This window comes from Megalobrama amblycephala, linkage group LG11 (genome assembly GCF_018812025.1).
Source record: "Megalobrama amblycephala isolate DHTTF-2021 linkage group LG11, ASM1881202v1, whole genome shotgun sequence".
Classification (NCBI taxonomy): Eukaryota; Metazoa; Chordata; class Actinopteri; order Cypriniformes; family Xenocyprididae; genus Megalobrama; species Megalobrama amblycephala.
Genome location: NC_063054.1, coordinates 17914957 through 18158749, shown reverse-complemented (window position 1 = coordinate 18158749; position 243793 = coordinate 17914957). Strand labels below are relative to the sequence as shown.

Here is a 243793-nt window from a genome sequence, read left to right as displayed (position 1 = left end):
CAGTGCGTTTTCTCACACTTCATTGCTGCTTTAATTTTCTTTAGTAGGCTAAGTGTTAAAACATGTCTTCAGTTAATAATAGCTTTAGGTTTCCATTGAGAAGTCGCACCGCTTGTGACATTTTTCTTTATCATTAGCCTACAACGAAAATGGAAGGAAGCAGATTAAAAAGTGGCATTTTATTAGATAACTTTAATGACAAGGTAACAGGCAGTTTAATACATTTGTTCAACTTGACTGTGTAATATGCTTTTGGGTTGTAAAGTATTTAATAGGCCTATTAAAAATGTGCTCTTGCAGAAAGATGGGGAAGACAGAATGGAAACAGAAGGAAAGAAAAAAAAACTAAATACCATTGTTATTCTCTTTGCCAATATAAAAATATTAGATCAAATAGGCAATTATAATAAAATATTAAATGATACTAAAACATCATTAACAATTCATTATCAATGACAACAATAACAGCAATAGGCTTATAATGACGTTTATATTATCAACAATAATAATTATAATAACATACAAAAAGAAGCGGGGTTTTTCTCATGTTTTTACTTTTATGAAAGATTGAGTTCATTCTAGTTCATTGACAAATATTTAGCCTAGTAATATATCATAAAAAAATTAAATGTCACAAAACAACATTCATTTCGTTTTTTTTCTTTAACTGCATGGCTAAACTGATGTAAATAAAAAAAAATAAAAAAATCAATTAAAATCCTTGTAGGCCTATAGATGTTATCATGGTTATCATATTTTTCACTTGGAAGTATTCTTCCTTTTCTTGCATTAATTCCTGCTGTGTTAGCTCATTTAAAAAACAAAGGAATTAAGGCAATTCCGTGCAATGAGGAGCAACAAGCAAAATGAGGAGCGCGTCTGTTTGTTGGCCAAATTCACCTGCTAAATGTGTTTCTGTCTTTGATCGCCCCCTTGTGGCCATTTTGTACAAGAACCCATTTTGGGTTAATGTTTTCTAATAACAGCCATACGTAGCATATACCTATATGCTATAAAAATAGTTATTGACGCACAACGTGCCAATTTTTAGGTCAGATTTTAGGTTAAAACGCATATTATATATATATTATATCTGTTTTCACAATTTTATTTAAAAAACCTTTTTAATAGCCTATCAATATTCCATGTTGTAGTTCATATCAACTACCTATAGCCTATGTATTACTTGTAGTTAAACGTTTAAATTATATTGTAGCCTATTTTAAAAAAAAAAAATAAGGCTATATTTTAACTTAAATACATACAAATGGTGTGTATATATTGTGAATATTAATTTCATGGTCCATTCGTAAGGTCAGCAGTTTGCATAATGATGCCAAATGAAGCATTCAATAAGGAAATTAATCTCTGGTGCTGCTTTTGCGTTTGAAGAATAGTAGCATTACTGCACTGGTCCACAGATGTCAGGCTGCACGCGAACAGGCAAGACCACACACTAACTTCTTCAAACAATGCGGTTAACTACAGCGAATGGGTTAGGGATGCAATCAGCTAATGCACTAAAAGGAATGTTCCATCGCCAGCTGCATAGAAGCAGCATTATTCTTTAGCATGAGGTGTATGAAGTCCCTCATGGGCTTGTCACAGCAGTTGTCCACATTCTTTGTTGTTTAAACTAGAGTTTGAAGTCAAATGCGAGCAACAACATTTAGCTAGATGACAGAACTTCTCGAATATAACGCCGATCTTCGTGACAGTCAGATTATGTGTTTAGAGAGCATTTGATGCCTTTGCTGTCTGTCAATCTTTTTGCTCGTTCATATGTCATAGCGTGCGGTCCATATATGGAAATCCGGAAGTGGCAACTGGGCCAAGAAAACAAAGCCTGTGAGAGAGCATTGGTACAGAATTTGGAGCTGCTGAGCTTCGAAGCGTTTAACTCAGATGCCGAGCTTGCTTTGCTTTTGCTTGACAGGTAAAAATACCATAGATACCCCAAAGCGGAGGGTGTGTAGAAAAAGGGGGTGTGTTTATTTTGTTGGCTGAAGTTTTGGCGGAAGTTCCAAACGGATAACATCTCAACTTCTATGATAGGCTACCAGGCTACTTGTTAGCCAAATATTGTTTATTTTTGTTTCCTCATCTACTAGCCTATAGGAGATATTGTTTAAAACAGTAATCAGAGATCAGATATCAATAATAATAAAATCATGTAGCCTATTTTATTTCATTCCCACTAAAGAAAACTATCACAAGCCAAGTCTTGATATTATGACCATGTATTGCTGAGTCACGACAACTGTCTTTTTAAGATATGCCTAATCAGTTATCAGTAATAATATATTTTGTTTGATTCACTTGCAAAATAAATAAATAAATAAATAAAATAACGATACACGATTTCGGCTCTGTCCGCTAGGGGGACCCCTGGCACCCCCTATTACTGAAGGCAAGATAATTATTTCATTAAAAAGCACACGGAAAAGGGGGAAATGGCTTTTTTATTTGCTTTCAATATTATATTTTAAATTTGAAAATGTCATATATAGCCTATATTATTCTAATGTTGATTTCTTAGTCTGAGCTCATAAAATATGTGACTTGTAGTAAATGTTTTGCCAACTGGTTATGGTAATAAATACATTGGTGGTTTGTCATCATTTTAGCTTTTTGTTTTGCTCACCATCCACCACCACAATACCAGATTCTGTCTCATATGAGGCCGTTGAACAAAATATGCAATGCTTCGAGCTAAAACACATGTGCTGACTAATGCTGCAAGTCATCTCTTTAATGAAAGTCATCCCACTCTTCCTCTTCACAGATTATAGTTTCTCTCCATCAGCAGAAATCCTCTAAATCTGTTGTACATTAGATAGTAGTTCTGCGTACATTGTTAGTTTATAAAACGCATCTTAGTGGAAAAAACTTGACCATCTCAAAATGTCCAATAAAATATTTAATTTTAATATAATTGTTTATAATTTTTTTAATGCAAATCTGAGCTATACACTCAGAAAAGAATTACCACTGAAAGCTGATTTGTTGAATTTAATTTTGATTGTATTGTGCAAGGCACATCATTTACAAAATGTTCAGACATACTTTAAATGTGTCTTTGTTTAACAGTCAATCAGCAATGAACTCTGTGCTCTATACAGAAACACATCTGGTGCACAGTTTTCATGGCATGTAGGAAACTCTGCAAGACTAAATGAATTCAGCAATCATTTGTTTTGTTTTTTTTCACCTCCATTTTATGTAGTTGAGCTGCATGACATGATTGCTATAAGTGCCATCTGAATGCTCTTTCAGCCACTTTTCATAAGGCTAATAATGTGCATCAGCATATTTCGCTAAACGATCACTGATGTGTCGCACTATCCCATCCAAAATCCTATTACTAGGCTAATTATAATAAACATTAATGATTAAATATTCTACAGTCTATTTTGTAAAGAATTTCTTGCTTTTTAAAATGAGATCTGCTGTAACCTCCAGATAGCCTAATAATTATCCCAAGCTTTGATATGTAATTGTCATATGCATTGAGAGCTACTAGTGATTTTTTCTATCTGTTTACATTGTCGTTTCCAGGTGATTTTACTTGTCTATATAAATACCTCCAGTAGCCTAGATGCTTTAATAATGAGGCTTTTGTGTTTTCTTGGAAGATAACTGTGTTTTGAAGACGGGTGCGATTGAAGTGGATGAATGAAGCTGTGAGTATAATCCGTGTTTATTAGTAACTATAAATGTCTCATTGTTATCCTCTCCAAATATTCGCTCAGGTATGCCGCTTTGTTTATACAATCAGGAGGAACATTGGCAGTCATCGAGTCCGTTTCGCTGGAGTCGTGTGAAGACAGTTTCATCAAGTCACCAATAGATGGCGGTAGATGACCGTGTAAAAGCTTCGACTGCCTGCGCCACCAACAACCACACAAATAGTAGGCTATCTGAAATGAGTTGAGCTTGTTTTTGAAATTCTCACGGTAACACGTGTGTCATTTTGCTTTTGAAGGTCAAGAAAAACTGAAGTTTGTTCAGTTATATTTCGTTCTCCTTTTTGCACGGGTCACATTCTTGGAGCACTGCTGCATAGGCTATTGAAAATGTAAAATATGTGCTTTGCTTTGCTTTGCGGCGGGGAAAAAGTAACTAAAAATGTATTTAAGTGTTATTACAAAGTGTTAAGTGTTATTACAAAAACTTCCTAATTTATAAGAATTACACCAAACCTGTAGCCTAATTTATCGTAGGCCACTGACCAAGCGGAAGATTAATTTTCAATATTAGAAATTAAAATAGGCTAAACAGTGAGAATGTTAAAACCAAAAACTGCAAAGCCAAGTTTCACTAAAATATGTAATGCACATGCGTCGTAAATGGAAATGTAAACTATTTAAATTACCGTGATAACGCTTTGCAATAAGGGCTCATTTGTTAACGTTAGTTAAGACATTAATTAACATGAAATAACAAAAAGCAATATATTCTTATTCATTTATTAACCTTTGTTATTTGATAAAAATTGTAATGTTATTTCACAGTGCATTAACTAATGTTAACAGACACAACTTTTGATCTTAAAAATGTATTAGTAAATTTTGAGATTAACATTAATATGGTAAAGTAGGGTATTGATCTTTGTTAGTTTACTCCATATAATAATCTGTGAAGTTTATTTTTAACTGGCATTTTCATTAAGTCTGCGCAACAAAACAGCTTGAGCGTTGACTTTTTGACAAAGAGCATGTTGTCAGAATATAACCTGAAAAAAAAACTATTATATGTTAATGAAATTGTGAAACGCAAAAATTTCATGAAATTGCAAAGATGTAGAAAGTAAAAATAAAAAATATGTCTTTCTTTAATTAGTCTATTTATTTATTATTTTATTTATATATATTTATTATATATATAGGCTATATTATTTTTTTTGTTGTGATTAAAAATGTGACGACTTGCCGCGACCAGGCCTACATGTATGAAAAATATAACCTTTGGTTAAAAATATGCTGCCTTGATTATACAACTGACTCGTTGTATATTTAGCTTGTCTACACAACCGCTATTGCAAAATATAATGATAGAGGTTTGGAAGTTTGGAAGACAGAATTCACAACAATTATTCTAATGTTGGTGTTTTTAATCAACATAAAAAAACACTGGAGGAAAACATTGGACTTTTGACTCAGATACAGATTTTGTGACAACTGGCCACAACTTCCTCTATAAACCTATACACATCAAATTCGCAGTAGATTAGATAGATAGATAGATAGATAGATAGATAGATAGATAGATAGATAGATAGATAGATAGATAGATAGATAGATAGATAGATAGAGAAACATGGACTAGGTCAGGCCAAAAAACACACTGCTTTCTTTGAAATGTTTTATTTCTGCTTCCACACATCACATTGCTCTGTACAGATTAAGTGACATATATACTCAAATGTGCTTAATTCAACCTCTATTGAAATGTAACCACAACACATAAAATGGCCCGTCCATAACTTCATTAGTTTAACATGAGTTTTATATGCGCTCGGACCGGTGAGGTCAACTCGTGCTGCCAGGGGCTGGTTTTGGAAAATAGGCCTATTTCCAAGCGTTTTGCGAGTGCAAAATAATTAATCCTTCATTAATTTTCTTTACCTCACAGTTATCCAAGTGCTTATCTTTGTGCAACCTGCTCCGCAAAAAGCGGACTACATCACGCAAGGCTTGACGTCTTGATGCATACTCTGATGGTGGTGATGGTGATGATGATGGTGGTGATAATATCCGCCGGCAGAAGGATGGAAAGACGTTATTCCGTTAAAATTCAACATGAAGTCCTTCCGTTCTCCGACTGGGGATGAATGTGTCGGATAGCGCGATATTCCCACTGGGGACAGATATATGCACAATGAGAAAAATATACACTTAATGACCAGTACATAAAATCTAATATTATGTATTGTTATTTTTTTATTAATCAGCTCATACATGTGTGCTTTTACCCCCACATTTGGAGTAAAATGCTCCATATCTGCCTTTAAATGTTTTGTTATCAAAACAAATAGATTTTTACCATTTTCTTTACAATTATGTTTCTCCATCAATTTTCCATGAAATGGATATTTTTTTCGATTTCAATATTTTTTAAACTACTAAACTGTCTCTCATGGTCTTCACGCATTTTTCTTCATGGAAAAATATATTTTACATTTACGTGAAAATATAGGCTAATGATTCTTGAACTCTAGATGGTAATAACAACAATAATTATTATTATAAACGTATTTTGCTGTTTCCTACCCCAACACAACAGTGTGGTCGGACGTAGACATACATAAAAAAATCTTGCAAAAGATGTCAAAGTAGCCTATATTTGAGCCATGCTGAACAGATGATGAATTCGACAGCTACTTCAAAACATTTTGTACAGTTTATAGTATAAAGTATTTAAAAAGTATTAAGTTAAAGTATTAAATTGAACCTTTTGGCATTCTGAGAAATCTTTCTTTTTTTTTATCATGCTTTTCATTTTGATTTTGGCTACAGAATTATGTAGCTAGTTTAGATCGATTTTAACGTAATAATAAATATATTTTAAAGCAGAGTTACACTTTATTTTAAAGTGTCTTTGTTACAGTGTAATTATACATTTAAGTAGGCCTACTATTTAATATTAATTAACAACATGTAGCTTGGGTCGAGGTTGTAGGATTAGAGTTTGGTTTTGCACAGTTATGCAGAATGTAGGCCTACTGTTATTACTAAAGTAACAAAGACACTGTAAAATGAAGTGTTACCCAAAGAAATCTAAAAATAGTGGCATCTAAATGTTTCATAGATGACATGTTATTTGTTGTTACCTGACATGTCTGTGTTGTCTCTGGCACTTTGCGGCATATAACCCTGCTCCAGAGAGTAGGTGAATATGCCGGGATGCTGCCCTGTGGACGGCGAATTGCTCGAGACTGTAGTCGGCTGTTTTAGATATGGAGAATTTGAAGAAGCCCACAGTGCCGTGCTCTCTGAATACGACGAGTGACCCTCAAGCGCGCCCGCTATTGCAGGAGAAGACGGGACTGGGCTGGTGTTGCTCTCCGCGCCATAGTCTCCGTTCCCGGGCACTGGACAGCTAGCCATATAGCCATGTCTGGAGCTGGGGGACATGTGACCGTGGTGCCCGCTGCTTATTGACTCATAACCATTACCAGACAGGTCCAGGTTATAGCCACTGCTGTGGCACGCAAGTGCGCCGGTGGGAGGTTGGTAATCGAAGCTCTGAGGTAAAATGGCGGAACCGAACCCTAGGCCGTTCATCATTCTGTACATTGGTTTCATGGCCTGACATTTTCTCCTAAATCCTCGCGGTCTTCGCCGAAATGACCCTTCCTCGAACATAAACTCACTGGTGGGGTCTATGGTCCAGTAGTGTCCTTTACCCGGCCGGCCAAGGCCTTTTGGTAGTTTAATGAAGCACTCGTTCAGAGACAAGTTGTGCCGAACAGAGTTTTTCCAGCCCTGATAAGAGCCTCGGAAAAAAGGGAAGCGTGTTTGTAAGAACTGGTAAATCTCACTAAGTGTGAGTCGCTTCGTCGGTGCGCTCTGAATAGCCATCACAATGAGCGCAATGTAAGAGTAGGGCGGTTTCTCCGGGCGTCGCAGTCCTGAATTAGTCTTTTTGCTCTTGGACACGGTGCCATGGTCCTCCAAGTTACCTGTCGAGTTCATCAGTCCTGGATGCAGCGCGGTGGACGCTGGACTGGTCCTAGCCGGGGGCGTCGACCGCAGTGGTCCGTGGGAGCTCTCAGTCGTCATCTGTCCCGCTCTGACGTACGAACACAACTCGATGACAGACGTTGACAGAAGAAAAAGGCAAAGCAAAACCTCAAAAAGTTGAGATATTCAAGAACGAAGTTTAAGAAAACAACCGAGAATAAACACCACGCTTATTCAGTCGAAACCGTTTGCTTATTTAAATAAGCATCCCATGTAAAGGTAGGCTAACTGCCTTCTTTTCCTGGCGTTAAAAGTTGTCGTCCAAACCCTGCTGTTTTTGAGAGAAAATATCCAAGTAATACGCGTATTTGTAGTCGTTATCAACGGTTCTTTTTCTGTCACTGTCTCCGCGCTTATCCGGGTGGCTGTAATCCCTTTTTGAGAACGAAATGGAAAGACTTGAGTTCGTGTAGCGCCTCAACTAAACAAAACTCGACAGCCAATCACTCAATAACTCTCTCCGGCTTTCTCTACTCAAAACGCTCCTCCTTCCTCGCCTCACCCACCCCCTTAAGCCCCTATAGACCCCAGCAAACTCGACTCTCTCTCTCTCTCTCTCTCTCTCTCTCTAGAGCCACATGCAATACATTGACTGTCCACCCGCAATCTATCACTATGCGACAACAAACATTGCATCTCTCATCATTATCATTATCGTCTTTCTGGCTTAAGCCTGCTTATTCTTCTGGCTTATTTATAAAATATGTTTTGGTCATTTCGCCTGAATGAGTCAGTCGGTGTTGCGCGCTTTATGAGAATAAATTTGGGTATAAAAGAATTATATTTTTTAATAAAGAGTATCTTAGCTTATCAAGTGAGTGAGAGGCTAATGCCAGTGTTCCGCTCCTTTGTGGAATTTGTATTTGCAACTCAATTTTAATTGGATGGATTCCTCTAATGGCCTTGGAGGGTTGTCAATACGAACAAAAACTCAATGAGCGTGAGAGGCCTTAATAAACGTAGCAGGACTAAAATAAATAAATCATACCATCAAATGAGGAGACAGTGATCAGCGAGAGGCGAGTGAGAGAAGAGGGGAATAACTTTGGCTCGAGTGGAAGCAGGCTGTCTGTGTCGAGAGGTTTGGATACCACACACAGCGCTCCAGTATCAGTTTACGGGCCCCGGGCTGCAGCACATCCCTCGAGTCCAGCGTTCATTAGCAAAAGAAAATGCCAATTAGCCATTTGGACGTCGACAGCTTCCGCCAGCAAAGAAGGGTCACAGCAGTCCTTATAGACCAGTATAAATATTTATTTATTTATACAAACGTAAGCATCTAATACCTATAAATTAATGTTAGGCCTATATATAAATGTTTGTTAATTGTTATATTTGTTATAGGCTGTGAGAAAAAATGAAAGCAAAGCCATTCACATTGGCTTAGCTATAGGCATATATCCTATATATATATTTGTAATCGAATTGTGAAATGCCCCTCTGTTGTTTTCAACTGGACAGCATTTTATTAGCCTACAAATGTTTATAATCTTACATTAGGCTATTGAATTATTCATAATATTTGTTTACCGTTTATTATTAAAATAGAAAAACAAAAACCGCATTAACTATGGCTCCTACAGTCTTTCTTTCTTTCTTTTTATTTTTTATTTAGGCCTATTTTTAAATAGCGCGGATATGTTTTCTCTCGCGCTCTCTTTTTCCCCTCCCTTTTTAATCACCCAACTCTTTTAAGTGTCCTTTTGAACAAAGCAAATCAACAATCCCCTAGTTTAGGCTTACCGTGAGGATGTGGATAAAAACATGTTCCCGCGCTATATAAGCAGTATTTCGCCGGGTTTCCCCCGCCCGCTGAGCGCCTGACCCCCGCCGAGTCCCGGATACCCGCGGCTGCTCTAGAGGAAACCGAGCTCTGCACGAGACTTTGAACACAGGCCATCGTTATGTGCGTAAGAAAGCATCGTGCTCCCTCACCCAAATACATTCACTGATCTATTTTCATTACAGACCTAATTGAACCACTGTAAACAAGATTTATGACTTATTCTTTGTCAAACGAATATGCATCAAAGGGTCCAGTCAACCTTTGATCTGAGACAATTTTGTGCCTGATATGAAGTAGGCTATCAAACCATTTTAAGTGTCCCATTTAAGACTCCTTACACCGGACACACAACTACAACATACTGAAATATTTTACCTCCTCTGAATTATTAGAGAAAAAGGGCGTTAAACAGTTTTAAATTATTAGAATATATAGAGACATTATTAGGCCTAATTAATAAATTATTAGAGTTTAAGACAGTAAGAATAATCTGTTATTTGATCTATCGATGCTTTATTTTTTATGTTTTAATTTTTATTAGTTATACGCCTTCATTGCTCTGTTCCAGAATGGTAGACCTATTATTTAAGCCAGTAGCCTTTACACACTGAAAAATTCATCCCTCGAAATTTGAAAACTTTTAATAAACTAAAGTTTATTTGATGCCTGCTGTTCTTTTTGGCAAGTTAAAAATGGAAACAATTGAGAATGTTTGATGAAAGCATTTTTTACAGTGCGTTCATTTGGTTTGAATGTCAATACTTGCACTGCATGAGCGAAACCATAAGGAAATTCTACCTAGACTTGATAAAACAATTTTATACTGTATTATTTCGTATATTTTCATAATTATTTATTTATATATATTATTTATCTGAAAATATGCTCTTATTGCCCCGATTTTGTTTATGTAGATAATAACACCACCATAGTCCTGTATGTTTATTTAACGTGTTTCTCAGATAAGCACGTATATTTATAGCTATACGAATGAGCGTTTCATTTGCAGTCGAAATGCTAATGTCATGATAGATTTTAATTCTCAGCTAACGGTTTTTACATAAACAGGTGTGTCATTCCGCGAGTTCACCTGCAGGTTGCAGCATCGCACTTAAATGGCAAGCATTTAAAAGAGTGAGCATTTAAATATTGTCAGCTATACACCAATGCATTATTTGCGAGTTATATACGTGCCATAACCACAAAAGTACATAAAATTGTGAGCTTTCTGTAACCTTATAATAGTGCAATAGAGTTCCATCAACGTCGAGCATCTCGATTTCTCTCAACTTTTATCATTTTGTAGGCCTACTGATTGTTCGCTTTATACAACAAAACATCATCTTCATTCGTTAATTAGGCCTAATTAATTAATTAATTCGTTCATTCATTCATTCATTCATTGAGGAGTAAGGACAAATATATAGGCATAAGTGAAGAAAGACACGTGCTCCCAGATTTAGTATGCTCTGAAATAGGCCCGTTCCCTGACCTGAAAATTACAGGGCTGTCAACCCAAGGAGATGACGTGACTGAGAACTGAAATTGAAAAGGAAACGATGGCCCTGTTTCAGTACCGCGGACAGCGCAAAATATTTCATGTTTGAGACGAGCAAAATAAAAAAAATAAAAAATAAAAAATATCATGTTAAAAAAACAAATATATACACAAAATGAAATATTGATAAATGTAAAATTTAGGCTCTATAAAATTTCGTTGTAGTTATTCCATTTAATGATTTTTATTTTTGTACAAATACGTCCCATGCTGTCCTTTTGTCGTAGACACCTTGCAGGTTTGAGATTAGAGTTATCCTGAATAGGTATTTTGTAGCTACTTGCCTGATTTTAAATGGAAATCAATTCATCTGCAGACATTTTAGATTATTGCCTTCATTTCTGTTAATGGCAATAAATAGCCTAAATAAGTGCATACATACAAATAAATAAATAGGCCTAACGTCTAAAATAGCTTTTGTTCGTGCAGTGGTTTTGATTATGACAAATTTTAGCGCAATTTTGAAATTGTCTATTGTTCAATACGTTGACTTATGTTTGTGCTAGACCCGTTGTAACTAATAAGCCGTGATGTCGAGCTTATTTTGAATTTACAGGCGCATTTCCAATTGCTTTAATTATAATGGTAGCCTACTTGACCTATTAAGTGTATAATTCAACCGACAAAATCACTGCTTAGGATAACGATATTAATTTATTAGGCTATATTAATTAGGCTACATTATCGATAATAAATTGTACGCAGAGAAAATGGCATGAAATGCCGTTCCATTCATTCCAGCTTTGACAACATACGACTTTTATTTTGGGAGTGCATGCGTGGCTGCAGCTTCAGTGACTCACGCTTGTAGGCGTATATGTTTTTTTGTTTTTTGTTTTTGAAGAGAAACTGTTTTTGAATCACGAGTTTTCTGAAACGTTTGGTCAGTTAACAGACCTTGTAATTTTACATTATGAGAAAATATATTGTATAGGCAATTATCGGAGTCTCTATATCGTTTTAAATAAACATTTTTGTGTTTATTATGTGAATTAGTAACAAAGTTATGCATAATGATAATTAGGCTATTTTTTTGTATAGGCCTATGTTTGGTTTGATGATTGATATTGATACTACAGTAAATACTTGAGCGGCATCCAGTTTCCATGGTTACTCCCTCAGGTGACCGCGATTTCTATTCGCTATTCTATATGTCGTGACAACGTATTTTTACCTAGGCTACTTATCTCTAATTTTAATTAACTGTTTAATATTTAGAAAATTTACATCAAATCAATCAAATTTCAAACAATTTTTTTCTTGGTTTCAGTGTTTGCTTGTGCCTTTGCCTTTAAGGTAGGCTACAGATTTCAGCAAGTCAGTCATTGTAAGCAAAACATGTAAGTGTTGTGTCTAATGACCAGTGAGTTCAGGCAATATAGTTTCAGAAGAATAATGATTGAAAATGCCTAATTTCTCTCACATTTTCCTTTATTGACGAAAGTACAACTGCATATGTTGTCCAACTGACTGAGCACAGCTCTAAACAAACACATTTACACAGACATGAAACACGGTAGGCCTACACTTATAACCCAACACAGTTTTACAAAGAAGCAAACATTTAAATACACATACATTTAAATACACATTCTGTCTATAATTATTGGCATGGTTATGCCATCGTTTACAAGAAATGAAAATGGATTCAGTAAACACTGTGCACCGGCGAGGCATTGATAGAAGAGATCTAAACAGCAAGCATGCAGCACTGCAGTAAGTGTGTATTCTTTGTGCATGCTGGGCTTAAAAATCACGAAAAATAAAGCACATAGTCCAAAACACACAAACTGTTTCGCGAAACAGAAAAAAAGTGCACATAACTGGTGTGTCAAACACCAAAGAAACTGCGTTTAAGCGTGATATTGTCTGTAAATTGCCTTGTTCGCTTGTCATTTCATGACAGCAGAGAGTCTATTCTGAAGGGGTGAAATCCAGTTTCTTGAACAGTAGTAGTGTGAGAATGTGCCAAACCCGGAAGGGAAGTCGGTATGTCCGGCATTCGACTGATGTTAGTAATGTCCACCGTATTACACCTGTAGATCGGAAAGGCATTCGACACCTCAGAACTGACCTGGAATCCGCTCTGAGGCGCGTGAGCCGCTGTGGAGGGCGGATAGCCCATAACGACTGGCAGAAAGTGCGGAGCTGCTGACAACATTAGCCTGGTACCAAAACACGTGTCCTCTGTGCTTTGCTCCCTCCGCATAAACGGTTTACTGAGGATGCTGTCTATGGCGAACGAACTGGAAAACTTGGAGCTTTCGTCGCGCGCTGGGAGCCGGCTGTCATCCGCAGGCGCGCGCTCCTGAGATTCCGAGTTGCTCAGGATCTTCTTACTGATGCGCTTCCTCCTCCGGCGGAAAACGCCGTCTGCGAATGTGTATTCACTGTGTGGGTTCAACATCCAATAGTTGTCTTTTCCCCACGGACGTGAGGGATCTCGCAGCACTTTTAAAAAGCAGTCGTTCAATGACAAGTTATGCCGTACAGAGTTTCGCCACCCCGTGTAGCTGCCCCGAAAAAACGGGAATTTTTTCATTAAGTACTCGTTTATTTCAGCAAGTGTGAGGCGGCCGGTGTTGGAATCGCGAATGGCCATAGCAATGAGCGCGATGTAGGAGTATGGTGGTTTGGGTCTACGCGTATATGGTTTCGCCTTCCCGTCCGCAACGGGGGCACTTGGTCCTGGGCTGTTGGCTGAACAGTCTCCATCCGAGCCCAATTCTTCCTCCGTGGACAGCGGTGAAGCCACGTTCACATCCATGTCATTGCAGAGGTCCTTGTCCACAAGGCGACTCGCAGAGAAAACCTCCAACTTCATTGTAAGGCGCCTCTGTCACTTTAAACTGAGTAGCTTTTTATTCAAGTCTTCTGCTGTTCGATTTTAGCAACAGTTTCGGGAGTAAGTCTCAGTCAGTGTCAGAGTCTATGAAAGAAACAAGAATTATCACTTCCTATCGGTTAAAAAGTCCTCATGGGAGAACGTAGTGCACCGGCGGGTGTTAATATAATCGCTGTGCAAGGACGGCCCACGAGGGCGGGGCTTACAGGCCAGACCTGTCAATCACAAACACATTCACGCGAGTTAAAGATTTAGAGATGCTCACCTGCCCCCGTAAGTGCATGCATAGAGTGTGAGGGGTTTGTGAGGAGTCGTGAGGACGTCTTTTCTTTTCTTTTCTTTTCTTTTCTTAAAAATAACCTGTGAGAACATTTGAAGAGGTTCTTAATATAGAAAAGGCTCATTAATATTTACATTTAAATCTAAAACAATACAATTTAAATCTAATTTACTTGTTCATCATCAACTTACAATATCCTTACAAATATAGTGAAACCATTGTGTGTGTACATGTGTATTTTAGGAAATAAGTCATCAAAAATGACTTGATATATGAAGGGTTCTCATTTTTTATAAGCCTATATATTTAAATTTACCTTTTAAAAAGTTCAAGGATAGCCTATAACACCTGAAATGACCTACATTGTGAAACCCAGCCAACAGTCTCCACACTGAAAACAGCTTAATAAACATGCTAAATATTTTGTTAATGTGAAAGTTTAGTATCTTTAGTAGTATAAATCAAAATACATCTGTGAAAAATCTCCACCATGATAGAAAAACAAACATGAATGTGCGTTTCTATACTTGTGAGGGACATATTATATATATATATATATATATATATATATATATATATATATATATATATATATGGCCTTTGATGCTTCTATCATCAGAAAAAACATTCATTACATTCTTCTTATTCATTGTATTCAGACATAAGTACACTTGTGAGACAAAGCGAACATGCCTGCTAATTCATTTGAACTGTGATATTGGCAAGGTGACCTCGCCACGGTATGTGGAATGTCACACCTGATTCTGACGCACCCAATACCTGACATCAACGTGTCACTCACGATCACTCTTTGTAAACTGAGTTTACATGTTTAATGAAACAATTTGCTCGTGGCAGTTGCTGACTTTTGAAAGAATGGGGAAGTTTACTGCACTTATGATGAGCTTGGACAAGGGCCACATATATGAAAAGCACCCTAGAGATCACACACAGGTCAGAGAGTATATGAAAAGAAAAAAAAAATAGAAGGCAGCAAACAACACCTGCCTAAAAATTCACCAGAGGTGAAGGCACAGTGAAAGGTCATGAAGTTTCATAAGTTCCTAACGTGCCCTATAGGTGAGTGATAATCATTTAACTGTCTTTTGAACCACACCTACATAAAGCCTTTGGGATATTTTTTCTTTGAGTGAATCCAAAACATTCTCTTGTGCACCGATGGTGTGTGTAATTTTCTGGGTTCATGGGGCAGGCAAGCAAGCCTGTGCGACTTGTGGTGTGTGTCTATAAACACACACACACAAATACACCTACATACACAAATGATTATATAGTCTTCCATGGAGACAGTCTAAGCATGTGTTACTGTTAGGTTCTCAGTAACCATAACTTTATTTTCCACAACAAATAAGAAGAACACTAGGGTCCAAAACAACATTGGACCCCATTGACTTTTTAAGTGTACGAACAAAAACAGTTCATAAAAATAAGCGTAAAATATGTTCCACTTCACTATAAAACTTGTACATTCATTATACTGCTAAACTCATCCATACATTGAAAAGGTTACAGACCTCCATACTTCCATTGTCCCAGGCCTACTATTGTCATATGTAAAAGGGCTTGCTAAATCTACTCACATAAACCACACACAAAACACAGATCTACTTCATTTATGAACAACAAAGCTTTTTACTTTGAATCGTTCTGAAATGAATTATGTCCTGATGTATGATGCTGGCCACATTTCTTTTTAAAATGTCTTGGAATATCCCTGGATATATTCAAAGGCCTTGACTGCTTCCCCAGTCAGAAACTCAAATAAATATGAATTTAGCAGTTTGGCACTGTGTGCGGCTCCGAACCGCTGCAGTCAGATAGAGTTTCGGGCCTGTGCTTACTCCTTGCCCTTACCATTCCAAGACAAAATGATTTCCAGCAGGCTGAACACTTGAGCAGACCTAAAACTGACTTTTAAAGGGCATGTCAACCAATCTTTTTAAAAATGTAATCAAACACTAATAGAAAGAGACCATATTAAATGTTTGGCAGTTTGATTCCTGGTCTGCAAAAGTCACCATCTCTCTCCCTTTGTGACAGCTGAAACGATCATTCTCCTCATACCTGTTGTGTTTAGCTTCAATGGCCATCTGATAACTTTAAGTTCAGTTCCTTCTGTCTGCGATGCGATGTGTGTGTGCACAGGTGTGCGTGTGGTTTATCTTTTTTTTTTTAAATGCAGGTGTCATGATCTTTTTCTGCGCACAAAAAGTTCAAAGTCATCTATTTATCTTCTGTCTGTGTTAAGATAGGATCCAGCACTTGATCTACACTACGCTTATCTTTTTAGCTTTAAATACTGACGAGGCCATCAAGCATTTCAAGAATTTGTTTGGTTGTCTGTGTTTTATTTAGCAAAAAAACATTTGGGTGTTAAATAAAAGAGATTTAGTGTATATAATGAAGCACAATATATCAGCACCAATATTTAGAGATTTTTTTTCATTTATCAGTATTGATCAATATTGAATATTTGATCGTGCTTCTCAGTTCCTATATTTTTACATTTACATCTAATGCACAATTAAAGTTTATCTTTAATAATTTAATAACACTGTTAAATGTAATCTGTAGCAAATTGTAAAATAAATATAGCTGCGAGCAGCAATTATCGGGGTTCAAGAGCTTTAGGGCCTTTAAGCACATGCGTAAAAAGATATTATGTTTTATTTAGAAAGCATGTAACCACTTAGATCATAGATGGAAAAGACCATTTACAGCCAATACAGGCAATTTTCCATTAAAAAAAAAAAACATATGGTTTTTAAAGCCTTTTAACATTTATAAAGGTTGAGACAAAAACATAGGACTAGCTCACCAAAGTTGGTTTTTTAAATAATCTTCAGTTTTTAATGAACAATTCAATGGACACCTGCAGTCCTAGATGCGAAGTTGCTTAGAATGAGGAGTTCTACCATGGGGTATGAATGTCGTGGGCATGTGCGAAAAATCGCACAATACACGATCCTTTACACACATGAAAAACTCAAAGGAGCCTCCCAGTGGCCTGTTTCTTTTGAATTTCTCACAGTCAACTTTCATTCCGATCAGCCTTCGTTAACCTTGTCTGATAGCTGTTCAAAATTCAGTGGTCGACGGCGGACATATATTGTTCGAGATGGGTCAATGTCCTCATAGACAGTTGTGGCCCCTCGGTCAAAGACACTGCATGCCAATTTTCAAGTCGATCGGACTAACGGTGAAGTAGTTGTAGCCATTTTCATGTTTTTTCCTGTTATAGCACCACCAAGTGGCCAGTCGCTGCATCCTTTTTCACGCGACCACAGAATGAGCTCTTACATAGGTGTGCTGAGTTTGGTGAAAATATCTCATTCTGTTCACGAGTTATAGCAATTATAGTAAAAGAACGTTTTGGTGGCCCTTAGGGAACGTGAATGAGAATTTCAGCTTTTTTTATAACTACTGACAATCAGATTTCAGAGAATCTCGCTGCACTGGTTTGATTCAGATTTGGTCAAAAACCTTGGACTAGTTTGCAAAAGTAGGTTTTCAAAATACCCCAAAATTTTGTCTGAAATGTCTGAAAATTTCGAATGCATTTCGAGGCATGCTTCTTGTCCGCCTTGAGCCAAGGATTCCAATGATATACATAGGCGTAATGGTTCAGGAGTTATGAGCCATTTCATACTTTTGACCGCTGTAACGCGCCCGTCAGGCCGATCGGGGTGAGCATTGGTGACGTTGTAGATGGTCTAAGTACTACCAGCCCTCAAAGTTTCAAGTCTCTTCGACTTACAGTTTGGTCTGCCCGATCACTTTTAGGAGAGTTGCTATCTGCTGATGCTGATAGTTGGAAAATATAACAATTACAATATAACGCTATGCGCTTGAACACCTAAATATATATTTATAAATATACATTTTTCTCATACACACAGCACACTTAGCAGCACACTTACACCTCCACCGTCCATACCGGCGTGACGAATACGATCCTCAACTGGATGGAACTGAAAAAATACTTTGAATGTTACTATCAGACTTATGATAGCAACCTGAATCGTAACAAAGCACTGTTCGCCAGAGGAGAACTGGCCCCCTGACTAAGCCTGGTTTCTCCCAAGGTTTTTTTTCTCCATTTAACACCTATTTGCCACTTGTTTGCCACCTGATGTCACCTGTTGGAGTTTGGGTTCCTTGCTGCTGTCGCCTTTGGCTTGCTTAGTTGGGGACGCTTGACATTTGACTTTACATTTGATATTCAACAGTAGGGCTGGGCGATATATCGCATGCGATTGTCACACGCATTTCGTCAGTAAAGCCGGTTCCCTGATTACCGCGAAATCGCCATCACCTGCTTTCAAATGGAGCGGCATTTAATAGACAGAGCCGTAGTTCACTGACAAGCTACGCAATATCGCGTTCATTATCGAAGGCAATCGATTGCATAGCTTGTCAGTGAACTACAGTTCTGTCTATTAAATGGCGCTCCATTTGAAAGCAGGTGATGGCGATTTAGCGGTAATCAGGGAACCGGCTTTACTGACGAAATGCGCGTGACAATCGCATGTGATATATCGCCCAGCCCTATTCAACAGTATTCTTGACATTTATTCAACAGTGCTTTGATCTGCCTGCATTGACACTATTCTTTAAGAGCTGCTGTGCAGCCAAATTATATACCAGTTATCAATGTAAAGCTGCTTTGATACAATCTGCATTGTAAAAAGCGGTATATAAATAAAGGTGACTTGACTTGACTTGACTTACAACATATAGCCTATTACAGATGATAAATGGGATTGAGTGCATAGACAAGGTCACAGAGTTGATAGAGGTCATGTCAATGGGAGATACCACTCATGGATTGTCACTTAAGATTTGGATTACCATTTAACTACCACCAGATGCTATGATTACTACAACATTATAGCTTTGGCACATAAAACGACAGTAAGATGTTAGCGCACTGCTGAGCTAACAGCCGAGAGAAATGATACCGCAGCCGAGTCTACGCTCTCATTATCACAGAAGCTTTGGCTCGTATAGCAGTGTGTGGCAGCACCGGTGTTTGTATGTGTGTGAAAAGTATTTCATATTTGATTACATCCCAAAGACACCCCTTTACAGAGCTGTCATGAGAGAACACGCACCTGTTTTCTGCCTCGTTTGGTTCAAGCTATACGCTGTACCTAGCATTTCCCTTTCTTTTTTTCTTAATGAATTCCTTAAATTTTCTCCTTCCTCCCACTTAGGTTTTGTTTTTGTTATCTTTGTTCCAAGTGTGTAATTTGATACAATGAGTAGTTGTGTGTTTGTTGTTGAGTGGATATGTGTTTACGTCTGCAAGCGCGAGAGGCGTTTTGTCACTATGAAGTGTGAAACCTAATTCTGTTTTAAAATGTGTTTCTAACTCTTTGCGTGACAGAAAGTGTATAACGTGACAGTTGCAAGGATTGCAGGTGCATGGTGTCATGTTAGAAGCTGGTCTCTGAATGTGGTTTTGAGTCTCGGACAATAAAACATCCACCGTTTATTTCAGTTAATGAGTGAATCAGCAAGTGAGAAACTAAAGCCTTTGCGTGATCGAGTTTGAGCTGATCGAGATCGAGCTGGTATTAAACAGTTTGTTTCCAGAGCTTAAATAAGCTTAAAAGTCTGTATAGGACTGAATTCAATATTTGAAGATTTCATTTTAAACAATTTGGTGTTGTGGACCTGCATTTAGTGTATTTAAGTATAGTCATGTAGAAGCACTGAAGCATTGTCTTTAAGCTCCTCACTAAATTTAAGTGTAAAAATTATTAAGTGATCTTAAAGGGTTAGTTCACCCCAAAATAAAATTTCTGTCATTAATTACTCACCCTCATTTCATTCCAAACCCGACTTTATAAGACTTTTGTTCATGTTTGGAGCACAAATTAAGATCTTTTTGATGAAATCTGACAGCATTCCATAGACTGCCTTTGCTACTTACTTCAGTTACACTTTTTTTAAGTTGAATACGGAAGGCATAGGATCTAGTGTAAGTGTTTTGAACTGCGAAAGGCATTACACTTTCTTTGTAAGTTGAATACGGAAGGCGGTCTGGCAGAAGCTAGTTATTTTACTTTATAACTTGTTAAATATGGATATTTTTCTTACACAAATGCATCGCTTCACTTCAGAAGGCCTTCATTAACCCCCTGGAGCCGTGTGGAGTATGTTTATGATGGATGGATGCACTTTCTTGAGGTTCATATTCGTTGGTCACGTTCACTGCCATTATAAAGCTTGGATGCGTTAGGAGATTTATTAATATAACTCAGATTGTGTTCATCAGAAAGAAGAAAATCTTATACAGGATGGTTTGAGGGTGAAAAAAGCTTGGGGTAATTTTAATTTTAAAGGTGCCCAAGAATGCTTTTTCACAAGATGTAATATAAGTCTAAGGTGTCCCCTGAATGTGTCTGTGAAGTTTCAGCTCAAAATACCCCATAGATTTTTTTAAATAAATTTTTTTAACTGCCTATTTTGGGGCATCATTAACTATGTACTGATTTTTTTCAGCGCGCCGCCCCTTTAATTTGCGTGCTCCCTGCCACACGAGCTCTCGATTATATTACAGCACATTTACAAAGTTCACACAGCTAATATAACCCTCAAATGGATCTTTACAAGATGTTCGTCATGCATGCTGTATGCATGTTTCGAATTATGTGAGTAAAGTATTTATTTTGATGTTTATATTTGCTTCTCTATGAGTTTGAGGCTATGCTCCGTGGCTAACGGCTAATGCTACACTGTTGGAGAGATTTATAAAGAATGAAGTTGTGTTTATGAATTATACAGACTGCAAGTGTTTAAAAATGAAAATAGCGACGACTCTTGTCTCCGTGAATTCAGTAAGAAATGATGGTAACTTTAACCTCATTTAACAGTACATTAGCAACATGTTAACGAAATATTTCGAAACGTCTTTCGAAACATCTTCCAATTCGTAAATTGAAAGACAATTTACAAATATCACTAAAAATATCATGCTATCATGGATCATGTCAGTTATTATCGCTCCATCTGCCATTTTTCGCTGTTGTTCTTGCTTACCTAGTCTGTTGATTCACCTGTGTAGATCCAGACGTTACTGGCTGTCCTTGTCTAATGCCTTTCATAATGTTGGGAACATGGGCTGGCATATGCAAATATTAGGGCGTACACCCCGACTGTTACGTAACAGTCGGTGTTATGTTGAGATCCGCATGTTTTCCGGAAGTCTTTTAAACAAATGAGATTTACATAAGAAAGAGAAAGCAATGGAGTTTGAAACTCAATGTATGTCTTTTCCATGTACTGAACTCTTGTTATTCAACTATGCCAAGGTAAATTCAAATTTTGAATCTAGGGCACCTTTAAAGTAAACCAATCCTTTAAATCTGCCAAAACCCTTATGTTTTGTAGTGGTTGATCATTTGTTTTACTTTTTGTATGTTTTAAAATTATATATATATCCTATATATATAAATATGTATATATCCTGATGCATAGTAGTCCAATATTATTATTGAATCCTTTTGACTGTTGATGTGTGTTATGAAGCTAAAATTTAATTTATAATCCATTATTATAAGATTAGGCTGATCAGGAAACAATAACTATAAAATAACAAAATATAAAATATGTGTTTTGCAAACAGTCATGACTCAGGGTTGGATTTTTCACTTATGTGAAATGTGCTTGTGTGTATGTGGGTGTGCATTCAGAGGAATCTGAAACACGTAAACTTTGTGATTCCCTGTGTCTGCTGAGAGTAGCCATGTGTTTAACAACAAAACGTCTGCCCTCATTGTCTGTTCAGTGTGTGTGTGTGTGTGTGTGTGTGTGTGTGTGTGTTTGTGTGTCCTTTCACTGCACTTTTTGCACAGACGCTCAAGGAGGGCTTTCACCTGAGGTGATGTTAACTTGCCAAACCAGTAAAAGAAAAATAAACAAACATACAGAGGTAGGCAAGCACTGTTATTACAGAGAGGTTACAGAGAGGTGATGTATGTGTGAGAGAGTAAACCTTAAATCTATTAAAGTTATTGTGGTTGTACATCAGTAAGGTGAGGATTAAATGGAATTATTGTGGGTCTACATTCAGTAGTTTGTGTATCAAGATGGTGGGATGACAAGTTTAGGATATAGAAGAGAACATCATGTTTGAACCATCTCTGTTGCATTCTGATTCAGATGGTCCTCGACTCTTTATCGCTGCTCCTCACACGCTACAGCGGCTCTGCTCGCATGCAGCCCGGAGAAAACATTACAAAAGGTATTTTCTTAAAAAAAATCTGATAGTGGAGTATCTGATATGAGTTGCACTCTATGCCACGTGTTGACAGCTTTAACTCCACTCTGTGCTGTGCAGGAGTCATTTTTTTAAGAGAAATGTAAGCAACAAGCTCCCCCCACCCTCCACCCTTATGGTCTGCCGGTGGAACTGTGTTTACCTGGCGAGCGTAGCCGTTCTGCTGTCTTTGTCTAAACTTGAAAGGGGATCCAAACGCTCGCCCTGCTCACGCACTGTGCTTCGCACGACACACCCCGCCCTCGCTTTACTGCTGCTGTGATTTACTCTAAAAGAAACCAGAGAGGGTGTTTGATATTCATATTTTGTTATATTATGTAGACTAAATCTGTTTTTAAGCTGTGTGTGATTTATTTAAGTGGAGCAAAAATATGTGTGATTTAATGATAAACTGTCCTTACTGTGATTAACATCACAGTAAAAACTTTTGCTTCTTCACTCTTTGTTCATACAATGAAAGTCGTTGGGATCCAGTGTTGTTTTGGACCCCATTGACTTTCATTGTATAAACAAACAAACAAAAAAGTTTCTAAATAGTAAAAAAAAAAAATCTTCTTTTATGTTTCGCACAGGTCATACACCATATAAAAATAAGTGAATGATGACAGAATTTTCTTTTTTTTTTTTTTTTTGGTTGAACTATCCCTTCAATTACACTCAATAAAGTAATGGTCATTGGAGACATTGACTGAGTGGCAGATGCTATTGTTGGTCAATATAGTCCTGTATTGATCCAGTGTTACTTGTGTATATTTGTCTGGGTTATTAATCAGAGGAAGTTACATTGGAACAAACGGATCTCCAGATGCAGATTACAGAAAGAACAGGGTAATTCAACATCGATCCATTAACACACACACACACACACACACACACACACACACACACACACACACACACACACACACACACAGATACATTTGTGCCCTGCTGAAAATAATCACCATGAATGATAAAGTAAATGCAAGATAACTGCTCTTTATGAATAATGTTTTCCATTCCTTTTGTGTACACTTTACTTTTTTCTAAAGTACAAGTTCTACCAGCAGTGTTTTGCTGTGGGTTAGACAGGGCCCACCGCTAGTCAGGCCTATACCTGGGTGGAAGGGAGGGTGCTTACAGCAGGAAGTTGACATCTCTGTGATGTCAATATATATAATACTCTTTTATATGCTATATTTTATAGGACATTGGAGTGGAGACAGGAAAAGGGGAATGGGATCTGGACATGACCCAGGCCAGACTCAAACCAGGGTCTTTGTTAGGCTTGATATGCAAGTAAAAATAATTTGTAAAGTCTGTGACTGTGTATGAGTGTGTGTGTTTGTTTGCGTGTGAAGAAGAGAGAAAGTGATGGTGGAATTCTTGGCTCATGTCAACACTTCATTACACAAAACAGTTCAGCTAAAGGTGAGACTATACAATCAAATGCCAACAGAAAATGTTTTGTCACCTGTTTCATTCTGCACTATTTAGTTGACTTAATGCTCAACAATTTGTTGAACTTAATTGTACACTGTAAAATGTTTATTGTCAAATTAACAGTAACTTACTGGCAACGTTTATACAGTAGTTGCTGTATTTAATACCACAGTAAAATTACCGTAAAAATAATTACAGTAGTTTTAATCATACTGTAAAATTAATAAAGTACATCATTAAGTATAATGCTGTACTTTATTTTACAGTATGCCTAAAACTACTGTAGTTATTTTCACAGTTAATTTTTATTTATTTTCATTTAACTGTTATGTATTCAATAACACAAATTATTGCTTCACATCAACTTTATTTAGGTTTCATCTTTTACATTTCTGAACTTCAATACAGAAATTTACCAGCATATTAATTTCATCAATTAACAAAATATAATTAAAGTCATACCACTAAAATCACATTAACACATTGTGCCAGTGGAAAATAAATGTTGGAAATATAAAAATCTGTACTATTTGTATACTATGCCTTTGTTATAGATAAATTGATAAATTGATTTTTATGAGTACCATTTTGTCAAGCCAAAAAGGGGTTTGTGATGTTTTAATAGAATTTTCACTCATTTTCCCCAACTTCTGCAGTTATCTTTCTCTTTAGTTTAATAATGTTTCCCAAAAATGGTTTTGTTTGAAGTCACTATTATGGTGATTAGTGGTCTCTTTGGTTGGGCACTTGGAGCTTCTTATATATTACTTCTCTTTATAGCAATATGTCATAAGATATTACAACCAGTTCGCAGTCAGCTACCCTGCTTGATCTGGGTGGAAGGGTGGGGGGGGCTTTAGTTTTGGGTGCACTTTGTAACCCAGTCTGTGAGCCTGCAACTTATGACATTGCTACTTTCGTGGACACCGCTGAAAGGAATTTTCTTGGATAAAGTTGGCCGGTTGGACTTCACCACACACTTTTATCGTTTGGATGTCACTGTAGTCTCAGAGGCTCATTCAGTCCTTTTGGCTGGTAACTGAGTGCCGGTAGACAGCAGTTTGTTTGAGCTAATATTCACCCCTGTATGACAACCTAGTTATCTTACACTGTAAAACATCTTATTTTTAATGAGTATTTTTTGTTTTATTTTTTTAGATAAAATTTAAAAACAAGATAAATTCACTTGAGAAACAACTTCATTAGATATAAAGACTACGATATTGAATTTTGAATATAAGTGTAATCCGTCAAACTTCACATATGCAGTGTTGTTTCTGTAAAGTAAATTAATCTTGTTTCAAGGATTTAAAAACAAGCAGCAAGTAATTTTTTTGCAGTATATGTTTTTTTTTAGTGTTTGTTGCCATTATCAGGTATGAGTAAAATTGAGTCTGATATCCCATAAATGTGTCCGCTTTTCACTCATTATGGAAACAGTTATATATACACCACCAAGAAAAGTTTGGAGTCGGCAAGATTTCTTTAATGTTTTTTAAGAGCTTTCTTATGCTCACTCAGGCTGCATTTATTTGATCAAAAATGCATTAAAACTGTAATAATGTGATGTTATTACACTTTAAAATAACTCTTGTCTATTTTAATAGATTTTAAAATGTAATTTAATCCTGTTAATCCTGCGAAGTTGAATTTTCAGCAGTCATTACTCCAGTGTCATTACGATCCAACAGAGATCATATGCAAATTTTGAACGGTAGTGTTTAACTTGATGATATTTTTGAGAAAAACCCTTTTGTTACCTAGTAACTTCAATAACGGATGTCTCTGTGGTATTATGCATCGTAAGTCTTTTCCAGAGTATTATTATGAGTAAAGAAGATGGTTACTAGGCAGTTGAAACACTTTCTTTCTTTTGTTCTCTAACTCATTTTCATTCATTCACTCTCTCAGACATACACAGATACATGCCTATAGGTCAAGACAACCCTACTTAATTGAACTCTTGTCTGTTGTCTAACCACAAATAATGATCTATTAAATTTTGTTGGAGAACAAGCAGAGATAGCACTAAATCTGCTTGCCTCTCTGGTGTGGGCAGGTTTACCAATCAAGACATGCTGACTTTTGCAGAGAAGAAAAGCCATCCTGCTCTCAAGAGGAGAACCCTCACGCCTGGAGCGAGATTGCAATCTCTGTGGTTGCGCGAGAACTGTTTAGGTTGTTTTACAAACACACTTCACAGCGCACAGGGACGAACAAAAGGGCGTCGCACGAAACCCTCAGAGAAGTCACAATGGTTTATAGTAGCGTTGTTGATCAAGCAATCAAACCATGATTCATCTTTCTCTAGAATTTTCAAACATCTTGTGCCGGAAATATTCCGGCAAACCTAGAAAAAATAAAAAACAACATTCCTTCTCATGCACTTTTTTAAATAAGACTTGCACACTGTGTCAACGTATTATGTTTTTAATTTAATGCTCTCCCTCTCAGACCCTTCTTACAAGGCACTCCATTCCCTCTTCATCTAAACAAATTCAAGCAGGGCTCGCGCTGAGTTCCGGCAGCCCTGGCGCGTGCTACCATAAACAAAACTCCTAGGTGGCCTGTAGATTCTACAGAGAGAACAACATTTGCACATATACAAAAGGCTCAGATATAGGCCAGATATATGCACAAAAACACCAAGATACTCTTCTCATCAGGTCTAAAGTATGGCATTGAAATGTATTCATTTATAAACAGACCGAGCCTAAAGTAAATAAATCAGAGCTCTCTCGGTGGTTCTCAACCAATAGGGGGCCTCAAGATGACTTAAAATGAGATAAAATAAGACAAAACAAGCATTACGAAAAGCTAAAATAACTAAAAATCTAGATATTTCTTAGTATTTGTTTTGTTTTTTATAATGAATATACATAGTTATGTCAAGCTCTTGTCTAATTGTTTGCTCTTTCAGATTGAAACTCTTGTTGATTTCAGTTGTTGCAATGTCTGCCACAAAAGATGCAGATATTGGCCCACAAGGTTTTGGGATTGGTTAGGGTGCACATAGCAAAATTTATGTTTAAAACAATGCATATTAAGTGTATATAATGAAGTCTAATATATACACATGTGCAACGCATATACTGTAAAAATAAATAAATAATCAAATGTGCTATTATCTCAAAACTGGAAAAAAGTGCATGGTCCAATTTATCTGGATTCATCCTACTTATTTTTCATAGCACGGGAGTTGTTTACTGTGATATTCTTCCACATGAAATAAACAAACATCTAAGACAACAATCAGGCTCTCAATTGAAGATCAGTGAAGAAATATGATTGAAGAGGCTGGACCTTCTTAAGAAAACAACTCTGAATATTAATGCAAATCTCTAAATCCCTGTTAGAAATAAAGAAATACTTTGAGGGATCAAAAGACTTCAAATGCATGCTTCTTCCTCAAGACAAATGTCAGAAACTTGTCACGTTCAGATTTTTATTTGTGTGTGTGTGTGTGTGCATGTTTTTGCTTTGTATTTCAGACTGTTAAGTAAATGCGATACTAACAAATTGTTTTTATAAAACAGAAATAAATCACATTTTGTGTATTTTTACTGTATAAACGGAAATACATTATATATATATATATCAAATATCTACCTTCAAATATCTGTGGCTGCATCCCAAAATGCCTCACTGCCTTATAATGCAAGGACTTTGCAGGCAGCATTTGTGCACAAAGGTACCTCACAAAACTGATTTCGGACAGACTTCTGAGGCAGCATAACAGTTAAATGATCTAAAATAGAGGGAGCGTCGGTGATAACTACGCACATATTTAATTACTACTAGTAATTTCTCATTATAAATAACATCAAAACTGACAAACGTTGGTCAAAAACATTTACACAGAAACTGACCAACTGTAAATTTCAGATGGCATCTTTGTTTTTTAGCTTAAATGTCACGGAACGGAACAGGATTGTGAGATATTAAAGGCAGCAAAGGATACATCTACTGCCTTCAGAAATCAATCAGATGAAGGTATTTCAGTAGACAGGAAGTGAAGCTAATATTGCATTTGCAGCCATTGTATCAAATGTGTAGGCCTATCAAATCAGATGCAAGAAATTAAAAACTGTGCTTTTGTTGAAAATGTAACTGCAAAGAATGTTATTTTTTTGCTGTTTGTTGAATTGAATCACATATGCTGAATTGAAGATCAAATACCTTACAAATATACTCAAACGCAGACAACATCATAGAGAATGTAATCTCAAAGTACAGTAGTCCTGCGGTACTGATTTGTTCTTTCTAAATTTGATAACCCAAGTTAGCCAACAGGTCCACAACCAGGCTTGAGTCATTTTGTATTGGCTAATAAATCATGCTGGTGTTAGAGAGTATGGCAGTGCAGGGATCTAATCTAGACCAGATTCACTGTAGCTGTATAAATAAGCACAGACTGTTTTACTCTGTCAAGAATCACAATGTTGCAACCCAGAAAATGTGCCTGTGGTGATACATCAAAATGAGATGAGATGAAAATACATCAAATGTGAAGTGTCACGCAGGGAATTATGGGAATGTCAATTTACCATTTTTTACTGTAAATTATACAAGTACTTGTTCTTTTTCATTTCCAAAAATTACATTAAGTGTACAGTTAGATCTTTTACAGTTATTTTTTTTGCATATAGTACAGAAACTTTCTGTTAACCAATTAACAGTTATTCACCGTAGAATTTTTACAGTCTTTTACCGTTAAAATCACGATAATTTTTTTACAGTGTATGGAGCTGAAAATGCGATGGAAATGTTAAAATGTAGGCCTATTAGTTTATAAATAATGTACTATGGTAAAAGTGGTTTGAGGTGACAACATAGTATTAGCCTATGCAAGGAAAATGACTCTTTATTAATCAATAATCTGCCCCTGCAATCATAATTTGCGTGAAAAGAAATAACAGTTGGACACTGCAGCGATTAGGCTGAGGAATTTTTGGAGTTTTGGTTAAAAGTTCATATTGTTAAAACACTGTCATTTCTAGAACTCAAAACTGAACTGTATCTTTTCCAAGTATCAAGCATTTGCCACCGTAGAATTTGTGAAACTAACAGGGTGGTCAAAAGAACATCTTCCTTCTGAACAGAAACACATGCTGGCCTCCCCTATAGCAACTAGTAGCACATGTGGACACAATAGGCAATTGTATTTCATGCCAAAATAAAATGATGTGATGAGCTCTTTATTTATTTTATCCTTCTCCACCTTCTAGGTGTCTGAAACATCTAAATTCCTCAGATTCTTGGATGTACGTGTCTGCACTGCAGTGAGGTGAGTGTGTCTGAACCTAAGGTTTTCTCCAACACCCTAAAGACCTGATGACAGATCTCAGAGTGGATCTCTATGTGCTGCCATGTTCAAGATGTTGCTGATTGAAATTTTTGACTGAAGATGTCACCCCTGCCCTGTCACTCTTTAAGTTATCTTGACCTTTCCTCAGGGCATTTAGCACATTGACATGCTCACCGAACACAAAATAATGTGTTCATGTTTATTCGCACAAGTCCAGATCCTTTCATAACAATCCCTCAAGGGCTCATTTAGGTAGTTGTTAATGAGTAAGATGGAGTTGATGGACGATTTAAACAGTACAGTACACTGACTTGTAATTTCCAGCTTGCTGTGGCAAAGTTTCAGATGTGATTCATGGCTCTAACCGAACTGTTGCCTCAATAAATCGTTCGCCATGACAATTTTCTGGACTATCACTTTCATTTATTTCTCAATATTTCTCCTACCAATGACACTAATGGCTGTCTTAATCAGACAGATTAAACTCTGATAAACTGTGCATGTGGTTGTTTGCAATGTAGAAGTATTCATGTGTTCTTCATTTTGAATATCTGTTGAAAGTGAATGAATGAACTTGCAGAAGTACATTAAAGGTGCTAAAGAGGATGTTTTGTTTTATACATTTTTGCAATATTACTTGAAACTGTCTTTACTAACTGATAAAAGACTATTTATTAGGTGCACTGAAAGGAATAATATTAATATACATCATCTGTGCACGAGGTAGGGCCTTAAAAATATCAGCCAATCGTTTATGCGGTCATCGCGTAAACGATTGGCCCTCTGGCTTGTCAATCACTGCCGTGACGTTCCTTGTGAGAGACGTGCGTGGCTGCGTGCTCCAGTAACTTTCCACACTCCACAGGCGCCGCATGCAATGTTTTTGTCAGGAGACAGGAGTAACAACTGCAGATTATGAGTTACCTGCGGGGAGTCCGACATAGCCTACATAGTACCATGTATTGAACAAATCAACTAGCTAGTTACGACTGTCTCCCGAAACAATATTGTCGCAAACCTGCCGTCCAGCCACGTTGATGAATGATGTCACACAGGTGATGGAGTAATAACTTCTTTAAATGAGTCGAATTAATGCTAGATTTTTTTGCTATAAATTACAGACATGGCACCTGAGGACTAATTCTCATTTTTTTTGTTTTATTTCCAGATTCAATCATAGGCTTGTTCTTACATACCAGAGCACGTACGCACATGCTCACTCTTCAAAATCAGTGCTTAAAATCTCTTGACAAACTAAAATATGTAAATGACATTTGTATATATTCGAAATATACATTGTACTTAATGTCAGTTTGCTTATTTTGCTCAAGATAACGATTTATTAAAGGTGCCATCAAATGGAAAATTGAATTTGCCTTGGCATAGTTGAATAACAAGAGTTCAGTACATGGAAATTACATACAGTGAGTCTCAAACTCCATTGTTTCCTCCTTCCTCCGAAGAACAGGCGAATCTCAACATAACACTGACTGTTACGTAACAGTTGGGGTGTACGCCCCAATATTTGCATAATGCCAGCCCATGATGTTCCCAACATTATAAAAGGCATTAGACAAGGGCAGCTAGTTAAAGTCTGGAGCTGCACACAGCCGAATCATCAGACTAGGTAAGCAAGAACAACAGCAAAAAATGGCAGATGGAGCAATAATAACTGACATAATCCATGATAGCATGATATTTTTAGTGATATTTGTAAATTGTCTTTCTAAATGTTTCATTAACATGTTGCTAATGTACTGTTAAATGTGGTTAAAGTTACCATAGTTTATTACTGTATTCACGAAGACAAGAGTCGTCGCTATTTTCATTTTTAAACACTTGCAGTCTGTATAATGCATAAACACAACCTCATTCTTTATAAATCTCTCCAACAGTGTGTAATATTAGCTTTAGCCACAGAGCACTATCAAACTCATTCAGAATCAAATGTAAACATCCAAATAAACACTGTACTTACGCGATTAGACATGCTGCATGACGAACACTTTGTAAAGATCCATTTTGAGGGTTATATTAGCTGTGTGAACTTTGTTTATGCTGTTAAAGGCAAGCGCAAGCTCCGGGGGCGGGGAGTGTGAGGAATTAAAGGGGCTGCAGCCTGAATCGGTGCATAGTTAATGTTGCCCCAAAATAGGCAGTTAAAAAAAATAATTTAAAAAAATCTATGGGGTATTTTGAGCTGAAACTTCACAGACACATTCAGGGGACACCTTAGACTTATTACATCTTGTAAAAAACGTTCGATGGCACATTTAAGTCCACATGTCATAAAAACAAGAAACCATGCTTCTAACCACAGTTCGAGAGCTGTCGTTCCAACCACACAAGTTTGCGATGCAGTTTTCGTTTGAACTATGGTTTCCAAAACAGAACATGCCTGTGACAGCTTTAGCTGATTAAAAATTATGCTGAAAAATTATCATCCATTTTTTTTATTGATTACCTCTTCGCATTACAACTTTTGACCTATTTCTGGAGCTTGCATCTAATGTACTTGCACCCACATATAAAAAACACAAACTTTAGAAACCTAAAATGGACACTATTTGATATTAAACATAATTAATGATAGACTAACGTTGAAAAATGTGGGGTCAGTATGATTTTTGGTTCAGAAAGAAATTGTTTATTCACCAATGGATGCATTAAATTGATCAGTAAAGACATTTATTATGTTACAAAAGAATTCTATTTCAAATAAATGCTGTTCTTTTGAGCTTAGTATCAGGGTTTCTAAAAAAAAAAAGGAAAAAAAAGCAGCACAATTGTTTTCAACATTCACAATAATAAGAAATGGTTTATGAGCACCAAATCAGTATTTTAGCATGATTTCTGAATTTCTGATCATGTGACACTGAAGACTGGAGTAATGATGCTGAAAATTCAGCTTTGCCATTACAGGAATAAATTACATTTTAAAATATATTCAAATAGAAAAGTTATTTTAATTTGTAATAATATCACAATATATATTTGAGAAATACTGAACTGTCTTTCTTTGTGTGAACAGTCAAGTGAAGCATTTTTTCCTGACATATACTAAAAGTTATGTAGCTAAGTTGATGGTTAAACATGTTCTTTTTCATGCTGAAGTGACTATTCTAAATATGTTTTGGGAAACTACAAGCTTATACCCAGTAACGTAAACCTCTACACATCCACGCACACGTGCACACACGCATTTCTTTCTTGTCGAGCTTAACTCCAAATTGTTACATTTGTATATTTTGGCTGCTCCTGGATCAAATGCTGTTACAGAATAAAGTATTTACACAAAAGGCCTTGACTGCTTTATGAGCCCAAGTCCTTTGAACCTGATGTTTTACCACAGACACGCACACACACACACGATTTCACGTACACACACAGTCTTGTTGTAATGCAGCGATAGTGTTCTGAATGGCAGATTAGTCATTCCGTTGGGCTTTTTGACTCGGGCGGTTTCTGTCTCTCTGTTTTTAAGTAAACTAATCTTTGGGCAAATACCCCAACTGCGTCTGAGGTCTTAATGTATTTAAAGAGCAAAACCTTACACATGCAGGCAAGTTTGAAGAGATCAAAGCCAGAAACACAATGTGGCAGATTTAGAGTGAGTCTCGCTCTCGCCGGGGCCGCTATTGTCTTGTTCTTTCTCTGCCAAAAGTTCTTTGAATTCCTCGGCAGTGTAAACCTCTCTTTGTTTAGCGCAGGTTAACAGATGATATGTGCTCTTGAACACTGCCCTGCACCTCTCTGTGCTGTATATCGCTGTCTCTCTCTTTCATTCGCTTCTCCTTTCTTTGCTCCCCTCTATTCAAAAAGACTTACACACCTACATCAAACAGCATGGAGTCATAAATGGATGCTGTTTTGAGGTTGCATTCTGACTGAGAGCTTTCGCTAAAGCAATCCACCTGCAAACATCTCTTTTCTCTTGTTTCTTAGTTTCTCTACTTACTTCTTCTTTTTTTGAAGTGGTTGTTGATGTGTGTAGGTGTGGCCCAGGTGTGTTTGCGTGTATGTGTGGAGGAATGCGGCTAAATGTAACTCGATAACATAAAATATCAACTGCGCCGTAATGTTTAATGCAACATTACCTTGTTGCTATGGCAGAGGCCTGTTTATTACCCTTGAAGAAAAGCTTTGACTGCCTGATGTGATTTTAAATAGTCTGTCTGCACTACTCATGTGCACGTGGGTGTATTTGTGTGTGAGACAGTTCATTTGTTTAACTGTGATTAATTAGAGAGCCATTGACATTGAAACACTTCTGTTGATAAGGCTGTTAATACACACACACACAAGTGTCTTGTCAGCCTTTCAAAATCTTTCCATTTCATCGCTGTATCTGTGGGTGAGAGGAGTATATTTGGTTAATAACACACCTGTGCAAAGTTATTCAGATTATCAGATAACGGCCTCATGATCCTGCCATCCAAGTCACAGGGAGTCCCTTTCATAGCACATCTCCCCTTTTTTTTTTGAACCAATACCATTATTTTTTCATTACAAATGATATGATCAGCATTACAATTTGAGTAAAAGGTTTAATTGAAAAAACAGATAATGTTTGTCAAGACAAACGTAGATGTTGGCTTGAGAAAGCCTGGCCAGAAAGTTACAAAGATTGATTTTTAAAAAAATTTAAGTTTGAAGTTTGAAGCAATTTTAAGTGTGAAGTTTGAAGTTCTAAAAGTTTTAAAGGGTTAGTTCACCCAAAAATGAAAATAATGTCATTTATTACTCACCCTCATGTCATTCTACACCCGTAAGATCTTCGTTCATCTTCTGAACACAAATTAAGATATTGTTGATGAAATCCGATGGCTCAGTGAGGCCTCCATAGACAGCAAAGCCATTCAAACTCTCAAGGTCCATAAAGGTACTAAAAGTCACATGAACTGTTTCAAATATGTTTTTAGTTCCTTTATGGATCTTGAGAGTTTGAATGGCATTGCCGTCTATTGAGGCCTCACTGAGCCATTTCATCAAAAATATCTTAATTTGTGTTCTGAAGATGAACGAAGATCTTGCGGGTGTAGAACGGCATGAGGGTATGTAATAAATGACATTATTTTCATTTTTGGGTGAACTAACCCTTTAAGGAGTAAGGATTGGTTTCTAGGGTGTTGTTAGGATGTTCTCACTGGTACCTTCAGATAGATTGATAGACAGACAGACAGTGGCCATGTCACTACAAGATGCTGGTGGAGGAAAATGTTTTCTGACTTGCTCCTCCAAAGTAGCTTAAAAATATTTAGATCTGGTGACTGTGCAGGCCATGGAAGATGTTCGACTGTCACAAGTCTTGCTGTGTGTATTGGTGCGTTATCATGCTGATACACAATGTTTGAACCATTAGGTGCACATGGTCCTCCAGAATGGTTCGGTAGTTCATGTCAGTGATGCGCCCATCAAGCACAGTAGGGAATGCCTTGATATTGCAGCCTAAACCATCACTGATCCACCCCTGCGCTTCACTCTGGGCAATAACAGTCTGGGTGTTAAGTCTCTTTGGGGCTTTTCCACACTGCAACTCCCATGGATGTGGGAAAGACAGTGAATTTGGACTCATCAGAGAGCAATACATGTTTCACATTGTCCACAGTCCAAGATTTGCACTGTTTGCACCAATAAAACCAACATTTGGCATTGGCACGAGTGACCATAGCAGCCGACCATGAATATTGATTCTGTGGAGCTCCCGACGAACAGTTTAGTCTAGGTGCACATTTAATTCTGCAGTGAGTTGGGCAGCTGCGGTTTTATGTTTTCGGATACAATCTGGGTAAGTACCTGGAGATCCCTTTCAGGCAGCTTCCTCTTGCATCGACAGCTACTCCTGTTGGATGTGGTTTGTCCTATGTGGTGGTATGCCGACATCACCCTGGATACCATAGCTCTCCATACACCACAAAGACTTGCTGTCCTGGTCACAAATGAGCCAGCGAAACATGCACCAACAATTTTTCCTCTTTTGAACTCTAAAATGTTTCCCATTAAGTTGGGTGAAATGCAATATTTTATGTACAGCTGTGCTATTGATCTGCTAATTCAAACTTCACAGTGTAAAATCAGTGAAGATTGGCCACCAGACTGTGCATATATAGGCATGAAACCTCCAAAACTATACTGGTCAGTGTTTCAGTCTCATTGTCCCACCCATTTAGAGATAGATCAATCGATAGATTCATCAATTCACCCACATCAGGCCTTATTCACGACAGCATGGCATAAGCCATTTTAGTGCCTCCAAATCAGTAACATTCTTGCTTTATTATAGTCTTTTTACATATTAAGTCCCATTTCTTAGTCTTTTTTCTCTTGAAGTGTTTTCTCATTATTATAATCGCTGTATGTGTAAATTTGCTGGCAACCCTTGAAACAGCGCTTGTAAACAAACCTTGAGCATTTACAAAGCTATCGTTTTATCTCTTCATTCCTGCTTGTCGTCTTTTAAGGATTACAGGAGGGTATAAAAGAGAAAAAGTTTTCAATCATTTTTGTCCTCTTCTTTCTGTTTAAGCCCCTCAAGCAGAAATTACTGATAAAAATCCATGTTTGAAGGACTGTTGCCAAATCTTTTCTAATTGCACAGTTTTTTGAATGTTATTGTCATGTTGCAGAACATTTATTCTCAAAGTCAGCTCTTCAGTGTTAATTAAATATAAATAAAAAAAATATAATTCAAAAATCAAGATGCATTTTTATGTATTGTGGCAGTATTGTATTGATGTAGGAGTATTTTAAGTAGTTTTAGTAAAAAAGTAAAATGCTAATATGCTCTTAGACATAAAGTATATTCATGATACGGTAAATTTTGAACATCAGATAAACGTTTTTAAAATGCAGTACACAAATGCTTCTGTTTCAATGGTGTTTAAAAATAGCCAGCATGCACACTACAGTAATTCTGAACTTACATAACACTACAATGATAAGATAAAATACAGGAGTTTATGACGTACTGTAAGTAAAGAGCTTTTGTTGTCTGAATACTTGTCATTATGATTGTCAGGGTTTATTTGCATATTCCATCCACTACCATGTTTTCAAAGCACTGTTGACATTCTATTTGTTCATTTGTGGCCATTATTTATTAAGAAAACATATTGGTGAATATTGATTTTATACTGATATATAAAAATCTCTCATTTGTTTTGTACATGCAGCATCTAGGATCTAACAACTACAAACAGTCTGATGATTAATAACATCTGACTAGATTCAAGGTTAGAGCTGAAGTTCAAGGCTAGTGAGAAACATGAAGAGTATTGAACTGCTCTCTCATACACAAAGCTTTAATAGACACATACGCCATACGCACACATCACTACGCAAACATGGCCTGACAGACACAAGCCCTGACTGGTTTTATTATCAGTCAGCTGGCCACTGGCTGCCATTCTTTTCCAGTGCATGAAGCTTCAGCATGAAGTCAGTCATTATTATTCAAAGTCCTGTATAAATGCAGCTAATCAGAGGGAAAGATAAACACACACAGTATAGCAGTGCGCTCGTAAAGTTATGTAAACATGCTGATTAGGGTAATGAGAGATAAGGATATGGGTGTTGAATTGATTTTGATTTCTTTGTATGATTTATATATTTATTACTGAAGGGCAGACTAATAAACCAAGATTGGTTAAACCCATGTTCTTAAAAATCATTTTAAAAGTCATTTTCTTAATTTATTTGACATGTTCAAGTTACAGACTGAAAATGGGTGTGTTTTTGTGTCATGTAAATTTTTCTACTTCATCACATTTTTGTCAGATTAATCATTTTATTAGGTGATTAATTGCGCACTTAATATTTCCACTGCTGTAAACACAGTCACATTAACCTGTTCTCCATTCTAAAGGTCTCACCTCTATCTAAACCCAAAGGTTATGAATGGCCTGATTCACCTCCAACCAGATTGATCTTAAGAGGTCTAAGTATAATTTGTGTTCAGTTCAGACACCGGGCTACACAGAACGCATCTGGTTTTCTTTCACAGAAATGAGAATAAATTCATTTATTAATTCATAGCCGTTTCGTCAATCACAACAGTGCCAGCAGTGCTCAATCTCTGCCCCATTGGACTCATGGTACTTATAGTGCATGGTTTTAGGCAAGAGGGCAGGGTGGCAGTGATTGATGAGTGGAGATTTCAATATCATATTTTGTAATTACATCACAACAACGTCGTTCTTACTATTTTAAATACATTGTTGTCATCTGACCAATGCCTAGACACACAAGTAACAATGAACACGCTACAAAAGCATACAGTTTTTGCATTTTTTGAAAACAATTGTTTTGTCAGGTGCAGTTTGATTTGGTGGGCACATGTTTATGGAGCTGGGTGGCAGGACGGCTTAATGTGTGTGTTTGTGCTTACACGCAGAAATGAGCATTTACAGAAAGTTTATTGTCACTACATCTATTCCTTTTTGTATATCTGGGATCGGCTCCTGTTTAGGTAATAACTTACTGTGTAATCCTGAAGGCAGATGATTTGGTGGAGCAGCCACACACACACACACACACATTCGCTCTCTTTTTCGCTTTCTCGTTTCTTTTCTCAAACACACACACACACACACACACACACACACACACTCACATTTCAGGATTAGTCTGAACTGCTGCATAATCCACTACTTTCCTTGTATTCGTTGGTGTCTTTATCAAAAACACAAAAGAAATGATAGACTGCATGCAAATGATTCGTACTTGTCATATGATATGCTGTATATGGTTAGAAGGTTATATTATAATTTGAAATGAAGGTAATGTTGTAAATGTATGTTAAGAAAAAATTATATATTTTAAAATCAACATGAATGAAAAAGATGTTAATATAAAGCTATATTGTTTAAAAAAAAGTGCACTGAAATTTAGAATAGATTAGATGCTGCTGAATCTTTTTCATGAGATTGTTTATTGTTTAATTTATGCACTCATTCCTCTCATTCTTAAACTGAATGTGCAAGATGGATTATATCATGCAATCAATATTCACACAAATATTGTCTATACTATAATCACCTTGAATGGTTCTAAGGTTATTTTGACTTCAAAATCACATCTTTACCACAGGACTGTGATTCATTGAAGCTTTCACTGCTGTTCATTATCAGCAATCACTTTCATCAAAAGTCAAGTAAGCAATGATGTCAGATCATTATGTACAGCAGGGAAAACAACTTCCTCATTTTAAACTGTGGTTACTTTTACAGACTCAGACTTTTCCAATAAAAAGAGAAAGGAGACACTTGAGGTACAGTTAGATTCAGCAACATTTGACACCCTTTAACTATAGCTCATAAAGATATAATATAATATAATATAATATAATATAATATAATATATCATAACATAACATAACATAACATAACATAACATAACATAACATAATAATATATGTGACCCTGGACCACAAAACCAGTCATAAGGGTCAGTTTTTTTAAAGTTGAAATTTATACATAATCTGAAGACTGAATAAATAAGCTTTCCATTGATGTATGGTTTGTTAGGATAGGACAATATTTGGCTGAGATACAACTATTTGAAAATCTGGAATCTGAGGGTGCAAAAAAATCAAAATAGAGAAAATCGCCTTTGAAGTTGTCCAAATGAAGTCCTTAGCAATGCATATCCACTCACAAAAATACATTTTTGATATATTTACGGTAGGAAATTTACAAAATATCATCATGGAACATATGATTTTTGGCATACAAGAAAAATCGATAATTTTGACCCATACAATGTAATGTTGGCTATTGCTACAAATATACCTGTGCGACTTATGACTGGTTTTGTGGTCCAGGGTCATATAATAATATAATATAATATAATATAATATAATATAATATAATATAATATAATATAATATAATATAATATAATATAATATAATATAATATATAAAAGATTTAGTTTTTATATATATATATATATATATATATATATATATTCAAAAATAGGCACTGCCTGAAGCAAGCAACATAATGTTATATAAATGGAAAATTTAGTATATATATATATATATATATATATATATATATATATATATATATATATATATAGTATACATACATGCACTCACGGGGAACAGTGTTTGGAACAGACATGTAATTTAAATCCTGAAGCTCAACGTGACAGTTAGTCCAGGACAGAGATGGAATGAGACAAAAACACCTCTAACAAAGGGTTGGAGCTTTATATCAGTTAGAGACATCTTATCTCTGCATTCAAATGCGTGTTTCATGAGTAACGATTCATTTTGAGACAAGCCATAGCTGCCCACGCTCCCTGTAATTATTGACTAGAAGTTGGAAAAAAAGAGTGAGGGAAAGCAAGAGAATAAATGGGGTGATAAAGAGCAAAAAGACCTTCACAAATCCCTGAATAATTTTAGTTTGAATGAGACTGCAGATGTTTGTTATGCTGCAGCTGATCATGCTGTCTTTGAAGTGGAACGAACTTGAAATGAGTGTCACTGAATTGAATTGACGTGCATTTTGAGGGAGTGAATTAAACTGCATTTAAGAGAGAAAGACGGAGAGAGGCTGTGTTGCGTGCATGACACACAGTGTTGGAATGCGGGCCGCAGGCTCTGTACAGCCATCTTATGTGAACTTTTGTAAACAAACTTATAGCAGGAGAGCAACCAGACCACACACAAACACGCACACGCATACACACAGATATGAAAGCAGTGATTTCAAGACATTTACAAAGACAAAAGAAGACTCATCATATCCTCTAAAAATCTAAATATGTATAATCTGATAGAATAGTATTTGCACAGACACAATACTAGCTAAGTTTTTTCATAAATCTTTTAAATGGCATTTACTTATTACTCCTAAATAGCTGAGACATTTGATTGTGAAATTAGTTCATACTGCAGTGTTTGACTAACATTCATGTGAACCTACAGTAGTGCTTTCAAATATGTCAAATATGTCTACAATTAAATAAAAAAAAAAACCTCATGTCGTTCCACACCCATAAGACCTTTGTTCATCTTCAGAACACAAATGAAGATCTTTTTGATAAAATCCGATGGCTCAGTGAGGCCTCTATTGACAGCAAGATAATTTACACTTTCAGATGCCCAGAAAGCTACTAAAGACATATTTAAAACAGTAAATGTGACTACAGTGGTTCAACCTTAATGTTATGAAGTGACGAGAATACCGACTAATAACGGCTTTATTCAACAATATCTAGTGATGGGCGATTTCAAAACACTGTTTCATGAAGCTTTGCGAATCTTTTGTTTCGAATCAGTGGTTCGGAGCGTGTATCAAACTGCCAAAGTCACATGAACCACTGAAATTTTGAAACGTTTCGAAACACTTATAACGCAACGAAGCCTCGTTTACTGAAATCTCGTGACTTTGACAGTTTGATGCGCACTCCGAACCACTGATTCGAAACAAAAGATTCGTAAAGCTTCGAAGCTTCATGAACGACATGCGTGGAATGACATTGAATTTTAATTTTTGGGTGAACTAACCATTTAACATTGGTTTGTTGAATCAAACATGCTAAACAGTTAATGCTAGTTAAAAAGTTAGTGAGGACTGATGTGCACAGATGTTATTTATTTGTCAGTGATTGAAGAGAATCGAATCTTTGTGGGTTTATTTTATTTTATTTAAAGTTAAAATTTTTGAAAATGATAATGAACAATGTTAAAATGCTAATTATTTTGTGGGTGGGGATTGGGTTAGTAAGTGCATATTAGCATTATATGAAAGCATTGAAGTCTATGGTATGTGCCCTTTTAGACAGGCATGTAAGCATGTGTTTGTGTGTGTGAGTTGTGGTTTAGGTATTCACTGGTATTCATGACTGTGACTAATGTATACCTGGAACACCATTACCCCAACAATCCTGTTCTTACTGTGATTATGAAACGTATTAGGCAATGCAAATCTCTACTATTTCATTTCCTGTTGGACGAGGGAAGAGAGTTAAAGGTAATTAAAGCAATGGAGAAGATTGATTCTCAATTTACATAGTCCCACATTGTCCTTTATTACATCCCACTGGAAGAACTCAACACACACACACACACACACACACGCAGAGAGAGAGAGAGTTCCTGTTGAGCATAAACATACACCTCATTTATAAACCTCGGCCATCAACACATAATTTGAAAGTGGTGCAATAGGCCCATTTGTTCACATTACATTAAATATGAACTTTTTGGATTTTCTTCTCACTTTTACGTTCTCATTTACCTGATATAAAGCAGGGTTTTATTATGATAAACATGGTTTACGGGGTCCATTCATGCTGTATGTTTAGAAAATTCCCCAGAAAGGTTCATAAGGTTCTCATAATATCAACATAATCAGCATCACATGTTCACGATTTGTTCATTAGTTAACACATTTTACATCGGCCCTGATTTGCATCCAGTCCGTTTATCCCCTTGTCACCAGCTCCTCTTAATAATCTTCCTATCTGTTCTCCCTCAGGTCACACACACAAAGATGGAGAACAATGTGTCATAAGCATTTCCATGTCCTGCTGTATGTTCCCATAACCTGCACCACAGGCGTCTTTGATACAGAGGGCCTAAAGTGTGACGTCATTTCCATCCTCTGTGTGTACTGTATGCGTGGAGAGTCATGTTTGTTGTTTATGCCATGCAGTTGGCTTTTCAATGTTTGTGCGTGTGTGTGTTGCAGTGTGACAGTCTGCAGGTGAATCAGAGTTCAGATGTTGTCTCTGCTCTAGTGAATGTGTGAGAGATATGAGTGGGTTGACACATCAATCAGGTTTATATTGGCATTAAAATACTAAGTGATTTACACAGAGTGGGTGGAGATAAAATCTCAGTCTGACAGGGAGGAGAGGGAGAAATGGTGCCACATGTTCAGACAATGTAGTAGGTAAGCAAATATTTATCAAAAGCTTTGCTAAGGTATCAATGTACAATTACAAATTCAAACAAAACATTTCAAAATATTTTTTATATTTTAATGTAGAAAATCTAGAGAATAATTTTTAGGTTATATAGTTTAGTTTAGATTAATAACATTTATCATATTTTAACCATACTTATGAACTAGATTTTAAACAGTATGTCAAGCACCTACATATATACTGTAACAATGAGCAGTGATATAAGAATGTAAAAAAAAGGTTGTCATATGATAAGTCTCTAAAAAACTAGCAGTGTGTGAATTTGTATGTGTATATACTGTATGCTGTGAGTGTTTATGTGTACTTGCTAGTTGATTTCATATGACTGTGTGCATTGTAGCATCAAGGCATCAGCGTGTGTGTGTGTGTGTGTGTGTGTGTGCTTGGTATGTTACAGGGACCAAATAGGAAATTTTTGGTCCCCATGAGGAAAACAGCTTATATAGGAAAATTTTATTTGAAAGTGGACTAATCCTTTAAACTACGCCAGAGCGCGTACACCATGGATGCCGTGCGCAAGGCAGTTGGACATAGTGGTGTATTAGAGGTAAAAAAAGATATAAACACTGTTCGGTTTCTCGCACAAACCGATCGTTTCGTGTCTTAGGACTTCAATATGTCGTCATGAGCTGCAGGGTTTAATTTGGATTTGTCTGTGCATGTTTTTTTGACTCTTATAGATGGAGTTCCCATTGACATGCATTATATGACTGACAGACCGCAACGGTTAGAGTTAAAAATCATCATTTGTGTTCTACCGAAGAAACAAAGTCACCTACATCTTGGATGCCCTGGGGATAAGCAGATAAACATCAAATTTTCATTTCTGGGTGAACTATCCCTTTAAATGTCCTAATTGAACTAAGGCCTAATGAAACCAGGCCCGTGTTCTACAGCTCTGAAAGATCTTCATATTAACTTTGAATATTATCAATTGATTCTATTGAGATTATAATAGGTGCAAGTTGATGATGCTACCATGAACATGAATCAGCCCACTTCCTGTCTAGTTGGTTATCCATGCCTGTCTTACAATCACAATCATACAAGTTATGGGTCATTTTTCATTGTGATTGATTGAGCAGGGACCAATCAGTGAGCAGGCAGTACTCCTGTTTTCATAATATTATAAAAACATAACATTTTTTTAGTTTAAACCAAAAACCATGTGATGTAGTGTCTGAAGGGGATAATAGCAACAATAACAATTTTAAATGGATATTATAAATATTATCAGTTCTATATATATTTTAGGAATGTACATTTTATGTAAATATATTTTAGATTATATTTATATTTTATTCATATACAGTGCAGTCCAAAAGTTTGGAACCACTAAGATTTTTAAAGTTTTTATTTTAAAGAAGTTTCGTCTGCTCACCAAGGCTACATTTATTTAATTAAAAATACAGTAAAAAACAGTAATATTGTGAAATATTATTACAATTTAAAATAACTGTGTACTATTTGAATATATTTCACAAAGTAATTTATTCCTGTGATGGCAAAGCTGAATTTTCAGCATCATTACTCTAGTCTTCAGTGTCACATGATCCTTCAGAAATCATTCTAATATGCTGATCTGCTGCTCAAGAAACATTTAATGTGTACAATTGTACAAAATATTTGTGTACAATATTTTTTTTCAGGATTATTTGATGAATAGAAAGTTCAAAAGAACAGTGTTTATCTGAAATCTAATCTTTTGTAACATTATAAATGACTTTACTGCCACTTTTGATTGATTTAATGCATCCTTGCTGAATAAAAGTATTAAAGTATTCATTTTTCAAAAAAATAAAAATAAAAATTCTTACTGACCCCAAACTTTTGAACGGTAGTGTATAATGCTACAGAAGCTTTGTATTTCAGATAAATGCTGTTCTTTTGAACTTTCTATTCATCAAGGAATCCTGAAAAAAAAGTACACAACTGTTTTCAACATTGGAAATAATCATAAATGTTTATTGAGCAGCAAATCAGCATATTAGAATGATTTCTGAAGGATCATGTGACACTGAAGACTGGAGTAACGATGCTGAAAATTCAGCTTTGCATCACAGGAATAAATTACTTTGTCAAATATATTTAAATAGTACACAGTTATTTTAAATTATAATAATATTTCACAATATTACTGTTTTTTACTGTATTTTTAATTAAATAAATGTAGCCTTGGTGAGCAGACGAAACTTCTTTTAAAAACATTAAAAATCTTAGTGTTTCCAAACTTTTGGACTGTACTATATATATATATATATATATATATATATATATATATATATATATATATATACACTGTATATATATTAGATTTTTTTTATTTGTTTAAGAGTATGTTTTATTTGTTAATATTAATATCATAATAGCAATAAGACAGTAGTTTGAACTACATAATGGGGTTAAAAATGAAATATCCTTAAATACACTCTTAAAAAATATATTTTTTTTAACTTTATTTTATTAATCTGAAGAACTTTTTTCCTCAAAGAACCTTTTGTGTGATGGAAAGGTTCCATGGATGTTGATGGTTCGTCACAGAAACATAGATGCCAATAAAGAACCATTTTTTTAAGAGTTTGTTGAGGCAGTAAGACAGAGTTGGATGGTGACCCCTCCTATTTTCTTTCTCTGCAGTAGGCTACAGGATGTCTTTCATCCACCCTTTCCAAGAGGATCAAAAGCCTGTTAAAACTGACCCCAATGTATTTTACCCCTTTTATCCAGAATGAGCACTTATTTCCTTTTTTACTTCTTTGCTCATTACTCACACACACTTATACATTAGGCTTAGGCCTACTATAGCCTTCATTTGATGAATGTCCGGCCAAATTTAAACACCCTATTTACGTTAAGCTTCCTCTAGCTCACAAATTTATTACAGCCATTGTAGCTCTGCTTGTAAAAGTATCGAATTGTAAATAATCTTGTTAATAATAGCCTACTTAAATGTATATCACATTTCCGTGATAATTCCACAGTGATTCCACAGAAACCATTCACTCATATTTTCTACATACACGTCTTCTGAAAAGCAAGCATATGGCATGCGTACTGTATATGATTCAGGTCCTGGGTGACTTGAAATAACTGCTCAGCAATGTCTGCTTTTGTAGCGCCCCCATCTGGTCATATTTGGCACATACACGTCCATATAGCGAATAGACGGGGTAGTTCAGTTCTACAAAGACCAGTTCGTTTCTACTTTATAAGTACAACTATCATTATGTGCAGGTTATGGTAATATGTGTCTTTTACACTATTAATACACTATCACTATTAATATCTTGTTTAAATGCTTTTATTTTATTATTTATACTACTATTATGATTTATTTTAACTGAAACAATATTGTTTTCATGTCATGTAACATACAATAAATACAAATACAAAAAATGTGTAAAAACAATATTGCAATAGTGTTTTCACAATGTCAATTAAACACAGGATCAGGAAATAATAATAAACCACAATGTCTCTTGTTGTTGTCTTTTAATAAACAGAAATTATAAACAGAACATTTATAAATAAATTACCTTTCCAAATCATAATACACTACAGGTAATAATACAAATGACTGAAGAGAAATAATAAAATATTCACATTTGAAAAGCAAACTTTATAACCAAATTTTTGAAGTACCTGTTGGCTCAACCAGAAAAAGAGAGGCCTGAAAGCCCTACAAAATACCACATGAAATAATTCAAAAGCTGATTATTTAATTTTGATGAATTTTTTTTAGTGCATTGGAATCTTATCTATGAATGTACAGTAACCTATTCAGTTCAATGCACTGTAAAGACGTCAAGAGCTCAAAATAATGTTATACAGTAACAGTGTTCTGCGAGAGTAATGTTTAGGTGTGTGTGTATGTAATAGGAAGCCTATTCACAGTATTTCCTGTGCTGGCTCACGACCCATGGGAACACAATGACGAACACATTCGAGCAGAACAATAATGTAGAGAAACTTCATTCTTCTGCCCCCATCATGTGCTCATAGTGTCATCTGAGTGTGAATTAAAAAAAGCATTTTGATAACATTTGTTTTAAACCAAAATCATATCTCATTCTCTTATTTTAGTTCTCTATTATTTGTCTGTTCCACTTGTTAAAAATGTTGTTTAAGAGGCTCATTCACCATAGTACTGGTGTTTGTGGTCAGTTTGAGTCTTATTGCTGTGTTGTGACCCATGGTGTAGTAATTGCCACTCTCATATCAGGAATGTAGAACCATCATCAACAGTGGTTAAGCTGAACAAACATACAGTATAGATCTTAAGTGAGTTATCTTATTTTACTAACATTTTCTCTGTTAATTAGCTGGATGGATCTTTGGCGGTGGCCCTCTTGAGAAAATAGCAGAGGCTACATGACGTGTTTACACTGCTGAAGATCCCCTGTGGTGCCGTCACACGCAACACAGCACGATGAGGCCGCAGGAAAGTCAAATTGGATTTGATTCCTCAGATTAGTTCAGAATGATTGAAAAATTGTAGTTCCCAATAGCCCAAAAGGCCTTATCTGAGGGAAAGTATCTCGGCCGTGCACTATTTAAGGAGATAAGAGAGGGCATAATGGCGCACAGTGCTTGGGTGGTCTCTGTTGTGTGGTGTTATGGTGCGGCGCTTTCCCAGAACAAGTGGAAGTAACGCCATATGCATTGAAAATGGTTCATAATCTAAATGTGACCTCACAGGTTGACTTTGATGTTGAACTTTGTGTATACAATTAGTTCAAATGAGTGTTGCATAATAGCATGAAACCCAAAGTAAAATGTGCAGCATTTCAGTTGATGTCAGGCCTATTAAATGAAAGTTATAAACATTTAAGTTATCAATCTATCTATCTATCTATCTATCTATCTATCTATCTATCTATCTATCTATCTATCTATCTATCTATCTATATCTATTCTGTTTACATCCTTATTGTGCATATTGTAATTTGTATATAAAAGTAGCAAATAAAATAAGATGTTTTAGTTTTCTTTCACTCACATAATTCTCCAGAAATTGAGAATTTTCCAACAAACACCAACAGTTTTCACTGTCAGCACTGTCATTTGTAGGCATCAACACTTTTAAAATAAAGCACAAACCTTTACAATTAGCTACATTACAGTTTAATACTCATTTTTGTGACTCTGTGGCTCAGTTTGATGCATTATTCATGTATATGTCATGTGATTCGTCGTGTGGGCGGGGCCACAGAATCTAAACCGGAACTGTTTTTCAGAGGAAAGAAGAGTTGTATAGTGATTCTCTTCACTGCCTTTAATCCTGTAAGTAATCGCATTTTTTATTCAACCTCGATTTGCAGGTGATAAAACTGGGTTGTTATTATGAGGAAAAACTTTTGTCTCAGTAAATGCCTTTTCGCTGGCGTTTCTGTCGGATTGTTTTTAGCATTAGCATTACTATTGTCTCATCTGTCAGAGCTGCTGTTTAGGTAAAACTACCTCACCGTAATGAACAGTGTATGTTAACGAGCTTTGTATTTATTATCTTAGAAAATTATTTTGTTGTTTTTGAAATAAAAGCAGATAAACTGCTTCTGTTAACACTCTCCGTCGGTTCAGATTGTATTGTCATTAATAACAAACACAACACACAGCTACAACAGTATAAAACCTTAATTAATTTCTCATGCATAGTTATTTTAACCAAGTGAGTGTATATATTAAATGTGACTTGACTGGAGCCTGATAATTTTTTTTTCTGGTATGCTGATCAAAATCATTTGTTTCATTTTGTCTATTAGATTACTACGAGAGATGTGACATCTTGTTTTGTTTTGTGGTCTTGAAACAAAAAGAGCATTCGGACATGTTCTGTTTGTGCTTTTCTTCCGTCTCATCTTCAGTTATGTGTTTTTTATGATTGTCAGTGTTAAATATTAGCAGCAGCTTTAAAATGCAATCCAGGGCCCACAATGCTTTGCAAGAGCATTTTATTTTAATGTAAGTTATATTATTATAGCTGAAATCACAATGTAAATTGAAATCAGATTATAATTAAGAAATCAGATTATAGTTTTCATTTGTTGACTATTGAATGCTTTTTTTTCTTAATCTATGTAATGTCTTGCAAACACAACTTATGGCCATATTAAAATTCATAGATACAATAAGCCAATAATTATTTATTTTATGGCCTATATATATATATATATATATAACTATATCATTGTGTCTAAAATAGTAAAAAAAAAAAAAAGATTTTGAAATTGTATGCAGTCAGCAGTATGATGTTCTCATGTTGAATAGTTTGTTCAAGCTCCTGCTATCACATGTCGTCTGTGAGTGTGTGCTGTAGGTGGGGGGTCAGAGTGTTTATGAAGGGCCTGAGTGTTGAGAGGAGGGTGCTTGGTAATTTGTCTGGGACAAGCTCTTTATTCCATAGAGACTCTCAGGTCAATCATCTAAGCAGTCAATCACTCCCAAATGTTGCCACACAGAAGTGTGTCTTTGACTTTTACCGTTTTCACTTCCATCAGATTGTGCTGTAACTGAACAGACGTTTTTATTAGAAGTTTTAATTTGTTTTATGTGATTTTTTTTTTTTTTTTCCCTTTTGGGTATCTCTTTATTTTTTTCTTTCTTTCTTCTTAATTTATTTTTAATATTGTTATTATCTCTGACATTTTTGAGTTTATCACCCCCCCCCCACTGCTTCTTATTGAATCAAAAATACTACTTAATAAGCTTTTTTATTTTCTTCTTAATTTATTTTTTTAAATTTATGCCCCCCCTCCAAAAAAAAAAAAACTGAATTTAATTTTAAATTAAAATTAAGACATGCTCATCATAAGAGGTTTATTTAAGTCATAGTGCATAATAATTGCATTTTTATTGTATTTTTGAATTAAAGGAATGATCCGGGTAGAAACAAATTTGCGTCATTGACCTATATAATCTACAGTCAATGTAATTGCACAATTTCACAATTTTTCCAAAGTACTTGCATTACCATAAAACCCTGCAGTAAATATACATGCCAGACACCCAAATTATATTATAAGCAGCGAGACGTTTTCTGAATCTGCACTGTGGACGCTGAGGTTTGCTGTAGAACTCAACCATCACCCCTTCCCCTTTATCTCTCTCTCTGGCCCATGCCAGAGACCACACAGACACAGAAAACACACCCTCTCAGACCACACAGAGACAGCCATGGGGTCTTGCACGCAAATCGCCCTGGAGCTGTCAGTCTTTTGCTCTGTGTGGGTGTTTGTATACGAGAGAAAGTTTGTGACAGTGCAAAAGCCATGGAAAAAAAATACCATGATTACTGAACTACTTGTAATAATGTATATAATGAAATATCCGTGTTACTCCGAACAGAAATGTGCTCGCTCAGTGAGCGCCGGATGGTTAGATTTATTTGTTCATGTCTAATGTCTTAAAATTTGAATGTTTTGATGTGTCTCCATCAGCAGTGATGAGAATGTGTAGTGAGCTTAAACGAAACACTTAGAGTTGAACTTTGTCTCATTTAGGTGTGTGAACAATGTCACGTGCCCGTCAGCCTCCCTTGGTGACTGGGATCTCACCCAACGAGGGCGCTCCGTGGACCAAAGTCACCATTCGTGGGGAGAACCTGGGCACTGGACCCAATGATCTCATCGGTAATACACATGCACACAGCCATTGCAAGTTACAGATACAAACCCTCCTTTTTGAACCGTAAAGGTTTGGGGTCAATAAGTGTTTTTTTTTTATTTAAGAAATTGTTCAGAAAATTCAGCAAGGATCCATTAAATTGATCAAAAGTGATAGTAAACATATTTATAATGTTAAAAAAAATCTATTTGTAATAAATACTGTTCTTTTGAACTTTCTATTTATCGAAGGATCCTGAAAAAGTGTATCATGGTTTCCACAAAAATATTAAACAGCTGTTTTCAACATTTATATAATTATTTCTGAAGGATCATGTGACATTGGAGTAATGGCTGCTGAAAATTCAGATTTGCCTTCACAGAAATAAATAAAAATATTGAAATAAGTTCAAATATATTAAAATAGAAAACGGTTATTTTAAATTGTAATAATATTTTCCAGTATTACTATTTTACTGTTTGTTTGTTTTTTGTTGTTTTTTTAAAAGAAAAGAAAAGTGAGCATTAGAGACTTCTTTCAAAAAATTTAAAAATCTTACCGACCCCAATCATTTTTTTCTTTTTTTTTTTACTAATATAGCATATTCTGTGAAGTTATGTGTCTTCATACAAGAATGATCAGTCTGTGAAATCTGGGAAAACAATTAATAAATCAGTACTTTGGGTATTTTGAATGGAGATTTAAATAAATAATTTATTATATTTAATTATGAGTCTGCAACTCAATAAAACTCTAAATCAAGAGGATAAATAAGCTAAAATAATGCTTTGTTCAGACAAGCATTCTTTATTGTTGGCGATATCCAACACAAATATTTTTTGTGTGTAATTTGAAAAGAAAAAAAAGAAGAACAACTAATATGATGTTCCCAAACCTGATCTACAATATCAACTAAAGTCTAATTAAAATGTAATATGATTTTTTTTTAAATAGGCCTGTATAGATTAATTCATATCGGCATCATGATAGACATGAGCTGAGGCAAAAATGGCCATTTGATTGACTTCCTTTTCTCTTGGTCATTGTCCATCTCCCACACCACAGGTCTGTCTATCTGTGGTCATAACTGTTTGCTGACAGCAGAATGGATATCTGCTAGCAAGATAGTCTGTCGAGTGGGTCCTGCTAAAGATGACAAGGGCGAGATCATCGTCACCACCAAGAGCGGAGGCCAAGGGACGTCCACCGTCTCCTTCAAACTGCTCAAACCTGAGAGGATCGGTGAGACACACACTCACAGTGCTCTCAAACTCACATACACACTCAGTGAGCGTGTTTATACTGCCAATCCTACACCAATTATGCTTAATACCTGACATCTTGTAAGGTCACGTAAACACCTTAAACTGTGTCCTTTAACCGCCGGAAAGGTCTGCTTAATCAAAAAAACGATTGGCACACCTGGTTTTATCCCAATAGAAGTCACTTTGTTTTCATGTCTTAATAAAAGAAAATCCAGATCTCACATAAACATGGTTTTCTTGCTTTATCAGCATTGTGTTGTGGATGTAAACACACTCAATTTCCATTATAGGCAAAATCACAATTTCACTTTGATTCATTATACACTCTTTAAATGTACACACATGCTCTTTGAAGATGGCTGTGGATTTCAAATGCTCAACCAATGAGAATGTGCATGCTTGTGTATGTTTAGGCATTCTGGATCAGTCTGCGGTCTGGGTTGATGAGTTGAACTACTATGACATGAGGACTGATCGGAACAAAGGAATCTCTCCTCTCTCACTGAGGCCGGCCAACCCTTTGGGCATTGACATAGACAAGTACAGAAACATTCACAACCGAGTTTACGTTGTTCTCTTATGAACTTAGAAAGTATTAAATTTACACCTACAGTTACAGAGTACGCACAGTGCTGTCCTCAACTCTCACACACATATGTGCTTCATTTCTGACTGTCGGATTAAAACACACGCTCACATAGAGCAAAACAAATGCATTTCCTCACACACTTCACCCAAAAACCACTGCTCTGTGTTTATAGAAGTGGACTGCTGTGTTTATAAGGAAGGAGGTTCAGCAGAAAGTAGAAACAGCCCATTGTGTGTATGTCTTCTACCTGGCTGATGTCATTGGTACACTATTTCCTTTGATAGGAAGTGAAAATCTTCCTTTCCTTGACCACTGCAGCAACCTTTTACACATTTATATCCATATTTTCAGATGAGTACACTACTGTTCAAAAGTTTGGGTCTGTTGGATTTTTTAACAGTTTTTAAAAATCTCTTATGCTCACCAAGGCTACATTTTTTTAATCAAAAATACAGTACAAAGAGTCATATAGTGAAATATTATTGAAATATTAATTTTAAGTAACAGTTTTCTATTTTAATATACTTAAAAATGTCATTTATTCCTGTGATGGCAAAGCTGAATTTTCTGATCAACAGAGTCACATGATCTTTCAGAAATCATTCTAATATGCTGAATTGGATTGGTGCTCAAGAAACATTTCTTATCATTATCGATGTTGTAAACAGTTGTGCTGCTTAATATTATTTTTAAGGAAACTATTTTTTAGGATTTGTCGAGAAATAGAAAAAGGAACAGTATACACTACTGCTCAAAAGTTTGGGATCGGTAAGATTTTTAATGTTTTTAAAAGAAGTTTTGTCTGCTCACCAAGGCTTAATTTATTTAATTAAAAATACAGTAAAAACAGTAATATTGTGAAAAATTATTACAATTTAAAATAACTGTTTTCTATTTTAAATTCATTTTAAAATGTAATTCTTCTTATTATCAATGTTGATAATTTATTCTCGTGTTGGCAAAGCTGAATTTTCAGCATCATTACTCCAGTCTTCAGTGTCACATGATCAGAAATCATTCTAATATGATGATTAGTTCCTCAAGAAATATTTGTTATTATTATCAATGTTGAAAACAGTTGTGTACTTTTTTTTCAGGATTCCTTGATGAATAGAAAGTTCAAAAGAACAGCATTTATCTAAAATACAAAGCTTTTGTAACATTTTACACTACCGTTCAAAAGTTTGGAGTCAGTAAGAATTTTTATTTTTATTTTTTTGAAAAGAAATTAAAGAAATTAATACTTTTATTCAGCAAGGATGCATTAAATCAATCAAAAGTGGCAGTAAAGACATTTATAATGTTACAAAAGATTAGATTTCAGATAAACACTGTTCTTTTGAACTTTCTATTCATCAAATAATCCTGAAAAAAAATATTGTACACAAATATTTTGTACAATTGTAAACAATAAATGTTTCTTGAGCAGCAAATTGACATATTAGAATGATTTCTGAAGTATCATGTGACACTGAAGACTGGATTAATGATGCTGAAAATTCAGCTTTGCCAACACAAGAATAAATTACATTTTAAAATATTTTCAAATAGAAAACAGTCATTTTAAATTGTAATAATATTTCACAATATTACTGTTTTTACAGTATTTTTAATTAAGTAAATGCACACTTGGTGAGCAGACGAAACTTCTTTTAAAAACAAAAAATCTTACCGATCCCAAACTTTTGAGCAGTAGTGTATATTTGAAATAGAATTTTTTTGTAACATTATGAATGTCTTTATTGTCACTTTTGATTTATTAAATGGATAGGTAAAAAATAGGTGATTTAAGTAAAAGTACTTACTGAACACAAACTTTTCAACAGTAAAGTGCATATGAATCATATGCTTTTCATCAGTGTATTCGGTGCCACACCACAAGACAGTATGGGTTGGCTTATGCAATGCTGTTTATATCCGGACAGATCTGGTTTGTACCCTGTCTGGTTTTTCTCTATGATCTGTAGTGTGGTATTTGGCTTGATGGGTCTCTGTGTGTCTCTGTCTTCTGTTCTTTAGAGGGAAGGTTCCTCTGAAGGATCTGGAGAACATGTTTCCTGGTATGAGTGGAGACTTCACCAGCGAGAATTTCTCTGCCACCTGGTATCTAATCGAGAACCATTCTTCAACCGGGTTGGTCTACTTACCGTCCATCTGTCCAGCTTTTAATCTGCCAAAATAGATTTGTGTGTAATATGTTGTTAATGTTTGTTGCTGATGTAGCTTTGAGCATCTGCGTATGGCTGTGGGAAATCTTAAGAAACAAGCCAGTAAGAAGAATGAGGGCAGTCTGGCCTACGTGAAAGGAGGTCTCAGCACTTTCTTTGAGGCTCAGGATGCTCTTGCAGGTACGTATGCTTGGTGTGAATGTTTAAACGCATGTAACCTAGTAAGACGACCTAAAATGGCATTCATGCTTTTGACTGAAGGAAAAGGAAGCAAAAAAAAAAAAAGAAAAATAAAGAAAAAGAATATTCACTGGGAAGTAATATAGGGTGGGGTTGGATTGTGTCCATGAGGATTTTGTTGCCTTAAGTCATGCTGGAATTATTGTGTTAAAATTACTCATTCTGTAAACACAATATTGTAATGACCATTGAGTTGTGCGAATTAAATAACAATAATGGAAACAAATTAGTAATGATCATAATTTAAGTTTTATTTGTGAATATTGGCTGTACAGTATGGATTTAACACATTTTGAGGCGTGAAAACGTCAGTGTAAAATTAGGATCCAAATTCCTCCTTTTTTTTTTTTTTTTTTAATGTAATCCTGTCCAGATAGAAACATTCGTCATAGTGATACATTATTTTATTTTTACAAAATATTTAACAGTTTTGACTTTCATTGAATACTGTAACTTAAACTTAATTTTTTATTGAACTGTTTTTTGGCACAACTTTTTAACACCCACATTAAGGGCTCGTTCACACAGAACGTCTTTGCGTCTAAAAACTCGAGCAAATAACGAACAAATAAAACAGTTGCCATGACAACTTGCTACTGTAAACAGAAGCTTGCATCGCTTGCCCCGCCTCCGAGTTCTTCTGATTAGTCCAATGTTTTGGAACTGGCATTGATGAGCGGCACTGCATGTAAAAGTTGAAATTCATTTAAGTTGACACTCTGTCTTAAAGGTGCCCTAGATTCAAAATTTGAATTTACCTTGGCATAGTTGAATAACAAGAGTTCAGTACATGGAAAAGACATACATTGAGTTTCAAACTCCATTGCTTTCTCTTTCTTATGTAAATCTCATTTGTTTAAAAGACTTCCGGAAAACACGCGGATCTCAACATAACACCAACTGTTACGTAACAGTCGGGGTGTACGCCCCAATATTTGCATATGCCAGCCCATGTTCCCAACATTATGAAAGGCATTAGACAAGGGCAGCCAGTTAACGTCTGGATCTGCACAGGTGAATCATCAGACTAGGTAAGCAAGAACAACAGCGAAAAATGGCAGATGGAGCAATAATAACTGACATGATCCATGATATCATGATATTTTTAGTGATATTTGTAAATTGTCTATCTAAATGTTTCGTTAGCATATTGCTAATGTACTGTTAAATGAGGTTAAAGTTACCATCGGTTATTACTGTATTCACGGAGACAAGAGAGCTGTCGCTATTTTCATTTTTAAACACTTGCAGTCTGTATAATTCATAAACACAACTTCATTCTTTATAAATCTCTCCAACAGTGTAGCATTAGCCGTTAGCCACGGATCACAGCCTCAAACTCATAGAGAATCAAATATAAACATCAAAATAAATACTCACATAATTCGAAGCATGCATACAGCATGCATGATGAACATCTTGTAAAGATCCATTTGAGGGTTATATTAGCTGTGTGAACTTTGTAAATGTGCTGTAATATAATCGAGAGCTCGTGTGGCAGGGAGCACGCGAATTAAATCAGTGCATAGTTAATGATGCCCCAAAATAGGCAGTTAAAAAAGTTAATAAAAAAAAATCTATGGGGTATTTTGAGCTGAAACTTCACAGACACATTCAGGGGATAACTCATATATTATAACTTGTATATTGAGTATGAAAAGAAAAGTTCATATAGACAGTAAAAACAATAGATATGCCATTTAACAAAATTAGGCACATGTGCCTTTTATTCAAGTTTTTTCACATCCTGTGTCATTGTACACACGTGTATGCATCTTCTCAGACTGCTCTCATCAGAGGTCAGTGTCACAAAATGGAGATTTTTTTTTGTGTATAGGACTTGTCTCAGGTCACTTGTCTCGAGTCACACAGAAGAGCTATTCTTAGCACTGCGTATTCATGTGATTGACAGGCATGGAGACGGATAACAAGGCGTGGTTGTCATAATGTTTAGATGAGGTTGTAATAAGGTTGTCATTGTGCTGAGAGGAAACGAGAGAGCAGCAAACGGAAGCTGCACTGATTCCCAGAGAAGACTCCCAAAACTTACCAGGCAGAAGTCAAAACATACCTCAGAGACAGAGGAAGCGTACCACACAGCATTCCGGACCCCGGGGGAGACGGGGGTTAGTCCTGACGTCATTGTGTGCAGAAGTTTCCCAAATCCAGATGTGGAGAGCGAAAATAGACTTCATTTAGGGTTTTTTTTTTTGTGCAAAGGTTTATCTTCCAATATAATATACATGCATATACGCATATTAAATTTGTGCTTACGATTGACTATCTGCACTGTTATTATGCCAGTGATGAAATCTTATCAGGGTCCCTGCAGGTCCTTAAAATGTCTTAAATTCAGTTTTATGTAAGTTCATAAAAATCTTAAATGATATAACAAATGCCTTGATTATAATTTAGATTAAATTTGAGGTGGAAAACAGCAATCAGTCTAATGTGTTTATTAAACTTCAATAGGCTATGATTGAATTAAATAAATGCGAGCGCTGCATCTTCAAAGTCCAAACACGCCGCTGTTGCACATTTTACAGTCTTGTGGGCTCAGAGCAGTTCGCAAATAATGAATACCGCACATTTATGCCAAGTGATTGCTTATGGTCTACTGTTGATGAATTATAACAGTGTTTACATTATGGTGTTTATATTGTAAAATGTTATGTATGGTTGTTAGAGTGAATATATCTGAGCAGCTTAAGTAGTAACGCATAGACATATCTATACAAAATAAGAGCCTCGAGTGTCTTTCTGGCTTGTTTGAAATGATTTTGAAGTTCTACATTATTAGCAATCTTATTTTTTTTTTATTTGTGCAGGTCTTAAAAAAGGTCTTAACTTTGATATGGTGTGTTTATTCAGACAGTATAATAAAAAGTTTAAAAGAACAGCATTTTTCAATAGAAATTATTTTTAACATTTATAAAAGTGTTTTTGATCATCTTAATATGTCCTTGCTGAATATGTATGTACTGACCCCGAACCTTTTTTTTTTTTTCTTCTCTCTGTTTAGCTATCCATCAGAAGCTTGAATCAGATGGCACTGAGAAGGTGGAGGGCTCTATGACCCAGCGACTAGAAAATGTCCTTAACAGTAAGACATAAAACCAAACACATGGTCAGAATCGCACACGATTACACAAAGCAGCTAAATTTAGGACCAGAGTTGCATATGCATTCTCTTTAGACCATCAAAGCCACACATTTCACGCAGACCTCGGCGTGTTTCTGTGAGTGCGTATGCGTGTGTTCGAGACCACTCATATCCCAATCATATCTCCATGTCAATTCTCTCATGTGACGGTGGGTCAATAAACAAGCTCGTTTCCTGTGGGCCGCACAAATAAACCAGACACACACTGACATGCTTTCATCGCCGACCCCTCCTCTTCCTCCTCACCACCCGTCTTTACATGTACATTTAGATGTATGTTCTTACCAAAGCCACTTATTGCCTTTGACTCTCTCAGCCAATCACAAACAGACTAATTGGTGGAAAAAAGGCTGGTCAGACTTTTATAGTGGTCAGGGGGCTGGTTCTTATTAAATCGGACAGAATAGCTCTGACCACCCAAGAAGAGGGAGCATAAGAGATCTTGAATTTATTTGAAACCGAGCAAGGATGATTAGACTGCTTTTTATCAGCTGTTATCCTTTTACACCCTTTTCTCATTTCTTTCCATTTGCTCATTCCTCTCAGGAGCAAGTGAAACTGCTGACACCCTGTTTCAAGAAGTGTTAGGTAGAAAAGACAAGGCCGACTCAACACGCAACGCTCTCAATGTGCTCCAGAGATTCAAATTTTTGTTTAACCTGCCACTCAACATTGAACGCAACATCCAGAAGGTGGCATCTCCCATACACACACACACACACTCTCTGTCTAGCTCTCTTACCTACACAATTATCGTTGGGTCAGTAAGATTTTTTTTTATTTAAAGAAATTAATACCTTTGTTCAGCAAGGATGCTCTCAATTGATAAAAAGTGACAGTAAAATCATTTATAATGTTTCAAATGATTGCTTTTCTTTTCAACTTTCTATTTAACAAATAATCCTAAAAATGTATCACAGTTTCTACAAAAATATTAAGCAGCACAACTGTTTTTAACATTTATAATAAGAAATGTTTCTTGAGCACCATATCAGCATATTTGAATGATCATGTGACACTGAAGACTACAGTAATGATGCTGAAAACAGCTTTGCCATCATAGGAATAAATTACATTTTTAAATAGAAATTAAAATAGAAAAAGTTATTTAGAATTTTAATAATATTTCACAATATTGCTTTTTTTACTTTTTTAAAAAAAAATTATCCAATACATAAATGCAGCCTCGGTGAGCATAAGAGACTTATTTTAAAAAAAAAAAATCTTACTGACCCCAAATTTTGAATACTAGTGTATACACTCTGCAATATATAAAAATCTGAATGCTAAACTGACAGTATATCTGTTTCCCATTCAGGGGGATTATGACGTGGTCATCAATGATTATGAGAAAGCCAAATCTTTGTTTGGGAACACAGAGGTCCCAGTCTTCAAGAAAGGTTATCTGATCTTCACTGATAATTTCTGATAGCATACGTTTATGACACACATCCTCTTACGTACATTCCCGTTAGCTGGAGTATTGAAAGATTGTCCTGCATGTTTGTTTGTAGTGTATTCAGAGGTGGAGACTCGGATAGAAGCCCTGAGGAAACTGCTTATGGATAAACTTCTGGAGACACCATCCACTCTACATGATCAAAAACGCTATATCAGGTGTGTGACTTAAAGTGACATACTGCAAATCTGCTTCTAGGAGAACTGAAATACAATATCAGTGTCCAGTGACACAACCGAGTGAGAAACATTTAAATTTACACAAATGAGCAACAATGTGATGACAGCCAATGTGAGTTGAGCTCACATTATTCATCACTTGTGACAGGGTTTTCTTACTTTTGGATGCCAAGGACTCCCAAATATGATATTCCCCTCGTGGACCCCCCTCCCAAAATATAAAGGCAGCTATTTCATGTAAAAAGACTTATCTATTCTGTGTGAGAAAGTCAACTCAAAAATATTCATTTTAATATAACATATACATGTTCAAATGTTTAAGGCCGTTAAGATTTGTGCTTGTTTTTGAAAGAACTTTATGCTCTTATGCTCTAAAGTATCAAAAATATGGTAAAAACAGTAATATTGTAAAATATTTTTACAATCAAAATAACTGTTTTCTATTTTAAATTCATTTTAAAATGTGCTGCGAAATATTTTTGTGGAATCCGTGATGCGTTTTTTTTCAGGATTTTTTGCTAAATAGAAAGTTCAAAAGAACAACATTTATTTGAAATTAAAATCTTTACTGTCACTTTTGATCAATTTAATGCATACTTGCATTTTTTTAAGAATCTCCAAATCTTTGAACAGTAGTGTAAAAATTTTGTATTGAATTATTTATTTTTAAGCAATTGCATTCCCTGCCTTTTTTATTATATATAATATTAGAAATATTGCAGAAATGTATTATTTTGCATTGTATTTTTGTATATAACTGATTTCTTTTCAAAAAGAACAGCGTCTTATATTTACTCCCATCCCATTTATGGTCAGATCTTTAAAAGCTACGACAAGTTATGCGGCCCAATAGCATTAAAGCACCCAGCGACAGGAGCGACCTGTCGTTGTGAGTGGGGCTTAAGGGTTTCCTGAAGATGCAATTATATTCTAATGATTCTGTTTCTCTTTTTATTCAGATATCTGTCGGATCTGCATGCTCCAGGTGACCCGGCGTGGCAGTGTATAGTCGCACAACACAAGTGGATCCTGCAGCTGATGCAAAACTGTAAAGAAGATTTTATCAAAGAGCAAAAAGGTACACACGCATAGATACTTTGAAATAAATTGATGGTTTCTCTACTGCTCCGAAGAGTGAAAGCAGTGTGTGTGTTCTGCCCTGTGTGTGTGTGTGTGTGTGTTTAGATAGAGAGCAGCCCGTGTGTGGTCTGGTCATGACCCTATAGAGAACAGGAAGTCCACAGAGCTCTATAGTGTGGCAGAGCTGAGGGGGGTTTGCTGTAGAGAGAGGCAGACATCGGGGAATACAAGAAGAGAGAGGAGCATAGATAAACACAGGAGATGATTGGACACCTGGATCAACACCCAAACTCATTTTTTATATAGAAAGAGAGAGAGTAAACATCCAAGTGGCTGAATGGTATACGTCTTTATCTGTGTGAGAGAGAAACATGACATGTGTACACTATCTGGACATATTGAGTGTTTCAGACTATATCAACAATTTAATCAAGGCTTAGGAAGAGCCCATAAAGACCTTTAGTGCCATCTATTGTCAGAGAAGAGGTACTGCATGATACCTACCAGTTGATCTATCCAAAACGTTGTTAGATTTGAACCTTACCACAGGATGATTTTCCTATGATAAGGGTTCTGTAAGTCACTTTGGATAAAAGAATTCACCTCATGACTTGCACTCAAATCACAAGTAAAAATAATAATGGGGAAAATTTTACCATTGTTTCCCCATTAAATCAAAAATGTATTTTAATTTAAGCCGAAACTGTCAACCTTAAGCGAAACCCTTTATTTTTACAAACGTTTTTCACTGTTAAATGCTGACATATGTAGATGAGCATTCATCGTGTCTCTCTGTCTCAGTGGGTGGTGTCGGGTTAGAGCTGGATCGCTCCTCAGCTCTGAACAGGATCAGCCTCCCAGCTCCAGTGAAGAGAGGAGGCAGCTTCCAGACGCCTAAAGATGACTGTGAGTACAATAACAGAAAGATCAACATATTGTTTGAAAGAAGTCACTTATGCTTATTGCTCACCAAGGCTGCATTTATTTGATCAAAAATGATTGATCTTTTATCTTTTTTTAATATATTTATTCACATGATGCAAAGCTGACATTCCAGCAGCTATTATTTACCAAAATTGCATTAAATATATATATATATAGACATTATATAGACATTTCAATTTATATACACATATTTTTCATGTCTGTGAGGCAAGTTTACATGGAGTTTCGGTTCTTTTTTTTTCTTTTTTCTTTTTGAACGCTCAAGTTCACAGAGAGACACAGCAGAAAGCTCCTGTTTGCTTTCATGTTTTTACAAAAGCACAATGTTTTGTTGTTATTGAGTGCACACAAATAAAAATAGACTCTTCACAGATTCAAACGATGTATTAATCTTATCTGTATGACCAAAAATTGAATATTTTAAGTGCAAGTGATCGCACTGGTGCCTCCATGTTAGCTGTCATGCAGTAAGTGCACTACTATTTAGCTTTCACACTCCGGTCAAACACTTGTATAGCACACATTTTTCTAGGTTAACGTTAAAGCGAGCAGTTTTGTAAAGTTGCTATATGTTTCAGGTGATAAGCCATATTTGAGATCGATGAATGACAGGCGAGCGTTTGGAATTCTAATATATATATTCTGTAATTCTGAGCGTTCTGTTTCGATTAATTAATCTGAGAAAAAATAACGCGTTAAAAAAAATAACGCAGATTAATCCACTCCGTATTGACCATTGAACCTGGAGCCGTTCTAGCCACCATTCGACTGTACAATGAAGGAGGGAGACGACTGCTGCACTGACGGACAGAACGAGCAGAGCTCCTCCCTCGTGCGCACTCGTCTTCAAAGTAAGCACCGTCTTTGCACTCTCTCTACCTCACACATAATAATCAACTGACACAATGCTAAAAGTTCGTAAGACCGAATCCATGTTTCACGAGGCGCATTCGGAGAATGTTTTTCCTGAATAACCACTGGGTGTGAATAGCGCTCAAAAGAACGTCACCTCATCTTCTCTGACAGGCGCCCTGCACGTGCAGCTGACATAAACAACACTTTCAGTAAACAAAAAGAAAATCCTATCCAGTGGTGAAGTGTTTTCTGTGTTGACAAATCTTTTGCGATATCCTAATAACAGTCGCGATTCGCACGCAACGCGTCAACGTCCGCTAATGTCCAATTCGCGACCTAATGACTCATTTGAACCGATTCATTTTAATGAACTGATCTGTCCACACGGTCTATAATGAATCATTTACTCGAACAACTCTGAAATGAGAACACAAGTGTGCTTACCCCGTTCATTTAGCAAGAGTGGTTAGTAAAATTAGCCTTAATAATCCAGAATATTTTCAGGTTATTTAAATGACAATGTGTAGTAAATTAGGCCTACCTATAAAATCAGTTAGTTTAGACTGGAGTGAGGTGAAACCAGAAAAAAAAGCAAGTTGTTGTTAGCTAGGTGCATTCAATTGTATATGGTAGAAAATTATATTATTAGTTAATATAAAATGCTACTTTTTAATACTTTTCAGGTTTAGCAAAAAAGCATCTTCTCTTACAAAGCTATAAAATCACTTTTTTCTTTTTCTTTTTTTTTTGCAAAGAGGACAATAAAAAATTACAGTGAGAGTGATGGGTACTTTATTGTCAGTATTGGGTTCGCAGATCACGTGGGTAGGGCACTTTTTACTGTTTGTGTGGATGACCATGTCTGTCACCACCGAAGACCATTTTTGACCCAGGAATTTAATAACAAAAATGCATTTAATACATTCACAGCAAAACGTATGTATGCGATTAATTTAGATTAATTAATCACAGAGTATGTAATTAATTAGATTAAAAATTTTAATCGATTGACAGCCCTCCCTAATATATATATATATATATATACTGCCCTCCAAAAGTTTGGAAACACCCCTGGCAAAGTGTGGTTTTAGACGATATCAGCATAAATCCTTATCATTTTTTTGGTGCAAATACATTAAAGTAACTTGACATTATCATTGAAGACCAGCAATAATAATTTTCATTTTGATTACATAATAATGGCAGTATATATATATGTCAGAGTCAGACATGCCCCTTTGCCAGCTGTGATGCCTGGTTACTGGTTTAACCTTGGCCCAGGTTTGTAAAAGATTTTTGGGTCAGCACACCTTAATAGTTGATTGCCAATTGAATAGTTGATCAACAATTGATTGCCAATTAAGTTTAGAATACAATGAACCAATTAGAACCCAATTTAGGTCAGATAGCTGCTAATGGTAGATATTTTGATGAATCGAAAATGTAAGGTTTTTATTATGTATAAACAGTTTATATAATAAAATATGTTTTTGTAGTTTGTGTTGTTCCTTATCAGTGCAGAATCATCACAAATGAAAAAGGATTCATGACAATATTGTCCAAAACCCCACTTTTCAAGGGCGTTTTCAAACTTTTGGAGGGCAGTGTATATATAAGAAATGTTTCTTGAGCATCATATCAGCATATTAGGATGAGTTCAGAAGGGTCATGTGACACTGAAGACTGGAGAAATGGCTTCTGAAAATTTAGCTTTGGTATCCCAGGAATAAATTACATTTTAAAATATATTAAATTGGAAAACATTTATTTTAAATTGTAATATTTCACAATATAATTGTTTTTGCTATATTTTTGATCAAATAAATGCAGCCTTAGTGAGCATAAGGTACTTATTTCAAAAACTTTTAAAAAATCTTGCCAACCAAAAACATTTGAACGTAGTGTATATCCTATAATATATATACAATGACAGAAAATGTTCTGATTTGGCATGATTTTGTCACTTTGTGCAGAATTTTGCTTTTAGATAAGACAGAAAAATGTCCTGTCCCCTAGGACAAGTTGTGAAACTCACAGAAAGCTCATTGTCAGCCGTTATCCTTTTATAAGCAGAATACTGTTGTCTTTGTATGTAATGTTATATCATACATATTTTCTCAGCGTGGCACTATAAGAGCCCTCAGCAGGTGAGGTTTGTGGAGAAGCTCTCAGACGTGGTCATCAGCCAGCTGCCCAACTTCTGGAAACTCTGGATCTCTTATGTCAACGGCAGCCTGTTTAGTGAGGTAGTTACACACACAAATATACCTTCAGAGTGTTAGAAACAAAAGGCTAGTATAATCACTCTTGTTGATTGTGTTGTCTTGGACAGACGGGAGAGAAGTCCGGCCAGGTGGAGAAGTTGAAGAAGAATGCTCGGCAAAGACAGAATGACTTTAAGGTTAGTAAAGCAGCTGGAATGTTTTTTTTGAGCTTGAATGTGTGAGCATGAGTTTTGAGACTAGTGATGCACCAAAATTTAGTCTGAAATCATTGATCAAAACGGTGACATTTTAATTAGTGCTGCTCCAATGGCACGTGTCTATTTCCTTTACACAACGTGAGTAAGCTACAACAGGTAAACATGTCGCCTGTGTGGATGCCAGGACTGGCTTGACAATTTTTTAAATCAAATTTCATTTTAATGAACCAAGATTTGAGTTATAGAATGAAATAAACATGAATGAACATCATTACATACAGTACCGGTCAAAAGTTTGGAAACATTTTTAATGTTTTTGAAAGAAGTCTCTTCTGCTCACCAAGTCTGCATTTATTTGATCAAAAATACAGCAAAAACATTAATATTGTGAAATATTATTACCATTTACCACCGTTTTCTATTTGAATATATGTTAAAATGTATTTCTGTGATGACCAAGCTGAATTTTCAGCATCATTACTCCAGTCTTTAGCCCTTGTGCGGTCTTCATTTGGGAAGTACACTCAGGGTCTTCGGGGTCTCCACAGACCCCAGGTAACAAAATGCAATTTTGTAACAAAATATTTGTTTTTTTTAAACAAATGTAATTGTTACTCTGTTACTCTGTTTATTAATGTTTTTACTCCATGTTTGTGCAGTTTTTGGAGGATTTATCATATTTGTTAAATTTATATAAATAAATTAAAAAAAATTTTTTTAAATAGGTTTATATACAGAAACAGCTTTTTATGTAAAATTCACTTTATAAAAGACCCACATTTCTAAATTTCATCCATGGGGATAACATGGATAATTTGACATGGTTTAGTGTAAATGCAGTTATAAAAGTAAAAAAACTATCATTTTTACCAGTAAATGCTGCAGAGCTCCACTATTTGCTATGTGTTATTTGACTGACTGAAAGACATCTTTTCACAAGTATTTTTCAGTTGGATTCATGTCTAAATATTCTGAAATCACATTTATAACAATAAAGGCTACTATTTGTCAAAGTTTAGTATTTTTTGTTATGAAAAAAATCAATTTTTCAATATTGTTACATTATGATGAGACCCCTCTTAGAAATTGGACAAAATTCATCCTCAACATCAACTTATTTTTTTCAGTACAAAAAAATGCTAAACTTTGACAAAAAGTAATTTTTATTGTCTTTTATTGTCATAATTGTGATTTCATAATATTTAGATATAAATCCAACTGAAAAATACTTGTGAAAAGATGTCTTTCAGTCAGTCAAATAACACATAGCAAATAGTGGAGCTCTGCTGCCGTCTACTGGTAAAAGTGATTTTTTTTTTTTTTACTTTTAAAACTGCATTTTCCAAAAGATGGACAAAAATCTTACACTAAACCATGTCAAATTATCCATGTTATCCCCATGAATGAAAGTTAGAAATGTGGGTCTTTTATAAAGTGAATTTTACATAATAAGCTGTTTTTGTATAAAAAAAATATTTATTTATTTATTTATTTATATAAATTTAAAAGATATGACAAATCCTCCAAAAACTACACAAATATGAAGTAAAAACATTAATAAACAGAGTAAAATTACATTTGTTTTTTAAAACACAATTATTTTGTTACAAAATTACATTTTGTTGCCTGGAGTCTGTGGAGACCCCGAAGACCCTGAGTGTGACCTTTTTTTTTTTACACTAACATAAAAACAAGATATCACTCCATTTTTTTTTTCTTTGTAGATCTAGAAAGTGTTAACAACTGTACAAAGTTTCATGTCATTTGGACAAAGAGAACTTTTTTTTTTTATTTGAGCAAATGTCGTTTGACCCTATAAGGGTTAGTGTCACATGATCCTTCAGAAATCATACTAATATGCTGATTTGCTGCTCAAGAAACATTTATTATTATTAGCAATGTTGAGAACTGTTTTTTTTTTCAGGATTCTTTGATGAAATAGAAAGCTTTTGTAACATTATAAATGTCGTTATTGTCACTTGTTGAAAGAAACCGTACAACTAACTGAAATGTATCATGTAATCGCTCAAAAACAGTGTTTCAACTGCGGACAGACATCAATAAAACAGCTTGTAAACAATGGATGGTGATGTTATATTTATGCCAGGAAAGCCATTCAGTGTCCATAGCTTGTTAAACAGCTATATATAAAAAAAACTCTAGAGAGGAGCATGCTGTCTTCATTATTTAATGTATGTTTGAATAAATATGTCTTGAAAGTAATTTTTTTTTTGTACACCCACCATTTAAATGTTTATATTTCAAAAAACAAATGAGATGTGCAATATAAATCTTTATATACAACTCGGTTTTCGTTTGAGTGTTGATAATGAATACATTTGACTAATTAACTGATTATTAAAAACTTTATTTTCGGGTCTGGTTTTCAGCTAAATAAAACTTTAATTTTGGTTTTGGTGTTTCTGTAAAGAATTAATTTGTTGCATCACTATTTGAGACAACCTGTGTGTAAAAGTAAGGACTATTTTCACTGTGTAATGTGTTTGATTGTGTGTAGGGCATGATTGAGGAAGTGACTCGGCGTCTGGTGCAGTTAGTTCGAGGGGCTCTGTTACCCTCCTCTCTTACTGAGCAGCAGCTGCGGCAGTATGGAGGCTGGGACACCAAAACCCCTCTCAGTGGAGTCTGGCTCACACAGGTCATCCACACCGTCAGGTACACGTGTGAACTTGTAGTAGGGATGTAGGAATTAGTGATGCATCAAAATGAAAATTTGTGTCCGAAACCAAATATGCTGATTTTATACTATAAATGAATCATTCACCCAACAATGTAAATTCTGTTATCATTTGCTCATGTCATTCCAAACCCGTATGACTTCTTTCTTCTGTGCAGTTTATAAGAAGGTATTTTGAGAAATGTCTTGCATGTTTTTTTTGTCCATACAATGAAATCAATGGGCACCAAAACTGTTTGGTTAACAACATTCTTCAAAAAAATCATCTTTTATATTCCACAGTAAAAAGAAATTCATACAGGTTTGGAACAACATGAGAGAGGGTAAATGATGACAGAATGTTAATTTTTGGGTGAACTATGCCGTTAAGCAAGTTTGTTGCACTCGTCTGTTTCATGTAGACGTGACTTCTTTTTTGTCAGTACAATCATCATCATGTACATTAGATCCAGTTAAAACTGAATTATTGTACTGCTGTTTCCATTTCACAGATTCTATTATTGAATATTAAAATAATGGTTTCTCTCTCTCTCTCTCTCTCTCTCTCTCTCTCAGGTTGAGTCATGAGGCTCTGTCAGCTCTGGAGATTCCTAATGACCTGCTGCAGGTGATTCAGGATTTACTGCAGGACCTCCGTGTGCACTGCCTGCTGACCACATTACAGCACACTGAAGAGGGTAAAACTATCTATTCACTGAGCTTTTTTCAAATGTCTCCATTTCAGTTCAGGCAAACATGGCAGGCAAGTGTGATTGCTGAAATATTCTGCAGAATAATTGCTCAAAATTCCCTGAAAAATTATTATTCATCAACAAGATTGTCAGTAAATTTTTAGAGCTGACACAAGTGGGAAGTAACCTTTTCTTGTAATTGCCACTGCAGATAAGCTTATTGGCCAACAGTGATCATCTCAAGATAGATTGGCCAATATACATCTGTCGCTAATGTCAAATTGCTACAGTAGAGGGAGCTCTAGAGCTCTCAACTAAATTCATTAGCATTCATGTTCAGTCACAGCTCCATAGTCATTTTTATAGTGTTATTAAAACAGCTCTAGTCACCTAAAGTTTTTTTTTTTTTTTTTTTTTTTTTTTTTCACAGAGATAACCATAGATTAGCGAACACTCCTTAGTCAAAATCTGGAGCAGTGTAACTTTAAAGTCCCCCTGTAGTCAATAATTGTATCGATATATTTAAATGTTTTTTTCCTGTGGAAAAAAAATTCTTCATGCCTTAAAATAGCTTGAATGTAACTCTACAACTTTGCCTCATTTAATATACGCGGATCAATGAATATGCAAATTAGCCCCACCTCCACTCGCTTACGCCAGCTCAGATCCACTTGGTCAACTTACTGAGGTAAACGCTGCACAATGGTATTGCTTTTTACAACATCGGACACATAACGGTAATTAATATGATTAGCCTTTTGCTTGACCATGTTATCAAACAGCTAATAATGTGTTGCTAATGTTACACAAACCATGTTCCCGTTTACCATGTCAGAGTCAGACAGCTGTAGTTCATCATATCGTCGTAATATACATCATACACCCACCATATTGCTAAATCTCATATCAACAGAAAAATATACCAGGATAACCTGGCTTCTCTTGAGACTCCCCTGCTAGTACGCTGTTAATGATATGCTAAAGCCCGCCGGCACGTTGACGTGATTGGTTACAAGGTTGTTTGTGACATCAAAAACACCAGTGATTTTAAAGCGACTGTCTTTTTTTTCACTGCAGTTTTAAAGAGAAAATACTCAGAAATGGTGTTGACATAATGAATTTGCACATGGTTTGTCTTAAAGCATATTAAAAACACCATAGGCGTATAAACAACATTAAAAACTAGATTTTGACCACAAGGGGACTTTATAAAAATTTTAGTATCCAAACAGTTGTTCAGATAATTTCAAAACCTCACAAAATTGCACAGCAGTCCCTGTGTCAGTACTGTGGGGTTTTTTTTGTAGCAAAATATTTAGTTAAATTCTGCTAGATTTTTGTATCTAGACTATTGACTTTTTATATATATAAAATTAGTGTTTTATAGTTGTATTTTAGTGTATATGTAGCTATTTTTTTTGTTCTAACTTAATAGCTTAGTATTTTTTCAGAAGGCTAGGTTTCCCAGTTAAAGTAGCTTTCTCATCACTAATGTTGGGAGAATGGGAGAAGTAAGGTTTTTGTACGGATTTAATGTAACTAATCTTTGTGGGTTTTTTTAGATGTAAAGAGACTTGCAGAAAAAGAAGACTGGGTTGTGGACAATGAGGGAATTACGTCACTGGTACATCTATTATGCTTTTATTATATTCCATTCTAGTTTATTTAATTCTAATAATTTATGGATAAACGGTTTGTGTTTCAGCCGGCCCAGTTTGAGCAGTGCATGGTTCAGATGCTGCAGTCTCTGAAGGAGCCCATGGAGTGTAAACTTGGAGAGATCAATGTACAAACCCTCACACAATACTCATCCCTAGCTTTTCCACTACAGATTATATACAGTTTAATCAGTCAATGTGTGTGTGTGTGTGTGTGTGTGTGTGTGTGTGTGTGTGTGTGTGTCTCTCCCTTGTCTTTAGATCTTAAATCTGGATGTGGTTCAAGACAAAGCTTGTGAACAGTGTATTTCTATCATGAAGGTATTGTGTGCTGGTATCTGTTGTTTGTTGGGATTTGTAAATATAATTCCTGCTGATTTGAAAAGTTTTTTTTTATGTCTCTACTTGGTTTAGGTCTTTATTAAATGTCTCGAGCAGCTCAGCATCAAGACTGATGGAGACATCGACACCTCTCAGTGAGTTTTATTGTCACTTTATATAACAGAAACAAAAATTAAAGTCCCCTTGTGGTGAAAAATCAAGTTTTTAATGTTGTTTATATGTCTATGTGGTGTTTTTAATATGCTTTAAGACAAACAATGTGCAAATTCATAACCTGACACCATTGTTGAGCATTTTCTCTTTAAAACTACAGTGAAAACAAAAGAGCTGGTGTTTCTTACCTCACAAACTACCTTGTAACCAATCACGTCAATGCGCCGGTGGTCTTTAGCATATCATTAACTACGACCACTCTGAAGCAGGAGAGTCTCAAGAGAAGCCAGGTTATCATGATATATTTTGCTGTTGATATGAAAATCATGTAGTTTTAGCAATATAGCAAGTGTATGATGTATATTACAATGTTATGATGAACCATATGCCTTTCTCCACTGATGTTCTAAGCATTTGTAAGGATGCTGATTTTTAGAAGGCAGCTGTCTGACTCTGAGATTTCGAAAGGTGGTTTTTGTAGCAATAGCAACACATTATTATTAGCTGTTTGTTAATATAGTCAAGCAAAAGGCTAACCGTATTAATTACCGTTATGTTTCCGATGCTGTAAAAAGTGATACCATGGTGCAGCATTTACCTCAGTAAGTTGACCGAGTGGATCTCCGAGCTTGTGCGAGTGAGTGGAGGCGGGGCTAATTAGCATATTCATAGATCAGCAAGGGTGTAGAGTTACATTCAAGCTATTTTAAGGCATGAAGGTTTTTTTTTTTCCACTGGAAATTTTTTTAAAATTTGTAATCTTCAAATTATTAATCTTAATAAAATGAGATCAAAGATGAGTTTTAAGGTATAAAATTATTTACTACAGGGGGACTTTAATGGATCTAAAATGTCAAGTTGTAAAAAAAAAAATCTTTGAGTGTACACATATTTTTAATAAATGTCATAAAGATCATATCATTAATGTTTTCTTGTTATTTGACAGCTAAAATGGCTTCCTGTATGTTGGTTATGCCACACTGACTTTAATTTGGCAGACAGTTTTTCAAACAATATGTATTTTTTATTAATTATAATTCAGAAATGGAAAACATGTTAGAGAATTTTTTTTTTTTTTTTTACAAATCATTCTGTATTAATTACATTTAAAATTTTTGTGTTTTTGAAAAACTTGGATCATTCAGGAAAAAAATGAGTTTCTAGTTCACCCCAAAATGAAATTTCTGTCATTAATTACTCATCCTCATATCGTTCTGTTCATCTTTGGAACACAAATGAAGATCTTTTTGATGATAATCTGACATAATTCTGTCCCTCCATTGACTGCCTTTGCAACTTGATCTTTGACACTTCAAAAAGCTCATAAAGAATTCAGAAAACTAATCCATATGAATTAAGCGGTTTAGTCCGATTTTTTTGTGATGATTTTTATGTGTTCCGAATATGAACGAAAGTCTTATGGGTTTCGAACGTCATGAGGGTGAGTAATTAATGACAGAATTTTAATTTTGGGGTGAACTAACCTTTTAATCTTGCAATGTAAGTGGACTATCAAAGTCTTTCTCTTTCAGTTTATCTGTGGACTTGGCTTCACCTGATCTTTTTGGAAGCATCAAAGAAGACTTTAGTTCAAAACCAGTAAGGACTTTCTTCTCTTCTCCTCCTGATTTCCACCTTTCTCCATGTTCCATCTTGTCTTTCTCTCTCTTCAGAGTAATAATGCAGATTACTGCGTGCTATAAAATACATACAGATAATTTCATTATTTATATAAATTCATTAAAAATGTCTGAGCTATGGCCTAGCAGTTAGCACATCAAGCTGTTATTAAATATTTTTCTTCCCTCTTCACTTTTGTCAAAAAGGCAAAAAAACAAAACAAAAAACACAGTATGTGTAGACTGATTAGCACAGCATGTGGTCCAAACTGTGGTATTTTATTCATGGTAAAGTAAACTGCAGAGGTGGATGTCACTGTATGCGACAGGATATTTGAGTACGGAGAATAGGAAGTTAGAGGAGATAACAGCCTCCTTCACACTGCTCACACTGACATGTTCAGCTCGTCGCCTTGTTTTAAAAGATTAGTCAGAGGCATTAACTGAAATCCAAATAACACTGTGTTCATGTATAGTATCAGAACCACAGAGTGTCACAGTTTTACTGAAAGTTGCAAACCTAATAGATGAAAAGATTGAGAGAGAGAGAGAGAGAGAGAGAAACCTGGTAATGGGGCCATGTGTTTAAAATTTTCAAAACGAAACAGCACCTCATCGATTGAAGATATTCAGAGACCTCACGTAACCTTGAAGTGCTTCCTCCCTCTATTTAATGCCTCATTTTGTGCTTATTCAGTAATGCTGTATGTATGTCAGAGGTGTAAAGAGTACCTGAAAACCATACTTGAGTAAAAGTACAGATACCTTACAGTGAAAATGACTCCATTACAAGTTACAAGTCACCAATTCCAAAACAACTTGAGTAAAAGTCTTAGAGTATGTGATTTACGAGTACTTAAAGGGTTAGTTCACCCAAAAATGAAAATTGTGTCATTTTTTTTACTCAGACCTTCATATCATTCCATACCCGTAAGACCTTTGTTCATCTTCGGAACACAAATTAAGATATTTTTGATAAAATCCGATGGCTCAGTGAGGCCTCTATTGCCAGGAAAGTAATTAACACGTTCAATGCCCAGAATGCTACTAAAGACACATTTAAAACAGCCCATGTGACTACAGTGGTTCAACCTTAATGGTATGAAGTGACAAGAATACTTTTTGTGCGGCAAAAAAACTAAATAACGACTTTTTAACAATATCCAGTGATGGCCAATTTCAAAACACTGCTTCATGAATTCATCACTTCATTTTGTCACTCATATATAAAACTCTCAAAACTACATGCTGATGCATTTGCATTCACGTAAATAAGCCTTGTTGACAAATTTCGGTGAGTAAAGCCTGGGATACACTGCATGATTTTAGCAATCCTACAAGATCATTACAAATCACACTGTGCGACATGGATCTACTAAACTTGGGTACGACGTGCATGTAGACTGTACGATGATGACATCTGTTGACTCGTAGGCTACGATGCAAGTTTCTATAGAAGAATAACTTATCAGCATGTGTTAGTGGTAAACAAAAAGACCATGTTGAATCACAGTTTGGCAATTGTAGTTTTTATATGTGCTGAAAAAAAAGGAAGCAGCGAAAGAAGGGAAAAGAGCTTGAAGTAAGCAGTTTTAAGTTTGTCGTGTTGATTTCATGTCACATTTTCATTGGCTGGTCAGTAGACGTAGGTCTAAGCAGCAAACACACTGAGCGTTGATCATGCTGAATTTCTGGCACTGTCAGAAAATGATCGTATGCTATCTTTGGTCGCAAGACCAGGAAAACAGCCGTCTTTGAACCTCTCTCACTGTATGACATAGGACCACCGATTAAGAGCCATGATCACAGAAATTGCCGCGATTGTTTCACGATGACAATCTTTCGTCTGGGACAGCCAAAAATAGTGCAGTGTATCCCGGGCTTAAGGGAAAAACACACAAGATGTAGTACTTGCTGTGCCCTTTAGATGGCGATATCGCTTCTTTTGTAGCAGAAATAAACTGCTGCAGAAAAAGTTAGGTGCCATGCGAAATGTACGGTGCTTTCCAAACGGGATATATCACCCTCCGAAGGGCACTTCGGAGTGAAAACAATCATGGCCGCCATATTGAAGGGTCGTTCCAAACCGAAGTGCTCAAAACGGGCCACTTCAAAGGGTCCCTTTGGAATGAAGGATTTCGAAGGGTACAACTGATGGACACTTCGGGCCCCCATGATCCTTTGCACAGGGAAGTTGTTTGACGTTACAGAATAGGTACAGGAGGTTAGGAGTTCGATTTTACCTATAAATAGTATTTTTCTATACTACTGTAATATTTATACGAGTTACGTTTGATACATTATTATGGTCAAAATGACATTATACTTCAACAAAAATAATTTACAGCTCCCTTTATCAGTCCATTCAAATGTTTCAAATACATAGACACAATATACATTATATTTAAAGTAAAAGACCGGCAATAGCTTATAATGTTACTTCAGTAAATGAATGCGTATTAATACAAAGAGTAAACCAGGGGAAAATGAAGGCGCCTCCTTGATTGTCTCGTTAAGATGACGCTGAAGTGCGTTCCAGAAGACCCCTACACCCTTCATTCCTATGAAGCTCTCACTCCGGAGGGTAAACCCTTTGAAGGGATTAGGGCATAGGGATGAGCCCTTCCAAATGGAACGCAGGGCCAATGTGTAATTTCATTACTCATCACAATCAGTACATATACTTATTCAAAAAAATGTAGTCAAGTAAAGTGTAAAAATTGTCTTTGATACTCAGTAAAACTGCAGAGTAGCCAAAATGATACTCAAGTACAGTAACTAATTACATTTACTCAAATACGTGTGCTTGAGTAAAAGTTTAATCTGCATAAATAGTTGCAGTGACCCTATAATGTATTTGGAGTCTTCTTAATAATTAAGTCAGGATTTCACCATAGATATAAAATATTAGAGCAAAGTGGCATCTGCAAAGTGAACATCATTTTTAGTTGTTTAATTTTCCTTGCAAACCAACCACATTAACATATGACAATCAGAAAGTGTACAAATACTTTTTTTATTTTGTAAATTCTAAACTATGTATTTGTTTGTAATTTGAAATGTGGCATTTGCTTAAAAATGTTTGTTCTATATTTAAACGAAATGCCACTCTGTTTACTATTTTGTCATAAGATGCAAAAAAAAAAAAAAAAAAAATCACACTTTTTTTCCAAAATACTTTTTGGGGCCACTGTGTTTTCTTGTTATTTATTAGTTCTGAAGAACCCTTCTCCTGAGAAAACATCCTGTGTTCCGTTATGGATGTCTTTGTCACACTTTCCGTCTGCAACACAGCAAACATTAGAGCATCACGCACAGAAGTCATGTGTTGTGACAAACAGCAGCTTTCTCTTCAGTGCTGCGGCTGCTCACATGGGGTTTCCCCTAGCCTGCAGTGGAAGAGCTGCAGGTTTCCCCTCTATCTCTCTCTCTTTCTCTATTTTACTCTCTTTCTATCACAGACTGGTTCACGGTTCACCAGTTTTTAAATAAAGGCACTATATTACCAATCATATCTATAATAGCTTCACACATACTCTCAGCCTTTCTGCATTGTTTTAATTACTATCTGTATGCATTTTGTTCATATACAGACACACACAAAATCAATGTTGAAAAAGTTGTGCTGCTTAATATTTTTATGTACATTTTTTTTTTAGGATTCTTTGACTATAGAAAGTCCAAAAGAACAGCATTTGTATTTTTCGAGAAAAATACCCCAAAATCTCTCTCTCTCTCTCTCTCTCTCTCTCTCTCTATATATATATATATATATATATATATATATATATATATATATATATATATATATATATATATATATATATATATATATATATATATATGTGTGTGTTCATTGTAACTGAATCAGTTGCTCTGTGTGTGCTCTGACCCATGCAGGAGCAACGTCTCCTCATCATCCTCAGTAACTGTCAGTATCTGGAGAGACACACGTTTCTCAATCTGGCTGAGCACCTGGAGAAGAACGGCTTTACCTCTGCAGAGAAGATCATCAGGGTACAAAGACACATGCACACTTCCTTTTTCCCTTTTACTCCAGTCCACAGTTGGCATTTTCTTTTTTTAAGCCATAACAGGTGTGATTCTAACTTTGGTCGATTATGTTTTCTTTTACTGAAGTGAGAATGACTCACACAGATTGAGGAGAAGCTCAAGGGTTTTTCAGGGTAGCAGTAGAACACACTCACTCGAGGTGGCCTTTGTGCCCCTGCAGGGGAGAGCGTGAAAGCCCTCCCTAAAGGTTATGGTTGGCCTTTCCAGTAAATGCAGTTCGTAGTGAATGAGTGTGTTGAGCTTAAAGTGATTGTATAGATAAATTTAGTGTGATGAGAATAATCTGCATTTCACATTGCCGAGAGATTTATCTCTGAAGAAGAGCCTGATAACTCGCTGGAGAGCTTTATTACGAGATCATAAAGTGACTGACCTATTTCTCTTAATACAGATGAGAAATAAATATTGATTTTTGATCATGCCTCATAGAGTGATTTAGAGCTGCATCACTAATACTTTTGCTCATTAGGATAAAGGATTTGAACAAACCTCTAACTGTAAAAGGATTTCGTACTGACGACGACCGTTAGCAGAGCTTAACTTTATGCAAATATGCAGCGGCTACTAATGGGAATACAGAAACTGATCTGACTGATAAGGTTGAATATACCGCAGTTGGACCACCTACTAAAAACCATACAAAAGGGTTCTATCAGGCGCTTCACATATACAGTAGAACCTTTTAGGGGTTCCCAACATGGGATCATTTTATGGATTTAGTTTGAATTAATTTTGTTTTAATTCATATTTTATTTGGATTACATTTTATGAATTAAACTGCTTGTAAACATACTTTATCACTAGAAGTAACCCAAAAATGAAATAACCCATTAAACATGAAAGTGTTATGCAATCATTTAAGACATTTCTCCTTAAATAGGACCTTTTTTGGCATAAAGCATTCTTTATCATTGAGTGCGTTTACATGTACCCTCATAATGCGATCATAATGGGATTTTGGCAATGCTCAGATTGCACTTTATCTCATGTAAACGCAATACTTTGATCAAACGAATGCATTTAAGCACTTAAGTGTAGTAACCATAATCGCATTAAACTACGTGTTGTATGACGATTTTAATCGCAATAAACAAGCATGTAAACACCTTAATCACATTATTTCCGCTCTGACCAAAGTGCGCGTGTGCTCGGACGTTCATGGATGCCGTGTGTTCTTCACACAACTTCATTAAAGACAATATTCTAAAGTTTTCTCTTCACCAAATTGCTAAACTCTGTCAACACAATTCACTGCGCAGTCTCTGCTCCATATCTTCACCCCCCCCCCCTCCAAATTATTACCCCCCTCGTTGATTACCTGATTGCCTAATCAATACAACCAATACAAGGGGGGTGTAATAATGGGGTCGAAATTAGGCACAACACTGACATTGCGATGTTCATCACGGCGCCGAATAATATCCAGTACATCAATAAACATTTATTTTGAATTTGATGTGAGTACATTAAAGGTGCCCTAGAATTAAAAATTGAATTTATCTTGGCATAGTTAAATAACAAGAGTTCAGTACATGGAAATGACATACAGTGAGTCTCAAACACCATTGTTTCCTCCTCCTTATATAAATCTCATTTGTTTAAAAGACCTCCGACGAACAGGCGAATCTCAACATAACACCGACTGTTATGTAACAGTCGGGGTGTACACCCCCAATATTTGCATATGCCAGCTCATGTTCAAGCATTAGACAAGGGCAGGACGTCTGGATCTGTGCACAGCTGAATCATCAGACTAGGTAAGCAAGCAAGGACAACAGCGAAAAATGGCAGATGGAGCAATAATAACTGACGTGATCCATGATAACATGATATTTTTAGTGATATTTGTAAATTGTCTTTCTAAATGTTTCGTTAGCATGTTGCTAATGTACTGTTAAATGTAGTTAAAGTTACCATCGTTTCTTACTGTATTCACGGAGACAAGACTGTCGTTATTTTCATTTTTTAAACACTTGCAGTCTGCATAATTCATAAACACAACTTCATTCTTTATAATTCTCTTCAACAGTGTGTAATGTTAGCTTTAGCCACGGAGCACCATCAAACTCATTCAGAATCAAATGTAAACATCCAAATAAATACCATACTTACGCGATTAGACATGCTGCATGACGAACACTTTGTAAAGATCCATTTTGAGGGTTATATCAGCTATGTGAACTTTGTTTATGCACTGTTTAAGGCAAGCGCGAGCTCTGTGGGCAGGGAGCGTGAGCATTTAAAGGGGCTGCAGCCTAAATCGGCTCATATTTAATGATGCCCCAAAATAGGCAGTTAAAAAAATTAATAAAAAAAAAAAATCTATGGGGTATTTTGAGCTGAAACTTCACAGACACATTCAGGGGACACCTTAGACTTATATTACATCTTTTAAAAAGACGTTCTACGGCACCTTTAAAACAATGGCCGGTAAAATGCATACTGTATATCTATCTGAGTGTGGTATAACCATACTTATTAGCGAATAATCAGAGTAATGAAAATTGCATGTAAACTGAAGTGAAGAGTTCTGCGATTAAGACCTTACTCTGATTATGAGAAATAATCACATTATTGGTGCACAACTGCACATTTAAACGTAGTCATTGAGTCAAGAACCCCCCTAGGGTTCTATATATATATCACTCCATTGAACTTTTTTTTCTAAGCACACCTTAGCAACTGCTTTGCAACACACTAAAAGCACCAAATAGCAACATTCTGCCAACCATTCTAGCAACATTAGCATCACAGCAGGAGATTTGCATGAACAAGACTTTTTGTTTTTTATATAAAGGTGTAGTTATTAATGTGTAACAACATTTAGACCACTTCTCAGAGAAGATTGTCAATCATCTATCAGGACAGATGTCCATCTCTGGTGTTTTATTGAAGATCCCAGAGATTTAACCCCTTTTGTGATGGTGCTTTCCATTTTGGTTTTTTGTGGACTTCCCTAAAGTTAAACACACATCAGAATGATGGACATGCATGAGTGGTCTCTACTCATTCTGCAAGAAGTGTGATGAGCGGTGTTTGTGTTTGATGTTAATGGTTTTTTTAAGGTCACGTGCACTGCTGTGTTGCAGGATAGAATCTTGTATGATCCGTGAAAGCCATCAGTGGTTTGTGATTAAACTGAATGCATGTCCATGTTCTTCAGGTCAGCACAGAGGCGTTGAGACAGCTGGACGAATATCTGTTTGAGACATACATCGAGAAAAAATCTGATCCTATTGTCGGCTCGCTGGAGCCTGGCATCTACGCCGGATACTTTGACTGGAAGGACTGCCTGCCACCTACAGGTATCACGCATCTGAATCATGCCATGTGCATATTAATAACACTCTGTGGATGTTTCTACAAGATGTTGTCTGCTTTAGTGTTGAAAGACCATCACCATGGAGATGGTACAAAATGGCACTGGAAAGATCCACAAACACTTTTACTGGTCTTGATTCTGCAGTTTCAGTCTGCCGTCATTGCTTTTGTGTCACAGTTTCAGTCGTGGTTGTGTGTGTATATTTAGTATGATTAGGTCTGTGTGGTGCATACTTGACTATTACTTCTGTGAATCATTTGTGTACTTACAAGAACACTTCCTGCTTCTTCTGAGACATTATAAGTAGAAAAAACCAATGCAAATTGATTGTGCAAAACCAATCAACTTTCCTTTAAAAAGCAGTGCTCCTGTTTATTTACCAGTCAATTTGGAAAATCATCATCTTTAGCTCTTAAATATGCAAACCAATTTTAATACATGTTAATGTATGTAATAAATAAATTTGATGTCTTGTCATTTACAATAATGTTCAGAAGTTTGGGGCCAGTATGATTTTTTTTTTTTTTTTTTTTTTTTAAGAAATTAATACTTGGTAAGGATGCATTAATATTTTGATTACTAGATAAATAAACTCTAAATGACTAATAAATGTTGGTGTCACATGCATAGAGAACCAGGAAGTGAGTACTTTAAAGGTGCCCTAGAATTAAAAATTGAATTTATATTGGCATAGTTAAATAACAAGAGTTCAGTACATGGAAAAGACATACAGTGAGTTTCAAACTCCATTGTTTCCTCCTTCTTATATAAATCTCATTTGTTTAAAAGACCTCCGAAAAACAGGCGAATCTCAACATAACACCGACTGTTATGTAACAGTCGGGGTGTACGCCCCCAATATTTGCATATGCCAGCCCATGATTGAGGCATTACACAAGGGGAGTTAGTATTACACAAGGGCAGAACGTCTGGATGTGCACTGCTGAATAATCAGACTAGGTAAGCAAGCAAGGAAAATAGCGAAAAATGGCAGATGGAGCAATAATGACTCACATGGTCCATGATATCATGATATTTTTAGTGATATTTGTGAATTGTCTTTCTAAATGTTTCGTTAGCATGTTGCTAATGTACTGTTAAATGTGGTTAAAGTTACCATCGTTTCTTACTGTATTCACGGAGACCAGAGCCGTCGCTATTTTCATTTTTAAACACTTGCAGTCTGTATAATTCATAAACACAACTTCATTCTTTATAAATCTCTCCAATAGTGTGTAATGTTAGCCGTTAGCCACAGACCATAGCCTCAAACTCATTCAATATCAAATGTAAACACCCAAATAAATACAATACTCACATAATCCGACGCATGCATTCAGTATGCATGACGAACACTTTGTAAAGATCCATTTTGAGGGTTATATTAGCTGTGTATACTTTGTTTATGCTGTGATAGTGTCGAGAGCTCGGGAGGGGGCGGAGAGCGCAAGCATTTAAAGGGACTGCAACCTGAAATCGGCTCGTTTCTAATTATGCCCCAAAATAGGCAGTTAAATAAATTAATTTAAAAAAATCTATGGGGTATTTTGAGCTGAAACTTCACAGACACATTCAGGGGACACCTTAGACTTATATTACATCTTTTAAAAAAAAGTTCTAGGGCACCTTTAACAGTGCAAAGAAAGTAAATAAACATTAACGTTAATAATAAAAAAAAAAAGGGATATGTTAAAGATTTTGCTTGACCACAGTGAGGAGGGGGGGAAAAAAATCTGTTTTCATAAAATGATGAGAAAGGTGAAACAGAAGCCTCAGGCAGTTGCCTATCTAAGCAAGCCGTAAATGGTACTCCCTCTGTGTGAACTCATTGAATAATGTCTGCCTTTTAGCAAATTAGTTAATTAAAATTCTAATAATGGAAATGGAAAATGTAATGGAAGCCATGCCTAACACAGTTTGTTCTCTGAGCAACTTGAATGTAGGAGGAAAGACGTAACAACTAGGCAAAACCATATCATACTTGTGAAGAGAATCTGATGAGAGTTTTCTTCCACCTTCTACATTTCGGATGGTGCTTTACTGTCTGTTTAAACCTTAAATAGCAAGAACATTACTGATTTATCTACCTTTTCTCATTCCCTTTTGTTTCTGACTCAGGTGTGAGGAGCTATTTGAAGGAGGCTTTGGTCAGCATCATCTCTGTTCATGCTGAGGTGAGATGCCCTGTTAGACATCTAACACCTTGAGAATTTTCTGATCCAAAACCTAGTGAACAACTTACCTAGACAGCATTTAAAGGGTTTATAGATACACTTTCAATTCTAAAAAGTAGGCACAACATTGGACTGCCTTATAAGGTACCTGCCAAATTCTAAAGCATCATGACAGAATGCACAGTCAATTGTAAATATACACTACAGTTCAAAAGTCTGGGGTCAGTAAGATTTATTTAATTCATTAATGGCAAAGCTGAAATTTCACCTGCCTTATGTATTTTTATTCAGCACTAAAACATATTGATAAAAGTAGTTGACATTCTCAAAGATTGTTTGTTCCTTGCTTTATCAGGTTTTCACGATTTCCAAGGAGCTGGTTACTCGTGTTTTATCAAAGATCATTGAGGCTGTTGCAGAAGAAATGAGTCGTCTGATGCAGTGTGTGTCCTCCTTTAGTAAAAATGGTGCACTGCAGGTACAGCTCACACCTCACATACACTCTCAAAAAATTCCGTCATCATTTACTCGCCCTCAAGTTGTTAGAAACGTACAAATTTCTTTCTTCACAAAAGAAGATATTTTGAAGAATGAACGAATCTTCTGAGGTGGATCTTCTATTGTTTGTTTACCCCCTCAGTAACAAACAGAGTTTAGGTTTTTTTTTTCATACTATGGAAGCCATTGGGGTTCATCAATTGTTTGGTTATCGATATTCTTCAAAATATCATCTTTTGTGTTCAGTAGAAGAAAGAAATTCATACAGGTTTGGAACAACTTGAACTTTCATTTTTGGGTGAACTATCCCTTTACGGCAGTGGTCACCAACCTTTTTAAGCCCAAGATCCTTGACCTCGACCTTTTTGAAAGACAAGATCTACTTGATAGAAAAAGACAGCCCAGATTGTATTTAGTATTTTTTTTGTGGTCAATGTAGATTCTGATTTATTTATTTATTTTTACAAGCAAATTGGCCGATTCTGATACTGGTTGCAGATATTTATTATTATTATTATTATTATTATTATTATTATTATTATTATTATAAACAAAAATACATAGCCATTTAAAATTAGAGGGAACCACTGCTTTTTAATCACAATTCAAACAAAGATGCTAGGCACGTTGCATGAGCAGTTGTTTTTTATTTTAATTAGATTTAATTTCAAGATTTAAAGCAAAAACAGAACAGTCTGATTTTATCTTTGTGAAATTATAAATGCTACACACACAAAAAAAAGCATGAAACAAAAACAGCAGGCTGAATGAGACGTAAATTCACTCTCTGACAACAGTGGCGCAGCACCGCTGTAAACAATGCTGAAATGCGCTAATAATTAGCTACTTTTTTTCGGAGGTAAGAGGAAAATAAAATGCCATTGCCATCGAAATCTTCCTGAAGACTGATCTCCTTTTAGAGATGAATTCATAAGCCCTCACCCCCAATTCAATATTTATATTTTCTTCCTATATTTCGAGCATCGTGAACAGTGAGCTGTTCTGCCTGCTACAGAATTTTCTCCTCTTCGCGTCCGTCTTCAGCGTCTCTGGCCTCTTGTTAACGGCCGTTTACAGACTCAGACATAATGTGGGCTATTTACCTTTATCTGTCTGTCCCAGTAATAAATACAAAAATACAGTACAAAGACTGAAGAAATGTAATGTATTTTTGTACTCATATTTCTGTTATTTTCGCGAGCTACTGGAACAGTGATAAAGATCGACCAGTCGATCGCGATCGACGGGTTGGCGACCACTGCTTTACGGTATTGAAATCCACACCATAATTTTTTTTCATTAATATTTCTCTCTCCAGGCACGTCTAGAAATCTCTGCGTTGCTCGATGCCATTGAGCCGTACCTCACATCAGAGAGTCGGTAAGACATAAACACGTTGATTCATGTCTCAACACAAAAGCTAAACTAACTTACACTAATGAAAAAATGAGAAACAGAAAAGCAGAATTTTGTCTAAACCAAAAAGTGTGAGTGTGTGATGTTCTCTTCTTTGTCTCAGCACTAGTTTTAAACAGGCATTGGAAGCACTACCACAGCTACAGAGTGGAGCCGACAAAAAGTGAGTTTAACCTCAAATCACAATTACATTATACTTGACACTGATAAACAAATGATAACTGCTGGTCATCAGACATGATGATAATTAGCACCAAGCTCACTCATTAAATGTCATGTCACGTGTGCAAATGACCTTGTTCACTTCAGTCATCTTTTAGATTATAGGATGTCACGCAACTCATAAAGTGACCACTTTGGTGTAAATCACAATTCACTGAGCAAGTTATGATAATAAATCAGTTCGAAGTGTGAAACTGTTAGAATTAGTGGGAAAGCATGATCTTCTCCATAGTGATCAACTTGCACTTAGAGTGGGCGGTGTTAAAATATGAAATTGCAAGAATGACTTGGAGGCAACCGATTGATAATATTTTGGATCATATATATATATATATATATATATATATATATATATATATATATATATATATATATATATGTATATGTGTGTATATGTATATATATATGTGTATATATATATATGTATATATGTATATATATATATATATATATGTATATATGTATATATATATGTGTATATATATATGTATATGTATATATATATATATATATATATATATATATATATATATATATATATATATATATATATATATATATATATATAATTTGGGTTCTTCAAAGGAGGGCCACTGTCCTGCAGAGTTTTTGCTTAAACCCTGATCAAACTCACCTACCTGTGATTTTCTTGTGATCCTGAAGACCTTGATTAGCTTGCTCAGGTGTGTTTGACCAGGGTTGGAGCTAAACTCTGCAGGACATTGGCCCTCCAGGGCAAGATTTGAGGAACCCTTATTTAAACGGATAAATATTTTTACATTACTGATCAAAAGTTTGAGGTTGGTAAGATGGCGTATATTTTATCCAAAGTACATTATACTGTTTAGTTATACATCATTCTATTTTAATGTTATACTGTAAATATAAATACTGTTATTTACTCCTGTGATGTAAAACTGAATTTTCAGTATCGTTACTCCAGTCTTCAGTGACACATGATCCTTCAGAAATTATGCTGATTTCGTGCTCAAAGATAATGTCTTATTATTATCAAAGTTAAAAAAGTCGAGCTGCTTAAAGGGTTAGTTCACCCAAAAATGAAAATAATGTCATTTATTACTCACCATCATGTCGTTCGACACCTGTAAGACCTTCATTCGTCTTTGGAAAGCAAATTAAAATATTTTAGTTGAAATCCAATGGCTCAGTGAGGCCTGCATAGCCAGCAATGACATTTCCTCTCTCAAGACCCATTGTATTAAAAACATATTTAAATCAGTTCATGTGAGTAAAGTGGTTCAATATTAATATTATAAAGCGATGAGAATATTTTTGGTGTGCCAAAAAAACAAAATAACGACTTATATAGTGATGGCCGATTTCAAAACACTGCTTCAGGAAGCATTGGAGCATTATGAATCTTTTGTGTCGAATCATGATTCGGATCGCGTGTCAAACCGCCAAACAGCTGAAATCATGTGACTTTGGCGCTCCGAACCACTGATTCGACACAAAAGATTCATAACGCTCCGAAGCTTAATGAAGCAGTGTTTTGAAATCGGCCATCACTAAATAAGTCGTTATTTTGTTTTTTTGGCACACCAAAAATATTCTCGTCACTTTATAATATTAATATTGAAGCACTTTACTCACATGAACTGATTTAAATATGTTTTTGGTACATTAATGGATCTTGAGAGAGGAAGTCTCATTGCTGGCTATGCAGGCCTCACTGAGCCATCGGATTTCAACAAAAATATCTTAATTTGTGTTCCGAAGATTAACGAAGGTCTTACGGGTGTGGAACGGCATGAGGGTGAGTAATAATTAATAAATGACATTATTTTCATTTTTGGGTGAACTAACCCTTTAATATTTTTGTGAAAACCGTAATACATTTTTTCAGAATTTTTTGATGAATATAAAGCTCAAAAAGAATATTTTTGATCAATTTAATGTGTCCATGCTGAAAAATCTTACTAACTCCCAAAAGAGGAAAAACTAGCCTATTTTGTGGTGAGGCCAGTAAAAATGGTAGAAGGGTGAGTAAAAATGAGAACTACCAGCCTGACTAGGCCAGATGAAAAACAATCTGCCTCCTGTTAAAATGGACCATCATGTACTAAGATTTTACCTTAATTGAGCACATAAGTGGAAGCAGATAAGACTCCTGCACAATTTCATAGTGCCATTAAACAGAATTGATCCTTGCACAATAATGCTTTTTGGAGCATAGATGTATTTTGTGATGATTTTGTTTATTGAGGGTGCATATGACTTGTTTAATAGCTCTTTTCTAATCTCTCACTTTCTGTTTCTCTCTATTCTCAGACTTTTGGAGGAGCTACTGAATAAGTTTAAGAGCAGTATGAAGCTACAGCTTAACTGCTTCAAGCCCGCCTCTTTTCAGCCTGTAAAGCGATAAACCTTTACAAAACCCCAACATTTCAACAACGCCTCTGCAATGTAACACTAAGACCATTTCAGTTTTAAAAAACCATTAAAGCCAATCTAATGCCATTAATATAGTCTTTTCTATCTGCTGAACAATGCTTGTGTTTGTGATGTCTGTTAAAAATGAATAGACAGATTAATATGAGTTGTACTGCCTCTTTGTCCACCTTATTAACCACAGTGCAGTTAAAAACCAAAATAAATCTACGTGCGCTTACACAGAAGTGGGTTTTTTGCTAACGTTATTGTTCACAGTTGTTAGAGTAGGAGCAGGATTGTGTTTTTGTGTGTGTGTGAGAGGTAGAAATAGCAAGAGTTTTGCTCTTTGTAGTTGAAACTATTGAGTTCTGAAATGACTTATTGTCCTCGTTTCATCTAAAGAGTCGTTTTGTGTTGAAGTCTATTATGACCACACTATCACCGATGCATGCACACACCCTGTCTAGTGTTAGACAGAAAGACACACACCCTGCCCCTCCTCAGCAGTGTTAGGTTATTTTTACCTGTTTTGGGAGGAAATGTTCAGTACTGGGAGATGTCCTTTACTGTAAACTGTTAAGATTTGCTGTGTAACCCAGCATTGGCATGTGGTTTAAGAGGTTAAGATATAACTGACTAGAACTCAAGCTTGGCACTGAGTTAAAAGGGCACCTATTATGCTTTTTTTTTCTCCCCTTTAGTGTGTAGTGTAGCTGTTTGTGCATTATACAATCTATAAAGTTACAAAGTCCAGGTCAAAGGGAGTTCATTACTCCAAAAAAAACAAACAAAACAAAACAAAACAAAAAAACACCTGCCTGAAACACCTTGTTTGTAGTCTTTTCATTATTTCTGTGGCCAAAAGTGATGTCCGGTGGGGATATTTGTACAGTATTTGCTTTTAACCAGTCATTTCCTGCCAGTATTGAGAACTGAACCCACATCCTTCGGGTTACCAGTCTGACATTCTTTTAATGACACTTCAGGTTCAATTAAACAATCAAATTATGAGGAGGAATATATTGGGAAGAAGAATACACTAAACTTGGTTAAGGTATTAAAATCTCAACATTTATATGACCACAAAGGCAAACTCCAGCATATAATTAAATATGAGTTTTATTGTATTATGCAAAAAAGGCATAGAAAAACAAAAAGCTCACAGGAAATAAGCATTCGTTAAATACAATGTAATCAGTTATTAATATTTTGTTGGTTCTCCCTTTTTTGATTAGAGCAGCCATTTTCCTGGGCATTGACTCACTCAACTTTGCTCATGTGTCATGCTTAACTTCTTTCCAATCCGCCTTAAAGGGATAGTTCACCCAAAAATGTAAATTCTGTTATCATTTACTCAACCTACAGGTTTGGAACAACTTGAGGGTTTCCTTTCTTCTGCTGAACACAAAAGAAGATATTTTGAAGAATATGGGTAACCAAACAGTTGAAGGAACCCACTGACTTCCATAGTATGGAGGAAAAAATGATACAGTGCTCATCAACTGTTTGGTTACTGACATTCTTCAAAATATCTTCTTTTGTGGCCTGAATGACCACAATTCGGGTTAATAATTCCCCAAATGTTTTCAATGGCTTTAAGGTCAGGGGACTGAGGAGGTCACTTGAAGACTTAAAAATGCTGAGCATGAACACTCTCATTGCTTGCAACTTTTGGTTCATTTTCAAACTTTGTAGATATTTCCAACACCTGCTGACATGTATCCCCAATGCCATTATGTTTCCCCTGCCATGCTTAATGGTGCCACACATGCATTTGGTATTAAAACATTCCATTCGTCCTACTAACATATATATATATACAAAACACGTTGCTCAGAATTATTGGCACCCCTAGAATTTTTTGAGTAAAATATCTCTCAAGTATATTCCCATTCATTTTTACATTTTTTTAGCACACCAGGGTGACTAGGAAAATGAAATTTTCATGACTTCTTGTTCCTCAGGAGTATAAATATGAGGTAACGAAATTCACTTAATCATCCATCACAAGGAGTAAAACCAAAGAATATAGTTCTGATGTGCAGCAAAAGATTGTTGAGCTTCACAAAACAGAAAGTGGCTGTAAGAAAATAGCTAAAGCATTGAAAATCCCCATTTCCACTATCAGGGTAATAATTAAGAAGTTGCAATCAACTAAAGATCTGCCTGGAAGAGGACATGTGTCTAAATCATCTTAATGCACACTGAGGAGGAAAATTTGAGTGGACAAAGCCTCTCCAAGGATCACAGCTGGAGAATTGCAAAGATTATTTCATTATTTGAGAGATTTTCAAACAGCACCTACATCACCACAAGCTGTTCGGGAGGGTTTTAAAAAAAATCCTCCTCACTCATCCATAAACAATCTCCAGCATATTCAGTTGTCAGACACAACTGGAACTTCAAACACAATTGGCTTCTATGGTCAGATGAAATTGTTTTTTGGCAGCAAACCCACCAGATGGGTTTGGTGCACACAGGGATAAAAAGTACCCCATCCCCATGCCCACGGTTAAATATACTGCTGGATCTTTAATGTTGTGGGCCTATTTTTCTGTTAGAGGTCCTGGACATCTTGTTCAGATACATGGGATCATGGATTTTATCAAATACCAACAGATAAAAAATAAAAAATTGACCGCCTCTGCTAGAAATCCAATAATGGGCTGTGGTTGGATCTTCCATCAGGACAATGATCCAAAAAAACATCAAAACCGACACAAAAATGTGTCACTGAGCACAAAATGAAGCTTCTCCCATGACCATCCCAGTTCCCTGACCTGAACCCTAAAGAAAATGAGTGAAATGAACTGAATCGAAGAAGCACTAACATGGAGCTGGGAATCTAAAGGATCTGGAGAGATTCTGTATGAAGGAATGGTCTCAGATCTCTTGTCAGGTGTTCTCCAAACTCATCAGGCATTATAGAAGATTGACTCAGAGCTGTTATCTTGGCAAAAAGAGGTTGAAAAAAGTATTGAAAAAGGGTGCCAATTATTGTGGCCAACGTGTTTTGAAGAAAAACATCTATTTCATAAAGATAATTTCCCCACATTTTCAGTTATTTTACTTCAATGACAGGTTAGATTTTTGTGATTTTATTTTTACAGGCTTCTTTCTTCACATTTACCAAGGGTGCCAATAATTCTGACCACATCTTGACACCATCCAATGCTAGGTTGTTAAATACTGACTTGTCAGACTGCAGAAGATGGCTCCAATCTTCTATACTCCAATCCTTATGTTCTTTGGCAAATGCAAGGTGTTTTTTGCAAGTAGATACAACTAATAAATGGTTTCTTTACTGGTACACAACTTCTCAATCTAGCCTCTTATAGCTGTTGGCTTACAGTTCAAGATGAAATTGGAGGATGGAGGTCCCATCCAAGTCTTCAGAAGCTGTTTGAGGTGGTCCCACATTTTTTCATCCTCCTGTTAAAATGCTCACTAGTCTTTTTTGACTGTAGCCACAGCACTTTACATTCTGCATGGTAGTGCTCTCACTGTGCTTTGAAATAATTCTAAGGATATTGGGACCATTCACATCCAGCACATGAGCAATATTCAAAACTGTTTTTTCAGATTTAGCCATTTTGACAATATTCTCCCTGGTTGCAGAGGACAGCTTCTTCCATATGGCCATTTTCACTAAAACCCACAAAATAACATCTAATAATATAGCTAATGTTATAGGCTGGGAATAATGAGTGTAAGACTGGTATAACCACTTGGCCAAAACCACACAATTTGGTATATGTTTCATTGCGTCTTGAAAAATTATGCAATTGTGACGTAGAAAGCATACATTAGTTATACACTCATGACATGTATACAAAATATTTAATGAGTATTTAATAAAAAGTTTGAACAAGGTGCGTAGAGACCAATTTTCAATACTACATTGTGTTCATTACTACAATTAATAATTACTCATACTACATTACTCATACATCACTATTTCACACATTTGCATAATGCCTCCCTACTGGCTGCTTTGGTCTGTCCTCAAATAACACTTGGGTAAGTGATTTTGCTGTTGAGGAGGTTTTTTCCCCTGCAGAAAAAAAATTATAAACTTGTGAACGAGCATATTATGGACTCAGGCTACCAACATAGCGTAAAAAAAAAGAAGCAATAGTTTCTACTTTGTCTCATTATAACTCATTCTATTGTTTGTGTAAACCTGAAAAGGTGCTGCGAAGTGACGCAAACCTAACCTTTTCCCAACACTTAAAGTCTTGTTTGTTGATTTCTATTCTTCTAAATTTAGAGTGCTTAACACCCACTCATTTAAGGGAAGCAGTTTGACAAAATAGCATCAAAGCCCTGTGCGGCACCAGGTGAAAGAGTGGGTGTATTGATCTCAGGCTGTACAGCTTAAGGGAAGTTTTTAATGATTGCACCTTTCCGCTCTGTAGGCAGCGGAAAATGATCCAAAACATGTTTATGTGTTAATGTAAAACCGTGAACCCATAAACAGTGGAAAACTCGAAGAATTTTTGTTTTGTGTAAAATGTTTTCTCAGGATGTCCCATGCATCCCAAAGATAATAGTGAAGTTTCGAGACTTTTTAATCTGAATGTTCACTTCTCAAAGAGGAGAATTATATATCGTACATGATATCGTCCATTACAGCTCTGTGGTTAATTAAAAAACAACAGCAACACATGAGGCACTCTGGCTGTTTAAAAAACAACAACAACACACGAGGCACTCTGGCTGTTTTCATTGAGAAGAAAGAATAAATGATACTTCTGTCAGTCTGCCTCTTCCTCTGTGATGTCATCAAGCTGAGACTGCCCGCACCATCCTGTCTCCAAACCACAAACACCATCCTGTGTGTGTGCTGTCATACACACCCTATCAATATTCTTTGCAGACATATCGCTTCTGTTCGACTTAAACGAGGGCTCGACGTCCCCCAGATGCACACACGTTCATGGGGATTCCAGTGTTTTTAGTGGGGGCTGAAAGAAATACCCTTCAGCCCTCTACAGCGGCCACAGTCAGCCCACCAGTGATGGAGAAACTCAACAAATGATGTCCACTTGTGTCTGTTCACAGAGAATCCTCTCCTGTACAAGTGAAAGTTATCCTCCAAGAAAAATTAGTGGAAAATTTTGCTATAATTTTGAAATGCCACTACCTTTCAAAAGTTTGGGGTCAATTACGCTCATCAAGGCTGATTTTATCTTATCAAAAATTGTGAAATATTGATACAATTTAAAATAACTGTTTTCTATGTAAATAATTTTAAAATGTGATTTTAAAAAGCTGAATTTTCAACAGCCATCATTTCAGTCTTCAGTGTCACATGATCCTTCAGAAATCATTCTAATACGCTGATTTGATGCTCAAGAAACATTTATTATTATGAATGTTGAATCAACAGCGGTGCTCCTTCATATTTTATGATAACCGTGATACGTCATTTTCAGGATTCTTTGACGAATTAAGTTAAAAAGTACATTTATTTGAAATAGAAATCTTTTGTAACATTATAAATGTCTTTACTGTCACTTTTGATCAATTTAATGCATCCTTGCTGAATAAAAGTGTTCTTTTATAAATAATGTATTGACCTAACCCTGATAGTTAAAGCATATTTGATCATTTTTATTTAACTATTATTCTTGCAAATGTGTAATTTTCACCCCAGGTCAGGAATCAGCACACACAGTCAGTTTTTCACTTTTTTTTCTTTTTTTTTATTAAAACCAAAGGCGACATAAATTTTGAGGCATTCTGGGCATCTCAGTGACATAAAAAAGCAGAAGTAGTGGAATAAAAAGTAGAAAATTTTGTCAGAATTGTACAGAAAAAGGTTTATAAAAGAACTGCCATTTGTAAACTGAAAGGTTTTCATACTTTTTTTCTAAAGGCATAGCCTATATACATTGTAATTCTTTGGCTTTTAGCTTGTAAATACAGGTACATCGCAGCTCAAACAAATGTAGCACGAAACAATCAACAATCACAGCTAATATTCACACTTTACATTCTTTTCTGTCATATCAGCAAACAGCCCACATATTTGACGGTATACCGACATGATACAATCATTTATCCTTGTGAGTTGTACGCGTCTTTCTCAGTATTAATCATGGCACGTGACAACAGTCTGCGTCTGATGCTGTCTGTTAGCACTATAGATTATTCTGGTGGGTTCTGCTCAGTTCTAGTGTCCCGAAGCTTCAGGTGCACCGCAGAATTCCAACATTTGCCTTAAACTTTAGCTTACAAAACTTGTGGGATTTTTACAGGGATTAAGACTCCTAGGTTATATTCTTCCATGCTTCACACTGTTCAAACTTCATCCTGGGTTAGTAATTAGTCCTGGCTTGTCAAGTTTCGAGATTTTACGCTGCAGATTTAAACCCTGGGTTAACATTCTTGTATGCACATTGATTGATTGGACAAGTATGGTACTTGGTGAGCATGCAAGCATGTACTAATAGCTTCTTGTCCATCATCTGTTTATAAGCAGAACGTCGTAACCCTGGGTTAAGAGTGGCTCTAACCTCCTTTCATAATTACAAGTGTGAAAATAGCTTGAAGGGATAGTTCACTCAGAAATATCAATTCTGTCATTATTCACTCACCCTCATGCTATTGTAAACTTGTATGAATTTCTTCTGTAGAACATGAAAGCAGATCATTTGAGAATTGTTTCCTTGTCCATTCAATGGAAGTCAATGGGCTCCAATGTTGTTTGGTTCCCAGTGTTCTTCAAATTATCATCTTTGGTGTTCCACAGAAGAAAGAAAGTCATACAGGTTTGGAACAACATGAGAGTGAGTATATTATATCAGAATCTTTATTTTTGGGTGAACTATCCTAGTATCCAAGGTTAAACAAGACTTTAATCCAGGGTTAAGCACAGAGTGACAAGCCGCCAGGGTCAATTTCGAGAGCCGTTGTTATGGTGATGCGTAATGACTCTGTGGTACTCTTGGGTCGGGGAGATGGTGTTCAGAAGGAAGGTGTGAAAGCTCATGGCTGCGGATGTAGTTCATGCTGCCTGGGTGACTGAGGTAGAGAAGCTGGCGTGCAAACAGTGGCTCAACCTGTGACGCAATGACAAGAGCAAATTCAGACTACATTAATATCATGATGTTATGTTCATAACTGTTCATCAGTATTAAAAAGAATCAAAAAATGTCCGATTTTAAAGGTTAAAAGACGAACCTGCACTGTGAAGGTCCTTCTTGGCCTTTGAGCATCAGAACTCTCATCCTCAAAAAATAGCACCACTTGGGAACATGGCGCTGGACGAGCGTGCAGGGCGTAACTCTGCAACTCTACAGGAGAAACGGAGGAGGAGATGGTTTATTCACAGCCAATGGCAAGTGAGATCAATAAAAATACACTGGCAAATGGTGGGAAGAGGGAGAAGGGCTGCACTACCATTCAAATGTATGGGGTCAGTATGATTTTTTTAATGTTCTTGAAAGAAGTTTCTTATACTCACTAAGGCTGCATTGATCAAAAATACAGTATCTATTTTTTTCTAAATATTTTCTATTCATATATCTTAAAATGTCATTTATTCATGTGATTTTCAGCATCATTACTCCAGTCTTCAGTGTCACATGATCCTTCAGAAATCATTCTAATACCCTGATTTGGTCCTCAAGTAACATTTCTTATTATTATCAATGTTGCAAACAGCGTAATATATTTTTGTTAAAACCATGATCCATTGTTATAGATTCTTCGATGAATAGAAAGTTCAAAATCTTTTGTAACATTATAAGTGTCATTACTGTCACTTTTGATCAATGTAATGCATCCTTGCTGAATAAAAGTATTCATTTCTTACTGAAATCTTACCGACCCCAAACTTTTGAATGGTATTGTATACACATACGGACACCCTGAATGTTTTTGTAGATGGAAATGTGACAAACTTTTCAGATTGTTGGTCAAAATGACCAATTCTTAAAGTATTATCTTGAATCTAGAATATTTGGCTGCATCTTTGACTGAACATGTTTTTCAAGCCATTGAGTAAAGCATATGATCTTATCTCTTTCTGTAATACGAATGTATTTCATCTCATTCTCTCATTTCTTTCCATTCTGTGAGCTTTAGGTCTAATGTGGCACATGTGATTCCTGTGGTATTTGAGTTGCATTCATCATATGCTGGAAAGTACTGTCAGAATCACAACAATCTGCGAATTTATGACAGAAAGTGGGCGTGAATAAGTTGTAACACAGATGACTGACGCTGCGACTGTCACTAAATATCAACCCACAGATAATGTGACACACTGTTTACTGTAAAAGCTTTGATGTGTTTGTTTACTGTAAAATGTGTTTATGGAGACATGCAAATATGATGATATATACAAGCAGTGAATTAACAGATTTACAATAAATGATTCTCTGTTTTTGAGAAAGATGAGTGATAAAGTAACCTATTTTTAACATGTCATCAGATCATTTGTTTGTCAAATGTAATTTATCTGAAATGCCCACATGAACACATTACCATGCACTAACCTGTTATGAACAGATGAGTGTCCAGCAGTTTGCAGTTCTGCTCTCTCTCCAGCTTGTTGGGTTTGTCAGTAGGTGGTGCGTGTGCTCCCTCCCAGTACACCCTGCAGGGGCAGCGGCGGCGGGCGTAGAGCCCGTCAGGGGCCATCCAGAGTATAACGCCACGCTCCAGAGAAGCCCTGTCAGCATGAGGGAGTTCAACCAGTTCTGGGGCCCCGGGTGAAGCGAAGGCCTGTCCCTCTCTGCTAGGTCCCAGCTGACAGCCCTCTGGACTATTAACTGTTACCTCTCGCACCAGGGCATCTCGGTAAAACACCACCACATTCAAGCGGTAATCTGATCGAAAAGAAGATCAAATAAAATAAACTTTAATATGGTCTTTGAACTCATGAGTTATAAAAAACCTAATATCATAATGGGAGCCATTGATTACAAGACAACTAGAAAAATAAAATTTATACATGAAACAGTACCGCTATATTAGAGATTTTTTAATTTATCAGTTGATATTCATATTGCATGTTCATTTCCTCTGTTTTTACATTTAGATTACTTGTCATCATCTAATTCTCAATTAAAGGTAATCTTTAAAAATACAAATAATTTATTAACACTCTTAAAGTCGGTATGAAATGAAAATTCTCATTTTCTAGATGCATGTTATTGATGTTATTGTGAATGATTCATCCGTGCATATCTTTCTTTTCTTGAATTAAAATGTCATCGTAATCATAACTCAATCTTACCAGTAAAGACTTGCCCCCAGACTTCTTGAATCATTTAGTCCACTTAAACCCCTCCCCTTTCTTACAACTGACTGCAAGCATGCATTCAGATCTACCTCCATCCAGTCAACAACTGAGGGACAAAACCCTAAATTCCCCCCTACGTTTTTTTTTTTTTTTTTTACGTTTCACTCAGATGTATGTCACATTGCAGTAGAAAATATCTGCTGTTACTTCTGTAACATTGTGACATTAAATAATAAAAGGAATATCCATTTTTCATTCTGTACATCATAATATTGTGATTCTTAACTGTTGTAATGTTGTAATCGCCTCATCACATGAAAATAATTACAGACTTTTTGATATCAGTCAGAATTTTTAATTTGACAGTAGGGAATACTGTTCCACTCATTTTCTTTTCAATCTAGATCCTCTCGATACAAAATCTGTATCAGAAGTTTCAATACTAATCAATCCATTCCTATTGAGCCTGTCAATGTCTCTATGTGTTTATGATTATGCTTGAGCGTATACAGTACCTGAGAGGGCCAGAGCCTCAGCGGATCTCATGCTGGTGTCCAGGGTGAAGGGTGACGGCTGTGGATCAGATGCATTGCAACTGAAGAAAGAGCCACTGAACTGGTACCCTGCGCATATAGAAATATATCAATGCAATTGCATGCTACATGAACTTATTTGTGCTTTCTCTCTCAAGCACACACAGTAAGACAGTACCGGGGTCCCAGCGTGGAGTATAGGGGCTCTGGCTGTAAGGGATCTCGGACAGGGTGGTGTAATCCCTCCATCCTCTCTCTGCTGGAGAAATGTAGTTGCACACCTGTAATGACAAGAGCATATAATGATCTGAAGGTATGCACACGCAAGCCAAAGTACAACTAAGATGATGTTTGATTCTAACCTGAGAAGGTGCTGGTGCAAAAGGTGGATGCATTGGATAACTGGGTGAGTTTGAATTGGACTGTGAATCATCAAGAGATCTGGAACCTGCAACATTTAAATATATTTTCATTGTTTTCATCAGTTATCTAAAGAAATATAAACAGTGGCAAACAGCTCTTCTAATCTGTTTGATGTCATTCATTTACATAATGAAGAAATATGAGAGCACTGAATATGGACTACATAAGTGCTCATTTAGAGTGCCTTTGATGTTTTTCTCCTCACTTGCCTTTTTTGGATCCTTCCGGAACAATCCTATACACTTTATAGGGGTCCGATATGTCTAGTTGACTGCGCTCCACAAGCTCCTCAAAGTCATTGCTCTTGTTAAGAGCACACCGGAGACGCGTTTTCCAAGTTGGGGGGGTCAGGTTTGTCGATCCCCTCCCGGAACTTGCCTTTGAATAGTGCCCAAGCCTGCAGGAAAACAAGTTTAAACTGAGAGGCCAACATATGAGTCAATCAAATAAAAGGATGTGCATGAAATGGAGAAATATTGGTTGCACTTTATTTTACAGTACATGCATTTAGGTGTACTTACTGTGTACTTACCAAAGAAAGTACTGGGTAATATAAGGTGTAATATAACATGTACTGGGTAATACAACGTGTTAAGGTTAGGTTTAGGGGGTAGGTTCAGGGTTAGTACCTAGGTATTACCCAGTTATTGCAATTACTATAATAAGTACATAGTATGTTCATGGGGAACAGGACTGTAAAATAAAGTGCTACCAAAATATTTCAAGAAATCTGATATAATGTGGCACGTTCCTAAAAATGTAATCTTTGTTTTATGTTGGTTTCATACACTTTTCACAAAAAATTTGATTTGTGTTTGCTAAAAATGTCAAGCAGTATAACCACTAAAATGAATAACAATACTTGAATAAACAATTACTGTTTTCAGAACGGTTTTTAAATTAATTTTAGTAATATATAACTTTCTTTTTTTTTTTTTTTACAAAAATCTTCCATTTTTGATTCCTGAATATCAAAATGTCAAGTGGTATAACAATTAAGTTAAAAGTATGTTTTCAGAAAGGTTATCAAATGAATTTTAGTAATATATATAACTTTTTTTTCACAAAAATCTTTAATTTTTGAATCCTGAATATCGAAAATCTTGGCCTGAAGGAAAAACAATGGGCTTTCTCATAATAGGGGCAAAATATTCAAACACTATGCAAACACTGCACTAGCCTTCTTAATAATTAACCTAGTTTCAGCCTCTTAAAGGGTTAGTTAACCCCAAAATGAAAATTATTTCAGTAATTACTCCCCCTCATGTCGTTCCACACCCCTAAGACCTTCGTTCATCTTCGGAACACAAATTAAGATATTTTTGATATTTTTGAGCGCATATCGAACTGCCAAAGTCACGTGATTTCAGTAAACGAGACTTCGTTACGTCATAAGTATTCGAAACGTTTCGAATTTTCAACGATTCACGTGACTTTGGCAGTTTGATACACGCTCCGAACCACTGATTCGAAACAAAAGATTCATAAAGATTCTAAGCTTCATGAAGCTGTGTTTTTATAATCGCCCATCACTAGATATTGTTGAATAAAGTCGTTATTTTGGTTTTTTGGCGCACAAAAAGTATTCTCGTTGCTTCATAACATTAAGGTTGATCCACTGTAGTCACATGAACTGTTTTAAATATGGGCATCTGAAAGTGTTAATTATCTTGCTGTCAATGGAGGCTTCACTGAGCCATGCACTGGATTTTATCAAAAATATCTTAATTTGTGTTCTGAAGCTGAATAAAGGTCTTACGGGTGTGGAACAACATGAGGGCGAATAGTTAATGACAGAATTTTCATTTTTGGGTGAACTAACCCTTTAATGAGGTGTTTTTTTTTACAATCTCAGAAGAGTCACACGCAGTTTTTTACTTTAAGCCCCACAAAAATATTAAAAAAATATGCGTTAGAATTGCATTTGAATGTATTTTTAAATAAAAATGTGCGTCACGTCATGCACCCATGTGCCTCTCTTGACTGTCTGCAACACGAGTAAGATCCCACAGGAGAAATAATGCGTTACTGACATTGCATCTGTTTCTCATCCTCTCCATGTTCATTCTGCCTGTACCTTGAAGAGCGCAGCATCCTCCTCCCTGTTGTAGTCCTGCTTGCCCGCGTGCTTCCACGGAATCCGAAAGATGCTCTTCTCATCGTTCTCCCACACGAGTCCAGGGTATTTTCCGGTGTCCACCTGCTCGATCAGCCACTGACGCAACTTTCCGTTACCGGAGCTCCCCGTCATCGCGCGCTCTTCATCCGAACACATCTGCGAAGAGAAACGTTTATAATTCAGCTCTTTTCATGACCAAATTAAATGTAAAAGTCGAAATGGTTAAAACAAGTAGATAAATAGATAACTAAAAATACAAGGAAGTCTGAATTGAAAAAGACTTATGCCTACTGCAGAAAGTACTGGAGCGCGTGCTGCCCTCTTTCAGAGCTTTCGAGTTTTGAAATGTGTCAGTAACGTAGTTCAGCTTTCGACCGCGACTTTTCTTCAATCGTTCGCAATGACAGGGGCGGAGCTTTCGCCACATACACTCACAGGATTCCACGCACCTGCAGCGCGCGTGAGATATGACGGACGTCCCGTAAACACGCGGGGGCTGCTCATATGGTATACCCACGCACACTAAAGAGGGACTTTTGGAGTTTAATAAAAGAATTTTCATTTCTTTTAATTCGGTGACGATTAAATGTCACCTGTGTTTATAGAGCAGTGCATTTGTTTGTCCAATTTTTTTGGCTAGATTCCAAAGTGGGCACAAGATGAGCCAGCTATAGGCCTACAGAATTTTGTGGGCTCGTTGAATAACACAGAAGAGTCATCAAAAGATTAACCATCAAAACATTCTGAAATATATTAAATCGTACTGACTTGTTGGTGAATTCAAGTAAAGTGACGCTTTACCATTGTTTTGAAATATGTTCCAGATATGGCTCAGTCCATTTTACACCACCTTTATTATCTTTCTTTTAAATATAACAATGTACTTTCTTTACATTTACAATTTAAAATCCCACCATTGCGTGACCGTGACCCCATACAAACATTTATGACATTCACAAACTATCCATCATATATCACTACTTTTTAAACTAACACGATTTGCCTCCGATGGCTTGACATTTGACATATTATATCCAGCTAGTAGGCTATAACAGCTGTGTAATTAGTTTGGGGGGAAAAAATCGTCATCAGAAAGCTTCAAAAAACCCTGTTTAAGCATTTCACTATCTCAGTGGCCTTCTCAGCAAGGCTTGTCCGTGTCTATTTGTAGCCAGCAGAGGGCAGTAACGGGCCATTCTCGGCAATCACTAAATAAATATAAATAATGAAACTGCAATAGATTTTTAATATGTTGCTCATCCTACTAAAATCATTTTCATTCAGTGATAGTGGGAGACTATGGCTGGATGGGTTAATTACTGGTTCAAAGTGTACGATAATGCTGTCATAAAATTGTAAGATGTGAATGTTTGCCCTCTTAACTCATATTAAGATTTTAAAATATTTTTAAAAAGAATCAAACATGTCGAGATGAGGAAATTTGTAACCTTTCTTTGCCAAAAACAAAAACTAACCACCAGCTAAATAGCCTAATTATTATATAATCATAATTAAGATAAATTCGAGATAGGCCTAAACAGCGTTGGAAACAGTTAAATTCTGATATAAGATTACGTCACATGGCAGACATAATTTATGGGGAAAAAGGTCTATAATGGTTTTGCTTCATCTTCCAGGATGTAGTTTACATGACATTTGAAGGTCGCATTAAAACTTTTTTCATTTTTATCATTATTCATTATTTATTTTTGCTACTTTTCAAAATACTTATTGTGCAGATTTTATTGTTTTGCCATTGTCCCAGACCCAGACTTTCAAACAATTATATAAATTGTGAATTATTACACATTTTAAACTATAATATGAAATAATCACTTAGTTGGCCTATTTATTGGGTGAAAATTACTCATGTGTAATATATAGTACACACCTGTATTCACATGAAGTAATTCTGATTCACTCCAAATAAATCTCAGCTGTTTAAGATTTTTCTGACATGTTTTTAGTTGCACACTATGGGCCACAAAGAGTGGCGGAGCCTGTCACACCTCTCAGCTCCACCCACCAGAATTCTGATTCACGCTAAGCACTTACGAAGCATCATCAGGATCTTATTTTTGAAAGTTATCACTAAAGTGAGGGCCTTCAAATAATTTCCAAGCTATTAGATATACCAGAACACAGTGACAACAATCATCAATTTTGGAGAGAAAATGTTCTTGTCACTGTTGTGTCATACTTTCTCCACTTGTTGATGACTTGTCAATGTGCTCTATATCTAATGCCTTGGAAATTTTGTGAAGCGCCTCACCATGATACCTTTCAAAAATACCATTCTCTTTTTCAACCAACATGATGTACATTCAGGCTTAGTTTTGCTGTAACTTGTATTAAAGTGAAGAAATGTTTGCTTAAGGGTGCAGGTGATTCTCTACAGAAACATTTTTTTGTTATACTGGTTGAAAGTCGCCTGATAGCAATCACTATGTTACACGGTCTAAATGGATTTTTATAGATAATCTGTGGATAGCGTATGGCCATAAAATGTTCATCCAATCATTATATTCGTAGAAGAAGTAGTAGTAGTATCAGTGGATTTCGTAGTTTAAGACTGGATTTAGATTTTAAAATGCACTGTAAAGGAATGCCAATGCTTTATGTTTAATAAAAATATAATAATAATCATAATTGGATGAATATTAAAATCTGTTGCATTTTGCAGGTATAGTTTAAGACTGGATTTAGATTTTTTTAAATGTAGCCTACTATAAGGGAATGCTAATATTTTTTTAAACCTGTTACAATTATAACAATATGAGTTTATAATGTAATACATTTCTCATCATGTAAAAAAAAAAAAAAAATGTTATTACATTATCAGATCGATTGTATTACGTTTTGAGAAAATTATTGCATTATGAACATTTTATAACAATAATAATGTAATAGGGCCTGCCTATTAGATTATGTGCAGTTTTTACATTATATGCAGTTATTACATTATGAGTTGCTAAATATCGCTTTTATTGTGCGTCATCAAAGTACGTTTTCGTCTAAATGCATACGTACACTGTTGAACATATAGTTAGTAGGCAGATTTTAATCTTGAGTTTGAGTTAAAGTCATCCAGGCCAAAAGTGCTCATAGTTGAAGAAAGACACTTCAATTTCAAGACGAAACCCAAAACTGAAAGCCCCGACCCTGGTGACGTAATTTAAAAAAAATGGCAGCGGCCTCAACAGTGAAAGGTAGTTTACATGTTTCCGTTTGTTTTGGTATTTTATTGTAACCAATTTTACCTGACACGCTCTCTTTGTTATACAGTAATGTAGATTAATTAACGTGAAGTTTAATTACTGTATTATTATCATCTACAAAAAAGACTAACACGATTTTATTATGAGAATTGTCATAGAAAGCTTATGTTTGTGCGTAGCGTACGCAAACTATGATATGACGCAAAGCTTTTTTACACTGTGACTATATGATCATAAATTAGATGATCTCATGTAGCCTAACTGTGGTAATTTACACGCAAAGGTAGAACAAGGAAGAACAGATGACAGGAACATGAGAGTCAGTTTCATTTGTCCCGGAAACTCCCTGCCAGAATGACTGAAAATAAGTGTTCCTGTGAAGATGAACAAGATTCTTCGGACGACTACTTGGAAGAAACTTGTATTTTCTGTACCATCGCAAACGGCGACGACCCATACACTAAAATTTTGGCGGAAGTAAGTTGATCTTTATCGTAGGAAAGAGATGACTAGGATTGGTTCCGTGACTGACAGAATGAATGCTTCGAAAACAGTTCTCTGATACGCGAAGGGGGGAAATGTAATGGACAAATTATTTTCGAGGTATTTACTTTTATATTTATGTTATTTAAGGAGTTTTTTAGACGTTTTCAGTCAGACGACTTACAAAGTATTATGCTGCGTTCACGTCACCTCGTATTTACCGGAATCTTGAAATGACAACACGTGACGTTATATTCGGAGCTGTTCACGTCCTTTTGGTCCTTGAACTGGGAATTATGCGTTTCCATGGCAGCACTGTCGACGCCTAAATGAATCTACCGCGGTCAGGTGGTACAGCGCGGCCACGTGGTATATCTGGGAGCTTTCAGAAAACTCCCAGGTTACAAGCTGTAATTACGAGCTCTACGAGGACGTGAACGCTTTTTACAAGCTAGAATCTCGTAACTACAGGAATTACGAGGCCACGTGAACGCACCTTTAGTGTAGTTCTGTGCCGCTGTTCTTAAGAGGAGGAGCTTTGAAAAAAACTGAATTCTATAACAAATATGAAGACCGTATGATTATGAAATAAGAAAGTAGAAAATAAAGTAATTTAATATTCATTATAAAACAATAAGGTCCTCAAACCTGTTTGGCCTAGTGAAGCTAAATTTTACCATGCTAGCTTATATCAATAGGCTGTTTTTGAGTCATAACTTTTGCTGTGACCTCAGGAGCGTGGTGGTCATATTAGATATTTATTTTAGATGATTTGACCCTCATAGATTATTACTCATTGGCTAAAAAAGCTAATGAGTGAAAAAGTGACGCCATTACAACTCACCTCGTTACTCATCCAGTATTTCCCATGTATAATACAGGGAGGTCCAAAAGTATAGTGTACACGAAAACAAAATGAGCATGCATTAATCTTAGTATACACTTCATTAAGTACTTTATTTTATCAAGTGTATGTTACGTCAAACTGTTACAAATTCACAAGGTTTTCCCACTGTTTTCAGGAACATAAATATGCAATACAAATCAATGTTTTTATATTATAATATAGTTATATATTAGTATAACATACTTTACATCTCAAGGTAAATAAAACATGGAATGTGATTCTTTGACAGGATGAGGACATTGTTTGTTTCAAGGACATTGATCCAGGTGCACCTCATCACTACCTGGTTATAACAAAGAAACATATCCACAGCTGTTTGTCACTCCAAGCAGATGATATAAATCTTGGTAAGATTATAATTTTGGGGTTGGTATTTGATTATTTACAGTGATTAACGCAGTTTTGTGAATGGCTTTTGTATTTCTAGCCAGCAGGGGGTAGTAACAGACAGAGAAATGAAGAATTGATCCCAGGTTTAAAATTAGCATATTATCAGACAGGCTATATATATATATTCATCATCACGATGATATTAACAAACAGTAGTAACATATATTTCTATTAAAATAAGCACACAGAGATTAAGTAGGTTTTTCAATAACCTAAATGTGATTATTTTGGGCAGTTAGGAGGATGGCAGAGATGGGAAGAGATGTACTGAAAGCCAATGATGTCACAGATTTTGAAGACATCAGGTATATATTCTACAACACTACTATTACATTTATCAAGTGTTTATTTGGATGAAGCAGTTATTAAATGAACACATGACTGTATTTTAGTCTAGGTTTCCATGTGCCTCCATATATCACCGTCCCCCACCTGCACTTGCATGTTCTTGCACCTTTCAGTGAAATATTTATATGGTCAAAGGAAAAGTATACACGCTTCTGGTACCTCACTGTGAGTAAACTAATGATGCTACAGGCATTTCTTTTGATCAAACTTGGTTCCATATGAGTTCATAAAGTTTTAACAATTTCTCATTAGTTTCTCTGTATGTTGTCTTATAGGAGGAGAAGTTGCGTCACACACTGACAAAGAATAAAAAGTCGGATGATCGGAAAAGGACATGTAATAAATGCTTGCAACCATGTGGAGCTATGTGAGCCTTATGATTGAAGAAACTTGAAATCACAAGCCACTTTAGAGAAGATGAATGATCATTGTTTGGTTTCAGCCTCAAAAGCCAGCCATACAACGTTTTTATTGTATGTTTTTTTAACGCTAAAGTATTTTTAAAATGGGAATGGATGCACTAGAACTGATTATTACTATTTATAAAGCGATATTTAAGTGCAATCTTATCAATAAGAATTTGTTATTAAATGGATGAAAATTGTGCGATTGGTTTTTGCATGTTCTTTTGTGAAAGATTTATCATACGTTGTTAATGGATTGTCACTCCATTTTATGTTTCATGCCGTGGTCATGTTCCTCACATTTTGTTCTGCAAAAAGCAAAGGTCACATTTGTGGCACGTATGGTATTTTTTAGGAACAAGGAAATGTTATGTGAGAAACAATACCTAAATAGTTTTAAAATCTATGTGTAAATGATCTAAAAAAAGAGTCCAGTGCCTTAAAGTCCAGGCAAAGTAAAATTTACAGTTCTACAATGTGACTATCACACTGCAATCAGAATAGAGCGGTGTCAATAGATTTGGCCTAAAATATTTTAAAACCCTTATATAGGGACAGTTATTGTCTCTGTTTCCTCATTCTAGCAAAGATAGACTACTCAGAGAGTGAGAACATTGTAGGAATGTTTCCCATCTTGTTACATGGTTAAGAAAGTCCACTCTGTGTACAAACATGTGACTCAGTTGATGATATCTATACAGTTAGCCCATAAAGATGAAAGAATAGCCTCATTTATTAATAAATAATTAAAGATTTGTAATGTATCATAGGCCTACCTATTGATATTTTCTGATAATCCAATATGCTAATTCCACTTGAAATACTGTAAAAAAAACATTTTGTCACATGCAATTCACTTAATAATAAAGACAAAACTAGTAATAATTACATAATATAGTTTTATTGAGCTTATATATTGATTTAATATACATTAAGCACATTAAACTGAAAAAAAAAAAAAAATTGTCAACTTGCATTGGCAAAACATGGCAGATGCTTCATATTCCGGATATTTAATGTAAAAGGATTTAGAAAGTGCATATTCAGTTCATCTACTTAAGATGAATGAAAGATGTAAGATCGATAAAGATATAACAATGTAGAATATATTAATAAATTATAGCCTAAGCATATCCTGCAATATAACACCAGACTTTCCCTTTGTTAACTTTTTATGTTAACAGACACTGGGTATGAATATGATTTACAGTATATGTTTACAGGTATTAATCTGCAAATGAAAAGACATCTTCATGAAGGCATGTAGTGAGGACTGTGTTGTAGTGAACGTGTTTCATTTTTGGTTTGTTTTACTTGTTTAATTTGCTCTCAGCTGTGTTATTGTTCAATTCAGCAGTATCAAACAGTCAGGTTTTGTGATCGCTCAAAGAGCTTAGTCTTGGAAGACAATGGTCCTTATCTAAATGAACAACAAAAGTCAGCAGATACTGCAGGCCTCCCAAAGTCCACACAGTTGACAAACGCTCTGATCAGTGTTTTACACACGGAAAGCATCCACAGAACATTTTCTTGAATGGGTTGTTATTGTCATGTCTTTTGGCCCGTTCCAGTTTGATAAGGACTTCACCAAGCAAAGCATCAGTTTTCTGAACATTGTTTAGGATGTAGTCTGTCATGGGTCCTTGTTCCTCTACAAGCATAGCCACGTCCAGAAACACTTCATGAAGGCTCTGGAGTCGGCTTTCTAACTCAAGCAGGTCCCGATGTCGACTCTCAATCTGGTTGAGTGCAGAACGAGCCGTTTTCCCTTCTGACATGACGTTATCGTTGAAGATGTTCCACTGACCATTCTCTAGCATCTCTTCAATCTGGTCACCTGACACCTCTCGGCCCACAATCTCCATTTGCCGTTGAATGTGACGCTTGCACGATTCCTTGTGACTCATCTCAGCATCGTTGTACTCGGTCATTGTGTCTCGGAAGTTGTTGCTTAGGCTGGTGTACTGTGTTCGGGCGATTCTCGCCACAGCAGAGTTGACGCCATGCTCCTCTTCAAGCTCTTTGGCATGGGCATTCATTTTTTGCAGACGTGTCAGAACGTCCTGTCCACGGGTCTTGATGTCACCAGCGATGACGTTGGCGTCATGCTTTACGTGTGTTGTACGAGTTGGTTCGCTAAGTATACGTGTGTTTTGGTCCCTGAGACGCTTCACCTCGAGACGGATGAGCTGAATCTCACGTCTAGTGTCCTGAGCCTCATCGAGCACAGACTCCATCTCATCGCTGTTGTCAAAAATGACGGCCTGCTGGTTGAAATCCTCCTCCAGGTCCACATTGCTGAAAGAGTCTGATTCCAGCTCTTCCAGATGGTCGTTGGACTCTGAAATGGTCTGAAGATCATCCAATCTGTCCCTCATGATTGCTAGAAGGGAGAATGAACAGAAAAGGACACCATGAGGTAGGCTAAACAGTCTAAAACAAAATAGCATAACAATCCCTTATGTAGACTAGTTGTTGTTTTCAAGCATAAGATAATTCTAATTCTTGTGTACCTTCTGAAACTGACTGTAAAAGGAGGAGATAATACTTCCTTATCAACGCTGAAAAAGCTACACGTCTAACAAGTTCATCTGTGAAACTATTTCTGACTGGCGTCACTCACCAAACAAGTTTGAATGGATTGAATTGATAACTCAGTTTTTGTTTCTTCATAAATGGTGTTCTCTCCAATTAGAAATATTTTACCACTAAACGGATTAATAAGATATATAAAAAATATTCAACTCATTAAAGTTTGCGCTACAAGATAAGTACGTAAACTTGTAGGCTAGGCCTACCCTATTTTCTAAGTTTTCAAAAGACAATAAACGAGATTTAATTATATTTCTCAAAAGCAGAATTTTACTGTTTCATTCTAGGTTCATTTTTATAGGCTAAAATTTCAAGCATTTTACAGTTTTATACTGACAACATTCAAACGAATCTGTTTCTTCTGGGAATATTTTTCCATAAAATTGTACAATAGACGTGACGAGCTGAAAAAGGTGAAAAGGAAGAAATAAACCCATGTCATGCATTACAAAGTACATTACCTTATCGTTTTGTCCAATATATCACCAGTTTAATTTATGTCGATGTGTCATCTCAAGGCTGCAGCACCATCCTCACTGCACCGGGGCAACAGTCATTTAGCCTAATGGGTGGGGGTGTGGGGAGGAATGCGCGTTCCAGGGCGTAACTTTGACGCCAAACCTGTTCGCTCACTAGAATGTCAGACGTGTTTTTTGTTAACCCGTGACATATTGTCTTTTTTTTTTTTTTTTTGCGAAACGGGTGATTCGACGACGTCTTAAGGGATTAGTCCACTTTTAAATAAACTTTTCCTGATAATTTACTCACCCCCATGTCATCCAAGATGTTCATGTCTTTCTTTCATCAGTCGAAAAGAAATTAAGGTTTTTGAGGAAAACATTCCAGGATTTTTCTCCATATAGTGGATTTCAACGGCTACTAACAGGTTGAAGGTCCAAATCGCTGTTCCTTATTCTACTTACAGAACGAATACGGCGCCAGTTTCGTTTTTTCCGTAAGTTGAATAGGAAAGGCGTAGAACATTCAGCGTAAGCGTTTTGAAGAATGCGGAAACAGGAAGTAAGTTCAAGGCGATTGTTTATAAAGCATAAACGGTTGTATTTTTTTTTCCGAAAATGACCGATCGTTTCGCTAGATAAGACCCTTATTTCTTGTCTGGTATCGTTTAAAGCCCTTTGAAGCTGCACTGAAACAGCGAGTTGGACCTTCAACCTGTTGGTAGCCGTTGAAATCCACTATATGGAGAAAAATCCTGGAATGTTTTCCTCAAAAACCTTAATTTCTTTTCGACGGACGAAAGAAAGACATGAACATCTTGGATGACATGGGGGTGAGTAACGTTAAATTATCAGGAAAAGTTTATTTAAAAGTGGACTAATCCTTTAATATCTTCCATGTCATATAGGCCTAATACATTTTGATAAAAATTATTAGGTTGTCTGAGGGGAAAAGATATTTAGCCTATAGAGTCAAGGAATCAACAGGTTGAGCGACTTCGATCAATTTAGTAAGCATACTTACAGTGAAAATAGAATAGGCTACGTTTGGCGGAAAGTATAGGATGTTTTAACTACAGAAATAGGCCTAAAAGCTTCGTAGGTAGATAAATTGATATTTGTTCGCACACTAAATAATAACGAAAAATATTATGTAGGCAAGTTAGCAAAACAGAAAACTAAATAGCTATTTTTTATCCTAATAATTATAATTAATTGCAATACTATAACTATTATAATAGCCTATTAGTCGGAGAATATGCATTTTAATTGTTTATAGGCCTAGCCTACTACCCTAAATAATAAGTCTTGTTTTTTACTTTATCTGTATTTTTCAGAATAAATTTTGAGATGACACATTTAACCTGCGTGGCAAGATTTTCTGTGTATTTTTAATGGGATAGTTCACCCAATCATTCACTCGCCCTCAAGTTGTTCCAAACCTGTGTAAACTTCTTTGCTCTGCTGTAAACAAAGGAAGATATTTTGAAGGAAGTGTGTAACCAGGCCGCTTTGGGGCACCATTGACTTCCATAGTAGGGAAAAAATACTATGGAAGTCAATGGTGCCCCAGAATTGTTTAGATTCCCACTTTCTTCAAAATATATTCCTTTGTGTTCAACAGAACAAAGAAATTTATACAGGTTTGGAGGGTTAGTAAATGATGACAGAATTTTAATCTTTGGATGAACTATCCCTTTAACCCTTTCTCAATAAATTGTGTATCCTCTCAACGTTAAAATCTTTAACAAGATCAGCACATGTGCAGTAGACTTAAAATGTACAATACATAAACTGCGATAAAAACATAAACGATAAATTTGCACTTTGTTTACCAGAAAAAAAAAGCCTCATAAGAGTAGCTTACATTTGTTCTGTAACGTTATTTACCTCAGCTCTCCTCACATCTCAAATGCCGCACCTCTGCTGCCCTCTGCCGGACGTACTGATCTCATCGCAACCTGACTTAGGGCGGGGTCTGTGTCTATTACATCATCACTCACATGCGGTGTGAGAAGAGGTGAAATTGGGTGAATGTTTTTTTTTTTTTTTCTCTCTTAGACGAATAATAGCGTGAATTTCGTATCCTGCAAAGCTGACTCTAACTGAGAGTACTGCACACAGAAGGACACAATTTGAGGTAAGCCACAGTGATATTAATTCTCAAAGCAGAGTATTTGCTTTGCTAAACATTAAACGCACGCCGGTTTTCATTAAAAAGATTTTAAAATATTTTCTCCAATGATAAGATGGGTCTACATTATCCGATTGTACGTATTTGGAATATTTTAGATTGATCAATTCTTTATAAATGTACTAAATAATAGTATTTTTTATCTCTTAATGAATAGAACTAAATAGCCTACGATTATTAACAACTGCGATTCTCTTGCCTTCTTTTCAAATAATTAAAAAAAAAAACCTGCAAAATGATGAAGCTGAGTCTAATTCAAAACGTAACAAGGGTAAAACAAAGCTTATATATTTTTTTAAATGTGGGCCTAAAAACAAGTCTGTCTTGTCTGACAGGCTTTTAGTGACACAAGCACGTTTCCACACAGACTGGTTATTGTTACCAACATGCCTACTCTATATTTTAACCGCTGCTGTCTGTTTGTTCATGTATGTTGGCTTTGTAATGAATTTATAGATGTCCACTCAACTTTTTTTTTCTTTCAGTCATGAGGGACAGACTTGGCCACCTCCAGGCTGTATCAATGTCTAATGGGACTGTTGCAGAGCATGAAACTGCTCAAGCTCTCCCCCCTTCAGAAAACACAAACCATGATGACCCTCCTCAGGACACCAGCGCCAACCCTGACATGGAAGCCGTCTTTGATGAAGCACAGGAGGCTCGGCGTCAGATTCAGTACATCAGTCTGGAAGTGAAGCGTCTCAGGGATCAAAACTTGCATATTTTTACAGGTGCAGTCGGCCCTAGTGTTTCTAATACCTGTGACTCTAATGCTATCGCTGCTGGTATCAAAACCAGTGCACAGGAGATGCTTGCACACCTTCGCAAGATGGACGCCCATGGGAAAGAGTTAGAGGAAAAGTATGGCGTCAATTCACCGGTGGCAAGAATCGCCCGAACACAGTACGCTAGCGTAAGCAACAGTTTCCGTGATACCATGGTGGAGTACAACGATGCGGAGATGAGCCACAGAGAGTCCTGCAAGGCATATATTCAACGGCAGATGGAGATTGTGGGGCGCGAGGTCACCGGTGACCAGATCGAGGAGATGCTGGAGAGCGGTCAGTGGAACGTCTTCAGTGAGAACATGGTTTCAGAAGGGAAAACCGCACGGTCTGCACTCATACAGATTGAGAGCCGTCATACAGAAATGTTACAGTTGGAGAGACGCATTCAGAGCCTTCATGAGGTTTTTCTGGATGTGGCCATGCTATTAGAAGAGCAGAGCTCGATGATAGACTACATTCACACCAATGTCCAGTCAACAGAGGTGGAGGTCAGGGAGGTCCTTGTGAAGCTGGAGCGAGCCAAGAGACTTGATAGGAGCAACCCGTTTAAAAAAATTTTCTTCTGGAAGAGATGACATGGCCACAAATATCACAGTTTAAAAGAAATACACTAAGTGATCAGATTTTTTTTTGTATTACTGTTTTATATTTGTTGCTATTTCTTATCTAGGCAAATATATATTCATCTTCTGAAGGACAATAAACACCTATAATAGTAATTTTGTACAAGACACTGCCTTTATCAATAAATATTTCAGAAGTATCACAAATATTGGAAAACTTGTGCATTTTAACAGCTAGCTGTTATTCAGGGATTTTTTTTTTTTTAATAGTTTTTAAATTAAGTGTTTATTATTGGGATGGGATGACTAGTTGTGATTTATCTAACTATTTCATGTGTACACAAAATGTTATCAGCTGTATCTCATTCTGTGTGCATTCATTCAAGTTTTTTAGCAGATGTCATAAATTAGAGGATAACTTTGTTACCCTAATTAGATCACATGCGTCTACCTCGTGTGAAACGTGATGTCCCTGCTCACATCTATTAAACCAACACATGCAACAATACAAAAACCTTTCTGACTGTGGCATACAAAGTTAGCTGGTCACTATATAATACACTCAGAAAACAGTGTGTTCAATGAACTTAATTTAATTAAGGAAAACTAATTGCATGGAGATGTTTATCTTAAGTTTGTTGAGCAAACTATTTTTTTTTTAGTGCAGTTTCATACATCATTGTATATGCACTATATAATGAACAAATCAGAGACTGATGTCAGTACTGACATTATGGTTGTTACTCACTGAGTGAAACAAATAAACTCACAGCCACCATCATATAGCTGCTCACACTTCAGCACAATGGTAACCACAAACTTCAAAAACATTACAGAAACTCTTCTAAATGTCCAACATACTGTAACTGAACATTAAGCACTAACAACCCTTTACTGAAAACACATAAAATAACACTTAATCTCCAAATTTACTCTCCTTGCAGTCCCTTGCAAAGCATGCTTGGAACTCAAGATCTACTACCACTTAGTTGTCTATCAGGAGATTGAACACAATAAAGTTAAGATGTTTTGAACAAAATGTTCAAAAATCATGTTGCTTTAGCTCAGTTTAATTATTTTTTCTGAACAAGAGGCAAAAATCACTTTTTTAATGTACGTTGTGTTATAAAATTGTGTTCCAGGGACAGCTTAAATATGGTGATAACCAGTGTTGGGCTCATTACTCAAAAAAATTAATTTATTACTTGTTAGTTACTCCTTTTAAAAGTAATAATATTACTTATTACTTTCTGGCAACAGTAATTAGTTACACTACTAGTTATATTACTCATCATTTGACCAAAATCCATATTGGATCACATTCAGAAGTAATTACAAACACTCAATGGTGACTTTTAAGTAAAAGTGTTGTATTATTCTCATTAATTGTCATGTGTAGCTTGAAGTTAATTGTAGCTATAATTTCTCTGTTACACATATCCAAAAGAAATCACATAAGTTAATAGAAAAAGGTTTCTTTTTCCAAAAAGATTTTAATTATAGTAATATAATTTATATCGGGATCAGATTATGCCAGAGTAAAGTACTGCTACAACTTACACAAAAGTGTTTCGATCATCTTTTCACCTGACAAAATCAATGTAATGGCAATACTTCCATCCGAATATAATCTTTTCCATATTCCAAGCTTGCCTGCTGCACCGGTGACATCATGCGCCTGTGCGAGTCGTGAAAATTATGAAAATAAATCTAGGAATTATTGGATTGTTGGATTTCAAATCAGTAGGAGTCGAGGCATCAAAAGTAACTAAGTAACGAGTCGTTTTATGGATGATAACTGTAATGTTATTACTGAAATCTAGTAATTTTACATTACTAGTTATGGCAAAAAGTAATATTATTACTGTAACTAGGTACTGCCCAACACTGGTGATAACTAAGTATATAACACAGATGTGCTGTAAATTCTGTTGATTTATATGCACTACTTTACAAAAGTTTGGGTTCAGTGAGATTTTTTTTCTTAAGACAGTAATACTTTTATTCAGCAGCTATGCATTAAATAAATCAAAAGTGACAGTAAAGACATTAACCCCCAGTTTCACAGACAAGGCTTAAGCTAGACTCAAATGCATTTGAGTTTGAGGTGTTTTAACTGAAAGAAATTTGTACTGACATATCTTAAAATATGTCACTGCCTTTGTTTTGTCTTAAGATGCACACCAGTAATGTTTTTTTTCTAGTGTACGTTTATAAAAGCTACTTAAATGTCCTAATTTAACTATAAGGCCTAATCCTACTTTAGGCTAAACCCTGTCTGAGAAACCAGGCCTTATAGTGTTATAAAAAATATTCCAAATAAATGCTGTATTTTACTTTATATTCATCAAAAATGTTAATCAGCACAATTTTTTTCAACAACATTGATAATAAATGTTTCTTTAGCACCAAATCAGCATATTAAAATGATTTTTGAAGGATCATGTGACTGAAGACTGGAGCAATGGCTGCTGAAAATTCAGCTTTACATCAGAGAAATAAATTACATTTTAAAATAAATCAAAATAGAAAAGAGTTATTTTATATTGTAATATTTCACAATATTACTGTATTTTTTATTTAAAACAAATGCATTCTTGGTGAGCATAAAATACTTATTTTTTAAACATTTGAAAAATCTTACAGATCCCATGAACAGTAGTGTATAAGCTACTTACAAACACAAAACTCATGACATGAGTGTGCTTGCTGGATGAGGACAGGTTAATAAGATGACATCAATTAGACAATGCTGTTCTTGATATCTTATGTGCTGCCTTCAATCATTCTGTTTGAATAAAACTGTTAAGTCATGACTGCCACCATTGTGACTAAATTTCTTGTCTTTGCACATTTATGATATATTAAATTCATAAAAATATAGTTAGAACAACAACAACAACATAACAACATAGCTACTGACCTGTGGTAAAGATTTGTAAATAGAAAGAAAATAAGGTTACAAAAAGAGAAGCTATTGCCAGTAACAGGTGAGTCATTTGTTCTTGCTCAGACTTGAATAATTATTGCATAAACGGCAAGACAATTGAGCGTTCCTTCCTTGTGTGCATTGCGCGCGCTCTCGCCTCCACTCTGTCGGACGCGCGCTTGACTTGTCTACTAGTCCAGTATTGCTTGAGATCACCTGAGCATCAGACAAGACACCACGCTGCTTAGCAACTCCAGACCAGGAGCAAGATGAGACTGTCGGTCGCTTTTCGCCATGCACATCTGAGCCACGCGAGCATAAGACAATCACGCGCCGGTGTCAAAGTTTTAAACCGGAAGAACAGATTCATACCTGATAATAGCAATGTTTCTTATTTACGGGTTCGGGAAGCAAGTTCGACCAGCGGCACAACTGAAACGGTGGCGAGCTTTAAAAGTCACCCACGAAAAAATGATGGACTGCTGTATGAAAGTGCTGTTGGGTAAGAATGAAACACTATATTAAGTCCCTAAACCTTAATTGGATAAATCTTTCATTTTCTAAAATACTCTGAATGGTTTTTTGACTGAAACCGTTTTGTTTGGTTTATATAGCGACTTACTAAACTATCTATTGTTCTGTCTTTGATTTGTTTCCACGTGCTACCGGTGTTTGGGCGCCAGCTGATGTAACTTCTGCCTCCCATTAGTCCTCTGTCTGTACACCCTTTATACAAAGTGAACTATGCAGGCTATATATGTCAATGCTGTTACTGTCTGAATTCAATTTTTTCCCCAAAAAGTGACTTTTTGTTTTAACTAAGGTTGAAAGCATGTAGTTATTTGTATGTAAGTTTTACACTAAATGTCCTTATTTAACCCGTTCCCCTGGTGGACGATCACAATATTGACTTTCCTCACATATTTAAATATGCGTTATTGTAAATAACTGAAATTTGCTGAATTTATTGAAGATGTCATAAATTAGTTTTATTTAATGTGGACCCTGAAAATTATGGAAGGCTCAGACCTACTAAAGTTAAAGCTGTTTATTATTTAAAAAAAACCTACTACTGCAGATGTAAAGCCAGATTTACCATGAACAGGCATCTCAACCATACAGTAGAGTTTATATATATATATGTATATATATATATATATATATATATATGTATATATGTGTGTGTATATATGTATGTGATAAAAATTTTGACACAATTTGACTGTCAATATAAATTTTAAGAGTTTTTTTAGACTTTAAAGTTAAATTGTTTAAAAGGAGACCATGGGAGTGTTGTAACACCATCAATTTGAAAAATATATTTAGGGGTGGAATCACTGTCATACATGACCACCACCTTTAATAAGTGACAGAAGTTGTAAGACTATAGAAATAGAATAGAAATATAAAGATTTTACTGGACTTTTCTGTTCATTGTAGACAGAGTTAAAATTGTTAAAAAGCGTTACAGAATACTCTCCTGTGATGGAAACTTGTGTATGTCTGTATTTAGACTTTAATCATTGCCAAATCATACCATACAAGTGACCCCTATGTATCCCAGAGTCAAAGGTCAGCTAGCTGCTATAGGGGGTTAAAGTAATCGGTAAAGATGCCTTTGCAGCCAGCCTCACAAAAGTTGCTTACAATGATGCAATAGACTCCTCTGTAACCATAAGATAAGTTTATCTGCTGCTAGTTAAAATGTGTTGGCCAACCTGCCTAAAATGATTATATTCAGCTGAACAAATCTGATCACTCTTAATATTATTCTAATATTTATTTTATTTGTCTTTATTGCTTTGTCATACAGCACAGCAACAGAACATTGGTGTAGTTGTTATATTCTGCATGTGTATGCCAGAAATGCCAGTTTAAGAGTTTTAAACTTGATCTGGGCAGGCACAGGGTGAAGTTGTGTTTGAATATTTAGAGCAGTTGAAGATCTACTTGGAATGTCAAAAAATCTGAGAAAAAATATTTGTCTTTGGGTAATATTGGATTAATGATATAGCTACATCCCGAATTCCAGAAAAGTTGGGATGTTTTTTAAATTTGAATAAAATGAAAACTAAAAGACTTTCAAATCACATAAGCCAATATTTTATTTACACTAGAACATAGATAACCATAAATGTTTAAACAGAGAAATTTTGCAATTTTATGCACAAAATGAGCTCATTTCAAATTTGATGCCTGCTACAGGTCTCAAAATAGTTGGGACAGGGGCATGTTTACCATGGTGTAGCATCTCCTCTTCTTTTCAAGACGTCTGGGCATTGAGGTTATGAGTTTCTGGAGTTTTGGTGTTGGAATTTGGTCCCATTCTTGCCTGATATAGTTTTCCAGCTGCTGAAGAGAAAGATTTGGACTGCAGACAGGCCAGTTCAGCACCTGGACTCTTCTACGACGAAGCCATGCTGTTTTAATAGCTGCAGTCTGTGGTTTTGCATTGTCCTGCTGAAATACACAAGGCCTTCCCTGAAATAGACGTCGTCTGGAAACCTTTATATATTTTCAGCATTCATAGTGCCTTCCAAAACATGCAAGCTGCCCATACCGTATGCACTTATGCACCCCATACCATCAGAGATGCTGGCTTTTGAACTGTACGCTGATAACACGCTGGAAGATCTCCCTCCTCTTTAGCCCGGAGGACATGATGTCCGTGATTTTCAACAAGAATGTCAAATTTGGACTCGTCTGACCATAGAACACTTTTCCACTTTGAAACAGTCCATTTTAAATGAGCTCTGACCCACAGGACACGATGGCGCTTCTGGACCATATTCACATATGGCTTCCTTTTTGCATGATAGAGTTTTAGTTTGCATCTGCAGATGGCACGGCGGATTGTGTTTACCAACAGTGGTTTCTGGAAGCATTCCTGGGCCCATTTAGTAATGTCATTGATACAATCATGCCGATGAGTGATGCAGTGTCGTCTGAGGGACCGAAGAACACGGGCATCCAATAAAGGTCTTCGGCCTTGTCCCTTACGCACAGAGATTTCTCCAGTTTCTCTGAATCTTTTGATGATGTTATGCACTGTAGATGAGATTTGCAAAGCCTTTGCAATTTGACATTGAGGAACATTGTTTTCCACAATCTTTTTCCACACTCTTTCACAGATTGGAGAGCCTATGATGAGCAAAGAGTGTATAAAAAGAAGTAAAGAGTCTCTCTTTACTTCTGAGAGACTCTGCCTCTCTAAGACATCCCTTTTATAGCTAATCATGTTACAGATCTGATATCAATTAACGTAATTAGTCGTTAGATGTTCTCCCAGCTGAATCTTTTAAAAATTTCTTGCTTTTTCAGCCATTTGTTGCCCCCGTGCCAACTTTTTTGAGACCTATAACAGGCATCAAATTTGAAATAAGCTCATTTAGTGGATAAATGTTTAAACTGAGAAATTTTACACTGTTATCTATGTTCTATTGTTAATAAAATATTGGCTCATGTGATTTGAAAGTCTTTTAGTTTTCATTTTACTCAAATGTAAAAAATGTCCCAACTTTTCCGGAATACGGGTTGTAATATTTGGCCTAAACATGCAGCTAACTATTGCTCTATTTGATCTGAGGTTCAAAGTCTGAGTTTTAGAGTCTCAGAACATGCAAGATGTTGGAGTGTCTTTTGATGTTTGATGCGTGGTTGACATTGATTCTTGGAGCAGAACAGTCAGCAATAGATAACCAAGTTGTTTAAAACACTTATCAACTTTGTAAGCTTGATAAGTTTAAAAAACAACAACTGATGTTGTATTGATTGTATAGGATGTGTTCTGTGCTCATTCAGTGAAAAGTTCTGCCCTGTTAACAGCAGTTAGTTAACATGCAGAATGCTACTATTGATGAAATTTGCTATGAAAGCACTATGAGTTGAATGGTTAAATATATTCTATGTTTCCATCTTATTTACAGTGACATTGTTCAGAGGAGCAGAGAGGAGCTCAAAGCTATTAGAGAAACCAACCCAGGCCTCAAACCTACACTTGCTATCATACAGGTGTGACTAGAGAGCGTGTATGTGTATCTGTTTGTATGTGAATGAATCTCAGACACTGAAAGCTGGTATGTTTTTACTTCTGATAGGCTGGTGAAGATGACAGTTTGCTGGAGGTGAATAAGAAGATGGCTAGAAAGGTATAACTATGTGTCCAACATCACTATTTTCCAGGTTTAACTGATCAACACCTCTTCTGGTTGATGCTGTTATTACACCCTCCACATATGTGTGTGTATGCACATTTTCCATTACATCATAGTCTTTTTTTTTCTAGTCACTAATAGCTTCTACAATTATAGTAAATAACCTTGAATTTGTTGTGTTTTGATTTTTGTTTCCACACAGATCGGCTTGAACGTTATGCAGATTTGTCTTCCGCACCAGTGCACAGAGGAGGAGGTCAGTGATATTGCGAATCTAAAATGCGATAAATAGCTTTTGTGAAGAAACACAGATATTATATACCTTACCATATATAACATTCTTAGAGAGGCCTGTGCAGTTCTGTCTCCTGAATTTTGCCTCTGTTCTACAGGTGATCGAGGAGATTTTGCGGTTAAATGAGGATTCTCGTGTTCATGGCATTTTTTTGCACCTTTCTCAGTCCTTCCTCTCCAGAAGTGTCTGTAATGCCATCAAGCCACAGAAGGATGTGGATGGGTAAGCTACATGTTCATATGTGTAAACGGGGTCTAAAAATCTTCAATGGTGGGTAATTTGAGAAATTAAATATATTCTATCTGCCATGAGACTGTATTTTGCATGGTATTTAGTAAAAATAATTTTATTCAAATGGCAATTATGAGTTAGATGGTAAATATTCATACCTTTTAATATATTCTAGATGCACTTATTTTATTTAATTGTAGCAAGTCTTATTTTGGGGTAGAAACTGTATGTTTTCCACACAAAGACATTTGTATATGTGTTTGTAGGGTCTCTGATCTTAATGTTGGCCGTGTGGTGTTGGGGGATCAGAGAGATGGTTTTGCTTCACCTGTAGCTGGAGCTGTGCTGGAGCTACTCGCCAGGCATGGTGTGTTATGCTTGTTTATGCATTTTGGCATATGTTGTTATTACACAGACATTCAAATGTCTGTCCAAAATGTTTCACAGACACTAAATGCTAATTCTAATGAATGGAGTGCCTTTAAAAGTAAATTAAATGAAGATGCATGTACACTACTATTCAAAAGTATGGGGTTGGTAAGATTTCTTAAAATGTTTTTGGAAGAAGCCTCTTACACTCACAAAGACTGCATTTATTTGATTAAAAACACAGTAATATTGTAAAATATTGTTTTCTATTTTAATATATTTGAAAATGTTATTCATTCCTTTGGTAAAGCTAAATCTTCAGCATCATTACTCCAGTCTTCAGTGTCACATGGTCCTTCAGAAATCATTCTAATATGCTGATTTGGTGCTCAAACATTTATTATTAATGTTGAAAACAGTTGTGCTGCTTAATATTTTTGTGGAAGCTGTGGTACATATTTTTAGGACTATTTAATGTATAAAAAGTTCAAAAGGGTTTTTTTTTTTGTAACATTAAAATATTTTACTGTCACTTTTGATCAAATTAATGTGAGCTTGCTGAACAAAGGTGAAAAAAAAAAAGTTTTCTGCCCCCAGACTTTTGAATGGTAGTGTTCTTTTATTGCAACATAATACTTGAGGTGAAGTTTATGATGAGAGTCTGTTTAAATTTACAGCATTTACCTTTTTGTAACTCACATTTAGATGCCACATTGGTTGGCAAGATGGCAGTGCTGGTGGGTGTAAAGGGCCCCCTGAAGGTAGCTCTCCAGTTCTTGCTGCAAAACAATGGCATGATGGTGCAGACCTGCCAGTGGAGCTCAAAGCACCTGCAGAAACAGGTAAATCAGCAGATAGATAAATGGGGTAGTGGGAGATTTTTTTTTTTTTTTTTTTTTTCAGGTCAATTTTAATGCACAGTTTGGTATATGTACCAGCAGGGGGCAGTGCTGCTTCATTTCATGGACATCTCTTTAAATCATTTGAGGCATACTTACTTACTTTCTTTCTTTCTTTCTTTCTTTCTTTCTTTCTTTCTTTCTTTCTTTCTTTCTTTCTTTCTTTCAGATCATGGATTCAGATGTGGTGGTATTTTTAGAGACGGGCCACAAGGGCCTCCCACCCACCTGGTTAAGACCAGGTGTGGCAGTCATCAACCTCGGTTCAGCCCTAATGGAAGGTACATTTCTTCAAAGTAAAGCTGTAATGCTTGGCAGACATTTTTATATTGCTGGCATATGTAAAACAAACAGGGCTCTTCTTAGCTTCAGAAATGTTATCTGAGAATTGAAGGAACTATTTTAATTGTACTACCCTGGATGAGAAAAAAAAGAATGTGATTCCTTCCAAAATGATTAAGTCAGGCATGCAGTTTTCTTCACCTTTCATTACCTGCCATCTCTTTAAGAGAACTTAATGGATATAGAGGCCCATGCTATTTCCTTCATAACCCACAGAGATTCCATTAGTGTGGGAACATAATAATACACCACTAATTGTATTTCCTTAGATGCTCAGTCTGGGCCAACTTTTCATACGTATGATCTTATTTCCTAGAACACCCTGACAGTTGGGAGCCCAGGATTGAAGCTAAATCTGATGCAGGAGTTGGGCCTCTAAGTGCTGCACTTAGAATGCAGGTGAGAGGCCTTCTGTTGATGTTACTTCTTTCTATTAATGTCTTTAAAATAGGCTAAATTATTCTATCAACAGGTGAAAGCTGAATTTTCAGCAGTCATTACTCCACTCTTTCTAATATGCTGCTTTGATACATTGTGTATATATAACAATGCAATAAATGAAGAAAGAATTCATGAAGAAGTGTTTGCTGAGATGTTTGTGATCTGTCAGCATGTAGTGAGGAGCAGCAAGCGGTGGATACAAGAACAGGAGTACCAGCCATGGAGGCTCCGCCCACTAAAACTTCAACCACTTTCACCTGTGCCTAGGTATGAGCAGCCTTGGCTTTTGGTTCCTTTTGCTGGTTCTTTTGTGCAAAGAACTAATTGGTCTCTCCTTCTTTCTGTTTGGATGTTTCTGTAAACCCTCAGTGATATAGAGATCTCCAGGTCACAGACTCCCAAGCCCATATCCCAGCTGGCTCAGGAGATTGGGCTGCTTCCGGAGGAGCTGGAGGCCTACGGGAAGACCAAAGCCAAAGTCCATTTGTCCCTCCTCAACCGCCTCCAACATCAGCCTGATGGCAAATATGTCCTAGTGGCAGGGTGCGACATCAGTTTTTACTTCTGTCATTGAAGTTTAATTCATTTCACAAACTGATATGATACTAAAGCAATGGTTAATTTTTATTGAACCACAAAGTTTAGAAAACGTTGACTTAATTTGTTGAACAGGTTATTTAATTTGTAAATCTGCTTTTTTTCAATCATTTAATGAAATTATGATACTTTCAGTGGTCAAAAGCATTTTAGGAAATCCTCAGGTCAGTTTTTGTGTTTTCATGCTCACGTCCGTGTGCAAGTTTGTACTCTGCCTCTACATTCCTAGAGAGAGTGATCGGTGGGCCCAGGGATCTTATCTACTGCTGACTCTCAAGCCTACCAGGAGCCTCCCTTTCATCCGTGTGTGTGAAGCGTGGCTCGGTCAGCTCCGATTGGGGGCCCAGGGCCTCTTTTATGTGTGTGGGGAATGCGCAGACCCCTAGCTTTATCAGCGGCCCCTTCCCTATCCCCTAACTCTCCTTCTTTAAGTCCCGCTCTTTGTTCTGCCTACAGACGCTGTGAAGCAGCACTGCCCTCCCCACTCGGCCTACTCAATTACTGTCAACCACTGGCATGCCTTTACTGCACTGCCAAAAAAGCCACTCCACAAAGACAGAGAGAGAGAGAGAATGCTGATGGGGAGAGGGTTTGCCAGCAGTCTAATATAGTGAGATCAGAGGGGGAAAAAGAAAAGAGAGGAAGGGATAAGGATGAATAGATGTAGAGTCACAACCTTCTCTCATTGAATGTGGGAAAGCATGTGTTGATAATGTTTTTGGTCTATGTTTTTCAGTATAACTCCCACTCCTCTGGGTGAGGGGAAGAGTACAGTGACCATAGGGCTGGTCCAGGCCCTCTCCGCTCATCTCAAGCTCAACTCCTTCGCTTGTCTGCGACAGCCTTCCCAGGGTCCTACGTTTGGAGTCAAAGGTGTGTTTTTGTATGCGTTTTTTTGTTGTTGTTGTAGTGTATGGATTACAGTAACTAACATGTTAAGGAAGGTCCCGAAGGTGGTTCCAAAATGTAGACATCAGAATTAAGCAACCTTCTAAGATGCCTTGATTAGCTGGATTTTAATGTGGCATCACGTGTGCTTCGTTGATTAGGCATTCCCAGAATGCCATGTGATGAGTTCAGTAAAATAAATAAAATATGGTGGATGAGAGGAAAAATGTTAATATAATTAAATTTATTATGAATATTGAAGAGTAATTAAAACTTAAATATTTTTATTTGAATTTACTTAAAAAAAAAAAAAATAAATAAAAAAAAAATTTAAAATATATAGAGGTTTCCTATGCAAATTTATGTGGAGTTTGTAGTTGCCTATGTACATATTCAAATCAGTCACTTATTAGGCAGTACACAGCAAGGCAGCTCACTAGGTCTTGAATCAGAGATAATGTCTGGCTATCTCAGACATATTGTCTTGTTTTCTTTTCTGTGTGTTTGTCAGTCTGCTTCATTATTTTGTCTCCCTGCAGGAGGAGCGGCGGGTGGGGGATATGCACAGGTCATTCCTATGGAGGAGGTGAGTGACTACAGACATCCTGTCTCCCGCTATCACAAAGCCCTTTCCCTTAGTATGCCACAACTGATGAAAGCCCTTGAAGAACTCACACAGACATTGAGACTAAGTAAAAGAAAGTGCATAGTCCAAAAGTTTGAGACCACTAGTGAAAATTCTTTTTTGTTTTATGCTCTTTTTAATTGATTTTTTTTTTATTACTAGTTGATAAATTCCATTCAATTTGAAAAGAGAGTTTAAATGGAAAAATAACAATTCAAAGTTTCTCCTTAAAGGCACAATATGTAAGATTTTTGGTTTAAAGTATCCAAAAAACACTAAACAATATTATATATTTTGTTATATATATGACTAGAGTACTTACATTATCCCAAGAATGTTTAAATCCAGAGAAATAAGCAATTTTAATCAGGACACAGAACATGTCCGTGCATCACCTATCATTGACATCATACCCACGTTACTCTTGGTTTCCGGTTTCATTTTGCAGAAACCATGGAAACACCAAAGATGCTTTATTATATTATGTGTTTTATTAGGCAGGTGTGCAACTGTTTGGATGGATACATTCATCGACAGAACTAATCATGTTATATTGCTCAACACATTAAGTCTTATTGTTTAAATCTCATTTTCTTGATTTACAGCGAGTACCATGTATTACCATGACTAATATTGATCTAGCTTACTGCAGTGTGCAACAAGTGTCTCATAGTATCCACCGAGCGAACACAGAATAGCACGGTAACAACATTCATTACACAAATATATCTAATATGATAAACAGCGCTGCTTTACCCCAGATACGAATGACCGGAAGCAGCGACTGCGACATAATAAAAGTTCCACTGCTCTCGAGCCGTGTGGTGTGCTTGTCTTTCATTGCTCCAGCGGCCTTGTCTCTGCTTCATACTACAGTAACGTTAATTATCTCATCCATGAACATGATTCTGCCTGTGTCCCATCCTTTTTCCACCGGCTGTAGACGTGAAGACAACATCTCCCATGATTCCGGCCAAATCAAGGCGTCATCAAGCTATACCTTTGTTTTGAAAAAGCGACCTTTAGCGGTGAAAATTTACATATTGTGCCTTTAAAATTTCCACCTTTTGCTTTAATGACTCATTTTTCAAAATAGTTAAGACTTGTATGTCTAGTTTATTACATTTTGAATCCTAGATTTTCAATTTGATCTCAGACTTTTGGGAAACACTAAATGTGTCTGTGTGAGAGAGCAGATACTGCGTTTTATCAGAAGCTTCAAGGCAAGGCAAGGCAATTTTTATTGGTATAGCACATTTTATACACAATGGTAATTCAAAGTGCTTTACATGAAGAACCAAATACATAATAATAATGGAACACATAAGAAATAGATATAACAGTAAAAACAGAGAATTTCGCTATCTAGATGGAAGAGTTAGGAAATTTCAGGGAGTTTTTTGTTGTCCGTCAGAGCGGATCTAAACGTATCTATCCATCAGAGCGGATCTAAATGAATCTTCCTCACGCAGAGGGATAACTGTTTTTATTTGTCAGGTAGCTGTGCGTTTAAACATTACCCTTACAGACAAATCTTTCTGGACTAACTCTAAACAGAGCTGCATCCAGGGATAACCCTAAAAAAACAAAAATATTTGTCAGACAGCTGTGCGTTTAAACAGTACCCTTACAGACAAATCTTCCTGGACTAACTCTATACAGAGCTGCATCCAGGGATAACCAAAAATAAATAAATAAATAAATAAATAAATGTCACAGAGCTGCATCCAGGGATAACAAAAAAAAAAAGAAAAAACTTACTTCCTAATTCTCCTAGCTCTTTCAACCAGACAGCAAGATATAAAATGCATTAAAAGTCAGAAAATAAAATAGATACATAAAATATATAAAATGCATTAAAAATGAAATAAATAAAAAAAAGAAGAAAAAGAATTGAAAGAATAAAAAGATAGTGTGTAGAAAATAAAGTATAAACAGTTCGGACATAGCACAGTGCTCAATCAGCAAATGTATAGGTAAAAAGATGTGTTTTGAGTCTCGATTTGAATGTGGCTACTGTTGGAGCACATCTGATCTCTTCTGGAAGCTGGTTCCAGCTGCGGCTGGTGTAACAGCTAAAAGCAGACTCTCCCTGCTTTGAGTGAACCCTTGGTATTTCTAAGTGACTTGATCCTGATGATCTGAGAGATCTGTTAGATTTATATACCATGAGTATATCTGCAATGTATTAAGGTCCAAGGCCATTGAGTGATTTACAAACAAGTAGCAGTACTTTAAAATCAATTCTAAATGCAACTGGAAGCCAGTGTAAGGACCTGAGGACTGGTGTGATGTGTTCATGTTTTCTGGTTCTGCTCAGAATCCTGGCAGCAGCGTTCTGTACGAGCTGCAGCTGTCTTATGGTCTTTTTGGGAAGACCAGTGAGGAGCCCATTACAATAATCCACCCTGCTGGTGATGAAAGCATGAACAAGTTTCTCTAAGTCTTGACTGGAGACAAAGCATCTAATTCTTGCAATATTTTTGAGATGATAATATGCTGATTTAGTTATTGTCTTTACATGGCTACTGAAACTCAGGTCTGACTCCAAAATCACACCAAGATTCCTGACTTAATTTTTAGTTGTTTGACCCCTAGAGTGAAGGTATGCGTTCACTTTGAGAACTTCATCTTTGTTTCCAAACGCAATGAGTTCAGTTTTGTCTTTGTTTAACTGAAGGAAGTTTAGGCGCATCCAATTTTTAATTTCATCAGTGCATTGGCACAGGGAGTCAATGGGGCTGTAGTCGTTAGGTGATAGGGCTAGGTAAATCTGGGTGTCATCTGCATAGCTGTGATATGCAATTTGTTTTTTTCTCATTATTTGGCTCAGTGGCAGCATATATAGGTTGAACAGGAGGGGTGAAAGTATTGAACCTTGAGGGACTCCGCATGTCATGGATGTCCACTCAGACTTATGGTCACCGATACTCACATAATAAGCTCTCCCTTCTAAGTATGACCTGAACCATTTAAGGACCATCCCAGAAAGCCCAACCCAGTTTTCCAGCCTATCAAGAAGTATGTTGTGATCGACAGTGTCAAACGCAGCACTGAGATCGAGAAGAACCAGCACTGATAATTTACCTGTTTAGGCGAATATCATTTATTATCTTTATGAGTGCTGTCTCTGTGCTGTGATGCGGTCGGAAACCAGATTGAAAGTTGTCAAAGTATCCATTCAAGCTTAAGAACTTGTTCAGCTGATTGAAAACAACTTTTTCAATGAAAAATTTCAGAAAGCAGCTTCCTCTCTCTCACTTTCTCTTTTTCTCTCAGTTTAATCTCCACCTCACAGGAGACATCCACGCTATAACTGCAGCCAATAATCTAGTGGCAGCAGCTATAGATGCCCGCATTTTCCATGAAGCTACCCAGTCAGACAAGGTAAACGACTGCAATCATAATGTGTTTGTGATTTCACACAGGACTATCTCCCTGAGATTTAATGTTGTGGCCAATCAAGTGTTAATCAATCAATAGCAGTGTAATTAAAGGGGATTGTTTCTGGTTCTATTCAGGTCTATATCTGCATGTTTATTATTTCCTTTAGCTATAGTTTTTCTTTTTTTGTCTTATAGGCCCTGTACAGCAGGCTAGTGCCATCTGTTAATAGTGTGAGACGCTTCTCTCCAATACAGCTGGCTCGCCTACAGGTGAGTCTGAACGAGATCTTTGTACCGCTGACTTTAACTTTTATTGCTTCATAATACCCTCATCAGTTGACATCGAAGTCAATAGGCCAGTGGTTCTCAATTAAGGGAACAGGAGCTTCAGCAAACCTCCAAGGGGGCCTCAAGATGACTTAAAATGATGTAAAATAAGACAAAACAAGCATTAAAACTACTAAAATTTCTATTTAATTCTTATTTTAGTGCATCACCTCAACAACACTGGATAAACATGGATAAATTTGTTATCCTAATATTAAATGTGATTTTTTTTTTTTAATTTCTTTATTTCTGTGGGCATTTTTGTAATGAATTTACTTTTTCTAGTTATACCAAGTTAAATATTCTATCAGGTTAAAATGGTTAAAAAATGTCTTAGTAAATAGGAACCCTGTAAATATCTTGATGCAGTACATCTGGTAACCAACAGGGGTCCTCATGCAGCTACTGCGAAACTAGTGATTTTTTTTTCACGAGGCTATAATTTACAGCGAGTCTCAGCAATTCACAAGTTTCAGTGTTTTTCTCTTTTTGTTTAAGTAAACAAGTCAAGTGTTGTGTTATGTTGTCTGTGACACAGATAAGCTGAGAAACTCCTCTAAACACAAACTGTTTATGTTTGCTCAGGGACAAGATTGGGTTGACTTACATTTGGAAAGGCAAAGCTGATAAATTTACGAGAGACGACCAACGATTTGGAGAGAAATCTATTTAAAAAGATAGTCTGAAAGACATTCATGACCACACTATTTGCCAATTGGGGAAAAATCTCCCGAATCTGAATCAAGGCCAAAACTAACTGCAGTAATAAACTTTTAATAGTAGGTTTGTTTAATGTAAATGATCAGCTTTTTCATCATAGTAATCAATGCACTTGTGTCTGTCTCTTCCTCACTGTTGTTTTCAGCGACTTGGAATAAACAAATCTGACCCCAGTGACCTCACACCACAAGAGGTCAGCGCATTTGTCCGTCTTGACCTTGACCCTGAGAAGGTCACATGGCAGAGAGGTAGGATCCTGTGCAATGTGGATTGATTTACTGTTCTTCATATGGTTTGTTCTTCTGAGAATCCCTCGATGCTTGATGGGTCACAGAAGGATTTAGAGATTGTGTTGAAGGAAATACACTGCATGCTTCAGCTCACTGACTCTGTGTCATGACACAATATGTGGCCATTGGCTGGATTTTACTGCTTTATTACTTTTTGAGTCGGTTAGTAAAACACCATTACAAACTGGCCATGTCATTACATCTGCGAGCAGTTTTTGAGAACAAGTCCCCCTTGAACATATGCAGTACTGCATCTACTCTTCGCACCTGAAAGGGATGCCAAATGTAGACCTTCTGCATTAGGTTATGACGCAGTGGCCTCTGATAGCTGCGAGCACTGGGGGATGAGATTCAGCTGGATTGGGGTGTTTCCAGTTTCACTCGTGGTCGCCTGGGAACATCTGCAGCCTTTAGCCCTACATTCAGAAGATAGTGCTGCAGTGACTAATGGGATATTTACTCTGTCGGTTCAAAAGTGCACACTAAGATGAGGGGCCTGGAAGATTAAGAACAGCTTTACATCTCTCTCCTGCTGCGAATGCAAAACTGTCTGTGTGTTTGAGAAGATCCGACAATCCTTTCAACTTTCTCTGTGACGTTCATAAATGTAATGTTTAAACCATTAGGGTTTTCCATGTTCATTATGGGAAGATATCATGATGAATGATGATCCTCGCACTACATCATCATGGGCATTCTTGTTATTAATCAGTCTTTAGATAAAATGTTTTGGATGTGCCGTATGTTATGCTGTAGTTTATGTACACTGTGTTCTCACAGATAGATGAATTGAAACAGATACACAAGAGAAATATGGGAGACAGCCAGAAACGGACTAAACCACTGATGTAATTTTTGTTGCCCGAGACATGTTTAAAGTGAGGCTTATAATAATTGTTCTGCGTTTCTATGAGAAAATACCAGAGGGTTTGAATTCTTTCCCCTCCAACTTCTTGGCTCTTTGGGAGTTGTGTTTATGTCTCAAGTCTCATACTGCCCCCTCCTACATTTAGCTTGGCTGCAAGAAAAAAAAAAAGAAAAAAAAACAAATTCAAAAAGTCTTTGAGGAATGCATGCTTATTGCAAGGTTATGGTTTCGCTTGGCGTCCATCCCTCTGGGTCTCTTTAGGTCATTGGTTTTTTGAGATTCATTAGATTGCCTCATACATCTCAGCAGTGACAGCCAGATCTGCAAAATCTGTCCAGCTTGCAGCACTTAGCTGAGCTCCCTTATGATGTGAATCTCTCCAGCCATTGTCTTCAAACATAACACTGCTACGTTTGAGCATATAGAAACAACCAACCAATGTGATGTTATTGCAAAATTAGTTATTGCAAAATTAGACACTAAAGGCAGAAACACTGTTTATTTCATGCGTCTGTCAGTTTTGAGATTTTGAGCTTTTTGGCTTTTCATAAAGTGTTTTTTCAGACTAGTGAAATCTCCACTTAAGCAGCACTTAAATAAACCAAACTTTACAGTTTTAATTATATCTATATTCTGAAGGTTTTTACAGAGGGGTTTGTTCATATATAATTTGACTAATTTTATACAACTTATTCCTAAAAAAAAACGGTGAAATTTTTTTCTGGCTGTTGACAGTATTTTTTGATTTGTAATAAAGAGAAATCATAATCCCCTCTTTAAAAACCTTTAAAGGTGCCATCGAATTGAATTTACCTCGGCATAGTTAAATAATAAGAGTTCAGTACATGGAAATGACATACAGTGAGTCTCAAACTCCATTGTTTCCTCCTTCTTATATAAATCTCATTTGTTTAAAAGACCTCCGAAGAACAGGCTAATCTCAACATAACACCGACTGTTACATAACAGTAGGGCTGGGCGATATATCGCATGCGATTGTCACACGCATTTCATCAGTAAAGCCGGTTCCCTGATTACCGCTAAATCGCCATCACCTGCACATCCGTAGTTCACTGACAAGCTACGCAATATCACGTGCATTATCTTGTAAATTGTCTTTCTAAATGTTTCGTCAGCATGTTGCTAATGTACTGTTAAATGTGGTTAAAGTTACCATCGTTTCTTACTGTATTCACGGAGACAAGAGAGCCGTCGCTATTTTCATTATTAAACACTTGCAGTCTGTATAATGCATAAACACAACTTCATTCTCTATAAATCTCTCCAACAGTGTAGCATTAGCCGTTAGCCACGGAGCACTATCAAACTCACTCAGAATCAAATGTAAACATCCAAATAAAGACCATACTTACGCGATTAGACATGCTGCATGATGAACACTTTGTAAAGATCCATTTTGAGGGTTATATTAGCTGTGTGAACTTTGTTTATGCAATGATAGAGTCGAGAGCTCTTGGGACGGAGAGCGCGAGCAATTAAAGGGGCTGCAGCCTGAATCGGCGCATTTCTAATTATGCCTCAAAATAGGCAGTTAAAAAAAAAATAAAAAATCTATGGGGTATTTTGAGCTGCAACTTCACAGACACATTAAGGGGACACCTTAGACTTATATTAATTACATCTTGTAAAAAAACGTTAGATGGCACCTTTAACTCTAATATGTCAACAAGTTGAAACAAGAATTTGAACCTGGCTTTATCCAATGTTCAGAAATTTGTTCTTGAAATGTATGCAAATGAGTGCATATGTAATTAGACAATGCCTCATTTGAATATTTAAACAACATTTCAGAAAACTTGTAATACAAAAATGTTCTTAATGTAATCAATTAACTGGAGAAGTATGGTGATATCTACTAGTTAAATTATTTTAATTCTATTCACCTGCGATGTCTTGCCTTAAAGATGTTTAAATGAATTAATTGATAACTTATTCCTTCTGTCACTCTTAGTCCTCTTAGTCCTCTGTATATTTGAGGTGAAGATAATTAGTATAAATAGTGACATAAATCCTGCTGCTTCAGGCAACTTGGAATATAGTGCACAGTCATGTTGACTACTTTTATGGCGCTTTTACAGTCCTTAATGTCCTTTTTGATGCATTAAAGTTTCAATCCCCATTCATTGTAATTGCGTGGGAATGAGTGACCAGTACATCCTTAATTTTTCCTTTTTGCATGAGAATTACATGAGAATGAGTAATGGTCACACCATTTTTCGTGTGAACTATCCTAAAGTAGAAATGCAGGCTTTTGGTTCCTTTTTTTTCTTCATTCTAATTTCAAAACATGTTTTCCTGTTTCCAACAGTTGTTGATACCAATGACCGATTTCTGCGTAAGATCACTGTTGGCCAGGCCAACACAGAAAAAGGCCATGCTCGCCAGGTACGTGCTTCATACTTCTGATTCAGTTATCCAACAGTTAAAGGTGATGCATAATAGTTTTGTCACCTTTCCTCAGTGATTATTTGCCTCCCACTGCTCTAAATCTCTTTCTCCTATCCCTTTTATGTATATTTCCCTTAACTGGAATCGAAGTCCTGCAGTTTGTCAACTGCTGTCAGAAATAATGACTTTTAAACCAAATCAGGCAGATAACGGCATGCTCTTCAATGGGAAACAATCTAAGAAAAAGCAAATGTTTCAGAAAAGGTGTTATTGTGCACATAGCAAACCCTCTGAGCTGGCCAAGAATTTGCTTACATTTGTCTCCCTCCCACTGTACCAAAACCACTAAAATGTGCACTACAGCAAAGCACTTTTGTTCTTGAGAGACATACAGTATACTATGTGTGTGTTTTGGACAGACAGCAAGAGTGTGTGTGTGTGTGTGTGTGTGTGTGTGTTTGAAATTGAAAACAAATGCACTTAAGCATGTTACCTCAGGCTTTGCAAACATTGACTCAGATCACCTCAGCAACTAGGGTGCTGTAAATGGACTTAAATGGCAAGTAATGATGACACAAGTGGTGTGTGTAGAGCGGGCCATCTCTCCTGATAAGGCATCTGGCCACCACTCCTCTGCTCCCAGCTGTTTTATTGGGGAGTATTTATTAGCTGAGAGTTAAACCAGGACAGCTCGGTTTTAGTCCAGCTGGGGTTGTCTTGGACACATGTGGGAGCAGTTTACTGTATGTGATAAAGATCCAGACTTGGCAGATGTTGCATGTGTGTGTGTTTCTCTCTGACAAATCTCTCCACTGTCTATATTCATTTTGTTGTAAATCACCTAAATTTGTGTGCTGGTCAGTATGTGATCTTTCCCCTCTCATTCTTACAGACCCAGTTTGATATTGCGGTGGCCAGCGAGATCATGGCTATCCTTGCTCTGACAGATGGATTGGCTGACATGCGGGCCAGATTGGGGCGTATGGTTGTGGGCAGCAGCAGAAACAACCAGCCGATCACTGCAGATGACTTGGTGTGTGTGAGAGAGAGCACTTGAGCAGAGTTGTCTGTGGAGTGACTGTTAATTACTTGATAATTTTATATAGATAGATAGTTTTTTTTAATAACCTGTGATACTTTTTTTCAGGATTCTTTGATGAATAAAAATTTAAAAAAGAACATTTATTTAAAAAAAAACAAATACACTACCATTAAAAATGTGAGGTCAGTATTTTTTTTTCCTTTTTCTGAAAGAAATTAATACTTTTATTCAGCAAGGATGTGTTAAATTGATAAAAATCTATAGTAAATATTTATATTGTTAGAAAAGATTTCTGTTTTGAATAAATGCTGTTCTTTTTAACTTTTTATTCATCAATGAATCCTGAAAAAGTATCACAGGTTCCAAAAAAATATTAAGCAGCACAACTGTTTCCAACATTGATGATAACTGAGTATCAAATCAGCATATTAGAATAATTTCTGAAGGATCATGTGACACTGAAGACTGAAGTAATGGCTGATTAAAGTTAAGCTTTGCATCACAGAAATAAAGTGTAGTACACCATTATTTTAAATTTTAATAATATTTCACAATATTTTTCTGTATTTCTGTTCAAGTAAATGCAGGCTTGATGAGCATAATAGACTTCTTTCAAAACATTAGAAATAGTAATGTCCAAACTTTTGACCGGTACTGTATGTATGTATGTATGGGTTCCAAAAAACAGCAGTGTGATTTGACTCAATTACGTAATTCTAACCCTATGTAGTGTTTGCTTAATTCTAAGTTAAATGTGAATAAAGTGTATTTAAACTTGCCCTGTTTTATTCGCATCGCTTAGTTTTAGTCGTTAATCGTAAATCGTGAGCCCTACCATAGAGACATTCGGCAACTGCTATATATTTTGACATTTCTTTGCTCTCTGGTTCTCTCAGGGTGTAACCGGGGCTTTGGCAGTCCTCATGAAAGATGCTATCAAACCTACACTGATGCAGACACTGGAGGTGAGACCTCTTCCCTGTTCCTGTACCCCAAACACTCAGTATCTTTTACACAGTCACTCGCTTGTGTATTATTTTTCTTATTCTGTCTCCCACACACATGCACACATAACGGTCCTATCTTGATGGAAACTCCCAAACTTGATACTCTCAGCGTTGGTGAAGTGATAGGATATTAGAGGCATGACACAGAAAACACACACTCCTACAGTAACACAAGCACATCTGGTTTTAGTTTTGGCTCAGTGGGAGTGTGTCTCTGTCTTTGACTATTAAACCCTGAACACCATGACAAAACTGGAAATGAGAAATATACAGTGGTGAAAAGCCTGATTGTTGGAATGCCTTTCATCTTTATGGCTTTTAAACATGCTAATGACTAGTGATTGATGTTTGGTGTGTACGGGCGTATGTTTTTGCGTGTGAGATGCACAGAAGTTGCATGTTTGTAGAGAGAGCCACAGATTTGCTTTGTGAAACTTTTCCTGCCTGGTTTCCTGTTTCTTCTGTGAAGAGGAATCGTATCAGAATGAACCAGGCAGCAAAGGGTTGTGGGAATATTACATAGGGCTATAATGTCCCTGCTGGGATTGGGATGTATGCGAGTATGTGTGTGAACGAGTTAGAGAGGAAGCGTGTGAATGGCCGAACAAGAGGATATGCATGTGTTCACAGATGGATCTAACTAATCCCATTTGATTGAGAGTAGACAAAAGATGTGAGATTTGTAGAGAGTGTTAGAGTTGTAGAGAGTGTTGAGAGTAGACAAAAGATGTGAGATTTGTAGAGAGTGTTGTGTCTACGATGTTAGCTGCAGTTTATGGACAAAATTATCCATAGCTAAATCTGACAACCTCCCTTTTGGGACATTAAAGTACTCTCCTATTCAGTTTTGCCTGGCCAAGTAAACCATTTGTCAACTAATTAATCACACATTTTTTCTGCATTCAGACATTGGAGTTTAATATTTTTATATTGTAATAATTTCACAGTTACTCTCCAAATTAATGTAGAAACAATTTAAAGACATTATATTTAAAAAGTTATCAAACACTTTACAGTCTTCACTGCATAAAATATAAATTAAATGAAGATTAATAAAGCTACAAGTTTCTCTGTTACCTTTGTTCTTTAATTAATGACACATCACAGCAACTGGTTTATTAGGCTGCTGCTGCTGAACATGACTTTGTTCTTTCTCACAACTCATTTAAGACTGCTCTTATGAGGATACTCGACAAAATGGACATTTTGGCAAAATTCTTTGTTATTTCTGGTTCAAGCACAAAAGAGAACTCAATACTGGTACGCGTCTTTCTGTGAACGAGTCGTCCATGTGTCACACAGACACGACATTCACAGAGAGTGCATTCTCGTTTGTCTTGTGGCGCTTGAATGGTTTAAAAGCATTTGCTTGAATAAGAGCGTGATCATATAATGTAACGTAAGCAAAGTTATGATGGAAAAAACGGATGCTGTGTTAATTGCATTAAATATTTTTAACGCGTTAAACTGAAAAAAATTATCACCTAACATGCTAAATTTGACACCACTAAATATAAATATATATGATCAAAAGTGACAGTAAAGACATTTAAATTCTCTAATTTATCAAAAATATTAAGCAGTACAACGGTTTTCAACACTGATACTAATAAGAAATGTTTTTCAATCAATTTGTAGTTAAAGGTGCCCTAGATTCAAAAATTGAATTTACCTCGGCATAGTTAAATAACAAGAGTTCAGTACATGGAAAAGACATACAGTGAGTCTCAAACTCCATTGTTTCCTCCTCCTTATATAAATCTCATTTGTTTAAAAGACCTCCGAAGAACAGGCAAATCTCAACATAACACAGACTATTACATAACAGTCGGGGTGTACGCCCCCAATATTTGCATATGCCAGCCCATGTTCCCAACATTATGAAAGGCATTACACAAGGGCAGCCAGTATTAATGTCTGGATCTGTGCACAGCTGAATCAACAGACTAGCAAGGACAATAGCAAAAAATGGCAGATGGAGCGATAATAACTGACATGATTCATGATAACATGATATTTTTAGTGATATTTGTAAATTGTCTTTCTAAATGTTTCGTTAGCATGTTGCTAATGTACTGTTAAATGTGGTTAAAGTTACCATCGTTTCTTACTGTATTCACAGAGACAAGAGCCATCGCTATTTTCATTTTTAAACACCTGCAGTCTGTATAATTCATAAACACAACTTCATTCTTTATAAATCTCTCCAACAGTGTAGCATTAGCCGTTAGCCATGGAGCACTATCAAACTCATTCAGAGTCAATGTAAACATCAAAATAAACACTGTACTTACACGATTAGACATGCTGCATGGCGAACACTTTGTAAAGATCCATTTTGAGGGTTATATTAGCTGTTTGAACTTTTTTTATATTGTTTAAGGCAAGCGCGAGCTTTTGGGGCGTGGAGCACGAGATTTAAAGGGCCACACACCCTGAATCGGCTCATTTCTAATTATGCCCCAAAATAGGCAGTTAAAAAAATGAATTAAAAAAAATCTATGGGGTATTTTGAGCTGAAACTTCACAGACACATTCAGGGGACACCTTAGACTTATATTACATCTTTTTAAAAAAAAGTTCTAGGGCACCTTTAAACTACTAGTTTAAAAAACTGAAATAATTTAGGGTCCATAACTACACAATCAGTACAAACATCAAAATACGGTGATCATTTTGCCTATTAAATAAGCATAACCAACTTGTTCCCACCTGCTGTGCTCTCACGCTTGGTTTTTCCTTTTTTCTAACTTTCCTGGCTTGGCTTGTTAAATATCACCTCTTTTCCACCCTCACAGGGCAAAGGGCTCCAATCTTTCCCTTTCCAGTTTTTTGATATTGTAGGTTTTTTTATTCTGTAAAACGTTTCCAGAGGACAGTTCACTGGAAAACCATACACTCTCTTTCCATTCACAGTCACACACAAAGACCATCACTCGTTCTTTCACTTTGACTTGTTGACAAGCTGCCAGTAATGTGCACTTTGCGGGCAAACTCATTGGCGTAAATTGATTTGTTGAATTGTTTTGCAGATGGTTACTGGTTGACTTTATCAGTACTGATTGGTTTGGTCCGAATTGTTTTAAAACCTGTGAATCGTATTTAGGTTATAATGAGCCATGTATTGTCAAAATCGACCTACAGTTGATGTTTATTACATTTCATCACTTTTATATGAGGGCTCAGTAGGTGCCATTCTGAAATGCACTGTGGATACACACGACATTCTACTCTTTTGTCCAAAAACAACTTGAAATAAAATGGTGATAGTAGAAAATGTAACTCTTACGATGTTGACTCCTACAAACTAAATGCCAATATGTTTTGTGCCCTCTTGTTTCTGAAAATGCCTTTTTAATAATGAATCAAATAAATCATGAAAATGTTTTTTGAACAATTTATTGACGTGAACCAAATCAATTTGATTAAATTAATCAACTCAAGGCTCTGGCAGGCTTGCTTTAAAGTGCTAATAAGGTCATGTCGCAAAATCAACTTAGTTCACTTACCTCACTTGACTCGTCTTTTGGCTAATGTAGAATATTTTGTAATGTTTATATCAGCACCTGCAGGAGCAGTGGAAGGAGGATGCTGTGATGCAATGATAAAAGTTTATCTAAATAAAGGAAGGTTGTCTCTCCATTGATGGAGAGCTTATTTTTTTCAACCTTCCATCCTTTTCCTGAATTTAAATGACTTCACCATCACTCCATTCTTTGTTTTGCATGTTCTCCCTTTCCATCTTCCTGCAATCTCTCTTTCCTGTCCCTTCAGCTGTCAGTATATGTGGTGTCGCTTTCCAGTGTTTGGGAAATTACAGAGGACCTCTAGGTCATCAGTTCAATCCCCACATTTTCACTGAGCTTTAAATGCTTTCTGGCTGATGATGATGATAATGATGATAATGATGATGATGATGATGAAACTTTCTTTCAGAATGTTTAAAGTTTATTGTAGTTGAAGATAAAATGCCACTAATATAAAAGCTCAACCAAGTGTTTATGCAAAAAACTCAGATGTGGAGATTGACCACTTAAACAGCTTGTATTGTCAGTAACCTGCTCTTAACTGACAATTTGTACAGTTATTTTCAGGCAATCTTGAGGCGTAGTGTCAGTCATGAACTCTTCAGGTGCTAATGTGTGATATTTTAAAATGCAGGTCTGGCTTGGTTTGCACTGATATTGTTTGTCTTTGTCATTTCAGGGCACTCCAGTGTTTGTGCATGCTGGACCTTTTGCTAACATCGCCCATGGAAACTCCTCTGTCTTGGCAGACAAGCTGGCTCTTAAACTAGTTGGAGAAGAGGGCTATGTTGGTGGGTGCCATACACAAACAAACACATTCAGTCGCACACCACTGCATCTACTTTTTATAGTCGCATGCTTTCATTGACCAGAGACAAAGGCTGTGCTGGGGGTAAATTAAAACAACAACAGAGATGTTTTCTGGTTCAAACCAGACTACAGCTCATGAGTGGTCACACACGCTCATTGGCCTCTACAGCTTGAATAAAATCACAAAGAAAAACTGGTGTTGTGCAAAATTTGATAACCCTACAGAATCCTATCATCCTTATCAACCAACAATTGATAAATAATATAAATAAACACAATTAAAGGGATCATGAATTGAAAAATCAAATTTTCCTTAAACTTTTGACATATAACGGGTCATCATACTTCAAGAATATCAGTTTCAGAATGGAAAACTTCCTTGTAAGTCCAAAAACAGCTTTTATTGAAACCAAGCCCAGATTACGACTCGTTATGGAATGTGCCTCTTTATTACATCATGTAGAGGTGAAAGACCACCTCTGCAGAAGATCAATGCTTATTTCTACATTGTTACCACTGTAGCCCCACCCACTGATTCGAGCACAACAAGTAGTAGTAGGTAAATAACAGACGTGATGCTAACACTGGATCGAGCAACTAAGCGATAAACTTGTCTTTGAAGAGTGCAAAATGTTATGGGAAAACACAGTAGCTGCATTGGATATGCAGAGAGCCTGAAATAATAAAAAAAAAAAAAAACAATGCTCTGCCTTCTATATTGGATCCGACAGGAACGGCGCTTATGTGAGTAAAAAAGTTTTTACTGTGTCACTATTGCTTTGTTACAGATCGTTTGATATGTATTCATAAATGACCAGTGATTTCTATTATGTAATGATTCATGTAGGCCTACAGTCAGATGTTTTTGTCTCAAAATCGTTTATTTTCAGTAAATCAAACCAGAGTCTAAACTTCACATTGTTTCTTATAGTAGGATGAAAATAATCTGTTATTTAAACTGTGATTTAAATTATATATAGAAAGGACTCCCACAATCGCTGGAACTGTCAATCAAACAGCGCTAGTATTCTGGACTCTCGCCAAAACTCCCATTACAATCAACAAATCTCTTATTTACGTTGTGTTTGCACTGTTCGTTATGATGAAAGCATTCGTTAGTGTGCAGAAATCGAGTTATTATGACAGGGATCACTGCATTCATGCACTCAACATGTCTGTGATCAGCTACATGCTCATCGCCGCAACCTTTCATGCCACGATCTAAATATAATGCTATAATCAACACTTTTCATGATTAGTAAACCTTGAGAACTGTAATAGTAAAAACATGCTAAAAGTTTGAGAGAATTCCACAGAAATATTTTAATACATTTTAATATGTATTTTATTCCTGTGATGGACAAGCAAAATTTTCAGCAGTCTCCAGTGTCACATGATCCTTCAGAAATTGTTCTGATATGCTGATTTGATGCTCAAAAAAACATTTCTTTATTATCAGTGTTGAATCAACAGTGCTTAATATTTTTGTGAAAACAGTGATATTTTTTACAGGAATCTTTGATTAATAGAAAGTACAAAAGAAATGCATTTATTTGAAATAAATGTCTTTTGTAACATTAGAAATGACTTTACTGTCACTTTTGATCATTTTAATGCTTCCTTGCTGAAATAATAAAAGTATTAATTTCCTTAAAAAAAAAAAAAAAAAGTCTTAACCCAAACGCTTGAATGTATAAGTTTAGAGACTTACACATGTAGCAACTTGCATTAGGGTATCTTTTAGACTTGAAGGCTAATCAGTTGATGTTATTCTAAGTGGTATGTCTAAGTGGCTAATTGGCTAATGGCATATCTTGTGGTTATGCTAAACTGTGGGGAAGAAAACAAGAAAAGTTTAACTTAACAATTTTTTAGCTTTGGTTATATAATATGTGATCATTTAAAATGCGTTAACTGACCATCTCTACTTTATGATGTTGATAATTAATAATTAATTTATATAATAATTAATAACCATTTCTACAAGTATATAGAATTTGGCTGAACACTGGATCCTTTATCTTAAAACCCAGAAGAATGTTTCTTTGTTTTGTTTTTTTAAAGCTGAATCCAACTAATCCTCTGTGTCGGCACACCTGAATATACATGCCACACACACACACACACGCACACACGCACACACACACTTACTTTATCTTGCCATCTTTCCTTCACTTTATCACTTCCTCTCTCCATTTCTCTCTCATTCCTTTGCTCCTCTCTATCCTTTTTATTCTCTAGCCCTCCCTTCCCTGCTCAATGACATGCCCCAGACACTAAAAGAATGCTGGGAATGGCAGAGGCCCTGTGGTCCATGCTAAGAGCAGTGTAAGCTTCACCCCTTCATTTAAGGACAGGCTGAAGTGTGTGAGCCCAATGAAAACACTGCCTACAAAACTGGCCAAGAGCTGTGTTGAGTTACAGTCTCTGGAATTTGAGATACTTTTTCTGCCAGCGTGCAAATACTGAATTCTTTCGAAAGGGACTTTAGGGCTGCTCGATTAATCGAAATACAGAAACCGAAATTGTGAATACGGCTTAGTGAGACTACCAAATTGCAAAGGCTTGATTAAACAAATATATGTGCTGTGTGTTTCAGAGTAAAGCACGGCACTGTGTGCTTACATGCGTACAGTGTTTTCAGCATCTCAGTGCGGCTTGGTTCACATTAAAGGGTTAGTTGACCCAAAAATGGAAATTCTGTCATTTATTACTCACCCTCATGCCGTTCCACACCTGTAAGACCTTCGTTAATCTTCTGAACACAAATTAAGATATTTTTGTTGAAATCTGATGACTCAGTGAGGCCTCCATAGCCAGCAATGACATTTCCTCTCTCAAGATCCATAAATGTACTAAAAACATATTCAGATTAGTTCATGTGAGTACAGTGGTTCAATATTAATATTATAAAGCGACAAGAATATTTTTGGTGTGCCAAAAAAACTATATAATGAATTATTTAGTGATGGCCAATTTCAAAACACTGCTTCAGGAAGCTTCGGAGGATAATGAATCAGCGTATTGAATCATGATTCGGATCGCGTGTCAAACCGCCATACTGCTGAAATCACGCGACTTTGGCGCTCCAAACAGCTGATTCGACACGCTGATTCATTATGCTCTGAAGCTTCCTGAAGCAGTGTTTTGAAATCGGCACACCAATTTCAAAACAAAAAAAAAATGGTTTTTTTGGCGCACCAAAAATATTCTTGTCGCTTTATAATATTAATATTCAACCACTGTACTCACATGAACTGATTTAGATATGTTTTTAGTACCTTTATGGATCTTGAGAGAGGAAATGTCATTGCACCCTATGCAGGCCTCATGGAGCCATCGGATTTCAACAAAAATATCTTAATTTGTGTTCTGAAGATTAACGAAGGTCTTACAGGTGTGGAACAGCGTGAGGGTGAGTAATAAATGACAGAATTTTCATTTTTGGGTGAACTAACCCTTTAAAGGATTAGTCCACTTTCAAATAAAATTTTCCTGATAATTTACTCACCCCCATGTCATCCAAGATGTCCATGTCCAGCTTCAAAGGGCTTTAAACGATTGTTCAACTTACGGAACGAACACGGCGCCAGTTTCGTTAAGGGAAGGCTTAAGACACACAGAGTAAGCTTTTTGAAGAATACGGAAAGCGGAAGCACGTGCAAGGCAATCATCTGTTTATATAAAGCATATACAGTTGTATTTTTTTCAAAAATGACTGATTGTTTTGCTAGATAAGACCCTTATTCCTCGTCTGGTATCGTTTAAAGCCATTTGAAGCAGCGCTGAAACTGTAATTTTGACCTTCAACTGTTTGGAGGCCATTGAAGTCCACTATAAGGAGAATAATCCTGGAATGTTTTCATCAAAAACCTTAATTTCTTTTCGACTGAAGAAAGAAAGACATAAACATCTTGGATGACTTGGGGGTGAGTAAATTATCAGGAAAATTTTATTTGAAAGTGGACTAATCCTTTAAATGTTGCTGCACATGAACTCCATCTCTGCATCTGCTCTAAGCTCTAAGTATCTTTAAAATTTAGATTCCTCCCAAATTTTGTAACCCTAGTTGTTTTTATAGAGCCCACACCCCAACCCCCGGAGGACAGTTAAAAAAAAAAATAATTGTTTGATTTACTGTATTGCAAAAGACTAGTAACTAGGACCTCTCTTGTTCTTACATTCAAAGAAGTCCATATAGACTTGGAGTGTCAGCTTCAACAAACAGCAGGAATGCTGTTGACTTTTGCAAAATGTTAGTGAAGGAGGGGGACGTGTGTATGCGTTACCTGAAGCCAAGGTATGTGTGGTATGTAGTGTTTTTGCTGTGGGTGAGAGGGAGGACGTTCCCTATCAGCTGATTATACACAACAGATCCACTTCACAGGAAAACCAATGGAGTGCTCAAGAATACCAGAACTGCATGGTAGTAACCTTTAGTCTACCCAAACTAAACTGATTGCACTCAGGCCTCAGACTGATAGATGTGCTGATAATTCCGAATTCTCTGAAAGCTCCCGAAGGGCGATAACATACTCCCCACCTCACATTCTCTCTGAGACCAGAGACAGCTGTAAATCTGTGCTTGACTGGTGTGTGGATGACACAAGGCCTGGTGATGTACACTCCTTTATAGGGAGTTTCATATAGGAGGTGGTTTGCTTTCTTACGGCACCTGGCCTTCCCAAGGTCATGAGCACAGCCTCCAGGATAACGCTCCAGGATAAGCCATGTGGGGTACTTTTACGATAGATGGATGCACTTTTTTTTGTTTTTGCTTCAAATTTGGCCCCCCATTCACTGCCATTATATAGCTTGGTAGAGCCAGGATATTTTTAAATATATCTTTGATTGTATTTGTCTGAAAGAAGAAAGTCATATACACTTTGAATGGTTTGAGAGTGAGTAAATCATGGGGTCATTTTCATTTTTGGGTGAACTATCCCTTTAGTTGAGTATTATAGTATCTCACAAATGTGAGTACACCCCTCACATTTCAGTAACTATTTTAGTATATCTTCTCAAGGGACAATACTATAGAAATGAAACTTGTAAATATTTTAGAGTAGTCAATGTACTGCTTGTATAGCAGTATAGATTTACTGTCCTCTGAAAATAACTTAATAAACAGCCATTATTGTCTAAATAGCTGGCAACAAAAGTGAGTACACCCTAAGTGATAACAGCTCTACATCTTTTACTCATGCAAAGCCACATGTCCTATTCATCATGTTCATGTTTTTGTCTGCTTGATAGGACAATACAAATTTGCGTATCTTGTATTAGAGCAGTTAAAATTTGGTGCTTTGAGTACAATTCTCCCATACTGACTACTGAATGTTCAACATGGCACCTCATGGCAAAGAACTCTCGGAGGATTTGAGAATTAGAATGGTTGCTCTCCACAAAGTGGCCTAGGCTATAAGAAGATCAGAAACACCCTGAAACTGAGTTACAGTACAGTGGCCAGGGTCATACAGAGGTTTTCCAAGACAGGTTCCACTCGGAACAGGTCTCGCAAGTGTCAATCAAAGTAGTTGAGTCCTTGTGCTGTGCATCAGGTGTAGAAGCTGGCTTCAAAAAACAGACACATGAGTGCTGCCAGCATTGCTTTAGGAGTTGCAGAAGTGGAAGGTCAGCTTCTCAGTGCCCAGACCATATGCCGCACACTGCAACAAGTCGGTTTGCATGGCTGTCGTCCCAGAAAGAAGCCTCTTCTGAAGCTGGTTCACAAGAAATCCCGCAAACAGTTTGCTGAAGACAACCTGTCCAAGAGCATGAATTACTGGAACCATGTCCTGTGGTCTGATGAGACTAAGATAAACTTGTTTGACTCAGATGGTGTTCAGCATGTGTGGCGACACCCTGGTGAGAAGTGCCAAGAAAATTGTCTTGCCTACAGTCAAGCATAGTGGTGGTAGCATCATAGGACCCACTTTATATTAAGTGGCCTTAACTACTATGTACTTACATTTAAATTAATAATTTGATACAATGCACTTATTGTGTACATACATGCTTCTACATTGTACTTATATTTTAAAAACACCTGCATGTAATTACATCTGTAATTAATTTCTGTAATTACATTTATAATTACACTGTTGACCTGTCCCTTACACCTTACCCCTACCCTTAAACCTACCCATACCACCAAAGCTTTCCCTAACCTTACCTGTACCCCACCTCAATAGCAGCGAAAGTGTTTTGCAATTCAATATGAACCCAATAAGTACATTGTACTTATTTTTTGATGTAAGTACATAGTAGTTAAGGCCACTTAATATAAAGTGGGACCGCATCATAGTCTGAGGCTGCATGAGTGCTGCTGCGTCTGGGGAACTGCACTTCATTGAGGGGAAACAGGGATTCCAACATGTACTGTGACATTCTGAAGCAGAACATGATGCCATCCCTTGAGAAACTGGGCCGAACGGCAGTTTTCCAACAGGATAACGACACCAAACACACTGCCAAAATGACAACTGCCTTGCTGAGGAAGCTGAAGGTGAAGGTGATGGAGTGGCCAAGTATGTTTCCAGACCTGAACCCTATTGAGCACCTTTGGGGCATCCTCAAGCGGAAGGTGGAGAAGCGCCATGTGTCTTACCTCCACAGCTCCATGATGTCATTACGGAAGAGTGGAAGAAGATCCCAGCAACAACCTGTGCAGCTCTGGTGAATTCCATGCCCAGGAGGATTAAGGCAGTGCTAGATAACAGTGGTGCTCACACAAAATATTGACACTTTGGTCACAGTTTTGACATGTTCACTTAGGGTGTACTCACTTTTGTTGCCAGTTATTTAGACAATAATGGCTGTATGTTGAGTTATTTTTAGAGGACAGTAAATCTATACTGCTATACAAGCTGCACATTGACCACTCTAAAGTATATACAATTTTCATTTCTATAGTAGTGCTGTGCACCTCCTTCTTTTCTTCCTTCACTCATATGCATCCCTTCTTTCCCTTTCTGCCTTCCTTTCATTCTTTTTTTCTTTGAGGACATTCATTAATGTAATCCAATCCCTTTCCTTTTACCCTAACCTTAACCATCACAAATAAGTGCCTAACCCCTTCCCTAACCTTAACCTAATTCTAACCTTAACCCCACACCAAGTCTTAATCCTCAGACAGCCCTTTAAAGGGTGTCAGAAAGTACAGACTACCTAAAAGGTCCTCACTTTTCTCACTTTGTCCTCACTCCGATGGTCTAAAGCTCAAACTGGTCCTTACAAAGTTATCTGTACACACACACACTCACACTTACACACATGCAGAGCCTCAGAAAATATGCCAGACCTCTCTGGTGGAAATAACAACATTACCCTTCCCATTCCCTCCTGCTCCAAAGGCCTGGGAAGTAGCACAGGAAGCTTGCAGGGTTCTGGGAAAAATGGATACGTGGAAATACTCCACACATGCTTTTACTATTCATTGGCACATACACACATTAATAATAACCTGTTCAAACACAAACAGTAGATGTCTCTCACACACAAAACAAACAAGTGGCATGCAGGGGGAAGGAAAAACAGTAGAGTTGAAAACATCTTATCAAAACAGTTTATGATGCTCATGTTTTATACAGCACTGTCAGCACTCCAGTGAAATATCCCATTGATCACTCAATTATGATGGCAGTCACACATGTGGAGCACTTGCACATGCTCACTCTTAAAATGGTTGTAATTATATCCTCCTTATAAATGAATGGCAATAACTCTTCCTGGAATGTCGGTTGAATTATATTATATAATTGTAGGTTGCTTTCATGTGTCTGTGCGAGAAAGCATGTGTGAGTGATGTGTTCTCATCTGGCTCTGTGCAGTAATAAGAAGTTATTGATGTAGAATGTTTGATTACATCAGTATCTCACTCAATAGAGCAGTTTTTAGGTTTTTAGGTCAGTTCACACTCTTATTTATAAAAGCTCTCAACATTGTTTAATTTCCTGATTCTTCTGTGCTCAGTGACGGAGGCTGGCTTTGGTGCAGACATTGGCATGGAGAAGTTCTTCAACATTAAGTGTCGTACGTCTGGGCTGAGGCCTGATGTTGTAGTGCTGGTAGCCACTGTTCGGGCTCTGAAGATGCATGGAGGTGGACCAAATGTAAGTGTGTGTGCATATTCACATGTCCCTTTATATGCTTGACTGGATTAAAAATACATTTTATATATTTACAATTTTCTCTATATATTGTATATTTTAAAGGTTACAGCTGGCGTGCCATTGCCTAAAGAATATATTGATGAGGTAAGCAATGTTTATTTCCCAATCTTACATTAAATTACCATATTTACCATATATTTTACTAATAATTTAGTTATTTAATTTTAGTTAAAACAAGATGTTTTGAACAGATTTTTTCCCTTTTTTTTAATACACAACTTTTGTGCTATCCTACTCCAACAATAAGTGGCGATGTTGCTCCCCAAAGGCAGGATGAAAATAAAGAGGGTTGGAAGGAGGTAGGGGAGTAAATGAATGAGTGTTTGCCCCACCTCGTTTGAGCAAAGGCCCAGACCACATATCTTCCACCCTCTCCAGCTCCCCTATTCCTCCCTAATGTGGTTTGTGTTATTCGATTAACAGGGTAAATACATTGTGTTGTTGAAGCTATAGACACAGAGGCGTAATGGGAGTTGTAGTCCAAGAAATACCGTACCTGCTTTTCATCAGTCTCTCTAAAGAAACCCAGCTGAGAAAATAACTCAAGTGCTTAAGCTAATTGTGTGGTTCTGTAATGAGAAACAGAAAGCACCAAAGCATGTCTCCTGAGCTTTGGATTTCTATTCTCCGAGACTGGTTTTGCTCCATGAGCGACAATTAAGTTGGAAAAAAAGGGCCGGAAGCTTCCTCTGAGAGCTAAGCTGGTTGGATGACGCTCTCTAAGACAAACCAACCCATCCTTTCATGAAGATCCTGATAAACCGTTTAGATCCAACTAAGATTTTAATGCTTTCCATTATTGTCTAGTTCATTTCTCTAAAATGCACTTATTTTATGAATTAAATGTTAATTATTATACTCAAGACTAAAATTAAAGGTGCCCTAGAATTAAACATTGAATTTATCTTGGCATAGTTAAATAACAAGAGATCAGTACATGGAAATGACATACAGTGAGTCTCAAACACCATTGTTTCCTCCTTCTTATATAAATCTCATTTGTTTAAAAGACCTCCGACGAACAGGCGAATCTCAACATAACACCGACTGTTACGTAACAGTCGGGATCATTAATATGTACGCCCCCAATATTTGCATATGCCAGCTCATTGTTCAAGCATTAGACAAGGGCAGCCAGTATTAACGTCTGGATCTGTGCACAGCTGAATCATCAGACTAGGTAAGCAAGCAAGGACAACAGCAAAAAATGGCAGATGGAGCGATAATAACTGACATGATCCATGATATCATGATATTTTTAGTGATATTTGTAAATTGTCTTTCTAAATGTTTCGTTAGCATGTTGCTAATGTACTGTTAAATGTGGTTAAAGTTACCATCGTTTATTACTGTATTCATGGAGACAAAACTCATTATTTTCATTTTTTTAAACACTTGCAGTCTGTATAATTCATAAACACAACTTCATTCTTTATAAATCTCTCCAACAGTGTGTAATGTTAGCTTTAGCCACGGAGCACCATCAAACTCATTCAGAATCAAATGTAAACATCCAAATAAATACCATACTTGCGCGATTAGACATGGTGCATGACGAACACTTTGTAAAGAACAATTTTGAGGGTTATATTAGCTGTGTGAACTTTGTTTATGCTGTTAAAGGCAAGCGCGAGCTCCGTGGGTGGGGAGCGTGAGCATTTAAAGGGGCTGCAGCCTAAATCGGCTCATATTTAATGATGCCCCAAAATAGGCAGTTAAAAAAATTTATTAAAAAAAAATCTATGGGGTATTTTGAGCTGAAACTTCACAGACACATTCAGGGGACACCTTAGAATTATATTACATCTTTTAAAAAGACGTTCTACGGCACCTTTAAAGACTTTTTTAGCAAATTCATTGTACATGCTTACTTTTTTCAACAGAATTTGCAGCTGGTTGCAGATGGCTGCAGTAACCTAAAGAAGCAGATTGAGATTGCTCGGCTCTTTGGAGTCCCTGTGGTTGTTGCTTTGAACGTCTTTAAGTAAGGATTGGTCCATCTACAAAAATTTATAATCCAGCATGCATTTTCTTTCTAAAACATGTTTAAAAACAGCCATGGTTGACGCAAACCAGTATACCAATAGTTAAACAAAGTGCTCTGATCAAAAACAGCCACAGACTGTGTCCTAATTGAGCCTTTTTGCGCTTAAGTGTGTCTTGTCCCCCCCCCCCCCCCCACATGCACACTTTTGATTTAATATTTAGCCAAAATGTTGTTTACCCTATGCTTTTCATTTTCTCTTTCTTTGAAGGACTGACACTCAAGCAGAGATCGACTTGGTGTGTCAAATCGCAGAGGCTTCTGGGGCCTCAGCTGCTGTTCCGTGTCATCATTGGTCCAGAGGTGGCCGCGGCTCTGTGGAGCTGGCACATGCTGTGAAGGAAGTTGCATCTCAGGGGAGCCATTTTCAGTTCCTGTACAATTTGCAGGTGGGGCCAGATGAAATTATTTGTTTAAAAAAAAAAAAAAAAAAATTATATGAACATTAATAAAACAAATATTGAGCTCAAGTAAAACCGAATCCCCTCAAAGACAGAGAAAATTGATTCTGATGGGTGGTTTAAATATGATCATATCTAAAGAAGTGTCTTGTATGATTTGCGGGTTGTTGCTCCTAGTGTTTATACGGAGGCTGTAAAGCCATCAGCTGGTTTGAGTTAACCTTTGTGAGTTTGGAGGTTGTGACTTTGATTAAGTGATGCTATGAAAGGCACGGTAATCTCTGCTCTTGGCTCTGGCTGGCCTCTATTATCCTATTAGAGGTCTGGGCACTTGCTATCCCAATCATCTACACCGAGAACTGACTGGGGGGATACATTTTAGAGCTGATAATAAAAAGTATTTGAGTTTGAATTGATTTTTTCACTCATTCTCTTCTCTTTTTTTCCCCCCTATTCTATTTACTCTCTTATTCTAAGTAATTATTTTGGTCTCTTTTTTTTTTTTCTCTTCTTTTTTTAACAGGATCCTATTGTAGAGAAAATTCGGATGATTGCACAGAAGGTTTATGGTGCTGATGACATTGAGCTTTCACCTGACGCTCAAGCTAAGATAGACTACTACAATCAACAGGTGAGAAGGGCTGTACATTGCCACTAAACTTTTCAAATGCACATATTGTTTTGATTATTTGAGGGTTTTTTTAGATCTTATAGATTCTGTAAATATTTTAATTTTCAATATTTCTTTTATTATTTTTAAATTAAATTTATCAATATAACAGTACATAGTTATAAACTACAATATTTATCTACTTTTTATACAAACAGATTTTATTCATTAAAACTGATTGCTGAATTATGGAAATTTTAACCGATGTCGGAGCCCAGAGCTGATGATGTGCATGTCTTATGTGGGTATTAACTGTCTGTAAATCTCACAGGGTTTTAGTGCTCTTCCTATCTGCATGGCCAAGACCCACCTGTCTCTCTCTCACATGCCTGAGAAAAAAGGTGTTCCTACTGGTTTTATCCTGCCCATCAGAGATGTCCGTGCCAGCATTGGAGCAGGGTTTATCTACCCTTTAGTTGGAACTGTAAGTGATTATTCCCGAAATCTGATGGAAACTCATCCTTTTTTTTATCCATTCTGTCTGCATGTCTACACTTTCCTTCCAAATATATTTGATGGCTTTAAATCTTTTGATGCCATCCACTCTACCACTTCATATTATGTTATTTTATTACTTCCTCTGCTGGTGAGTGGATGTTTCAGTTACTAATAGGATCCAGGATTACGGTTGAACCTATGATCTATGACCCCGTTGGAACTTTTAAAAACAGCACTCAGGCCAAATTCCTCTGCCTTCATGTTTTTGCCCTCTAAAAAACAATATTGCCTGACCTAAGGCAGATATACCTCTCTGTCTGAATTCCTGACAATGTTTGGTTAAGGCAGTTTTCATTAATGAGAAGTCTATTGGATTCTCACTTATGATTCATGATGAAACTTGTGAGACAGTCTTAGAAAAACAACCCTTAGAGCATGTGTGGTTTCTCTGTGTGAGAGGGGGGTCAACTTTTGAATGACCCATGCTTGTCTTTATGTGTGCACATGTTTGTGGTTTTTATTAAAATACTCCATCCTTGGATTTTTTTTTTTTAAATGTTTTCTCTACTAAACCCAGCTGGTTCACCTTAGGAACCACCATTCCAATCAGATGTCCAACTTTGGGGATATATGAGGCAGGACTCTTCATTCCCCCCCCCCCTTTTTTTTTTTTACATTTTAAAGCTATAAATCAAAAACATTTATATACATGCATTAAGATAGATGTCAAAAAATTAAGATCTGTTGGTTTGGCTGTTAAAAAAAAAAGGTTAGAAGTTTGATTTATTTTGATTTGATGATATCATGTGGAGATATCAATACATTGCTCTGTTTGAGCATCCTTACCAGCTGAATTTTTACGTCACGCTAATTGCGTCAGTTAAAAGTGGGGCTACCCATTTTGGCCAGTTCGAGGAACCAGTTTAAAAACGGTCGTTATTTTTGAGATTCAATTTGGTGTGACACTGCTTAATTTCACTAGTTTTTAATATAAATAACAATAGGTTTGTCCACTGATGCTCCATGCTTTGTTATTAATTGGATAACCCCAGCCCTTCCTCTTGCTGAAGTTTCCTTTATTACTGCCCCAGTTTGATTGAGCCAGCATTTTTGTATCTTTTTGTTGTTGTGTTTTGTGGGCTGGGTGAGGCTTGGGGAAGGAAGCTCATTTCCGGGTTGAGAGTGAGGTCCTGGCTACGATCTGGGGTCAGGGACGGGGTGAGGTGTCCGCAGTGTGGCGTGCTGGGAGATGGGTGACAATGACCCAGCCCCTCCGGTCTGACCACCGCTCTGTCCCCTTTCATCTCCATGGGCCTGCTGCGGGACGCACGGCCAGCACTCATGACCTCTCACCTTCAACCCCTCTCAGAATTTGCTGCCAATGCTTTGAACTTCAGTGTAATTTCATCATCTCTCTCTCTGCTGTTCTGTTTTTAATCTTTCTTATTTCTTTCCTCAAATCTACCCTGTTTAGTTCTTTTGCTAGCTTGTTTGTAATAGAGTCAGATGTAAATAAGTCAGTGCTTAAACATTAAGGGACATATAAACTGACAGACGTTAACCATTTCATTAAAACAGTCATAAAATGTAAAAATAAAATATCCTTGATATTTACACATATACGAACTTACTCTACAATAAAGCCATACTGCAAGTTTCATAACTCAAAGGAAACTCCTCAGTTTAAGATATTTTATTTTATTTTTCCACCCTTATGAAATGTCAGGACATGTCTGAAGTTTTTTTAAAAAGGGCATGAACGATTGAACGATACTTACCCTCATGTCGTTCCAAACTCAAGACTTTCGTTCATCTTCAGAACACAAATGAAGGTCTTTTTGATGAAATCTGAGAGATGTCTGTCCATCCATTGACTGCCTTTGCAACGACCACTTTGATGCTTCAAAAAGTTCATAAAGAGATTGTAAAACTAATCCACTTGAATCGAGCGGTTTAGTCCAAATTTTCTGAAGAGACTCAATTGCTTTTTATGATGAACAGATTTAATAGGCTTTTACTCACATATAAACATTGATCAGTGAACATAAGCAGAAGCTCAACCAAACCTGAATGACGCACAAGAACAAACCTCTTCCATACACTAGAATGAACCTCATTGGTTACGCAGCACGTTTGAGCTTCTGAAAGAGGTTTGTTCTTGTGCATCATTCAGGTTTGTTTGAGCTAACCTGATGTATGGAAAAGAGCAGCTTAGACATTATGCTAAATATTTCATTTACCACCAACTCAAGAAAGTTGAAATGGAGTTTATTATTATAATTAATAATAATAAACACAACCATATATTCCTTCCTTCATTTGCAAAGCTAAATATTCAGCAATCATTAGTCTTCAATGTCACACGTGTTTTTAGTCCTATTAACAATGATATTATATAAAAATTGTGTTTTATACGGACACATGTTCCCTGTCTTTCAGTCATAGCTAAGGTACAATTTACATGTAATCATTATACAGGAAAGCCATATCTATTCCAATCATTTCTGTTCATTACTGTGTGGCTCAGGCTACAGACAGGTGTGTATTAGTCTGCTGTTACTTTCAATGCTGGCCCCTGAGGGACAAAGCAGGCATGGGGCTTACAGGAGGAAGTAACTGATGTCATGCACCAGATATGTGAGGGAGGGGTCAGCCAGAGAACAATGGGACTCAACGGATCTTAGCTTCCATTCAGCTCAGGAAATTTATTGCCCAAAACCGTGTCTGCTGTAAGCCGCGCAATGAATTCCTGATGATACTGCTGGAAGGCTTATGGTGTTTTGGCAACCTGACCAACACGCTGACATGAACACATCAATAGCAGAATGGTGCAATGAGCATGTTCAGTAGAAACTATTAACAGACACAATAGTGTGCTCTGCGGTAAGGATAACATGGCCTAATTTTGCCTAAACTTGTTTTTCCTTTATTTATTTTTAGAAGTGAAAGAAAAAGATCTAATGTAAGATTAAAAAACTGAAGAATCACATCTGATTCCAGTTGACTCGAATTAGTCATTTGGTTCAACATTTGGTTCTTTCTTCAAAGTAGTAAATTTATTTGAATAAACCATTAAACAGCTCTTGTGTTGTCATGCACAAGAGAAAACTTTATTGTGATTAAAGGGTTAGTTCAAACAAAAATGAAAATTCTGTCATTAATTAATCACCCCTCATGTTGTTCCAAACCCGTAAAACCTTCATTCATCTTCGAAGCCCAAATTAAGATATTTTTGATGAAATTCGAGAGGTATATGACTCGTCCATAGACAGCAATATAATCAACACTTTCAGTGTCCTGAAAGGTACTAAAGACATTGTTAAAGGTCCCGTTCTTCGTGATCCCATGTTTCAAACTTTAGTTAGTGTGTAATGTTGTTGTTAGAGTATAAATAAAATCTGTAAAATTTTAAAGCTCAAAGTTCAATGCCAAGCGAGATATTTTATTTAACAGAAGTCGCCTACATCGAACGGCCAGTTTGGACTACATCCCTCTACTTCCTTCTTTAATGACGTCACTAAAACAGTTTTTTGACTAACCTCCGCCCACAGGAATACACAAGAGTTGCGTTTGTAGAGTGTGTTTGTCGCCATGTCGTCGAAACGCTGTTATTTTCATCCCGCAGTCCAATCACCGGGTCTGATTCCGGCTCAAATTGATAGGGTAAAATTAAAGACATGTTTACAATAACACTGAGCGCGTGCATCTCCACGTTATGGTAAGAGGCGTGACCTTTCCGGGCAAGGTTCGCTAAGCTGCTGTCGAATCACAACACAGGAACCGCTGGCACAATCAGAACTCGTTACGTATTTCTGAAGGAGGGACTTCATAGAACAAGGAAGTCATCAGCCCGTTAATATGACAGTAGAAACAGCGGTATACAGATAAGTAAATTATGTGAAATACTGTGTTTTTTTTACACGCGAAACATGAACACATGTTATATTGCACACTATAAACACAATCAAAGCTTAAAAAAAACACGAAAAACGGGACCTTTAAGAGTTGATGTGACTACAATGATTCAAACCTAATTTTATGAAGTGACGGGAATACTTTTTCTGCACGCATACAAAACAAAAATAACGTTATTCAACAATCTCTTCTCTTCCCTGTCATTATCATTACATAGTTGCCGCAGTAAGCACAGTGAAGGCTTCTGTGTTTACCTCTGAATGTTGGCTCAGTATTGGCCAAAGCTGCACACGTGAGCAGCACAACGTATGCATGTGATGCTGATGCAGGAGCCGGCCAATAATGAGTCGTCGTTCTGATGTAGAACCTGGAGGCGCTGGACGTAAACAATGTATGAGAATGACACAGAAGAGAAGATATTGTTGAATAAAGTCGTTATTTTTGTTTTGTTTTTGCGCACAAAAAGTTTTCTTGTCGCTTCATAAAATTAAGGTTGAACCACTGCAGTTGCGTCGACTGTTTTAACGATGTCTTTAGTACCTTTCTGGACCTTGAAAGTGTTGATTATATTGCTGTGTATGGACGAGTCATATACAGTGCTCAGCGTAAATGAGTACACCCCCTTTGAAAAGTAACATTTTAAACAAATTATCTCAATGAACACAAAAACAATTTCCAAAATGTTGACAAGACTAAGTTTTATATAACATCTGTTTAACTTATAACATGAAAGTAAGGTTAATAATATAACTTGGAGAAAATAAATTTCAGTTTTAGTCAAATTAGGGTGATGCTAAAATGAGTACACCCCACTGAAAGTCTCTGGAGCAAAGCTAAATTTTAGACTAGAAATGTCTAATTTAACAAGAATTCAACCACAGGTGAGTCTAATTATTCATTACACAGGTGTTCAGCAGACAGTTGACTATAAAAGGGTGTTAAAACCCCTTCCCATTTCATGCTGTCAGCAATGGCACCACATGACCTGAGAAAGAAAATAATTTCTTGACACCAGAAAGGTGAAGGCTACAAGAGGGTCAGCAAAGCTTTACTTATCAGTCAGAATTCTGTAGCAAAAGTGGTACAAACATTTAAAAAAGATGGAACTGCAGCCATCTCACAGAGACATCCAGGTCGTCAACGGAAGTTAACACCTCGACAGGAGCGTCTTCTGATGAGAAGGGTTGAAGAAAATCAGCATGCAAGTTCACTGCAGTTATCTAAAGAAGTAGAAAGCTAAACTGGGGTGACTATTTCCCGTGACACAATACGGCGTACACTGCAGAGGAGGCCATACAAAGTACTAGATGTAGTAGATTTTGTTGTGGGGTGTACTAATTTTTGCATCCCCCTAATGTGAGTTTTTGCGTTCATTGAGATGTACCTCTCGGATTTCATCAAAATTATCTTAATTTGTGTTCCGAAGATGAACGAAAGTCTTACGGGTGTGGAACAACATGAGGGTGAGTAATTACTGATAGAATATTCATTTTTGGGTGAACTAACCCTTTAAATAATTAAAAGCTCTGCTTGCTGTGATGAGGTTTTGTTCTAAGAAAAGATAGGAAAAGGACATCTCAATAAAGGGTTGGGGTGGATAATATCCTCTGAAGTGCACATGACCACAGAAAACAAAGGTTTATCAGTCATGAGGAATCGAAGCTGAAGTATTTCAGATTTATAGCGTCCATGACAGTTTGGAATTGAGTGTAGCAGGACCTTACATCTGAGAGTTTTACAGTTTTCATTCTCTGTGCAAGGTGAAATTGCTGCATAAATGATGTACTGTTTTCTCTGACTTTTTCTGTCTTGGTCTGTCTTTTAATGATAATTTAGTTAAGATAATTCCTTTCTTTTGCACGTGTCTCACATTTGTACCAGTCACTTGATTTTAATCTGTGGTATTTTAAAAGATGTTGTTTATTTGTTCTTTTATATAATCAATTGGTTTGACCACTGGCTTCTGATTTTGTTGTTTGGGACATAAAATGATGACCTTAAGTTTTACTTTTAATAATTGCATCCCAAGTCTGCTTTTGAAAGTAACAGAAAAAACATAGGGAAACACTGTAAATATTTATTATACACTGATCTGTCAGTATCTGCAAAAATCTTTTTTAATTTGTATTCTAAAACATTGAGATGATTGAGCATCTTCATGTTTTATTACAGTAGTAATAGACACATCAGTTTCAAAATCAAGGCAAAATTTGGGGCTTCTAAGAAACATAATTGTCTCTTTAAAAAACTGCATTCGTTAAAAGATTTTAAGGTCTGGTTTTACGGTCTTCGGCATTAGCCTCTGTTTGTAGTTTAGATTTGAAGTCATTTGGAGGTCTCAAGATTTGCCTAGAATAGGTGTTTAGCAATGTGGTTTGTTAAACATGCTTCATCTTCTTTGAGACTGAATTAGGGCTGTGACGCTGGCAATTTTTTACCAGGGTGGTGGTAAACGTTTGACCACCAGCGGTGTTGCGAACATTCGGGAGCATAGAAACTTGTCAACCCTACCAACACGATATTTATTAATGAAATGGCTTCGATAGCATGCTAAAAAGCTACAATGATGTGGTAATGTTTTTGAAGTAATTAAACTTGCATCTTCACTATTATTCGAGAGACGCTGCACAGATACAGTTAGCCTAATTCACACACACACACAATCTCTCTCTCTGTTGTTTACTCATTCAAATAAATGCTATCCTTCCAAACAACTTCATCTCTGATTTAAAGCATGCAGAATGCTCAGAATGATCTAAAGACCCATTGCCAAAATAACACATCGGGTGTGGTTTCTTGCCTCCACTGCATTCATTCCAATCATGTAATGCACACCCATGGATTCTCCCTTACACACTATTATTTGTGCAAAGTGCGTTAATTTAAACAATACAATGTCCTTGAACATGGAAAGCAATATAAATTACACAATTTCAGAATTAATCCAAGTTTAAAGGTGCCCTAGAATTAAAAAATGAATTTATCTTGGCATAGTTAAATAACAAGAGTTCAGTACATGGAAATGACATACAGTGAGTCTCAAACTCCATTGTTTCCTCCTTCTTATATAAATCTCATTTGTTTAAAAGACCTCCGAAAAACAGGCGAATCTCAACATAACACCGACTGTTACGTAACAGTTGGGGTGTACGCCCCAAATATTTGCATATGCCAGCCCATGATTGAGGCATTAGACAAGGGCAGCCAGTATTAACGTCTGGATGTGCACAGCTGAATCATCAGACTAGGTAAGCAAGCAAGGAAAACAGCGAAAAATGGCAGATGGAGCAATAATAACTGACATGATCCATGATAACATGATATTTTTAGTGATATTTGTAAACTGGCTTTCTAAATGTTTCGTTAGCATGTTGCTAATGTACTGTTAAATGTGGTTAAAGTTACCATCGTTTCTTACTGTATTCACTGTATTCTTACTGTATTCCGTCGCTATTTTCATTTTTAAACACTTGCAGTCTGTATAATTCATAAGCACAACTTCATTCTTTATAAATCTCTCCAACAGTGTCTAATGTTAGCTTTAGCCACGGAGCACAGCCTCAAACTCATTCAGAATCAAATGTAAACATCCAAATAATACAATACTCACATAATCCGACGCATGCATGCAGTATGCATGACGAACACTGTAAAGATCCATTTTGAGGGTTATATTAGCTGTGTAAACTTTGTTTTAGGCAAGCGCGAGCTCCGGGGGCGGAGAGCGCGCAATTTAAAGGGGCCGCAACCTGAATCGGTGCATTTCTAATTATGCCCCAAAATAGGCAGATAAAAAAATGAATAAAAAAAAATCTATGGGGTATTTTGAGCTGAAACTTCACAGACACATTCAGGGGACACCTTAGACTTATATTACATCTTGTAAAAAAACATTCGATGGCACATTTAAAGGATTAGTTCACTTCAGAATTAAAATTTCCTGATAATTTACTCACCCTCATGTCATCCAAGATGTTTATGTCTTTCTTCAGTTGAAAAGAAATTAAGGTTCTTGAGGAAAACATTCCAGGATTTTTCTCGATATAGTGGATTTCACCAGGGTACAAATTGCAGTTTCAGTGCAGTACTTTTTAACCACAGATGCTCATCTTGCACTAGCTCTGTGATGCGCCATGCATTACATAATCACATTGGAAAGGTCAAGCGTGACATAGGCAGAAGTGCTGCGGTAGTGTGAAAAACTCAATCTCATATTCTCCTTCAAAATCGTCCAACATCGTTGTTTAACTTTTTTCTGTAAAGGGCATTTGTCTTTGCACGCTTGCTTTGTAGACTCTGGTACTTCTGCTTATGTCACGCGTGACCTTTCCAACATGATTATGTAATGCATGGCGCAATCCAGAACAGTGCAAGACGAGCATTTGTGGTTAAAAATTATATAATTTTGATTTATTTTTAGAAAATGGCCGATTGTTTTCATCACCTGGGATCATATAGAGCCCTTTGAAGCTGCATTTAAACTGCAATTTGGACCTTCAAACCATTGGTAGCCATTGAAGTCTACTATATGGAGAAAAATCCTGGAATGTTTTCCTCAAAAACCTTAATTTCTTTTTGACTGAAGAAAGAAAGGCATGAACATCTTGGATGACATGGGAGTGAGTAAATTATCAGGAAATTTTAATTATGAAGTGAACTAATCCTTTAATTTCATTTCCCAACAAAGATAAATGTAGGTTATACCCGCTCTGTGCTTTGCTGGGGGAAAGGAGCAGCCCTCTCTCTTGTTTTTAATGTCTTCATATTTTTCCGAATATTTCAAAGCCACTGACGAAGGTTGAAAGAGCGATCTTATCTTCAGAACAAGCAAGACATTTATATTTGATGTTGCATTGCTGGGGAAAGTGAAACTGAATTGCAGGCGTGTGTGAATTGGGCTATAGGCCTACAAATAAATTTGATGTTCCTAATCTAAAGGCCATAAAGACTGATGCAAACACACATTTATTAACAAAAATAAACTATGTATCTGTCTTTTTAAGTTTTTTTTCTCAGTTTTTATATACAGTATATCCCAGATTTGTGGCCTATCAACATCTTTTCTTTTTTTTTGTCTTTCAGATGAGCACCATGCCAGGCTTGCCTACTCGGCCCTGTTTCTATGACATTGACATTGATCCTGTGACAGAGGAGATAAAAGGACTCTTCTGAGGACATTTCTTTATTCCCATACATGCTCTTGACCAGTAAGTACACAACTAAGAGCGTCAACAATGACTTTTAGTTTTTGTGCTTTGCTCATGCCACACACTAAAAATATCAGATTTGATTTAATGTAAAAAAAAAAAAAAAAAAAAAAAAAAAACACCTCTCTCTCCTTTCCTCCATTTTCAGGTGTCCACTGTCCATGTAGGTCTCCATTCATATGCCAATGATTACAGCTCATCCACTGCCTTCTGGAAATTAAAGTACTGAGAGTGTCAGATCTACCAACATTACTTCTCATTTGTTTTTGCACAGGGTTTTATAGACCATATTTAGCTCCTAAATAACCCTTCATGCTTTAGCTTCCTTCATGATTTTGAATTTAGCAGTAACTTTTTTTTTTTTTTTTTCATCTAAATTAATTTTAAATTTAGGCTTTACATTTTTTCCCCCTTTCTGTATGTATTTGTTTACATAGTGTTTTAGTGTTTACAATTTATAATGCACAAAAGCTTTTTAACTCATTTCATGCAGCTAAAAACTCAAAATGCTTTAATATTTATGTTTTATATGTTACTTACGGAATATGGTAATTCAAGCAAACTCCATTTTTATTTTATTCGAATGTTAGCATTCTCCATTTGTAACATCTGATACAAATTATTTAATGTTTGTTATTTTAATGCCAAATATGCCATGAATCTAATGTCTGAGGAGCTTTTATTTAGACACTACACAAAACAGAATTACAGCTGTTGTTAGTGGTTTGACACCTGTTCCATCTCTCTCTCTCTCTCTCTCTCTCTCTCTCTTTCTCTTTCTCTCTTTCTTTCTTTCTTTTCATGTTATAAATGATTTAAATGTGCAAGTGTTACTTCTGTCTACCTGTCTACGCACCTTGTCAGCATGTGAGTACATGCCAGAAAATCTTGTTTTAGACATTCCACCGTTATCTGTTATTCTGAGTCCTAAACTACAGTGTGCTATGTGAGTAAAGAGAAGAATTCCATTGACTGTTGCAATAGTTGCGTATGCTTAAAAACCTGTATTTTTTCAGTGTTGACAGATTCTACAGTGAAAAAGGCAGCCAGAGAATAACATGGCTGGCCAGACAAAAATAAAACAGTATTTCATTGTAAATACTTTGAATTGGATTGTGAACAGTATCATTCATTATAAATTGTTTGACATTCATTATGTGTGTGAAAGAGTGTGTGAGAGAATGCATTAGTGATGTGTGCACATGTATGAGCGAGTTAATGAATTGCTAATCTATATTGTGAAGTCAGACTGTTGGTCCACATAGATTAAATTCCTTTAGATTAGATTTCTTGGTCTTTTATTAAGGTGAAGAGTTGTGATGTATCGAACAATGTAGCAAACGACCGGCCCCTACCCAGTCGTTCCATTCTTGTGCCTCTACAGGACGCCATCCAATCAGAGACACCCTGTGAGGGCAGCAGTACTCATTCATACCCTCTCAATGAGAGGCCTGTTGCCCCGGTCATTGAAGACACCCATAATTAGCTGACCAACTCAGCTTAACATTTACTCAAATACACACACACAAACACACACACAAACTTGTATTCTCTTCTTCTAATCTCTTGCCCAACAGAGTACAACCCATGGAGTTGTTCTTGGTACCCAAAATGAATGGTCAGTAGTCCAGTAGTGTTATTGTTCCTGTTTCATGTTGTAAAAAAAAAAAGGAATAGATTGTGTGTGCTGTTAAAAGGGGAAAGTAATTATTTTACTGTTCTGCATATTTGAGATTGATGGGAGCTATAGGTTCCTGTTGCTGCCAGTGACCAGCTGCCCAAAATGGAGCTGTTATTGCTCATTTAATGCATTTCAACCAATACACTACTGTTAAAAAGTTTTTGGTTGGTAAGATTCTTTTTTATATATATATATATATATATACACAGGTGCTGGTCATATAATTAGAATATCGTGAAAAAGTTCATTTTTTTTATTGTAAATTATTTTTAAAAATGAAACTTTCATATATTCTAGATTCCCTACATGTAAAGTAAAACATTTCAAAAGTTTTTTTGTTACATTTTGATGATTAGAGCGTACAGCTCATGAAAGTCCAAAATCCAGTATCTCAAAATATTAGAATATTTCCTAAGATCAATCAAAAAATGGATTTTCAAAACAGAAAAGTTCAAGTTCTTTAAGGTATGTTCATTTGTGCACTCAATACTTGGTCGGCAGCACATAATACAGCAAATGACTTGCTCCTAGCACAAATTACAGCATCAGTGAAGTGTGGCCAATAAAGCACAGTAATATCATGGTCAGCAAACCACTTGGAAGTGGTTTTTGCACTGTGGGCAGGTGCTAAAGTCCTGCTGGAAAAGGAAATCAGCATCTCCATAAAGCTTGTCAGCAGATAGAAGCATAAAGTGCTCCAAAATCTCCTGGAAGATGGCTGCATTGACTTTGCACTTGATAAAACACAATGGACCAACACCAGCAGATGTCACGGCCCCCCAAATCATTACTAACTTCAGAAACTTCACACTAGACTTCAAGCAGCTTGGATTCTGTGCCTCTTCAGACTCTGGGACCATGATTTCAACATGAAATGCAAAATTTACTTTTATCTGAAAAGAGGACTTTCGACCACTGTTCACTGTCCAGTTCTTTTTCTCCTTAGCCCAGGTACGATGCTTCTGATGTTGTTTCTGTTTCAGAAGTGGCTTTGTAGTCCTTTTCCTGAAGATGTCTGAGTGTGGTGACTCTTGATGCGCTGACTCCGGCTTCATTTGACTCATTGTGAAGCTCTCCCAAGTGTTTGAATCGGCTTTACTTGACAGTATTCTCAAGCTTGTGGTCATCCCTGTTGCTTGTGCACCTTTGCCTACCCAATTTCTTCCTTCTAGTCAACTTTGCATTTCATATGCTTTGATACGTCACTCTGTAAACAGCCACCACATTCAGTAATGACCATCTGTGACTTACTCTCTTTGTGAAGGCTGTCAATGATTGTCTCCTGGACCATTGCCATGTCAGCAGTCTTCCCCATTAGTGTGGTTTCAAAGAACAAGAGATACCCGGAATTTATACTGTAGGGATGGTCATTTAATGAAACTCAAATGTAAATATTCTAATATTTTGAGATACTGGATTTTGGACTTTCATGAGCTGTACGCTCTAATCAACAAATAAAAAAACTAAAAAAACTTTTGAAATGTTTTATTTTACATGTAGGGAATCTAGTATAAATGAAAGTTTCATTTTTTAAAATAATTGACAATACAAAAAATGAACTTTTTCATGATATTCTAATTATATGACCAGCACCTGTGTGTGTGTGTGTGTGTGTGTATGTGTATATATATATATATATATATATATAAACAACTTTACTACAATTTAAAAATGTAATCTATTCCTGCGACGGTAAGGCTAAATTTTCAGCAGTCATTAATCCAGTCTTCAGTGTCACATGATCCTTCAGAAATCATTCTAATATGCTGATTTGGTGATCAAGAAACAGTTGTGCTGGTTAATATTTTTGTAGAAACTCTTATACATTCTTTGATTAATATAAAGTTTAACAGCATTTATTTGAAAATCTTTTGTAACATGTCTTTACTGTCACTTTTGATCAAGTTGCATGAATAATAAATAAATAAAAAAACCTTACTTGCCCCATACTTTTGAAAAGTAGCTTATATTATCATTCTGTGTATTTTTTGCAGTTATAATACAGCATCAGTTTGTTAGCTTAGCCTATACAGGCAACTATCTGAATTAGCAGTACTGAGTCTTTCACATCAATCCTTTGAGAGGCACTTAATAAAGTTTCTGCCTATGTCAAGCATCTCAGATTAGTCATTTATTATGTTTCAATTTGGTTAAGTTGTTGTCTGGGTCACAGAGATGCTGATTCAATTATATTTCAGGAGTGTTCTTTTGTGACATTTAGATAAAGCCCTTGGAAAGCACCAACAAATTTGGCTTCGCTTTTTATTTGCCTCAACTAAAGAAATTCCCTTATTTTAGAGAGATGTCACACTTTGTACCACTGATACATACTTGCAGATGTGACTCACAATTGCAGCCATGTTACAGATTCTTTTACACACTCAGATTATGTAAATCATTTAACCCCAGGCACTCGACATCAGGTTGTTCAAGTAGGGCTATCACTGTATGCAAATGTAAGCTTTACTGTAAGTGTCTTTGGTCACACTTTAATTTAGGGTCAAATTCTCATCACTATTAATCAACTATGACTTTTGCCTAATTACTGCGTATTAATGGATAGAAAGGTCTTAAATTTAGGTATTGGGTAGGATTAGGGATGTAGAAAATGGCCATGCAGAATAAGGCATTCATATGTGCTTTATAAGTACTAATAAACAGCCAATATCCTAGTAATATACATGCTAATAAGCAACTAATTAACGGTGAAAATTGGACCCTAAACTAAAGTGTTACCGTGTCTTTATAAAAGCAGCTAAAAGGCAAATTAGTCATTTAATAATAATTCTAATTGTTTTACTTTGATTTTCAGCTTGTTACACATTGGGCCTCTTTCTACACCAAGTGATCCTTAAAGGTAACTGAACATAAAAAATTATGAATCAATTGAACACGGGGGTGCATGCGTGAAGGCTTACATTGGGTAAAGTCTGTGTTACTTAGTTCACTTACAGTTTACAAGCTTTATGATACAGTCTGAACATTTCTTGATCAAATTACTTTTGAGTCCATAACCCACAAAATGTTTGATACACACAAAGCACTGCTCTACATAATAAGAGAATATTGTGTTTTTGAGGATGAAAAAGATTATAAAGGCACTCTCTGATTTGCAATAAAGGTTATGGCTTATTTTTTTTTTTTAAAACAATGGATTTAACTTTGTGTTCAAAACATACCACTTCTTTTACCACCACAAACTACTGCTTCTAAATAGGGGCTGGGTATTTCTGAAAGACAAACATGCCTTCCGTCTATTCTTTAAATGTTTTTTCCCCTCTTTTATAAAAGTGTAAGTTATCCTATAACAATGACCAAACTTTCACCCAGCACAGCACATAGGCATCTACAAGAATGGTCTTTGAATGGTCAAATTACCCAACCTGATCCCTCATAAACTGCTTAAGAAAACACAATGCATTATGTATTTTAATACAAAGTCTATTCATTTTAATCTTAACCCTGCAGACTGTTGTTTACTTATCTGAACAGAGCCAGTGTATCATACCACAGTGAGGTGGCTTGTGCAAACTCGGTTGTGATTTGCAAGTGGCCTGTAATTTATGCATTTAAAGAGTCTAAACAAAATGCCTTGGAGCACAGCCAAACACAGAATTAAAGCAGAGAGAGAGAGAGAAACCTCACTGCATGGTTTAGATGCATGCATGATGTGGACGTAAACTACAGTGCCCTCTTAATTTAAGATTTCCTGAGGGACACGTTCCATGGGCCTGTTTTTCTGTTGAGGCCCATCCGGCACCCAATGTTGACATTTCCACTGTCTGTTAACAAAGCCAGGACAGAAGATTATACTTTAATATTTTTTATTATTGCAGCTGCATGCCATTGAAAAATTAATAGCTCTGCAAACTTTTAATTTAATAAAAAATAAGCAGGTGGTGTAATAAAAATCTATGAAATTTCATGAGAAATTTAAATGCCAGTGTAGTTTTTAATGAGCACATTTTGTCCTCAAATATGTTTATAGGAGAAACTCGTTAGTGTTGTAATACTATAACGAACAAAATAAGTTGTAACACTAACATAAAACATGAATGCTTTAAATTTTGTGCACTTATTGTGCACAAATATGTTATTTTTTTAAGCTAATATGTAAATATTACACCACCTCCCATTATACCTCATTTCATTTTTAAACATTTAAGAAATAAATTCAAATTCGGATAATAGCCTAGCCTACTGTAATTTAAAGGGTTACAGTGGCATGAAAAAGTATGTGAACCCCTTGCAGAATCTGTGAAAATCATAATTATTTTAATAAAATAAGAGGGTTAATAAAAAATGCATGTTATTTTTTGTTTAGTACTGTCCTGAGTAAGATATTTTACATAAAAGATGTTTGCATTTAGTTCACAAGACAAAACAATAGTTGAATTTATTAAAATAACCCCATTCATAAGTATGTGAACCATTGATTCTCAATACTGTGTGTGGTTACCTGATGATCCACGACTGTTTTTTTTTGTTTTGTGATGGTTGTTCATGAGTCTCTTGTTTGTCCTGAGCAGTTAAACTGAGCTCTGTTCTTCAGAAAAATCCTCCAGCTCCTGCAGATTCATCAGTTTTCAGGCATTTTTGCATATTTGAACCCTTTCCAGCAGTGACTGTATGATTTTGAGATCTGTGTTTTCATACTGAGGACAACTGAGGGACTCAAACACAACTATTAAAAAAGGTTCAAACATTCACTGATGCTCCAGAAGGAAACATAATGCATTAAGAGTCGGGGTGTGAAAACTTTTGAACAGGATGAAGATGTCACAATTTTTCTTATTTTGTTTAAATATCATTGTTTTTCATTTAGTACTGCCCTTCGGAACCAACAGAAGATACTTTCATGTTTCCCGGCAGAAAAATTAAGTACAATTTACCTTGATATTTGAATTCAAAAGTTTTCACCCCTTGGCTCTTAATGCATCGTGTTTCCTTCTGGAGCATCAGTGAATGTTTGAACCTTTTTTAATAGTTGAGTTTGAGTCCCTCAATTGTCCTCAGTGTGAAAAGATGAATCTCAAAATCATACAGCCACTGCTGGAAAGGGTTCAAATATGCAAAAATGCTTGAAAACTGATGAATCTGCAGGAGCTGGAGGATTTTTCTGAAGAACAGAGCTCAGTTTAACTGCTCAGGACAAACAAGAGATTCATGAACAACCATCACAAAACAAAAAAACAGTCGTGGATCATCAGGTAACCACACACAGTATTGAGAATCAATGGTTCCCATACTTATGAATGGGGTTATTTTAATAAATTCAGCTATTGTTTTGTCTTGTGAACTAAATGCAAACATCTTTTATGTAAAATATCTTACTCAGGACAGTACTAAACAAAAAATAACATGCATTTTTTATTATCCCTCTTATTTTATTAAAATAATTCTCATTTTCACAGATTCTGCAAGGGGTTCACGTACTTTTATGTCACTGTAGTTCACCCAAAAATGAAAATAATGTCATTTATTACTCACCTTCATGTCGTTCCACACCCGTAAGACCTTCATTCATGTAATATAATGTTACTGCACCTCTCAAGATCCATAAAGGTACTAAAAACATATTTGAAACAGTTCATGTGAGTTCAGTGGTTCTGTCTTAATATTATAAAGCGATAAGAATACTTTTTGTGCGCCAAAAAAACAAAATAACGAATTTTCAAAAATATCTATATGGGCCGATTTCAAAACAGTCATGAAGCTTCTGAGCTTTATGAATCTTTTGTTTCGAATTAGTGATTCGGATCTTCTAGCATTCGGCTAAACTGCTGAAATCACGTGACTCTGGCGCTTCTATTCACTGATTCGATTCGTAAAGCTCCGAAGCAGTGTTTTGAAATCGGCACATATAGATATTGTTGAAAAGTCGTTATTTTCTTTTTTTGGCGCACAAAAAGTATTCTTGTCGCTTTATAATATTAAGATAGAACCACTGAACTCACATGAACTGTTTCAAATATGTTTTTAGTACCTTAATGGATCTTGAGAGGTGCAGTAACATTGCTGGCAATGGAGGCCTCTCTGAGCCATCAGATTTTATCAAAAATATCTTAATTTGTGTTCCGAAAATGAACGAAGATCTTACGGGTGTAGAACGACATGAGGGTGAGTAATAAATGACATTATTTTCATTTTTGGGTGAACTAACCCTTTAACATTCATTAACATGATTACAAATCAAAATATAACGAGACTGAAATATAACTATACCTCAGAATTGTATTTTGTCCTAAATGTTCTACTATTAGGCTACCTCAGAGGTTATAGTATATTTCTAAATGCTGTTACACTCCCAGGTCTCACTCTGGTTTGATGCTGTAAGGCGTGTCTGGCTGTTTTCCATGTGATACTGATGGGAGGAGGGCTCCTAAAAGTGAACCTACAGACCCGTTTCAACACTTTCCAAAGCAGACAACCCTCGGGACGGACTGCAGGGCACATTTACACGGGCTGTTGGATACCTACTTCCTTTTGAACGCCCATTATTTTACTGAGAGTGGAGAAACAGCGACGTTATTCATCATGGGAGCGACACCATCCGTGCAGCGGGACGCGAAGAGCCCTGAAGATGCGCCAGAGGACATCAGCGCTGAGCTCAGCGACGCTCAGGATGGAGAAAACACAGATGGCAAGGTAATATTACGCTTGAAAAGTAATATTATTTATTATATGTTATCTGACGTTTTGGACGTGTGTGGGGATAAAAGAAGGGTAAATCGCAGAACAAGCTCACGTAAGTATCCCCGTTCGGGACCCCTTAAGTCAGATGTGTGGCGCAGCTAGTTATTGAGCTTTGCTTTAGCATGTAAACACCTGATACCTCCTGACAGCTGTGACTGCGTTGTGCGCTTGTGTGATTCGGCTCAGCAGGTCTGTGAGAAAACGTTGAGGCGTGTTTGCTTATGCATATGCTTTGAGCTTTATTTTAAGTTTAATGAGTAGATTTGCAGCAATTCAGTATTGAGGCAGTCAGATTGAGTCCAACGGTTATTACAGCAGTGGTGCTACATTCTTCTTCTTCTCCCCAAATACTCTTCTATGTTGTTCCCAGTTCCCCATGATGAAGGTGCACGTTCTCAATATTTTATGACACAGTGAGTCTCTCATAATGTGGCTCTGGTGGTTGAATAAGTTGTTTGCTTGACATCATATTTGAATTATCATCAGAGATGACGATATCAGATGTGGTCAGGTAAAAAAAAAGAAAAAAAAAAAAAAAAAAAAGAAGAAGAAATAAATGCTTTTCTATCTTGTTCCCAATTCCCCATGATGAAAGTCCATGTTCTCAATATTTTATGACATAGTGAGTCTCTCAGTGTGGCTCTTTGGTGGTTGAATAAGTTGTTTGCATGACATCATATTAGAATTATCATTCAAGCAACTCTGCCTTTGAATATATCATTCGAACGCAGTAGTGCTGTCATATAGTAATATGAGGCTGCAGGTCAATCGCAGTCATGCTGATATCATCACACAACAAGTGCAATAATGCTTTTTATACAGGATTTCTATAAACAAGAATTTAGAGTTTAAAGAGCATATAGAGTAAAAATTTGGCTAGTTGGCTCATATATTTTCATATATATTTGTTGGGTTTTTATGCTTTGCGAGTTGCTGAAAAACAATTGAAATGGAACGGGTTTTAAGTGGAGCAACAGCAATTTCCCTTTCTTTCTTGAGGTATTCTGTAATCACTCTGTTTAAGGTCCACTCCGGGTTTTCCATTTCCTGCTTGCTGATGAGAGAAACCCACCTCAGAGTGATTCTGGAGTAAGAAAAAGCATTGCACTCTAACAACACACTCTCATTGCAATTCATAACTTTTTTTTTACAAATTGGTGGCTAATTCGTACAATCACATTATATGTTTTCATACAATCTGCTTATTGCGCACTAATGGTTAGGGTGGGGTTAGTAGTATTGTACGGTTTCGTACAAATTCATACGAAATCAACACCTCGTAAAATATTTTTTTCTCAAGAGATCAGGTTAGCTCCAACCAATCTGGGACTTTTTCACTCTTGCGTGATGCCTTACTTAATTTAGAGACACAAATTTGCACTATGCTGTTATTTCTTGCCATGTGCCAAATCACGGGATGCATAACTTACACCTTGGTGTTATATTACTTTCAAAGAGCTATGTATCAAAATGACATGGGCTATTGTAGCCAGGAGAAGCCATGCAGAAATCGGAGGGGTTTAGCAAGATTCAGAAGAGTGAAATTGAGCATCTTACACTATTATGATGTACAGTTACATATTTATATTATTTAAATCTCCAGTGGATCTTAAAAGGGTTAGTTCACCCAAAAATAAATATTCTGCCATCATTTATTTACCCTCATGTCATTTCAAATCTGACTTTTTTCTTCTGTAGAACATCAAGATATTTGAAAAATGTTGGTAACCAAATAGTTTTGTTTACCATTGACTGCCATTATGTGGACAAAAAAAAAAAAAAAAATAACACTGAGAAATTTCGCAAAATATCTTATATGTTTCACAGTAGAAAAAAAAGTCATACCGGTTTGGAATGACATGTGGCATTTTTGGGTGAACAATCCCTTTAAAATCCCCTCTTGTTTACAGTTCTAGGTTTGAGAAGACTTTTACTAACTTTTGTAGGTTGTTACATCTCTAAGTTGTTCCTTTCAAAAGAGATCAACACATGACAGTGTTAAAAATGTTTTAGGAGAGTAATGTGCAGAAATGTGATCATGGGACACATTTTGTTCCAGAGAACAGTTACAGTTTGATGTTTTCCTCTCTCAAACTAAGTACAAACAAGACAATGACCTTGCATTTTGTTTCCTCCCAGCATTCCTTTCTTCTTCTTCTAAAAAGTTCAGTTTTATATGAAGTGCTTGATGATGGTCGCTGATATTGTCTCATCAGCTGCGCTTGTATAGAGCACCTTTTTTAATAGTCGAGCATAAATAGTTGTTGAAACAAGTCCTTAGAGACAAAAAGACCTGTTAAACCCATCCAGTTCTGTGACTTTTCTGAATTCTACATAAATCTGAATCTTGACTGAAGCATGTCAAGACCTGTTTGAGGTATGGAATATGCAAAACTTGAGTGTTTTTTATTTATCAGATAAGGACCCTTGAACAGGTGTGGTCTGGTGTTTGTGTGTGTGCGCTTTAGCAATATAACTACATGCTGTGTATACAGCGTTTGTGTGAGGCGCCCTACTGGAGATGTGGTTGATAAACATCCTCTCTGGCGCGCATAGGAATTTTAGTAATTCCTCTCTTGCCTTCGCTCACACTTGCGCTCTAAAAATGGGTCAAAACATGGATGGGGTTGAACACCTACTCAGACATTTCCTCCCCCTAAAATGCCTCTAAAACACTCACTTTGTTGAAAAACCAACAGGGGCTGAACCTCGGCTCTCAACTCTTTTCAGACTTTTCAGGCTAAGTCCGCAATTCTTTTACAGACTCAATTGCAAACATAAACTCACAGTAATGCCTGTGTTGGCCTTACAATGAGATACACATTCAGGCCTTTTTCCAAACCAACAATGCACTGATTGACAAGTTTATAAACACCCTTTAGTTGTGATTATCTGGATTAGATTCACACTATTCATCACTCAGAAGTAGCGTTTAACTTACTTATTTACCATTATGAAGGATGGCATAAAACCCTTTACATGTCAGAGGGGTAATGAGAGAGGGGTGGTGTGGGAGCGTTTGCAATCAGATAAGAGCCTCATAAAGGATGGGACCTGAGAAGAGGGGGGAGGAGTGGAGAACGAAGAGAACAGAGAGCCCATTTAGGATGGGCTGGAGGACAGGTCCCGGGGCAGAGGGGTGCTGTGTGTGCATCGGCCCGAAGAAAGAGAACTAGGGAGAGAGAGAGTGATTCAGGGAGGGGGACATGGGAGAAGGATTGCTGATCTGAATGGAAACATATCATGTAGAAAGAGTAAAAAAAAAGGGCACAGGGAGGGAAAACAAGTGGATGGATAATTAGCTTGTGCTTTTCTGCTAGGGGTGATGAGAACGGTAAAGATGAGAAATAGAGAGGGGGGGTACAGTTTTCTTGTGAAAAAGTAAAAGAAATGAAAAAAAACATTGTTTGTTCAAAAGGTACTGAACAGATGCTCTATGAGATGTCATGCTGACTCTATAGCAGTCACATTGAATATGTAGTGTTGAGAAGTGAGATTCAGGTGCGGTCAGGTGGAAAAAAGTACTGTTAGATAGACAGAGCAAATGTGAATGGACGTCCCAATTCTGCTGAATGTCTGAAGAATCTCAACTTGTCTGGTTCTAATCTCAACTTAACTGTCATCTTTATTTGAAACTTATGAAACTACACCGATCAGGCATAACGTTATGACCACTGACAGGTGAAGTGAATAACACTGCTTATCTCTTCATCACGGCACCTGTTAGTAGGTAGGATATATTAGGCAGCAAGTGAACATTTTGTCCCCAAAGTTGATGTGTTAGAAGGAAAAATGGGCAAGCGTAAGGATTTGAGAGAGTTTGACAAGGGCCAAATTGTGATGGCTAGACGACTGGGTCAGAGCATCTCCAAAAATGCAGCTCTTGTGGGGTGTTCCTGGTCTGCAGTGGTCAGTATCTATCAAAAGTGATCCAAGGAAGGAACAGTGGTGAACCGGCGACAAGGTCATGGGAGGCCAAGGCTCATTGATGCATGTGGGGAGCGAAGGCTCAAAACAGACGAGCTACTGTAGCTCAAATTGCTCAAGAAGTTAATGCTGGTTCTGATAGAAAGGTGTCAGAATACACAGTGCATTGCAGTTTGTTGCGTATGGGGCTGCATAGCTGCAGACCAGTCAGGGTGCCCATGCTGACCACGGAGCAATGAAAGAAGGTGGCCTGGTCTGATGAATCATGTTTTCTTTTACATCACATGGATGGCCGAGTGCGTGTGTTACCTGGGGAACACATGGCACCAGGATGCACTATGGGAAGAAGGCAAGCCGACGGAGGCAGTGTGATGCTTTGGGCAATGTTCTGCTGGGAAACCTTGGGTCCTGCTATCCATGTGGTGGATGTTACATTGACACGTGCCACCTACCTAAGCATTGTTGCAGACCATGTACACTCTTTCATGGAAACGGTATTCCCTGTTGACTGTGGCCTTTTTCAGCAGGAAAATGCGTCCTGCCACAAAGCAAAATTGGTTCAGGAATGGTTTGAGGAGCACAAAAACAAGTTTGAAGTGTTGACTTGGCATCCAAATTCCCCAGATCTCAATCCAATTGAGCATCAGTGGGATGTGCTGAACAAACAAGTCTGATCCATGGAGGCTCCACCTCGCAATTTACAGGACTTAAAGGATCTGCTGCTAACATCTTGGTGCCAGATACCACAGCACACCTTCAGGGGTCTAGTGGAGTCCATGCCTCGATAGGTCAGGGCTGTTTTGGCAGCAAAAGAGGACCAACACAATATTCGGAAGATGGTCATAATGTTATGCCTGATCGGTGTATTTATTAAAACATAACTTTAATAGTAAGGTCTAATGTAAAGGTACCACGAAGAATAATTTTGTAATTTCTGTTTATTTTGTTTAAATGAGCTTTATTTATGTATCACAGAAAAGGTTTAAGCTTAGCCCCAGACTAAAATGCATGTTTGAGCTGTCTTAACTGAAAGCAACTTGCACTGACATATCTTAAAATATTTCAATGCTATTGTTTTGTCTCAAGATGCACATCAGTAAAGTTTTTTCAAAGGCACGTTTTTAAAAGATACTTAAATGTCCTAATTTAACTAAGGCCTAATCCTGGCTTAATCTAAGCCCTAACTGTGAATCCAGGCTCCAATGTATTAATGAACATGAATTAACAATGAACTATATTTATAAAGTAACATTAACAAAGATTAAAAAATGCTGTAAAAATATTGTTTAATGTAGTGCATGATACCTTATTCATTAACTAAAGTTATTAACCCTTATTGTAAAGTGTTACCAAATAATATTTTATTAAAATCTATGAAGTCTGCACTTCATTTTTGACTCTCCATTCACATTATTGATTAATATCAATCTCCTTCTGTGTAACTGAGGACACTGACTTGAGATCAGTGACTCTTGTTCATAGTGGAACAGTGCTTAATGAGTACAATGGTCAGAGGATCTGATCAAGGATCAGCAGATGAGTGAAAATAGAAGCTGGAGTGAGATATTATGTAATATAGGATGTGATTGAAGTGCATGCAGACATCAGGGAATGAGTGCTTTGATGAGGGTTTGGCATCGGCGGCCTGTCAGGCTGTTTGCTCATTCACACTAATGCACCAGATTGGGAGTGGGGACTTTCTGAGGTTTGACTGCAGGGAGGAATTTGTTAGTCTCAATCAGTTGAAAAAGTTGTCTGTTTAGCTGTATAATATAATATAATATAATATAATATAATATAATATAATAAATATAACCTATCTTAGTTTGTAGTCTTAATGAGTATAAGGAACTGCTGTGCTGATCATATTGAGGTATACATTTCTTGAATGCATTGTTATATGACAGTTTTGCAGTACGGCAGAAGGAGGCTGTATGAAAAGACCATTAGTCTTTTATTAGAGGAGAGAGGGAGGCACTTAAAGTAATTCGCTTAGATGAAGGGTGCAGATGGAGTGTGTGAGCTGTCAACAGCCAGAGACATTGAAGGTATAGAAAAAGAAGAAAAAACAGATGAGTGAAAGGTGGAATAAGGAATATTATATTTAGTTATGATGTCGGGTTTTAGAACAAGTATTTTGTCCTTTTAGCAGTGATAATATGTTTATGAGGTGTTTAGTGAGTTTTTATTAAGTTTTTGTTGGGTAATTACATTAGTCATTAAAGGGACCATCCTGTTTCAGAGCAGGACTTCCTATCTAGAAAAGGAAATTAGAGGAGGCATGATGCTAATGAAGTTACTTCCTGTTTAAATATCCAGTTATTCTCCTGTTTATGTGTTGTTTGGTGCAGAGATTTGAGCTATTTTTAATCGTTTAACTTAATTTGTATAGTCATATGGAGCTTGTCTGTGTCTTGACAGGGGGACAGGTCCATTCTCGAGTGTATTTCTCAAGGCTGAAAGAAGGGCAGACAGCCAAATAAACAATCTGTCATACTGAATCTTTTTTCTAAATATTTTACATGCTGAAAATCCAGCAAAAGATGTTACAATATATATAAATATTGAACATACAGTACAGTCCAAAAGTTTGGAACCACTAAGATTTTTAATGTTTTTAAAAGAAGTTTCGTCTGCTCACCAAGCCTACATTTATTTAATTAAAAATACAGTAAAAAACAGTAATATTGTGAAATATTATTACAATTTAAAATAACTGTGTACTATTTAAATATATTTGACAAAGTAATTTATTCCTGTGATGCAAAGCTGAATTTTCAGCATCGTTACTCCAGTCTTCAGTGTCACATGATCCTTCAGAAATCATTCTAATATGCTGATTTGCTGCTCAATAAACATTTATGATTATTTTCAATGTTGAAAACAGTTGTGTACTTTTTTTTTCAGGATTCCTTGATGAATAGAAAGTTCAAAAGAACAGCATTTATCTGAAATACAAAGCTTCTGTAGCATTATACACTACCGTTCAAAAGTTTGGGGTCAGTAAGAATTTTTATTTTTATTTTTTTGAAAAGAAATTAAAGAAATGAATACTTTTATTCAGCAAGGATGCATTAAATCAATCAAAAGTGGCAGTAAAGACATTTATAATGTTACAAAAGATTAGATTTCAGATAAACACTGTTCTTTTGAACTTTCTATTCATCAAATAATCCTGAAAAAAAATATTGTACACAAATATTTTGTACAATTGTACACATTAAATGTTTCTTGAGCAGCAGATCAGCATATTAGAATGATTTCTGAAGGATCATGTGACACTGAAGACTGGAGTAATGATGCTGAAAATTCAGCTTTGCCATCACAGGAATAAATTACTTTGTGAAATATATTCAAATAGAAAACAGTTATTTTAAATTGTAATAATATTTCACAATATTACTGTTTTTTACTGTATTTTTAATTAAATAAATGTAGCCTTGGTGAGCAGATGAAACTTCTTTTAAAAACATTAAAAAACTTAGTGGTTCCAAACTTTTGGACTGTACTGTATATTCCATGTATTCTTTCAATTGATGTAATATAATAAAAAGCAAGTATAATAATTATTAAAGAATTAGAAAAATGCTGTTTAAAATAGTTTTCGATGGATAGCATGTTACACCGAAAGACATGTCAGCTTTATATTATATTTAACTTCAGCTCCACACATACCGTACATAATTTTGGATTCACTGAGATTTGTTTGTCAAGAAATTAATAGTTTTTATTGAGAAAGGATGCATTAAATTGATCAAAAGTGACAATAATGACATTTATAATGTTACGAAAGATTTATATTTCAAATAAATACTGTTTTTTTAAATGTTTAAATGTTATCTGTTACGTAACATAACAGTCAGGATCATCAATATGTATGCCCTCAATATTTGCATATGCCAGCCCATGTTCAAGCATTAGACAAGGGCAGGACGTTTGGATATGAACAGCTGAATCATCAGACTAGGTAAGCAAGCAAGAACAATAGCGAAAAATGGCAGATGGAGCAATAATAACTGACATGATCCATGATATCATGATATTTTTAGTGATATTTGTAAATTGTCTTTCTAAATGTTTCGTTAGCATGTTGCTAATGTACTGTTAAATGTGGTTAAAGTTACCATCGTTTCTTACTGTATTCACGGAGACAAGACTGTCGTTATTTTCATTTTTTAAACACTTGCAGTCTGTATAATTCATAAACACAACTTCATTCTTTATAAATCTCTCCAACAGTGTGTAATGTTAGCTTTAGCCACGGAGCACTATCAAACTCATTCAGAATCAAATGTAAACATCCAAATAAATACCATACTTGCGCGATTACACATGCTGCATGACGAACACTTTGTAAAGAACAATTTTGAGGGTTATATTAGCTGTGTGAACTTTGTTTATGCTGTTAAAGGCAAGCGCGAGCTCCGTGGACGGGGAGCGTGAGCATTTAAAGGGGCCGCAACCTAAATTGGCTCATATTTAATGATGCCCCAAAATAGGCAGTTAAAAAAATTAATAAAAAAAAACCTATGGGGTATTTTGAGCTGAAACTTCACAGACACATTCAGGGGACACCTTAGACTTATATTACATCTTTTAAAAAGACGTTCTACGGCACCTTTAAAAAAATAAATATGAAGCAGCACAACTGTTTCTTGAGCACCAAATCATGAGATTAGAATGATATCTGAAGCATCACGTGGCACTGAAAACGAGTAAAGACTGCTGAAAATTCAGCTTTGCCATCACAAGAATAAATCACATTTTAAAATGTAGTAAAATAGAAAACAGTTATTTTAAACTGTAATCATATTTCACAAAATTGCTGTTTTTACTGTCTTTTTAATCAAACAAAATCAGCCTTAGTGAACATAAGACAATTCTTTCTAAAACATAATCATACTGACCACAGACTTTTCAACGGTATTGTATATATGAATTGATTTGTTTACTAATGTTTTCTTTCATTTGTTGTGTACAGAAAAGGAATCAGTGGAGCTTTAATCCGCATTTGTGTTCAGAAATCTCTTTGGCTCTCTCTTATTATTAGGACTTGTTTACATGGGTCAAAATAGAAGGGTTTTGTTTTCACCAGCCAACTCTCACTGTCCTCCTCCATCACATTCACTCTTTTATTTTTTTATTTTCCTCTCCCCTCCTCCCCTCTCTCCCTCTTTAGAAGTAAAGTTGGCCTCATAAAATGTTAATAAGTGCCAGAGTTACATAAAAACAGTCTTCCAGAATAGAAAAAACAGAGGCCAATGAGGGCAAAGGTAGAATGAAGAGACTGTAGAGTTTGAAATACACAAGACATCCATTGAGATATCCTCTTTAATCAACAATATAGAGCAAAGAAATATTTCTTTCCTTTTTTTCCTTAGCTTCACTCGTTTTCTCAAGTAAACAAACAATTTCATCGTATTTCCTTATCTTCTGAGCTACTCTTAACTGCAGATGGGCTTGTGCTGATAAAAGTGAAATGCTCTCCTTGTGGAGATCCCAGACGAAGTGCTTTCATCAGGAGTCAGTATCAATAACGTTTCATTACTTCCCTGCCAGAAAAAGACAATCCCAGTCAACCGTTTACTTTTGTCTGCACTTCACAGCTCAAGAAACCTATTGTACTGCTGAATAACAACTAAAGGCTCCTAGATGTGCTTGCTTTACAGCTTAATACAAATGTAGTGGAGACTATCGACATTTGAAGATAAACATCATCCAGAAGCTTCACTAAGATGGATTCTGGAAGTCTTTTGGATTTGAATATGAATCCTCAACCACAGGTGACAGAATGCTTTTGAATATACTTTGGCTGTTTTAAAAGACTAACAGTCATAGATTCATTTATTGGTATCCTCTTGCATTTTGCTTCCAGTTATATTAAATTAATGACCAAAAGAAGATTCTGAGGGTGTTGCTAGCAATAAAATATACTGTGTAATGATGTTCTTTTCTCTGGAAATTGCATTGGTCATGGCAGATTGTGCTGTCCAGCTGGTCCCAGATTGTTTACATGCTACTTTTATTGCTTAGTAATGCTGATTGGTTTTAGCTGATGTCATTACTGTTGTTTCTCTGTAAATGGGTGGATGCAGCCTCCACATTTTTACAAGGACGAAATTTTTAAACTGTGCTTAATGGTCATAGATCCACTAACCTGTGCAGTGTTGTGTAATGCTTGTAGCAATCAGCCTTCGAATCAAAGAGATTATGCAAATACAAACACTCCCACACACAGAGTAATAATGATGATGTCAACAAAATTAGTCCGAAGCCATAATCAGTGGATGGTACTGGATGTAAAGTCATCACAGACAGGAACCACTCCCTTTCAAATGAACCTCAAAACAGATGATCTGATATGTATTTGTTCTTGGAAAAAAAAGAGAGCTGCTGAGCTTCAGCTTAGATTTTTTAGACTTTTATTTCAGAAATGAATCAAAGATTTAGTTGATTATGATTCTTTTGCAGTTCTTTGTATAACATTTTGTTTGAAGCTGCAGAACAGTCTTTCCCATCAAAATGGAGCCACTCTTACAGATACACTAAAGGGCAAATTCACTAATCCGTTTAGTATGCTGTATTTCAGTGAAAACTCCTGCATCTTCTTCACTAACCACATTTGCCTGGCACAATTATCAATGCTTTTACCTCTTGTGGAAAGCATTTCCTAGTGATGATGACAGCAGTAATGGATCAAATCATGGAGAAGAGCTTTATACTATATATATATATATATATATATATATATATATATATATATATATATATATATATATATATATATATATATATATATACAGGGAGTGCAGAATTATTAGGCAAGTTGATTTTCTGATCATATTTTTTTTCCAAGCACATTTTACCAATTCCAATCCACATCAATCTTAATAACTACTATTAATATTGTTTTTAATCATTTATAAGTGATATATAATTGTTCATGAAGGCTGGAAATGAAAAATGCCTTATATTCAGGTGTGCAGAATTATTAGGCAGGTTTTCTTTTACAGGCAAAATGAGCCAAAAAAGAGATTTAACTCAGACTGAAAAGTCAAAAGTTATTAAATACTTATGAGAAGGACGCAATACTAATGCAATACTAGAAATTGCAAAGTTAAAGCATGACCAAGGGACAGCAAAATGCTCATTGGGTCAGCGGGGTCAAACAAAAACAGGTGGAAAAGAAAAGACACAAGTTAACTGCAAAATAATTAAGAATTAAGGTGAAGAATTAAGTGTAAAACAATCAGGAACCCTTTAGTCTCCAGCGCCACCATTTTCCAGAACTGTAATCTACCTGGAGTCTCCAGAAGTGCAAGGTGTCAGGATCTCAGAGACTTTACGAAGGTAAAGAATCCTAAAAAATTATCCACTCTTAATAAGAATCTCAAGCTGAAGTGTTATAAAATACATGAAGACTGGGTTTTTATAGGCCTTATAGACAGACAGCTTGAGAGTGACTCCTGAAGGACCAGCACCACAATCTCTTGTACCACTGTTTGAAGAATTCATCTTCCAGAATCTGGCAGTAAGTTTTGGAAGATCAGTTTTAGTCCATCTCTGCAAGACGGACATTTCAGGATAAGAGATGGACTAAAAGTGAACTCCCACACCTTACTGCCAGATTCTGGAAGATAAATTCTTCAAACAGTGGTACAAGAGGATGTGGTGCTGGTCCTTCAAGAGTCACTCTCAAGCTGTCTGTCTATAAGGCCTATAAAAACCCAGTCTTCATGTATTTTATAACACTTCAGCTTGTGATTCTTATTAAGAGTGGGTTATTTTTTAGGATTCTTTAGCTAACGTAAGTCTCTGAGATCCTGACACCTTGCACTTCTGGAGACTCCAGGTAGGTTGCAGTTCTGGAAAATGGTGTTGCTGGAGACTAAAGGGTTCCTGATTGTTTCACACTTTATTCTTCACCTTAATTCTGAATTATTTTGCAGTTAACATGTGTCTTTTCTTTTCCACCTGTTTTTGTTTGACCCCGCTGACCCAATGAGCATTTTTCTGTCCATTAGTCATGCTTTAACTTTGCAATTTCTAGTATTGAATTAGTATTGCGTCCTTCTCATGAGTATTTAATAATTTCTGACTTTTCAGTCTGAGTTAAATCTCTTTTTTGGCTCATTTTGCCTGTAAAAGAAAACCTGCCTAATAATTCTGCACACCTGAATATAAGGCATTTTTCATTTCCAGCCTTCATGAACAATTATATATCACTTATAAATGATTAAAAACAATATTAATATTAGATATTAAGATTGATGTGGATTGGAATTGGTAAAATGTGCTTGGAAAAAAAATATGATCAGAAAATCAACTTGCCTAATAATTCTGCACTCCCTGTATATATATATATGTGTGTATATCTCTGCACATCCCTGTAGTCGAGTGCAAATTGTGTTCATAACAGGTTATTTGGTATGATTTTGTGCTTATTTGCATAATAATTTTAGTGAATCTGGTGCAAAAACGCAGACAGCATGTGCAAATTAACAATGCTGTATGAGAGCACATTCAGTCTTAGTGAATCTCCCTTAAAGGTCCCATGACATGCTGCTTTTTGAATGTTTTTTATAGGCCTAAGTGGTCCCTACTACTGTATCTGAAGTCTCTTTCCCTTGGTGCAGAATTTCAGCCACTACAAGCCAGTCCCATAATGAGCTTTCCTCAGGACATGCCGTTTCTGGGTCTGTAGCTTTAAATGCTAATGAGGAGGAGAGAGGCGGGGCAAGGTGGAGGGTGGGTGTGGCCTTAACCAGCTTGCGGCTACGGTACCATGGCATGCGCTAATGTTGACAGTGGATGTATTACAATGGCTCGTAGACACGCAGTTGTTCAAGCCTTTCTGTTTGACACAGAATCTGCAAAGCAGAGAAAGGGGAGGTAACCTTTCCCCTTATGACGACATATAGGGAAGATTCCAGATTGGGCTGTCTGAGCTTTCATTTTCTCAATTTACCCAGGGCTCAGTTTACACCCATCGCCTTTTCTAGCCACTGGGGGACCATATGCAGGCTAGGGGAACTCATATTAATGTTAAAAAACATCATGAAGTGAAATTTTCATGCCATGGGACCTTTAAGCCAGGGACACACATTCTAAGGGTGCGTTCACACTTGTAGTTCGGTTCGTTTGGTTTATTTGGTCTGGACCAAAGAGGAAAAAAAAACATTTAGGGTGTGTTCACACTTGTCATGTTTGGTTCAATGAAAACGAACCCTGGTGCGATTGCTCGGTTAGTGCGGTTCATTTGAACATATGTGAACGCTGCCATCCAAACACTGGTGCGCTCCAAACGAACTCTGGTGCGGTTCGAATGATACATGAACGCAACACGGACCAAAGACATGTAAACGAACCTAAAACAGGAAGACGAGACCCTAAAAAGGACAGAATCCTCACGCATGTCGGTTTTTCTTGTCATAGTCGCGAGTTTGCCCATGACAGGCATCAGACGCACGTCTCCACGCAGCAGATCATTTGTGTGTGTGACGGAGGGATTCCCGCCGCTGTTTTGACTACTTTACACATTTTATAAGCTCTTCACGAGTTCCCAGCTGGCCAAAATACCATCATATGCAGGCTACGCACACACAACAAGCGCATTTACCTCAGCACACAGCATTGTTTTGGATGTTTGGTAAGTTCCGTCTCAAAATAGGCAATACGTCATAAAATCCGACCAATCACATTGTGAATGTATTACTGTGCCTTAAGGTTCAGTATCTTTTGGTTTGGTGATAAAATTGCCAATCTGAATGCTAATCGGACCAGGACTAAATGTTTTTTTTTCTTCTTTGGTCCGGACCAAATGAATCAAACGAACCGAACTACAAGTGTGAACACACCCTTAGTCCTGGTCCGATTAGCGTTCAGATGGGTTGTTTGGTGCGCACGAGGGTTCGGATGGCAGCGTTCACATATGTTCAAATGAACCACAATAACCGAGCAATCGCACCAGGGTTCGTTTTAATCGAACCAAACATGACAAGTGTGAATGCACCCTAAGACTGAGCTCAACACACAAAGACTGTTTCTGTCGACTGAATCAGATTTAAATACTTAGACACGGAATTTAAACACTGACTGTAAACACCGACTGAACGCAACTGGCTCTGACTCGGCGCGCGGGCATGATCAGTCGTAAGTATCAAATTACATTCATAATCGGCCTTACAAATCGTTAAGTGTGTCCCTGGCTTTAATGTAGCATCTTCCTTGTTTATGAAAGTATTGCGTTTTAACGGCGTGGGTGACCTTTAGCTGTGCCCCTTTGGGAAATGCAGTTCAATGAGATCAATGAGATGTAGTAATTAAAGTGTGGATTCCATTTAACATAGAGTCATAAGACTTTGACAGATTAATCTTTCTACTCTCCTAACAGCCCTTCTGAGTTAAGAGTGAATGATGACATTGTACCCAGCTGTTTGCTGAGTTTTCATCAAGACCTCTTAACAACTGATTTCTAATCATCGACGAAAGGATGTGGATGATACAGGACTTTGATAGCAGATTGTGCTGGCTGTGATGGAGTAAAATCAATACTGGAAACGGGCCCTATAGCATCCATTTAAGTCATGGCAAAAGCATCACTAATGGATAATAATTATGACTCAGTGTTTGCATGTAAATGGCTCAGACCACCATGGTGAAGTGGTTTGTTTAGACAGTGTACTATTTCTTTATGAGAAAGGATACTTTTTTGTGTAGCTGTAGATTTGAGTATTTGTTTATATTGGTATGTAAAACTTTATTTACATAGACTTATTTAAAACAATGTTTACAAAGTGCCTTGCAGAAGACACAAGTAAATGTTCACATAAATACATATGGAAACTTCAAAAAGGTCTGTGGCATCTATAAATTTATGGACTCCATATAGTCAAAGTCCCTTTCAAGGAAAGTCAGTTCACTCTGGAGCCATATTTGGAATGCTCAAATAGTGTGTAAAAAAAAAAAAAAGTTTCTCTGACTTTACCAGGTGGCGATTGTGCAATTGTGCATTGCACATTCTGCCATTTGTAGTAATATGACTGCACTGTTTTGGTATAAAACATCATGACCACCTGCCTTATACGCTGTTGGTCCTCCGTGTGCTGCCAAAACAGCACTTACCCGCCAAGGCATGTAAGTTGAGAGGTGGAGCTGCCGTGGATTGAACTTGATTGTCCAGCACATCCCACGGATGCAAATTCAACAATTGGATTGAAATATGGGGAATTTGGAGGCCAGAGCAACACCTTGAACTTTTCATCATGTTCCTCAAACCATTCCTGAACAACATGTGCAGTATGGCAGGGTGCATTATCCTGCTGAAAGAGGCCACTTCCACCAGGGAACATCATTGTCATGAAGGGATGTACCTGGTCTGCAACAATGTTTGGGTAGCTGGAATGTGTCAAATTTACATTCACATGAATGGCCGGACCAGGGTTTCCCAGCAGAAGCATCACAATCCCTACACCACCTTCGTCCCACAGTACATCTTGGTTTCATCACTTCCCCAGGTTCACGGCAGCCCCATACGCAGCAGAGTGTGATTCATTGTGTGTTGTGACACATTCCTTCCATATCATTAAAATTTTGTATGACTTGTGCCACAGTAGACCTTCTGTTGGTTTGGACCAGACGGAATAGCCTTCATTGGCCTTATGCTGCCCAACACCCTGTCGCCGGTTTGTGGTTTGTCCCATCTTGAACCACTGTTGGTAAATTCTCACCACTGCTGACTGGGAGCAACCCACAAGCCTTGTCATTTCAGAGATACTCTGAAATGGCAAGAGTATTACTCTGAAATACTCTATTAATATAAACAGGTGAAACAATAAAAGGCCTCAGAATCAAGCCTGGGGGGACACCCACAAGACATTACATTAAATGGCATTGTAATTATGGCACCGTTTTACATGTCTCCTGTTTGATACTGTAATGTTGTTTGTGACATTGGCTTTGCAGGACAGCTAAACAAAGAAGCAAGCAAAGGGAGGAGTTAAGGACATCCTGTATCAGGCACATGCGCTGTTTCCCCTCCACTGCAGTGCAGAGTCTCATCAGCTCAGTGCTGTACCAAAAATAACCAGATGCTTTCCTGTCTCTCTCTTTCTCTCAGAGGACAGAATAACCCTACTTCATCCTTGAAAGACAAATCATGACTCATGCCTCTTAACAAACTGCTGTGTTCCCTATTTCTGGTAAAAGTTTAAGTTTCTGTATATGATTGGGGGGTGGGAGTTAGAAAGCACATATTAAATTTGTAAGCATCCAGGGAGAGTTGTAAAAACGCAGCACAATCATGTATTGATTGAAAGGTCATATATCGTTCTGGCTGGCAGCCACGCCAGGACATTTCAAAATGTTATCTTCAGATTTATACCGAGACTTAGAACATATAGAAAGTCCTAGAAGGCCCTGTAGTAAACACTGTTTGCATTTTCTGGGTTTATTAGAGATGATGTCTGCGGTTAAATTTTGTTTGTCTCCTCATTATGATGGACTATATAATGGTTGAGTGAGAAGAACATTCATATACATTCATATACAAGATTCATATACAAAGTTAATGAAATCAGAGATGCTCAAAGCTAATATTAAATAACTCATATTAGTTTGGATACCTCTTTAGAAGGAAATAACTCATAAAGGTATAGTCCACCCAAAAATGAAATTTCTGTCATTTACTTGCCCTCATTCTGTGCAACACAAAATATGATATTTTGAGAAATGTTGATAACAAAATTTTTTGGTGGCCATTAAATTTCACTGCATGCACAAATAAAACTGAGAAATTGAGAAATTTCTCAGAATATATTGTATGTTCCACAGAAGAAAGAAGGTCAAAGTGGTGACATTTTTTATTTTTTGGGTGAACTATCCCTTTAGGATTCCTTTTAAATGTTTGTGAGTGCGTCTCCACCAAAGCTGGTCACATGCCTCTATCACAGTAACATTGTTAGGACATAAAATAAAATCAGGCAGCATGTGAGAATCACTGTGAGCCCAGTCCCTTTGTCTGCAACAATTCTGTATCTTCTTTGGTTGGATAACAAGATCATGTGGCTGTTGGCGGCAGTGGGTGAACTAATTTCCCTGGTGTTGTATCTAATCTTCTCAGGTCTTACATGGGAAAATGGAAAATGTGTTTTGTGTCTCTTCAACAACAGATGCTAAATGTCATTTGAAAGTGTAAGTAGTCACAGTTCACAAAAGTGTATTAAAGACCTCCATCACTGACAAGTAGGTGGTCGATTGGTTAGGCCAAATGCATGCTGACAGATGAGTTAATTGCAGGTTTTATAAAAATATATATAAATATGGTCTAGTAATGGCTATTTATTAGTGGAGAATATTTCTTTATAATAGGTGAACATTTTCAATTTTTTTGCAGTCATTAAACCGATCTAGTTTCAGTATCCTCATTTTAAACTGACTATTGTTTCTTCAAAGTAATTGGAGAGTCACGTCTGAACTTTTCCTTTCTTCTTATGATCTGAATCACAGGAGGACCCTTGGGATAGAGCGAGAGGAGAAGGTTTATTGTTTCAGTCCGACAGTGGGGGAGCTGAATCTGGCACGGTCCAGTCGATCTGCCGGAGACACAGGGAGGTCCTGTCCTATCACAATGATGTTTGCTCATGAGGGTGGCCTTAGTGACAGCTGTTTTGGGAGTGGAAGGAACAGAAGACTCCCAGTATCGGCGGGAGACAAATAGGGGGTCAGGAAAATCAGGAAAATGCGCAGTGGGGTGGCTCGCAGCTTGGAAGACTCTCCGCACGGACATTTATATGTACAAGTTCCTGGAATTCGTAACAAAATCGCTCCTTTTTTGTATATAGCTCCCAGTCAGTGCCAAAAAATAAATTCCTCTTTTGTCAAACGAGAAGTAAAGAATTCACTGCATATGTTTCCATGAAACAAACAAACCTGAAGCCAATACGAAGGAAGCTTTAGCAAAGCAACACTTAATCTCCTCACAGCCTTGCAAATATGTGATTTATCAAGTTAGGGCGAAGAAATGCAAAGCTGTCACTATGCTGTTTGTAAATGTGAAGCTCAAATGCCATAAATTTGCCAAAGTCTAATAAGTTTAGGCAACAAGATGATGTGTTTGTCTGCATTTGAAGCCACAGATTTTTCCCTTCAGTGACTGAAAAATGGGCGGTTTGGACTTTGACACTCTGGTTCTGATTCAGACTTTGAGAAGGCTGATGATTTGTGGACCTGTTGTGATCTCGAGCAGTGTTACTGATTCAAATCGACTCTGTACATTTGATATGATTAGGCATGTAAGGGCGCAGTGTATTTTGGTGGCCTAATTGTCAGGATCAGGTTGTTAGCGCTAGCCTGTTCAAACACTGGGGCAGTTTACCACAGTAATACTACACTGGTGTAGATTGTTTGTGAAGTAAATGACTTAACTGAGAGAGACTGAGGTTTGCTGTGTGTTGCCAGAGACTGATCGTTTCACATCTGTGTTTGTGTCGAAGGAGATGATGCATGCAGTTTGTGGTCTCTGAGGCTCCAATACTGAGTATGTGTTAACCAAGTTTGTATGTATATCTGTGTGCTTAACCCCCTACACAAAGCACGTCTTTCTCTCTCATGCTGGATGAGTAGTTTACTGTTTCTAAATTCAGCTGGAATTATGAGCAGATTAGGTTAAATGAGATGAATGTAATATGTGTACATCAAAAACAGATAGTTTGTTGTGCCAATGACTGTCTCACTAAGTAAATCTCTTCCAGAAAGCTGCTAGCAGTCATTGATTAATAGAGTATGGGAATTATGTAGCCAATTTGTTCTTATTAGTAGTGAATGAAATCATGGTGTTTTGGACCCTGTTGACTTTATTGCGTGGGCGTTCTTCAAAAAACCTTTTGTGTTCTGCTGAATTTAATTTTTTTGGGGGTGAAATGTACTATTAATACTCTAGTATAAGGAATAGGCGAATGCGAGGGAGCAGGAGAGAGGAATATAATATAATATAATATAATATAATATAATATAATATAATTAATATAATATAATATAATATAATATAATATAATATAATATAATATAATATAATATAATATAATATTAAAAGGTTAGTTCACCCAAAAATGAAAATTCCGTCATTAATTTTTCACCCTCATATGTTACATCCGTAAGACCTTTGTTCATCTTCGGAACACAAATTAAGATATTTTTGATAAAATCCGATGGCTCGTGAGGCCTGCATTGAGAGCAAGTCAACTTAGACTTTCAAATACCCAGAAAGGTACTAAAGACATATTTAAAACAGTTCATGTGACTACAGTGGTTCAACCTCAATGTTATGAAGCGACGAGAATCCTTTTTGTGCACCAAAAAACAAAATAACGACTTTTTTCAACAATATCTAGTGATGGGCGATTTCAAAATACTGCTTCATGAAGCTTTACGAATCTTTTGTTTCGAATCAGTGGTTCGAAGTGCGTATCAAACTGCCAAAGTCACGTGAACCATTGAAATATCGAAACACTTATGATGCAACAAAGCCTCGTTTACTGAAGTCACGTGACTTTGGCAGTTTGAGATCATTTGATACACGCTCTGAACCACTGATTCGAAACAAAAGATTTGTAAAGCTTCGAAGCTTCATGAAGCAGTGTTTTGAAATCGCCCTTCACTATATATTGTTAAAAAAAAGTTGTTTTGTTTTTTGGTGCACAAAAAGTATTCTCGTCGCTTCATAACATTAAGGTTGAACCACTGTGGTCACATGAACTGTTTTAAATATGTCTTTAGTACCTTTCTGGGCATTTGAACGTCTAAGTTAACTTGCTCTCAAAGCAGGCCTCACGAGCCATCAGATTTTATCAAAAATATCTTAATTCGTGTTCCGAAGATGAACGTCTTGTGGGTGTGGAACGACATGAGGGTGAGTAATTAATGACAGAATTTTCATTTTTGGGTGAACTAACCCTTTAATAGTTTTGTGGCTTTTATACAGTTTATTGTATCGGGGAAGTTTGTTTACTCAAATGGGAGGTTTGTGTTTTGGGGCATAAACAGTGAATCATGCATCCATCATGAGATCTCAAATGCTAACCTGAATTACAGTTTCTCTGCAAGAAGATTACAGTATAGCAAAAGCAAGCAATGAGGGTAATAGTCACTAACAGAGCTCCAGAGTGGAAATCCCAACTGAGATTGAGCAACATAGATTAAAATCATTAACTGTGGTCTATTATGTTTCCTCATTGCTCATAAAGGGCCTAACATTGTTTAACATCCCTCTCAGTATTTGTAGGTGTAACGTGGTTAGTAGACGTGGGAAGAAGGAGGCGGGAACCGGCGAACGTTCAACAAAAGTTTAATTCAAAATAAACAAAGAACAAAACTAAAGTAATGCCGGCAGACCCTCGCGGACGTCTGCCGGCCACACAAACATAATAAAACATAAAATAAAGTCCAGGCCTGGTCCTCTCTCGTCCTTCACTGATGTCGCTCCTCCTTTTATGCCTCCGGAGCTCCTCCGTGAGAGACTCGAGGCCGGCACGCCTCGCAGATGACGCTCATTATCACTCGCGTCACCGGCCTCGCGCCGTTCCCTCACGGCTCTCGCCCGCCCTGCTCGTCACAGTAGGCTTTCCATCTCTCTTTTTTAATATCAAATGTTTTGGGGTCAGTATTCAGCTAAACATCAAACCTCATTACACTAAAAACAACCTATTTCACCTATAGTAATCAGACTTCATTCAACTGAAACAGCTTTCCTTATGTTATCAAACTGCTTAAAGGGATAGTCTTTCTTAACTGACCCTTAAGTTGTTCCAAACTTGTATGACTTTGGTTGAACTATCCATTTAAGACAGTAAGAGCACTTAGCCTAGTTTCTTAGTTTCAATTGATCTGAACCTGTCTGCAGAATTTAACATGTTTAACCATGTTAGGTTTTGGATCTAAAGTCTTACTTCCCTGTAGACTCCTTTGATAACAGATTCTATCATGTTTCGTTTCCATGCTCTGAAAACATACAACTGGAGTCCCACAGGGTTCGGTGCTCTGACCACTGTTATTGTCTGTCTGCAGCTTTATTAGTACATCACATGTTTTCTCTTATCACTTCTATAATGATGATACACAGTGTTACATCTAAAATTCTGTCTGCATCTCTGACCTCCCTGAACTTGGGATGTATCTCTCTCCATTCTCAGAATTGGCAGAATTGTATTTAAACTCTTGCATCAGACACATATATCATTGTGTATGAACTAGTTCCCCATCTGTCCATCTAGGTTAGGAAATTTCTCTATCCTTGCCTCCTGGTGATGAAATTACATTCCCTAAATACAGTTATAACTGCTCTTACTGACAATTCTTCAGCATAGTCCTCTGACAAACATTTTGAAATAAATATACCTTATATATGGTATAATATATCCAAATTAGAATTATTATTAGGGGTGTATGTGAGTTGTTTCTTTAATGTTCTTGATGTAGGCCTAAATCAAATGATGAAGTATCCATCTGTCCTCTCCTGTTTTCTCTCTGTGATTCAGTCCTCATCAGCAACGGGTCAAAGGGCAGAGGTTAACAGGCACGGGTGAACCATGACCCCAGAGGGGATTTTATTGCTTTGTGTCAGGCGTAGCATGGGTATATTTACGCATATTTGGATGCGTACAGTGGGGTTGCTCATGTTGCTATTTTGAACTTTTCTAATTTGCTACATTTTTCTTATCTTATCAAATTATATTATCAGCACCATAATTTGAGTGAAAAGTTAAAACGAAACATTAACATGAATATTTAAATGTCTTTTCTGTAATGACAGCAGCACTCGAGCTGCATGAACTCCACAAGTTTATGTAAAGTCAAACAAATAGATTTTTTTTTACAAAAGCAAGAACTGTGTCATGTAATGTCCCATCTGGACCTCTCACAATGTATAAGACAATGTTGTGATTGTGCTATGCATTCATTTAAAATCTGTAGTCATAGAACATGGTTGTGGCAATGGTTAGGAAGGTTGCTGATATACTAGCCTGGCCTTTCAGTTTTATGAGATAGCTATATAAGGATTTGATATACGATTATAGTTTACACCCTCCTGAAGGCCGTTTGTCACACTGTAATTCATCTTAAGTTGTTTAAATTGGCGTTTAAGACACTGCACTGGGAAAATGATGTCTCAAGTGTTCAGGTATTCTGCTAAATATATTAATTATCTAACAGTTCATTCCAAGAGGTCAAGGTTTGTCCACTTAATGTTTCGTTATTCTAGTAACAATTTTTTTTCAAATTATATCTTGTTCATGCAGTGATATTCATACACTTATGTGGGCTCAATCGGTCTGTAGTCATTTTAAATCTGTAAGTATATCAGTTTTAATTCAAAGTATAAATAAAGTCTAAACTTTATTAACAGTCCAAAATGTCATTGAGACCAACAGAGTCTTGAAAACCTTCAGAAGGTCACAGATCTGTCAGATGAGTACTATAGTAGTATTTGACAACTGGATAAATGTTTAAGAGGGCATAAATTCTCCTCTCCTTTGCTGTCTCTTTATGTCCAACAGAGAAGAGATCTGCAGAATGATTTGTGGGATGGACAGCCGTCCCTGAACCTCTGATCTGCAGAATGGAACAGAGAGACTGCAGAAAGAGGGGAGGAGGAGAAGACAAAAGGAATCTGACAAATCAGTGCAAAATAGGGCAGCAGAACAGATGAAAGCATAAAAAAGTTAGGGGTATTTTTAGATAATGAGGTTTTAGGTAAGACATGAGAAAACCAACACATTCTCGCTCCTAACTTGTCGTGGACACATGGTCAGGACCCCTTGGCATGGTCAGGACCCCTTCGTTTTTTAATGCACAGGGTTCCCCTTTAGCGTAATTTTTCGATGTGCAGGGTAGTCCATTGCTTTGCCTTATGTGTCAGATCAAGATGCATTTAATTCTTTGCATTTATAAAAGTAGAAATGATTTTATAAATATTTATACTTCTTTAGATATTTTGGAGTACCTAACCCCTGCTCTAAACCCTAAGCATTTCTAAGCAATATAAAACTCATAAAAGTACAGTCACTGGCATTTATTGCAAAAACTGACCAAAAAAAACAGTATTACAAACATCTCGTGTTGCATTCCAAGTCTTCTGAAACTTTACGATATCTTTATATGAACAACAGGGTGGAACTTAAGGTTTTAATCACTGAAAAAGCTTTTTCTGGTGGCAATTTTTTAATGTGTGTGCACAGGATCTGAGCTTGATGGCGGATTGATACAGTGAACGCTTTTGGGTCTGTTCCTCACACAAATCAATCATTTGACCTCGGAACACTTGGAATATTTGTACTTTTTGAATAAATTGTGACTGTAGTAGTACTTGCCTATTGTATCCTGTGTTCTAAATGGGTAGGTTTAGGGGTAGGGGTTGGGTTATGTGTTCAGACATGTCTAAATAGTATAAATTATGCTGGATTATTAAATTGAAAATCACAACATATGTGTCATAATGGCAAAATTGTTATTATACCCCAATATATAATTTCATCATGACGAAAAAATTCACATGCCCATCGTGTTTTTCACGTACATTGTGTTTTGACACTTTCTCATTGAAAGCAATGGAGTACTCTGCATGTTGAAAAATGGCGCTAAAGGGGTGCCCTGTGTGTTAAAAAGTGATATCGAGGGATCCTGACCAAGCATCCATATGTGATGAGTTGGGAGTGAGAATGTTGAAGAAAACATTGTTTTTGTTGCATTAGCTGAAAATAGCAGAGCACAAGGCTTGTCACAAATCACATTCGTGACAGCACACACACTCACACCTGATGTCACACCTCTTTGTAAACCTTCCACCCACAAGTGTGTGATGCCATAAAGACAGATTGTGTTTACCTTTAGTTATTTCAGTTAAACAACTGTCAGACTTAAGCACACTCACACATTCTGTCAGTTCTTGTTGGTTGAACAGTTGTTAAATGCCCCGGGTGAGTTATGATCTTAGAAAAGGACCAAGTGTGTCAGCAGCAGGCTCAGACTTTACATCTTTTGCAGAAACTGCTCAATTGGCCAATCAGAATTGGATGCATTTTAAAAATAGCTAAATTTATTTTGATTAATTTATCCATAGTCAATGTCATGTCAATTTTGCCCTTGTGCACACTGCTACACTATATTGCCAAAAGTTTTGGGACGCCTGCCTTTACGTCCACATGAACTTTAATGACATCCTATTCTTAATCTGTAGGGTTTAATATGGAGTTGGCCCACCCCTTGCAGCTATTACAGCTTCAACTCTTCTGGGAAGGCTTTCCACAAGGTTTATGGGAATTTTTGACCATTCTTCTAGAAGAGCATTTGTGCGGTCAGGCACTGATGTTTTGTGAGAAGGCCTTGCTCACAGTCTCCTCTCTAATTCATCCCAAAGGTGTTCTGTCGGGTTGAGGTCAGGACTCTGTGCAGGCCAGTCAAGTTCCTCCACACCAAACTCGCTCATCCATGTCTTTATAGACCTTGTGTCCAAAATGTCCAAAATGTCTTGGTATTAAGAGTTCCTTTCACTGGAACTAAGGGACCAACCCCTGAAAAACAACCCCACACCATAATCCCCCCTCCACCAAACTTTACACTTGGCACAATGCAGTCAGGCAAGTATCGTTCTCCTGGCAACCGCCAAACCCAGACTCGTCCATCAGATTGCCAGACAGTGAAGCGTGATTCGTCACTCCAAAGAACACGTCTCCAATGCTCTAGACTTGTGGCTGAGTTGCTGTTGTTCCCAGTTGCTTCCACTTTGTTATGATACCATTAACAGTTGACCGTGGAATATTTAGTAGTTTGGACTACTAATTTCACGATTGGATTTATTGCACAGGTGGCAACCTATCACGCTTGAATTCACCGAGCTCCTGAGAGTGACCCATTTTTTCATGAATGTTTGTAGAAACAGTCTGCATGCCTAGGTGCTTGATTTTATACACCTGTGGCCATGGAAGTGATTGGAACACCTCAATTTAATGATTTGGAGGGGTGTCCCAATACTTTTGGCAATATAGTGTATAATTGGCATAAAACCTTCTTAGATGGACCAGTATGGTGATGATCCTGACTTTTTTCAGCTTGAAGATTTCAGTAATTACAGATTAGATTTCAGGTTACAGCTGTCTGAAAGTTTTGCATGGATCTGATCAAGGAAATTACATGTTGAAATATGAAGAAAACAACTCACACAATAACTTACGTGATGTGATACACCAGTCTTTCATTAAATTACATTTGATCTTGTGATGTTCAGACAGTCCATTCCTCAATATATTGTGGATAATTGATTTTCATAGTTTATATTTTGTTGCCAACTATGGAAACATCAATGTTTGTTTTCAATTAAGTGATATTGGTCACTAAACCTGGAATGTTTATGGGGAATTTTGGACAAAAAGAGAAAATGGGATGGTAAGATTTTGTTTTTTTTCTTCATGTTTTTAAAAGAAGTCTCTTATTTCCAACAAGGCTGCATCTGTTTGTTTAAAATACAGTAAAAATAGTAATATATTATTACAATTTAAAAACTCTTTTCTGTTTTAATGTTTTAAAATGGAATTGTTTCTGTAATGGCAAAGCTGAATTTTCAGAATCATTACTCCAGTCTTCAGTGTCACATGATCTTCCAGAAATCATTTTAAAGGGTTAGTTCACCCCAAAATGAAAATTCTCTCATTAATTACTCACCCTCATGTCGTTCCACACCTGTAAGACTTTCGTTCATCTTCGGAACACAAATTCAAAATTCAGAAAGTGCATAAAGAAATCGGAAAACTAATCCATATCAATCGAGAGGTTTAATCCAAATTTTCTAAAGAGACTCGATCACTTTTTATGATGAACATATTTAATTTAACCTTTTACTCGCATATAAACCTTGATCAGTGAGCATAAACAGATGCTCAACCGAACATGAATGATGCACAAGAACAAACCTCTACCGGAAGCTCAAAAGTGCTGCGTAACACACGAGAATGAACCTCATTGGTTACGCAGCACGTTTGAGATTCCGGAAAACTTCAGAAAATTTGGACTAAACTTCTCGATTCATATGGATTAGTTTTCCGATCTCTTTGTGAACTTTTTGAAGCATCAAAGACCAAAATCGCAATGGCAGTCTATGGAAGGACAGAATGCTGTCAGATTTCATCAAAAATATTTTCATTTGTGTTCCGAAGATGAATGAAAGTCTTACGGGTGTGGAATGACATGAGGGTGAGTAATTAATGACAGAATTTTCATTTTAATATGCTGATTTGGTGCTTAAGAAAGTTTTCTTATCAATGTTAAAACTGTTTTGCTGCTTATTTTTTGTGTGGAAACCATGTTACATTTTTTTCAGTTAAAAAAGTTAATTTATTAGAAAAAAAATATTTCAAATATGTCAATGTTTCATTATAAATGTATTTACCATTATGTTTGATATATTTAAATATCCTTGCTGAATAAAAGTATTAATTTCTCTTTTTTTTTTTTTTTTTTTACTGAACCCAAAACATTTGAACAATGGTTTATTTTTGACACCTTAAAAGTTAGGGTTCTACTAATGGCGTGTGATGTCAGATCAGATGAAGGAGGGGAAAAAACAGAACTTTGATTGGGGAATTTGGGTGGGGTTGCCCCCATCAGGCTGGAATTCTGTGAAGGGGTCTCGGAATGTGGAGAATGACTGTCATGAGATAGTCCTGGGGGTCAGAGGCCAGGACGGGTTTAAAGGACACCTGCTGGACCACTGTCAAAGCTGGATAAGGCTTGAGTCTTCTCGCTTATGTTTATTTTTGCCCCTAAACAGAAATTAACTTTCTTAACGTAATTGCATTGCTCACATATTTTCCTACATCCCCACAAGAGAGCCTTTTGTGATTCCTATTACTGTTCTATTATTAAACTAGTCTGAAGCCTAATTGACCTTTTAACTTAATAGAACTGTGCTTCTCAGAATGGAATCTTGTTTTGTTTTCTTCCAGCCTTAATGGACTTTAAAAGCCAAGCAGACAGTAAAGGAAAGTAAAGGTGATATAAACCTTATCTTTATCATATCCGTAAACCGCACATTTATCTCAGGTAACATTTCAGAAGCTTATTTGAATCGGTAGAGTTACTAGAGTATAAAAGTGCTATTTAGATTACAGTCCTGTCCAGCAATGCTGACTGAATACAAAATGTGATCAACAGGCCGCATTTTAGAATTGGGACATTCTGTCCTGATTGATATATTTACTGTATCCAAAGGAAATGTGAATGCTTGGTTATGTGGATACCCCGTCTAAATTCCTGAGCCAGTCAGATCATCTGTGTTGAAATGTTTCTAAATGTGTTTTTCCAGGACATCAGTGATATTTTGAATTTGAATGTAGTCAACATAGAAGCTGACGCTGAAATTAAAACCATGAATGTCAAATCCCCTTTCAAATCTTGGTCTTCAACTGAGTTCTTCTCTTGCACCTGTTTTAACACTTCACTTTTGTACACAAGAAGAAGTGCCAAATCTTTAGGATGGTGCACAGCTCTTTTACTGGATGTGGGGCCTCCCTTTTGGAAGGTTTTTATTATAAAAAGAGTCCTGACAAAAACATGTTGTATCACAGTTTACACAAACATATTAAGCAGCACAACTGTTTTCAACATTGATAAATAATGATAAATGTTTATTGAGCACCAAATCAGCACATTAGAATGATTTCTGAAGGATCGTGTGACACTGAAAACTGAGTAATGGCTGCTGAAAATTCAGCTTTGCCAACACATGAATAAATTACATTTTAAAATATATTAAAATATAAAACAGTTATTTTAAATTGTAATAATATTTCACAATATTACTGTTTTTAACTGTGTTTTTGATCAAATAAATTCAGCCTTGGTGAGCATAAGATACTTCTTTCAAAAGCGTTTAAAAAAATCTTACAGACCCCAAATATTTAAACTTTAGTGTACACTATATGTATATGAATATTTAAAAAAAAAAAAAAAAAAAAATCAGAAAGCTAAGACTACGACTAGCAAAGTCTGGTGCAAAGAGAGAGCAAAAAACGTGAGAAATGTTTGCAGTATCACCATTTTGAATAGCTACACTAAATTGTATCACCAGTGTCCTGTTGAAAAGATCATAGCACAATTATAACTCTTCATCTCTCTCTCTTTCTTTCTTTTTAGCCTCTTCAGAAGAATGGACAAATCTCTATTTCCAGTCTTAATGGGAAGACAGATGATCAGACAGAATATAACGGTCACACAGAGGAGAACCCACCAGCTGAGGGTATATGCTCTTACCATATGTGCTTGTACACTGTGTGTATATATCACTCTCATATCTTTATTACCGTATGTGTGTGGAATGGCAATGACTGACACTAATAGTGGGCTGCCTCCCAGCGTCAGAGGTCTGTGTGTGTGTGAGGCTTAAGATGTGATCTTTATCTTTTTATCTGTGTGCCCTCGTACCCCAACTGATCCTTCCCGTAATCCCCAGCTATCCTAGGGATGAGAACACCTACATAGAGGCTACAGTGAGTGGACACCAACATAGACCTCTTTACTACCCTTACGAATGGTCTATGAGAAAACCCTAGAGCAATAATGTACACGTATTTATTTATATTTGTTTTTTGCATTTTTTTCTTCCTTTTCAACTCAGAGAGACCACCGAGATGCTTCCCCCCAATAATATTTAGTAAGCCATGACCTAGCTGACTCCTTCAAGAGACCGGTGCATGTTTTTAATTAGCTAGCCTCAATGCATGTGTCGAAATCTTAGGTGTTTTTTATTTTTGAGGTCAAATGACAAATGACTGAAAAAAGGGAAATATTGTAGAATAACAAACTGATTGTATATATTGAACCATGAATTTGTTGAGGTGAGGAGACTGCTAAGATTGGAATAGGAATTTGCATTTTGATGTGTATAAGCAAAGCATTGTAAATATAAATTGAGTCATGGTAGTGGACCATATTTCTGTAGCTCAAACAGTAGAGCATGGCAATTGCAACACAAAGGTCATGGGTTTAATTCCCAGGAAATGCATGAAATGATAAATTGTATACCTTAAATCAATGTACGTTGCTTTGGATAAAATATGTCAAATAGTGATTCAAGCAGTAAATTCATAGGCTTAGATTGTAAGAAGTACCTTTGGTTGAGAAAGAGACTTAAAATTAAGTCATTATTTACTCAAAATTTGGACATCTTCCATAGGTCTTGTTGACATGTTGCCTGATTCGTGAATGAATCATTCAGAGAATTTCAAACCTAAAAGAATTATTTGTTACGAAATTAGACATTGCTATTTCTTTTGAGGGCAAAAGAAAAATCGACTGGGAAAAATATCTTACCACAAAGGAAATAACAGGAAGCAAGAATACCAAAGAAGACCAAATAGTCTTTCTTCTGTGCCACATCTAAAAGAATAGACACATTTACACACAAATAAAACATGTTCCTTATTGTTGTGGCTGATTCTGATTCTGATAAAAGTTTCAACCATGACAATAACTGGACAAACCCTTGAAACGCTCCCAAAATTTCTGATCTCAATACTGGCTTTATTTATTCTGCATGATGAATGCTATAATGCCAGCCAAGAATATTTAGCCATAATTTTCTTGCATGCTCAGTGCAGCCATTCATTTTCTCCAGCATCCCCAGAGTACCAGAAAAAAAAACCTGGAATGTGTTATAGAAATGTACTGTGTGTAAAATGATTGTGTTGATATATCTGCTTGTTCTCCATTGTTAAGAAACCTCCCAAAATATCATGCTGTCAGTTTTTAGTGTAATTTAACAATTGAAACCATGTACTTGGAGTCACAAAGTCAAACGAGAGAGAAGTATGATTATTTTGGTGTCCACTCTGCCAGAAGTATCTTGTGCAATGTCTCCTCTGCCAAAATCAACAAAGAAGAAAGTAGTGCTCTCTATATTAAAAACACGTACATTATTACCATTTCCTTTAATCTGCATCTTTTCGAATTGACTACGCCTAGCTTTTCAAATGGTAAGGGATACACATACCCATACATGCACGCTCACTCACAGTCACCTGATTGAACTGATGCATTTATATCAGCAGAAAATTACAAACACAGATATACTTATATGACCTGCATGTACAGACATGCATCAGATACATGTATACAAACGTTTGGAAAAGAATGAAGTTTTCCCACCCACCCACTTACACACACACACACTCACAAGCTGGCTGCCAGGCATTTAGGAGGCGGAGGCGTGAGTGAGTCCAGAGAGTGAGCTCAACCATTATCTCATACACAGTCCTCCCCCACCAAGCCGTGTGTGTGTGTGTGTATGCTTTTACTCTGATAGGATACGAGTCTGTGCTTCATATCAAACATGTTTTAACAGGCTGTATGTGATTATCTGTTTATCTCAGGAATTCATTTGCTGGCATAAGTGTGTCACTTTACAGTATATTTTCTTTTTGCTATCAGTTTAGTATGTGTGTTTTTGTATGTTTGACCTGTTTCTGTGGAATTGTGTCCACAGAGAGCTCCACCTCTGAGATGGTTGATAACTGCTTCAGCTTTTTTTATTGATGTGTGGAATCTAAATCCAAATCTGAGTGATTTGATGTTGACAAAGTGTGTGTGTGTGTGTGTGTGTGTGTGTGTGGTCAATACTTCACTTCTCAGAATCATTTTACCAGAGCTGCAGTATGATTACAGGTCAGATTCCTGGAAAATTGAGAACATATTTTTATTTTGATTGAGTACTTGTTTTCTAGTTTTAAATGACAAAAGAAAATATTCAGGTCAGGGTCTGCACTGATTTCTTGTGTTGATGTCTATTAGTAACTTGAGGGATTTTCTTGACTGAGTAAACATTTGATACTATGAGTATGTTTCAGTAATACTCACTCAGACACACAGATGAGGAAAGTTGAGATGACATGAGAATGGAATGTGAGAAGTGTGGAGCGATGAAGGACTTGGCAGAAAGAGAAAACCACAGGGAGAGTGTGAATATGTGTTTGATTAAGTGTAATTTAATTCTTTTCATTTGCGCCAATAAAATTGTATAAATGTATAGAGATGTAAATAGTCAATTAATCAAAAGAAATAAGAGTTTTCTCTGTAAAAGCAGAAAAAAGAGTGGTCTAATTTTTGTTTAGCTGTTAAACATTTGTTCTGACTATTGACATAAGGATATTGAAAGTGAGATTTGATCTGGATAGGCAGGGAATACACAATCTAGACAATTAAATGTTGGCTTGATATTTTACATTACTACATGTTGACATAAAATCTCCCTAACTTATTACCTTTAGGTCATTAATGAGAAATTTGATTGTCTCATATTGTGTCATTGAGCTAGTACTTTGCCAACTAGTACTAGAACTGGTAGTTTGCCAACCATACCTTTTTTTAAAAAAAAGAAATAAGATATTAATCCTTTTATTCAGCAAGGGCACATAAAATCGATCAAAAGTGACAGTAAAGCCATTTATAATATTACAAAACAATTCTGTTTCAAATGAATGATGTTCTTTCAAACTTTCTATTCATCAAAGAATCCTGAAGAGATATATATATGTATATTTGGGTCAATGATGTGACAGATAATTTTTTGTCCAAAGGCCATAATGATAATAAATAACAAAGATATGACATCCAAAGTATGTAAGGTAGTACAACTAGATCACTTTATTGAATCCAACAGGTTTTAATTATATTTTACTACATATAAAGGTATGTTAAAGATTCTGAAGTGTCAAAAGGTCATTAGGTTTAACCGTCCAAAGGCCAATATAGCCATTTCATTTGTGATTAAAATATCTTAAAATGTAATAAATGTATATATTTTTATTCTGGCATGATTTTATATATCAACATAGTGCAAAATAGTATTAAAATTATGTGTAGAAGTCATTGCTTTGTTATGAGAAAGAATGTCAGAAAAAAAATTATTTCATTGATGTCATTCGGAGTAACCAATATAAAGGGTCCATTTTGGATTAAGTCATGCGATCAATATCATGTGACAGGATGTGACATCATTCAGATACCTGCAAAGGACCACATGGTCATGAAGCAAAGTAACTAACTCTCTCTTAACTATTTGAAAATTCATGTTTTCACTTGTTCATACACATGTCCCGAAACATCAGGTCATTCAGTACAACCGCTAAGTAATATGTTTGATTGTCCTAATCTAACTATCTAGCTAGCTAGATATCAGCCTGTTAGCATTGTTTGAAAATATCGTCATTCAGTATAACCAAAAATGTCATTTGGTAAAACCAAAATTTTGGTTAAACTGAATGACTTTTTGGTGACAAATTTTGTCCATCTTGTAAAACATGACAAAAGCAGTGTTAATTGATTATAAAAACCACATAATGTCATTGTTAACACTTAATAAAACTTCTAAATTAATTATATCTCCATTAGGTTTTTTTACACTTTTAAAAACCTGATTTGTCAATGACCCATATAGATCAGGAAAGGTACTTGAGCAAATCATCATATTAAAATGATTTCTGAAGGATCATGTGACACTGAAGACTAGAGTAATGATGCTGAAAATTCAGCTTTACTATCACAGGAATAAATTACATTTTAAAATATGTTAAAATAGAAAACAGTTATTTTAAATGGTAATAATATTTCACAATATTACTGTATTTTACTATATTTTTCATAACAATTGGGTGGGTGACAGTGTCATTGACATAGGTACATAGAGTACAAGTAAACTAACTGGACCATAGCCGTGTGATGAATTGTGATGTCACTGTTACAAATTGTACCCAGCACTGTGACAGCTCATTGGAGTAATTACGTTGCCTGTAAGTAATCTGAGTCATTGTCAAAGTGTCCTTTCTGAAAAATGACAAATTAGCCAAAAGGAAAGAAAATGACCTAATAGTCAAGGAAACTGGTGAGGGAAGAGGAAGCAGTGACGCAAAAGAATGAGCGTTCTTCCTGTGCAGCATTCCTCAGCTTCCTCTATCCATAGAAAGCAAAGGAAATGGCAAGAATAACAGGGAAAGCTTGATGTAGAGATGTAGAGAGGTACAAAATGAAGAGATTGTGTTTTGAAGATAATGTATTGAGCAAAATCAATTGATAAAGCTGGAAAGTTAGAGACAGTCTTCTGATGCTGGCCAGATCTTCACACAGCTCTCATTTCCATTTCCTCCCATTATTTCGCCATAATCTTCCTGGCTCGTGGAATGCGTGCATAGTTGAGGGCGTGTGTATCTGGAAGTATGTGTGTACGTGTGTGAGTTGGGGTCTGCAATGACGTCGTAGCATCCCCTGCAAGACCCCAGGCCAGTGGGAAGCCTACCTCCCCATGTTCCCAGCCAAAACAGACCGCCGAATGCTCACGTTTCTGTGTTTGATCTCATTTCCCTGGTGGAAAAGATAACATGGATGTCATTCTAGATATCGGATCCACCGTGGCAGACCGTGACGGCGATTGGCTGTTATGTCATATTCTACTACATCAGGCAAGAGTAGGTCTTACATGTTAATAGTGTCTTAATGGCCAAGTCCTCAAATATGACTCAGCTTATGAGTGATACATACGGGCAGAAGTAGAGGACAAGCTTCCTCTTTTGAGGAATGTCCATTACTGTAGATGGGAGTGATTCACACTGTCTTTAGTGTGAGAGAGAGTCTGTTCTTATTGAATTCCTTTCCTATGGAGTCACTGGGGACAAAAAGTCTTTCCCATATGTCAGATCCCTCTGATCTGAGCCCCATGGCTCTGTCTGCTGCTACAGATCACAATAAAGTCTGAGGATGGCTATTCATCAGCTATTCAAGAAGAATTTGCCCTACTTGTTCCCTCTAGCTTTGCACCCAAACACTTGTGTTAATGTCTAGTGCTATATTCCAGTTCAGTTTAGAAACTTAAACATCACAATAAAATTTCAATCAAATTATTGCAATACAATTTGTGTCTGGTCAAGTGAATGAGACAGAAGGAGGTTTTGGTTTAGTTGGCAGAAACAAAATACCAGTTTTAACCAGATGAGTTTCCGTATCTGTAGGTTCCAGACCAAACTGGATTAGAGTTGTTATCACCCCCTTAGAAGAAGATTTCAGCTGGAATTCACACATTCCATGGGAACAATGGCAAGGTGTGAGATGTCTGATTAGACCCTTGTATGTCAAGGAATCTCACTGGCATTCTTCAGCCATCCTCCTTCAACAAAAGTTGAATGAAATAAGCTGCCTCAGTTTACGTTTTGAATGGACCAATAGCACTAGAGAGTCTCATTGCATTAGCACTCCACTAGCTAGTATGGGAAGCCAATTTAAAATAGAAAGTAACTTTATTTGCTGACCTTTCGCTTATAAACCATTCAGATTGTTAATCTTATTAAGGGAGATTTTTGTTAAACACAACATTTTTCCTAAAATATTTTAAAGTTACTGATATCTGTCAAAGAAGGTTATGTTTAGGGAACAATTTTTTCTAGAACTCTATGTGGCAACTTATATATGGAATATTGATTGACCACATTTAGTCACTAAAACATAAATAACATCCAGTCCAGAACAAAACATAAAATGTTACATTTGAAAATGTCAATGTAAATTAATATAATTAAATAAATCAATATAAAATAACATTATAAAAAATGTAATGCAAAATACAGATTTGGTTAGAAATATGTACTGTATTACGGCTGGTACACTGAAAAAATGGTGTAGAATTAATAATTTTCATCCAGAAATTGCTAGTATATTTCACAAATTATTACAAAGAATTAAACAAACTAGACAGACTGAAACAGTATTTTCTTGTAAAACTCATTCCAATAATCTTGAAAATAATTTTTACATTGTAGTTTTTTTCACTTGCAATTGGCAGGTAAAGCAAAAAGTTGCATGCATTAATATAACAGCCCATGGAGTGAGAGTGTTGTGGAGAAGGTACAAAGAAGCAGAAAGATAAAGAAAAAGGGGAGAACATATTGTGGAGGTCCTTGTTTCACCCTTATCCATTTTATATGGGGCCTGCTGTTTAGGAGATGGGAAGAGGAGATGGAGCTCTGTAAAACATCATGTACAGAATTGCCTTTGAAAACATGAATAATCCTTCCTCCCTTGACACATACACACATTTTAACTATGGCTTGACAATTTCTGTCATTTTGAACAGGGAAAGAAAAAGTTGGGAAAAGGAATGTTGAAGTTTGCGTGAGTGGGTGGAGGGAGTGTGTGAAGAGGCGTGGAGGGGGAAGGAAGAGGGAAACTCATTCAGTAGAGAGTGGCTTAGAACAGCTGAAAAGCTGAGGAGTGGGGGTGATGGGGGGGCGGTCATGGGTGGGGTGGTCCCACATAGGACATGTGTCAGTGTCTGTTGAAATGTGTTTTACCCTCCCGCTCTCCTCATTCTCACCCAGAAACTCAGAAGAGGAGACGCCTGGCCTCAACACAAGCTCACAGGACAGAGAAAGAGAGGGAAACAAGAGTGTAGCTTTAAAGCCAATCAGCTGATCATAGTCTGAGAGGAAGCAGGACATTTACAAGAGGGGAGTTCAAAAACGCATCACTGTCATCAAGTTAAACAGCAGTTCTTTTTCTTTTTCTTTTTTCCTGAAAAGTAATTGCAAACGTTTTTGAAATGCTTGGGACAATAACTCTAACAGGTAAGATGCATCTAAAATCTATGACTTGTTATAGTGGGGGCGTATCGTGGTTAATATTTGGCGACAGGAGTGATAATAACTGAGATTGGCACTGTAGGAATTTCTTGATATTTCGTTTTCAGGATTATTGTTATTATTAATGGATCATCTTATGAAGATATTCAGTAATCAGTTAATTCAGTGAAATTGTGGACACATTCTAATACACGATCTGTAGCCTATGGCATCTTTGTGGAGAGTTATTCATTGTGTATTTAATGTTATTAAAAGCTTGAATATTTGTTTCATCAGAAAATATAGACTTTTTTTATTCAAGTAATTTATTGCTTTCACTGAAATATCTCAAGGTTCTTTTTTGTGCGTATGTTTAATGATTTTTTGCATTTCATTGATTCTTGGTCTTTGATAGAGTCTAGAACTTATCAGGTTTCAGTGTATATTGACAGTGATGCTTAAAGTTGTAAAGTCACATCTCCTGTCTATTAATGTGAAGCATTAGCCATTAAGTGTGGAGGACCAACCTAAACCTTAGAATGTTGTTTTAATTTTAGAGTTCATATTGTACATATAGTATGAGAAAGAAAGTACAGCTAGGTGGGTTTATGCTTGTAATGTATAGAATTCTTGGAAGTGTTCAGAGCTGATGGGCTTCAGTGGTCTCAGATGTCCTTCTTTTTAAGGAATTTTGATGAGTTTTTAAGTCTGTCAGATCTTAGTCAGGGTTCTCTAGAGGTGGTGTGGGTGTATGGAATTGATTACCTGCTGCACATGACTTCAGAGAGTGTTTTGATTAGTTGGGGATGTTTATTAGGAATTTTTTGTGGATGTTCTTATCTTTACATTTATGTCAGTTTAATCTATTTTGTCCTAAATTAACAATTTAATTCAATTTCCTATATGCTCTAAACACATCTATGTCAAAGGGAGTCACAGAGTTACTAAAGTGTAGTTATTTAGTGCAGGAGGTGGGGTAGTTGGCATGGCGGGGGTCCGACAGTCAGTCTACTGCTGAGTCTTTCTGCAACTTCCCTAAACTCACAGGCTCCACTAATGAACAGCCTATATTTGCATGTAACAGCAAGGGGTAGTGGGTTGTTGACCATTACCTCAGGCCCATCTCAACAAACATCCACCCCTCCCCCATATTTCTAGAAAGCCCAACTATCACACCACTGTGATTTTAGATGGCATCTGCCCCCACCCATTCCAAAATGCTTACCCACAGTTTTACACTTTAGCAGCCACAACAGACACGCTATTGAATTCCTTGGCTCGAGTTTCCCCAGTATGATCCACCATTGAGACAAAGGCAAATGTAGGGCAACTGGTTGCTTCACCAAGTCTTTGACCCATTTTGTCTTTAATGTACTCATGTTAAAATACACACACTCTTATACAATGCCTCCCTGTCTCCAGCTGTGTGAGGCAACAGCAACGTCTCTTTTTGCATAAGAATGTGCGTCCTTCGTATTCTTATACTTAACTGCATAGTTAAAACTGTAAGAAGAAACATCTGGGAATACACCCAGAAGTTGATGTTTGTAAAATAACGTAGTAAAGATGATTTAAGAGCATATAATCTGTAGTTGCAGATTCATCAAGTCTTGTATAATGTAAACAACCACAAAAAACATGACTGTATGTTTATGGTGGGTTTCTAATTGAATGATATTTCCTCTTTCCAAATGTTTGTCTAATTATGGTACTACTCTGACATTTAGATCCCACCCAACTTTAACACTTTTACAAACACTTCAGGACTAGAAATGTTTAAACTATAAACCTTACTGCTTGTTTTAATATCACCATATCACCAAGGCAGAGAAATTTCTGTCTGTCATTCTATATGGCTTCCCATAATGCCCTTTCCCCATTTTACAATAAGGATTTTAATCATGGTAGTTTAAGTTCCAGGATGGACAATAGTGTGGGCCCCCCACCCCTTTTAGCCAAAGCAGGAAAAAACCAGGGGCCCATTGTGAGACAAAGAGGACAACACAATACAGTCTTCCTAAGCTGAAGTTTAGATTTTGGTTTGGTCTGTGGGGGGGATGGTTTGTTGTATTGTAGGGGGATGGGGTGCCATTGCATCCCAGTACCACATTGAATTGTGGGATTAGGTTGGTGCTTCACTAAATTTGAAACATACATTGAAAACATGGAGCTCCTTTTTTGTTTGGATGGATTAATTTAGGAGTGATTTTTCACTAAGAAAACAACACAAGTTTCAAGGTTAGGGTAATCAATACAAGCCTTTACCAGTCACATAAAAATGAAATTGTTCTAAATAACATATAAATAATTTTGATCTCTGGCTTAAATTAATTTGGCAGATAAATGGGTTTGCTGCCCCTTTATCTTGGCCTGTGTCATACAAGTGTGTAGGAAGGCAAGTAACATGATATCCATGCATTAAAAATGCTTGGAATTTGTTTTTAAAGTCACTGGGTGGGTTTCAGACCCCAGAGCAAGAGCAAGCAGAGCCAGATGTGAATGGTCCCTTGCTAGGCTGGATGTCAAAGGGAAACTGGGCCTCCAGGAGGCCCACACTACATGCAAACTTGACTCCCTCTCCCTAGCCCCACACCCTCAAAACCAACCCACTCCTGTCAAAACACAGATAGACAAGGAAGGAATTTAAGGCATTATATGTGTTCTCTTGTTTATCCCACCTGTTGCAATTTTAGTTAGGTTTAGTCTTGGATGCTTAAGAACTGGGCACATATACAGGCTTAAAGTAGATTAATAAAGTGATATTACAAACCACCCCCTTCATTACATGTTTGCTGTTATATTAAATAAGGTCAATTTCATAGTCTAAATGTTTGGCAACATAGCTTCCATAACAGTGAAGGTTAAAACATGGAAATTTCCCCTGGTTGCCTTGATGTTAAATCTTGTCATCATTTCCCAGCTTTTATTAGGAAAGAGACCAGAAAATGTAAACTTAATATCAAATTGCCATCATATGCCTGATTAAATGTGTTCAGGGGGTGAAATGTTTTTGCAGGTTTTCTAGAAATATGGTTCTGATTTCCTTCAAACGCCATAACCCTCCATCTTGAATTAATTATATCACTAGATCATGTATTTTGCTTTTATTACTCTAACTTGTTTTTCTACACTTAGTCATTTTGAGAATTGGCTATCCATATGAGACAAAGGAGTTTTATAAGACTTTATGAGTGTTATGATATTCGATAATCTGTTAACTCATTCCTTGATGATCCCACTGATGATTGGTTGATTTATGTGATTTGTGAACTCAAGTAACTTGAACAACTGTAACTGAAAAAAAATATACTAGAAACTTTACTAAAACTGTGCATGTTTTTCATTACAGTTGGCCAAACGGACACCATCTCCCAAAAAGAAGACAGCCCTGAAACAATTGAGGTGCATCAGGAAGAGGTTGCCCCTCAAGTTAATGGAGAGAAAGGAGACGATTCTGCAAATGCAGATGAAATTACAACTGCAGAAGAGAAGGTAGTAGAGGAAAAACAAGAGGAGACAAATGAGGTGGGCTTCAAGAAGATCTTCCGTTTTGTTGGATTCAAGTTCACTCTGAAGAAAGACAAGAATGAGAAGACTGAGCCTGTGCAACTGCTGACAGTGAAGGAAGCAGAGAGTGGTGCAGATGCAGCTGCTGAGGAAAAGAAAGAGGAACCTGCAACAGAGGAAAACAAATCTGTGGAAGATAAATCACCAGAAACCACAGAAAAAGAGCAGGAGACCACGGCTGAAGAAGTGACTGAAAAGGCAGAAGAACCAACAGACCAAACTGTAGTTGATGCCCCATCAGAGACTGAAAAGACAAGTGATGAGGCAACCGATAAATCTGCTGAAGAAATGGGGACAATATCAGAGAAAGAACCAGAGCCAGAAGTGCCAAGTGAATTGCCCACAAGTCCACCCTCTCAAGAGACACAGAGTCCCTTTAAGAAATTTTTTACTCAGGGAATCTTTTCTAACCTGCGGAAGAAGACAAGCTTCAAAAAGCCCAAAGATGAGGAACAAGTCAAAGAAAAGTGTGCAGAGGAGGACATTAAAGAAACTGAGGAGACAGCAGAGGGTGTTGTTGAGGGTACAGAGGAAGCTAAAGTGGATGCAGAGAAAGAACCAGCTGAGAGTGAGCAAGTAAAGAAACTCCCTGAAACAGATGAAACTAAAGCAGAAACAGCAGCTGAAACAACTTCCACTGAGACAGAAAAGCCACAAGATCTTAAAGTAGAGGCTGAGGCTACAAGTGAAGCTGAAACATTGACTCAGACTGAAAATGCTGAAGCTCCAGCTGCTGAAACTGCTGATGAATCCCAAGACATTGATGATGCAAAACCAACAAGTGACAAGCCAGATGTTTCAGATGAGGTGACCACTGAAGCGGAAACCCTGTCATCTCAGGAGAAAGCCAAGGCTCAGGGAAGCCCACTTAAGAAGCTGTTTACAGGAGCAGGTCTAAAAAAGCTGTCATCCAAAAAGCAGAAGAGTAAGAAAGAAGCTGAATCAAAGCAAACAGAATCAAGTGAACAAGCTGCTGAAAACATCCAGTCTTCCACTGAGTCTGCTGAGCCCCAGAAACCTGACAGCGGAGCATCTTCTCCAGAAGAATCTGGTGAGCATCTTGTAGGGGAGGTAACTCAAGCTGAGGTGGCTCAAGCGGTAGAGCCTGATGGTGAACCAGTCACTTCTGACAGTGAGAAAAAGAAAGATGGAATTTTACCATGGTCCTCTTTCAAAAAACTAGTCACTCCAAAAAAACGAGTCAAAAGACCATCTGAGAGCGAAGATGAAGCCCCTGGAGACAAACCCAAATCTTCTACCCTATCTTCAACTGAAAGTGCCGTCTTCGATGAGAAAACTGATGAGCCTAAACCTTCTGAAGAGGTACCATCTGAGTCTAAAGAAGAGTCACAGGCAGAATCTAAGGCTGAGCCACAAGTTGAGAAGCCTGAACCAGTTGCAGAGGAGCCAAAAAGAAAAATGGATACATCTGTGTCCTGGGAAGCTCTTATTTGTGTGGGGTCAGCTAAAAAAAGGGCCAGAAAAACATCTGATTCTGATGATGAAGAGCCTAAAATTGAGGAAGAAGTGCAGCAGTCTGGAGAAGAGCAGACAAAGACTGCCGAGTCCCCTCTTGTAAGCTCTGGTGAAGCTGACCATGAGAATTTGGCTTCTTCCCCTGAACCAGAAGAAGAACTTGTGTCTACCTGGGAGTCCTTCAAGAGGCTGGTAACCCAGAGGAAGAAACCTAAAGCAGAAGACAAGTCTGATGAAGCCTCAGGCCCAGAGCAGACAACCTCTGACAGTGAAATTCCCAAAGAAGAATCCTCTTTCTCTTTGAGGAAATTGATTCCACGCAGAAAGAAGAAGACTAATGGTAAACAAGAGCAGGTTTCTTCTGACGTTGGCTCTGCAGAGGATGACTCAGACACTCCAGCTGTGGTGCCTCTTTCAGAATATGACAATGAACCATCTACAGAAGTTGTGGTTAAGGCAGAGGAGGTGAAGCAGGAATCTGCACCAGGAACTCAGACAAAGGCCTCAGCTGAGGATAGATCACCATCTTGGATCTCAACCACTGTAGAAAATGTTGAGGATGAGACAGAGGGAAAGCAATTGAGTGACATACCCGAAGAAGGAGACACAGCTGCCACACCCAAGTCAACTGATAACACCATTGCAGAGGACATCGTCGAGCTTACATCAGAAGCAGTTACTGCCCTTGAACAAGTAGAGGAGACTGAAATGGTTTCTGCTGTTTCACGCGTTACAGCATCACCAGTTACATCAGGTGAGACAACTCCTGTCCCAGGTGATGGTGTAGAGAAGGAGACTGATGTAGTACTTCAAGAAGCTGTGGAAACTATCAGTGTTACCACAAGTGCCATAGCTGTCACCATGACTGAGGAACAGGAAAACGTAGTTGCCGTCATCACCGATGCTCTTCTGGTTGAGTCAGCCATTAAGGAAGAGAAAACAGTCTTGGTTGCACATGAGAAAACAGAGGCAACCGCTGTTTGCACTGGCCTTGACACTAGTGAAATAAAGGCAGTAGAAGAAGAAAGCCTCAATCAGAAGCCTTCAGTAGAGTCAGTCACAGTTGTTACTCAGGCACTAGTTACAGAGTTGGCTGTTGGAGACAAAACACAGGAGCCTGAAAAGGCCAGTGTGACTGAGGATAAGGTTCATGAGGCTCAGATAAGTGGAAGTCAAACTGAGCTCAAAGATGAGCCCTTAGAAAATGCAGTTGAGGCGAAAGCACAGTTTGAAGAGATGAAGATATCTGAAGCAGAGACTGTGACTGAACTCCAAGAAGTAACAGCAGTCAAAGTAGCGCTTATCAATGTACAGCAGGAACCAGAATTTCTTGAAGAGCCAGTGGTGACAGAAAAATCCCCTCAGGTTGAGGCTGCTAGTCCTGTTGTAGCAACTGTTGAAGAGTCAATCTCTACCCAAACTGTAGAAGTGACAGAAGTTGCTGTTGCTGAGGGTGAGAAAGTGCAAGAACTGGAGGGTGTTAAAGAGGCAGTTGCAACTGTTGAGGTAGCATCTATAGAGGGAGTTGCCATGGCTGTAATAGAGGAGGCCATGGCAACCCTTCCAGAGGTGCCTGCTTCTCAGACTGCTGGGTCTGCGGAAGATCGCATTCCTGTTGTGGCCACCACTGAAGAATTTGCAGTCATCAAAGAGGCTGTCTGTGTTATAAGCTCAACATCTGAGACAACAGAATCCCATTCAGCAGATCTAGCTCATGAAACTGTTACGGAAAAGGTTCCTCTTGTTCTTCCAACTGGTGACCACAGTATCCAGGTTATAGTGAATGATGTTGAGGTTGTATCTGCTCAAGGAGTCATTGAGGGAAACTTTGAAGTAGCCTCAACAAAAGTTAGTGTTGTGGTTGAGGAAGTTATTGAGAATGCAAAAGAGGAAACTGAAGTGATCCAGGCAACCCAAGTGACAGAGGCAGAAATCATCGAGAAACAGAGCAGTGTTATTGTGCAAGAGGTCATTCAAAATGTTGTAGTGAACCTTGCTGAGGCACAAGCAGAACAAAAAGTGTCTGAGAAGGCTACTGAGGAGGTAGAGAGCTGTACCACATCAGTGGAAGTCAAAATTGAAGAGTTCCCAGCGGTTTCTGAAATTGTTGAGGAAAAACCTTCAACAGAAGTCATTTCAGAGGAAAAAGATCCACTAGAAACAAGCCCAGAGAAACCAAAGGCATCTGACGATATATGTAAAGACGACAATGAACAAACTTGCATTGTCTCTGAGAAACCAACAAAAACAGTCAATGAAGCCATACTGATTGCTGAAACAGTCCCAGTCACTATCACAGATGAAATCCATGCTCAATATGAGGAGGTTGCCACTGTCTCTGTGGCAGATGTGCATCAAGAAACAGAGGTAACAAAAAGTGAAGTCGAATTAAAGCAAGCAGAAGAGACCAAAGAAAGTGAAGAAGGAACAAGTCAAGTTGAGTCAGATTCCACAGAAGTGCCAACAGAAATCCAGCAAGACACACAAGATTCAGAAGTTTCAGAAGCCATACCAGAAGAAAAGATGACAGAAACATCTGCAGGTCAAGACCAGGTTATGGTTGAGCAGTGTCAAATGGCACAGGAGGAACAGATTGAGACTGCAAAGGAATTTAACGTGGGTGTCATAAACGTCATAAATGCAGATGATGTACCTGTTCAAGACACTGAGACAAACATGAAAGAAGACGGTTCAGAGGGTCAGGAATCGGTAGTAGACAGGCCTCAGAAAGACTTGGAAGAGCCTCAAACGAAAGTTTCAACACAGGACACAACAAACCAGGGAGAGTCCAGAGATCCAGATTGTCAAAAGATGGATTCTAAAAATGTATCTGCCAAACTGGAGACTCCTACTGAGAAGACAGCAAATGCCATTGCAGTAGAGGAGGTAGTGGAGGAGGTCGGGAATGAGATTGAGCCTGTCTCCACAGAGGTTGTCACAGTGTCATGAGCAGGTTAGTCTTTATTAATTAATTGAAATTGATCATTTGTTATTTTAATTTTTAAATTTAAAACAAAACAACAATTATAACAAAATATTAGTGTTTTCAAAAGTAGTTTTGTCCATCACAAACAAAAGAAATAAGTTCCACATTCCTTAGTAAACTTGTCACAGTTTTTGCATGGTGCCTTTTTAAAAGCATCAATGGATCTTAGTTTTATTAGAGGTGGATTTCCATTCGGTGAGATGAAAAAGCTTTTGTTCCATGTACCAGTAACCAAGGGACCTTCGATATCAAAGAAGGAATGCCGCTGCCTGACCCTTCACTTTGTATGCTGGGTCTTAAAGGGAAGCCGTGTGAAGAGAGATGAACTTGTGGTGAAAGACCGAGTATAATTCCCCATCCACCTCCCTAATGCACTCTCTTATTCTCTTCCACTCATCAAAGCTTTCAATATGTAGTAAGAGAACCAATTAATTTGAAAAGATACACTGTATGATCAAATACAATCCTTGGGAGTGAGCAGATAGAATAAAACTTTTATGTTTTTATAATTTATGTTATTGATAGTTTATTATTTATTAAATTCAATAAGTCTTAAAAGTACCCAATGAAGTACAATGCTACCTGATTCTCCATGTCAGTTTTCATAAGAAATTATTAAGGAATGCTAGGTAATAATATAGGAGGGGCACTTGAAGGGTAATACTGCTTTACAGTAAGTCTGTTGACATTCACAGTTTTTGTGTAGTCAAGCTGCAGTCTTCATCAGATACATGTCACAATTCTTTTGAAACATGCTCACAAGGCCAATTGTAGTACGATTCATGTGTTTACATCTTTAATGAAGCCAAGCTACAACTGCATTACCTATATTAATTTAAAAAAAAATTAATTATTGTTTTAGTCTGACTTGAATCAGACTTTTAAAGTGCACATAAACATACTTGATATCAGTATTACTCATTTTACATTTTAAAACTGTTACTTGCATGCGCAACAAAAATGAGCATAATCAGAGGCAACTCCATAAAATAAACACGTGTATTAATTGATACCTATTAAAATAATTACACTGTTCAATGAGCCCTAATGTAAAGTAAGTGATCAAAAAAAGGAAGGGGATGAGAGAAGAGAGCTGGGTGTGTCTGCTAAATGTTTGATGAGTGCTAATGCAGCACTGCAGTAGAGCAGAGGCTGTGATATATAGCACCGCCGCTTGAGCTTTGGTGCAGGGCTCACTTTCCTCTCTCTCACTACCCCCTTTGCCTTGGTGACTTGTGCTGAGTCATACAACAGAGCGAGACAGTGGTTGGAGGCACAGAAGATGCAGTGCAGATGGAAAGAGCAATGTGTGTGCATTTATGTGAAATGATGGGTGGCAAAGTAACATAGCAGGATAGTAGCTTGCAAAATGTATTGCAGTTTTGAAATAGCATTTGAATTAGCATTAGCAGACGTAGCAGTGCACATGATAAATAAATAAATAAGCTTAAAATGTATTACAAAGAAAATGCTAATGTACTAGCATCTGGTTGTCTGTTTTCTCACCACTTTCCTTTTTGTCTTGCAGTCTGCATGTAAAAAGCGATCACATGACTGGGACACCGAGCTTTTCGGAAAGCAGGAAGTGAGTGGCAGCCATGGAGGACACTAAGAGACAGTGCTCTGTCCCAACTCCCAGAGCAGGAGACTAAAGTTCAATCTCTCTTCTCTCTTTCATTTAATCCATCCATTCATCCCTCTATTCCTCTTTCCTTATTTCCCTTCACTCAGCTGCCATATCACTGAGGTCTTGTGCCTCACTGGACTTATCAAGGGATGTCCCCTATTCCCACTTTACTGTTTTTTGCCAAATTGCTTCAGATGCCATGTTTCTCACATGTAACTTGCGATGGACATTTTCATTTTTTTTATTAGTTGTTGAGCAGTCTGTCGAATGGAGAGAATATGTATGTGTGGATCTTGTATGAGCTAATGTGTGTTTGTGATGTTGCAGTAGGAGGGTTGTTATTTTGTATATTCTATTTATATCTAAAATATTCTCTCAACCCTCTCAAAAACATTCTAACCTTCTAAAAACCCATTGAAATCATGATGTCATGCTGGTGTAAAATTACAAAATATTATTTAGACAAGCAAGTTTAACAAATATGGTACAGATACACCTTCTACAGCTATAGTAAATGAAAAAGTGCATAATATGCTGTGGCTGTAATGTGAAAATGAGGTAAAATTCAGTGAACACTGAAACACAATATCCAGCCATTATCATCTCCATTCTCACTGTAGATATACCACTTCTCTGTCCCTTACTGTGAAATGTTGTCTTTTTATTATGTATATTTATCATGCACAATCACAATGAACGATTTTACCATTGATGCGTGACATTTGAGATTTTAAGAGTCTGTTTAATTCTGCTTTTAGTGGTACCCTGTGAAAATAGATGATCACGATGATGATAAACACCTGCATGAGTAGGGAGCGTTTAAAAAAGGACGCTTTATTGTCCTCAACATACATGTGCACTTCACTGTTTGACAGCCTTAGCGAAACGCATGTTTTAACACCTAAAATGCACCTGAGGAAAGGTAAATTGTGAGGTAATTGTGCAAGGAGAACTGTATTTACGCCATCTATTGTTAAACTCTCCGACACAAGTCGTCCAGTTACACATGGTTTTAATTTTCACAGATAAGTGGGTATTCAGTAATATAGAGTAGAATATTTTTCGCATTTCTAATCTCCGTACCAAGGACTGTTGTTTCTTTGAAAGACATGTAGATGCCTTATTGTCAGTCTCTTTGAAATTAGTAAAATTATAGCCATACATGCAGACAGGATGACAAAAAAAAGCATTTCAAAATATGCAACGAGTGACAGTTGTTGCATATTTGGTTGATGATGGTGGCAAACTGTAAAAGAAAACATTTAGACTGTCGTTCAGACTGGACAGCATTATCTTTAATAGAAAAACAGCTCTGCTACTACTGTCACGCTTTGAATGAACAACCCACTCACATTCTTTTCTTAGCTTTTTATAATACAGTCTACTGTGAAGCTCTTTAACATTTGTACAAATTGTATACCTATGTACCTTAAGTCATGTTGTAATATTAACAAATAACCAATGAAAGCATTAAGGAATGTTATACCAGTAGCATGAGCCTCACTTCTTTTTGTATTCTTCAAGCTGTTAATAGTATGGATACAGAATCATGTCTATATTTCATTCAAATAAAGCTAGTGTAAATCAAGCTGACTATTTTTTCATTGTCCTTTCTCTGTTCTGTTCTGTTTGTGAGTGTGTATCGGCCAGATGGTGGGAGGATACAGAAAATGCAAACTATGGAGTAAATATAACTGTAATGGCATAAGTAAAATACTGGGAATATTTAAGCAGGGTAAACATTAAGTTCAATACCTTATTGCAAGTTTTGGTGTAGTGGCACCGCAATGGTGCCATCTAGTGGCTCACATATGAACCCATGCTGTTTTCCTTTTTAAAAAAATCAGCAGTGCAATCTCATAATGTTATGTATATTATAATAATTTATACTATTATGTGTGTCCCTCTGACTGTTAATTTTACATGGTTGGAGAGTACAAAGGCAAATTATTTGCCCTGTACAAAATTGCCTCTAACAGAGAATTGCTTACTTGTCTTACAGATGCCAAACTTCAGCCTTTTTAATATTCTCTAACGCTCACTAAGGCTGTTTATTTGTTAAAAAAAATAGAAATACAGTAAAAATATATACAGTGAAATATTACAATTTATAAAACGGTTAGTTCCTGTCTTTGATTCTGATTGGTTAATAGCTGTTTTATTCACGATAAAACACGGCTATGACCGCTTCACCCAATGCTTCTGTGTATCACTACACAACGCCTTAAGCAACTACTCTTAGCAACGTAAACTGATATTGTTCATTGAAGCTTACTGTATTATGTAGAAGAGTACTGTGAGAAAGAGATCAAGTGAGCGAGTTTGTTACCTACATTCAGATTTAGCATTTTCCTTCAGGTCAGTCCTATGTATAAAAGCTGTGTAAATGTCCGATGTATTATCTTGTCCTTTTAACAGTTAAGGGGTTTTCCCGTGACTGACAGCGCTAGTCAAAGTATTTGTCAGTTGTGTCTTGTTCTGTGTTCACGACAATTCACTCTTTTCAGTGTAAAAGTCTTCACTACTGACTGACACATTCATAAAGAAATGTAAGAAATGTAATTTCTGTTGCTGTTGACGGTCAGGGACAATTTTTTTTTTCCGGCGAAAGGAAGGTTTTTAGTGAAACTTTGCCTCAATGAAGGTTGTACTGATACATATTCTTGGCTTTAATATTTGTATTGTGTGGTAACCGTTTTATAAAAGCAATAAGGTACGAGAGGCTGTGCTATATCGTGAATAAGTTATGACTGAAGGGCGTTGTTAGGCAGATGCAAAGAGTACCTTAGCTTACTTCTTATTGGTTACCTTGTACCTTACGTAAAATAACCACATTCTATTCTATTTTAAAATGTAAATATTTTTGTATTTTTTATAAATTTGCTGAATAAATCTATTTCTTTTAAAAATCATGCTCAGCCCAAACTTTTAAACAGTAGCGTATATTAAAGAAAACAAAATGCACACTTCAAAAACATAAGGATTTATTATCATTATTCACAATGAAAATGCAAAGGAAGTATTTTTTTCCAGAGACAACTGTTCATGTTCCTGAGGAGCGAGAGATCACAGTATGCTTGCCTTGGCTTTGGGGTTTGTGCATTTGAGGGGGCACCTTTACCCCTCTCCTCCCCTCCCTATAACTGCCTCAATGGGTAACAACTTGCATATGTACAAATAATAAAGAGTTGTAACAATACTACGGAAAAAAGGCATGTATGATTACATATAATTTGGACAAGGCCTCCTGTCCCTTAACATCACAATTTAAAAAGAAAAGAAAAGAAAAAAACCTTAGTTGTAACAAAATGAAGCAAATGGTCCTTCCTGGGCTCTAATTAGCTATTCAGTAGTAACAACTCACAGTGCTCTTAAAATATATTCCTAGAAGGTCTTTACAAAGAGAAAGATGGAAGAAATAATATGCACTGATTGTAAATTGCCCTGGTTTAAAATAGATAAAAAAGAAGTTTCCTGATGTAGCACAAGTATAATGAGAGTAGTCAGGGATCTTTAGTAGATATCAGTGCTTTAACAGCATGACCTCACTGTCAGTTTCATTAGAACATAAAGACAGCCAATGCAGAGATGACAAATAAACAGACAATTGTGCTACACTAAAATGGATAATATTCTACAGTAAATGCATCGATCAATATACAACCTTTGAGATTATAAAATTCTTTGTAAATAAAGCACTGTACATAAAATTAGAAAAGTTATATAAGGCTCAAAAATAAGGAATTTAAGAACATACTCAAGCAAATCATTTCATGGCAAAATTAAATCTGCGAACAGTGACAGAAATATCTCCCTTCAAGCTACCTTATGTACATGTGTACGATTGGCCACAGTGTATTCTAAATTCACACACAGTAACGACTTTGATTAAACACACAGCACAACTGTAAACATGTTGAACCACAGTGAGAGCAACACAACCAGATTGCTGATGAGCTACTGCCGCCAACCAATTTTACGGACGGCATGGATGTTTATCATTTAGGTGGCATTGGCACAATAACAGAGGTGAGCAAATGTGAAATTACAAAAGTGGATAAGTAGGCAAATATATTGTGGGTCACATTAAGTAATCTGGCACTGCATAAAGGTTATCTACAATTACACCTTGCGCTTGCTAACCCAAAGCATGTAATAAGAAATTAGAAACAGTGACAGAAAGAAAAACTTCAAGATCTGTGTAACTCCTCAGAGGCACTGGAAGATAAAGTTGACTTTGATCCTCGACCCTTTGATGCAAATTTCAGGTTAGTCTGATATTGCATGTATGAAACCGGTTGAGGTAGTGAATACATTTCTTAAACCAATATCACATTTAGCTGCTCAGAAAATGACATTTCATTTAATTTTTCATGGAGGGGCCATACAGAAAGACATTTTGGTGCTATGCTCATGAACTAAGGATTTTGTGGATTTAATTTTTTTAATATTCTATGGAGTTACCAATCCAACCTAATGTGAAGTCTAGACAGATCTGCACTGAGACGAACGCAGGATTCCAGCAGTTCACTACATCCTTTTCCTGTACAGTTAGACAGAGGAAGAGCTTTAACCGCAACACAAACTGCAAATGACCCGACTAACCAACAAAAAAATCCTTGAAAGAAATATAGAATGAAGCAGGAATTTGAATTGTTGGACTAAACAGACTGTAAATCTGTTATAAATATAATAACCAAGTGTTAAAAAAGAATAACACAGAAAGCAGAAGTACTTTTCAGTAGAAGTAAAATCCCCAGGAAAAAAAAAAATATATATATATAACAGAAATTTTGATCTGTAGCTTAACTTCTGATCATAATTTACCCACAATTCAAACGCAATACATTAAAAAACAATATTTTGAAGTGGATGAATATGGAACTATTCCACAAAGACCTCCTCTGTTTTAATGGGTGTCATCAACGGCCCACCATTGGATGAATCCGAGCCTTCGTCTTTGGCCAGGTTGTCACTGTTCAGCCCACTGACGCCCATTTCTCCAGCCACTCCGCCCGAGAGCACCCCCTGGTTGAAGCACAGGTGCTTGATCACCTCATTGGGGCTGGAGAAGGTCATTTCACACACATTGCATTTGTACGGTCTCCCTGACGAGCCCAGAAACAGCGCCTCCATTTGGCTGGAGTCATCTGCTGCACACAGCTCCATGCTCTGTCGGTCCACCATGGTGTACGCTGGTTCCGAGCTCAGATTCATGCAAACGTGCCGCGCCGCCTGGTTGGCCCGGCAGAAGCTTTTGCCGCAGGCGCTGCAGCGGTACGGCTTGCCTGTGTGGATGTACATGTGCTCTCTCCAGTGGCTTTTCTGGATGAACTTACGGCCACAAGTGGAGCACTCATATTTCCTCCGCTTCACTTCCCGCTCCATGTCAGCCGCACCCTCTAGGTTGTCGATATCAGCAATATCGGACGGAGGAGGCGTGTCCGCCTGGGGCTGCGCAGTGTACAGGCTGACTGCGGTCGTTGTCGGGACAGGCATGGCGGTTTCAGGATGCGGCGAGTCTTTTGAGTACAGATGCTGCTCGCCGTCACTGGGAACGTCTACAATGATGGGAGTGGCTGCAGCGGCTTCGCTGCCTCTGAGAACTTCCTCCACCTCTGGTGTAGCAGCACCTCCAGTCGCCATGGGGGAAGCCGCACCGACGGACTCTAACACAAGGGGGAGCATAGCCTGAGTGTGCAGAAGCAGGTGCTCTCGTAAGGTTCCTCGCTGAGTAAAGCGGCCCCCGCAGACGTGGCACGTATAATGCTTCCTCAGAGAGGCGTTTCTTCTCATGATGCTGGGCTTCACATGTAGAATGGTGTTGGTGTTTAGGGAACAAGACGGGGCCTCTGCAGATGTTTCCATTTCTGTGCCTTCCCTCACAAACTGACTGGTGCTCGCAGATGCTTCTACCTCCGTTTCTGACAGGCCGTGCCTGTGCTTGGATCCAGGACGCGTCAGTGAGGTAGCTTTGTTTGTGGTAACGCACTTCCCATCGAGCAAACCGCCACCTTCTAAGTCGAACGGCGAGGAGAGATGCGTTCTCGCTGAGAGGCGGTTTGTGAGTGTGGCCTGTTGGTCTGATATCTGAATGCCATAAAGAGAGGATGACAGGGGAAGGCTGACCTCAGGGTGTGTCTGAGTTGCATGGCTAGCCAGACTGGCTTCCTGAATAAGAGGGTACGCATGGAGGAACTTGACGCCCTGCTCCAGGCGAGCTGGGTCGATAAGCTGTGTCGCCAGTTTGCCGGTGTACATCAGATTGAGGAGGTAGCTGAAGATGTCGGGCTGAATGTCAGCAGGCTTCAAGCGAACGCAGTCACTGGTTGAGAAGACAAAGAAACAGAGATTCAACGTCAAAAAAAACACACACCAATCTTTGTGCTATGGAAGTGCTTTAATACTTGCTTATTAGAAAAGAGCACATTTTAGCACAAATGTTCATTGTTCATTTTAAGTATTTATTGTGCCTTAAAATCAAAAAACACATGTTATAGTTCTTAATAGTACTAACATGCACAATCTATTGGTATCCATGATCAATACTGGATATTTGTGCAGTGGATAATTGTGTTCATTTCCTGTATTACATTTTACATTTAGATTACATTTGCCATCATCTGATGCTCACTTCACTTTAAGTTGTTAATATTTAAAAACACTAATTCAACAATAATGATAAATGTAATCTTTAAGGCTGGAATACACAATTTTTGCTCAGATATTTGCACCAATTTGCAGTCTGGATAGTTATTGAACAATCGATATTTGTCAAAAGGCAGAGCCACTCTTTTTTTTGAATTTGTAGATTTTGCAGAAAATCATGTGCATTATCCAACCGTCTCCATTGACTTTATATTGCGTGAAGCTGCCTGCTTGTCATTTCTGACATATAACAAAAAAACAGAACGATTTTTTTTTAAAAACTGCTATGTGAAAGGGTGTACAGAAAACAAGCTTAAAAACCCAGAACCAAAAACAGAAGCTTTTATAAGCTGTCGACCCCACTGGAGGGGAACGTAATTGGCGACAGGAAATTACAATATAAAAAAACTGACATTTGGATATTTGACTTAATAGTGACAAAATGTTTACTGCACACGTAGGCATATTGAGGCATACTGAGTGTCAGGATCCCAAAATTTACCCATTCTTCCTGCTGATGCGTCACATCTTATTGCCTGTATCCACTTTTGTCTCCTTAAAGGCGGTTTGGTAGCTTATAAAAACTTAGTTCTGGGTTTTTTAGCTTGTTTTCTGTACACCCTGTCACATAGCAGCGTTTAGACATTGTTCTGTTTTTTGTTATAAGTCAGAAATGACAAGGAGGCAGCTTCACGCAATACAAAGTCAATGGAGAGGGTTGGATAGCTTTATTGGAAAGGACAGTGTAGAGCTGGGAATCAAACTCTGGTTGCCGGAGGTGCAGTTGTGCTATATGTTGGAATGCCATAAGGCTCCGACACAATGCCAAGTTTGAACTCAGCAAGTGTATGATGCCTAGTGTTTTAAAATGTGTTCAGATTTGAAAAGTCATGTAGAATATTAAAGCCTTTAGCAAATGAATATCCATTTCAAACTATGATGTAATAATGTTAGAGTGCGTAAATTCACTTGTAGCATTTGAAATTAATGATTTTTGTTTTTAGTGATTTATTTTTAATTAATTTAGACAAAAAAAGTATAGAACTGTAATATTGGTCATTTATTGGTTATAACATGAGAACACATCCCTAGTTTAGGCACAAATTGGGAATAAAAAAAAAAAACATAGAAAGCTTTTACCTGTCCTGGTGTATAAACAGCATTCTGAAATAGTTCGAGAATGCGGCCAGTACGGCCTTGTGTGCTTTGAAAAAAACATCTCCAATGGCGACCGTGCAGTCACACAGGAAGCCAAACTCCCTCTGTGCGTTGAGCTGCTGCAGAAGGATAAGACCATGATTGGCCAGTTCCATGCTTCCACCTACACAGAAAGGGCCAGAGATGACAGTCAACTTCCTGTCTACTACAGACCACAATGCACCAAAAAAAGACTGAGTGAAAGAGGGCTGTTAAGTTGTCTGTTGACATGGACTTAATCAGCAGTGAACAGCCGTAAATTTGATTCTAACACTGTTGGATTTAACAATAAGCTCAACTCTAATTTACACTTAGCATATGAATATTAAAACCAGTACTATTTTCTTATTCTTAGGGTTAAGGATTTGAACAAACTTTAAGCCTTGACCCTAAGCATTACACTTTGGCACAAACTCTTCCCCCACTAAATTGAACCTTATGCTGTGTGGCTTGTTTGGGAAGATGTGCTGTTGCTTTAAGCGATAGGATTTAATTACAGTGCTTTTAAGGCACTCTGATACAGCATTTGATTTACTAAAGTCTAAAACCTAAACACTAATTATTTTGCTTCTTTAGACTGGCAAATCTACTTCCCATTCACATTTAAGACTGAGTAATTCCTATTGATAAAGCTGAAGGAAGGTTTCGCCGAGTATGCATTCTCCAGACATTTACAAACAGAAAAAACTGTAGATGGAGTGTGTGGTTTTCATATTGACCCTCTGTTTAAAACTTTTCATATTCTCACAGGATATATCTTGAAACATTTTCAGCTACATTATCTGAATATTTTCATATCACAAGGTTAAGATTCATTAGAAATTATATTTAAGACAACTGGTTATTCAGATAGCAAAAAGACACTCAGACCAACACGGCCCCAACAGAATGGTCAGATACAGCCAAAGGCCAAACATCTGAGGCAACCTTTGAACAATGAACCCAGATCCCTGAGGTTATTATTATTAACCCTCAACCACCAGAACCAGCTCAGCAGCCTCTGTGCCTTGAATGTCCATTAGCCTAAGGTCAATCACAGGCTTTGTTTGTCACATGACTAGCTCTTCAGCCAGCATTCCTGAGGCTACTTCCACTTAACCCTGCTTGGGTGGAGAAAGCAGGGTGGAGAGTCCATAGAGCCTACAGACTCACCGTCAGTGGCCTTTGAAAGCATTGGTTGTAACGTCACATAGCTGTGTGTAAAGACTGGGGAAAAAGCATTTAAAAAAAAAAAAAAAAAAAAACATTAAGTCAGATCTGCACCAGTGATTTTGGACTATTCTGAGACCTACTGGCCTGGATGCATGAAGTTTGTTTAAGTGCTGTTGTTTCACACCAAAGCAGTTTGTGTATCTTTTGTTTTGTTCATTGTCATCTATATTTTTTGTTTTTGTTTACAACACATACACATAAAATAATTATTTCATAAAATTAATGAATCACAATAATTTATTGTATGTTATTGCTATTCGTGCGATATTGGTGGCACGCTCTATGAAATGTAACGCTGCTTTGTAAAGAACTTGTAAACTTTGTAAAGAACATTGTCTGAAAGTGATATATGAAGTAATAATAATAAAAAAGCTAACCAAACCAACCAGCTACAGGGCGAATCATAGCATTACAAAATTTTATTTGAAGCAAAAATTGTATTTGAAAATTGGACTAAAGTAAAAAGGTACAAGAGATAAAGTGTATTTAACAGCTTTAACAATAGAAAGAGCTACAATGTCATGAAGCATTGCAAATTAGATAATCGAATTAAAAACAAAAGGGGAAAAATATAAAACTACTGATACATTCTGTTTTTCAGCAACAATAACGTAGGGAAATAGGCCTATTTGGACACAGAATGAATTGTACGTCATTCGTGGAGCTTTGTGGGAGTGGGCTAGCATTAAAGAAATATTTTGGTGCAATTTGCTTTTCGTGATTCTCTGTTTATTGGAGATTCCTCTGCAGAATCATGTATTTTTTGGTCCAGAAATTTTACTGTGGAACTTGTTTAAAATTAAGTTTAAATAATGCAGACTGACTGCTTCACCAAAAGCATATACCACTGACAAAAATCTTGTAGCTCACAGTTGGTCTGTAAAGATCTATAAGTTATTGTTAAAAATAAATTATTCTATGGAGAAAATAAATGGGATTTTTACTTTTCGGAACTGAGTGTTGCACTTTACTGCTCATTGCATGTGATCATGTGATGTCAACATGGCAGCACCAATGAGGAAGTAGAAAAAAACATCTTTTTCTAAAAGACTGATATGTCGTCTGAGTGTACATAATTTCTAATATTTCACAAAAGTCTGTTCATTTCTTTTTGGTGTAAAACGTTTTTAATTAGAAAAACGTATTTGAGTAAATCTTTAACTTTAGTTTTTTACTCAAAAAGTCACCCAGCTTTCAGCAATCATCGAGATTTATCTGAAAATACAAACAGTGACATGACTAATTTTATCAAGTCATTTATAAACCGTTTACAGGTGTTTCCTGGTACCGACTATATATCAAACGAGCAATGCAGTTCCTCATAACTTCAGTTCCAAACCCAAACCAATCGCTACAGCTTCAACTTGCTCTCATTGTGGTTTGTAAACTAGCTCCTCCCACTACGGAGACACGTGGAACGGACAGATCTCCCGCAGAGACCGACCACTTCCGCAATCTGTTTTCCTTCGCAAATAGAAAATAAACCGTCAAAAACTGAAACGTGATGACTGATACGATCACGCGCCGAAGCTCGCTACTCGACCAGCACATGATCAAGCGACCTCATCTCGAATATAGTGTAAATTAACGACGATATAAACCCAGAACGGAGCGCGCATCAGAGAAGGGAAGCAAAAATAAACGGAGCTTCGTGAAACGGACACACACACACACGGGGGGAAGGGGTGGTCACCGAATAAATAAACTAAAAAACAACAAATACAGAAAACGCACAGTAAACGATAAAGGTTGATGGGTGTAAACACACACGTACCTTTCCTCCGCTAGAGCGTGTGGAGCTCGGTGAGTCGTTGTCTGTTACCGGAGGACTTGTCCGTTGGGCTCGCAGCTGCTCTGTTCCTCTCAAACGCAGCATTGGCGGCGATGGTCGTCGGTGTTTTCCGGTCGGGTTACGTTACAATCACATGACTGTCTAAAAGGGCTTAAAACAGCGGTTGTAAAACCCACTTCCCTGGGATGCCAAAACAAACGGTCTTTGGCGCTAAGAGCAGCTAAATGAGTGCACTGCTGAACGATACGCGTGTCGTTCTCCTCGTGTGTTCACGGTGCGGCGGAGACGAATGTTGAGTAATCATTCAGGGACGACAAACGTTGGTGAACGTTACACATAATAGGATTTTAGTGGAGTTGGATAGCCGTAGGTCACGCTACCCACCCCCACATGAAGATAACGTATCGAGACAGATACATGCAGCAGGGCTATTTGCATTTCAGTTGACAGACTGTGCACTTTTTCAGCCAAGAGAAACTGGCTCACGAGAAATGCGCGTATTATTCGAAGAACGATGATATCACACCCACAGGCTATGAACTTAATGAGGTATATATTACAACAGTATATATCATTTAGCTTAAAAATACATGGGGATATTAATGGAGTTTTTTGTTTTAAATAGCTAAAGCGAATAAATATGATATAAATATAATAAACCCACGTTTATTTATTCGTATATTAAAAAGTGTGTGTATACAAACCAAAATTTATTCAGACACCTTGAACATTTCATTCATTAATACAGTTTATTCACTATAGTTTCAAAATAAAATAGGACAAGATCTCAGAGTTAAACTGTGTCAGAAAAAAATTAATCTTAATTATGTCAGATAACACTTGAGCAAAACATGGTCAGGTCAAAGTGTCTGAATAATTTTTGGTTCCAGATTTTTATCAATTTTACTGGTAGTCCACTGTATGAAAGATTTTGGGTATAATATGTCACAGTTTACTTCATGTTGCTATCCTCACGTACATTAATGAACTAAAATGCTTACATAGTCTCCTGCACCCACTAGTACAAATATATAAAAAAAAAAGTCTGAATAATTTTTGGTTTGACTGTGTGTGTGTGTGTGTATGTATGTATGTATGTATATATATATATATATATATATATATATATATATATATATATATATATATATATGGTTTAACAAAATTAATTAACTTGATTATTTTAATTTGTGCAGGTTTGGTCCTCCATTGGTTGACATGTTTAATGTATTTGCAACAAATGTTATTAAACATTGTTTATAAAATGGTACTATTAATACTATTAATTTTCTTAGTCAAGTCTTTAAAAAAAATAATACTTGCAAATCTTTATACCAGAATGAACAGGTTTTTTCTTTATCTTAAGGGTGCTAAATAAAAATATTTCCTTATGATCCCAGAAGGAGGATCCTTATTCTGTTCTCACTAATCAATTAATTTTAACGTAAATTGATTTTTTTTAACCATTTGGATCATCCTGACCTTGTAGAGGGCCTTTTCCATTCTCTATACTTTAGATATAATGCCTTTAAATGCATTTAGCCTTTAAAAAGCTACATTTTGTTGTAAGAGGAATTAATTTAATTTCCCTAAGCTCTTTTTTAAAGAATCGCTACCTTGAGAAAATCACTAGTTCCTTTAACTGAACAGTGCAAGAGGTGAAACGATTTGCATTTTCCTTTTCAGTTTGCTTGTGTCCAGAGATTATGAGCTTTCATTATGAGCAATACTGAGGGGAACAGGATGTAAGCTCGCTTGACCAGGCCTGCTAAAGATGTCAGGAAATGAATAACACTGGGGAATCGCATGAACAAATACATGAAAGAATATTGAGAAAATGTTAAGAAAATATAAAAGAGTGGTTTACAACAGCATAACAACAGTTTAAGACAGCAAAATAAGCACGCCAACTTCAAGTTGCGGGTCTGCAAAAAAAGAACAAGGAAAGGGAAGTTGGGGGGTGGTGTCTCCATACAGAAAAAACAAGCTGTCTGTTAGGGCCATGTGGTCTGGTGGGGTGATAAAGGCATCTGGGGCTGGTTTCTGTTTCCAATTTTTGAAAATCACATTAGCGTCCTTAAATATGGTTTAGAATTGTTACTGTCTGTAGACAGAATAATAAAATGTAACTGGTTTAGTAAGTATAGTACCCATATCAAGCATGTTCTGACATGTAGATTAGATATATAAAACAGACCTGATTTATCTTTTTTAATCAATTACAGTTAATCAGTAACAACCCCTAGATCTGTGCGGTCTCTCTTTCATGAAAAGGATATCCCATGAACCTGCTGAAAATGTTTAAACATTAGACTATGCTGGTTCTTTCTGGTCTTTTCCGGATAAGCTATTGTTTTGCTCTGTGGCCGGCTGGTCACCCAGCTTGATCAGCTGAAAAGTGCCCAAAAACCCTCTAAAACCAGCCAACAGACCAGGCTGAGAGACCGGCTACAAACCATCTGGTTAAGATGTTTCTTTTATTTTTCACCAGTGCATTGAATTAATATTAAATACAAATTACAATGTAGTTTGTGAATATTGTGTTAATTTAAACAATATCTGAATATTGTCATAATTATGTCTGATATGTTTGTGTGACCAACATGGCTTACAGACCGGCCACTAGAGGACAGTAGTGTCAACGAGCACGAGATACTGACAGCTCAAATTGGCTTATGATTTCTCATGAAACAACAACAAATAACATGTATATTTGTGTGATTTAATGTGTTTCCGCGATATACGAGTGAAAGACACAGAGTGTATTAAATTATTTTATACCTTGACATTACATTGTTAGTTGGTCAGCGATCGTTCTTAAATAAAGTTTGTTGAAAATCTCTAGTCCTTCCTGTTTGTATTGCAAAGATGGAGGTAGAGGGAATATTCCCCCCGCTGTCACTCTCTGCTAAGTTTGAGGGGTATGTCTTCATAATAGTTTTGCTTTCATGCTCACTGTTGTCGTCATTTATATATAATTAGGCTACGGAAAGAAATTCATCGTGTTGTTCAACTGCAATGAATGCATGCTGCATTTAGTCAAATAGTCAGCATGACAGACTATCGTTAGTCCCTTCCACGCGTACGGTATTTACTGGTAAATTACTGTTTACACTAGAGCATGTGTGAAAGGACATTTTCAAAAATGCCGGTAAATCATTTCTGGCATTTTTCCGGTATATGAAGTGGTAACATTACCTGTAAATTACCGATATGATGCTATGTGTGATTAAAAAAAGAATATCGATATTAGCACGCTCTGCAGCTGCAACTGCGTACTTATGCGTCTAGTGTTTTTAAGAGCAAAAACACCTTCTGTGAGACAACAAAAGATTGTGAAAAATGGACAGATAGTAAAACTGGATGAATAAAACGGCGCAACGTTTAATGTTCTTTTGTTACTGATGGTATCTTACCGGTAAAAAGACAGAACAAGTGTGAACAGCACATTTTTGCATTTACTGGAAAATTCAATCTGGTTATTTTACTGTAAATGTGAAAGGGCCAAGTGTCTGTGTTTCAAAACAACCCAGTGAACCGAGCTTTTTTTTTTTTTTTTGCAACATTGACGGTCATGAACGCGCACTAGGGCTAAATATGCCGTCTAGATAGGCGAGCTTTTGAGACACTTTGATTTCAGTGGACTTGCAATGAAAGTAACCAACTACCGCCAATTATTACCTAACAAAATACTTTTCCTTTTTAGATGCATTTCTTTCTTATTCTTCAAATTACTACCCAGATAGCACAGGTACTGCAAGATGTCTGTTAAAGATCACTTAATCTGTAAAGCATCTGCTGTTTACAAACATCTGATAGACGTCTTTAAGATGTCAGTTTTACATGCATTCTAAATCATAGACATCTTAAGACATTTTCTAAACGTCTATTTGACATCTGACAGGAAACGTCCTATAGGTATTGCAGACGAGCAAACACTCAGCTAGGTTTTTCCATAACAGATGTCTTCTTTTTTTGTCTAAATTAGAATTATTTTAAATGACTAAATAATAATTATACCTAAAATGTTTAATTATTCGCTATTTCTAGGTCATTTGCCTATCTGACTGTGAGAGATAGGCTACCAACCATACTCACAAAAGTGGTAGACACATTACATCGCAATAAAGAAAATTTCTTCAAAGACTATGGAGAGGTATGTGTGATTTTTCAGTTGTTATGTTTAATATTATTACAATATTCAATATTTTCTTATGTTATTCATAAAATAAAATAAAATATGCCTGAACTGACAGTTTTCTCAGATTTAACTACTAGATAATGTTTCATCAGGACGGTATCAAGGCAGAGAAGAGGGCCATCTCCTTCCTGTCCAAGCTGAGGAATGAACTGCAGACAGACAAACCTGTGCTGCTTCTGACTGATAATGCTGAGGACACAGAGGCCTGGAATGAATACATGGGTAGACAGCAGGACCTGATGGAGGACGGGCAGCTTGTCAGCTGGTTCAAGTCACCATGGCTTTATATGGAGTGCTACATGTACCGAAGGATCCAAGAGGCTCTGTATATGAAGTAATTTAATTAAATTGATATAATTAAATTGTTATTATGAATGTAAATATATTGTTTTAGGTAGTTGCTATTGAGATGTTAAGGACACGTAACCATATGGCAATTACATTTTGCATTAAATTTGTTTAAAGAGTTAGTTCACCTAAAAATGAAAGATGAACGAAGGTCTTACGGTTTGGAATGACCTGAGGGTGAGTAATTAATGACAGAAATGTAATTTTTGGATGAACGAACCATTTAAATAAGGGAATTTTAAATACAAGTAAAATTCATGGGAGCACGATTTGACTTGTTAGTTCAGTTACAAGAATGTTTTTTTTAATAATAGGACAGATTTATATCATGAAGACCATTGAAAAATTTACATAATTGTACTTTACAGGTCTAAATGAAATTTTGTTAAATGTTTTGTAAAAATCAAGATAAATTGATTTAATTACTGTCTATTGCATTGCTACATTTTGAATTCTATAATTAATTTGTTTGTTTCATTTTGCTTCCAAAGTCCACCGATGGATAAATTTGACGTGTATAAGGAGGGAAAGACACAAAGCTTCTTTGAATCTCAACAAGCGATTAAAAGTCTCTGTACATACCTTCAGGAGCTCATCACCAACATGGAAAACATGACTGAGATGAAGCTGCGAGAGAACTTTCTCAAGTTGCTTCAGGTTAGTATGTCCATGCTCTTAGCAGCAGCATAATTCAATGATCCCTGCCATTAAAACCAATTGTTTCTGGGATATGTTTATGTTTCTATGACAAAAGAACACAACACCAAAAACAAGGAAGCTTGGAGATGCAAGATTCTAATCGATTTCACTGAGCCATAACCATAATCTTGTTAGCCAAAATAACATCAAGTTTGTGGTGCCAAGTATTATGCCTAGAGGTGGCTATTACTTTCAGCATGTGCTTGTGCACTTTATTGATATTAGGCTGTTGGGGATACCTTAATGTCACATAATCTTGTTTATTGTGTATTTTGTAGGTCTCTCTGTGGGGAAACAAGTGTGATCTGTCGATCTCTGCCGGACAGGACAACTCTCAAAGGTCCAATCCCATCGATTCTCTCTCTGATCTCCAGCGCTTCATCATTGTGGATGACTCCAACATGGTTTGGTCAACGCTGGTTGCTGCTCAAGGGTCCGGATCCTCAGGGAAGAAGCATGCGAGAGTGGACATTATTTTAGACAATGCTGGTTTTGAGCTTGTTACCGATCTGGTCCTCGCTGACTTCCTTATTTCTGCTGGACTAGCCAAGCAAATCCGATTTCATGGCAAGTCCATCCCATGGTTTGTCTCTGACGTCACCAAACAAGACTTTGAGTGGACCATCATGCAGACCATGGCAGCTAATCACAAGTGGATGTCAGCTAGTGGTGTCCAATGGAAGCATTTCATGAAAGAGGGCACCTGGTCCTACCATGACCACCCTTTTTGGACTTTACCCCATGAGTTCTGCGACATGGCGCTGGATGCAGCTGATCTCTACAGAACGCTCCAGGGCTCTGATCTGATTCTCTTCAAAGGAGACCTGAACTACAGGAAGCTGACTGGCGATAGGAAATGGGAGCACACAGTTCTGTTTGATAGGGCGTTGAGGGGATTCCATCCTGCCCCTCTCTGTAGTCTTAGGACATTGAAGGCCGATGTTCAGGTGGGCTTACAGCCTGGTCAGGCCGAGAAGCTCAGCTCTCAGGATCCAGACTGGATGACTAGCGGCAAATACGCTGTGGTTCAGTTTTCCAGTCCACACAGAGAACAGTAGGAATGTTTTTAAAGGGTTAGTTCACCCAAAAATGAAAATTCTGTCATTAAATTACTCACTCTCATGTCGTTCCAAACCCGTAAGACTTTCGTTTATCTTCGGAACACAAATTAAGATATTTTAAATGAAATCTGAGCGATTTCTGTCCCTCCATTGACAGCTACACAACTACCACTTTGACGCTTCAAAAATATAAAGAGATCGTAAAACTAATCCATATGAATTGAGTGCTTTAGTCCAAATCTTGAGAGACATGATTGCTTTATATGATGAACAGATTGAATTTAGGCTTTTATTCACATATAAACATTCATCAACGCACACATCAGTTATGGTAAACTGAAGCTCAAGCATGTTTGCTTGACATGCGAGAACCAATGAGGTTCATTCTTGTGAGTTACACAGCACATTTGAACTTCCACAAGAACCAATGAGGTTTGTTCTCGGGCGTCAAGCAAGTGTGGTTGAGCTTCTGTTTATGTTCGCTGATCAAAGTTTATTTGTGAATAAAAGCCTAAATGTAATCTGTTCATCTTATAAAGCGATCATGTCTCTTCAGAAAATTGGAACTAAACTACTCCATTCATATAGATTAATTTTACAACCTCTTCATGAACTTCTTGAAGCATCAAAGTGGTAGTTCTGGCTCAGATTTTATTAAAAATATATTCACTTGTGTTCCGAAGATGAAAAGTCTTACAGGTTTGGAGCCACACAAGGGTGAGTAATTAATGACAGAACTTTCATGTTTGGGTGAACTAACTCTTTAAAGGAAAGCTAGTCCTCACTGATAAGTAGATTAACAGGAAGCAAGAGATAAAGTGATAAAATGCACTGAAGATGCTGCTTGTCATTTACCAACAACATGCCAAACAAATGTGTTGTGTTGTTTTATCTTTGCTTGTATTTTTTTATCCAACACTTGCTTGGAAACAAATCATTTAATGAACCGTACTGCTATTGCATATCAATTACTGATGTCCTTGTTGATAGAACAATGAGGTTTTGAAGAGAAACCTGACAATCTTTTGATCATAGTTAACACAGTATGTGGTTTTCTGTTTGCACTACTGATGTGCATTGTGTACAAGTATGGTTGCTTAAATACAGATGTAAACATTAAGACATACAATGCATCCATAAGACTTCATAGATGTCGTTTGGTATGATAGACAATAAATACAAAAAGGTACTGAACCTAAATTTTCACTTAAACAGTTAAATGTTATTGACCAAAGCTCCTTTAAATAGTGAGAAAGGTGTGTGTTTCTGGCTAAACATTTTTTATAGCATATAAAATATAAATTTTTTTTTTTTTTCCCAAATGTAGCCTGATAGTTTGGGCTTTGCATGGAGTGCATAATTGTAAACCATTAAAGAAATACTCTTTTAATAAAACGGTTCTAGTAAAGTAATGGCAAAACAGAATGTATGAGGACACCAATTCAAAAGGGATTTCATGAATGCAGATGCCCCTCCAAGGTTTTGTTTTAGCCAAGCACTAAATCACAATCATTTGCTAACATCAATATATGGTAACACATTCTGCTTTCTGGCTGATAAAAATACTGGTCATACACCATCTCAAAGAGTTTTTATTGTTTACAGTTTGGATTAACTTGCACTTTAAAAGCAGGTTTACTGTTATCTGCAGTGAGGAGAATTGCACCAAGATTGTTTCTTTTTAAGCTCATTTGTGAGCAAATTGGAAACTTGCTAGTCAGGATACCGTGTGTATGTACTCACACTTGTTAAAATGGTAATTCTGTGTTTTGAATGCAATTAAACAAAGTTTAGAAAATACATTTTTCCTTGTTTTTTAAGTTGAACTCTTGCATGTAATCTTAAGTTCCAGCGATTCAATTCAGTTCTCCTAGTTTTCCCCAGTCATGAAATTACGCTGGCAGAAGTGTTCATGGTACAGACCCATGCTGCTATTTGACCTGTCTTTGTAAGCGCAATTTGTTTTCACAGTGTGCTTTTTTTTAAAGTTGTGTGGAATCTTACTGGGTTTTCCAAGGAACCTTGCCTCTACAGAGCAAAGAAAAGAGTCGAGAACCCCCAAAGCATTGATGTTACGTAATAAGCACGTGAACACTATCTTTTTGTGTTTAGGGGTCAGCTGAGGACTGCGTACATGCTGTTTTTTTTTTTTTTTTCTGGAAATCAAGGCCATGGTTTTGGGCTTTGAACTGTTCTAGTTCTCTTCTGGCAAGAGCTAAGCTCAAATGTAGACTTAAAGATTTCAGTTGGCTTCGAATAAAGGATTGTAAGATGTATTGTTGTTTATGTAGTGTGTGGTTTTTTTGTTGTTTTTTCCCAGAAACCTGCGGGCAACAGACTGAGACTTTATTGTGCCAAAATGACACTGGCTTCTATTGTACATTATACATACTGTATCATAATACATAAAAATGTTATCAATACAGTATGTTTTAATATCAGCTCTATTTTGAAAACAAACATGGTTATTTTATATTTGTAAAGCTGTGAGAAATACATAGACAAATAAAAATCAACTAATGTTTTAATTAAATGCATTAGCAGTAATTATGTTTGAGGACAGAGCTGCATATTTTAACCACAAATTATCATTATAAAAATGAGAAAAATATATTAATTTCTTGGGATTGTCAGAAATTCTTAGTTCACTACCATTTAAAAGTTTACATAATCTGAAATATTACAATTTAATACCACTCTTTTCTATTTTAATATATATATATATATATATATATATATATATATATATATATATATATATATATATATTAAAATGTAATTTATTCCTGTGATCAAAAAGCTGAATTTTCAGCATCATTACTTAGTCTTCAGTGTCACATGATCAGAAATCATTCAACATTTCTTATTACTATGAATGCTGAAAACAGTTCTGCTTACTTTTTTTTTTTTTAGAGACTGATCTCTAACATAAACATACATTGTATCCGGAAAGGTTACAGCCTTATTCCAAATTAGATTAAATTCATTATTTTCCTCAAAATTCTACAAACAATATCCCATAATGACAACGTGAAAGAAGTTTGTTTGAAATCTTTGTAAATTTATTTAAAAAAAAAAAAAAAAAAAACACATGTACACAAGTATTCACAGCCTTTGCCATGACTCTCAAAATTTAGCTCAGGCGCATCCTCTTTCCACTGATCATCCTTGAGATGTTTCTACGGCTGCGTCCGAAAACTGGAAAATGCTGCCTTCGGAGGACACATTTCAAGGTAGGAAGGCATCAAGGCACGTCCGAATTCAACGTTAGCTTCATTTCCTGTTTCCCGAGATACCTTCATCTGATTGATTTTTGAAGACAGCATAGATGTATCCTTCGCTGCCTTTGATATCCCACACTCCTGTGCTTTGCATTCTGTGACAGTTGAGCTAGAAAAATAAAGATGGTGTCCGAAAGTTGCATTTGATCTACAGCAACATTGCCCGAGCTTTAGTGAAAACTAAACAAATATTTAATTACTACAGTAGTCATTTCTCGCAAGAAAAGACTACTGTAGTAATTAAATATTTGTTTAGTTTTCACTAAAGCTCGTGCAATATTGCTGTAGATCATTAAACTCTTATGCTGCCTCAGAAGTCTGTCCGAAAATCCGTTTCATGAGGTGCCTTCATGCAAGTCATTGCTTGATAAGGCAGCGAGGCAGCAAGTCAGCTACCTAGGTTTTCGGACGCAGCCTACAACTTGATTGGCGTCCACCTGTGGTAAATTCAGTTGATTGGACATGATTTGGAAAGGCACACACCTGTCTATATAAGATCCCACAGTTAACAGTGCATGTCGGAGAAGTCTAAGGAATTGTCTGTAGACCTCCAAGACAGGACTGTATCGAGGCACAGATCTGAGTGAGGGTACAGAAAAATTTCTGCGCCATTGAAGGTCCCAATGAGCACAATGGCCTCCATCATCCGTAAATGGAAGAAGTTTGGAACCACCAGGACTCTTCCTAGAGCGGGCCGCCCGGCCAAACTGAGCGATCAGAGGGAGAAGGGCTTTAGTCAGGGAGGTGACAAGAACCCGATGGTCACTCTGACAGAGCTCCAGCATTCCTCTGGAGAGAGAGGAGAACCAACCATCTCTGCAGCACTCCACTGATCAGGCCTGTATGGTAGAGTGGCCAGACGGAATCCACTCCTCAGTAAAAGGCACATGACAGCCCGCCTGGACGACTCTCAGACCACAAGAAACAAAATTCTCTGATGAAACAAAGATTGAACTCGTTGGCCTGAACAGCAAGCGTCATGTCTGGAAGAAACCAGGCACCGCTCATCATCTGGCCAATACCACCCCTACAGTGAAGCATGGTGGTGGCAGCATCTTGCTGTGGGGATGTTTTTCAGTGTCAGGAGCTGGGACACTAGCCAGGATCAAGGGAAAAATTAATGCAACAATGTACAGAGACATCCTTGATGAGGTGCTCAAGAGTGCTGTGGACCTCTGACTGGGGCGAAGGTTCATATTCCAACAGGACAACGACACTAAGCACACAGCCAAGATAACAAAGGAGTGGCTTTGTAGCTTTTAGTATGTGGTAGATTTTTCCCCTACACACCTGACTTAAGTTTACCTGTTCCTGGGGCGTCTCCTAATCGACACTCAATATTTTGGTCAACGTCTTGACCCTCTTAAACTTAGTGTACCCCAACCTGACTTGCTGCCCATCAATAACCAGAGACTCCAGTTGTTGTCCTTCAAGGCTTTAATCATGGCTGAGAGAGTTCCCATCAATCCTAGAGAATCTCTCTCCGAATACAGCAGGTTTTTATAGGATTTCAGGTACATCTCACAGTCAGTATAGCAGAATCTATTACTCATTATCATCAGTCTTAATATGATTGGTTCAGATTTAAGAAAAACATCTCAGTTCCTCTTACTGGCAGAGTAAATTTAGATTAGAACAACTGAATCACAAGATCATCAAAAAATATCACCGGGTTAATAGTTCACTGATTACTCAATAGTCTATGAAAAACTGTTTTAACCTATTTTTTTAATCCTTAGAGGGATGCTGTCTAGCCAGCACAGCACAATTTTTCCACTTACAACACTCAGTCCTAGTAACTATTTCTCTATTTGAGAGTTAGCTTATTAGGCCTGTAGAAGAAAAGAAATGTTAGTTCATTATTAATTAGTCCAAAAATTCCATCACAAGCATCATACTCAAAAAGACTTGAGGCTGTTATTAGGGCCAAAGGTGCTTCAACAAAGTGTATGTGTATATATATTATATTTATATAATATATATATATGCAAAGATTCCAAGCAGACTTCTTTCATGTTGTCATTTTAATATTTTTATATAAATACATAAAATCATTGACCCCCATCATTTGAACAGTAGTGTATATTACTCAAGAAAAAAATAAGTAAAAATACTAATGTTTTCCCTTTTAAAGAGAAATCTAAACTCAATTAGCCAAGGCCTCCAAAACAGAATTGAACGATGAGCACAGACACCTACACACTTTCCATTTCAACCTTAATAGCTGCCAGTAACAGAGAATTGATTATCATCAAACAGACTTGTTTGTCCCTTGTGAGCTGAACAATATATTATAACAAAAATCTTTTAACAAATCATTTTTAAGTATAATTTCCCATGACGGCAGCACGTGAAGTGGTTTTTAAACACATCACCTGTAAAATCCAAAGGTTCTGGCAAGTGAATCAGATGGTGACCTCCTATCTCTTGTTTACCTGGTTGCCATGACCTGCTCTGAAGAGTGACCGCCAATATCGACCGTCTTTAATTTGTTTTCCTCCTCTTCTTTTTTTTTTTTTTTTTTTTTTTTTTAGCCAGAGCGACAGACAGTGAAAGTAAGGACACAGGAAGTCAGAGATACAGCAGCGAGGGGATGCATCCAGGCTACTTGTAATGGGGCTAAACTTATAAATCAGAGGATTGACTTAAAATTTGGTAAGGATGATGTAAAAAAGGATTCAACAACTTTTTTTTCTCTTTTTTTAGTTTCCACTAGAAATGATATTCCATGTGTCTGTTGACCTAGTGGTTTATAATCAAGCATATATTTCTATTATTAGTAGTTTCAGTTGAGTTTCCTGTCCTATCGGTTTCCTGTTTAATAGAAAAGTACCTCACCTCAGACTTGACTGTTCACCTTTCAGCTGTAATGTTGCTCACTGTGTTTTATCCTTCCTGAACTGTAATATTTAAGGCTAGAAAAAGGCATCCATGTTAGAGTGGTAGTTTTAGATACTGAAGAAAGAAAGTGAAGGAAAAGGTATTTTAAGGGGGAAAAAAGTATTTTAAGAAAGAAATAGAAGGCACATGGAAAGCAGCCTCACATATTTGAGAAAAAACATCACATTTTGAGTCTCAGCCCAAGGAGGACTGGAGGAGTAGACAGAGCAGTGGGGCGGAAGCAAAGCAGAACAAGGGAGAGAGAGTTTGAGAAAGACAGTGGGAGGTGAAAAAAAAAAAAAAAGACTGAGCTTAAAAAAGACAGAAACAGTCTTTTGGTGTTTGCTTATGAACAGTTAGTACCCTAAGGCTGTGTGTGTGTTTCCATGGTGATGTCTGAAGGGCAGACCAGCAAAGAGGCTGCTGGTGCCAGGCAGCAACGCAGGACTAGCCCGAACCCGGAGAGAAAACACCTAGAGAGACTTTCCTCACCGCCCACTGCTCACAAACTCTCGCCCATGTACCCCAAGGAGGAGCACAGCGCAGGAGGCATCAGCTCCTCTGTCAACTACCTTGATGGAGCCTATGAGTACCCAGACCCCACACAAACCTACGGTACCTCGTCGCCCGCAGATCCTGCCTCTGTCGGATACTACCCGGTTCCCACGGACCCCCACGCGCCCCCGGTTGAAGAACATCTGCAGACGTTGGCCGCCGGATCCAGCAGCCCTCTCATGTTTGCACCCTCAAGCCCTCAGCTGTCCCCGTACCTGAGCCATCATGGAGGACACCACTCGACCCAACAGGTGTCTTACTACCTGGACGCATCTTCTAGCACAGTCTACAGGTCAGTGCAGCTTTAAATACGAGCTCTGGTAGTGTTGATGTTTTGGACGCTGTTCCAGGTTCTAAATGAAGTAAAAAATAAAGTTGGTTTACAAGTTCATGAATTTATACACAACTTTAAGAGATGTATTGGTTTTAAGATCTTTTGTAGAAACCAAAAATGGTATATCTCTTAACATCAAGTTTCTATGGCCATTTCCAAGGTGAAATCTAAAATAGTACATATAACATGAAAGGAAACTACATAAGATGTTTAAGATTGTAAAATGGACATGAAATATTGTCAGGTGTTCAGTTAATCAGATGAGATTGTTCTGGGGGTCATTTACACCTGATTTATGATTCATCGAGGCATAATGTTTGGTCTAGCACTCAAATCCTGCTTGGATACCTGCTTACCGAGGTTAATTTTTACAAACAACACCTTACATACACAACCTGGTGAAACCATTCTGGCACATTGTACACTTATTCACTTTGTGAATATATGTTTTGCTTACAAATCATGACCTCTGTAATAATTTAAGTACCATTATTAGCCAACATTTTTTACAATATTTTAAAGACTGATGTGTTGCATCTATTTTATAAACAACTTTCTTTTTATGTCCCTAATTGTTTATGGCTACGGTATTGTGAGTTGTGTATGACAAACAGTTTGTTGGTCTTTGGCATGTTACAGTTATATTGAGACTGTATGACTTTTATGATAAGGTTGTAAACACTTTCTTTCTCTTTACAGGAAAAAAAAGAGCTATTGTTGGTCAGAAAGTACATGCTGATCTCGTGGTTAGAACAGGATAGGACACTTTCTGTATTACCCTAAAGAATAGATCATATTCTGCTTATGTGTGTAGATTGTGAGAAATCACTGAGTATGTTTGAGGAATACACAGACGCATACAAAGCATTTTAGACCTGTTTGTGTCCAGTGTCACATTGAGTGTTTTCTTAAATACATTCTGTGCTCTTGAACTAAATACGGTTTATTTTATTTGTTGTTACTTTATGCTTTATGTTTGTGCTGTTGATTAGTATTTCTTGACTTCTTGGAAAGAAGAATGTTAGGATTGTAAACACCACTATCCGGCATGGGGACTGAAGTACACTCATCACAGAAAGAAGTGTACATTTGCAAAGTCTCTGATCAAATTCTGTCTGTAGACCTTGAGGAAAGTACAAAACAACAAGTGAAAACAACAGTGGTATTTGAATTATCATGTCCTGTCTGAATGCACAGGGAGCACATTTTTCACTTTCAAAAGAACTAAGAGATTAATGGTTAAAAAAACAAAATCACTACACATGTTGAAGAGACCATTTTTAGTAAAACCTGTTGTTTAAATCTTTTGTCAAAGGTAAAAATTACAGTATCACTTAAAAAAAAAAAAAAGAGTGGGAATTCATCTACTGCTTCAGGCTACTTGGAGACCTCAGTTGTCATTTGGTGACATTGGACATCACTGCAATCCTTTTCTGAGGTTATGCAATATATCTGCTGGACATCAGAATTAAAGATAAAATAAATATTTACAAACACTGGAACAAGGGGTCAGAAGGAAACGGGACTGGTCACACTTGTCCACTGTTTGCAGTCACGTACATATTCTCTTTGGACATTACAAATTTGTGTCTCAATCTTAAAATTAACATACGTGCTCTAGAATTTATTTATATAGGGATGCATGAAGTAATGCTAATTTATTGGTTATCAGATGACAGGGTTTTTTTTATAAATGCCAGTGTTGGATATTTAATTGTGCATGTTTATTTTTATATTTATATGTGTGTGTGTGTGTGCAGTGATGGTTAGAACTTGGCCTGGTTGTTTTCATTATCCACTGTATTGATATCTTACCTTTTTCTGTCTCTAGGTCCAGTGTGGTATCTTCTCAGCAGGCAGGTGTTGGTCTGTGTGAGGTGTTGTGCAGTGCGACTGACAGGCAGGAGTTGTACACCGGATCAAGAGCTGCGGGAGGGTTTGATTCAGGGAAGGAGACGCGCTTCTGTGCGGTGTGCAGTGACTATGCCTCTGGCTATCATTATGGAGTCTGGTCCTGCGAGGGATGCAAAGCTTTCTTCAAAAGAAGCATTCAAGGTAACCAGCATGTTACACGAGCAATCTTGCTGTTCTGAATCTCAGCACGGCTGTGATTCGGCTGCTACTCGCAACTTTTCTGACATTGAGAACAACTGATTGTTTAAAACAAACGCGAATATTAAGTAACTTACATTTATTTCCGTTACTTTGTCTTTTTACCGCAATTGAAAATGGATCCAAACAAAGTTCGAGCAGTCAAACGTTTCGTTTCCAAACAACGCTTAGTAATGAATCAGTGTTTTTGAACGAATCGGTTAAAGTGAATTATTAAATGACTGTCGCCACCTATTGGCTTAATGATGTAAGAAAGAATCACCAAAAAAACAAAAACAAATCCTACCACTGCACAAAAGTCAGTCGGGAACGCGCAAACACAGAACATTCACACACAACGTTACACGTTTTGCGTTTAAAAACGGGAGATTCAGGGCGGTGGGGTGGGGAAAAATGTAAGGTGTCGAAAAGCCTTTTTCCCCCAAAGTTGAACATCTTTTAACTTTAATGACGCGTTGTGTAGAACGTCGTGTCATGCAGGAGAAGTGCAAAAGACGCGAGGCTCGAGCAACAGTTTATGTAGCCCCGCCCCTTTTCAGCGCTGCGCTCGTTGTCTTTTGACTTCCGGTTTGTATTTCCACTGTGATCTTACGTATTTATGAATGAACTGCTCATTTAAAATCTTCCAGGTCTACTGACATTTGTTTAGACATCTGCTTTAAACATAACAATGCTCATGATAACTTTCATTAACTCTACAACAGGTAAATTCACTAACCAGCTAATTATTCCTCAACAGCAATGCCATAGAAATATACAGGGCTACCACAAAAACGGAAGTTCAAAGACAATATTCTAAAGATGGCGGCGCGTATGTTTCTCTGGTAAATAAGGTCTATAAAGTGGAATGCGCTGATCTCATGTGATTGACAAGTTATCCCGCCCTCGCGCCGAAAAACACGTCATCAGAGAGGAGATAGCCTATTGCTGTAAGGGTGATGGAAAGTTATTTTGAAAGTCACCATGAAATCACAATTGACAATTCTTATTTTTTTATGGTATATTGCATAATTTCAGTAATATTTTATTCAAATAAACATCACACTAGGGAAGAAAAGACTATCGCAAATTCTGTTTCATGCTAATTTTAAAGGTTACGAGGACACATTAATATAATAATAATAATAATAATAATAATAATAATAGTTATGACCACAGACAAATAATTTATAATAAATTGTGCAATATCCCATAAAAAACAAGAATTGTTCATTTTGATTTCATAGTGAATTTTGAGAACACAGTTACTCAAAAGTAGGGGGCATTTATTGATTGAATTCTAGTAGGTTATTTAGTCTATATGCACATAACAGTGGCCATTAATTCATCCTTGGAAAAAAGTTGATCATTTAGAACGAATAGTTTTCTCAGTCACCTAAAAATGTTATCCAAAAAAATATATGGGTGCTGGCAAAAAGAAAAATAATTCGATTTTCCTTTTTTCTATTTTCAAGTCAAACCCTTGTGCTTTCAAATATAATTTTTAATGTGTGAATGTGTGCAGTATGTAATCATCCTTGCATGTTCACTACTGTCCTCCCTTTTAAAGGTGACAGAAAAAGGTGAAAATCAAAGTCTCACACGTGCTAAATCTGACGAGAGGATGACATTTTCAAAGGCAACTCACAGATGTCTCTGCCTACACCTTATTTGCAGTTCTGTATTGTGTTGGAAGGGGGTGCAGATCTGGGTGGGTTTGGTGAGATGGGAGGCTGGGTGGATGTTTTGAGCTTGACCCCGACACACAAGCTCCTGATGAGCTCTTTCCTGGGGCAGGGAACTGCTGCTGACTTTAACTGCCATTTTGGTGAGGAAAACTGAGCAAGAAACTGGAGGAAAATGACTGTAAGTGTGTGCCTGACAAATGGGTTTCAGGACACATTGAGTGAGGGGAATTACAGTATAAGGGATTACAGAATGATAGAAAGACATGATGTTGAAAGAGAGAGAAGACAGACAGGACTAGAAGGCAGAGAAAAGAACAGAAGCGAGAATAAAAAAAAAAGAGTAATTGCATTTTTACTTTCTGCGATTTGGATTTGAATTTGAGTAGCCTATATATTTGTTTAGTATAATTTGAGTTTGAGATCCCTGCAATAAAATGTTACAACTTTAGATCCTGTATTCACAGACAAAATAATGAGTGCCTTTATACCAGGTTTTCTATGAGGAATAAATGCTCCGGTTACTAACGTAACCTCAGTTACCTGAAATAACCGGAACGAGTGTTGTGTGAAGACCCTATGGGGAAACTCCTGTTTACTCTGAATACTGAAGCCTGATTTGTTGATGTTCGTGTAGCTGCACAAACAAATGGCATTTCAAAACGGGCAGAGCCATTATATATCAGAATCTTTCGACTGATGGCGACAGTCATTGACTCGCGTGCAGCTTTATAGCACTGCTGAGAACGCAACGCTTGCTGCCGTTATCTCAGGGAACTGAGGTTACATTAGTAATCGGAGCGTTCCCTTTCAAAATGGTCTCTCATGTTGCATGAAGACCTTTATGGGGAACAAGTCCAATAGCGCTGTGCTATTAGCGCAGAACGTAAGCTGCTCTGAGAGCTTATAAAAGCTAGTGAAGGCAGATGGCGAAGACTAGCCAGCTGCCGCACGGATGTCTCCGATCGAGATCTCATTGGACCAAAGCCCAGGAGGAGGCCATCCCTCTGGTGGAGTGGGCCCTCACACTAATAGGACACTGTAAGCCTACTGAGGTGTAAGACAGGGTTATAGCTTTGACTGTCCAGTAGGATAGTCTTTGCTTTGTTACAGGCAGCCCTTTAGAGCGGCCTCCGAAGCATACAAAGAGCTGCTCTGACTGTCGAAAGTGGCTAGAGTGCTCTACGTGAACACTAAGAGCCAGGAACAGGCAGAGTGAATTAGGACCCTGCTCGTCCTCTGAGCTGGGAAGAGCTAGAAGGATAATAACCTGTGCTCTGAATGGTATGGAGAGCACCTTGGGCACATAGTCATGTCTCGGTTTGAGGATGATTTTACAGTCGTTAGGCCCAAACTCAAGACAAGAAGTGCTGACTGAGAGTGCTTGCAGGTCGCCCACTCACTTGACCGACTTGCCACTTATAATACCACTTGTAGTACACTATGGGTTCAAGTGTAACTAAATATATTTTTTAAATACAGAGATAGTACAGTATATTAAAAGCACATTTTAGTTCATATTTCATGGTGTCTCAAAATGGCACAGTTGAGTACACTTAGATGTTCTTAAGATTATCTTAAGTACTAAAGAAGAATTTTTAGTATATTAAGTACGAAATTAGTGCGCAAAAATAGAGCACATTTATAGAAGTACTTTTTTTTTTTTTTTCACCTGGGTAGGGAGGACCTCAGAGGGCCCTGAGGACTGTGGATAAGTCCAACTTAGGCACAGTATGAGGACGAGGTGGATTTTATTTGGAATTTGGAGGCCAGGTCAACACTTTGAACTCTTCATCATGTTCCTCAAACCATTCCTGAACAACAGGGTGCATTATCCTGCTGAAAAAGGCCACTTCCACCAAGGAACACTATTGTCATGAAGGGGTGTACCTGGTCTGCAACAATGTTTAGGTAGATGGGACTCAAACTGACATCCACCTGAATGGCTGGACCCAGGGTTTTCCAGCAGAACATTGCCCAGAGCATCATACTCCCTCCACTGGCTTGTTGCCGTACCACAGTGGATCCTGGTGCCATCAGTTCCCCAGGTAAACCACGCACGCGTATATGGCTGTCCACGTGATGGAAAAGAAAATGGGACTCACCTGCTGGGACTCACCAGGTGACCTTCTTCCACTGCTCGCGTACCCATTGTAGGCGGTGGACCGGGATCATCATAGGCACTCTTAATGGTCTGCGGCTACGCAGCCCCATACATAGCAGAGTGCAATGCACTTTGTGTGACTATTCCTCCCATAAATAATGTTTTATTAACAAAGTTCGGGAGGAGCACGTTCAGATAATTAACTCAGTTAATGATAAGAGGTATATATACATCAGACTTGCCTCTGTTCGTTGACAGTTTATCAGCATCCCTCCTCCACCCCATCTCCTCACTTCTAGTCCTAACTATTCTTATCACAACTGGGGGGGTGGGGTTTGGAGGGGTACTCTGGGTTCGCCAAATTTCCGAGCTTGGAGCCCTCTCCCCAGACAGCACACCAAATACACATAAAGTAATGTTTGGACATTACTATTTTTAATGTTTTTGAAAAAAGTCTCTTATGCTCATCAATCCTGCATTTTTTTATTTTTATTTTTTTATTTTTTTTTTTTTACAAAAATACAGAAAAAACAGTAATATTGTGAAATATTATTACAATTTAAAATAAGTTTTTTTTTTATTTTAAAATATAATTTATTTCTGTAATGCAAAGCTGAATTTTCTTCAGCCATTATTCCAGTCTTCATGGAACAGCATTTATTCAAAATAGAAATCTTTTCAAAAAATATAAGTCTTTACTATCACTTTTTATCAATTTAACACATCCTTGCTGAATAAAAGTATTAATTTCTTTAAAAAAAATACTTACCACAAACTTTTGAACAGTAGTGTATATAGTGTATACAAAAGATTTCTATTTTAAATAAATGCTGTTCTTTTTTTTAACTTTTCATTCATCAAAGAATTCTGAAAAAAGTATCACAGGATATTAAAAAAAAATATTAAGCAACACAACTGTTTCCAACATTGATAATAAATCAGCATATTAGTATGATTTCTGAAGGATCATGTGACACTGAAGACTAGAGTAATGATGCTGAAAATTCAGCTTTCCATCACAGGAATAAATTATATTTTAAAGTATATTAAAATAGAAATATTTTTTAAACTGTAATAATACATTTCACAATATTGCTGTTTTTTTTCGTTATTTTTGATCAAATAAATGCAGGCTTGATAAGCATAAGAGACTTCTTTCAAAAACATTACTATTTTTGGACATAACACATTACTATTTTTAATGTCCACACTTTTGACTGGTACTATTTTAAGTTAAAGAAACTGTTAAGTGAAAAATAAAATTTTTTTAATTTTATAATCTACACTTCCTAGGGCATCTTTGCTAGCCACCCAAAAAGGCTTATTAACCTAAAATGTGTTTGATACTATTATCTTATTCACATCCAAATTTTCATATGAATATGTTGTATAATATCCTAATACAAACCTCATTAAGATTATGGTTTTATTCAGTGGATTGGATGTTCATGTGTATGTGTTTGTGTGCAAGTCTGTGACATTTGGCTGAGACACTCATCTAATTTAAAATTTCATTTGGAGCACTGGAACAGCATGTACCTGCTCTCAGTGCTTAATCAAATCCAAGGCCATTGATGCGCTGCACTGCACTCTTTGTTGCTTGTGACAGAACACTATTTACATATCGCTAATGCAGAGTTAAAAATGGAAAAACATCTCTGAAAGCTAATCTTAAAAAAGTAGATCTGGCATATACTCAGGCATTTTGCTGTTTAAGCAAGAACTTGAAGGTAAAAGAAAGATAAAAACCAAGCTTCACTTCTCTGCCTCTAGGTCATAATGACTATGTTTGTCCAGCGACCAACCAGTGCACTATTGACAGAAACCGCAGGAAGAGCTGCCAAGCATGCAGACTACGCAAGTGTTATGAAGTAGGCATGATGAAAGGAGGTACATAAAATATATTCCTACTTTTTTCTCTCTTCCTCTTTCTTTAAGTCTCACATAAACAATGCCATGTGTCAGGAGCTCCCTCACGATCATCATTTTTTAAAGCAGCCTCTAGAGTACAGTACTACTGTCGTTGAGCATAATGCAGAATTTCAGAATGTAAATTAAATATACATAGATAAAAGCATGTCTCCCATTTAATCAGGCTGACAAGCTTGTTCACAGGCTTTCATCTTCTCTTTTTTCAAATAGTTTGACAGCAGAGTATTATGGCCCTCATCTTTGACATTGCAGGTATTCGTAAGGACCGCGGTGGCCGCGCTATCAGGCGCGAGAGGAGGAGGAGCAGTAATGAGGATCGTGACAAGAGCTACAATGAGCAGTCAAGCCGTGCTGCACTGAGGACAGCCACCCCTCAGGACAAGAGGAAGAAGAGCAGCAGCGGGGTGGCCAGCGCTGTATTAATGCCACCTGACCAGGTGCTGGTGTTGCTTCTGGGGGCAGAGCCGCCGGCTGTCTGTTCACGTCAGAAGCACAGCCGCCCGTACACCGAGATCACCATGATGTCCCTGCTCACAAACATGGCTGACAAAGAACTTGTCCACATGATCACCTGGGCTAAGAAAGTACCAGGTATACAATCCTTTCAAAGATCAATTAAAGTTGCTTTAATTGTGAGTGCAGCATCAAAGGAAAGGTTTTTAAATCTGAAGGAGGTACTTCTGAGAAAGTGTCCTCGGTGACAGCCTTGCCAGTTTTTGTAACCGTGGCAGCAGTTTTCGACAGCACAGGTGGCAGAGATTTAAATGACAAGGTCACAGGCGCAAAGATAAAGAACATGGGTGTTATTACAGTGATCTATGCTGCGCCTCGGTTTGATTTGGCCTCCTGCTGAGCTTAGCACACATAAGAGACCTGCTGGGACTTTAAGGGAGCTGTTATATTTGATGTTCAGATGTCTTAATTAACCCTCTTAGGAGAAGTAAACAATTTATCAGCGGATGAGACTTTAATGTTATATGTAGGTGAAACACCTGAATTTCATATTCCATAATTATTTCCTGGAATGTGCTAATCATTACTCTTCTAACCATCTTTTATACATCACAGAGAAGGTCATTTTAATCATA

At 36.9% G+C, this 243793-nt stretch overlaps 12 protein-coding genes and 1 long non-coding RNA gene across 19 annotated transcripts in view; 7 read left to right on the top strand and 6 right to left on the bottom strand.

The window, feature by feature from the left end:
• The first annotated feature begins 1856 nt into the window (after window positions 1-1856).
• On the top strand, window positions 1857-85646 carry exoc2 (exocyst complex component 2). 2 transcript variants are annotated; one of them, XM_048206477.1, is made up of 31 exons: window positions 1857-1936; window positions 3636-3683; window positions 3779-3911; window positions 29173-29231; window positions 49693-49821; window positions 50861-51037; window positions 51474-51600; window positions 53669-53782; window positions 53873-53997; window positions 57080-57160; window positions 57767-57912; window positions 58539-58620; window positions 58735-58837; window positions 59818-59936; window positions 60740-60844; window positions 63860-63984; window positions 64071-64139; window positions 66679-66836; window positions 67414-67535; window positions 69092-69153; window positions 69235-69315; window positions 69449-69508; window positions 69602-69663; window positions 71215-71281; window positions 75202-75318; window positions 78539-78680; window positions 80816-80871; window positions 81227-81349; window positions 82688-82749; window positions 82889-82948; window positions 85300-85646. In XM_048206477.1, the coding sequence occupies exons 5-31, from the start codon at window positions 49704-49706 to the stop codon at window positions 85391-85393; spliced, it is 2757 nt and encodes a 918-aa protein (XP_048062434.1). In that variant the 5' UTR covers window positions 1857-1936; window positions 3636-3683; window positions 3779-3911; window positions 29173-29231; window positions 49693-49703; the 3' UTR covers window positions 85394-85646. The 2 variants fall into 2 exon arrangements, with proteins under 2 accessions (XP_048062434.1, XP_048062435.1); XM_048206478.1 differs by lacking the exons at window positions 1857-1936; window positions 3636-3683; window positions 3779-3911; window positions 29173-29231 and adding an exon at window positions 47360-47476.
• Window positions 5351-8269, bottom strand: foxf2b (forkhead box F2b). The gene is made up of 2 exons (XM_048206486.1): window positions 6833-8269; window positions 5351-5859 (listed from the first exon to the last, which is right to left on the bottom strand). The coding sequence occupies exons 1-2, from the start codon at window positions 7782-7784 to the stop codon at window positions 5681-5683; spliced, it is 1131 nt and encodes a 376-aa protein (XP_048062443.1). The 5' UTR covers window positions 7785-8269; the 3' UTR covers window positions 5351-5680.
• On the bottom strand, window positions 12503-14096 carry foxq1b (forkhead box Q1b). Its single transcript, XM_048206487.1, has one exon. It carries the CDS (start codon window positions 13911-13913, stop codon window positions 12987-12989), a length of 927 nt encoding a protein of 308 aa, XP_048062444.1. The 5' UTR covers window positions 13914-14096; the 3' UTR covers window positions 12503-12986.
• A 5439-nt stretch (window positions 85647-91085) lies between the features above and the next one.
• Window positions 91086-102342, bottom strand: irf4b (interferon regulatory factor 4b). Its single transcript, XM_048206468.1, is given in 11 exon segments — window positions 91086-92392; window positions 92394-92468; window positions 92590-92702; window positions 93909-94241; window positions 95173-95280; window positions 95369-95471; window positions 95553-95638; window positions 95823-95958; window positions 95960-96010; window positions 97691-97888; window positions 102278-102342. Coding segments are annotated over 11 exon segments (1305 nt in total). The 5' UTR covers window positions 102290-102342; the 3' UTR covers window positions 91086-92302.
• si:dkey-25e12.3 (adenosine 5'-monophosphoramidase HINT3) lies at window positions 100792-103682 on the top strand. Its single transcript, XM_048206476.1, has 6 exons — window positions 100792-100941; window positions 101234-101427; window positions 102570-102687; window positions 102966-103035; window positions 103123-103243; window positions 103354-103682. The coding sequence occupies exons 2-6, from the start codon at window positions 101305-101307 to the stop codon at window positions 103447-103449; spliced, it is 528 nt and encodes a 175-aa protein (XP_048062433.1). The 5' UTR covers window positions 100792-100941; window positions 101234-101304; the 3' UTR covers window positions 103450-103682.
• A 679-nt stretch (window positions 103683-104361) lies between these two features.
• Window positions 104362-108555, bottom strand: stx11b.1 (syntaxin 11b, tandem duplicate 1). 3 transcript variants are annotated; one of them, XM_048206470.1, is made up of 2 exons: window positions 108423-108555; window positions 104362-105865 (listed from the first exon to the last, which is right to left on the bottom strand). In XM_048206470.1, exon 2 carries the CDS (start codon window positions 105858-105860, stop codon window positions 104973-104975), a length of 888 nt encoding a protein of 295 aa, XP_048062427.1. In that variant the 5' UTR covers window positions 105861-105865; window positions 108423-108555; the 3' UTR covers window positions 104362-104972. The 3 variants fall into 3 exon arrangements, with proteins under 3 accessions (XP_048062427.1, XP_048062426.1, XP_048062428.1); XM_048206469.1 differs by lacking the exon at window positions 108423-108555 and adding an exon at window positions 106536-106717; XM_048206471.1 differs by lacking the exon at window positions 108423-108555 and adding an exon at window positions 105996-106472.
• On the top strand, window positions 105883-110284 carry stx11b.2 (syntaxin 11b, tandem duplicate 2). 3 transcript variants are annotated; one of them, XM_048206474.1, is made up of 3 exons: window positions 105883-105901; window positions 108594-108672; window positions 109212-110284. In XM_048206474.1, exon 3 carries the CDS (start codon window positions 109214-109216, stop codon window positions 110087-110089), a length of 876 nt encoding a protein of 291 aa, XP_048062431.1. In that variant the 5' UTR covers window positions 105883-105901; window positions 108594-108672; window positions 109212-109213; the 3' UTR covers window positions 110090-110284. The 3 variants fall into 3 exon arrangements, with proteins under 3 accessions (XP_048062431.1, XP_048062429.1, XP_048062430.1); XM_048206472.1 differs by lacking the exon at window positions 105883-105901 and adding an exon at window positions 107315-107365; XM_048206473.1 differs by lacking the exon at window positions 105883-105901 and adding an exon at window positions 108428-108508.
• Window positions 110285-113113: 2829 nt separating this feature from the next.
• On the top strand, window positions 113114-158195 carry mthfd1l (methylenetetrahydrofolate dehydrogenase (NADP+ dependent) 1 like). The gene is made up of 28 exons (XM_048206467.1): window positions 113114-113508; window positions 116933-117017; window positions 117104-117154; window positions 117363-117416; window positions 117553-117677; window positions 117953-118053; window positions 118761-118897; window positions 119124-119235; window positions 119613-119695; window positions 119907-120004; window positions 120107-120280; window positions 121071-121207; window positions 121762-121808; window positions 125127-125234; window positions 125429-125503; window positions 126426-126528; window positions 129768-129844; window positions 130740-130880; window positions 131786-131854; window positions 136103-136214; window positions 144208-144347; window positions 144450-144491; window positions 146291-146391; window positions 146663-146840; window positions 147376-147483; window positions 147794-147946; window positions 156958-157082; window positions 157231-158195. The coding sequence occupies exons 1-27, from the start codon at window positions 113276-113278 to the stop codon at window positions 157045-157047; spliced, it is 2934 nt and encodes a 977-aa protein (XP_048062424.1). The 5' UTR covers window positions 113114-113275; the 3' UTR covers window positions 157048-157082; window positions 157231-158195.
• Window positions 158196-165136: 6941 nt separating this feature from the next.
• akap12b (A kinase (PRKA) anchor protein 12b) lies at window positions 165137-212273 on the top strand. Of its 2 annotated transcripts, XM_048206464.1 has the most exons (4): window positions 165137-165411; window positions 193567-193669; window positions 204379-209025; window positions 210587-212273. In XM_048206464.1, exons 1-3 carry the CDS (start codon window positions 165301-165303, stop codon window positions 209019-209021), a joined length of 4857 nt encoding a protein of 1618 aa, XP_048062421.1. In that variant the 5' UTR covers window positions 165137-165300; the 3' UTR covers window positions 209022-209025; window positions 210587-212273. The 2 variants fall into 2 exon arrangements, with proteins under 2 accessions (XP_048062421.1, XP_048062422.1); XM_048206465.1 differs by lacking the exons at window positions 165137-165411; window positions 193567-193669 and adding an exon at window positions 200790-201035.
• A 1379-nt stretch (window positions 212274-213652) lies between these two features.
• On the bottom strand, window positions 213653-222065 carry zbtb2b (zinc finger and BTB domain containing 2b). The gene is made up of 3 exons (XM_048206463.1): window positions 221517-222065; window positions 218474-218654; window positions 213653-217010 (listed from the first exon to the last, which is right to left on the bottom strand). Exons 2-3 carry the CDS (start codon window positions 218644-218646, stop codon window positions 215570-215572), a joined length of 1614 nt encoding a protein of 537 aa, XP_048062420.1. The 5' UTR covers window positions 218647-218654; window positions 221517-222065; the 3' UTR covers window positions 213653-215569.
• A 2237-nt stretch (window positions 222066-224302) lies between these two features.
• On the top strand, window positions 224303-228219 carry armt1 (acidic residue methyltransferase 1). The gene is made up of 5 exons (XM_048206462.1): window positions 224303-224455; window positions 225585-225690; window positions 225828-226069; window positions 226575-226740; window positions 227061-228219. Exons 1-5 carry the CDS (start codon window positions 224403-224405, stop codon window positions 227838-227840), a joined length of 1347 nt encoding a protein of 448 aa, XP_048062419.1. The 5' UTR covers window positions 224303-224402; the 3' UTR covers window positions 227841-228219.
• A 5454-nt stretch (window positions 228220-233673) lies between these two features.
• Window positions 233674-243793, top strand: part of esr1 (estrogen receptor 1) — a 19076-nt gene continuing 8956 nt past the window's right edge. The window contains 5 exon segments of the mRNA XM_048206458.1: window positions 233674-233779; window positions 234407-234851; window positions 236725-236948; window positions 242547-242663; window positions 242958-243296. Coding sequence (XP_048062415.1) covers window positions 234523-234851; window positions 236725-236948; window positions 242547-242663; window positions 242958-243296 — 1009 coding nt within the window. The 5' untranslated portion in view covers window positions 233674-233779; window positions 234407-234522.
• Window positions 234781-237639, bottom strand: LOC125277893. The gene is made up of 3 exons (XR_007187012.1): window positions 237083-237639; window positions 236709-236907; window positions 234781-234912 (listed from the first exon to the last, which is right to left on the bottom strand). It is a non-coding gene; the product is annotated as an uncharacterized LOC125277893 (long non-coding RNA).

Excerpts from the sequence above, each read along its gene's own strand:
- si:dkey-25e12.3 (XM_048206476.1), top strand. The coding sequence starts at position 101,305 with ATGACTGAAAATAAGTGTTCCTGTGAAGATGAACAAGATTCTTCGGAC. Across the intron at positions 101,428-102,569 it reads ACACTAAAATTTTGGCGGAA|GATGAGGACATTGTTTGTTT; the intron begins GTAAGTTGATCT and ends ATTCTTTGACAG. Across the intron at positions 103,036-103,122 it reads ACAGATTTTGAAGACATCAG|TCTAGGTTTCCATGTGCCTC; the intron begins GTATATATTCTA and ends ACTGTATTTTAG.
- akap12b (XM_048206464.1), top strand. The coding sequence starts at position 165,301 with ATGGGAGCGACACCATCCGTGCAGCGGGACGCGAAGAGCCCTGAAGAT. Across the intron at positions 165,412-193,566 it reads GAGAAAACACAGATGGCAAG|CCTCTTCAGAAGAATGGACA; the intron begins GTAATATTACGC and ends CTTTCTTTTTAG. Across the intron at positions 193,670-204,378 it reads GGAGAACCCACCAGCTGAGG|TTGGCCAAACGGACACCATC; the intron begins GTATATGCTCTT and ends TTTTCATTACAG.
- armt1 (XM_048206462.1), top strand. The coding sequence starts at position 224,403 with ATGGAGGTAGAGGGAATATTCCCCCCGCTGTCACTCTCTGCTAAGTTT. Across the intron at positions 225,691-225,827 it reads TCTTCAAAGACTATGGAGAG|GACGGTATCAAGGCAGAGAA; the intron begins GTATGTGTGATT and ends ATGTTTCATCAG. Across the intron at positions 226,741-227,060 it reads ACTTTCTCAAGTTGCTTCAG|GTCTCTCTGTGGGGAAACAA; the intron begins GTTAGTATGTCC and ends TGTATTTTGTAG.
- exoc2 (XM_048206477.1), top strand. The coding sequence starts at position 49,704 with ATGTCACGTGCCCGTCAGCCTCCCTTGGTGACTGGGATCTCACCCAAC. Across the intron at positions 57,913-58,538 it reads TTGAACGCAACATCCAGAAG|GGGGATTATGACGTGGTCAT; the intron begins GTGGCATCTCCC and ends TTTCCCATTCAG. Across the intron at positions 80,872-81,226 it reads TCATCTCTGTTCATGCTGAG|GTTTTCACGATTTCCAAGGA; the intron begins GTGAGATGCCCT and ends TTGCTTTATCAG.
- stx11b.1 (XM_048206470.1), bottom strand. The coding sequence starts at position 105,860 with ATGAGGGACAGATTGGATGATCTTCAGACCATTTCAGAGTCCAACGAC.
- mthfd1l (XM_048206467.1), top strand. The coding sequence starts at position 113,276 with ATGAGACTGTCGGTCGCTTTTCGCCATGCACATCTGAGCCACGCGAGC. Across the intron at positions 113,509-116,932 it reads CTGTATGAAAGTGCTGTTGG|TGACATTGTTCAGAGGAGCA; the intron begins GTAAGAATGAAA and ends TCTTATTTACAG. Across the intron at positions 146,841-147,375 it reads AGTTCCTGTACAATTTGCAG|GATCCTATTGTAGAGAAAAT; the intron begins GTGGGGCCAGAT and ends TTTTTTTAACAG.
- foxf2b (XM_048206486.1), bottom strand. The coding sequence starts at position 7,784 with ATGACGACTGAGAGCTCCCACGGACCACTGCGGTCGACGCCCCCGGCT. Across the intron at positions 5,860-6,832 it reads AGACAACACAGACATGTCAG|TGGGAATATCGCGCTATCCG; the intron begins GTAACAACAAAT and ends ATCTGTCCCCAG.
- zbtb2b (XM_048206463.1), bottom strand. The coding sequence starts at position 218,646 with ATGGAACTGGCCAATCATGGTCTTATCCTTCTGCAGCAGCTCAACGCA. Across the intron at positions 217,011-218,473 it reads CTGTTTATACACCAGGACAG|TGACTGCGTTCGCTTGAAGC; the intron begins GTAAAAGCTTTC and ends CTTCTCAACCAG.
- foxq1b (XM_048206487.1), bottom strand. The coding sequence starts at position 13,913 with ATGAAGTTGGAGGTTTTCTCTGCGAGTCGCCTTGTGGACAAGGACCTC.
- stx11b.2 (XM_048206474.1), top strand. The coding sequence starts at position 109,214 with ATGAGGGACAGACTTGGCCACCTCCAGGCTGTATCAATGTCTAATGGG.